Source organism: Sciurus vulgaris (assembly GCF_902686455.1).
Source record: "Sciurus vulgaris genome assembly, chromosome: 8".
Classification (NCBI taxonomy): domain Eukaryota; kingdom Metazoa; phylum Chordata; class Mammalia; order Rodentia; family Sciuridae; genus Sciurus; species Sciurus vulgaris.
In genome coordinates, this window is record NC_136468.1 from 138964885 (window position 1) to 139253242 (window position 288358).

The 288358-nt window shown below is 49.5% G+C and overlaps 3 protein-coding genes and 1 long non-coding RNA gene across 4 annotated transcripts; 1 reads left to right on the top strand and 3 right to left on the bottom strand.

Moving 5' to 3' along the window:
• Window positions 1-14336: 14336 nt before the first annotated feature.
• On the bottom strand, window positions 14337-25449 carry HSPB8 (heat shock protein family B (small) member 8). The gene is made up of 3 exons (XM_079150427.1): window positions 24602-25449; window positions 18471-18534; window positions 14337-15326 (listed from the first exon to the last, which is right to left on the bottom strand). Exons 1-3 carry the CDS (start codon window positions 24966-24968, stop codon window positions 15167-15169), a joined length of 591 nt encoding a protein of 196 aa, XP_079006553.1. The 5' UTR covers window positions 24969-25449; the 3' UTR covers window positions 14337-15166.
• Window positions 25450-39164: 13715 nt separating this feature from the next.
• Window positions 39165-49027, top strand: LOC306668644. Its single transcript, XR_013765926.1, has 3 exons — window positions 39165-41890; window positions 44030-44192; window positions 47978-49027. It is a non-coding gene; the product is annotated as an uncharacterized lncRNA (long non-coding RNA).
• On the bottom strand, window positions 42683-186538 carry SRRM4 (serine/arginine repetitive matrix 4). The gene is made up of 13 exons (XM_079152204.1): window positions 186022-186538; window positions 81322-81468; window positions 76405-76491; window positions 74230-74301; window positions 71516-71542; window positions 70415-70465; window positions 67802-67900; window positions 66655-66811; window positions 53262-53566; window positions 49034-49216; window positions 45725-45835; window positions 45006-45146; window positions 42683-43268 (listed from the first exon to the last, which is right to left on the bottom strand). Exons 1-13 carry the CDS (start codon window positions 186150-186152, stop codon window positions 42977-42979), a joined length of 1803 nt encoding a protein of 600 aa, XP_079008330.1. The 5' UTR covers window positions 186153-186538; the 3' UTR covers window positions 42683-42976.
• Window positions 186539-280610: 94072 nt separating this feature from the next.
• LOC306667717 (sperm motility kinase 2B-like) lies at window positions 280611-282137 on the bottom strand (the record flags this gene model as incomplete). Its single annotated transcript, XM_079150421.1, has 1 exon — window positions 280611-282137. One exon carries the CDS (start codon window positions 282135-282137, stop codon window positions 280611-280613), a length of 1527 nt encoding a protein of 508 aa, XP_079006547.1.
• Window positions 282138-288358: the final 6221 nt, after the last annotated feature.

The following is a 288358-nucleotide window of genomic DNA, read 5'->3' on the forward strand; positions in this document are numbered from 1 at the left end:
GCAGAGGGCCCCATCCCTGAACCAATGCTTGGGATCTCCAGCCTCACCCCTGAGGTCCACACGCCACTTGGTTCTCCGCCCTTTGCTCCAGACTCCTCAGAGCTGGTGTGTCCTGCAGATAAGCTGGAGGCCTGGCCTCCCTGCTTTGCTACCCTGGTCTCCCACTCAGCCTCCCCTTCCTGCCTCCCCACCCCACGGCCCGCACGAATCTCCCTTCCTCTTGCCTCACGAGGTCGTCATGAGGCCTGCGTGCCCGTGTCACTCAGTGGACAGAGCTGGTCTAGTCCATCGGGGTTAGTGTCTTTCTCTGCATGTTACACCCAGCATCATGCAGAGGGCCTGGCAGGCAGGAAGCCCTCTTGAAACACCCGCCATAGAATGAATGAGGATGAACCAGCGCTGGGGCCCTGAGTGTGACACAGAACAACGGCAGGCTCCTGTGCCTGTTGAAATACGGTCATCTGACCCAGCCGTCCTCACACCTATTGATCTGTGGACACTACACTCTGGACGTTCCCAAGGAATGTCTGCAGGGTGGTAGCTATTACCATTTATGACATTAGAAATGAACACTGGCGACTTCTCAAGATTCATATAAATTCCTTTTAAAACAATAGGAACACCATGAAATGGTAACAAAAACAACACATTTTTATAAAAATTAAGATTTCCAAAACCCCTAAAATCTGTGAAGAAGAGCATTGATGGACATTTTTGCAAACCTCTTGAATGTCCAACAATAGAAAAAGGCTGGATTTTTGCAGCTGCTTCGCTTTCTCTCTATTGGGACATCACAGGTCACGCAGACTCCGAAAGATTCCTCTGTGCACTCGAGAGAGCACACGAGCGAAGAAGGCAAATAACACCTCGGTCATGTGACGCAAAAGAGTCTCAATCTCAGGGGCTCCCTGACGGGAGCAGGGATCCCCTGTGATCTCTGAACCTCTGTTGGACAACCATGATTCGGATCCACCATGACCGTGTTTTACAGATGCGGAAACAGGGCTAGAAACACGGAAGGACTTGGCCAAAGCTAGGAGACAATTTCCTGACTATCAATAAGGATATTAAAGACTATCATGCAGTGAGTTCTTCCCCTGCACCAGGCTTGGCTTAGCACTTTCTGTGGCTATCTCCTGAAATCTTTGACACAACTCTCTGGAGTTGGAATGGTTTTGATCTTTGTTGACAGTAGAAAAAAAAATAAAAATAAAGCTCAGAGAGGTTATGCCAGTTGCCCAATATCACACAGCTGGTCAGTGGCCGAATTGGGATTCAAACTCAAGAGTTATGTGTTTTGCGTTTGGCCTTTTTGTCTGTTATCCCTAATCCTGAATCATAAACCAACACTTAAGTGTTTAAAGAATGAAGAGGACAGACACCTCTTAAGATGGGGATTGTTCTCACCGTCCAGCAGGAGTGGGGTTGCTCCAGAGGGTTGTGAGCAGAGCTGAGGACTCTGTGCTCTGGCCATAGTTGGAAATGGAGGACACTGGAGGTGACCCTGGGTGGACCTCATCCCAGACCTCACAGTGAACACTGATGTTTTCCCAGCCGTCTTGGAATGAATTCCCCCATTACACCAAAATCATTTCCATGACAGACAGTCCCCTAAAAACCAAAGATGCTGATGATCCATTGAAGAAATGGGTTAAAGAGGTCACTTTCCCAAAACCCTATTTTAAGGAAGTTTGTTTTAATCCAATAGAGTTAAGGAATAGGAATACACTGCCTTTGAACATAATCAATAGTCATCCTATTGATTATCATAGTATAATACTATATTCTGTAATATACTATTTTAATATGTTCAATAATACTCAATGAATTTATACTTCTTGAGTGCTCTTAGCCACAAAATTTATGCAAGGTATTTTAATTCTATTCAGGATCCCGTTTAAGATATTCAAGAATATTGTCACTGGGAAGGAGTCCTAAGAAAGCTGAACAGCCCCCATGATATTTAGTTCCAGACAAATTGAGCTTAGGAGGATCTTTGTCACTGAAGGCATTCGAGACCAATTTATTAAGAAGGCCGTGTTCGTATTCATCTGCTCCAGAAGGCTAGTCTTCAGGACTAGCAAATTGGTACCCTTGGTGGGCTGGCTTCCGGCCGGACCTCAGCCGGGCCCGGCTTCCCACGGTGGCTATGGGAGTCCAGGGGACTCAGGGAGCTGCGTTTGGAGCCTCAGAAGACCAACACACGCTGGGCTCCCAGCGTCCTTGGCGGTGGGTTGGAACTCAGTGAGCCCCTCCCTCCTTGTGAGATCCCAGGACTTGGTTCTGAAGATCCTTCTCTTTCTGATGAGGAAGTCACATTCAGACAGGTGAGGTGACTTCCCCAAGACCATGGAGGGCAGAGTGGGGGTCAGTCTGAGGCAGAGCCAGGAGTATTTAGCCTCTGGCAGGGATTCGAACTCGGTCAGGGAGGGATTGGACCTAAGGCAGCGGGGATGTGAACTCAGGCCTTGGCTTTGAACTGGCTGTTGCCCGTCAAGACCACAGGCCCCTTTTTCTTTCTCTGTGCTATGTAGAAACGAAAATAATGGGGATTGCGCTGATCTACCTGCCTATTTATTTGTCCCATGGTGATATGATGGCTTGCAGCTCAGGCTGGCTGCATTATGTTCCCTAAAACATTAAAATGATAAAAAGTAAGTAGGAAAGCTGATGGAGGAACAATCCTGGGCACAGATGGAGAGACTCTGGTTGCCTCTCAGCAGAAACTTGGGAAATTTCAAGGGGCTCACTTTCTTCTTTGGCGGGAGGAACAAACTCTCTTATTCTGATCTCGGTTGTTCAGTGAAGACGCACCCCACAGGCAAACAGCTGGTGAATGAGAAAATACAGAGAAGCTCAAATCATCCCATCAAAAGCACCGATAAATCTGTCTCTCCCTCCTCTGAAATATCACTGTTACTACTGGGTGGACTGCATTCCAGGCTTTTAGTTTTATCCGGTTTTTAAGTGGGATCCCACATCCTCTTTTGGAATCTGACTCTGTACTGAGATCAGGTTAGTAGAGACGATGTCATGGCCCCAGTTTTTAGAACAGAAGATTGCTGAGGGCTGATTATTTACGTCCCCGTCCCCAGAGAGGTGAGAGATGCAGGGCCTCGGTTCGAAGGCCAGGGGTCCTCCTGCAGGATGCGGGGGTCTTGGGCTAACTCGGAAGCTTCTGGTGGGGAACACCTGGGGACGCCTTAACAGTAATGTCCTGCCTCTAGCATGACACTAGGGCCCAGGACCCTCGCCTTGGGCGCCTCTGTCAAACAGGATTGGTTTGATGGTTGAGTGGAATGCCCTGGCTGGACCCTCCCCTGCCTCTCCTGCCGGCCCCTCATCCACCACAGGCATCCGCATAGACACCAGAAGGGTTCTGAGGACCCCGCCCAGAGATGATGCATTTATTAGCTTTAGTTCCAGTAAGACTCCCCACCGCCCCCCCAGGACAGAGCAGAACTTGCCGGGTGGTGTGACTGATCTCCGCAATGGCAGCAAGTCTGCTCTGGGGTCTTGGTGCCCTGGGCTCCAGAACTCTGTCCCCCTGCCCCAACCCCGGGGCCGGACTTTTTCACTTCCTTCTCTTCTCCTTTCTCCCTGGGTCTCCTTTCCCTCACTTTCCCTTGTCTCCTCTCTTTTTTGGAGTCCAGTCACGCCCAGGGAGGCTTGGAGAGGTGGCCAATGCCACCGTGGGTGATGGTGATGAATGGGGACATCCCTGGAAGGTGACTTCTGATCTAGGGCTGGTCCGCCTCTCTTAGATATTCACTATTTCCCACTTGGGAAAAATGGTGATGAATAGGTAAACTCGCCGGGCACTGTGGTGTACGGGCCTGTGATCCCAGCGGCTCAGGAGGCTGAGGCAGGAGGATCGCGAGTTGAAGGCCAGCCTCAGCAACTTAGCCAGACCCTCTCTCCAAATAAAATATATATAAGGGCTGGGGATGTGGGTCAGTGGTTAAGCATCCCTGGGTTCAATCCCATAAAAACCTAGATAACCTCAAAGCAGTCATTTTCCTGTGCAAGGGAGACCTCTCAGCATGAATCCATGTCCAGCCAGTCAGTGCGCTAAGGTGTCTTGTAAAAACGCACCTAGCGCCCCGTACACAGTGAGCACTGGATGCCACTCATTACTATAATTATCTAAAAAATCATGGAAAACATCAGACCTCGACGTCTGAGCGGCGCCGGGAAGTCTCAGGCCAACACAGAACCTGGCACGGGGCTCTCCCCGCCCTGGAAGCGCCCCGGGAAGGCGCACGCGGCGGAGTATTTTCCTACCGTCACAGCCCCGAGACGTCCAGCGTGACACCAGGCAGATTAATGCGCTCATCTTCTCCTGCCGAAATTGGCACGTCGGGCGTGGAGCTCCGGTGATTTGTTTACCAGTGACAGTCCTGCTCCGGGGTGGAAGTGCCCTGGTTTTCGAGCGGTTCCTTCATTTATCTTCGTGGCTACGCAGGCCCGTGTCCTGCTCTCGCGCCAAGAGGGTAGGCGTGAGGGCTGGCGCAGCGTCTGCCTTCCCACCTGCACAAGCGCCCTGCTGGGTCTACTCAGGCTGGGGAGGTCCCTGGGGGCCAGGGGGTGGCACAGTGGCCTCTGCATGAAGTCACAGAGTCAGATTGCTGTGGGCGCAAGGCAGTTTTTGCTGTGTGGCCTCCAGGCAACAGCCTGACCTCTCTGATTCCTCATGGTGATAAGGAAATCAGATTGCTCACCTTCCTCACACCTGCAATACTAAAACCAGCTTGACACGACGCGTAGGAAGCTCTTAATAAAAGGCAGTTATGATTCTCATCTTCGTTCTTCTTATTATTCCCCTGGGCTCCCAGCTGGTCCTTGGAGAGGAAAGAGTTTTCTCCTAGGTTTATGAAATACCAGCTCCGGAAGCTGGGTGGAGGCTCTGCCTCCCCAACACTGTGCGACTTTGAGTCGATTCATTCATCCTCCCAAGCCTCAGCGAACTCATCCGTTAAATGGGTTCCATGAGATGAAACGGGTCACGGAGAGCGTGCGACCTCAGGGCGTTCAGTGCCCTCGCCGGTTGTGCCGTGACTTACAGAGCGGGGACAGTCACCCTTGGACACAATTCTCATGATCACACCCCCCGCCTGGGAACAGACAGGGAAACAGAGGCACAGAAAAGCATAACCACTCATCCCAACTAGCAGTCACTCTGCACATATTTCCTGAGCGCCTACTGAATACCTACAACTGTTCGAGGCACTTCAGATACCTGGGTGAACTAAATAAACAACAAAAAAAATCCCTGCCCCTGTAGAAAGCTCCCCCTGGAGGCAGAGAGTGAAACAACGGAATTATATACGTTAGAAAATAAAAAAGGGCTGAAGGACCGGGGGCAGCTGCAGGTTTGAATGGGGTGTTCAGAATGAGCCTCACTCAAGATGACATTGGAGGGCACTTGATGGAGACCAGAGCGTTGGTGATGCGCAGGTCCAGGGGGGTGGGCGTTCCAGGCAGGGGGAACCGCACATGCAAAGGCCCTGAGGTGACAGGGTGCCTGCGGTTCACAGGGCAGCAGAAGGGAGAATGGGAAGCGATGGAGCGGGCGGCACCGAGGAAATGGGGCATATGGGGAGCAGCAGACATAATAAGGACTATAGCGTTTGCTCAGAACGAATTGAGGAAGCACAGGAAAGTGCAATGTTCTGATCTCAGCAATAGTTTCCAGGTGTCTGTTAACAGATGAATGCATGAAGAGAACATGGTACTTTTGCACAAAGTGGAATATCATACAGCCAGGAAAAAACAGGAAGTTCTGATCCAGACCACAACATGACAAACCTTCAAAGCATCATATGGGGTGAAGGAAGCCAGATATAAAGGTGGAAGTATCACACAGTTCCAGGAAGTGTCTACAGACCACTGATTCAGGGACAAAATGCAGATTAGAGGTGTCAGAGACTGCAGTCAACGGGGAAATTTATATCTTAATGCTTATAGAGTTTTGGTTTGGAAGAATGAAAGTTTTGGAAGTAATTGTCACGATTTTGCCACATGGTGAATGTAATTAATATCATGAATTGTCCACTTGTAAAAATAGTTAAAAGGACAAATTTTATATCTTTTAGCACATTAAAAAGTATTTTTTGGTATTAGGGATTGAGCTCAGGGGTGCTCTACCACTGAGCTACAGTCCCAGTCCTATTTATTTAATTTTTTATTTTCAAGACAGGGTCTTGCTAAGTTGCCGAGGCCAGCCTCCAACTTATGATCCTCCTGCATCTGCCTCCTGAGTAGCTGGGATCATAGAAATGTGCTACTGTGCCTAGCTCTGCAATATAAAATTTTTTAAACAAAATGGACTGTGGGGATGGACGTGGGTGGAGACCCAAGTAACACAGACTTGGGTCAAGGTGAAGGCCGGGGAGGCGGTAGAGACGGGTCGGAGTTGGAGGCAGAGTCAGGAATCCTCAGAGCCAGGTGCGGAGCCTGGTCTTCTGTCAGAACACACAGCGAGGGTTCTTCGATCAGGGCGTGTCTCCAGCCGCCCAGGGCTTCCAGCTCCTGGGGCTCTGCCAGGACTGGGTGTTGGGCTCCTCTGCCTCCTCAGGAGCACGTGGAACCGGCAGCCTCGGGTCCCAATCTTGCCCCACCCATCCGGCCTGGGCAGCTCAGCAGTTGGCGGCTCCGCTCTGTTTGTTACATCACCCTGGTCGCCTGGGAGATGAGCTCCCAGGTCACGAGCCCTGATTCGGAACAGGGTGGAGCAGATGAGCTCATGGACAGCACTGTTGTTGTTTGCAGGGGCCTTAGTAACCGTCCAGGGACAGCCGGGCTTAGATCTTACTCTTCTGCACTGGGGCACCGTGGACAGAGATCAGGGAGGAACCAGCGAGGGCTTCGGGCTCAGGTGACCCTGGGTCAAATGCTGACCCTGCGTCCTGCTTCCTGGGGGGTCTTGGGCCCATGACTTCCCTTCCAGGATCCCTGCTTCTTCCAATTGAGGCAGGACTGCCCACTTCCTGGACTGGTCACAGGGTTAAGAGATATAAAGATGGATGGATGTTCCCAAGTGACAATTACTGGTCCAATACAGAGGTCTTCTGTGATGAAGATCAAGAGTGGCCAGTGACAGGTCCGCAGGGGACAGAGTCTAGCAGAGTTCTGGGATTTGGGCGGGAGGGGTCGATTCCAGGTACCACACTGGGGGAGAGAGTTCATTGCTTTGCACCTGTGGAATTTTGAAGCGCTGTGCAGAGATGTCGCCGTTGGAAGTAGGTGAGGGCCGAGGCCAGGACCCAAGCACCCTGCGTGTTGGGGATGGATCCAGGAAGAGGCCCCTGCCAAGGAGATGGAGGGGAACAGAGAGGGAGTCAGTAGCTGGATTAAGACTCAGGTGTCACCTGCACGTAGCATAGGAGTTGCTGCTCAGCCCAGCCCCTGTCTGTCTGTCTGTCTCTCTTTCATCTCTGGAAGCAAATGAACTTTGTTTTATTTGTTTCTTTGACATTCTTTCTTTTCGGGTGAAAGAAGCCAGGCTCCTACCTGCCCTGAGAGGACAAGGACACGAGAGAGGTCATCAGGTTGGGAGGTCACCTGAGCAGGCACCCCCAGGACAGGGACGGGGTAAGAATGACAGGCGTCCCCAGCGCCCTCTCTGATCCGGCTCCTGCTAGTTTCCATCCTCAGGGTCAGATGCCCACGAGAGAGGCCCTGGCTGGCCTGGCTTGGCCGGTGTGCCCGGCCCTGGCCAAGGAAGGCGGGGCCTCCTGACGGACATTCATCTTGGTGAGCAGGTTGCCTCCGAGAGCCCAGGAGGGGAGGGGGCGGGAGGCAAGGACGCACCTGGCCCAGGTGTCCACCGCGGCCTACGCAGGGCTCTCCGGGGCTGGAGGGCGTTCCTGGGGGAGGCGGCAGCGAGGCGAATGTGATTGGCCAGCCCGATGGATCCGTCACCACCCACTTACCCCCCCGCAGGATCCCCAGGACTGCAGGAGAAGTAGGAGCCGGGAAGCCATAGGAGAGGTGGGAGAGGAGGAAACGAAAGACCCCAGCCGGCAGCCGTGCTGCCAAAGCGCTTTTTAAATTCGCCAGCAACTGCTCTAAGGGTTTCACTCACCTTAACTCATTTATTTCTCACACCAGGCGCTCTGTCATCAGCCTGACGTTACTCCCGAGGAAGAGCCTGAGGTTCAGAGAAGTTATGAATTCCGCACTTGGGCCATTCCGCGTGGGTTATGTATATCCCGCCCTGTGCAGCCACCCCCGTGCCCTGTCCTGTGGGGAGGTGGAATTTGCACCCAGTGGTACATTACATCAGAGGTCCTTCGGAGACTCTCCCGGGCTTAACAGCGAGGCTGATGTGTCCTGTTTTAAGTGCATCCTCTACAAGGAGTATTTGAAAGCCGCAGAGAAGCCATGCCATAGGTGGTCCAGGCTGATGTAATAAACAGTGCCTCGGACTGGGCAGCGCACACACAGCAGAAAGGTATGGCTCACAGTTTTGGAGGCTGGAAGCCTGAGATCCGGGTGCCAGCATGGTCAGGGTCTGGTGAGGGTCCCCTTCAGAGCTGCGGGCCGCTGACTTCCCCTGGGACCACAGGTGCAAAGCAAGAGGGGCTCTGGGTCCCTGGGTAAAGGGCTGATCCAGAGGGCTCCACCCTCCTGACACCCAGGGCAAGGTGCCCACCTACCCGTGGTGGGGCAAACGTTCTGACAATAGCCCACCCCAATCCATGAATATCCTTTTTATTATTATTATTTTTATTTATCTTTTAATTTTTTACAGACTGCATTTTGATTCATTGTACATAGATGGGGTACATCATTCCGTTTCTATGGTCGTGCACGATGTAGATTCATACCATTCGTGCAATCATACATGTACACAGGGTAATGATGTCTGTCTCATTCCACCATTTTTCATACCCCCTCCCTCTCCTTTCTTTGAAAAAAATAAAGTTGTATTTTAAAACACATAAAACATAAACGTAGATGCATGCTTTATTTGCTTTGAAAGGGGGTCTGATGGTTGGAGGTTGGCTTTCCCAGGGTTTTGTGACCATAAATCATGACATAAAGGTTGCATGCTGTTTGAGCCATTTCGTCATTTCCAGTTATTCCTGAATGTAAAAGCAGCAGACAATGATGGTGATTTGCCAGGTCTCCTGAAGTCCCCTCAGGTTCCTTTTGCAATTTCTGTGTATGTCTCTCCTGGCTTCTGGGTGCTTCTGTCTCCATGGGTGACACCTGTATGCTTTGGAGTATTGCTCTGGAGTGACAAGAGCAGCTTTATTCACAGGATCAAAGAGCTTGATGTTTATGTCCTCATGAGTGAGCTGACCACTCCCCTTCCATGCCCAGAGCGGATTTGAGCCAATGAATGCTGAACGTGGAGTGTTAATGCCTCAGTGAGAATGAATTCAGATCAGCGCTCCTCTATACTTATGCTGTCCCATAGCATGCAGCAGAAGTGATGCTGTGACACTTCATGGATAGATCACAAAAGGTATTAGTCTCCTGCCTCGGGCTGTCTTGTGGATCACTTGCTGTGGGGAAGACTGCTGCCATGTCATGAGGATGCTCAAGCAGCCCCCTGGAGAGGCCCACGTGGTGAGAAACTGAGGCCTCCCGCCCACAGCCACGAGAGTCAACTCAGCAGCAGACCCGGGCCCCAGTCCAGCCTTCAGCTGCCTGCTGTCCAAGATGACGTAACTGCAGACCCTGAGCCAGGACTGCCCAGCAAAGCTCAGCTGAACTCCTGAACCTCAGCAAATGCCGTGGTAGCTTAATTGTTCTCCATCTCTCCGTTTTAGGGTCACCTGCAAGGCCACAGCTGCTACCAGCTGCAGCTTCCTCTTGGAGGGTCCCAGTGCACACCACCAGACTAAAGAACACCGTCTAACTTTCTCTAATCCAGCACCATCTCCATTTACTTGACCGAAGAATGCTCCTCACTTCCTGTTCTTTGTTTTGAAACCCACTTTGGGAATTGCTGAGCCAGCAGGAAATCTTAGACACACACCGAAAGTATCCATTTCCGTCGCTTTTGCAAAGATTTTGTTTTTGAACTTTTTTTGTTCTTCAACAACTGGGTCTGTGCCGACTTAGCTCTGAGGTGCGCGCGTGCATGCACGTGTGTGTGTGTGTGTGTATGCAACTGTTGACAGAAGCTCTGTCACCTTGTCTGCTGTGGATTTTGTAAGCTGTCACCATCAGATCAGAATGAGTCGTGTGTCCTGCAGCTCTGACGGGCCACAGACAGGTGCAAGAGAAACGGAATCATCTGTGATCGCTGGTCACCAGGCGACACTGCCCAGTCAGCTGGTCCTTCCATTCCTCCCTAAGGTGCTGGGCTGGCGATTGAAACCACCTGGATTCCTGTTCCATTCACAGATCCCAAGAAGAGGGGAACGCGCAGGGCGGCCCGGGGTCCCCAGGGTCTGGTTTCCGCAGGGCGAGGCGGCACAGGAGCGGCTGCCTGAATAGCTGCAGCGGACGGGGGGCCAGGGCTGCCCCGAGCTGCCCGGGACCTGGCCCCGGCTCCAGAGCACAGTGCAGGAGGAGACGGGGTGCCGGTGGCTGGCGTGGCCTGAAACCCGCCTGCAGGAACCGGCTGGCCCTGGGGCGGGCGTCTCTCTCAAGGGCGCAGATGGAGAAGCAACAGAATAAGACGAGCGACCTACCGGTTGGGACCCGGGGACCTTAGAGACTCGGGCAGTGATGTTCACCAAGTGGCACAGAAGCATTAAGAGACCCGACGCTGACACGTTGGGACCCCTGGCATCTTTGATTCCGAGCGCCCAGCTGAACCGGGCCTTACGCACGGGCACCCCGTAAGTGGACGCTGAATTCCGCAGTTGCGGGCGGGGCTGGGGTCCCTCCAGACCCTGCGTATTTCAGTCATTTGGGGAGAAGAACAGGGCGGTGCCGGCCCACCTGGCAGCCCTTCCCTGTTCCCTCCAGAACCACCGGGAATCCACATCTGCTGACACCCGGGCAGCTCCCGAGCTGGGGACTGGCCGGCTGACCTTGCTGCAGACAGGGTGCCTGCGGGCTCGGCCGGCCTGGAGACTCCCGCAGGAGTGGCAGGCGCGGGGCCCCAGATGCTGCGGAGACACTGTCGATTTCCACATTATAATGCACAGCTCGTGGGGTGCCGAGCAGGGGTGGAGCCAAGCCAGTCACTGATTCCTGGAATTTATTTCTAGACACATTAATTTGTTTCTTCCCTTCAAGGTCAAATCAAATCATCTCCATAGATCACCCCTGGCAGTGGGCTGGCGGGAAGGCAGCTGGGAGGGAGCAGGCGGTGCCGCGTGGACCACACTCCCTGGGCACCCCCTGTCCCAGCTTCATGGAAGTGAGGGTTTGGGAACAATATTCCTCTGCCACTTGGTTGGGAGGGTCTCTGGGGAAGGGTCTTGTCATCTATCTTGATGTCACATCTTTTGCCCTTGGCCTAGAAGTTCCCAGAACTGAAATGAACTGGTTTCAGGAGTTGGAGATTTTGCCATTAGCCTGGTTTTCCAAGGTGACCCACACTCACTGTTCACTCGAGAAAGCTGTATTGTCTCCGATGGGTCAAACTTGGCACTTGGCATAAAAGACAGCGCTGGATGAGACAGGAAAAGAAAATCCCTGTTCTTTATGAGTGTGTGTTCCAGGTTGCATCTCTAGGAGGGATGCGTTGAGGGAAGTGTGCATTTTAATATGCAAGCATCTGGGCAAGGAACTGGGGACAGTATTTGCAACCAAAGGGATGGAATGTGCAAAGGTCCCGGGGTGAGAAGGAGCACAGAGTTTGAGGGGCAGGAAGGAGACCTGTGTATAGGGAATAAGAGAGGGAGCTGTGGGGGATGAAGTTGGAGAGGTGACAAGAGGGGACAGGAGGTGACAGATCATGCAGGACTTTGAAAGGAGTTTGGATTTTATTTGTTCAACTCATTCATCTGTGCATCAGTGTTCGGATGGAACAATGTGTTAGGAGTTAGGAACTCAGTGGAGAAGCACCAAAGTGTGGCCTGTGCCTTCCTGAGTCCTGCTGTCCATCTGAGGAGTAACTGGCTATCTGAAAAAGCCAGGTCCTCTTGAGATATTTAAATAAAAATATAGCAAACCTTTATTCGAGTGAGCCTGCCCCAACACATCTGCCATCTCTGAACGTCCGTTCTTGCACTCCCTTCTCACTTCCAGGTCCTGCCCATGAAGGCGTCTCCCTGTCCTTGGCTCTGGGTTCACTTTAAACTCCATCCACCCCCTGCCCGCAAGACCATGCACAGGAAGTGCCCACAGGTGCCCAAGATCCCTACAGGCTGGACTGCCACATGAGCCCAGATCACTGTGCAAAGAATTTAGAACGGAATTCTGTGCATTATAAGGTCGGCTTCCAGTCCAGCCCCACCTCTGCCCCTCCCTTGCCAGCCACCTCTTGCTACCATCCAGCTGTTGCCCTGGTTGACAGGTCTCAGGCCTTGGCCATCCCACCTGGCTCCCTGGGACCCCCCTTCACTCGACCCAACTGGTGGCAGGAAAGGGCAGTGGATGGGCTCCAGGAAGTCCGGGATTCCAGGCTGAGGTTATTGGGATGGCCAGGGACAGCTCCAGCAGTCTTGTGGGTCTCGAAGAGACGTTTTGGCCTCAGTCCTCTGAAGGAGGCGTCAGCAGAGCATTAGGAAAGGAACACGCCGTTCTCCTGGGCTCACGGGTTCTCTCAGCCTCCCCTTACCCCTGCTCACTCAAGTCTTGCAACAGAGTCTGGTCCTCAAGCCTGCCGAGCCTCCCCTGGAGCAAGCCATGCCTGAATCCCACCCCTTGGCCAAGCCCTGACTTGCTATATGGCAGACTCACTTCAGGCCCTTTCCAGGTTGCCTTGTTGGGAGACAGGCCGAGAGAGGAACAAAGTCCTGAGGCCGGGCTGCCGGGGTCTGCTGCTCACCGGGTGTGTGCCTGGGGGCGGGGCACTGGACACTTCCATGTCCCCGTTTCCTTCTCTGTAAACGGGTCAGAGAGCGGACCTTCCACCGAGGCTTGCAGGGTGAATTCTCACACGCATGAAGCTCTGCACACTAAGGGTCGGTGAGGGTCCCTCTCCTCGCCTGCCTCTCTCACTACACTGGGCTCCTCATAGCCAGGTCCGTGCACTGCACAGGACCGAGCAAGGCAGCTGCTCAGGACATGCGCACTGATCCTACGTCTTATGGACCTCAGGAAGTCTGGAGGTCTGGAGGAGGCTGGAGAAGCGGCCCGGCGGCTCTTCATGAACTCTTCCAAGACAGAAGGCATGGGTTCAAGGTCGGCTGTCACCGTGAGACTTACCCCATCCACCTCTTCTTAGCCTCAGCTTCTTGGTTGTAGAAATGAGTATCTCCATCCTAGGGTGCTGTGGGGACCCCATGGGATTGGCTCCTGAGATGGAACATGTGACCTAGGTCTGGCCAATCAAAACTGATGTCTTGAACTGCGATCGGCTCAGGAATGGTCATGTGAGCCAAACTGGTCCAATAAGAATGACTCTTAGAAAGATGATAGGCAGTCTGGGGAGAGTCTGGCTTTGCTGCCTCTGGACTGGGATGTGGGAGGATGTGGGAGTGATGGCAAACATTTTGTGGTCACAATGAAAGGACATAGGGACATGGAGCCCTGAGTCGGGGGAAAGCACACAACCGGAAGTGCGGGATGCGGCTGCATCACATCCCAGTGAGGGCCGACTGATGGACCATTTCAGCAACCCTACTCCCCACCACTCTCTGTTTAGGGGTCTGGGCTCCTGCCAGCATCTGAATCCGTGGCATCCAGTGCGCTGTGGATTACCCTCACAGCCGCTATGCCGTTTCCTCATTTTGCTAAAGTTCTGGCTTCAAGGAATAAATCAATATCATCTAAGCCCATTGTGGCCATCAATTTCCTTTGGACAGGAATTAGTCTCAGGATAGACAAGTGACCTAGTCTGGGCCAAGGAGATAAAAGAAGATCTCTACTGGAAGCTTCTGAAAATATTTTATTCACTGATAGAACAAGCAGTCAGATGAGAAGACCTTTTTACCCCTGCCTTCTCCTCCCAGACATTTCCATATGAGGATGAGAGGCTGGGAGCTTCTGCAGCCCCCTTGCAACCATGAGGACAGACTGTGTAACTCATCAGAGATGGCGGAGGAAAAAGACGGGAACGCTCCGGTTCTTGGTGGCGCCACCAATGAAGAAACAACCCCGGGACCCCTTACCTGTAAATTTCTTGTGAAATGAAATAGCTACTTATGTCCTTTAAGCCACTATTTGCCAGGCACTGTTACTAGAAGCCGTGGCACTTCTGATATTGCATGTCTAAGTGATCGTGCATTTTGTTTCTCACCAAAAGAAACACGCCAGGCTAAGAACATCAGCTCCTTTATTGTCGTTATTATTAATTTTTATTATTATTTCCCCCCTAAACAGCACAAGTCAAACAAGGACACACACATCCCCCCACATACATGACACCATAGCCTGCCTGCCAGGCTGCCTGGCCTATGCTTGGTTCCCGGAGGAGCTGTCTGGAGACAGCCCCCTCTGTAAAAATCCCAGCTTGGACACAGGGGACACAAGAAGGGTGGACCTTAGCCAGAGAATCAGCTGAGGGGTCCCAGGCAGTTGGGGACCTTGGGAGCATGCTGTAAACGTCTGGGCAGAGGGCAGAAGGCACTGTTTTTATGTGTAGGTGAGGATCGCATCTAAACCTGTGTAGGACCCTTTGCAGGCCAGGGGTGTGGAAAGGGAGTGGGGTGAGCCAGCGGGCTTCATCAACCAAACCCCAAGGCAGGCATGGAAGCCGGGATCCCAGAGCCGGAATCTGGGCGGTGGGGAGGTCCCCCGAGAAAGGCAACCCTCGCACTAGCTGCAAGGTCAGATGCAATGGGAAATGTCCCCATTTATTCATTTTGCAATTAGAGAATGTACGACGTTTTCATCGACATAGAATAAGGTCACCAAAGAAAAACTCCCAGCACGTTTGGCCTAACGCAACCAAGCTGGATCTGCCAATTGCGCCACCCTGTGGAGAAACCTAGTACTACACCGTCCAGGGACCCTGGGGTCCTTCTCCCCTCTCCCCAGCCCCCACGTTTTCGTTGCACTAAATCTGAGTTCAGCTAAAGTAAGGTACCCTGGAATCGGAGAAGCCCCCGGGGTTGGGGAGGGAAAAGGATGGGCCGGGACTGGGGTCTCAGGTACAGGTGACTTCCGGGCTGTCCTGGGGAAGCTCGTTGCTGAAGTTGCTCTCTCCAAAGGGTGAATAAGGGGGCACTTGGGGAGCCTCGATGATCAGCAGACCCTCCGGGGACAGCGAGGCGAATACGGTCACAGGATCCACCTCCGCGGGAAGCCTGCGGGAAGCACAGAGTTGAGCCACCCATCATTTTTAATGGCATTTGGATTCATTCGAAAGATAAGCTTAACGGGCTCTGGGGGCGGAGGCTACTGGGTCTGAACCCCAGATCTCCGACGTTCTGCCTGACCTGGGGAAGGTTACTCAGCTGCTCTTGCTAGGCGAGTTTGAGTCCTGGTACGAAGGGTAGAAGAGGGATACATTTAATAACGTCAGGTCCCTACGGTATCAGAAGCGCCAGCATGCAGAGCCTGCTGTGCTTTGCAACCAGTAACACACGGCCTTGAGGTCACCGGGGACCAGTTTGGTAAAAATGGCCACCACTAGTCATCCCCACGGAGCTCGAGCCAGATGTCACAGGAGGTGACACCAGTACTCGCCTGGTGGGGAGTTCTTCAGGACAAAATGCATTAGTGGCGGGATCTGTGGTGTATCAGGTAGGCAGGTCAGTGGGTGTGGCTGGCCACGCGGATGGACGGTGCCCTGGCGGCATACTCAGGATGGGATGTGGGTCCCACCTGGAGTATCTCCGCGGGTGGTAACTGTTCCCCAAACTCCGTTATCGGCATCGCCTGGTTGGAGCTTCGTGGGAGGCTAGCCTGGCGAATAGGTAAGAGTTAATGTGCCCATTTCACAGATCCCTAAGTAGAGACTCGGGGACACCAAATGGCCAGCTCTGTGAGTGAGAGAGCATCAAAGACGAGTTTTCTGAATGCAGATCTGCTTCTAATTCCCTTAAGTTTTTTTTTTTTTTTTTAAGTGAATCTTGAGTCGTTTGGGATGACTAAGGCTATGTGGGACACGGTTCCTCGACAGACTTGGCAATTACAAGGTTGCGTTCATGGCTTCCTTGGGATGCCATTATTAATAAAAATAAGGAAAGCGATGACCTTCTGAGTGTCTTTTTTATGTGCCAGGTATCTAAATCACCTTGCTGAGTTGCTAACAATAATCCAGCCAGGTGGGTTCCATTACTCTGCCTAATTTACAGTGGAGGACACTGAGATTCAGAGAGGTGAACTGACTTGCCCAAGGTCACACAGCTGGTACCTGGCAGCTGGGACTAAGAATTGCAATCCTGGTCTCCAAACCCTGATCTTCTCCTGCCTCCATGGGCACCAGACTTGTGAAGAAAGGGCCACCGAGGGGAAACCAGGAGTCAGTCACCACTCTGGCCTCTCTGGGCCTGTGTCCTGGTAGGGAGAAGGGGGTGCTAGCAGTATCCACCCACGTCTTGGGGCGCCGTGGCCCTGTCAGAACGCACATCAGCATCTTGACAGCTTGGACACTCTACCACCAGTTGCGATCTCATCCCACCACGGAATGTTGGTCCCCAGAGGATCTTCTAGACTATGTTTGGTTTTACACATGGAGAGACTGAGGCCCGGAGGTGGGACTAGACTTGTCCAAGCTCTCTCGCCAGGTGACCTGTGTGTGGAGCCCCCAGGGTGGGAGAGTGATGGCCGGTCATCCTCTGTTGGTGAGGTTCTGTACCCCCTGATTCCCGTTTGCTCTCTCACCCAAGCTGGGCACAGACAAGAGCCCAGCTCTGGCCCCAGCCCTGCCCCCACCTGACAGGCAAGTTCCCAGACCTCGTCCTCTGTCCCCGATCCCATCAACAGCCGCCTTGGGATGCATTTCCGGGCCGCTGCAAGCAGCTGCAGCATCCTGCCTGGGTGGGAACCTCCCCAGGGTCCAGCCCGGCCGAAGAAACTTCCCTGACCTCTAACGAGTGGAAGCAGCAGCGAGGCCTCCTGAGCTGGCCCCCGTCTCCAGCCCCACTCCTTGAAGTCTGCAGTCTGAGCAGAGCCGCCAGGTCCCAGGACTCCCAGGTTCCCGCCCTGTGGAGTCTTTGAATGACACGGGTTCCCACGGACCCACACAGTCCCCAGCCCTGGCTGGCGGGAGAGGATGCGGACATGCCTGCTCCCGGCTGTCAATCAGGGTGCTCGGTTTCCCACCTGCCTTGTCCCAGAGCCAGGACCCTGGCACCAGGGCTGAGGTTCAGAATATTTAACAACTGCCACAGTTGGGTCCCTGTCATTCAGAAGAGATGGACGCATGTCCTAGTGATGGGATCTCCCTGCCCCAGGGAATATGGGAGGCTTGGGGGGACCCAGGGACAAGGTCAGGGTGGCCAAGGTAGGCTGCAGAGGGCTCTTGTGGAGTTCAGGGAAACGGCTGGTCAATATTTTAACAACCTTAACCATCAGCCCACCAGCAGCTGAAGACCAGCTCCTCCAGCAGCGTCAGCCATTTTTCTCTGGTCAGGGATTTCCCAGCAAGCCCTTTCCCCAGGCTTCAGTGCCGGGGAAGTCCACAGACATGGCCATCTCCACAGAGCCTGCTCTCCCCGACTTCTCCTGCTCAGTCCTCCCCACGGCTTGGCTTTGCCTGGGTCTCTGGAAAGACACGTCACTGTCCGGCCTCTCCCCGCTGGCTGGCCTCTGCCCCCAGCAATGTTCCACCTGGTGGCTGCACCAGGGAGAGGGGCAGGTCACCGCATGGCCAGCGAGCCAGGCACGGTGAACACACACCGGTTTGGTGTTTGTCTTATCAAGACGTGTCCCTGGGCTTCCAAGAACTGCAGAGGCGCTGGGAGGGTCAGAGATGGGCCCGAAGGGAAAGAGACAGGAGTGCAGAGTCCCCAGGCTGAGAGAGGCGTGAGTCTCTGTGGACACAGGCCATCTTGGCTGGGCTGGTTGGAGTCAAGATGCAGTGACAGGGACTGTAGTGACAAGCGGCCACTGCAAAGACCGCCAGGGCTGGCATCCTTGGCGGCTCAGGAGTCTGTTGGGGGTCGTGCTAAATCCCCAGGATAGACTTTGGGCCTGTGCTCTCACTTGTGGAAGACCTTGTTCCCCCCCAGATACAAGGAGGGTGATGTCTTCTCCCCTAGATGAATGTGGCCATGTCTGGGGCAGACCTTAGAGTAGGGCCATGCTGACTGGAGAGAGCTCACCTGTCCCCCACTGGACGCCCCTGCAGCTCAGCTGCAGTTTTCTCTCCCTTCAGAGGTGACAGTTGGATTCCCTGCTCCGAGGAGCGTCTGGCAAGAGCTGGGCCCCAGATCTGGGTCCCAGCACCGCCCCTCCCCCTCGCCCGTCGTCCCCACCCCCTGAGGCCCCCGTGGGTGACTCACTGGATCTTCTTTGTGAAGTTCTTGGAGACGATGCCTCCTTCCTGCTGCTTCTCTTCGTGTTTGCCTGGAAGGACGAGGAATGTCATGTGTCGGTGTCTTGGTCTCTTGGGTGGCCCCCAGCCGGACTCGGGTGCTCCGGGGACTCTGAGGACCAAGGCCACCTCCCAGGCAGCTGAGAGGATGCTGCCCAGGAAGGGCATGGACTGGTGGGTTGACATCTCTGAGTCTTAGGCTACTGCAGAAATGGGCCACCTGGGACCAGACCGTCCACTGCTCTCCCCTGACTCCTCCCGCCAGGCCAGCCCGCAGAGCCCCAGGGTGCGCAGCCCAGGCTGGGTGGGACAAGGACGTGCAGCCACCTGCTGTGGGCGCCTTTCTATCCAGCTTCTCCACCCGGCTTGCTTTGGCCCTTGCCTGGCTCTGAGGATAGGCTGCCTGCTCCCCTTGTGACCCAGGTGCAAACAGAGGCCCAGATCAGACCCTGGGCCACCCAGCGGGTGCTGGGCTGCTCCGGGCTTTGAATGAGCCATCTCTGAATCTGGACCAAGTTCTGGGGCCTGATGCCCTTCTGCCCTCTGATCTCCTGTCTGTTCCAGCTCGGGGTTAGCTCTTTGAGACACACTATCTGTTCCCAGTGGCGAAAGAACATTCTAGAATAATACATCCATCTGCCGAATCCACCCAGCCTCTTCTGAGGAAGGGAGACCACAGAGCCACGGAGGTGAAATTGCATCAGCTCCACCTTCCACAGGGTCGCTCACGCCGGGAGGGAAAAATATAAGAAGGCTGTGGACCCAGATTAGCTTTTATTTGGTGATTTTTCTAGCAAATTCGGATGCTCTTGGCCCCTCCTGCTCCTCCTCCTTTTGAGTAGAGTGGGTGTCTCTGATTTCTTTTCAAACAGCCCCAACCCCTTCCCACACCCCTGCGGGACCACATTCCAGAGCTCAAGACCCTCCCTTACACAGGGGGCCACCCCAGGGCGCTGGAATCCAGACTATCAATAATCTGATAGGATACATGGTCTTTTGTGCCCTCTGGATTTTTTTAAAACTGAAAAGGTAAAGGTAATCACATTACTTTTGTATTATTAATTATTCCTTTAGTGACACTTTTCTGATTACATACATAATGCATTATCCATGTTATGAAAGGTTAAAAAAAGAAAAAAAAAAATCAAGACCACCCAGAGTTCCATTTTTATCAGTTCCAGATGTTTCTTTATGTTTCTTAGAAAGGCACAAACATTATTTAGTGTAGACGTGCGCCATATATTTTATTAAATGGGGTCGTTCTGTGTGTTCTGCTTGAAACCTGTCTTTCTGGCTTGCTAACAGGCTCCGATTATTTTTCCATGGTACCAAATATTCTTGGACCACAGGATTTTTAGGGGCAGCACAGTGTCCCAGGGCTGAGATTTGTAACAGCTCACTTAGACAGTTCCCTACTTTTGGGGCCTAAGAAGATTCCTGACATTGGAACAAACCCCATTTTACTCAATACTGAAGCCAGATCTCGTCCCAGGCCCTGTGGAGAATAGATTCCATGCTTTAGAATTTCTTTCTTTTTTGGTACCAGGGATTAAACCCAGGGGTGCTTAACCACTGAGCCACATCCCCAGCCCTTTTTAATTTTTTATTTTGAGACAGGGTCTTACGAAGTTGCTCAGGGCCTACGTTGCCGAGGCTGGCCTCCGACTTGCCATCCTCCTGCCTCAGCCTCCCAAGCTGCTGGGATCACAGGCCTGAGCCACTGCAGCTGACCCACGCTTTAGAATTTCTCAGGCTTGCTCTGGATGGCTACGTGGCCCTCAGGAAATCCTGCACTCACTTGTTCTCCCGACAGCAAAGAAGAGGTGGTACTTTTACATGGATTCAATTTCGAACTGAAGGGTCTGGCCAGCAGATCGCGCTACGCTGGGAATGTACGGTCACTCCAAGAGTTTATCCTGCGTTGCCAACTCCGTGACAACCAACTGCCCGGCTCGAGCATGGGCCAGGGGCCAGAAGAACACTATCTGTTCCCTGGTCCCCTCCCCAAAGCCTGGGTCTCTGGAGCTGCTTCCCCTGGGGACAGGCCAGTGCCTCTGACTCAGCCCTTTTGTACCCTGGGACCCTCCTGCCTCTGCTGGACCCAGAGACCAAGAAGACGCTGGTGGTGGGGGAGGGGGAGGATTGCGCACTTCTACAAGGTTCCCTGACTTTAAATTGGTCCATTTACTACATTTCCTATTATAAAACGGGCTTGGTGTCCAGATGATTTTACCAACGTTTAACGTTCTAGGCACCTTTAAAGGTAGGCTGGGCTCAGTGACCATGTTCAGTAGATCAGGTGCATTAAATGCAGTTTTGACCTGTGATACATTCAATTTTGACAGTTTATGGGGACAGAATCCCACCTTAAGTCAAGAAGTAGTTGTGTGACACTGGTGTCGGTCACTGCTCTCAGCGCCTCACCTACATGGATTCCTTTAATTTTTGCAACAAGGTCAGAAAGCACGTGCTTTCATTACTACCATTTTGTGGATGGGGAAACTGAAATTCAGAGAGGGTAAGTGATGTGCCCAAGGTCACACAGCCTGAAAGTGATGGAACAAAGATTCGGAAATAGGCACATAGGTTTGGATGTGAACCCCTGTTCTAGTTCCTAGCCCATCTCTCCCCTTCTCGGAGCCTCAGTTCATTCTCTGAAACGGGAGTGCCAACTCCGACCTCCCTGGGTTATAATGAGGAACCGTGTTGGTGAGTCACAGAGTCACTTTGTCAGTCATAAACTGGGTGGGGAGCTGAGCGGGTGGGGCTTTGATGGTTTGGTAAAGGTTTGCTCCTCGCAAGTTGAGGTTCCCAGGAGCGGGTGGGTGCCTGTGAGCAGAAAGGGGTCCGAGATTTCCATAAGGGGAGCCCAAGGAGGGAGCCCATGGAGTCAAAGGGGGCGGACCTGGAGCTTCATTTGCATACATTTGCATACCTCGATGCTGTCGCACAGCTGAGGAGTGAGTCCTCATTTCTTATTTGTTTTCCAGCCTACGTGTTCTACCATGAACACATTTTGTTTTTGTAAACAGCAGAAGGAACCACGACGTCCAGGGACAGCTGATTCTGCATGTCCCTCAGAGGGACGTGGGTGCTGGGAGCAGGGACAGCCCTTGGAGGAGAGTGATCGGCTCTGCTCAAGAAACAAGGTGCTGTTTCCAGGGCAGCACAGGCCCCGGGATTAAGAAAGGGCAGGGAATAAGGGTCCAGGGCTTTCCAGCTCCTTCCCCGGCCAGCACCTGGCTCAGCAGCCCGTGAAGAGAACATTTCTTGGCTGGTGGCTGGCTGCAGGAGAGGGGTGAGGGAATGTGAGACATGACAGAATGATCTAATCCAGCATCTACCAAACACTTCCCTGGAACCAGGCACTCAAACACGGTTGGACAAGACGGAGCTGCCTCTCCCAGATTCAAACATGAAGAAAATAAAGTCTCTGATAAGTCCTGCACCGCAGAGACCAACCATGACTTTGTCCATCTGGCATCTTCTAACACTCTCAACTCCCCTACCTCCATCTCTCCCATGGCTATTAGCACCTTGAAGCAAACACCGACTTAGTCCTTCTCTTTATAAGACCAACAGTACAGCTGGGGCCCTAGAGATCCCGGAAACCATGGAGAAAAAGATTCAGAAGCAGGCAAACAGGTGGGATTTGGTCAGGACCACACAGTCAAGAGTAGATATGGCCTTCCTAACCCTGGCCCTGAATCTCAGACGCTGACAGAGAAGCAGCTGAATTGGTTTCTCTGGGCCTCCGTTTGCTTATCTGTAAGTGGAGGAGGAGAAGTATTAGCACAGCTGCCCACACTCCCAGAAAGCCTTTGGGAGGGACCTGAGAGCCAGGGAAGGTGGCATTCAGCAGGGGGCCTAGTAGGAAGTGCACTTGGAAGACAGCTGTCGGGCAGCGCGTGGCGTGGGGGGACTGGATCTGTCCTCAGCCTTCCCCTGAAAGTTGCTTTGTGTGTGTGGAACTGGAGATCGAACCCAGGGTTGCTCTACCACTGAGCTGTGGCCCCAGCCCTTTCCTGCAATTTCGTTTCAAGACAGGGTCTAAGTTGTTGAGGTTGGCCTCAAACTTGCGATCCTCCTGTCTCATCCTCCCGAGCTGCTGGGAATACTGGCCTGCATCCCTGTGCAGGGCTGAAATTTGCTTTTACTTTGAACACCTTGTTATCAATCCAACTTTTAAAACCTCCTCATAAAAGATCTGGCCTGCACTCTCAGGGGATTAGTCTGGCGGAGGTTCCTAACCCCACGTCAGAACTGGCTTCCTCTTTGTCTTACTGAAGCTCCAGTGGACCCATTTTAGAGATGGAGAAGGGGAGGCCTCATGATACCCTTAAGGCCCCTGGATTAGTATGGTTCTTCACTGGGGGGTCTCAGCCTGGGACTGTCCGATCCCATTTGTTAAAAAGCACCTTCAAAGGAGAACCCTACAAAGAAGAGAAGTGATTTTGCTCTTCTCCCACACCCTATCCAGACTCTGTTCCACAGGGTGTGGTAGGGCTGGAAGCTTCCAGAATTAAGTGTAATTACAACAAGGAGGAGGGCTGAGAATAATGGCCGTGTGCCGGGAGCCAGGCAGGCACTATTATTAGCTCCAGTTTATAGACACTCTGTCTTGTCCGCATGCATTAAATCACCCCCTCAGCCTTGCAGGGTACCAAGAACTAGGATCCCCATTCCCAGCTGGGGAAACCGAGGCTCAGAGTCACGGGGGGCAGGGGTGGGCAGACTTCCCGGCTGTATCTAGCCAATGAACTGGGATTCGAATCCGAGTCTCAGAAAGCATCTACCCTTCGCTGTTTCTTGGGACCTTCCCACGCATGGCACGCCATTGCCACCACCAGCAGCCAGGCCCCTTGCGTCCCAGGCGCCAGCTGGGAGCGCCCTGGAGCATCACCCTGCTCAACACCACGGTCCTCAGCCACGGGATTCTCAGATGAAGAAAGAGAGACTCACAGAAGGGAAGTCATCTGCACCTCCGGCTCATCTGTGGCCACGGCCCGCCCGCCAGGACCTCGGGCCGCTCCGCTGGCCAGTGCAGAGACCCTGCTGACCCCGGCCCCGCCCCTCAAGCGCGTGGCTCCGGGGTGTCCCTGGGCCCTCCGCTCCAGCAACCCCCGCAGCCTTGATGTTTATAATTCTGCCGCGAGCAGCTTTGACACTCCCCCTGGGCGCTGCCAGGGCCTGTCCATGCCCTGGTTTGTGCTCCTGATGGCTTTTATTGATTTTCTGGCTGAAGGGCCTCTGCTGGGAACGTGCTCTTTCTAATGGAGCCTTAATCGGGAGGGAAGCAGAAGGTGGCTTTTCTGCTGCCCGGCTTAACAGGGCCGAGCGTCCTTCCTGTTTCCTCCTGCCTCTGCCCCCAGCGTCTTCCCGCGCCCAGGCTGGGGACGAGCCAGCCAAAGCCCTGGGCCCAGCACTGGGGATGGGCGAGACTCCGCTCAGGCCCGGCTGCTGACTCATGGCACGACCTTGGACCGGGGGCGCCTGGGCCTCGGACTCGTGGGCTGCAAAATGGGACTGGACACCCTGCTACTGCTGCCCAGACCGGCCAGGATTCTTGGGGGGAAGGAACATAAGCATTTTTTAGCCCAGATCCTGGGCTGATGGAGATGTTGCTGGTAAAGCACATCTGTGGCAGGTGCCCAGCAGAGAGGAGGCACTCAGTCCAGCTGATCAGTCCAGCTGCTCAACCCAGCTGGTCAACCCAGCCGATCAACCCAGCCGATCAACCCAGATGGTCAATGAGAACATCATGGATGCTGTCAGCTCAGCTCTCGTCTGGGATGAGGGCAGGTGTCTCCCTGGGAACCCAGGGTGCGTCAGGATGAACACACTCAGCATAGAAATGGTCCTTCTAGGCCCTGGGTGGCAATGCTGGGGTGTCCCCAAGGCGGCAGCAGCCAGCCCAGGTTCAAACTGCCCCTGGGCCCTGGGAGAGAGTGTTCCATGCAGATAACATCCTGGGCTGCATTCTTGAGCCCTGAGGTCACCCATGTCAGGTTGTCACTGACTGTCCCCTGGGAAGCTTCCTCTGGGTGACTCCCAGGCCTGGGCCCCTCCCCTCTCTCTCCGGAGGCGCCCCTCGCTCACCTGACACCTCCACGTAGCCGTCCTTGGTCTTCACCGTCAACTCCTCCGGCTTGAAGCTGTGCACATTGACGCACACTTTCCAGGGCTCCCCGGGGAAGGGTGGGGGGCCCCTGCCCTCAGTGGGTACCCCAAACCTGGCCGCGGCAGTGGGCCCTCGGGGCACCATGCCCGACCTCAGGGTCCCGGGCCAGGCAGAGGAGAGGCGAGGCAGAGCCCAGTCGGGCCACGAGGCGGTCAAGTCGTCTGGGAAGGGGTCCATGCCAAAACCATCATCCAGCAAGCGGGAGGAGAGGGACGAGTCCCGGAAGGGGTCTCGGCGCAGGCGGCTTGGGTAGTGGCAGGAGAAAGGCATCTGACCATCAGCCATGGCGACGGGCTGAGCTCGGAGAGGAACCGAGGAAACAGGCTCAGAGAGAGGGAGCCACCTACCCAAGGTCACACAGCAAGGCGAGGCAGGTGAGGCGGCTTTCAGAGCTTATCCTTCAGGCTTGGAAAGGGCTGATCTTCCGTTAGGGAACAGCAGAACCATCGGCTGCCAAGAATGGCGGTGCTCACCAGGCTGGGGTCCCAGCCCCCGGAGGCGACCCCCCAACACGTGCAGGGGACTCTCAGGGGGCCCGTCCTTCTCTGCACTGCTTCTCAGAGACCAGCCAGCTGCCGTCCCCCAGGCTGCCGAGGCTCTCAGCCAGAGCTGCCGAGGGCCAGAGGGGAGCCAGCGGCTAAATAAACCTCAGGGACACGCGCCTAGAAACTTCTCCGGGTTTCTCCAGGGCCGGGAGCCCTCTATTTATTTGCTGCTGGGGGCGGGAGGCGGGTTTTGCAAGCAAGCGCCTCCTGTCACCGGGGTATTCAAAGGTGATGAAGCAGCCCCAGAGAATCTGCTGAGGGAACAGCTGGACTGGGGGCTGGGAGGGGCCCGGCTTGCACATTCAGCCTCTCTGGACACTTACTCCTCCCCCACTGCCTGGCTCAGCTCCGCCCTCGCGCTGGCTCCTCCGGAGCCACCTCCCAAAGCAGGCCACTCAGGCCTGGCTATTAATAACCCTTGCCCGGCTGAGGGCTCAGGTCACCCTCTGCAAATACCTTCCTCAGAGCGTGTTGCATCCTGTCTACCCCCTGGGGACCTGCAGCAGGGGCCGGGAGCAGGAGCCCTGTGGATTGGAAGCAGATGGCCCTAGATTGGAATTCCCACTTATGACCAGGCCAAAGTCCTAAAGCCTCAATGTTCCATGAGAGTGATTTTTTTTTTTTAATTGAAAAGTATACTATATTCAAATGACACCTGTTAAATCAGGGCAGGGGAGACTCTTCCGGGCAGGGCTAGCATGGTGGGTGTCCCCAGAGCAGTGGGGTTTGGCGCTGGGGAGAAGGCTTGGGCTGCACTCCCCATATGAGAATTGATAGTCCTGGAACAGGATGAGGGTCAGTGGGCGGAAGTGACTAAGAAGAAACCAGAGGTCGGAGGGGGTTCTGGCTAAACCAACCTAACAGGATTCTCACTGAAAACAGACCAGGTGGTCAGGCCTCACCTGGAGGCGGATGGGGGCTGAGGGCAGGCCCAGATGTGGAGGCTGTCAGATACCCAGGGGTGGGGGTGTCGCTGACCTGACTCCCTAGGACTCTGAAGCCTGGAGTGTACAAGAAAATGCACCAGAGGGGCTCAGGAAGGTCACCTTCTCTGTCAGCTGTAACATCATTCCCAGGGTGTTTCCCAGCTGTGTTCCCACCTGTGACATGGACTTGGTGGCCGCCCCCTCCTGGGTGTGGCATCAGGATACAGGGGACAGTCTCAGGCAGGGCTTTCATGTTTTCAGCTTTGAGTTATCAGTGACGTGGGGCTGGCCCCAGGCCGGGCTCTGTGCCAGGCGCTTTACACATATTAACGTATTTGATCCTCCCCCTCAATCCTGTAAAGCGAGGGTTCTGTCATCCATTTTATAGACGAGAAAACCGCTGTCGGAAGTGTTCAGAGAGACAGCTCCCATTTAATGCTGATTTCCACGGTACCGGACCCAGGCCGATTCTGTTCTGAAACAGACCTAGATTCTAGATCTCCCTGCTCTGCCCAAACTACAGGACGAGTGGATTTGTGGATCCTCCTTGGGCCTGAGCACCCCTTGGGCTTATTAGGTTCCAATCTTTGATCTGTCCCCAAGGGGTAGGCAACTTAGGATAGGCCTCAGGGTCTCAGCTCTGCCTTCTCCACCGGAGGGGGCTGGTGGGAGGGCTGAGGAATTCCATGAGTCATAGATTGAGACATTATTTTGATACGAAGCAGGGCTCGGATGAAGCACTTTGCTAAAAATAAGAATACAGAGTGACAACAGTCGCCACCATTTATTGGCCCGTGTCTGCCGCTGCGGTGGGCCACCGAGAGGCTGCCTGCGACCTCACCGCGAGGTCTATATGATGGGCACCCCCTTTCTGCAGGTGGGGAACAGGTGCAGAGTCTGGGTACCCCCAGCTTGCCGGCATGGGGTGGATGGCCTGGGCAGGAACACGGGATTCTGAATGCGGATCTGCACGGAGGGGACCCACGGAGACCCTCTGGTTTTTCTGCATCAGGAAGAGACCCCAGGGTGTGACACATTCCAGGGACCGGAGGACAGTGGCTGCTCCGGTGGGATGAGCTCATCAGGCTAGAAGCTTCTGGCTGACGTCAGGGCTGGGCACGGGCGCCCGGGCTCTCTCTGTAATTACAGCTGGGCGGGGCGGCTGGGTTGGAAGCCTGTTATGGGGAGAATCAGGGCAGAACGCTCTGCTCGGGAGAAAGGGGGCAGCCCGGACCGGTGGGGGGCAAGTGGGTGGGTGGGGGCTGGTGGGGGCGGGGCTGGGTTTTCTTAAGTCTGCGGGAGGCACGTTCAGGAAGGTTCGCCTCTCCTTCCCCTCCCGCCAGTCCTCCCTCCTCAACTCCACCCCGAAACTTCCAGAAGACCCCTGTACCTAGAGGGAGACTCACCTGGGACCAGGGGATCAGGAAGGAGGGGAAGCCTGGGCCGGGGGCAGGGGACTGAGCCTTCAAAACTCCATCCACCTTCTCAATTCAGGGCAGAGGAGGAGGAAAGGAAGAGCTTGCAGCGGGAAAAGAGAAACAGCCACCACTAGCACCTCTGGGGCCCTTGCCAGGTGCTGGCTTCTCTCTGCGGCCCTTTAAACGTGGGGTTCTTCACTCACCTCACCCTAACCGCAGAGCCCTATGAGGAAGCCACTTTCCTTATCCCCATTTTACAGATGAGGAAACCGAGGCCCAGCGATACCCAACTTGCCTAAGTCCACGCATCTGGCCGAGTGGCAGAGCTGGAATCCAAATCAAGGTAGCTCGGCTCTTGCCGTACCTGCCCAAACTCCCCCAATCAGCCATGGTTTGCATTTAGCAAGCACTGACTGTATACCTTGGGTGCAACCGTCTTGTTCCTGACTTCACTGAAGTCACTCGTCCCAGGCCGCCCAGCCAGTGGGACCCGGGTGATAACCAGAACGGGGTGAGGTCGTGGCTGGGGCACTGTCTGGAGTCCCTCCGGCTCTCCCTGCCTTTTCTGGGTCAGGCCAGCTTTCCATTTGGGGACGCTGAGGAGAGAGGCAGCTGCCAGTCCCGCTGGCCATGCCAGCTGGGGACGAGTCAGCTTAGAGATGTGGACAGTGGTCAGTGAGGCCCAGGGAGTCAGCAGCCGGGACCTCCAGGCAGATGCTCCGGGGAAGGCAGGGAGTGGGGACCCAGAGCCGGGGTTCTCACAGGGGAAATACCAAAATCAGTCCTCAGAGCAGCCACCCCGGGGAGGTGACCTCACACTGCATTCCTGAAACCGGCGCAGGCAGAAGCCACAGCAGAAGCCAGGCAGGTAGGCAGGCAGGCCGGGAGGGAGGGAGCGCCTGGGCAAAGGAAGGGGCTTGTCAGTTGCTGAAAAGGAAAAAGAAAGCAAGCAAGCAGGCGTTTCGTCTCTGGGCCCTGCGGGAAGAGGGGGGAACTTCCTCTGCTCCCCTGGGAATTCCAGCCCAGCCCCTGTGCATGCCTCACCCCTCGCCCTCCTTCCCGCCAAAACCCCAAAACCCGGTGGGGGCTGTAAGGACCCAGGACGGTCTCCATGTGTGATTTTTCTGGGGGGCTACAGTTCCAGGGGCTCAGAGCTCTGCCGGGGGATCCTGGTGTTCCCCCACGTTCCCCCAGATCCAGGGGGACCTCCGGCCTGTGACACCGAGGTAGGACCACCGCCCCAGCTTGAAACAGAACACGAGCCCAAGCTCGCCATTTACCTGCGGCTGCCCGGTGGGAAGGCCCCAAGGAGCTGTTTTGAACCCGAGTGGTTCTTTGGTTTTAAGGAACAAGTGCTGAACGGACTCAGGTTAAGGGACACCTGAAAGCAGCTCAGGGTCAGAACAAGAAATTTCAAAGGAGTCAGAACAATGGAGCGGTCAGGGGGGCTCTCCGGTGAAAGCTGAGTTGTTCGGCGAAACAGTACAAACCCCTCTTGTCAGAGAGCCTCCACCCCAGGCCGAGAACCCAGGCTGAGTGGACGGTGTCCTGTGAGCAGCAGGGTCTGACCACACAGTCTCCCACACAGACCAGGTATAAGGTCACCGCCCCCCCCCCCCTTAGGTGCCAACATGGAGCTGGCGGAGCTTCTCTTCCTGATTTTACTCCTCGTAACTTCTTCCCGCTGGTGTAAACTCGCACCCAATAGGCAATGACACCCTGCTCCGCCCCCCAGCAACACGGCTCACCCAATCAGCCATTGTCCCGCCCCCCAGCAACAAGGCTCTCCCAATCAGCTATCGCCCCGCCCCCCAGCAGCAAGGCTCTCCCAATCAGCTATCGCCCTGCCCCCCAGCAATAAGGCTCTCCCAATCAGCCATTGCCCCACCCCCCAGCAACATGGCTCTCCCAATCAGCTATCGCTCAGTTCCCCAGCAACAAGGCTCTCCCAATCAACTCTCACCCCATTTCATGCCCCAACCAATCAGCCTCTTCCCGGCCCTATATAAGTGTGTGCATTTTTCAAATGAAAAGGGACTTCTCAGGTGATTAGCTTTGGACCGTGGCTCTGTAGGCTTCTTTCACCAGGCAGCTTCAATTCCTCTTCACTCTAAACATCTTCATCTCCATTTTACAGAGGAGGAGACTGAGGCTCAGGGCCTGCAGTGTCTGGCCGGAGTGTGGCTTCTGGACCCTGATCTGCCTGAATGTCAAGCCTGGGACTCTGTCTTCTCTGCTCACCCCACAAAAACCAACGAGTAAATAAACAGAATAAGATAAACAACCTGCAGGGTCCCTCCCGGGACAAGCCCACCTGGCGACAGTCCTGCGAAGGCTGGGCTGGTTTATGGAGGCCTAACTTCCTCCTATGATTTTCTACAAATTTCTTTCCGAGGATCCCATCTCCTGAGTCCCTCTGCAGATAAGGACAGCAGCAATGGAAGTAGTAGTAGGAAACTGTTGGTCAGTCCTTGGGACCGGCCGTGAGAGCTCAGCCTGTGTCACGGGCTGGGGTCTGCAGGGAGACCGAGGCCGCCTGAAGACCCCCTCCAAACCCTGCGCCTGGCCATGGAGTCAGAGATTCCAGACTCGCCGCTCAGAGGCGCGGACCTGAGTTTATTGAAGGGATAGCAAGAGGGAAAGGGGAGAGAGGGGGTCCTCTCAGAGAGGAGGGTGACCGCTGCCCCTCCGGCACCCCAGTTTTATTGGGGATCCCAGAGAAGTTTCCAGAGAGTCCCGCCGAGGTCCACCTCTTGACTTTTGACTGACAGCAGGATGACATCAGATTTTCAAGTCCCCACTGCCATGAAGACTCTAGGTCACGCTGGCCCAGCATGACCAGGTGCTGATTTGTTCTTCCAGGGGCAGCCTCCCCCTCCCTGAGTTCTGGGGTGGGGCCCGTGTAAGGGTCACAAAGCCGCCTGCTTCAGGGCAGCCTGTGTGCCTCCTTTTGGCTTTTTGGCTCTGTTTCCCGCTGCTGAAGGCGGGTGCTTGCTGAGGAAGGGGCCGTGTCCTGTGGGCCTCAGTCAGGCAGGGCTACGGCTAGGTTGCTTTTTAGAAATAGCATGTGGGAGTCAGCACAGGGGGCCTGGTTTATACAATTATTTCCTGAACTTCATGTTCCTGCCACTCAGGTCTGTCTGTCCCCTATTCCATGTATCAAATTTATTTAGTTCTCACCCAAATTGCTCTAAGGTAGGTGTGGTTGTCCCCATTTAGAGATGGCAATATCAAGGCAGAGGGAAGTTAAACAACTTACCCTGGGTCACACAGCAGTCTGGCTCCAGGGTCTGTATTCTTAACCACTACACTTTCTTTGAATGACACAATGACTTGCCATCATGTGGGAACTATTGAGAACCAGGTCCGCTAGGTGCCCTGCTTGGATGCCTCTTTTAATCCACATAGCAGCCCCGCAAGGCAGGCAGACTACATTTTTTGGTTGAGAAGACCAAGGCACAGGGTCAGATCCTGCAGCTTGGATCAAAGCCTGAATTCCGGCCGTGTGGGGAGGTGGTGTCTCCTGTGCCCCCGCATGCCCTGCTGGACCAGGAGCCCCCATCCCAGACCCAACTGGGCCTCTCTGGAACCTTCTCCAGACTTTCTCAGTAGCCCCGAGACACCAGGAGCACATTGGCATCCAGGGACTGCCGGGGCCCCAGCTGGGGTGGGCACCTGCAGGCTCTGGGAGTCCCTCTGTCCTGTGTGCACCCCAGGACTAGGAGCCAGAGCTCTGCTCTGGGGCAGAGAGGATCTCCCTATCCTCCCGACAGCGAGGATGGCTGTGACAGCCACAGGCCAGGGCTCAGCTAGTTACTCTGCGTCCAGGGCACTCATGTCTCAACTCACCAGAGTTTAGGGAAAGTGACACTGTGTGCCTTTACTGCTTAAGTAGGACAGTAAACCTGGAAGGTAGGGACCTGATCACATTTGGGTTCGAATCCTGTTTACTGTGCTGCTCTGGGCAAGTGACTTTGACTCTCTGAATTTCTGTCATGTCATTTGTAAGGTGGGTATGGTTATAATACCTCTTATGGTTTGGATAGATGTCCCCCAAAGGCCTATGTATTAAGGTTTGGGCTCCACCTGTGACACTGTTGGGAGATGGTAGGATCTTTGGTGAGGTGGGGCCTACTGGAAGGAATTGAGGTCACTGGCACCTTCTTGTCTCTCTCTTTACTTCCCAGCTGCCATGCCGTGACAGCTTCTGCTAGGTGCTGCCTGCCATGATGTCCTGCCCCATCACAGGCCTAAAGGCAACAGAGCCGAACAACCACAGACTGAAACTTCTGAGGCCATGAGCCAAATAAACCTTTTCTCTTTATAAGCTGTTTCCATCAGGCATTTTGTCACAGCAATGGAAAACCAAATAACACAGAACCTATCTCCCCAAATAATTGCTAGGTGGTGTCCCCACCGCCTGGAATCTTTCCCCAGGTCTCCCTGGGGCTGGTCTCTTCCTACTTCCCCTGCTCAGAGAAACCTTCTCCAGCTCTGGTCACCTTCTCTCCTTCTGCTGGGAGTTCTCTCTCTCCTCCCTCGTTTTCTGTCTGTGTCTTTCCCTCCATGAGCAGGGAAGCTGCCTGAGGGCAGACAGTGGAACCTTTGATGATGGTCCCAGTAGTCGCTGTGCTACTGGGACTTGTCACAGTACCTGACACCCTGTTGTCATTTGTAGGTTTTCTTTCTTCATTTTTAAAAATCTTTTAAATTTGTTCTACTTGGTTATTTTTATCAGTGTTGGTCACCAAACATTTCTGCTTTCTCCTTCTCCCACTATCTGGACACAAGTATGGTTCACACAGGACTCTCTGAGGTCACCATGGTTGGGAGAAGCCCTGTAGTGAGTTGTGACTGCGTGTGTCACCGCCAGTTCAAAGCATGAATCGGCCATGGGAAACCCCTGGCTCCATGCAGCCTGGGCCCTCAGGGGGTCTGTCTTTCCCTGGGCACCCTGATCATTAGCCCATGGTTACCCACATGCTAATGACTGTCCCTGCTGGCTCACAATGGACGCCAATGAGAGAGACCTTTGTTCTTTCCAGACCCTGTCATTTGGGACTTCTTTGTTATTGAAGGCTCAAGGCCACAAACCTTCCAGTGCCCGTCTCCGATTCTTCTAAGGTCCAAGCAGGAGCTGGTGATGACACCAGGCAACTCCTTCCAGAATGTTCTTTTAGGTCTGGGAATGACAGCTCTCGGGAGGGTTCATCCTGAGCAGGCTCTAAGGCTTGTGCTGGAGGAGATGGAGGAGGAGGAGCTGGGGAGGATGTGCGGAGATGGAGGAGGAGGAGTCCTCCTTTGGAGGACTGTCTTCACCTTGAATATGAGCTAGAATTAGCCTCAGCTGTGAACCACACAGTTAACAGCAGCCAAAACGAAAGTGAAGTTTATTTCTTCCTAAAGTTGAAGTCCAGAGATATTCTAGCCACTGTTGGTCCGATGCCCCTGCCGCACCAAGTCCGGGCAGAGAACTCCATCTGTATAAGCTCCATTTGCAATGCCACCTGGTGAACCAGGGAGTCACTTGAGTTCCAGCCATCTCATCTGCATTGCAGCCAGCAAAATGAAGCAAGGAATGGAGACGAAAGAGCACACAGCAAATCTCTATAGCAATTTGTGGGAGTTCAGGCCCACAAAATTCTGCCCACAGCTCATTGGCTGAAATGAGTCACGTGGCCAGAGCTAGCTGCAGAGAATGCTGGGAAATGCAGTCTTCATCCTGGGCGGCTAGGGAACTTGTTCAAACTTGGGGGAATTTGTTAACCTGGATGAAAAGGGGATGGATATTGGAAAGGAGCTAAAATCTCTGCCATAGCCAAAAAAAACGAGGACAGATGAACTGAAATGTCCTAAAGGGTTAAGGTAAACTCCTTTGGAAGCTGATGAGGACCTTGGACTCCTCTGTACTAAAATGCTGAGATTCTCCTCCATAAACTTTGGGATTTCCCACGATTCTCTGACCCTGGGAAGCTCCAGCACGGGAGGGGTGTGTGTGTGTGTGTGTGCCTGTTGCACACCCGTTTCCACTTGGCGATCTGCCTCTCTGTGTCGTGGCTGGTGTTGTTTATCTGGGGTTTCCATCCGAGAGCCAGTTGTCAAAGGGACCCAGTGTTACACCCTGAGGAAGCATCTGACCCGTTTCCTTGGCCAAGGAAAACCTGGCCCGCATCACCTGGCTGTAGGTCGGCTGCAGCAACCGAGTGGGTCAGGGCCAGCATTCCAGGCAGGGAGGCGACCAGAGGTGGGATGACCGGCACCCCTGTCCCTCCACCGATGGTCTGAGGCCAGGACAAGGCAGGTGGAGAAGGTTGGCGGAATGTGAGGGAGGATGGGCACAGGAAACTGGCAGAGTTTCCAAGAGGCTCTGGATTCTTCCCAGTGGGGGAGACGCCGCAGGGCGGAGGTAGGAGCGTCCTCGCTTGAGAATGTGTTGTTCCAGGTGATGAAAGACGACAAGACAGACTGGCGGACCTTTTGCCAAGGTGACCTGGACTCCTCCCAGAGACTTGCTGTGAGCTCACCCAGGCCTCCTGTGTCCCCTTTTCCTGTGTCAGTGACACTACTACCAACTCACCAGGCTTAGTGACTTACCTGCATCCCCTCTCGTCATCTCCACGGCAATCTTAGGAGATGGATGCTTTTATGGTCTCTACTGGAAAGTAAGGAACTTGGAGTTCAGAGAGGCTGAGTCACTTACACACAGACACACAGCTAGGCGGGAGCGGAGTCGGGCTCACCTCCAGGTCTTCTGATCCCCAAATCCTTGCATTCAGCTACTCCTTGTGAAAACCATGCCACTTTCTAATTCCAGAGTAGCTTCTCCCACTCCTCCAATAAATGAAAAATCAACCAGCTCAAAGATGAATGAACAGTAGAAGGAAGCCAAGCGGGCGGTCCTGGGCAGATGCCGTCACTGCACGACCGGCCGCATGCCAGGGCTCTCTGCTGAGCACATGGGGACACATGAGGCTGAGAAGGACCCTGTTTCCTGGAGGTGGCAGTAAACAAGTAAACAAAACAACCAGGGCGGGGGGAGGGGCCCTGCACACACCCAGCGGCTCCCTGAGAAGTGCCCCACCCCCTTCTTTCCCAAGCCCCTTGTCTTTCCTTGGCCGGCTCCTCCTCAGGGCCCAGTGTGAGCCTGGAGGTCAGGTTTTCCTGGGACATCTTTCTTGACCCTCCACGGCCATTGTGGGTGCTCTTGGGACCCGCTCTCGTCCTACACCCTGGGACCACCTGTCTGTGCCTGGGTCTCTGCATGCCTACTGTGGGCATCAAAAGAGCATCTGTTGCCGGGCGCAGTGACGCACGCCTGTCATCCCAGCGGCTCGAGAGGCTAAGGCAGGAGGATCTCCAGTTCAAAACCAGCCTCGGCAGATTAGCAAGGTGCTCAGCAACTTGTAGAGACCCGTCCCTCAATAAAATACAAAATAGGGCTGGGGAGGTGGCTCAGTGGGTGAATGCCCCTCAGTTCAATCCCTGATTACCTCGCCCCCCAAAAAAGAGCATCTGTCTCATAAGGGACGTGGTGAGGATGAACAGACAAGTTATCCCAAGACACCTGAGGCCCTTGGACACATGCCCGGCAGGTAGCAGCTCCCGCATCAGGGCTGGGTGTCCTTGCTGGCAGCTCAGAGGGCCCTGCCGGATGTCAGAGCTGGACGGCATGTCGGGAACCACCTGCTTCTCCCGCCTGGCTTCCTTCCAGAATGCCCAGGGAACCTTTGGAAACATGGGTGTCTGGCACCGCCCCCCCCCAGGATGCTTGCTGTGACATCTCCAGAAGCAGGTCCCTGCTCTGCAGCAGGACAGCTGGGGCAGGAGCGGGCGGGGCACCTGTCCAGGCCGATCACTGGGAAAACAAACACTCCATCCCTGCAGTTTGGAAGGCGAGGCCTCTCCGTGAGTCACCCGGGGGCAGCTGACGTCAGTCATGGGACAGCCTCCTGGCAGCTACACTCTCTGGGGAAGAAAAGTCACCAGAGCCCTTACGGAGGGGGGCGTCAGAGCTGAGGGTGTGCACCCCTGGGGGCAAAGGGGCGCCACAGAGTGGGCTTGGAGGCTGCGGACTTGGATCCGCCGCCGGGTCCTGCCTCTGGGAGCCTCAACTTTTGTCTTCTGTCAAATGGGTCTGCGGGGTGCTTTGGAAATGAGATGCAAATGGCACGTGATAATTCATCCCTAAGAGGTTCTTTTTATTCTTAATCAGTATTATTTGCTGATGAAGCCTTGGGAGAAGACACTGGTTGTTGCTAACTCAAGCCTGTTTGGAAAGAAAGAGTCAGTGTGTAGGGGGAGGGGCATGGGGACCGGGTGGGGGGTGCATGGCCCTGGGTTTTCCCAGGGGGTCCTCCCACCCCAGTGGTCCTCGGGACAGATTTCCATGGGGCAGGATGCCTGGCCCAAACAGGTGAGCTGCGTTCTTCTTTCACCAGCTCAGGTGTGGGGGGCGCTGTGTGCTGGATGAGGGGCTGGGGCAACCTCCCAGGAACCCGAGGGATGGAGGTGAGGCCACCGGAGGATGAGGATCCGCCATCACCCCTGAGTGCTTACACACATGCGCTTGGAATTCAGTGATTCAAAAAACAAGCCCTGGATGTTTGAAAAATCCAAAGATTTTATCTACGAAATCAGGTTCTTGTGGAATATTGGGAGCTGTGACGTGAGCTGAGATTCCTTCCAGCCCCTGTCTCCAGGGTGTCTCCTCTCCCCTGCCTGCCTGGCCCTGGGGCTCTTCAGCTCCTGCCCTGGACAGAAGCAAACATGTCGATTCTACACCGAGGACATACCCGGGTCCCCATTGCTCCAGGGGGGCGACTTTGTGCTTCTACGGGAACCCCATTACTGTAGCTCAGGTTAGGTTTAGGAAATGGTGACTGCGTTCAGGAACATTCTTTGAATGTCTTTTCCAATCACCATTTAAAAAAAAAAAAAATCCCCCTCACTTGGTTCCCTCAGTAAGCCAGGGAAGTGGCTGCTGTCTTCCCATTCTTCAGATGAGCAGACTAAACACCGAGGCCACCCAGCCCGCTGGGGTCCCGTCTAGATTTGAATTCAGATCTTGGGACGCTCAAATCTGTGCCCGGCACTGAACTTCCCGCCAGCCTTTAAGGTCTCAAGGCAAAAAATAATTCTACAGAAAGCTGGCTGTCATTGCTCGAAACGAGGTACTCTGGGGCAGAGAAGGTGAGAACTTGGGTTTGGTGTCACCCTGTCCTTTGATTTTGCAGACTGTGGTTCTCCAGCAAGTGAGTACTCCTCCAGACTTGGTTTCTCTTTCCGGTAACATGGCGATCCTAATTCCTACCTTAGAGGGTCAAAGCAAAGGCTGTGATCATGCACATCAAATGCTGTCTGTGGGTCCTGCGTGTGGGCACGTGCAAAACCCAGATGCTTGCAGGTTTGTTTGCCAGTTCACATGCAATGGCAGGTGGCAGGAGCCGTGTAAAAGCCCCCTGTCCCCCTGTCTCCCTCCCTCCTCTCTGCTTCTGGCCACCTCACAGACAAGGAGGACACTGCATGGACTGAGAACACCATACCATGGGACCTTTAATTAGAACACAGACATGTTCCATACAGACTGAAAAATCGGAACCCCCGAGAAGGTTATGCTTAGTCGTGGAGACCAGAAATCAAGCAAGCCACGGCCACTGTGTCGCTGGGCAGAGGCAGGGTCCCAGGATGCCAGAGGGACACAGCAGTTTCTTTCCCTCTGATGTGGACGCTCAGGGCAGGCGCTGGTCAGGCTGGGCTGGGCTGGTGATGGGTCCTCTCGGTTGGTATTTCCCAGGTGGGAGTCTCAGCCCCCCACGTAGAGAAATGGCCTTGAGGTGTACTGAGTCCCCTGGGCCAAGGTGGTGGGATCTGCTAGGTCCTCAGCCAATGGACCTTTGAGGAAAAGCCAAGAGCTGGGAGAGAAGAGGGACAGAGAAATGTCCTCAGAGCACAGAGCTTCCCAGGGGATGTGGGGCGAAGCCAGCCAATCTGAGCATAGGCACAAGGGTCCCCCTTCCCAGGCCTCAGTTTTCTCATCTGAAAAGCGGTAGTCGGACCCATGTCCCCGGCTTACTTGAACCATTGTACAAGATACAGTCTGACAACTGACAGGGGTTAGATTCGGGGCAGGGCCATGCCATCTCGGCCTCTCCAGGGATGGCTCTGGCTTGGAGAGAAGTCCAAGGCAAACACTTGAACTCACGCCAAGTTGTCGAGATGACGACGCCTTGTGGTCTCCCATAGGTGACACCAGAACTCAGCTCTCATGACCTCACCCCGCAGTTGAAACCCACACCCCACCTGTTTCCTTCCCTCCTCGGTTGCTGCCCTGCAACCGAGGGCAGAAGACACAGGGCCACAAATCCAACAGGAAGCCGTCCTCAGCGTCAGAGCTAGAATCCCCTCTTCCCCACCCTGCCAGGAACACTCGGGCCAACCCCCATTTTACAGATGACAAGACTGAGGCCCAAGGCTCATTCCATCCACACAGACACACGGGGCAGAGGACCCTGGAGAAAGGCCACGCCCGTCTCTTTGGCTCAGCTCCTTAGAAGATGAGGCCTAACTTCTCTTGGCTGGAGACAAAGGATTACAATTTTCATTCTCTCTACTTTTATTTTTTTCAAGGAGTTGCGACTGTTTAATAGAAGTTGGTTCCTGGGCGGGCATTATGATTCCTCCATTAATTTCCATGGAAATGGGGTCTTCCTGGAGGTAACTGGTGTTTTGTTGCTTTGGAGATTCACAGGTAGGACCGAAGCCTCCGTTTCTGCCAATTCCAACTGGTTTGGTGATTCTCCTCCTCATTACCTGGGTGAGATGGTCCCGTGGCACAAGGCCTCACCGGGGCGGAGAGACAGAGCCACCCGCGGGAAGAGGTGGCCCCGGCTCCTTTCCCGACACTACTCAATAAATAGTAAATAAATTATTAAATAAGCCATGTTTCCAGGAAGGGGTCCCCAGCATGGTATTTACAATGCAAAACAAAGACCACCAAACAAAACAAAACGAACCCCCCCAAAACCCCCAAACCAAAAAACAACAATGCTAAAAAAAAATCCAAATGTATAAACAAACAAAAATCAGCCAGGGACAGAGGGAGGGTAACAACAGCATCCCTGGCACTAAGTCCTTGGTGGGAGAGGGAGAAGGGAGGGGTCTGGGGACATCATTGCTCTGGGACACGTCCGGCCTCAGTGTGGCAGCTGGATCGACCTGGCCAAGGCGCAGGGAGGCGCGTCCTAAGGATTCCTACTTGGGATGTCATTTTATCATCAGACCCCAATGCCTTCGTCAGCTGGAGGGCGAAGAAGGCAAGACACAGGCACATGAGACTATTTTGAATATTTGAGGAAAGAAACCAGCAGAAGAAAAGCTGGAGTCTGGGCTAAAGGGAGGGGAAAAAAGAGAAAAGGCTTTCTGTCATCTCGGGGACAATCAAGACCAATCCGGGACAAATCAGACCTTGTGGGAAAGAGACTGTGTCGGGCCAACCCAGGGACAGGGGCTCTCTGAGACCGAGCCCTTGACGTCTTTCCAACATCTTCTTTGTATTCTGCTTCTGAAAGACTGAATGTCCTTCCCAGAAGGAATGCCATCCAACCTGGGTGACCAAGAATGTTCCTAGCTGGGGGCTTTTCCTGACTAACTGAAGGGGATTTACATTCTGCTTTTTGGTGTTGACTCTCGTGACTGAGAGAGTCATGAGGCCTAACTTCTCTTGGCAAGAGACAGGGATTACAATTTTCATTCTCTCCGCTTTTATTTTTCAAGGAGTTGCGACTGTTTAATAGAAGTTGGTTCCTGTTCAAAGCTCTTTTCCTTTTTCCTCTGAGCCTCAGGGAAACTGTCTCTGTCTTTGGAGACTCTCTCAGGCCTCAAGGCAACATCTCCAAACCTTGTCCTCAGAGGTGGGAACCTGGGCCCAGAGAAAGGGAGCAATCTGCCCAGTTCCGCTGAGCTAGGGCACACCCACAGCAGGAGGGTCAAAGGTCTTGGGGGGCAGGAGGCTTGACCTCCACCTGCATCTGCCTCCCATTTTGAGCTAAATCCTCACTATGAGCAGCTTTCAAGCAGTATGTCCTATTTCCTGGAAGCAGAAGATATTTATGAAGAGGATACAGGTCCAGCAACACCAGGGACCAACAGTTCTAGTTAATCAAGGTGACCAGAGTCCCAGTAGCAGGGTAGTCACATTGCCAGGGAACCAAGCAAGAATGTTACAAAAGTTTCATGAACCCAAAGCTGGACCAGGCAGGCTGGCCATCACAGGCAGTGGAGAGTGACTTCAGAAAGGGCACCAGCCCTCTCCAGCCAGCAGCCGGAAGGCACTGCCAGTCGGTCAGTGATAAAGGTCTCTGGATCCTAGTTCCTAGGATGGGCTCAGAAATGACCTTCTCGAGGAACATCTGGCTTTCCCTTTTATCTTGTTTTATTCTCAAATTTCAGAAGTTGGTCTGTGTCCTCCTCTGACACAGAAAAAGGTCACAGAGAAAGGTCATTGCTGGGTGTTTTTGTGGGTCTCTCTCTCTCTCTCAGGATGGCTGGTCCTTTGTGACAAGCCCCCTGTGTCCACTGAAAACCGAATGGGCAGCTTTCAGATCTCAGCAGATGGGGAAATGAGGTACTTAGCATGGAACCATGTGGAACTTGCATGAAACCGCTTAGGTGGGCCCCGGAGTGAGGTCAGGAGGAGCATCTCCTCTCTCTGCCCTGGGTCAGCGCATCCCTGCCTGATTCCTGTGGTGTGAGCGCCTCTTCACACCTCAACAATCCAGGCACCATATTGTACTGAACCATTTCTTCCATCATGGTGCCCCAGACACCAGGCAAGTCTTCAGTAGGTACTCAACTGAAGCTTGTCGGTCTACCTAGAGATGGAGCATCTGCCTCTAGTCGGGAGCCTCCCTAGGGATTTCAACTTTGTGCATTTTTGACTTACATGCTAATTTAGAGTCTGGCCCCCAACCTAAGCTGATTCCCATGAGTGAACCCAAGGCCTTAGTTCATGAACCCCTTGGCTATTAGTATTTTCACTGACACCTCCATGAGGCAGCTGGTGTCAGGGGGCTGGGGCACGGGCCTGGAGCTCACTGCTCTCGGGCTCAGTTACGATCCTGGGACTCATGTACAGTCCAAGGTCAGCTCCAGATGGTCCGAGCTTTGAGCCTTTGAGGGAAAAGGCCAACTCTCCACCCCCAAGTCACACCCATTGAGACAGGACATAAGAAGAAAGATGCACAAAAATAATTTAGAAGTCCCCCCCCCGACTCCTGAGAAACACAGACACACACACACACACACACACACACACACACACACACACACCCTCTTCATATAAATAAATAAATAATCAATTAAATACTGCCAATGGTGAGAGACAGAGAAAGAGATCCGCATATAAATAAATAAATAAAACATAAATAAAATAAATAAGAGGTTTGCTTAGGGGCCCCAGGCAAAACAGTCCCCTAGAGTTGTCTGAATGAAGACAGTGGATAGGCAGCTCCTGGGCCTCTGGTTGCTGTCCTGCTAAGCAGGTTTGGTGGCTCTGGAAAACTTCTTTCCAGAAAGGGAGCCTGGAGTGAGGTCTGGGTTCCTGGGCAGGAAAGAGGGTTATTTACAGTTGCTGTACAGGCCCGCCCAGGACACCTGCCATCCGGCCTCTGGTGACGGTGATGGCGTGGATGAGGCCTGGCGGGCAGGCCGGCTGGTCTGCGGCTGCCTTGCTCTTCTCTCCTGATGGAGGAGGACTTTGAGGGTGGTTGGCTGCCTGGCAGGCACTGGTCCCTGTGCTGATACGATGGGAAAGACTGGGGAGGGGGACGTCACCAACTGCCCAGGAAAAGGTCTTTCCACATTTTCCTCAGGGTGGGGAGAATCAAGAATGCCTGATCTCGCCTCCCCACAGATGCCCGTCTTCCTGCTATTGCCACCACAAACTTGAAAATTCACCCACCAGGCTCCGGAAAGCCAGGCAGCTGGTGAGGGGGATGCCCAAGAGGTTATTTTAAGGCGCTTCTCCTTGGCTTGCCTGTTCTGGGTGTCTTCTGTGGTTGAAGCAGCTGGTGGTATTTGTGAGGCAGAGGGAAGCTTACCCTTGCTGCCCAGCCCTGGGCTGGGCGAAGGTGGGGTGAGGGCAGATATGAAGGGGGAGCCTTCCCAAGTTCACAAGGAAACTCGAAAGCTAGAAGTAGCCCAAGACGTGGTGCGCTCAAGCCCCTGGCCTGCAAACTCTCCGGATTTGGGTCTTCTCCCCCAAGCCTGAACCGCCTGAGATGCTCATCCTGGCAAACTTCCTGAGAGGCTTAGGCTGAAGGGTGGGTGGCTGGGTGGGTACCAGGCTGACCTGGGTAGGATCCAGGGTGTGGCAGCCTGGGCAGTGGGGAGGGGGCAGGCAGGCGCCAGCCAGAGGGCAAGGCCAGACTGGCTGGCGCTGGGGGCTGGCAGCCGGCCATAGCCCTGGGGAATGCTCAGCAGATGGTCCCGTGGAATTAGGTTGGTGCCAGCTAGTGGGGCTGAGGCAAATTTGGGAAGTGGGGCTGTAGCCCAGGCTGCCCTGGCTGTGCCACCTTCCTCTCCCGTGGAGCTGCGGGGCTCTTGTGCACAGTCAGGAGGCATCTCGTGTAGGGCAGAAATACCTTACCCAGAGGCATGTGGCGCGGCCCCCTGGTAGCAGGGACCCTCTGGGCTGCTTCCCCTGGGAGCAGCAGATGAGCAACGCGTTGTTGCTTCTACGCTAGAGTCAGAGAAGGCCTCGCTCATCTCCTGACGCTTGCCCTCCACCGCAAGGTCTGCCTCCTCTGCTCCTCTCTTCTGGAACCCGCCAGCCTTCCAGTCTCTGCTCTGGCTTGTTGGGGGGAGACTGAAGGCCTCCTTGCTTCTCTGGGACCTCATCAGCACTCGGTATCCTCTCTCACCTCTCTCCTACACGGGGGTCCACAGAAGTCCAGCCATGGAATTCGGTGACGGGGGAACGAGGGCAGCTGGGACAGATCACCCTTGACTTTCTGTGTATATCCACCCCGTGAGCAGGACTGGCTCCAGTTTTCCCGGCCAGGATCCAACTTTCGAGTCATGGACCCATTGCTTCCTCACAAAACCTTAAAGGATGGTTTTTGTTTTTGTTTTTGTTTTTTTGGTGTGTGCCAAAAATACCATGGTTCTGTCCACGTGCCCAGGCCTGAGTTGAGCCCCAGGATGGTGCTGGTAGAGGGCTCCTAGCAGCTTGACATGGAGGTTGAGCCTCTGTCCCCTCGTTTCCTCCTCTCCAGGGAAGCAGGAAGGATGGGTCCAGGAGACCTCGGTGTCTGTCACTGGGGAGGAGGCAGGGAGGGCGGGCAGTAGGGGAGGCTGGCCGAGCAGCAGGGGATCCCCTGGCACTGGCTCAAGGGAGGGCCCCCGGCTTAGCGCCTCGTGCTGGAGTAGCTGTCTGCCGAGCTGTAGCTCCGGCTCCTGCTCCGGGAGCCCAGGCTGGGGCTGCGGGCGCTGGAGCTGCTGCTGGTGCGGGTCCTGCTCCGGCTCCGGCTCCGGCTCCTGCTGCAGCTTCGGCTGGGGCTGCGGCTGCGGCTGGGACTCCGACTGCGGGAGTAGCTGCGGCTGGCGGAGCGGCTGCTGCTGTACCAGGAGGAGGTGCTGCTGAGGCTACTGGAAGAAGCCGGGCTGGGCCGGTAGTAGGGGATGGGGCGTTTCCGGGCACTGTGGAGATCAGAGAGAAGATGCCAGGGCTGGACGCTCCGCCTCAACCAGGCAGCCCGCGCCTTGTCCCCAGGGGAGAGAGCATTCACCAGCCCCTGGGGGAGGGGGCGCAAATCAACCAACCCACCCACACGCCACTCCTTTCTGCTTCTCTTGCAGTCTCGAGAACATCAAGGACAAAGTCTCAGCTTAATGCTGATATGTCTTGAAAAGTGATAATCACACTTTTCTTTTTAAAATTATTTTCACAAAGCAAGCCATGGCTCAGAGCCTCCAGCTGGCAACAGATTTTCTACCGCTAAACTTCAACTGCAGTTTTGATTTGCTATTTTTACTTTTACTAGAACCTTCTATTTCTAGTAGGTTCTATTTCTAGACAAGAGAGGCTTGATTTTTTCCATTTACTGTAGTGCTATCAAGTTTCTTTTCAAATACATGGAGAGGCCTCTGGGAAGGGCATGTTCATTTAAAGGAAATTAAGCAAACAATGTTACAGTTAATAAGATGAGGCAAGTGTGGTACAGGTGCTGATGAGTGACTGACGTTTGGGAGACACTGAATGGGTTAATCAAAATGGGTTATTTGGGGTTGACCAAGGAAAGCAGACAGCCTTTTAAACGTCACTCATATCTCAGGTATCTTCAAATGGACATCTTTAGCAAGGGACTCCCTTACAAGTGGAAGCTCTATGGAATATTTGAGAAGGGGATTTGGTCCTCCTGGTCTTACTGACTGGGCCACCTCTCCTTTTCGTCCTCCAGATCATCTCCAGGGAGGACACCCTGGACCATCGAGATGCCTGCTGCCCTGGGGCTCTCTGGGTTGAGCTGTAGGGCGGCATTCAGCCATTCTCCAAGGTTTCCAGGTCTGAGAAATTCATCACCACTCAGACTTCATGCCTCGCTGAGCTCTTACCTGTGACAGGTAACCCTATCCACCTATTCTGACCATTTGGTCAATAACAATGGCGGCACAGAGTGTTTTGCATTTAAGTGTACAAAGTTCATTGCCATCGTTTTGCCCTGTTTCATCTCAAGCTTCTGATATTCCTGGGAGTTATTTCCTCCAATAATTCAGGGCCAGGAGAGGCGAGGAGAAAGAGGAAAAGCCAAATTCCTCTGTTCAACTCCAAATCCACTGTTCCCCTCTTTACCCACCACGACCCGTTCTAAGCCCCTTTGGCACCTAAGTAACCTTGTCTGCATTCTCTGCACTTGGTTCAGAGTATAATCACATATAGGAATATTTAAATCTGGCATCTGCGTGTGTAGGTTCGAGGTTCAAGGTCTGCCTCCATTGCCCCCAGGGCACCACCGCCAGGCCATGCTCTGGCTCATGGCTTGGGCCTCCATTCCCTGGCCAGACCCTTCTCCCTTCCACAGGCCTCTTCACCAACCCCCAGCGGGGTCCCCAGGATCCAGCTACACCCCCTAGGCCACATCCTGTTCTCAGGATGGCCCCACCCTTTTCCGGCTGCCTCACCTGGCCCACACCGTTCCAGACCACGCCCACGTCCCCGCCCCCTGCAGGCCCCGCAGGGCGGACCCAGGAGGTGACTCCGCCCCCAGGAGGCTGGGAAGGAAAACCTTGTTTCAGCGCTCAGGAGGGGCGAACCTGAACGCCCACAGTTCTGGAGTCCCAGCGCCACGCAGGCCCAAGGAGAGTCTGGGGTTCGACCGGGTGGGACTGGGAGAGGGAGCGCAGGTGGAGGTGGGCACCCTGTTCTCCTGGCCTCACCTCGTGATCCTCCGGGCCTCCAGGTGGCTCGGGGAGTCTCTCCGGCGCTTCCTCATGGGCGAGTAGGATCGACGTCTCCGCCGTGCTCGCTCCCGCTCCGGCTGCCGCGAGTCCTTCTCACTGTACTTGGGGTCCCGTTCCCTGAAGGGGTGCGCGTGGTTACTGGGCTTTTCCGTGAGCATGTCGGAGAGGGGACACGCACGTCCTCTCCTGACCTGGCCTCTCCGCCCTACTGGGGCAGGGGACGGGCCCCAGGGAAGACGACCAGGCTGCTGGCCAGCATCATGGGCGGAGCTGGGCGTTGGCCTTGGGGGGTCCTTGGGGGGTCCTTACAGAGGTGCGAACGCTGCAGGGTGAGGGCCCGGTGCATGGGTGAGAACTGGAGGCTTCGAACACAGGGGTGGGTCCGGGTAGTGCTGAGCGGGCGAGGAGGCTGAGGACTGGCACCGAGTCCCGGGGTGTGGCCATGGGAGTGTTTGTGGTGGGTTATTAGGAACCAGGTATTTGGGCCTTGTTGCCACTTCCGAGTGGACAGAGAGCTGCAAGCCTGCTGAATGAACTCCCCATCTCTAGCTGGGCAGGAAGGAGGGAAGAGGACTAGGGCCGGGCTTGGGAGGCGGGTCTGCAGAGCAGAGGCTGGGAGGAGGGCCAGAGCGAAGGATCCGAGCGAAGGGTGTGGCCTGGGAGGCGGGGCCTGAACCTGGAGGTGGGGCCTGTACCTGCTGGGACTGTAGCGGGAGTAGCTGGGGCTGCGGCGGGATCGAGAGCTTCTGCTAGGCGGGCTCCTCTTGCCAGACTTGGAGGAATAGCTGGGAGAGCGGGAGTAGGACCTGGGAAGAGGGAACAGCTCCTAAGGAGCCTGCTAAGCGTTTGCGAGCAAGCGTGGTCCGGATGTCTGACGTTTTATTCATCCTAGGCAACCATCACCCCCGCGCCCTGCAACCCCACCTCCCTGGAGGCCAAGCGGAGGAACCAGGCCCTTCGCAGAGAATGAAATTCCATCACCCTTGGGTGGTTAATAATAATATGAACAACTTCCTCTTATTGAATGAACGAATACTTATTATCCTGCTACTTATTAGCTGTGTGACCTTGGGCAGGTGATTTCACTTCTCTGGGCTTCTGTTTCCTCATCTCTGAGATGGGTGTAATAATAGCATTTACCTTATAAGGTTGTAAATCAAATGAGTAAATTCAGGTAAATCACTTAGCCTATTGGTGTATATGCTAAATGCCAATTAGCCAACCCAGGTGAAATGTTAACTATGATTCTTATATATTTCATTATGTACCAGACATGGAACTAGTGCTTTGTGTGTGTCTTATTTAATCCTCAACATATTCAAGGGTTAGGTATTGTTCTCAATCCTATTTTATAGATTGGGGGTGGAGGAGACAGAGGCACAGAGATGTGATACAATGGCTCAGGATCACACAGTTGGCAGAGGGCATGAGTCTAGGTCTATTTGGTTCCAAAATGCTCTTGACTTCTGTGGATTACTGTAGTCCCCTCTTGTCCATGGTTTTAGTTACCCACAGCCAACCATGGTTTCCACCATTAAGTGGAAAATTCCAGAAATAAACAATTCATAAATTCTATGTTGCATGCAATTCTGAGCATCCTGATGAGATCTCGTGCTATCCTGCTCCAGATTACCAGGGTTGTGAATCATCCCTTTGCCGTATATGCCACCTGTCACACGGTAGCCATCTCGCCATCAGATTGACTTTCATGGTCCCCCAGCACTTGCATTCAGATGACCCTGAGCTTAGTTCATAATGGCCTATAAGTGTGGCATTTTGGATATGCCACAGAGAAGCTGTAAAGTGCTTCCATTATGTGAGAAGATGACTGCTCTTGACTTCATAAGGGAAGAAAAAAAATCAGATGCCGAGTGTGTCAAGACCTATGGTAAGGACGAATCTTCTCTGTCAAATTTTGCAAAAGGAAAAAAAAAAAAATAATGCTAGCTTTGCTCTTGCACCTTAAACTGCAGAAGTTACTACCACAGTGCATAAAAAGTGCTTAGTGAGGATGGAAAAAGCATTTCATCATAGGGTTTGACTCTTTCTGGTGGTGGGAGTCCATTGGAGGTCTTGGAATGTGTCCCTTGTGCACAGGGGAAAACTACATTATCGTGCATTCCAATTACAAATCCTATGCTACTTTCAGACTTCATGCCTCTCTGCAGATGACGCCCACATTTGTTTATTTGGTACTGGATCTGGACTCAGGGATGCTCTTCCCCTGAGCTTCATCCTTATCCCTTTACATTTTTTATTTTGAGATGGGGTGTTCCTCAGTCACTGAGGCTGGTCTTGAACCTGTGGTCCTTCTGTCTCAGTCTCCCCAGATGCTGGGATTGCAGGTGTGAGCCAGGGAACTGGGTGCCTCCCAGTTTGGGAGAGTATTGTGAAGAAGAAATGGCTCATTCAATCCCAGTGCCCTGGCCACAGCTGGAAATTGGTTTTGCCCACTTGCTTTTTGTGCTTTATCAGAAAACGTTAACCTAGTCATCTGTAACTCAGATTAAACACATTGTTTCAGGTACCTTCTATTAATGACAAGGGATCCTAATTTTCTGTTTCAGTCAAGGGATAAAACAGACTCATGGGCACCTGGGAGGGAAGAGCTTTGCCAGGCATTTCCATCTACAGCACTATATAGTGTCCCTTTTCTGCAAAGCCACATGAGTCATTTTTCATAGACTTAGAATCAGAAATAGCTCCTTGCTTTTCAAGCAACTGATTCCATTATTATTATTATTATTATCATTATTATTATTATTATTATTTTGGTTAATGTAGCAATTAATAGAGTAATTTCTCTTTTTGCTTTGTTTGCCAGGGAGCTAAGAGGTCACATTTTCAGCCCACCTCCATAGCAACTATGTGCAACACAGGACGTATCTTTGGGACTTAAACCTTCTCCGGGCTTGATTTTATATTTTTCTCCTAAATTTTCCTTTTAGGCTGATCTGCTGTCCTGTTGACGTCCCTCTGTCATGTTAAATATTTTCGGCAGCTGTCTTGCCATCTTTTTGGGAATGGATTGGTCTTGAAATAACCAAGTAAGTAGCTGCTTTTTGGTTATACAGTTCCAGAAGAGGAATAGTCAGCCTGCTGCTTACTCCCCACAACCCCAGGGAAGCTGGATCCCATGAAGCCATGGGTTGATTTGATTGGATGGAATCTTCCAGTTCTTGAGATATCATGCCTGTACATTCAGTTACATCATTATCCTACAGGAAATCATCAAGCAGTTGCCAATGGTGATTGAAATTGGGAGGTAGAAGGCAAAACAGCCATGCTATTCTTTTTCCTGATCCTAGTCCCTGTAATGCAATTTCCTAGCCCTGCCTGCTAGGAGAAGTATCCATGCCCTGGATGTGACTTGCTATGGCCAATAGAATAGCAGAAGAGGTGTCATGTCTTTTCTAAGCCCAGGACTCAAGAAGCCTTATATCTCTCTGCTTTTTCTCTCAGAACCTTCCAGCACCATGTGAACAGGCCTGCTGATGGTCAAGCGACAACACAGAATAGAGACAGTTATTCTGGGGCCATCCAATTCAGCCAGCCTTCAGTCAACCCACCAGCTGACCAAAGAAATGAAGTAGAGCCCAGGAAGAATAGAAGAACCAGCCTGCTGAGCCCAGCCAGGCACTGAGTAAATGCTCTTTGTTTTAAGGATGCTAAGTTTGGGGATAAATTTTTATGCAGCAGAAGTGAACTGATACACATGAGCTAATGCCATGCCAGCTGCAACAACAATAGCTACTGTCCATTATGTTCCAGTACATTCTAAGTGCTCGATGGTTCTCAGAACAATCCATTCTTTCATTTTGCTGATGAGAAAACAGAGACTCAGAGAGGCTCCAAGCCCCGCCCCCCAGCTGGTGATGGGGAGGCTGGTATTTGAACTCATCTGTCTGACTCCTCTTCCCCATGACTCCAAGGACATTTCCAGTTACCTTAACTCACTGCTGAGGAGGAAGGCACAGCAGAGCGAAGGTGGAACTCTCACTCACCTCTTTCCAGAGGAGGTGGATCGGCTCCGGGTGTACCTGGGGGAGGCCCTGGGGTTTGGGGACCGGGAAGAGAGACTGGAGGAGCTTCGGGAACACTCCTTGATGGGGGTGCTCTGGGCCGTGGATGGTGCCAAGCTGGACTTCTTCTCCTCCGCACATTCCAGACATGGCGACTGAAATCCTCTGCAGAGTGAGAACACACAGGGTCACAGAGCTGCCTGCTCCCAGGTGCATCTTGATCCACAGCTCACTGCCCTAGCTTTGCTAGCCTGCGGAGCCTTTCCAGAACCTTCTTCACCTTCTCCCCTCCTGCAAAGACTTGCAGGTGACAGATGCGAGAGGAGCAGAGACAGAAGGTGTGGGGCACATATCACTGTGGCCACTTCAGAGTAGCCTAGTATCCTAGGAGGTCACCCGGCATGGGCACCAGTGCTAAGGGACATCAAATCACATGGCGAGAGGTTTATTTCCCTTCTTGTCTTTGTCATTCCCTCTGATTACATTGATGAGAAAGGCCAGGCTGGGCGCTTAGTGGGTTTTTAACACTTCTCCAACACTTTGTAATCTCCCAAAGAGAGAGGAGCAGGCCTCAGGCTCAGCGCCTAAGAGGTGACTGAAACTAATGGGATTAAATACATGGTTCCAATCACCTTCAACTAGAATGAAACAGGGTTTCAATTGTATGTATTTTTACAGGTGCCTTCTCTAGGACAAGGTGTGTCCTATAGAAGGTTGTTTTAGATAGTAATCTAAGTTTTCCTACTGGAACAGGTGAGTTTATTAAATAAATCGGGACATGGATATGGTAAACATCAAGAAGGCGACTCATGGTTGGTTTAAATTTGGTCATCTTTGGTGTAGCTCACTTTGCAGATGGAGGAATTGAGGCTCCCCGGTTCCCCCCAGAAAGGTAGAGACTTGTTCAGAATCTCCCAAAGCACAGGGTGCTGTTTCCTGCATCCCCACCTTCTAGGGCCGTACTGGACTCCTTTGGGGTTCTCTTAAGTACATGTTCAGTGGGATCGGGCCGTGAGTCAAGTTCAAATCAGATTAATGGTTAAGGCTCATCAGGACCTGACCCCTGCTCAGCTCTCTAGCCTCTGCTCTCTACTCGACATGTAACAGCCTTCTTGACCCTCCTGGAACGTGCCGGTTTCCAGGCCTCAGGACGGTCCGCCATCTGTAACCCTGTTCTCACCTGGCAATGCCTCGCCCTGCTTCCCGCTCGCCTCTTCTGGAAAGCCTTTCTTGACAGCCCTCAGCCCCTACTCCCCATGTGTCCCCATTCCTCTAGGGCTCTTCTCCTGCCCCGGGCAATGAGCTCCTCGGGGGCCAGGCGTCTCGTCCCCCTGGATACGACATCCCACCCTAGCACAGGCTTGGTGCATGTATCCCGGGTCATCTGTGGAATGAAGACTTGGAACTTCTCATGCCCTGGGTTCTTTGCAGACATCACTGTTGAGTCTTCCTAGCAACCTTATAAAGCTGGTCTATGATCACCCCCAATTTATAGAGGAAACTCAGAAAGTGAGTTACCTGCTCAAGGCCACTGAGTTCCAGACTCCGAGCTGGCCAACCCCAAAGCCCTACCACCCAGCTCCCTACCCCCAGTGTGTCTGGCTCTCTGAGTTTAAAGCTGATGTCTCTTCTATGCAACCCATGTTGACGGAGCCCTCTGCCCACGGCTGGCCTGACATAAATAGCAGTGGCTGTCACCATCATTGATATTTCAAAGTGAATGGCTGGGTCTAAATTATTTAATTTGGTGGTTCGTGTAGATCAAATGAAGCAGGTAACTGCTAGGGGCCTCTCAGACTTCGACTCCAGCTCTGGAGACAGATCCGTATTTGAATGCCAGCGCTTCCACGTGTTAACCAAATTTCTCAACCACCTGAGCCTCAGTATCTCCATCGAGGGAAAAAAAATACTATTTATCCCTGAAAGGTTTGATGAGGAACTTGGGAAGATTATTCCTGGGGGCATTTTACATACCACCTGTCATGAGTGTTAGGGCTTCATCAATATTAATCAATATTAGCTGCCCTTATTTTTATCGATTTTATTGTTATTGCTTTGCTTAGTTTCCCCCGCATAATAGCGCTGCAGTGTGTCGGCGGGCACCACACCGTCCTCCCTCTCCCATCTGGGAACTTCACCGCCTGTTCTTGGAGAAGCTGACATTTGCTGACCCTGCTCTGGCTCTCAGCCGAGACTGGGAGGCCAGGGATATCCCAGGGCGGGCCAATCAGAGCCCGGGGCCACACGTTCATGCCAAGCTGTTTGTGCAGGGCTGAAGCAGGCTATGTGCTGGGGACAAAGCGTGCTCTGTCCTTGAAGAAGCTGTTCATCACGCCTGTGCTGAGGCCCTGGCCATCTTTTGATAACCTTGACCACGTGGAACAAGACAGACTCCCATCTCCAGAGCAGGCAAAATCTCACTGCCAGGAGGTTGCATTTCCAGCCCTCCTTCAGCTCCTATAAAAAGGACCACACCATTTTTCTGTCCCCAGTGCCAAGCTGAGTGTGTGGCATATAGGAAGTGCGTGCCTGAGGCCAGGCAAGGGATAAATAGCAGAATGGACGGTGCAGACTCAGTGGTCAGTCCATTTCAGTGGCTGTTATTGTGACAGTCTCCTCAGTGATTAGCATTTGGCTGTGATTTCTTGAGACGCAGGGCGTGATAAAGTCCTACAATTGCCAGTGGCTCATCTGCAGTTGTGTGAAATTTTCTGCAGAAAAATTACATCTAGCAAGTGTGTTAAGATGGGCTGAATTTTTTTTTTTGTTTGTTTTTAAAGAGCTTCTACCTAAAATTTTATTGTGGTTGATCTACCTGTCTAGGTGCATGTGTTTTTAATGAACCAACTTCATTTGTCGAGCAGTGTTGGGAGAAATCCTAGTTCTTGGCTGGCAGCAATGAACGTCTCAAGTGTGTAAGGAAAACTTGCAGGGAGGAGCGTTCTGTTTCTCCTACCTAGGAAAGTAAACAACTGCCCCAAATTGACCTAGTGTTACCAAGGGGACCTATCTAGGAGCCGGGTGGTCTGAACCCCCGTGGTACATTGTGATTGGGCAAGAAACCTATAAAATATATGGCTGTTCCCGCAGTAAATGAGTTTGCAGGCTGCTCGCCACAAGCCTGCTTCCACCCAACTCCCGGAGTCTGGGGGTCTTGACTCCGTGTCCTTACCTGCGTCTGCGCTAGCCTGGCACAGCTACAGAGCAGTTTTAGATTCCCAGCATAATTGAGTGGAAAGTGCAGGGAGCTCCCAGAGTCCCCTCTTCCACCTGTGCCTCACCCCCACCACCAACATCGCCCACCAGATTGGTGCATTTGTTCACAGTGACGGATCCCCACTTGGCACGCCCTTGCCATCCACGTTCTTAGTCTACTTTGGGGTTCATTCCTTTTTAATCGACAAACACTCCTCCACTGTCTGGGTGTACCCGGGTTTATGTATCCACTCCCGTACGAAAGGACGCCTTGATTGCTTCTGAGTTTGGGTAATTATGAATCAAGCTGCCACCAATATCCAAAGGCAGGTTTCTGTGTATGTTTTCACTGCATCCGGGTAAATACTGTGGTATGTTTTCAAATGACAGCAACTTAAAAGGAAGTGAACGTCTGACTTTCTGCTGAGGTGATGGGTAAAATGGACCTCTGCTTTTGCCCGCACAGTCTCCGTCCCTCCTCATATCTATACCTTGATTTTTCCTGCAGAGGAATCTGGGATGGATGTACTCTTTTGTCTCAGTGGTGGCATATGACACATTCTAGCTAAGAGTACAGCCAGAGTGACTGATCTAGGGGTGGGCAAATGATCTAAGCTGGACCAAGCATGGACAATAAGCACCAGCCCAGATATTTTGCTGAAATATTTGGGAAAGAAGTATTTTTCCCCATCGGCTGGCTAATCTGGTAGAATGTTAACTGCTCAGTATATTTGCCCACACTCTGAGAGGGTCTGATTGAAAGTGAGGCCAATAGAGTAGGGAAGCAGAGCAGAGAACTGTATGTGAAAGACATATTCCCAATGGTATATTTTTTGAGCCCCTGGATCCAGCTCTACCTGAAGCCACTTCCTCTGAAATTTTCAGAAAGTAAGCCAGTTTGAGTTTTCTGCCTCTTGCAAATAAAAGGCTTCCGGGAAGAGGCTGAGGAACTGTGACGAGAGAGTAAGGTGGTGAAACTCAAGTGGGACCCTCTCTTCCAATCAATTGCACTGACCTTGACTCCCTGCCCCTGCTGGTGGGAGAGAGATTCTCCAGAACGGCCCCCTTGTTCTGGGGAGAGGAGGTGGTGAAGGAGTTCCCTGAATCGGAAGTGTTACCGCTGTTGAGCTCCTGGCTCTTGCTCAGGCCGCCGCTGGGGCTGTCCTTCTCCTGACCCCGAGACCTGGCTGAGCTGGTTTGCCTGGAGGGTGGTGAGGACGTGTCATTGCCTGAGTCGTATTCCTGGGAACGTCCTCGGGAGGTGGCGAGCGGGCTGGCTGTTTTGGTAAAGAGGTCAGCGGCAGACCCCGACCCAGTGATCTGAAAGTAAAAAGATCCATTGGACACTGCTGAGCCCCTGGGTGGTGTCTAAATTACCAAGAAATGTTTACCATCATGATGCACTGTGACGAAAGTAAAGAGAGGAGAGGAGAGACGCCAAAAAACAAAAGCACAAATTCCTGAAAGAATACCACAGAAAGGAGATATATATATATATATATAAAATATATTTTTTTACCCCCTGCTATGATAACTGGAAGATTTAGGTATCATGCAGAGAAAAAGCATGCGATCCAGATTAAATGAAAGTAAAAGGAAATTATACAAAATTTAATTTCTAATGAATTAACTCAAACAAAAGAGACAACTCAATCGAAAGGGGGTGTAGACACCCTGAAACTAAAGCAATAATAAAAAATCAAAGAAGGGGAAGGGTGGGGGGGAGGGGCGAAAAGAAATAGGGGCTTATCGGCCTAGCGGGTGGAAAAAAATCTCGGAAATTAAAATAAAAAGGAGATAAAGTCAGAAGTTTAAACTTCAACCAAATCCTCAATTAATGGAACTTCTTTTTTTTTTTTTTTTCTTTTTTTTTTAAAAAAAAGAAAAAGTTGCCTGAATCGAACCCTCAACCAAAGTCACATGGGGAAAAGAAATGAAATCAAGATGAGCAGCTTATTTATTTTATTTTTTTTTTGGTTTGTTTGTTTAAATATAACGTCAAGGTCACAAATGGACGTTGCAAGAGTTTTCAACTAAAGGGGAAAAGAAAGGAGAGGGCCAAAAAAAAAAGAAAAAAATGTAAGTCAAATAGTCGGACTGAAAAAGAAATTAACAACAACAACAAAACAAAAAGGTCTCTACAGGTTTTTGTGTGTGTTCTTTTCCCCTTGGAGAAGGTAGCTAAGGATCTTGAGTGGCTTCTAATAAATTCTCTCATGTCTTTGCGGATCATATCCACTTACCAAGCAAGAACTCCTCCTTTAGTAGGTAAGGTGTAAGAGAAAGGGAAGAGCGGGCAACGTGAGTCCATCATCAGAGTCGCAAATGACAAGAAAACACACACACCTTCTCTGCACACCCTCAGACGCGGCCCTGGACTTGGAGTTGGGGGCTCTTGGCAGGTGGGACCTCTATTCTGTTTGCTTCTCTCCTTCGGGGGACCTGACCTCGTTCCACCGAGTCCATCCCTTCCTGCCCACGTTGGCCAGGACACCTTTGCTGCCTCTCTGCTCATGGGGATAGAGTGGGGCGTGGAGCTGGGCGCGGGCACCCTGGGGGCACAGGGGGAGGGTGGGCTTCCAACTGAGGGCTTCCGGAGGGGCTTGGAGATCTGGCTTTGGGGTGCCTGGGAGTAAAGAGAGGCCTCCAGAGCCCTGTACGGGTCTAGGAGAGACGCAGGAGGAAAGAAGGCCGGCCCGGCCAGCCCTTGGGAAGGCCACCCTGAAGCAGGAAGGAGGGGTGTCTTCACACGTTGGGATCACTAGCGTGGCTGGGCTGCGACAGGAGACTTTCTTCTGACTCCCGACAGCAGTACCGTGCTCTCGGAGGGATCCCAGCCCCAGGCCTGCTCCGGTGGGGCCAAGGGGGCGCCCCCTGGAAACCACTCCCCACACTGCCCCCTGGGTACCTGGGGATCCCAGACTTTTCTGCTCCAAGGGTCCCTGCGCTTCCTTCCGGGGGGTCTTCCTATGGCTCATCCACTGACCTACTTTCCCCCATGTAGACCCTGCACAAGCGCGCACGCTCCAATCCAGGGGTCATTTGGACAGCACTGGGGTGGTCAAGCTGAGGCGTCCGGGTGCATGCGTGTGAGGCCCACGGAGGGGGAGGATGGAGCCAGAGGTGGGGAGCAGAAGCGGGGGACCCTGGGGCAGGGTCTCCTCACACTGCCATCTTGGCTTGAAGGGCCCAGGATTCTGAATTCAAAGCTGACTTTCAGATCATTTTAAAGGTACGTTTGCCAAGACAGGAGGACGTATTTTATCTGAGTTCATTGGCTTGATTTACGAACCTTTAGACATAGACCTTCAGTAATCTGGCCCTGGGCTCCACACATATTAGGGCCAGCTTTGCCCTCAAGAGCCTATGTTGCTCCCCCCCCCCCCCTGCCCCGTTTTATCCCATGCTCCTGGGTCCTAAGAAGGGGACTTCCTGAAAACCATTTCTGCCTCCTCTGCAATTGGTCACGACGATGTGTCACAGAGACACCGGGATTGGGATTGTGAGGATGGACAGGATCACCCCAGTCGGCTCCTGGGGCCAGGGAGGATTCTCCCAGAAGGCTGTGCACCCAAGCAAGGGAAAGGCCCAGTTTTACCGAATTCCACCCAGGGCGGCTGCCTCTTCACCTTCTCGCTGGCCTGGCTGGCTTTGTTTTGGAGGGGGACCCTGGGAATGCGGCTGCAGACTTCTTAACAATAGCACCCATCCCCCATCCCCCATCCTATCTGGCTTCAGCTTCGCAGTTAGGGTGACCTGCCCTTCCCATCCGGGGGGTCCAGTGGGCACAGTGTGTATTTCCGCCTCCTGCATCAGGGATGGGCAAGCATGGCACCAGGCAGCCTGACCCTGGGGCCTGGGCTTGCTGGTGGGGGTTTGGTTTGGGCTGGGGGTGGGTTCAAGGAACCTTTGCCCCCAAGCTGTGCGCGTTTGGTGGAGGTGGGTCAGGCCAGCCCGTCTTGGAGGGAACGAGGCCGGAGGTGACTCAAAGGCCCGGGACTGCGAGGACCACGTTCTCCAGCTCTGGTGGCCTGCTCCTGGGGACACCCAGGCTGCATCTTTTGCGGGTGCTCGTTCCCAGTCTGGACTACCGAGTCTCAGCACTTTCTCCTGGTGCCTCCTGGGTCTCCATGGGTGTGAGGTCCCTCAAAGCTGGTGGATTCGGAGCGGCCTTGGCCTCGTTCCCATTCCCCACGCCCCGCTCCCCACCCAACTCGCAGGGGTGTTTTCGGGCCTCCGCCTGCCCGGGTCTTATCCTCTTGTAGTCTGTACGGTCAGAACTGAGAATGCTACAAGCCAGCACGCGTCTCCTTCACCACCAGACAACAGAGATAAAGGTACCGCTCAAACGTCCTCACTGGGTTGACCGTGGTACCGGAAAATACCAACCCCCGCTGTTCCTTCAAAGGTCCCATTTCTTTGGATGAATCAGAATTCTTTGACACAGATTCCAATGTCCTTTATGACCCAGGCCTGCCTAGTTCTTAAACCAGCTCTGCAAAGTTCACAGACCTCATCTCTTCCACCCACTCCTGCCTCGCCTCCCACGACCCAAGCGGACCAATCCGGCAGTTCTTGGTTACGCCACCCCATCTTGCTCTCCCAACCCCAGGCCATTTGTACATACTATTTCCTCTTACTGTCTCTCCCACTTGATGTGACTCTATTTACTCATCCTCTTGGTTCCACATTGCCCTTCTAGAAAGCCTTCTTTGATCCCCAGACCAGGATAGAACAATACTCCATACTTCATTAATTAAATCATTCGTTCATTCAATCATTCATTCATTCATTCAATCTTTTATCTATTCACTCACTCAAAAATGAGGGCCATCTGTGTGCTATCAAGCTGTTACTCGATAGGGGCACCTACTTCTTTAATTACTCTTCTCTCCATAACGGTGGGGGAGTCTGCTGAGCACAGGGGTCCTGGCAAGGCTGTGTCCTGTTACTCACTGGTGTCTGGCACAGAATAGGTGCTCAGTAAATCCTGTCTAAGGAACTTGGTCCTCTAGTGGCCTCAGTGGACACATCTTCACCTAATTCATTGGTGGAGATGGTTGGGGGACCAGGCCCTGGCAGAATCCAGCTGGGTGACTGCCAACTTGGGGGATCTGATCATTTTTGAGGAGGAACTGGCCTCTAGCATAAGGAAAACAGATCTATGTAAAGTGTCGGGGTCTGAAGAGCAGGTCAGGCTGGATGTGTGGGACACTTAAGAATCAAGTTTTAGGGCCAGGCCCACGGCAGAGAGAAGGGATCCTCTCAGCTCATTCTCTCCTTCCTCCAGACACTTCTCTGACCCTGGACTCCAAGAGAAAGCGCACAGAGATTCTGCTCTGTTGGCACCAAGTTCAGGTGGGGTGGGCTCTGCGGGGTCTCCTTGCTTCTCTTCCCATGCTCGGCAACGAGGAGGGACTGGGTCTGGTCATTTGCACCCGACGGGGCTGCTAGCCTATACCGGGGCTCTGCTCAGATGGTAACAGGGGCGAGGAATCTTAGAAAGGTACCTCCTCTGGTTGGGCGAATTAGAAAAGTGGTACAGCTGTCTCTGGGCGGAGGAAGCCCCGCATGGGTACCCAGGGCTTGGTGAGCGGAGGGTGGGTGGGTTTCACCTCCCACTTGGTCTCTGCCTCACTTGCCAAGGGCAAGGCCAGCATTACGTGGTGTTCGCAGTGGGCATGCGTCTTGTGCATCTCTCTGTATTTGACCTGCTCAACAGATCCTTTGGCAGGGCAGGAAGTCGTAATCTAAAGATATTCCTTGTTTCTCATTCCAACTGCACCCTGTTTGGCTTGGTCTTTACAACTCTGGAGAGGCTCTGTTTATAGAGGACAGGGGAGGCCGAGGAGACTTTGAAATGCCAAAGAGACTTTGGAGTCAAGAAGGTCACGAGGGGTGGCCCGTGGAGGCTCCCGTGTCCTTGCCTCCCCCTCCCATCTCTGGGCACCTCCTTCCTAGCCAGGTAGCCCACAGTCCCCACTCGACATGGACAGGAGAGGGCAGCTCCCCACTCCTGTGCTCCATCACCTCATTTGGAGAATGAGCCTCTCAAAATTCATCCTTCAAGAGCTCTTCTTCCTCTGCTGGGAATTTCTAGGCATGCAACTGCTCTCTGCCTCTGCATCACTCGCTGGAAAATGGTTCCCAAGACCCCTGCCAGTAGGAGCTACCTAGATACCTCATAATCCTGGTACCCGGGACCACCAGGCAAGACCTGGACCACTTGGACCAGGCTCTCTTCTTCGGTCGGGTCTCAGACCTTCCTGCATCTCAGCCCTTGCTCATCCCTTCTGTCTTCCCAAAAGCCAACCTTGGGGGTGCAGCAGGAAAGGTCAGCCCCTGTAAGATCTGCTTCATTCCCACGTAAAATAACTCCTGCCTAATCTGGGGTCCTGGAAATTGAGACAGGAAATTTGAGTGCTGATAGGTCATTCAGGAGGGGAAAGAACCACTGCAGGGCAGTAGGAACATGAGGTGACGCACGTTATCAACCCACAGGGTGGGCGGCTGGAGCTTAATCCTACCAGGGACACCCAGGTGGCAACTGACTGAGAACAGGCACTGGTTAATCCCCACCAGGAGACGGGGAGCTGGTTATATTAGACACCAGTTCTCTGGTCCTCACGGGTTACAGGCTGTCCCCGGGGCTGTCAGTTCTCCAGTAGGTCCAGACTAGCCCCTAGGCGGGCAGAGTAGGCTTCGGTGGCCAGAGGATACCACCTGCAACCTGGAAGTCAGCTGTGTGCCCTGAACTGGGAAGGGTAAGGGGAATGGATTGTGCGCTTCTGCACCCCAAATCAGCAGCAGGACACAGGCCAGCCCTGTCCTGCTTGATTTCAGATACGCTTTCTGTATCTGCCCACTCGGCAGGTTTGAAGAGACATTTGAATCAACCACCAACAGGTGTTGAGTGGGGGCGGGGTTCATATAACAACCCCGTTCCCAGGTTTTCTGTTCTTGTTTTTTTGGGGGGCTACCAGGGCTTGAACTCAGGGACACTTCACCTCTGAGCCACATCCCCAGCTCTATTTTGCATTTTATTTAGAGACAGGGTCTCACTGAGTGGCTTAGAGCCTCACTTTTGCTGAGGCTGGCTTTGAACTCACAATCCTCCTGCCTCAGCCTCCCGAGCAGCCGGGATGACAGGCAGAAAACCACCATGCCTGGTCTGCTTCCAGTTTTTTGTTGGAAGATAAGACCTGAACCTCTACCTCATGGTAATCATCAGCTTGAGAGCAAGCCCAGCGGCTCCTCACAGATGCCTGGCTAACCTGGCCCCACGGGGATGTCTGGCCTCACCTGTTGGCTTCCTGCCCTCCCGCCTCTGCGTCCCCCTGAGACATCAGAGTTTGAGGCCCTGTGCTCTACAGGCCCAGGGCCACCCAGATCCCTCTGTAAGCAGCGGAGTGTGTGTTTCATCTCTTCTTCCAGAACAAGCCTGCTCCACGCCCCTGTCCCAGCCCTATTAATCCCTGGGGGACTCTCTCGATGAAGGAAACCAGTCGACCAGAGCCATCGAGTCGGATCCGAAAGCCGGAGCCTTACAGACTCTCTCCTTCTGGATCAGAGCTCTTGAGCTCAGATTTTTTTCCCCTGAGTTTTGCACCAACCCACAGCCACTAGGGAGAGTGAACAAATAGTTCTCCTTTCTTCCCCGAGTCCCCTGATGCGACGCTTTTTAACTCAAGCCGGCTTCATCTCCTTATTCCCTCATAGAGTCCACGCCAACACTTGGGGTTTTTCTAATAAGTAATTAAATTCCCCCATCACGAACCCCAGCTCCCCAGCATTGGCTGGGAATCTCTCTCAGCCCTCCAGGGGAGCTGGTTCTGTTATTTATTGTTTTTGTTTCAAATCATTATTTAATCAAGAACGGGAAAAAAGGCAACCTCTCACTTACACTTCAAAATTTAATTTCAGCTGAATTCCGAGATCAAGAGGCAGCTCGGCCTAATAGGTTACGAAAATACAATCAAGAAGAGAATTCCAATTAAACTGAACAAGTCCATTTACGGAGCTTCAGATGGCCCCGTGGAGAGAGGCAGCTATAAATTTCCCCCCTCCCTAGCATATGGGGCGCTGGGAATTCTCATGTGAGGACAGCTCTGCCTGGCAGAGCCGCCAGCTAGAGGGTTTCTGGTTATTTCTTTAAAAAGAGATCCTTTTGTTTCACAAAGACATTAAGTTTATTTTTCTTGCTGTTGTTCATCTTTCCTTGCACGCTAATTAGGAAGACAGTCAGAGAATGGATTCATTGACCTGTTGGGAGTTCATCTGCCAGGAGGGAGGGAGGGAGGGGAGGAAGGGAGGGACCCGCAGGGGCTGATGGGAAGATGACAAAGTTCTTTAGGACCAAGGCCATCCTCCCCCCGTCCTGCCGCTGACCTCGTCCAGGGGAGGCGATCTGGTCCCCTCCTTCCTTCCCATCAGCAGGAGCCTGAAGGGCAAGGTCACATCTGGCTCCCCTATCTCTTTCCACATCAGTCCAGTTAGGCAAATTTTTACCCCAGCCCAGATGGAAGGAAGAAAAAGTTCTACCTAATGAGTTTTTCATGCAGCTAAATTCATTCGGTTTAAAGACTCATCTTTTTTGCCAAGATTATGTCCTTCCTACTCCTTTAAAAGGGTGGGGTGTCAAATATCCTTTTGGTGAAAGAAAATGTCTGTTTTCTTTCTTCCATCCTGCCTCGGCAAGAGCAGGTAGAACCTTAGTCTCTGGATGTGGAGCTCCAACATCCTTATTTAAAAAACAATGACTGGTCCCCCAGCCCGGGGCCACCTCCTCTTCTGCACTTGATGTTGAGGCTCCCGGGGAGCAGAAGCTTTTGCAGAATGTGCGAGAGTCGGGGTGAGGGGTCCCAAGGGCCTGAGCCATCCACAAACTCCACATGCCCCCACCTCAGCTTTCCTGTGTACAGAATGGGAAGCACATTCTCTTTCTGCCTTTCCTCTGGGGGCCTGGGAAGTTCACTGTGGCCTGGATCTCATCCGGCTTTCAAGGCCCTAGATCACTTTGTTGGCAATAAGTTTCCAAAAGTTGCTATTGATGCTGAATAGTTACATCAGCAACCACCGCCTACTGAGCCTTATATCCTGAGTGCCAAGACATACTTGCACACAGAAGAGAAGCTTCACGTTGCCAGGGACCACATCTGTCTTGTTCACTGCTGGTTTCCAGCACCGGGAAAGTGCCTGGCACATAGTAGGTGCTTAATGCGTATTTTAAAACGGAATGGATACCTTATCTCACATCATCCTCATAATGACCTGTAAGAAGGTGTGACTGTTAGTCCAAGGTACGGATGAGGAGACCAAGACCCAGAGAAGGGAACTGACACAAAGGAGATCACATAACTAAACAAATGGATCCCGAGGTTAGACTGTAGCGGTTCAAATCCCAGCTTCTCTCTTTAATAGTTGCTTTATGCGTGATTTTTCTAGGTTCTAGTTTCTGCATCATAAAATGGAGATATTATTGGAAGTTCTCCTGAAGGGTTGTTATAAAAAGTAAGCGAGATACCACCACAGGTAAAGAACTCAGCCCAGCGTTGGGCACATAGTAGCTGCTCAGTAAGCCGTAGCTGTTGCTGTCACTCAGTCATACAGAGAGACAAGACTGAAGACTCCAGAGAACCCGGATCTGCTCTGAAGCCCACGTCTTGATTGTCAGCACTCTCTCTGCCTCCTGCCATTCACAAGATCAAGAGACTCTCTTCTACAAACTCTACAGTCTCCATTTATTTTCCTTGTCATCTGTGTGATTTTTTACTGGACAAGACGTCTATGGCAACCATCCACCCAGGTTGGAGGCACAAGAGATTAAAAAAAAAAAAAAAAGAGTCCTGTCCTTCTGGCTGGTCCAGCTTCAGTCTTGACCAGTCCCCTTGGAAATCCCATCTCAAGTCACCAGTGCCTTGAGGGAGAACCCCAGGCAACAGGGAAAGGACTTGGCCGAACCTTAGGTCTGCCAGGCTCCCTCTTATCCAACGCTGGCCGTAGAAGCAGCTTCTCAGGCACAAGCCCTGACTCACGCCAGCTCCCTTTCCTCCCAGTAGAGCTACCCAAGTCCCTTTCCCCCTCAGAGCCTCAGGCTCCCCATCTGTACAAGAGTGACGATAACTGCCGTTACCTGTAAGAACTGTGAGGAAAGGTCTGTGTATAGTACAGGACGATGCCTGGCGCACAGCGATACCCCTTCCTCCTAGCCGTGGGCCGACTCGACCTAACACACTCCTACTCATCCTTCAAAGCCCAGCACAGATGTCCCCTTATTTACAGAGCCCTCCGGGACATCAAGACAGCACTGGCCAAATCTTCCACTGTGGTCCACGACACATCACATCTGCTTCCATCACTTGCTGGGCTGAGGTTCAAAATATTCCCCAGCTGGGGGGTGCGGCCTTGACGTTGAAAAGGATTGGGGGGTCACATTTTAATGGCTGGATCGTGAGAGGGTGTGGAGGGGAGGGAGGAATGGGTTTCCTGGGGTGGGGTGAGGCGGTGACAGGGTCTGTTTATCAACAGGTGGGCAAGTATTTGGACAGTTTAAGTTTTTCCGCTCAGTCCTGGCCCCAGGGACAACACAGGGACCCTGTGTTACAGCACATTGTCCGGACACCTGAGATCCCAGACTTCGGAAAGAATGGCTTTTCTTCCCTCTGCCCCCAGTGCCTTGGACAGAGACAGAGGGGCAAAGACAAGGATGGTGAGCAAGGCTGTAGAGGGTCCCTAGACCACCTCCTCGGGGCCCTCCCTTTGGATTTGGGCTCTGACCATACAAGAGAATCTTGGGCGAACTGTGCTCATCAACTAGTGTTTCTGGTAATATTCAAGCCCCAAGTTACATAGTCACATATGCAAATGAGCTCCACCAGTCTAATGCACTGGTCCTTGGCTGGGGTGGGGGGCAGGTGTGCCAGGGATTGAACCCAGGGGCGCTTAGCCACTGAATCACATCCCCAGCCCATTTTTAGGTTTTATTTAGAGACAGGGTTTTGCTGAGTTGCTTGGGGCCTCACTAAGTTGCTGAGGCTGGCTTTGAACTTGCCATCCTCCTGCCTCAGCCTCCTGAGCTGCTGGGATTACATGCCCAGCTCAGTCCTTGATTTTTTAAAGAGCTGCGTACACCAAGTGACAGCAACAGAGTGTGGCAGGACCACGCCGTCTAAGATCCCGACTCTCTGGCTCTGGTTCCCCCCGCCCAGGCCTGTGCCTTGCCCTGGGATGTGATCTCAAATCCCACCTCCAATCTTCCTTCCTCCTTTTCACTGGCTCAACCCTGCTTGCCCCTGGCCTTTTGAGTAACTATTACCTCCTCTCCCCACCCTGCCCTGCCCAGCCCTGCCGCTCCCCTTCTGTTCCACCTGAGCATCTACGCTCATGCTCTGTGATTTACCATTTCTACCTGTTTCAGTGAAAGGGACTCTGCTGTCGCCTTTAAAAGGGAGACTAATATTAGGGCCAGGACTCTTGGAAAAAATCTTATAAGAGAGAAGCTGAGAAAGAGCTGAGCATGAGGGACACTCAGAGGATCAGATTCGGAGCTTCAGATGCCCCAGGATCTGGGCAGCCTCGAGTGAGTGGGGCAGAGCCACGTGGGCCAAGCCTCCATGCAGGATGGGAAGAACTGGGCCTGGCAGGGCCCTTGCTTGAGTTCCAGCTTCACTATGATTTGCCCGAGCCTGGAACCCCCAGTACCATATCACCTCCACCTGACATAAATTAAAACCACCACTCTCTCCACTGCTACTCAGTTGCTGGCACTCACAGCAAACGTCACACTGCCTTTGCCACTTGTCTGCCACATCCCAAGACTTTTACTTATATTTTGTCACAGAGTCCCCCTGACAATCTCACGAGACAGGTCTCAGTATTATGCTTGTCTTTCAGATTTTGAGAAAACTGAGATATAAAGCATTTACGGAAGGTTCTGTGGCTGATAAGTGTAGCAAGGGAGCCAGAACATTGTCATGGCACCATTAAAATGCACTGAGTTTTGCTCCTGGGCCAAGTACTGGGCTCAATGAATGTTGTTTGAAGAAAAGAATGTTATCTATTTTTATTCTTTTTTTATTTTATTTTATTTTTTTTTAATTTTGGGTACCAGGGATTGAACTCAGGAGCACTTGGACACTGAGCTACATCCCCGGCCCTATATTTTATTTAGGGACAGGGTCTCACTGAGTTGCTTAGTGCCTCGCTTTTGCTGAGGCTGGCTTTGAACTTGTGATCCTCCTGCCTCAGCCTCCTGAATTGCTGGGTTTACAGGGGTACACCACTGTGCCTGGGTTATCTTTATTATTTTTTTATAGACAAAGAAACCGCAGCTTGGAGAGGTTTAAGTAACTACCCTTAGCTCGGAGCCAGGATGTGACCACATAACCATGATCCCATGCTTTTAAAGTTCCACCTTGCTATGACCAATGTGAGTTCTTTCTCTTCTGTGTGTTTGTTTCCTGCTTGATAATCAGGGCAGTGGGCCTGGTGAGCTCTTAAGGCCGCTTCTTTTGGATATATATATATATAGGATTTGGCTTTGGGCTCTTCTGATAGGAACTCACTCATATGGGACATCAGAGTGCCTTACTCCAAAGCCATCAAGAACCTGTGTGTTTTAGGAAAGCAAACAGCCAAGAGCCAATCTGTACCACCAACAGTCAGTGTGGGAGGACAGACCTGGCTTTCTGTAACATCTTCATGAACATGACCTTGTTAGGAAACCAGCCCAAGCAGGTAAAGCAGTATAAGTTAGTCATTCTCAAGGGCCCTTTTAGCTGGGGTCATCTGGGGACTCTGAATGGGCTGCCACCAATCACATGACTGGGAAGACTGGGAAGCCCTTGCTAATGCCAACACACTCTTTTACCTCTCATTCCTCTGATTTCTAATCCTGTTTACCTTTGCCACAACGCCCCAGGAGATCAGTGAGGAAACAGAGGCAGCTGGGAGGGGTAAAATGATTAGTCCAGTCAAGACTTGAACCCAGGCCTCTGGCTCCCTGCCATACTGGCCACTCCTCTTCTTAGAATATTTGGGGAGGAGACAAAGCCGTTTGCCCCCTGCAAGTCCTCAGTAACCACAGGCATCTTTACAAAGTAGGGGCCTGGGGAGATTTGCAGATGGTTCCAGAAAGGCAGAGATTTTGGGCAAAATTAGACCTTGATATGGGGTGCTCTGATGCATGGAGAAGAGTTTCCCAGGATGCACTGCTGTGTCAAGCAGGCCCCACTCTTGTCTGTCAGGGCCATCTGCTTGCTGGCATCCCTGCCACCAGCTCTGAGCTTTCTCCTTGTTTCCACCCTGTCTTTTCTAAAGGAGCAGGTCACTGAAATGTTTAAGTCCTCATGTAACTCAAGAAAACAGATCTCTTCTCAACTCTTGGGTGCAATGGTTAGCTATGTTAGTATTGACCCCCTTCCTCTTGTCTGTCTGTCTGTCCCTTTGGAGTCTCCAAAAGTCGACATACTTCAATCTTAGAGAATTTTCCCAACAATCCCATAGAAGAGGCAATCCTTCAGGTTTACAAATGAGAAAACCTTGGTTAGGTACCTTGCCCAAAACCTAGGTTTTACCTTGCCCAAAGCCACACAGCTAGGAAGGGACAAAGCTAAGACTTAAATCCAGATCCATCTCTTGCTCAAGATGTCAAATTGTCTGAGGCCAAATTGCCCTGTTGACCTGGAGAAGTACTGTGTGATATCACTCAGTCCCAGGTTGCTAAGCTGGATTCACTCTTGCCTGGCTCTGTGACTTTACCCCAGAACTTCACCTCTCTGAGCTTTGGTATGTCCATCCCATCTGTGGAAGGAATGAGTGCCAGCAGCTGAGCCCTCAATTCCCTGAGACCTTGTGTGGATATAAGAGAAGACACAGGTCAAGCGCCATGAGCTCCTTGGAGGAAAATTCTCATATAAATTCAAGGTCGCATTTATAGGCGGAATCAAATTCCAGCTGCCAACCAAGGCTGCCAGCCAGCTGGCACCAAAGATGCAGTGCTTATGTAAAATCTAGAGTGCCTTGGTCACGCCAAATACCCCTTTTCCTCACTCGCCAAAAGAACAGCCAAACAAATAATAATAAAAAAAAAGCAACTTCCCACGATCTTTCACGCATGCGTTCCTGCAAGCGTCACGCTGGAGACCAATACTGATGTCCACATCCCCCTGATAACAGAGACTGGGTGTCTTAGGTTTGCTTCCTCTGCCACCGCCCTCCTCCAAGTCCCCAAGCCAAGTGCTGCCACCGGCTGGAAAGTGGCTCTTTGGTTAATTAATAGTGAGGTCTGGAGCCAGCGGGGTATTTTGCCCAGATCTGAATTAACACGTGTCGTCCGGTTGTCCTGACCCTGCGCTCCCCTGCCCCGGTGCTGCGGCCGGGCCGGCCGAGGAGGCCTGTGCAATACTTACTACACCCCTGGCCGACAGCAGGCTGAGCATCTCCAGGGGCCGGCTGGGCGGGTGGCTGGACCGGGCCTCGGGGCTGACCTTGCAGAGAGTCTGGGAGCAGCGTCTAGAGTGTCTTCGGCGGGACTTCCGCCCGTCCTCGGGGGACCGGCCTCGGTGCCTGGGGACGGGGGAGAGGGACCTGAGAACCTGTTGAAGGCGAGCCCGGCAGAGAGGTGGCTAAGGACCCCGCGGAGCCCCTGAGGACCTCAGGGCGTGCTGGGTGTGCTTGTGCACGTTGGTGACTTTGACCTTGGGAGTGTCTGTCTGTGTCAAAGCTGGACGGTGCGGGTGTCCATCCATCTTCCCCGGCCGGGGAGCACCAGCCCCAGGCCCAGTCCCACTCATTCATTTGACAATTGCTGATGGATGACAGAGGACGCCCCTTCCCTGGTTCCCTTTAACCTCCCCCACGCGCCCGGGCGACTGTCCGTGATCGACTGTGTGTCCACCCATGTTTCCGGGTGTTTGGCGGTAACTGTGTCTTTGGGTGACGCAAGGGCCTGGCTGTCCTGGGGAGTGGCAGCCAAAACTTGGAGGGAGAAAGGATTCATGAGTGGCAGAGCCGGCGTCTGGGAGTTTGCCCCATCTGGATCTGGTTGCTCTGTCTGCAGGGGAAACCAACCATCTGACCTCGCGGAAGGGGCACGTTTGGACTCTGCACGTCCCCGAGGCTCTCTGAGACACGGCGGTCAACAGAAATAGTACTGTAGAGACTTGCACGACACCCAGAAACCCCCTGAAGGTGCCTCACAGTCCATTCTACAACTCCAAGGTGTAGACAGGGCAGGTCTCACTTTCCCATTGGATAGATGAGAGAGCGGAGGCTCAGAGATGTTTAGCATCCTGCCCGAGGTCACACAGCTTGAAGTGACAGGGTCAAGGCAGTTTTCTGCACCTGTAGGGACTGGTTCCTGCTCTGGACTGTCCCCTTCTGCTCTGAGACTCCCAGATCATTTTTTTTTTACCGACCCCTTCTGTCTACAGCCTTTTGCTTCAGGCAAGAGTGACCGCGGCTAAGAGCACAGCAGGGGCCAGGCAGAGCTGGGAGTGCGGCCCCCCTCTCCGGGCTCCGGCTGGGGTGCAGAGGCTCCGTGGGGCGGGCGGTTACCTGGTCTCACAGCTGGAGGAGCGTGACTCAGAACTCTGGGACCTCGAGGGCCAGTGGTGTTGGCGGTGGCGGTGAGACTTTCGGGGCCGGCTTCGAGATCTTGGGGAGGTGAGAGGGAGTGAATCAGAAGCAGGGAGGAGAGACAGAGAGAGAGAGGGAGTTTGATTTTGACCTTGCGACACACACGTCCCTCTCACAGGCAACCTGGCCCCGCGTGGCCTTCCCCAGCCTCCTGTCTGGGGGTTGGGGGCCTCTACCCAGCTCCACTGAACACAGGAGAGCAGAAAGGGGTCCTCCAGCGGGAGCGTGGACACCAGGGCAGCCGGTCAGCCCTGCATGTCACCTGTCCCTTGCCTACGGTGGGAGTCTCCTCTTCACACAGCCTCAGGACCAGAGAAGTGTCCTAAGTGGGAGCAAACCACCAGCTCTGAAATAACACCAGCGGGAGGCCGGAGCTCTGTGCCCCGAGTACCCGCGCGCTGGACTTCCCAATTTTTCAAGTGGATGGGGAACTAAAGATTTTTTTTTTTAATGTAAAATATTCCTATTTTAAATGGAAGCTCATTTAAAAAAAAAAAACAAAAAACAAAAAACAAAAAACAGCACCTCTGGGGTGCAAACAAAACCCATTTGCAGAGTAAATGAGGCCTTTGGGCTGCCAATTTGTAACCTCAGACCTAGAAAATTAAAACCATACTCTTAGCATGGAGTCCAAAGCCTTTCAGAATGAGTGCCCGACATTGCCATGGACCCTAGTCCAATCGTGGTGTCACTATGGGTTACTTCAGTTCCCTCTGAGGAACCGTAACCATCCAGAAGTAGGAGAGGCAGCGACCACGGTGACTAAGGATGCACAGGGAATGTCGGAGGTTTGGGCCGAGCCAGGAGTTGGTGGGAGTTAGAGAGGGTTCTATCGGGAGGCAGTCTGGTTATCTGGAGAAAGGGCTCAGAGATTCCTCCAATGTCGTCACCAGGCCTTCCCACGGCGAACACACTGCCATCCAGACACCACGTCCTAGCATTTGCCTTCGGCAGACTCACCTCTGCCTCACATCAAACCTCATGAAATGGGCTCCCTATTGGTCCCATTCTACCTGTGCAAACTCTGAGGCCCAGAGACTTTCAGCCCCTCACCTTGCCTGCAGGCCCACCTGGACCTCCCCTCCTGCAAGAAGCCGCTCTCAGCACCAAGCCCTCTGCCTGGGGCCAGGTCCCCTCTACACCCTGGGCTCCATCTGCCACCTGAGTCCAGGTCTGTCCCCTGTGCCCTCTGCACTGTGAGCGGCCCCCCAGGGTGGAGGGGCAGGAGGAGGCCTGGGGGACGCTGAGGGAAGGAAGTTGGCCCCGGCGGGTCCCTGGCTTAGAAGCAGCTCTGGCCATGGGGCATGGCAGGGAGCAGCCGGGAGCCTTTCGGGTGTGGCTGGCAAGAGCTTCCTGGTGCTCTGCCGGCAACTTCTGGGATGCGTCTAGGTCCTGGCACAGGAAAGGGTGGGTAACTGGATGCCACCACGGTGCCCCAGGGGCTCTTGAGGCCTGGGCCAGCCCCGACTCTGCAGCCGTCCCTCCTGTGCCCCCAAGTGAGGCAAAGCTGGCGTCCTCCCTCCGGCCCTGCCTCCTCCTCTCCTCCCCAGCAGCCACTACCTTTCCTATTGTCCTTGATCCTCTTTCTAGAAGCTTCTTGGTGGGAGATAAAATATTAGTTGACTGGAAAACACACCCACTAACATTTGCAGGGTTATATTTGGTGACGGGCTGTCACCAAATTTACTTTTAATTTGGTTGGGAACTGAGCTCTGCTGATTTGAATTTCTACTACCAGCTCTGAACTGTGAACAGCCGGGGCCCCGAGACTGCGGCTGGGAGGGTCACCCGGGGCTCCATGCTGCACACCCAGGAGCCGGGGCTGGGCTCATGTGCACGCTCACAGGCGCTCACACACACACACGGTCATGCACGCACGACACACACGTGCACAGGCTGAAACCACCACGCGTGCCCCGTGCACACAGCGCAGAGACGCTTAACCTGTGCACACACGGAGTGCAAGGGGTCTGCGCGCCTCCACCCACGGAGCATCCGTATGCACACCGGGCACGCTCATGCTCACACGGGCACGGAGGTGTGTTGATGTAGACACGGAGACAAGCCGCACACGCACAGGAGGTGTCCACGTGCTTTACGAATGTGCAGCGTCCACCAATGTTTGTGAGATGGAAAAAGTTCAGACGCTCACAAGATGCACGCTCCACACAGACCCTATGAAGACAGGCACAGCCACGCCGCGTGCACACACAAGGGGCATGCCAGGCACACGCATGTGCACAGGACAATGGCATGCACACGTGAACCGTGCATCCACACCCGCACCGTGTCCCACACTGGACCTGGTGCTCATGCACGCTAAACCCAGAGCTTCAAGGTCACAAATGCTTCCTCCTCCTCCTCCCTCTCCTTCCCCTCTGCCTCCCGTTCTTCTTCCCTCCTTCCCTCTTCCTCTCGGCCCCCTCCCTTCTCTCCCTTTCCCCACCCATTTGGCCACCACACTCCGGCTGCTAAGAGGCGGGTCTTCAGTTCCCCAACCTGGATGGCATGTGGCAGGTGGTGCCTACTTACTGCTTTTTATGCCTCTTCTCTTCCCTTCTTTTGCTTTTGGGGCTAGAGGAGCTAAACAAGAAAGGGCCAATTAACCGAATGAAGCTCCAGAACCAACAGCTGCAGTGCAGGACAAAAACCAACGGGTAGTTCCAAGCGGGCCTCCCGGGGGCCCTAGATCGGGCAGCGGACCCCGGGCGCTGCCCGAGCGCAAGAGAAGCTGGGCCAACTTGTCCCCGCAGCCAGTTCTGCTGGGGACACCCCTCCTCCGACCCGGCGGGTGGCAAGAGAGGCGATCGGAGTAGCCAACCACTCCATGGCAAAGACCTAGCGCTGTCCCTGCCACCCGTGGGCGAGGCACAGCTTCATCCAGACACATTTTACAGATGGGGAAATCCAACGTCGGAGGGGCTCAGAAACCTGCCCAGGATCTCACAGGTGACCGGGAAGTGGCCCCAGACCATGAGTCCCCACGGTCCACACTTCTGGTGGGGGAACGCAGCCCCCCCCCCCCCCCCCCAGAGGCATCTGAAGTCCCCAGAGCTCGGCCGATTCTGAAATGTCGTGCCGTGAATAAAGGGCAGGGCTTTGCGTTCTTTAGCCTGCTCTCGATATGGCTAGTGTCACTTAAGAAGCCACCGTCACCCGTGCTGAGCCTCGGTCTGACAGACGCGAACTCGACTCTGGGCTCTGAAGCCCTTTGGCTCTGTGGGCTTTCCCGTCCCACCTCCTGAGCCTCGATTTCTCCATCTGTAAAATGGAGAGGATAGAGAGCCACCACACAGTCGTGCCGGGGGTGATCCGGGTTAAATGCACCCGCATGCGGGAGGGACCGGGCGCAGGACCAAGGTACAGTGAGTCCCGCGGTGACGGCTCGCCCAGGTGTCCAGGGTGCCAGGCCCTGACCTCTGTGGCGTGGCCAGGAAGGTCTGGGTGGAGGGACAGGGCAGGTCTTTCCCTGCGTGTCCCTACTGGGAGTTCAAGGTGGCATGTTAAACGGACTCAGGCAGAAGGAGGTGTGTCCCGGGCTGGCCCAGGGTGGGAGCCAGACCTGGGAGCAGCCCAGAGCCTGGTTCAGGGACACAGAGAGCAGAAAGAGCAGCCGGAGGCCGCGGGCCTTACCTGTGCCTTCTCTTCTTGGAGAAAGACCTGAGTCAAAGGGAGGAGAGAGGGAGGGAGGAGGCGGGAAGGAAGAGGGAGGAGAGAGAAGAGAGGCGGTGAGTTTGGAAAGCAGGCTGCTGGGGGTTGGGTCCCCTGGCCAGTTCCCCTCCTCTATCAGATTCAAAGACTGTGACTCTTGCGGGGGGCACCTCGGTTTGCACCCTGAATTTCCAGAGCCTGCCAGAGCTCCAGAGCTCACCCAAAACTGTCAGCGAGCCTGTCCCAGGTAGCAGGTGAAGAGTCCTCTGTCTCCTCCCCTCCCCCACATGTCTCTCTCCCTAGCTGGAGATTCCTCCCCTCCTAGCTGTTGCCATTGTGAGGCCACCAGCTGCCCCACGTAGGACTCTTCCTGGGTGCGGGGGTCTAGGCTAAGCGTCTGTCATGCGTAGCCTCATTCAATCTTTCCTCAAACCTTGTGGAGTACAATTCACAGCCACCTTCCAGACAGACACTGAAGCTCAGAGAGGTTGGTTAAGCTGCCCAGGGTCACACAGCCTCACGGGCATAGAGTCTACTCATTCTCCAGGGCTCCCCTGGGGTCCTCTGCTCACTGTAGCATTTAGTAGCATCTCTGAGACCCTCAAGCTGGCCGGATTCTTCCTCTGTGCTCTCCCAGTCCCTGCTGAGCTTCGCACTTGGTGACATTAGGGTACAGACATGGATACCCCTGTTCCCCACTAGCATGTGAGCCACCTGGGAACAGGGCCTGGGTTTTGGTCACTGTCCTGTTTTGGAACCTGGAAACCTCATTTATGTTTCATCTTAGGGGTTTAATATATAGCTGTGAAAAAGGGAGAACCGTTTAAAAACTCTGAAGCTTTGTAAATTAAGAGATAAGGAAAAGTCTCAATAAAGTTGAAAATCTTTTCAACTTTCTTTTTTCTTGGTACTGAGGAATTGAACTCAGAGGTGCTCAGCACAGAGCCGCATCCCCAGTCCTTTTTTGTTTTTTATTCTGAGACAGGGGCTCTCTAAGTTGCCGATGACTGTGAGGCTGGCCTTAAACTTCCCATCCTCCTGCCTCAGCCTCCCCAGCCACTGGGATTACAGGTGTGTGCCACTGAGCCGGGCAAGATGGATGGTCTTAATGCTTCAGCCATGGTTAACCAGAGGAGCTGCCTCAGGAGCAGGGCGGTACTCAGCTGGAGTATTCTAGAAGGACCAGAGAGAGTATTCCCCCTCCTCGCCTCCCTCCTGTGACCTCCTTCCCCACTAAAGCTCCAAACTCTGTCCCTGCAGCCAGGTCCGTTTCTAACCCTCTGGCCCAGCTTCTTTCTCACGAGAAGGAACCTTTGGGTGAGAAGCCACCTGGCTCCCAGGATCCAGATGTGGCCATGTCCCCCAGACTGGTCTGAGCAGCCCTGTGTGGGATGAGGACAAGACAGCCGTCTCCCCTCCCAGCAGGACACGCTTCTATGGTGGCCTCCGTGGTGCCAGAAGTCTCTGTTACCAAAGGACCATTTTGCTGAAGACCACATCTTGCGTCCCCGCGCTAATTTGCCCACGTCTTGTCTTCAGCACAAACTCAGCGTCACCCGACCGTCTTGGCAGGTGGTGGGCAGGGCCAGAGATGGAACCGATTTGAGATGGTCCCAGCCACACGGGCGGAGACGTGGCCAGAACCTGGACGGAGCAGAAGCCGCCTGGAAGCCACTTTGAATCGGGCTTCAGATGCGGGGGGCCAAACCCACAGGAACCCCCACTTTTTGTTCTGTTCAGAATCTAAACCGCTCACCCCATGGGAAGATGCAGCCATGAACTCTGGATCAAATAAAGTAAATAAAACACAAAGGCACGTTTCCCGTGGCCCACGGCCAACCCCAGGGATTGGGCAACGTGCGTCAGTGGCAAGAACAGGCGGGAGCCTGGCCCGGCTCCTCAGGCCAGCGGAGGGTGGCCCGCGGGACACTGGCCCAGAGAGGGCGGGACTTCTTCTCCGAGGAACCGCAACACTGAAGGTTTGAATTGCAAAATCTTCTGATTATACACGTTGGCTCGGAGCCCTCTGGTTCACGTCCTGCGGTCTTTTTCCCCCTGTCAACATGCACGTGTGTGGGACGGTGGATCAGTGTGTGCATGCACGTGTGTGTGTCCAGGGGGAAAGTTCTAGAAGGTGTGTTCTGTTTAGAATGTCCTTTCACTTTTGCCCAGGCTCCCCGCTCGGCTGCCAGGTCCTCCAACAAGATCCCACCCTCCAGGACGCAGTTGAACCCACGTGTGAGGCCTTTCCTTGGGAATTTGGAACAGGGAATGAGACAGTTCAGAGTCTGCGTGTGGCTGAGCTTGCGGTGTGGAGACGTGGGGCAGGGTGGAGACGTGGGGCAGGGTGCAGCCTTGTCCCCTTACAGGGACTAGGAAGCAGAGGGAGCTGTGGCTCCTGCCTGGTTCCCTGAGTCCTCCACTCCCCACTCCTCGCCCCTTGTCCACACCTAGAGGGCCGCTGAGACCCTCTGGCTTTTCTTCTAATCAGGTCCCCTTCTGACCTGAGTTAGTTTGGGTGGCCCTCTGGTCCCCCCAGTTGGAGTCCTGACATGTACATGATCCTCATACATAACAACACATACCTAAAATAAATACGCTACACAAATGACAGGCGATGGCTGCACATGACATTTGGGTCCCCCGTCCCTATCCCATCTGGGATGCCCCTGTTTGCAGAGGAAGAAGGACAGTACCTGCGTCGCTTGTGTTTCTTGGAACTTTTCTTCTTCTTTTTCTTCACGGGCGATGGGCTATAGGATGGGGACCTGCGAAGAGGGGAGGCACTTCAGAGGGAGGCTCGTAGAGGCCAGAGTTGGTTTCTAAGGGTCCCTTCCCCAGTCCCTATGAAGGGTCTCGGCTCTTTTAGGACTGCACGTCCAGGATAATCTCAACACCAGTGGCAGCTTGCGTTTGCTTTAAACATGACCATGAACGCTTTATGTATTATCTCATTTAATCGCTCCACAAGTTTCTTAGGTACAGTGGCTACCAGTCCTTTGCTAATGAAGAAAGAGAGATTCTGAGAGGTGAAGTGACCTGCCCAGAGACACACAGCAAAGAAGTAGAGCTCTCTTCCATCCCAGGAGTTTTGCATGACCCCACAGTTGCCCTCTTGGTCGGACCATAAAAGTTTCTGTCATCTGCTGCTCTCCTTACAAGCTACGCCCCTCTTCCTGTATTCTGTGGGTCTCTCCTCTGTCCCAGCCTATTGTCTCCCTGGTAAGACGGAGCCCCCTGAGGTCATCTTACCAGGCAGTCACAACATGGATGGTGCCATCAAAGGGCCACCTGAGAAACAGTAATTCTAAGCCCAGGGGAACGACTCTGGCTGAGGCTGGAGTTCCAACCTAGACTACCACCAGCTCAGAGTCATTTGGAACACATCAAGGCTGATCCCTAGGTCTACTCCCCCGCTGACAGAGCAGGATCCAAACAGAAGTTGGCAACTCCACGCCAGCAGGAGCCTCTTCAATAGCATAAACGACTGGCACAGGCTGGTGGGAGACAGTAGGGAGTGGAGGGGATTGGGGCGAACCCAAGACTGCCTGACTTCAGGAGCTGGCTGCTTCTCACAGCAGCCGAGAGTCCAGTGTGGGAATGCAGGACTGGGCTTCCAAAGCACCTGCCTTATCAGTAGAAGCCTCCAGAAATCCATATTTTCATATAAAATCTCCCAATTTTTAAAAATATTAGCAATCAATGAAAAAGAAACAGTATATTTTTCAAGTTCAACAAAATGGGCAGGTGAAGGGAAATGACTGAGGACCTACTCGACCTTTAGGGAATCACAATGTCTGTCCCCAAACGCGTGTTTCGTGGACATTTATTGAACGATGGATTAGTGAGGCCTAACGACTGACGTTTCTCTTTTGAAGTCTTCACCCACTCCTAAAATCAGAAACCTCAACTGGCCCAGTGTTACTCCTTGCCTTACAATGACTAGATCTCAGCTTTTTCACCCACTTTCCCTGCTGGGTCCTCCTTGGACCCGATCTTTTAAGACAAGGTTAAAGGTGTCCTGCAACAAAGTCCCAGAAAACGTGGACTTGAGGCGTAACTGGTTCAGATGCTGCTCTCTGCTGCCCCCTGCAGGCGTCTATAAGTACTGCCTTGGAGGCTTGGTGAGATTCTCCACCTGCATCCCTAAGAATGATCAAGCCTAGTCCTCTGGGGCTGGGACTCCAAGCAAGCTTTCAGTCTAGTGAGCTACCATCTATGAGCAAACCTGGAAACATTTTTTAATACGAAAATATTTTTTAAATATTTATAGAAAAAAAACTGTGTAAAATACAAAACAGTCACTAGCTGGCAAATACTGTCAAGTCCATCCATTATCCTGGGCATTTGGCTTGATGGGCAGTGGGATGGAACCTACTGAGAAGCCTAAGAATCATGGTGCTGTAGATTCTATCACTCCTCGCTGAGCCTTTCTTTTCCCATCTCCAAAATGGGAATAAGAATCCTTGCCGGGGTAGAACCCGGTGCGGAGTGAAAGAGATGATGGAAATCAGTCTCATCATTCAGCACGAGTCTCTGCACTGAGTGAGCTCTCAGAGGAATTCAGTACCCATGGTAACGACTGTGCTCCTGTTAACTGCTCACTTACTACATGTCAGACACCATGACTGCTGTTTCTACCTCCATTTCTCATGCGATTCTCCCCACATCCAAAAGGTAGGTACGGTTGCCAGTTTTTAGAAGAGGCAAAGGGTGCTTCGAGGTGAAGTCCAAGGTCACAGAGCTAGTGAAGAGGTACAGCTTAGAGAGCTCTGCACTCTAAGGAGAGTCACTGTCTCCAAAGTCCCTATCACCCTGTTCTGTCCCTTTCCTCCTCTTTTAGATTTCATCTTGGGGGTGGGGGTCCTTACCTCCTTCTCTTCTTCCGGGCAGATTTCTTCTTCTTCTTCTTCCCCCTGGAGGAGGGCGGAGGTGTGAAGTCTCTGTCAGGGGAGGCACTGCGGAGAACAAAGAGTCAGAGGACCCAGCCAGGACTGAAGGGGAAGGATCCTGGCAAGATCAAGGACCCAGAGCAAACGCCTAATTACCACCTCATGGCTGATTCGGTCACACCTCAGATTAAGTGCTTCAAATAAGGACTTAATGAGACAGACGCTGTGCACTGCCCAAACACCCATTGATTATTTAAAACAGAGTTATAGAGGTTAACTACTGCTTAATAGATTTATTATTGAATCTGCAAATGGCTCACCTTGGTAAATAAATCACTTTTAAAATAATTAATCAGCAGTTCAATCCCCTCCCTCCCCAACCCACCCTGTCCCCATCGCTCCTGCTGGAAATTTAATGGCAGGTGGAAGTTATGTTAGGTAGCAGCTGATTATTAAAAGTTTATTTGCCGAGGTCTAATGTAACGAGATCCATATCTTATATCGCCCCACGGAACCTCAAAAGCTTCCGCTCTTCAGGAATAATTATTTCCCATTCAATTAAATTCAAATGCTCAGGCTGCAGTTAAATGCTGTCAAGTTATCTTCTTTTATAATTGGGGCAGGCTCCAGGGATATATGTATATTTTTTTTAAAGTGCTATCCCATGGCAAAGAGAGAGGGTTCTGGATGGAGAACTGGAACATTGAACCCAGTTGAACTTTTCTGAAAAAAATGTAATATTATTATCATTATTTCAGTAGCAACACAAACCAGCGTTTATGCATTTAGTCTGTGCCAGGAGTTTTAGGTACTTTGGTACTCACAAGCACATTTTGAGGGTGGTATGATTTGTACCATCTCATTTTACAGGTGGAGAAAATGAGTTTCGGAGTGTCGAATTGATTTGCAGATGGCCCACACAATCAAGAATTAGCCAAGCTGGGATGTGTACCTGTGTGATTCCTGCCCTGGGAGTTTTCTCAAAAGAGCGGCCTTCTCAAAGTGGTGTGGCCTGTCAGCTGGAAGTTACCCAGCTCCCTGGAGAACATCGTAAAATACCTCCATATTTAATTCCATTTAAAGAATCTGGATCATCGGGATTAACAGAGGGGTGATAAAATGATTAGAATAGACATTGAGGTCCCTGCGTCTCCAAAAACTGAAAATCACATCGCCCTGCAGATAGCATTTCCAAGAGTCACTTTTAGCAGGTTGAAAATAAATGTCCTAAGAATGAAGGACCCGCTGTTTAATCATGCTTACATGTGATAAAGCACAGACAACACACTTATCCCGGAGCAAACAGGCTGCTTGGGTCAACGCAGAGGGCCACCTCCATGTATTTTCTCCAAAAAGTGCTCGACACAGAGCACAAGTCCAATAGTTTTCAAGTGACCAAATGCAGGATGAATGGATGAACTAATTTAGCTACTTGTTAAATCTTCATGTTTCATATAAACACTGCCCGGTCAAACAGCTGCCAGGGATTTGAGAAGAAAAAAAAAAAGTTAAGGGAAAAATACTCAAGGGAAAAAAAAAAAAAAAAAACCCAAAATCTTTTAAGTGTATGTCTTTTAAAATGAGGAGAGGTCTCACTGTTACAAATATTCCAACTCCTGGAACCCCAGGGTGCCAGGGAGCACAGTTGGAGAACCGTTGTCTTGGACTCAGATTTAAATGGGAGGGTAAAGCTGAGAAAGTGTTTAAACTTGGCTCCATCGGACGTCTGTGAGATGGCGATCACTGGTCAAGCCCGTCAAGAACTCCCCCGTGCCTCTGCCCAGGGCTCTGCACCCCTCTACCTCTTCCTCCTGCAGCAGCCCCGCCGGGGTGCCGGCACAGGGGGCTGGGGGTAGAATACGGCACGGTACTCTGCTGTACCACGGGCAGGGGCTGAGAAGGCCGTGCTGATGTGTGGCATGGTTACAGACACGCGGTTAAGCAAGGGACAGAGCATGCGGTGGCTAAGTATGCAGTGGTTACATGTGGAGCAGTCAAGATTGTCCTGGTGAAGTGTGCAATGGCTAAGTGCTCAGTGGTGAAGCAGGCGGAGGGTAAGTATGCAGTGGTTAAGCACATACTGGTGAGGCAGGTGGGGTAGGTATGCAGTGGTTAAGCGCACACAGGTGGAGGTAAGTTTGCAGTGGTTAAGCGCATACTGGTGAGGCCAGCAGATGGTCGGTAGCAGTGGTCAAGCGCACACAGGTGGGGGTAGGTATGCAGTGTAAGCACCCACGTGGCAGGCGGGTGCAGAGGTGAAGCACACACCGGGAGGGTGAGTATGCAGCCCACACTGGCAGGCAGGGTAGCGCAGAGCTGAGGTGCCCCGAGGCTGTGCACGACGCAGTTACACGCGCCCAGCTAGGGTGTGACGGCCCGTGCCCAGGTCAGCACCCGCGGCTGGGTTTGCTGAGGTCCCCCACGTGGGGTCGAGAAGGCCACCCAGAGGAACCCCGGGCCCCCGACAAACGTGGTTTCAAGGCCGCCCCTGCCCAGGCCTGGGCCTTATTCTCAGCATGTGCAGGGAGGGAACAAGCGCGGCCCGAGTCCCAAGTCACTGCGGGGACTGGAGCCGACTGGCGTCCGCGCCCTGCTGCGTCGAGTCCGGTTCCAGTAAAAGGGGCTTGTGTTACCGTCACGCACCACACTCGGGCGTTTCCTGCAACGACAGGCCGTGTCCCTTTAGGTGACAATGAAGCTGGAAAACTATCGATCAGCGACAGGGTTGCCGATGCATCGCCGAGGGCTTTGCGGTGACTCCGGCATGGAGGAAGCCTCGGTGTAGCTCATTGTGCACCACGTGGGTGCCTCTTACCCGGTGGTGATAACGGGTGACGCTTTCTGGGTACGTGCTTCTTACACCCCCATCTTAGAGCCAACGCCTATTTATAAGGAGAGAGCGTTGGACGGGCGAGAGCCTGCGGTGCTACCCCGGCTGCGCACAGCCGGCCTTCACCTCAGATCCCCAGGGCACCGTTTCCTCTTGCGCTTCGTGGAATCTCAGGGCACTAGGAGCAATAGCCTGTTCCATAAGCACCTTGTACCATGCAGTCTCCGTGCGCAGCGGGCTGCCCCATCCGGCTTGTGTGAGCACCCTCCGTGACATCTCCTAAGGATGAATTTCTCCAAACACGACCCCGTTGTTAAATGATGCATGGCTGTAGTGTAATTATTATGACTTTTATCACTATTATCATCAGCATCTTCATCGTGTTTTTGAACATGTCAGAGAGTCACAGAGAGAAGGGTGGGAGAGATACAGATGCTGTACCACTGAATTGGCAAGGTGGCATCATTGTTCAGGTCTTCATGCCCGGAACCTTCTCTTCTGGCTTCATGAGACTCACCTAACAGTTTTCAAGACTTCCTGTGTTCTGGACCCACTACTGGAACCTGTAGGTGTCCCATCTAATTGAATTCTCACTGCAACCTTGAGAATGGGATTTTAATATACCCATTGTATAGTCATGAACACTGAGGCCCTGGGAGGAAGTGGCAGCATCCCAGGGCGAGCCCAGGGCTCCGGGTCTCACCGGCTCCCCGTGGGCGCTTGGGAAGATGCTGTTCTATAAGGACAGAATTTCCCCTCTTCCCCATTCTCTCTCCATTGCCCTCAGTCTTCATGATAACTTTTCTTCCTGTTTGCTGGTGAGTGCTCTCCAGACCTGATATTGAACTTCACTTCTGAAGAGCTGATTGGGCTTAACTGCATTTCTCTTCCATTCAATCCACAGCCTCACCGAAGCTTATAGCTGAGTCTCCATCTGCAAAATCTCTGGCTTCCTAAGCCACTTCTTCAAAACGCAGTAACCTGGTCCCCTAGAATCAGGGTCTTTAACTAGAGGTCCTGATACATCAGCCTCAGAGGTCAATAAACCTTCTGAAAGGGTGCACGCAATTTTCAGAGAGTACTTCGAGTGGCACACTTTTCCTGAAGACAGCAGTCAGCACTAGGCTCTTACCTAATTCTGTCTAATTCTCAGGCTGGCTTAGAACTTCTTCCTTAGTGAACCAAGAACGGCAGAATGTACAGAGAGAATCTGAACCAGGGGCAGGGGTCCTCGGGCTAATCTCGGTCCTCCTACAAACTGGCCTCGGTTTCCCCAACTATAAAATGGCCTTGACACCCTCCAATTCAAGGCCAGGAATCTGGGGGAGATTTACTGATGGGAAAACCAGATTCATTTTCCCTATCACTGGGGTTAGATACAGGCCCCTGGCCCAAGCCTGCGGCAGAATAACAGGACCGGAAGACTCAGGATTTACTCCCGCTGGTGAGGCTGGATTACAGGTGCCATAAATGTATTTAGATTCTCCAGAGGCCAAAGAAAGGACATATTTTGGGCAAGTTACTTCTCTCTGAAGTAAAATACCGTATCATCATTTGCTAATACAGTACCTATTATATAGGTGGTACTTAAAAGGTTCTTGAGTAACTGAACTAAGGAATGAATACAGAGATCTGGAATTCAGGAGGTAAATCTGGAATGACATCATGATTTGGGAATCAAAGGCTCCCAAGATCATTAAAATGGAAAGGAACCATCATTTATGGTAGGAATCAATAAACTATCACCAGTAGGCCAAATCTATCCCACTTCCTGTTTTTATAAATAAAGTTTTATTGGAACCCAGGTTTGCCTATTTATTTGCATAATGTGTATGGTGGGTTTTGTGCTACTACCATCCAGTAGCTGTGGCAGAAACCACCAGGTCCACAGAAAGTATTTACTATCTGGTTTTCTTCAGAAAAAAAGTTTACTGACCTCTTTTTCAAGGGTCTGAAAGAGGAACTTGTAAAAGCAAGGAGAGAAATGGCCAGAGGCCAACTTCATTTCTGTATCCTTAGCTTGAACTTCCCCACAGACAAAGAGATGAAAAAGGAGAGTGTCTCACCTGCGTGCTCTGGCAAGACCCAGCTCCCGGCAGGCCTTGTCTCTCTCCCAGCTGTTGGTGCCCAAGGCCTCGGTAGCCAGACGCTGACCCAGCTTTTCTGAAGGTCCATCCTGGGCTGGAACTATGGGGCTGCTCTGGGGCTCTGTCCTGCAAGGGAAGAAATAAAAAAAGACAAGTGTTAGGATATGCAGAGACACGGTTCACTAAATTCAGACTTTCTAACTTTCTTTTTCTAAAGGTTGAGACCTTTAGATTATCTTTGGACCATTGTCTCTGAGTCGTCATTTCCACTTCAAGCCAATCAAGACCCACATGACTTCTCCTGCCCTATCTTCCTCAATTCTAGTGACATTGGGGGCTACATATTCTGGAGGATGAAGCTCCTCAATGGAAGATTTTACAAGAGAGAAATAAACCTTACTAAGATTAAGCCACTCAGATTTCAGGGTTTGTTACTGCAGCATACCTTTTCCTATCCTGACTAAACCATGAGGAGATGCTGGAAACCAGCATTCTACTTCCTTTCTCAAGACACATTTGGAGGTCAAAACATGGTACCATAAGCTGAAACTCCACTTTGACAGTTCTATTTGATTTTTCCACCTTATCTATAGACTCTTATCCACGGTTTCTCTTTCTATGATGTCATTTACCTGTGGCCTACCACGGCCCAAAAATATTACATGGAAAATTCTAGAAATAAACAAATCACAAGTTTTAAATATGCACCATTCTGAGTAGTGGGATGATATCTTGCATTATCCCACTCTGTCCTGCCCAGGAAATGAATCATCTCCCTTACACCAAATATGCTACCACCTGCTGGTCACTTAGCAACCATTTTGGTGACTAGATTGACTGTGACTATACCTCAGGGCTCTTGTTCAAGTCACCTTTATTTTACTTAACAATGGTCCCAAAGTGCAAGGCTGTGACGTTGGCAACTAGGAAGCCAAAGAGATTTGCTAAGTGCTTCCATTGAAGTAAAAAGGTGAATGAACAATGAGATTTTTTTCTTTTTTTAGCAAGATGCACTTGTGTAACTTGCATTACAACATAGTATGATGGTTAAATTTTATTATTAGTTATTGTTAGTTTCTCACTGTACCTAATTTATAAATTCAAGTTTATCCTAAGTGTTCATGTATAGGAAAAACAGGGTTCAGGACTACCAAAGGCTTTAGTCATCCACTGGGGATCTTGGAACACATCTGTTGTGGGGGGTGGGCTACAGCACAGCTGGGTCCATGTACTACCTTCCTTCCTCATTTCCTATCCATAGGACCTGAGCCCAATCACTTAACATCTCTGAGTTCCCTCGATGGAAAGATAGGGAATAACCTTAACCCATGTACTGTTACATTGTCATGAGGACCAAATGAGATAATTTATGCAAACCCAAGAGTCTAGAAATTGTCATTTTCTTTTACTTCCTTGCCAACAGATTGTCCCTAACAGGTTTGAGATCACCCAGGGTCTCAGAGAGTAACCTCAGTTCCATTCTGTGCTCCAGACATAGGCTTCACATAATACTGGGGAGTTGCCTATGAGTCTTACCTCTTGCGTCCCAGCCAGTGACAAGAAGATGCCTAGTTACTCAGCTTTTGAAGAGTCTATCGTGCAAACTCCCAGCTCCCAACCAGGAAGAGTGAGGAGTTCGAGGGCCACACCATCTAGGAAGCTCTCCTCTCTGCTCACCTGCTTCCAGACCCGGGTCAAACATCGATCCAAAGCATTAGCATTTGTCATGCACCAGGCTGTAGCCAATGCATCAAGATGGGTTTTATGACTCAGGATGAATGCATCTGATAAGCCCCTGCTCCTTGGGGCTTGCAGAGGAGCAAGCCAAGCCCCGTCAATATTGAAGGAAGGGCAGAAAAACACATCCATCTCTGTCAGCTGCGTACCCGTGAATCTTTAGAAGCAGAGCCCGGAGATACCGCAAGCCCAGGAGGGACGGAGATTCTAATAAGGGCTGCCCAGCCCTCCTCCCTGCCAGCTCCTGGCTTCTAGAACTGCCTTCCCGATGACGCAGCCTCAGCGTTCCCTAAACCTTCCTGCCTCATTCTCCTACTATGAGGGCTCCATTTCTGTGCCCTTTACCCTGTCTGTCTGTCTCTGCGGAATATTGTCCTGGATCTTCTGACAACTCAAAGCTTGCAGTTTCTGCCTAGCTCCCAGCAAGACTGGCCCTGACCTGCTCTTCTCCTGGCTTGGGTTAACCTGCATTCATTAACTCAAGTGTCCTGAGTGCCTACAGTGTGTGCTGACCAGTTCTCCATGGGGGGATGCAATGACCAAGAGATTGCAGATCTGGTGGTGGAGTTTACATCCTGGACGGAGGAGCAGATAATCAACACAGAAGTAAAACTGATTTATTTAATGGCGATCAGTTATGGTAAGAATAAAGCAGTAGGCTAGGAATGGAGGGGTAGCTGCTATTTGCTATAAAGGAATCAGAGAAGATCTTCAAAAGGAGAAATTATGGAGCAGAGACTTGAGGAAACAGGGGTCAACCTTGAAACTTGGGTGGTTTAAAATGGATTCACAGATTCTTTGACATTCATGCCTTTAAAAAAAATGGAACTAATTTCTCTCCCTATGAAGTTGGATGGGTTTTTTTTTAACTTCCTTTTAGTATATAGAATGTGGTAGAAGTGATCATGTGTGACTTTCAAACTAGGTCACCCAAGGTAACTTCTGCCTTGATCTCTTGATCACTCTGGAAGGAACCAGCTGCCATTTTGAAAGGACACCCAAGTAGTCCCGCAGAGGGGCCCATGTGAAGAACTGAGACCTCCCGCAACATGCCGCCTCGAAGTGGATCTTCCAACTCTGATCAAGCTTTCAGATGTGACTGCAGCCCCAGAAGACATCTGGTCACCACCTCTTGGTGAACCAGAACCACCCTGCCAGAATCCCTTCTCACAGAAACTATGAAGCACCATAGTTTATTGTTGTTTTCAGCCACGGCATTTGGAGTAGTTTATTGCAGAGTAATATATAATTTCTACCTAGGTATCTGCAGAAAGGGGGATGTGAAGCTCAGTTTGAAGGAACATGAAATTTAAAGACCCTTAGGATGGACAAGGAAAAGCAAAGACCAGAGGTGAGATCACAGATCATGTCTTGCAGCTTTGGGAGAGCCTTTGGGTTCTCTGAGCTGCCATATGGAACCTTGTGAACAGAAGAGTTACAGGGTTTGTCTCACCTTTTGGAGGGATTGGTCTAGGGATTGAGGGACATGGGCATGAAGGGAAGAAAGAGCAGAGCCCGGGAGTCCATTGCAAGTGTTCAGACTCAGCTCAGGGTAGCAGGCTGCAGGCCATGCATATGGTCTGATTCCAACAAACTTTGAAAGCAGTGCAAACATTACTTACTGCTGGTTTAATGTAGGAAGCAAGGGAATAGGGGGAGGGGAGGAATCTAGGATGACTCCAAGGTTTTGAGTTCCAGCAGATGCAAAGATGGAGCCACCACTGAGACAGAGAAGATGCGTGGGCGTAGGGAGCAAGACTCAGGGGACATCTGCCCCTTTCCTAGGATACGACAGTCCCTTTTCTGTGCCAACTGCAGCTCTTAATAATGAGCTGACATTCGCTGGTGGTCTCTCACCCTAGACGCTGAGCTCCCGGAGAACGGGACTATGTCTTCCTGCCACAGGGCTCACCGAGAGTGTTCCTTCAAAAAGTTAGAAGAGGCTTTTGAAAGGCTTTGGACTGGTCCCTTCCCATTAGACTTGGTGGGAATGGACACCCGGAGATGGCAGATAACCCCACGAACGCCTCGGTCGACCCAGATTGCCCGAGGTCTTCTCGATTCTGCAGCATTTATTCATTTATTTTTACAAAGAAAAGTAATTGACAAGTTTTTAGAAAACTTTAAAAAGTTTTTTGCATACCTGTTTCTTAGCCAAGCCTTGAGTTAGAGACGCTCGAGTTCAAAGCCAGCCTCAGCCAAAGTGAGGTGCTCATAAACAACTCAGGGAGAACCTGTCTTTAAATAAAATACAAAACAGGGCTGGGGAGGTGGCTCAGTGGTCGAGTGTCCCTGAGTTCAATCCCTGGTACCCCCTACAACAGCGCCTCCAGAAAAGACTGGAATTTTGAACACTAGGTGCATTATAGGGGACCAAGATCCAAATATATACCAGAAACAATCCTGTAATAGACAAAACTGGAGTATCTGGAGCGGAGGGCAGCTGGGGCTGGTATGGCCAGGGCCTAGGTGATGATACCATCTGCCATCATTGCCCGTGGAAGGGGTGGGATGTGGAGATGGGGAGCCCTGGTCTGGTGAGGAAGAATGCAGGGGAGCAGGAGAGAATTTATGGGACTTCCCACTCTTTGATGTGGTGGGTTCTATTTCCTTCCCCTCCAGCACTGCGGGCTTTGCCTGGCCTGGGCTTGGGGGCCTCGCCTGGGATCGTGTATAATTAATTCGACCAGGAAGGCAGGAAGCACCGAGGGGAAGAAGAAGGGACTCTTCCATAATAGAACATTTGAAATCTCTTTTCAAAATGTTCCAACACATTGCTTCTCAGCTTTCTTAAAACTGAAAGAAACTCAGAAGGCATAATGTCCCGGTTTCCCAAACTTGGCACAGTAGCCCAGGCTCCCAAGGGATTTTTAAAAATGCAGATTCCTAGGTCCCATCCCAGTCATAATAAATGAGTCTCCAAGGGGTGAACCCAGGAATCTGCATGTTAAAGAAACACCCTGGTAATTCAGCTTCCCATGGGATCAAACACAACGTCCAAAGGCCCTGCACCATCTGCCTTGGCCCTGCTTCCAATGCCGCCTCCTATGCCTCTCTCTGTCCCTTCCACTGCTATAGCCACACGGCCTCCTTGCTATTTCTCAAATGGATCAAACGGTTTCCTGCCGCAGGGCCTTTGCTCTTGCGTCTCCCACCTGGCAGGCAGTTCCTTCAGCTGTTGGCCTGTGTAGCTCCTCCTGCTCATTATCACCTCTCCGCTTCAGCCATGGTAGGAACCTGCTGTGTCTTTCTTCATAGCATTATCATCATTTGAAACGATCATTTTAAATGTTGATTGGCTAACTGATCCTCTTCTGGACTAGAACACAAGCTTTAGGAGAGGAGGGTCTGGTCTCTGAATCCCGAGAGAGAGAGTGTCTGATGCAGTGTATCTTTCTGCTCAAAAAGTGTTTGTTGAACGAATGCATGAATGAATGGATGGATGAGCTAGTGAATTCTGATCACCGCTCCCTTGGGGGACCCACGATCAATCAGATTCGACCTCTTCTTACACACCGTGAAGCGGAGGCCTGGGAGGAAGGATGGTCTGAAGATGCGCAGTCCTTCCGGGGAATCAGCCCTCAGCCAGGGTCCCCACCCTTCACCCACCTGCCACCAGCTCTGCACCCTTGCAGGGCTTTGAGAAAAATTCCTTCTGTGTTCCAATCTGCCCAAGAGTGATGGCAGCTGCCTCCTTCTCCATGTTGCCTTGGAACAAAAAACTAAAGGAAGGCGAGACCTTCAGGGGGCAGCTGATCGCAGGGGCGGAGGGCCGGCACACTCCGCCTCACAGAGGGCGGGGAGCCGCCCGTGCGAAATTCCTCCAGGCCAACCCCTGCCTTCCTGCCCATCAGCGACCTGGAGCAGAGAGGCTGCTCTCCGTCGCCATGGCAACCGGAAGATTCCCGCCTCGGATAAGAGTCAGGGCCGAACTTTGCGCAAAACTCTCCAACTCTCCCCCTCCGCCTGCCTGCTCCCCGCTGCTCCTAACCAAGTGCTCATTTGGCTCACGGTTGGTTGGGGGCAGATCTTCGCGGGCCTGGACTGAGTTAACACCATTTTGGGAATCAGAGACGAGCGCTGTTGGAGCAGGAAGAGCCCCAGATCCAGCCCGTCTCTGTGCAGGGGTCAGGGGGCCTGGATGTGCCTGGAGCGGCGGCCTTTTGACTCCCAGTTGGGTGCTCTTTCCATGTCTCTGGATCCTAAGGTCAGCCGGCATTGATCAAGCACCCGCTGGATGCCGGACTTGGGGATTACCACGTCTTCATCATTCCGACTTCCAAAGAAACCCAGGAGCGACTGTTCCACTGTGAGAGCAAGAAACTAGGACCTGGAGCTAGAATACGTGGCTGGAACACCAGCAGCCCTGCCTGCATGTGAGTATCAATTCAGGAAAAAAAAAAAAAGAAGAGGAATCCGGAAGATGCTTTGAAACTCCCGGGAAGGGATAAGCAGGGTGCAGAGGGAATCCTGGTAATGTCCCCTCAAAACACGGACTCGCCCTGTGTGTTGGCAGAAGATCAGCACCTCCAGGGTTGACCCGAATCCCACGTCCCACAGAGAGAAATGGCAGCTGGTCATTAGATTTGGGACATCCTGACCCCGATGGCCTCCCCTCTTCTGATGGCTCTTCCTGTGTGCAGGGCATGTCTGAACCATCGTCACACCTGACGCTGACAATGCCTTGCGAGGCGCATGGTGACCACCCCCCACCCCTTGCACTGCTTGAAGACACTGAGATTCAGGCCAAAGGACTGGCTTCTCAGGCAGGCCTCCAGCCCCACATTCTTTTTGGGTACCGGAGATTGAACCCAGGGGCACTGAACCACATCCCCAGCCCTTTTTTATATTTTATTTAGAGACAGGGTCTCACTGAGTTGCTCAGAGCCTCACTAAGTTGCTGAGGCTGGCTTTGAACTCACGATCCTCCTGCCTCAGCCTCCAGAGCTGCTGGGATCACAGGCATGTGCCACTGTGCACAGCCAGCGCTGCATTCTTGTTCTTTGCTTGTGCCAAGGGCTGTGAGTGACCCACCCTCGAGCCCCCACTTCCAGACACCCTCCTTCTGCTGGTTCCAATAGGGAATGAAAATCCAGACCCTCCTGCCCATTAGCCCACCAGAAACCCTAGGTTCATCTTGGGGTTGATACCGAGGGGCGAGATGGATTTGGCTAATTTGTGCCTTGGATTCCTGGAACTCCAGTTAATATCCTGGCCTGCAGACTTGACACTCCAAATCTTTTTCAAGGTTAATCTAGTTAATTAGGCCTGGTTGGAGGTAGTCTGCAGGCCCAACGACCTTTTGAACTTTGCTATCATGGCTGGAAAAAGCATCAGAGTCTGAGAGAAGATTTAGGATTCAGCAGCTGCTGTGGGAGGTGGCCCTGGGGTGCGGGGGCAGGCAGGCTCATTTTAGCAGAGACTGAGGGAAAACAAGAAATTTTTATGAGATTGGCATTTCCCTCTTTATTTCATTCATTATCCAACAATTGCTTATGGAACATCTCCTTGGGGTGTTAGATTTCAAGATGCAAAAGTAACTAGTGGTTTCTGTCTTCAAAGAGGCCTCACCCTGGAAGGGGAGACAGATTCTTAAACCAGGAGTTACAGGGTGCTGTGGGACATGATAGGAATTTAGAGGGACTTGGGGGCATAGAGAAAGCACTTGACCCAGGGAATGTGGGCCGGTGGCCACAACCAGTGGAGGCTGGTCAGCGAAGCAGAGACCGGAGAAAGAGCATGTGCAAGACCCCAGCTCCAGACACAGCAGCAGGTCTCCACAGCGACCACAGAGGATGCAGGCAGTCAGGAAGAGCCAGTTGGGTGCTTTCCAAGCCCGAAAGTGCACTTGAGTCCCGTGGGGACCTGCTAGAGGCTGGCTGGCGATTCCGCAGGTCTGGATGAAAGCCGGCCCTTCTGCATCTCCACCTACTTCCTGGCCATGCTGCGGCTCCGCGGACCCCACCTTGAGCGCCCAGACTCTAGATTCTGCAAAGGATCTGGACTTGATCCTGGGGTTGACCTGCACGGTCAAGCACAGCCCTCCACCACGCGCCCTGCTGAGGCTACGGATGAGAATGGACCGTCCCCTTCACCCGGCTGAGAGCACGTGCGTGAGCGAGTGTGTGGACGCGCATGCGTGAGCGAGGGCCTGCGAAGCGCTCTTGTGCAGCAGTCATTGCCCAGTTCAAGTTCAGGTCAGAGGACCCACAAAAACCGGATGGAGAAAAACCGGCTCAGCGGTGCTCGCCCGGCGTGGCCGAGCCGGTCAGCTCCCGGCCTGCCGGAGTCTTGAACTCCCATGGCAGAACGCATCTGCCCGCGCCCTCGCTCAACCCCAGAGCCCGGCCATTTCTCCCGTACAGTCAGGCCTGTCGATCGCCCATTTGTGATAAGGGATCCACTGCTGAGAAGAGGAGCGGATTGGACTCTCGGGACAGCCGGAAGTGCAGTAGGGAAGGAGCCGAATTCCAGAATGGTGCGGCTTTCCACTTAAACAGGTCGCCAAACCGAGCTCAGGGATCCCGGGAGGGCACAGGGAGGGCTCCAGGAGTCCCGCTGAGCAGGGTTCAAGCCCTGACGCTGTGAACCTGTGTCACCCTAGGCGAGAATAACATCTCTCATTCCAGCCCAGAGACCCCAGGACCTTTGTATCAGCCAGAATCACAGACTGCGTTCCAGTGCCTCTGAGGAGGGTGGGCTTCTGGTCATGTTTTCTTGCCATGGGAGGTCCTGAGGGGTACATCCCTTTTGGGCATCATCGCCACAGTTACTGGAAGAGGGACCAAGCCCATGAGACTCTGCTGGGAAGAAGGAAGAGGGTCTCAGCCTAAGAGGAAACCCTCAGCTCCGGACAGGAGGAGGGTCGGCACAAGACCCAGGAGAGTGAGAACTGGTCCCAAGATGAGCTGTCAAGAACCATTCACTGTCAGCAAATATTTATTGAGCACCTACTATGTGCAAGCCATGCGAAATCCCTTCCTAGGGAGCTTGCAATCTCCTGCAGTGGGCAGAGGGAGGAGGAGGGTAGAGGATGAACAAAAACAAGTGATAAATATATAGACTGTAAGCCAGCAGTGAGCCTTACAGAGGAAAGAAATAGAGTCGGGTCAGGGACGTGGAATACTATTTGGAGAGGATTGCAGTTTTAAAAGGGGTGATCAGAGAAGACCTCGCTGAGAAGGTGACATTTCGGGACAGGCTCAAAGGCGATGAGAGAGTGAGCCTTAGAGTGCATACTAGGCAGCGGGCACAGCCAGTGCAAAGGCCCTGCACTCAGAACATGATTGATGCACTGAGGAGGTGTTGCTGTGTGACAAGGGAGCATTCCAAGGTGTCCCTCCTGAGCTACTAGGGGGACTGAGATGCTGACTACTGAACTGGGACCAACTACAGGGAGAGACAGGGGCTTGGGAAGAGTACCCTGGTGCTCAGGCTCAGAGATGTTTGTTTTGAGATCCCAGCAAAACAGTTATGTGGAGTTGGCAGGTAGGCAGTTCGGAACAGGAGCTTAAAGTTCGCAAAAGAATCCAGGCCTGGAAAACGCACCTGAGATACATTAGCATTTACATGGTATGTTTAAAGGCAGGGGGCTGGCGGGGCGCCAAGGCATACACTTATAATCCCAGCCACGCGGGAGGCTGAGGAAGGAGGATGGAAAGTTTGAGGCCAGCCTCAACAACTTACAGAGACCCTGTCTCAGCATGCAAAGGACTAGGATGGAGCTCAGTGGTAAGATGCCCCTGGGTTCAACCCCTAAGATCAAATTTAATAAATAAATAGGCAGGGGGCTGGATCTTCTGGGAGAAAGATGGATCCCCTGGCTGGATTGCTATGGGAAGCTGGGGGGTGAGCTAAGCTCTGAAGTCACTGTACCAGAGGGGTTTCAGAATAGTAAGATGGCTCAGTAGGAGTGTTCCCGCCTGTCGAACTGGCTCTTAAAATAGGCTCATAAAGCAGCTGACGGTTCTAGTGCGTTCATTTAGACGCAATGATTCATCGATTGTTTATTAATCCGTTCATCCATTTATCCGTTCATTCATCAGCTACTTGTCCACTCATGCCTCTGCTAGGCAGCCTTTTAATTCTGGGGAGGGACCTTTCAAGGTGACCCAGACATGAGTCCCTCCCTCGAGGGCACAGTCCTGCAGAAGGGATGGGCCAGGTGTGTAAAAAAGTGACCTGGGCGTGAGGGTCGCCGGGAAAGAGATGAGGGTGGGCAGAGGGGGTCCAGGGATTGTGGTGCACGGGGAGCAGGTTGACCAGATGTCTAGACTCCTCCTGGCCACTCACCCGCTGGGTGACCTTGGGCAAGTCCCAACTCCTCCCAGGAGGAAGGCACAGTTGGCTTCGCCCCACAGAACTGTTGTGGTTGAAATGAGATAATGCCTGCCCAGCGCTCAGACAATGTCTGATACATGGTGGTCCTTCAAATACCAGCCACGCTTTCCAGGGACAGGCCACACCGGTCCCCTGCATTGCTTATGAAGCTCACCTCCGGGGACCCACTTGCTGCTGATTCTGATTGCTTTTCTCCAGACGACCCAAGGCAAGGGATTCTGGGAAGAGGGGGAAGGGCCGGGAGGTTGGCGTGTCCTTGAGTCCCGAGAAAGGCTCCTGAGCTGGGGCCTGGCCTTCCAACCCTTAGACATGGCTGGCCCCCATCCCTGCTGCGTCCTGGCTTCTCTTTCCTCAATAACCCAGGGACGAAATTCCCTCTCTCTCTGCACACCCGGAATTACCACTGAGTCCTTTGGTCAGCTTAGCTGTGGACAGAGGGCTCCTGAGAGGTGTACACACACACACACACACACACACACGCACACACACTGCTGCTCCCTGAGGTTGAAATTTGGGACAAAATCCTAACAAGCAGAGAGTAAGCCACTGCTGAAATCTGCAGAGGACAGAACAGACAAGCCACAAATCTCCATGGCAGGCAGTGAGCTCCTGAGGTCTGGGCTCGTTAGTTTTAAAATAACACAGCAGAGAAGTGAGATAAAGGGCTTCCGTGGGGAAGCTGTCGGATACCTGGCCTCACGCTGCCGGAGCCCCCCGGGGGGCCCTTCATCTCTCGCCCCCAGCTCCAGAGCGCGAGATGCGACAGGGTCAGCGGCTGAGCGGCCAGATCCCAGTTGGAACTCGTCAGAACCTGGCCAGGTCTCAGAGGACTCGTAGTCGAGAGTGGAGAAGCTGAGGTCCAGAGGGGACAGGGCCACACTCCAGGGTACTCGGTGAGGTAGGGGCTGAGCAGGGCCCACCACTTCGGCAGCTGTCATGGAAGCTGTCAGTCAGGCCTCAGAGCTGTCACCAGGTCCCTCAGTGTGAGTGTTGGCCACAAATGTCCCCATGGAAGCCCCACTTCCACAGGGTCATGCCACTGCTAGGGTCACCACCTGGGGTCTGGCTGGGGTTTGACTCTACTCGAAACATTTTTCCTGAGCTTCGTCCCCTGCCCTATCCTGCCTTCTCACTCCAAGGTCCCCAGAGGAGCACACCCCTCAACATGCATATGCACCCCAATCCCTATCTCAGGCTTCATTTCTCTGTGAACTTCGTCTGGGATAGAGACCCGGGTCAAGTTTCCCTCTATCCAACTACCCAGCACCCAACCATGGGTACGCATCGAATCGTCCAGAATCAGACAGGCTTGTCAGCTGGCTACTTCCTGTCTGTGGGTCCCGCGGGGAGTTGCTAAATAGCATCAAGACTTGGTTTCCCCACCTGAGAGTGGGTCACGTTTAACCAGGATGTCAATAATCACCTGCTTGGTAAGGTGGTTGGGAAATGCTTAGCCCGTTTCCTGGGCACGTAATAGAGGCTCAATATCTATTACTTGGTGATGGCGAGGATGCTGCTGATGGTGATGGTGGCGATGACAGAATGAATGACCCAGTTCTTCCATGCCAACTCCGCCAATCAGCGGAAAGCTCTCAGGAGACCCCGCCCCTGCAGCTCCTGCACCAATCACCAGCTAGCTCTCCATAAGACCTTTTCCTCCTCCCTCCCTCGGGCTTATCCCAGGGGCTCCATCCTTCCTCATTATTGTTCTTCTCTGACAAAGGGTCTCCCCCTGGGAGAGAGGGAGCTCTGGAGACGGGCCATGTCTGGCTTTCCTTGGAAGCAACCATTTCTCAATGCCAGTTCAGGCACCCAGCTGTGCCCGCAGTGGGAATGTGTCTCGAACGCACGGTGATCCTGAATCCGGAGTTGACGGGCAGAGTCTGTCTCGCCACTGAGACTTTTATCAGCCTTTTAAAAGTCAAGCCCATTACTTCAGGATTGAGGGTTTATTAGAGAGCTTTATCTTTATTAGGCCGACAGCTCTGTTGATTGTCTCCTGCCAATTTTGATGGGGTTCTTCCTGGCTGGGAGGGGTCCTGAGGTGGGGGTGCATGTGTCAGGAACAGAGGAGGACATCTGAGGATAGCCACAGGCAGAGGTCCCTTTGATGCTACACGGTATCTCTGTTGACAAAGAAGAAGGACTTAGCCACGAGAAGCCACCAAGAGCTTTGGAATTGGGCACACTTGAGTTTGGAAGCTGGTAGTGCTCTTTTGAGCTGTGGTCTTGAACAAGTCACTTCCTGTCTCCTGTGTCACCATAACTGTGTTATAGTGTCCAGCTCATAGAGACAATGAACACAAAATGTTTTACACCATCCTGGGGCGGAGGAGGCACTGAGTCAAGGTTGGCTCTCATTTTCATTTTGAGACAGTTCTCCCAACCTGTCTGGCTCTGCTCAAGCTGGTTCCTCTGCCCAGCAAGTCCCTTCTACCTTTTTTTCTGCCAGAAAAGGTCTCACTCATCCTTCAAGGCTACTCTCAGCTGTCGATCATCACATCCTTCTTTTCTGGTCTTCTCACTGGCTTCCCCTCAGTGGACATCAATTTGTTATTCCACCGTGTTCCAGTACCTCTGCAGATTTCTCCAAGGAATCACCACAAGGCCTTGGGGCAAGGTCTCTCGTCTATTTAAGACTCAGTTTCCTCACTCTAAAGCTGAGGGTAGTGCTAATTTCGATTTAAGGTGGCTGTGGGAAATAAATATTTATTAAGCTAAGCACAGTGTCTCTTTGTGATGATTATAATTGCGATGATTATCGAAAGATGCTCGGTAGCTCCAGTCTGAGAGGCTTGGAGAGCAACCCAGTGGATTATCTTTTCCCCATCGTTTTTAGGAGTATACAACTTCCTATTTGCCTGGCATAGTTTGGGGAGCCTGAAGTCAGGGGACTAGTAGCCTCCATGACCCTCAAGACCCTCTCTTGTGCCAAGACTTTTGTGAATCAGATTCTTCTCTGGGTCTAAATCACCTCCACCTTTTTTTGTTTGTTTGTTTGTTTTTTGTTTTTTACCTCTTTCTGAACACATTCGGGGGTGGCACAGTAGTGCCCAGAATCTACCAACATGGTCCATCAACTCCTAAATTAAAGATGAGATTTGTCACCTCTGAACACAGTGCCCAAGTTCATGTATGGTGGCACTGCATACTAATCATCCCATGCACTGTGTGGGAGTCAAAGGACTTCAGATTTATTGAGCAACTACTATGCACCAAGAACCTCATCAAACATTTAAAACCTACTATTTTATTTAAGTCTTAAACTCTTGTGGTGAGTATTTGCAAGGGGTTGTTTTAGATGAGAAAATATAAGTGAGGAAACTCGGCTTGTTCGAAGGACTTTAGCCAGGTGTCACTGGCCTCCAGGCCAAACGTGGCTCCACAGTCCAGACAGGCTGCGTCTCCATTGCTTTGGGAGTAATTATGTCCCTTTCCACGTCTGGCCCCGTCTCCATCTCCCCCATGCTGGCTGGTGCTCCGTCTTCTCCTTATTTCCTCTCCTGAGCCCAGTTCCCTGGCTGCTGTCTGCACAGTCTATTGACCAAGACACTCAATCAATCAGCCAGCTTGCTCTGACAGCTAAAAAACACCCTGTCCACCAATTTTCCCTCCAGCGCCTTTCTGAGGACCATGAAACCTCACTAATTTGGAATTTGCAATGATTTCTGACACACGACCTGCATTTCTCATTCTGGTTAAAAAAAGAAAAAAAATGTCTGAATGAAATGTCATCAAACGGATCCCTGGAGGCTGCTGAGCAAGGACCTGGCAACCAAAAGGCCCTGTCTTCCTTCCTGTCCTTTGATTTCCTTCTCCTGGCCCTTTCACCTGGATCTACCTCTGTGTTGGATTAGGATGGACGGCACCCTCGTCAGGGCTAATACTACGGATGACCATGTGGGTACCCTGGCCCACCTGCTATGTGCTGGGCATAGTTCTAAGTGCTTGGCAAAAGTTTGATTTTGTAATTCTCATCATAATTATTAAAGGCTGGTAGGATTATCCCGCCCATTTTACCAATGAAGAAACAGAGGCCAAGGGAGATCCTGCTACTAGGTGGTGGAGGTGGGATTTGAACCTAGGGCATCTGGCTCCAGCATCACTGATCTTTGCCCCTGCACCTTTGTGTCTCTTGAGCTGGGCACCATGAGGTCATTTGAGTGCCCTCCAAGCCCCCGCATGGTCCTCAGCTGGGCTTCTGAGAGTATCACGCAGTAGGGCAAGAAGGCTGTGTGTCCTTCCGTATCTGTTTGGTGTGCAGAACAGGGGATTGGAACTTGGTGGAAATGCTACCCCCAAACATGGATCATCATGGACAAGATACTGCTGAGCAGGAGGCATGGAGCCTTCCCATCGGAGTGAGGAGGATTCTTCCAGAAGGATCTTTCCTAGGCTCACATCCCAGAACCATCCGGCCAAGGATCTAGTTTCTTTCTGTAGCTAGTTTGCTCTCTGCTCTTTGTAGAGTCAAGAAACTCAGAACTGGAAGATGCGGTGCAGTCTCGATCATCCCTTTGCTGTGGAGAGGGCCTGTGACTTTCTTTTGCATAATCCCAGAGAGGCCTGGCCTTGACGGATGTGCCCTAGGGCATGATCCCTTTTGTCGGGGGAAGTGTCAGCCGTGAGGGTTGCTTTGGGTGTGATTTGAGTGGAAAAAGAAGGGCAATCCCATTTCCCCAAATTCATGGAGTGGCTTGATGACGCTCATTGCCCATTTCGGTGAGGTGTATACAGAACCTCGGTTCCCTGTGCCAATATTTCTCAGTCCCTGGTGGAACCCACGGCCTGAGACAAGAGCCAGATGCAATCAGTCATGTAGACTGATCGGATGTCCCTCAGACACGAAGAAGCGCCCTCCTTGAGAACTGAGTATCCGTGACCACAGTTTTATTCTCATCCAGCTAAGACACTCCACAGGAGTGTGTCCACCTGTGCACACATAAGGGAGGAGCCTGATACCCAGATGCATCATAGTGCATTATTAAAGGCCAGTTATGTCCAGGGCGACGCCATGATCCTTTGTCCAAACTGAGATGCTTTGCAGAAGGAATGGGGGCATTGATAATGAAGCACCCAGGTGTGTGTTCATCCTGGACACCGTCTTTCCCTGACCTTGAGACTCCAGTGTCCTGCCGGCATCTCAAACTTAACGTGCCCAGATATGTCACCTTCCCCGTGACCTGTTTCCTGGCTCTGCCTTTTACCTGCTCCTCCAAGCAGGGACTGGCCACCGCCCCCTCTCCTCCTCCTCTGCCCCTGCATGTGCACGTCCTGACCATAACTATCTCCACTGCAGCCTCCAGCTCCAGGCCACTGCCCAGCCCCCACTCCCCGCGAGAGGCAGGGTCGTCCTGATGTTCAGATCCAGCCCTGACATCCCTTCTGCAGAGCCCTGCTGAGAAGCAGGTCCAGACTTCTCCACGAGGCTCTCTGAGGTCTCCCAGGCCGGCTCCAGTGACAGCCCCCGGCTGTCTTTCTCTGCTGCTCATTTGCTATGCTCAAACCACCCGAAGGCCTTGCAGCGCCCTGGACAGCTCCCACAGCCCGGCCGGCTTTGTCCTCCCTGCTCGATGCAGTAGAGGGTGGAACTCAAGGGCATGGCCTGGAGCCAGGCTGCCCGTGCCTGGCGCTGCCACCCTGTGACCGGGAGCCATGGATCGCGCTGCTCTGGGCCTCAGTTCTTCATCTGTGAGATGGGGACAGTCACGATGTCCACCTCCCAGGGTGGTCGGGAGGGTTCATAGTGAACGCGTGTGAAGCTTCTGCAACAGAGCCCGGGGCATGGCAAGGGCCCCGCAGCTACTGATTCTGTCAACCCCATCACCTCCCGTCCAGTCTGCAGATGTCAACTGAGACATCACCTCGACCGGAAGTGGGTCTCTCCTGCGTCTGCTGTGTCCGTTCTCTGGGCTGGTGACCACCTTCTGTTTCAATGGTCTGTTTGTTTTCGTTTCCCCGAAGGACTCTGAGGTCAAGCCCCCGAGACGTCTGCCTCCTGTGTCCTCGGAGCCCAGGACAGGCGCAGGCCCACAGAGGGTCCCCAGAGGGTGTTGATTGAATGAGAGAAAGAACCCGAACAGCAGCCCAGTCCGGGGAGAGGTCAAGTGAGGGGACAGGCGGACTGCTCGGGACAGTCCCAGGACACTGCCGTTGATAATGGATGTCTCTCCCAGGTGGGCAGGTCCTGAAGGGCAGGCAGGTTTCCCTATGGATGCTGCATTCAGAAATGGAGTGTGTCTCTCGCTCTGGCTTCCTGCTGCCATGTCCGGCCATCCCCTGCCTTCTTCTCTCCCCTTCCAGAGGACAGAGCTCCTCAGTTCCAGGAGGCAGAGAGCAAACCAAATCCCTCTGCCAGGTGTTCAGGAACCCTAACCACACCCGCGGAAGATGCCCAGGAACGTGTGCACACAGTCCCTTTCCTGGAACATCAGCTGACCGGCAAAGGTTGCTGGCCATCTCATAACCGGGACAGTGACTCTGCACCGAGCCTTAGAGGTAAGGGTTCAGGAGTAAGTGGTCGAGTCCTGACACGATCCTAGGATTCTCTGGGGACAGGAAGTGGGGACAGGAGCCACTGCAGGAAGTGGAGCTTAGTCCTGCTGGGGAACTCTGGGAGCCAACACAGACCCTGCCCATAGAGCACCCCGCTTCTGCAGGAGGGAGCTGGGCTGTCTACCCACCAATTCCCGCCTCAGCTTGGACAGGGAACACTCCCTCACCAGAGAGAGCCCTCCAGTGAAGAGTCAGCGGTCCCATCCATTGGAAGTCAAGCTAGCACACTCAGAAACGGTGGCCACTGTGGGGACATGGGCAGGTCTGTGATAGCACCGGTTACTTTGATGGAGCCTGGGCACTGAATGGAGGGGAGGGGGTTCAGTGCATGGCTGCGCCCTAGAAAAGATCACCAGGCCAATGCCAAACCGCCCCTTTCACAGAGGGGTCCCGGATTCTGGAAACCACGAGGCTTCACTCCCCGTATCAAAGGCTCTCCCCCCTCCCCTTCCCTCCTCCTTTCTCTCCCTCCTTCCTGGGATAGTTCTCCAGCTTCTGTTCTGCACTTGAGCACCCTTGGCATATAAAGATCAGGCAGGATACTAAGGTCCCCCAGTCCAGATCCATGCTAGCCCATTTCCCGGGGCAATAACAAATAACTGAGATGATCAGCTTAGCAAATGAAAGGGTTTATCTGGGCTCACGTTCCAGTCCATGAGCAGCTGGATTCGTTGCTTTGGGGCCTCATGGTCAGGATGCCGGAAAGAGGAAGAGATGGGGTGGGGGAGAGGGAGAAGCTGGTGTCTTGCAGTGCTTTTTGAGGGCATTTCCTTAATTACCTAAAGACCTCTCCCTAGGCTCCGCCTCTTAAAGATCCCACCACCTCTCAATAGAACCAAGCCCAGGACTGAGCCCAATGCCTTTGGGGAACATTTCAGATCCAGACTATACAAGACCCTTCTTCCTGTAAGACTCGGGGAAAGGACCTGACCTGTTCTGGGTCACGCATCTGCTCAGTAGAGCTAAACCCTGGTCCCTGACATCTATGGCTTCAGGCTATTCTTCTAGAAACTCTACCTCTGCCGTTCTGCCAAAGCCTCTCCCTCTGGCCGGAGGCCTGGGGTGGGGCTGGCTCAGGGCTGAGGAAGGCACAGCTGGGCTGCTGGATGCAGGGCTGGCAGCAGGCAAAGCCTTCATTCCGCAATGGCCCTGGGCTGAATCACCAGCCTGGCTGGCTGGTCACAGGGTTTCTGACGCGCTGGAACGGTCTCAGAGAGAAAAGAGACTTCACCTTTGTGGCAATTTAAAAGAGGCGGGGAGGAAATCATGGCCACATTCTCCCTCTCACCAGAGAGCAGCCCATTTGAGAAGCTCAATCAAATGTTTTCAGCGAAACCCTGCTGGACCACATCTTCCCAAATTGCATCGGCCCAAAGGAGGAAGGAGTTGCGGAGGAAGGAGCGGCAGTGGAACTGCCCACCAAGGAAGGCGGAGGGCGGGCCGCAGGGACCTCCGCTGATGAGAGAAGGAGGGACAAAGGCCACAGGGTGGGCTCTATCTTTTGGCGGAGGGTTTGAGCTCATGTTGCAAGGAGCTGCGCAGCCTCTTGGAGACCCCCCACCCCACTCTCAAAACCTCCATGAGGCTGGTCTCCAGGCCCTCAAGCAAAGCCAGGGTTCTCCACGCCCGCGGGGAAAAGCCCACCCCAGCACAACCCAGCAGCTGCCGGCACCAAGTGGATCGCTGATCCGCCACCATCAACCGGAAGCTCTGTCCTGGGTTTGTGACTAATGATTACGAAAGACTAAACCTTGGGACTGCTTTCCAATGAGAAGAAATGTAGAAATCCGTGAATCTTCATCACCTCGGCTCACCGCGGCCCCTTCCAGCTGTCCTGGTGGTGACCTTGGAGCCGTCCTTGATGGTCCCATTCACACCCAGCGTCTGACCTCTCAGCAGCTCTTGACTCCGCCTTCTAAATGCATCCAGCATCCAATCACTTCTCTCCTTCTGCATGGTCACCGTCCTGGCCCCAGCCCCCATCATTTCTCACCTACATTTTTGCTTCCACCTGACCCTCCTGGAACCTGTCCTCTGGAGGCAGTCACAGGGCTACTGCTGAAGCCAGATCAAGACACTTGTGCCTTCAGAGTCCTCTGATGACCTCCCCGAAGCCTAACCAGTTATCTGTCTGGTTCCTGGTACCACCTCACCTCTTCCTTCATCCTTATTCTCTCCACACTGCTTCCACTGGCCTCCTTGCTGCTTCGTGAAAATACCTTTATACTCCTGCCCCAGGACCTTTGCATGTGCTATTCCTGTTGCCTCAAACACACTTCTTCCAGATATTCAGGTATTCACATGAATTCCTCCCTCATGTTCTTCAAGTCTTTGCTCTTATTTTCTTTTCCCAACAACCCTACATAAACTCTATTCACAATTGCAATCTCCCTCCCTGTTGTCTATATTTCACCTGCTTTAATCTCCTCCATAGCACGTATTAGTCTGTCATATGATGCAGTCACTTACATACTTATGTTGTTTATGCATGATCCCCCGCTAGAATCTAAGTTTCGCAGGGACATGGGTTTTTGTCTGTTTTCTTTATGATTCTATCCTGGACCCTTAATGAGCATCTGGCTCATGGGAAGGGCTCAATTAATACTCAATGAATAAATGATGTATTTACGATTCCTTCTATCATACAGCTGACATGCTGAGAATGTTCACATCACATGATCTTGGGCATATGCCTAGGGCTATGCTGTGCATGTGAACATCATCTGTTTTTATCTAGACTTTTGAAAGAGAAAGGTTAATAGTAATAGGACTAATGAGCAGATTTTAGGTATTGCAATTGCTTTGTTACTTTGAAGTAGTTGCCTGCCCTAGCTGAGGAACCATGAGAAGTATCTCCACCTTAAATAGTAATAATGTCATCAGTACAGATGTTGCAAGGATTGAATGAGTTCCCAGGTAGACAATGGCATGGAAATGATAACAGATAATCCTTCTAGAATGTTCTGAGGACAACGTTATCTTCCCCCTTCTTTTAAAGATGAGGGCACTGAAGCACAGAGTGGTTAAACAGTTTGCCAAACGTCACACAGCTTTGCTGTGTGGTCCAGAATCACACAGCTCCCTGATAGCAGAACCCTTCTGACACCAGCTTATGGAAGATGGGGTTTAGGACTACAACGCGCCTTTAAGTATGAGTTTGCCAGAGCATCTGAGTGGACAGGGGTGCCAGGTAGTTGAATTTGGTTGATTGAATCAAGGAGGAAAATCAATTAGATTTAAATAAAGAAAAAAGATTGGAAACCAGGCACAATGCCTTCTTAATTACGGCCCCTAATTACTGGGTGAACAAAAATAACGAGAACTATTTCATATACGGCCTTGGATATCGGAACCAAGAGCCTCCTAATGAAATGCACATGACCCCACTTGACTGGCAATGGACCAGACGATCCCCACAGTTTCCTGGGTAGAAACCATCGGGTGCAATGTGCAGGGCTACCTCAGGATGCGACCAGGTGGGACGCTCAGGGACACTGAGAGGTGCTGACCCCTAGGGTCCCCCCAGCTTTGCAGTAGAACTTGCAATCTCCCACAAAGAATGTGACTCCCCAGGGTGACCGCGATGCAGCCGGCACTCCTGATTAAATGGCTCTCTCTGCACCAATTTTCGCCGTCCCTGCGGACACGTGGCTGGGGAAGATCACCTGCAATCAGCGACCTCACGGCTCAAAGACCTTACTCTGACAAGTACCCAGCCACTCAGATCCTGGAGTAAAGCCTTCTAATTGGTCTCCCCGCCTGGCAACCTTGCTCCTCCCCTGCAGCTGGGACCATCTTTATAAACCACTTCTCCTTGAATCGCTTTCTTGATTAACACCCTTTGGATTTCTCTTGAGATCAGTGCGGTCCCGACACCCTCTCCTGGCTCAGGAGGTCAGATGCCACCTGGTCTCTGCCCATCTTTTCTCTGCCATCCTTCCCCTCTTGAATCCTTTGTTCCCAATCTAATAATCGCCCCCAAACCTTTATGGCTCTCTGGACTTCCTGTCTCTGCTTAGCCAGTTCCTTTCACTGGGAGCATCCTTCTCTCTCTCCTCCACCTGCCTGATTCCTGCATCGCATGCTCCTGGGACACCCCTCACCTGGCCGGGCTTGTAGCCTTGGGTCTGTGCAATCGGAGCAGATGGGTCTTCTGTCCTGGTGGGCATTGCCTGAGCTAATTACTAGGAGCTCAATGAAAGCAGGGACTTGCGCCTGGTGATTTGTTTTGTCCACAGACTCCAGCACAGTGTCCAGCCCGGAGTCCACAACAAAAGGCTTCGTGCAATGAGGGAATGCGGATCCCCTGATGCCCGTGGTCCTCTGGGTGATACGCAGCCTCCTCCTGGCAGGACGAGGGCGAGGCAGTGCCATCTCCCCTGTGCGGGGCTTTCTCGCCTTTTAGGTAACGAGGAAGAGCGGAAGGGCCCTGTAGGGATGTGTGCCGTGGTGGCCAGGGTCCTGGGAGTGAACGTCCTTGTTCAGCGGCTCAGGTGGTCAGTGCATCATCCAGCCGCCACTACCGTGGACCTGCAAGGCTCTGGGCGTGAGCCAGACGCATGCGCATTGCGAAGCTGACCGGGGCGCGCGCTTCAGAGCTCAGCACCCAGCAGGTGAGAAGACGGTGCGTCCACGGTCCACGAAGGAAGAGCAGGTCCCCTCGACAGTTCCTCCTACAGAAAAGGGGACCGAGATACAGAGAGGGGCTGTGGCCTTCCCAAAGTCACAAAGATCACAAGAGGAGAACCGTGAACAGCCTTGGTCGCCTCTGCATCCCCTCAAGAGGTCCACGTCACCTTCGGATCTGGGAGGACCTTCAGAGGCGCCAAATCAGCCAGACCCAGCGGGGCTATTCCTCGATGCACAAGCTTGGGTGCCTTTGGGCACAAGTGAAGTTTAGAATAAGATTAGGATCGGAGATGACGAGAGACCAAGAATCCCGCACACTGGACATTCGCTCCAGGTCCACCTTTAAGGGCACGGGAGAAGGAAAGTTCTTCAGAAATCGCTCTGGATGCTTGGAGTTCGTGGAAGTCAAGTGGCGATCCACTCTGCATTTGAATTTTTAATTCATTCCTAACCTGCACCCCCTTCAACAAGTTATAATAATTTAACAATTATTTGTGAAATCTTTATGGGAGACCTACTACGTGCCAGGCAATAGACTAAGAACTTTGCTGACATTCTCTTCCTTAATACATGACCCTTGAATGAAAGTTGATTCAAGGTATTATTACAATGATTTCCAGGTTGCAGGCACAGAAGCAGGAGTCAGAAAGGAAAATAACCTGCCCAGTTAGTTACAATTAACAATAATGATAATAGTTGACATTTCTGGATCATCTATGATATGCTTAGCACTATGCTGAACTCATATGTCAAATTTAATCTTCACAATGAAGTTATAGGGTAGGTACCATTAATATCCCATTTTATATATGAAGTGATCGATGTTCAAAAAGGTTAAGTAACTTATCCAAGGTCAATAGCTGGTACATCATGGAACCAGTCTTATCCTAGTTCCATATAACTCCCAAGACCCGTATTTCTCAACATGGTTCATGAACCACCCGCCTCAGAATCACCTGGGACATTTGTGTGAAATGCAAATTTCTGAGCCTCACATCATATCCCTGGAATCTGAGGCCAAGGTCCAGGAATCTGTATTTTATGGAGTCTTGATTTATTAAAGTTTGAAAATTTTATTGCCACTCTTAGATAGGGAACCGTCAGCTTTCAACCGAAAAGAAAATATCTCATTTAGCTTTCTCACTCAGCTGATTTGAAAAAAAACAGAAGGAAAGGAAGAAAACCAGCAGGACTCTCCCTCGGTCCCCGGAGAGCTGCGAGAAATATAAAATGAAGACAGCAGAGACATTTGGACGCCAGCACCCCAGCAGATGTGTTTACGCAAGTCGGTTTGATTACAGGTGCTAAAAATACCCCTTTAAATTTAGGAGCCCAGAACATTTCCTAGCAGCCTTATCAAAAGGCAGTTTTTAAAATTTTTTTAATTCATTCCTAACCTGCGCCACCTTCAACGAGTTATTAGTTTTGATGTTGAAGTCCCGGAGTTTGTTATGGAGAATTATAATGGCAAATCACGGAGACGCTTTCTCTGATTGCAGATTCTAGGGTGCCGGGCGCCCCTCCCCCGCCAGCCATTTCTCTGAATCAGCAAAGTGCCAGCTGTCCTTCTCCGCTTCCTCCGGGAGGCTGAACACCAGCTTCCCCAAATAAATCCTCCAACCAGGGCGACCGGCCCCCACCCCCCTCTCCTCCATCTCTTTCCTTCTGGTTCAGTGCTTTTCATCTTTGATATCGTTTTCAGACCGTGGAATTCCAAAGACTTACTTCCCAGATGAGGAAACCGAGGCAGAGAGAAGGAGGGTGACTTGGACAAAGTGACAAGGCTTGGGAGTGTCAGGGTGGCACTGGGCATCCTGCCTCTGACAGCGGGAGAGTCCCAGCGTACCAGACCCCCCGCTGGAGGACCCTCCTCTGCTGACTGGCTGATGACTTCAAGCAAGTAACCAAAACCCCCACCTATAAAATGGGGATCATAATGCTGCCCACCCAGGGAGAAGCTACGGGAGTTAAATGAGTCCAAAGTGCTCAGCACAGTGGTTGGTGCATAGTAGGTCCTCCAAAAATGGCAAATATCATTGTGTCACCACCATCACCACCATCACCACCATCATCACCACCACCACCATCATCACCACCACCACCATCATCACCACCATCATCATCACCACCATCATCACCACCATCACCATCACCACCATCATCACCACCATCACCACCATCACCATCATCACCATCATCACCATCATCACCATCATCACCACCATCACCATCATCACCATCATCACCACCATCACCACCATCACCATCATCACCATCATCACCACCATCACCATCACCACCATCATCACCACCATCACCACCATCACCATCATCACCATCATCACCATCATCACCATCACCACCATCATCACCACCATCACCACCATCACCATCATCACCATCACCACCATCATCACCACCATCATCACCACCATCACCACCATCACCACCATCACCATCATCACCATCATCACCATCACCACCATCATCACCACCATCACCATCATCATCATCATCACCATCACCACCATCACCACCATCATCACCACCATCACCACCATCACCACCATCACCATCATCACCATCATCACCATCATCACCATCATAACCATCATCACCATCACCACCATCATCACCACCATCACCATCATCATCATCATCACCATCACCACCATCACCACCATCATCACCATCATCACCATCACCACCATCATCACCACCATCACCATCATCACCATCATCACCATCACCACCATCATCACCACCATCACCATCATCATCATCACCACCATCACCACCATCACCACCATCACCATCATCACCATCATCACCACCATCACCACCATCACCACCATCACCATCATCACCATCATCACCATCACCACCATCATCACCACCATCACCATCATCATCATCATCACCATCACCACCATCACCACCATCATCACCACCATCATCACCACCATCACCACCATCACCACCATCACCATCATCACCATCATCACCACCATCACCATCATCACCACCATCACCACCATCACCACCATCACCATCATCACCATCATCATCATCATCACCACCATCACCACCATCACCATCATCACCATCATCACCATCACCATCATCACCATCATCACCACCATCACCACCATCACCACCATCACCATCATCACCATCATCATCATCATCACCACCATCACCACCATCACCATCACCACCATCACCATCATCACCATCATCACCACCATCACCACCATCACCACCATCACCATCATCACCATCATCACCATCACCATCACCATCACCACCACCACCACCATCACCACCATCACCACCATCACCACCATCACCACCATCACCACCACCATCAGCACCATCACCATCATCACCATCATCACCACCATCATCACCACCATCACCACCATCACCACCATCACCACCATCATCATCATCACCACCATCATCATCATCACATCTCCATCAGCAGCAGCATCGCCACCACAGTCATTGCCACCCACCATTGCCAACTTCGTCATCGGCTGGTCCAGATCACATGCTGATGAAATGAATCATTATTAATATCAGAAAAATTTGACCTTTTCTTTTACTTTCTTCACTTTTTGAAATAAAACTCAACAATACCTGACACACAGTGAGTGCTCAGTCAGTGTTTGTTAGATGATTTATGAATGAACAGGAAGGTTTCAGCCCATTCGACGTCTGCTTCCACCAGGACTTAGGTGCTCCCAACCTTCCCAGGACCCATCTTCTTACAGAAGAGACCCTGGTCTGCCTCTGCTCATCCATCAGGGCTCATTCAGACAACCCCTCCCCTGGGTCCTCAGTCCCATGTTCCCCGAGCTTCTCTCTCACTGCGTGGCCTCCGAGAACACTTTCTCTTCCGTTCCCTTTGGGATTTCAGCCTTCTCCCTCTCCCTGAGTCTGATGCATGACAAGGGCAGGGATAGCAGCTTCCCTGCTGGCTTTCATACGCATCTGTCGGGGGGTGAATTCGTGGGCTCGTTGGATTGCACAGGGCTTTTAAATTACTGACTAAGCCTCTAAACCAGCAGGATCATGTAAGAGGCACAGGGGGGCTTTCAAAAAAATGCCATTGTCTGGGTCCACCTTAGATCCACGGAACACGGTCTCTAGGCAGGGACGTGGGTCTTGGTCCTTGTAAGAAGCACCCCGTCCTCTGGGCTATCTATTCTAGTATGAAGTCGAAGTACTGCTTTAGACCATTTAAATCACACACACACACATACATCAGATAGAGCACATATATATGATTTTCTAGCCCTCTTGACTAGGCGACCAATAAGTGCTGGTCACACATTTCTCTTCGCATCCGCAGCCTCAATGTATGGGTTAGGCACTTAATAAATGCTTCTGGAATTGGACGGCAGTCATCTTCTACACGAAACTCCCTGACCCCTGTTGGCTTTCTGAGCTGCGGCCTCCGATCTTTTGAAGCTCACAGATTCTCAGTTGCTTCCACTCTACCCTGAAGGTGAGAATAACATCTGTGTCTTGGAGTTATTTGTGGTAAGCTTTGAATGAGATAATGCAGGTGAAGACATGCCCAGAAAATGTGATTTTTATTTCCCTTGATGAAGTCCTACAGTAAGTAGTCAGAGGAAGGGGAGATAAGGAGCAGTGTTGAACCCAAGCAGGAGACTGTTCGTGACCTACGGGCGGTACACTTTTCCTGACACGGCCGGGGGCAGAACTCAAACTCTGTGCTGGACTCTTTAAGACAATCAATGTACGTGACTCCCTTCAGGCCAATGGCAGCCGGGTCAGGTGGGTATGATGAGTGTGGTTTTCAGGTGGGCAAAAGGAGGTTTCGGGACATTAGCTCGCTCAAGGTCACACAGCAGTTCAGGGGCAATGCCAGGGTCAAATCCCACGTTGTTAACCAACTCTCTCAAATACCCGCTTGAACTTCCTTGTTTTTCAAAGACAGGCAATTCTGCAAACTAGCTCCTGGCCCCTGTTCTTTCCTTGGAGCTTTGTAGTATTTCCCTCTTTGTGTGTCCAGCTGAGGGGACACCCCTGCCACTGGCCTCACCTGTTCCTTGGACCACTGGGGGTTGGGCAGGTGGGCTGCTGGCTGCGGGCCTGTCTCCTTTCTTCATTCTCTTCGGAAGCACTGATGATTATTGGCACTTTGGAATCCCCCTAAGGCAGATTTGGTTTTGAGCTTTGACAGGCCCTGTGACCTTTGGGCAAACACCTTTGGCAGCTGAACCTCAGTCATCCCTTCTGTCCATGGGGCAAGCAATCATGGCCAACCTCAGGGCGACTGTGAGGACTCATCAACAGAAAGTGCCTTGATCCGAAGTTGGGGTCTCAGAAACAAGCTCACAGGTGCCAGCAACAGTAGTTGTTCCTGTTTGGAGAAGATGGCCTCACTGACCGGAGGCCAGCCACCTGCCTGTAACTGGAGCTGGCTGGCTGGCTGGCCAGGACCTAGTGGTGTCCGATGTCTCTGTTCAATTACCTCCATCTGTGGCTGAAACAGCCCCTGCGTAATGGACTGATTAATCTCCTTATCACACGGAGCACACAGTGTAATTACATCAGAGAATTCAGATCCCCAAGCCCAACATCAATCAAATCAGAGAGCGCAGGCTCCCCTGCCTCCCCAACAGCTTGGGGGTCAAGGGGAATACATCTTCCCTCCCCGCCCCTTTTGATCCTCCTTCCCCCAAATGAGAAATCCAGACCAATACTTGGCTGCTGGAGGGGCAGGGGAGGAGATAAGGGGAGAGGAGGGGTCTATATTTAGACCAGCTCCCTCTCAGGATCTGGGACAGCTGACACTCTTCCCATTAGAAATCTGGTTGCTGCTTGAGTTTAGCAGGACAGTATCTCACTTTGTTTTTTGTTTTTTGTTTTTTTTTCCAAAGGGTGGCAAGACAGGACAGGAATAACCAGCACTGAATTCCCACTACTGAGTCTGCAAAGGCAGAAGGTACTATTCATACCCATTCTACAGATGAGGAAACTGAGGTCTGGAGACGTCAGGTTGGTAAAAACTGAGCTCTCAGAATCTGCTCCCCTGGCCAGCCAGAGGGGCTGAGCACCCTCCAGGCGCCCTCACCTAAGACGCAGCCACCCTGTTGTCAAATGATTCATGAGCATCTGCTATGTGCCGGGCCCTGGCGAGGTGCCAGGCAAGCAATGGGAGTCCTGTCCTGGAGAGTTCCCAGTCTGCTGGGGGGAGGATGCGTGCAGGATCTTCACTCTGCAGCCATCCTGGGGCAGCGGCAAGAGTGACTCTCAGACACCGGGCTGTGCAGAGCGCCAGGTGGAGAAGGTGCGATTCTGTTTCTATGAAGGTGCAGAACAGGCCAGTGCAACCCATCCCAGAGGGTCAATCCTCAGGAATGGGGGCTGGTTGAGAACCACCCCTGAGGGAATTTTCTGAGCTAATGAAAGTGTTTTACATCATGAAGCGTGTGGGTTCCGGGGTGCCTGCATTTGGGGGAAACTCTTTGAACTGTATGCTTAGATAGGTACATTTCATTGTGTGTAAATTCTCCTGAAAGTACTTCGAATATTGAAAAATAAACAGAAACAACAATGGAGGTAATGATTGGCTATGGGTTTAGTATGCGCTGAGTCTTTACCAGCATCGATAAATTCCATTCTCATAACGGCATTAGTGAGGCTCAGAGAAGGTGAGCAACTTTCCCAAGAACACACAGCCAGAAAAGACCAGAGCTGGGATTCCAATCTGGATCACTGTCTGCCTTACACACACATACACACATGGGCACATGCACACACACTGGTGTTCCCAAACATTCCTCTATCCTGCCTCCCCTTCGTCGTGTATATACACTGAGAATCATGTATATTAATTTATTCATCTTTCAATCAATATTTGATATACTGGGCCCTGGGGCCAGTTTCAGAGCCATATGATTAAAACACACCCCAGACTGTGAGCTAAAGTATCTACCAGGCTTATGGGAGGGGAGACATGTAGGTGATTGATATCACAGTATGACATGGTCTGTCGTGGAGGTCCTGGATCCTGGGGGGTACACACCTGAGCCTTCCTGGGACAGGTGGTACCCCAGTATCCTGGATAATCAGCTTCCTGTCCCCACTGTCTCATCTCTGAGCCTCCAAGAGACAGAAGGAGTGGAGAGGGGGTGGCTTTGGCATTTCTGAAATCAGGTCAGTGGGGACGCATCCCAAGACTCACATTTGAATTTCTTATCATCTGGTTCCAGTTCCAGGTGTGGGAAATATGTGGCCCAGCCAGACCCTGCAGGGATAATGGAAGCTGGGCTTTGGGCCATAAGACGGGACGGGCTGGACGGGAAGGAAAGGAGCCATTTCCCAGTTCATTCCAGTCCCATGAAGCCAGCAGAAGTGAATCCTTGTGCTGGTTTGGTGACCAACTAGCTACCTGTGCATCACCTTGGTCTCTGGTTTTTCCATTTGTACACTGAGTGCCCCTGAAAGTCTCCCCAATAAAACAGATATAAACAGCGCTTCTGCTTGAAGCAGAGGATGGTGATTTTGGATGCCGGACCTCTCAACCTTCTCCCTTTTTGATGGCCCCATCGATCAGGTGCCTCCAAGGCTGCCCAACTCTAAGCTCAGAGGGTGACTCAGAGGGCTGTGGTCTTCCTTATTCACCCTGAATCCCTCCTGCTTAGCCCAATAAATAGACGTGGGGTGGACAGGTGCTTGGAAAGCTTGTTCACATAAGAAGACAGATTTTTTTTTCCTCCCCTGTGTGAGGAAACTCCTGGAAGAGGTTGGTGCCTGTCAATGCATTTTGCTTGTGCTTCAGAATTCATGTCAAAAACTCAACTTCATTGCCAAATTTCAAAATCCGGTGCTTTCTTCACAGATTTTAGTTCTAAGAAAGATCAAGGTTGGAGACAAATGGACCTTCCTTCCTCTCCAAAGGCAACTCTGCTACCTGCTGAATCTAGATAGCCAGGTCCCCCTAACTCACCTGAGTTTCCAGTCACCCATTTTGGCTATTTATGGCACTTCCACCACCCTGGTATTTAATTTTGTGATTCCCTGACTTCAAGGCTGGTTTTCTTCTGTTACCCTAAGAAAGGCGAGTAAGACCTGGAGCTAGCCACACCTGGGTCCAGCCTTGCCAGTCAGACATAATTCAGTGGGTAACCTGGTGGCAGGCTTCTGATTGTAGGCACCACCTAAGCAATGAACTGGCTTCTATGCAGCCAGCTCAGAAAACAAGACTGTACTTTTCTCCTACTTCCATCCGGGAAGCAAGAGGGTGGATTTGCATCTCACTGCCTAGGGATTGCTCCGGGAATGACCACGGGAGCTGGCACCCGGGAACTCTTGCGCCTCCTAGGGTGGCTGCACTCAGCTTTCTGCGTCCCCTGCCTCCCGCAGGGCTCTTTATTCTCAGATTCCAGAATGTTGGCTCAGCCCGGATCAGGTTGGGAGCGTGCCACCAGGCTGATGTGGCGACCTCCAGCAGCTGGGATTATATATTAATCATCTAAATCCATAGGTTCCCCAAAGCGTGTCCCAAGCCTGAGCTGCCTGAGCCACTTCAGAACCATGGATAGCGCTTCCCCCCATAAACCGGATTCCCGCGCCCTGCCCTGGGGAGGTGAGGAGGGCGCCAGTTCTGTTTATAGAGCGCCCTGGGGCCATCCTGGGGCTTGGCCAGGGCTGGGAACCAGAGGTGATGGGCCAGACCTCTCACTCTGTTTCATTTTCTGTCCCTCCTTTCCCTTAAATGCTGACTTCCCTATTCAGGTCTCTCCGTTTCTGTTTTTGCCTCACCTTGAACTTCGCTCAAGGATATCTCCCTAAGTCTCACAGCTCTTTTCCTGATGTTTCTCCCTCTGTCACCTTGAATTTCTTCCTTTGATATCAGCCATAGACCACCCCTCCCAGATTCCCACTTTCCCAGTGCCACGCAGGAAAGAAGAAAGGCACCCCAGGACCATATTTGGGGGGAAAGGTTTAAAATCAGAACCAGAGGACCCCCAAGCCATCCTCTCTTCCCTCCCCTCCTGGCTGGGGATAACTCCCAGGCTCCAGAACTTTCTTTTCTGCATCCTGCCTCCTCTCTGCTTCTAAGCTTCGCCTTCCTTTTAGGATCAATTAGCGGGGAACAGGCGCCTGTTTTATCTCTGGGCTTTGGCAATCCCGACACTGGGTGTTTGGAGAGGGGAGTTCTGGGCGAGGGTGATAGAAGCTGGTGGTGTGCCCGTGTGGATTGCCAAGCCCAGGGGTCCACCAGGTGGGAGATAAATATCTACAACCATCACAGCCTTGCAAACAGCGGCTCTTCAAGGTGATCCTGCCCACACTCCAAAGGGAGAGAAAGGAGAGTTCAGAGGAGGCCCTGGCCCCTACTGCGGCAGCTGCGCAGCTGCTCTCCATGCTTGCAGTGAGAAGGAGCAGGGAGGAGCCCGCTGTGGCGGAAGCCTTCTGCACAAAGCCTGCTTTCCATCCTGTCTCTGTCCTCCAGTTTCCCGGGTGGGGCCAGCGATGATGATGGTGATGACGATGACGACAGCTAACAGGTGTTCAGTGCTTGCGTGCCCTGGCTCAAGCCCAACGCGTTCTGCCAGCGCCACATGCATCTGATCCTCGCCTCAGTTCTAACATAAGCCCTCTGTCACCCTTGCTGGATTCCAGATGAGAAAATTGAGGAATGGGGAAAGTCGGAAGCTCATCCCAGCTCCCGCAGCCTGGAGGTGCAGGAGAGGCATTTCCCAGTCTCAGTCAAACCTGGTACTTAAGCCCCAGGCCGTTCTGCCATGATCCTGGGCTCTGTCCCCAGTGGACTTGTATTCTGTGACCATCTGCTGAGTAAGGTGCGTGCCACCAGCAGCTTGAAAAACTGGCAGTACAGCTGGGGAGGCCAGATTGGAGAAAAATGCTTTAAGATGCCAGGCTCAGTGTTAAGAGCTTATGTGTAGTATCTCATTTAATCTCTCCAGCGACTCTGCAAACCCTATTTTACAGGTAAGGTAACTGAGATTCAGAGAGATCTATTTTAATGTCTAAGGTCACACAGTGTGTAGGTGGAGGAGTTGATTCAAATCTGGGCTTGTTGGCCTCTAGGCTCCAAGATCTGATCTAATAGGCTCATGAAAAGTTAAAAAAAAATACAAAAATGGCTCCAATAAGGTATATGATAGGAAGTCCTAAGCTCCCAGGTCTTATTTGTACAAAGGTTCCTTGTGCACTTGCTAAGTGTCAGATACATGGGAAACTAGACCTTGGGTGTAGAATGTTGATAGAAACTGATGTGGTTCTGCCTTTGTAGAAGTCACAGTCTGATGGAAGATGCAAAAGATGGAAAAGATATATATGAAAGAAACCTGAAGGTGACATGCCAGAGCAGAAAGACAGTGAGCGAGAGGACTTGGGATGAGACTGGACAGGCAGGTAGGAGGTGATGTTGCAGGGCCTGGAGGCCATGGGTAGGTGTTTGGACTTCCATCTGGAGAGAAGTAGGGAGCTATTGATGGTTATTAAGCAAGAGAGTGACATGCTCAGGTCCACTTTTGGAAAGGCCACTCTGTCTTTAGTATGAATAGTATGAAAAAAATATGTATATAATGCAGAGACTAGAGCCAAGAGGGGGGAGGCAGGAGGAGACTTTTGCAGGGATTCTGACAAGAAATGGTGGGAATTGAGGAAAGAGGAAGGCTTGGTGTAACTTGATCCGGTTGCAAGTTCCTCTCCTTGCTTCAGTCACTCCTGCTGGTTCCAACTGACAGCAGGTGAAGGGTGGTGCTCAACGGAAGCGTGCATCTGAAGTGCATGCAGGGATTGTGTGGGACTTGTGATTTCCAGGGCCCACTCCAGGAGCCTCCTGTTTGGTCTTCTGGGATGGGACCCACAGGTTTGCATTTCAAACAAGCCCCCAAATGATGCTGATTCTGCAGACATGGGGACCACATTTTCAGGCCCGGTATTGGAGAGTAATGATTCCCAATTGGGAACCACATCCACTTAGACCCAAATCCGATTTCTGTTCCCCTTTAACCTAAATAGAATTGGATTATCCCTCTAACATTCACGGATTTGTTCATTTGTTCATCTATGGAAAGGGATCCATAATATCCACATTGCAAATTTGGTACCCATTTCCAGTAAATCAGGTAAAGGCTTATTATTACTTGGCACATGAAAAGAAGTTCAATAAATATCAGCCATTGTTATTATTCTGGAGGGAAAAAAAAGCTTAAACTTGCACTTGGTCAATGACACATAAGGATTGAGACTAAAAATGATATCTTAATGAGCTCCCCAAGCCTGGGGTCACTAGCGTGACAAGTATCTAATATCAGTTAATAATAACAAAAATATGATAGCACATATGGTGGGGTTACTGTTTGTCAAGCAAGACTTCAAAAGCTGACAGGAATTGGAACCTGTTTCTTCACAGTTGCTAAATCAGCTTGCTTATTTATCCATCCATTAATGAGATATCCCTTCATGAATTCATGTATCCACAACTTTTTTTGTTCATCCATCCATCCAGTCATTCATCCATCCATCTATCCATCCATTCATCCATCCATCTGTCTATTCACCCATCCATCCACCCACCCATCCATCATCTATTCATCCATCCACCCACCCACCCACCCATCCATCTGTCTATCCATCCATCCACCCATCCATCATCTATTCATCCATCCATCCACCCATCCATCCATCCATCTATCCATCCATCCATCCATCCATCCATCCATCCATCCATCCATCCATCCATCCATCCAACAAATCACCTAACCCCCTATTCTGGGCTATAAACTCTCAGGTACTAGGAAATTCAATGGAAAAAACTCTCTGTCAAGAGAAACTGAGATTAATGCCCTTTGGCATCCAAATTAGAGAATGTTTCTACATTTTATCCAGAACTCTGACTCTCTCAGAGCTTGGTGGCTGCCAGAGGGCAGCCCAATCCTGCACCCACAGGAGAACCAAAGGAGACAGGTGGTTAAGAGCTGAAGCTCCAGAGTCCAATCAATCTGAGTTAGATTCCCGATTGCTGGCTCTACCACTTTTTAGTTGACTGGCCTTGACCTATTTCTGGTGAGTCTTGATTTTCTTGTCTACCGAATGAGAATGCTAATCCTCCCCACCTCATTTGAGGTGGTTGTGAGATAATGCATAGAAAGAGGTCAGCCTGATTCCTGTATAAAGTGACAGATCAGAACTATTATTGTTATCAGTAGAGCCAGAACGTAAGGGTCGATGGGTAATTTGCCCAGATCAATGTCTTCATTATCAGTTGAAACCAAACTTTTCTTGGAGTTTTCCTGAGAATACATGCAGAAAATATATGAGAAATCAAAGCCTTGTTTTATTTCTTTGCCACAGATTTCTGTCAGGTAAACTGGCAAAGGAAAAGAGGCATTTATCAATGTGATACTGATATTGATAAGGCACTTTCTGCATTTTCAAAGCACCTTTATAGTTTTCTCTCATCTTATCCTGACAAAACCCTAAGCTTTAAATAAATGGGGTCTTCTTAGCTTCAATTTGAAAACAAAGAAACAAGTCCAGGACAATTAAGTGACTTGCCTAAGGTCACACAGTGAATTAACAGAAGGGCTATGGCTAGTTTGTTAAAATCTTTATTTTTTTTTCCACAACACCACTTGACAACCTCAGTTCAATTTCTTGGTTTCTCTTCTTTTAATAAATAGGAAATGGGAAGACTTTGGCTGGCTTCTCTGGCTTTTTATACTCGAATGCCATCACCAGGGAAAGAATATGTATATGCGTCTGTTTTGGCTATTGTAAATTATTAATGACAATCTCTTTAGTGTGTCAATTCTGTTCCTTTGTTTGAAACATTCCTTTTGGCATTGGCAACAGCACTGAAATAAATAGTTTATTTGCCAATAACACAGCTTGTTAAATTTTAATCAAATAGAGTATTGTGAGCACGTAGTTACTAGGGTATACCCCTTGGGAACGAGAGAGATTGCTTTAGAAATGAATGAATAATGGGGCCCTTGGAAGCCCAGATGAGATGGCCAATAGAACCTTGATGTGGATTAATCTTATTTGAGTTGTAAATTACTGGAGTCAATCTCCCCCTACTCCTATTAAAATCTCCTTGTTAATTATTTTTGAAAGATGATAGATCAAGTGGATGTGGGGGCATTATTTGGCTTCTTGTTTTGTTCTGGAAGTGAGTTCTTCTTGTGATGTTCTAAGTCTGTAGCCCCAAATCCCAGCATGTGAAATGGTCATTACTTAGGGCTATTCATTGACATCCCGTCTCTCCTTCTTAAACATAGCGGGATTGAACATATTCTCTCCCCTTGGCCTTAGGCATGGAGTCATGACTTTGACTAAGAAATGTGAATGGAATCGATGTGTCTAAATTTTGGATCCAAGCTGTAAAGGCAAGTGTGTCATTTGTCATTTCCCCTCTCTCTCTTCCAGATGGTAAAGGTTCCTGCAGTCTGGGCCATTGAGAGAGGACTTCAGGAGCACGGCCTTCAGTGAATCTGTAATGAACATGTTGCGTAAGCATGAAAGGAACCATTGTTGCTTCAAGCCCCTGGCATTTGGGGCCTGGCTGTTACTGTAGCAAATGGAACCCATCCTTACTGATGCCCACAGGATGTGGTATCATGCAGGCAATGCCAGGGAGTCACATCGTGCATGTATGAGCCTGAGATCAAATCTGAGACTCTCAGTTCTTTGGAGAAAGAGGTATGGATTGTTCATCTTTGCCTAGCGGAGTACCAAGTACTTAGCAGAATGCTGTAATGTTTTCTAATTGAGTTATTTAGAAATATGACAGCTTAACCTTTAGTGCTAAGTAGCAGAGATGCTGCTGCTGTGGCTGCTGCTGCCAATAATAATCATATTGATGACACTGGCAGCTATTGAAGGTTTACTATGTGCCTGGGAACTTCTAAGTAGTTTGACAAGAAATATCTTATTGCATCCTAATAGTAACTCCATAAGGTGATAGTAATGTTGTCTCGATTTTGCATTTGGGAAAGCAGAACCTTGGGTGAGGTGAACCAATTGCCCAGGGCCATCAGTGAGTGGCAGAACCAGAGTTCAATTCTAGATGCATCACCTGATTCATGCATGCTCCATGGGGACGAGAGACTTTGCCCTCCGGGGGCATTAGGAAATGCTTGAAGGAAATGTCACAACTGGGGAGGCACAATTCAGGCGTGAGAGTAGACAGAGGACAGGAATGTTGTAAAGGTCCACGATGACCAAATAAAGAATAATTTGGCCCAAAATGCCATTGTGGCAAGAAACCCTGTGTGTCCCTGGGATGCTCTTGATCACTAAGCCATACTGTCTCTGGACACATCGGTTTTTTTGAAAAATCAGAGTCAACAGCTTTGAGAGGCCCACCTCAACCCGCTGGAAGATTTATTGGAAATATATGTGTTTCTGAATCGATTGCCTCAGAAAATATAGACTTGCATACAAATTTTCAGAAGTATACAGATGGCAGAGGGGGAGGAGACACCTGAAAGGTGACGTCCTTAGTAGTTTAATAGGTAAGGACAGCGGGAACTGCAGCCCCATAGCGCTGCTCGGTTGCAGTCACCACGCCCAAGGAGCTGGGTCTGCGGTTGCTGTCCTCGGTGCTGAACCAGCGCCGGCTCTCAGAGAGGAGATCAGCAAAGCCCGGGGTGTGAGAGGAAGTTCTGCTCACACCCATGGGCCCACACAGGGCGACACCTTATTTATTTTTTCTTCTTCTTTTCTAACCTTTAGGTCTCAAGGATACTGCCCCCACCCTCTGAACAAGTTAATTAACATGCCGATGACATTGCTATTTTTGTGTCCATCTTGAAGCATTTTCCGTCTGGGGTTTAACAGGGTGGCGATTGGTTTCTTTCTGTTATTCAGCCCTTCAATCTTCAAGGACCTTGCTGCCACTGAGCACAGAGCCCTGCCACCCATGCTGGCCTATGTTCACACACACACACACACACACTAGAGGCGCAGGGAGGGGATAGCCATGCTCAGATGAGATCAGGAAGCAGGGTGTCCTAGAGAAGGAGCGGAAGTGAAGCCGTAGAGTAGGTGGCTCCAGCCTCAAAACAAACTAGCTTGTGACCACGTCTGGCAAGTGGGACTTTTGTTCCTTCCTCCCATCTCACACTGTGGGTTAGGTTGATACGATGTTGGAGAAAGGCAGAGTGAGCAGGTCTCGGCCAGGAAGCCTGTTTGCAGATGCGTTCACGGCCTGTGGGAAGGGGAGGTCTGGGATCTAAAATGTGCAGGAAGCAGCCTCTGGGGATGCCAAGTTCTCCAGAGCTGAGGGTGACCCAGGAGCTCAGGGCTGGCCCGCAAAAGTGTCTGTCCCCGTCTTACACTCCTTTGGACGATACTTGGGAGAACTTGCAAAGACTTAGAGACAATATAAATTCTGATAATTCCTGCAGAACACCCACAGAGATCTGGGCCCTGTGAAGAATACTTAAAATACAGAAAAATCCTCCAGGAGTTTGGCTGAATCGATGAAGGTGGATCTGCGCATGCGTGTATGTGCTAGCTTGTGAAGGAGCGTGCACGGATGATTTATGTCAGGTAAACATTTCAGAATGCATGCATGGATACATGTGAAAATACCCATGAATGTTTGGCAGTGGGATAAAAGTGGCATTTTGCTTTAGTTTGGATCCAGAAATATTCCGTGAAATGCTCATGTTTGGGTTTTGTTTGTTTGTTTGTTTTGTAACAGGGATTGAACCCAGGGGCTCAACCACTGAGCAACATTCCCAGGCTTTTAATATTTTATTAGTGACAGGGTCTTGCTGAGTTGCTTAAGGCCTTCCTAAGTTTCTGAGGCTGGGTCTTAACTCACAATCCTCCTGCCTCAGCCTCCTGAGCCACTGGGAAATATAGGTGTGCACCACCCTGACTGGCTCTTGAAATGCTCATGTTTCCAAAGCACGATTCCCAGTGCAGAAAAGTTCAGGGTGTGGCTTTAGGCAATGATTAGAGCTGTAACCTCATCAGTGGATTAGTCCATGTAATGGCTTAATAATTTGAGTGGACTCATGGGTGGTAACAGTGGGCAAGTGGAGCATGACTGGAGGAAGCAGGTCAAGGAGTATGCCTTGGCCTGTATCCTGTCCCTGGCTCTGCCCTTGCTCTTTCTCTGTTCCCATGAGCTGTCAGCTCCCCACCCCTACCCTTCCACCTTGATGTTCTGCCTTGTTCAGATCCTGAACAACAGAGTAGGTCAACCATGGACGGAGACCTCAGAAACCATGAGCCAAAATAAAACTTTCTTCCTCTAAGTCATTCTGGTCTGGTATTTTGGTCACAGTCACACCAAGCTGACTAACACACATATCAATACCCACTCCTCCTTGGGATTCTTGGTTCTCCAGGGAAGCTTCTTTTCTTTTCTACTCTGTTTCTCTGTTTACCAAAGTAATTCTAAGGAGAAGGGTCTTTGCATCCTGGAGTGGCAGGCAAGATGTTTTTAGGACCTAGTCTTCTCAGGACAATCTCCTTAGGTACCCATTGTGCTCATGGAATATCAAATATGGAAGAGCCTCCAATAGCTTCATCTTATAGAAGGAGAGAGCAGCATCCAGGAAAGTGAGTGAAATCCACACAAAATCATGTAGGAGTCAGAGGCCATGCCTTGACCAGACTTTGTGGTGCCTACCCTAGATCTACTTCTACTCTGCTGATCATGGCTCCTGGGCATCCAAGGCATTGCTATGGGCCAGAAAACTGGCTCATGTGCCAGTTAGTACAAATATCCCTCTGACCCTACATCTTTGTCTCCTTTCCCCCAGAGATTCTGGACACTTCAGTCTGAGAATATGGACTGCTCTGGAGATAGATAGTCCTAAATACCAAGATTGGACTTGGCAGTCAATAAAGGGCTCCTGATAGAACATTAGGAAAAAGGGGTCAAGAGCCAGGTTGGCACTGATGCCAGACATGGAGAAGATGCCCCTGCCTATAACCCCCTGTGGCTCCCTATTTCCTAAGAATAAAATCACCTCCCATGAGGTGCAAGTAGTTTTGTCCAAATCAGTCAGTATGCCCCTGCCAGCTGGTCCCCGGGGACTTGTATCTTCTATCATTTCTTTTCCAAGGGAGAGAGAAGCAGGAAAGTTTCTATCTGGTATCTGTCTGGTTAACTCAGTGCCTGTCAGAGTGAGTGAATGAATGAAGGAACAAACATCACTCTGAGCCCCTTCATCAGAGTGGGCACGGGGCAGAGCAGGAAGCAAAAGAAAGAGTGAACGGCGAAGGGGACATTTAACTGGTGGCATCAATGTTTCTTCAGTCAAGACCCAAAGAGAAGTGATCTCAGGGCTGAGGACTCCCCAGCAGACCGTGAACTGCCGCTTCTTATTCACAGGTCTTGAGCTTGCTGGGCACGGAGGAGGGCTGGGCAGAGGTGTCTCCAGCTAAATAGCTGCAATCTGGGGAGAGGTAATTGCAGGATTTGAAGCAACTCTCCCCGTCTGGCTCTGCCGGTGAGGGGAGATGATCACAGACCTCTCTCCCTCGGAGGGCTGGGCGCGTGTCAGGCGCTGGGGACAGCGGCAGGCGGGGAGGCTGGGACTCAAATGTGGCTGGCTGTGGGCAGGGTCAACCTTAGAGGGAAGTTGAAGGGTGTTAAGAGGAGGAAGTTTCTGGAATAAAAAGGTAGGAGGGAGGGAGGGCGAGGCAGGGCTGGAGGCTGTGTGTTCCACGGAGAAGCGACAGCGGCTGGCCGGCCTCCAATTCCGGGAGCATCAGGGGAAGCGAGGAGGAGGGAGAAGTCTGGGCGTAGTCCGTGCCCTGAAGGACGCTGTGTCACTCTCCCTGGGAGTCTTTGTGCTATGACACGCTCTCATCCACAGAGAAGCTGCTGAAGGGCGTGGTGACCAGTGGCTTGCGAACTTGGACTCTTGACTCCAGTGGTCTGGATTCTAATTCCAGTGTGGCTACCTGTGGTCTGAATGGATTGTTCAGCTTCTTCAGCCCTCGGTCTACCCCTCTGTAAAATGGTTACAGCTCCCAGCCGGTCTCAGGGATGATCTCTCTCGTGAATATGATAGTTAAAAATGAGATGCTAACACAGCCGGTGAGATGCAGAACAGGGCCCCGCAAGACTGGATAATTCCTCTTGACTTTTATTATTGGTAAATAGTTCATCCTTAATACTTTTGGAGAAGTTCACTAAAAATTATTAATCTTGCCTGATACAGTGGCTCGTGCCTGTAATTCTAGCAACTTGGGAGGCTGAGGCAGGAGGATCACAAGTTCAAGGCCAACCTCAGTAACTTAGTGAGGCTCTAAGCCACTCAATGAGACCCTGTCTCTAAATAGAATATAAAATGAGCTGGGGAGGTTGCTCAGTGGTTAAGCACCCCTGGGTTCAATTCCCAGTCCCAAAACAAAACTATACAAAAACACACAAAAAATTGTCTTGGTATGTAAAGTGTCATTATTTACTTATAAATGTCTAGTGACTCCCAAATATCTGATACCTTGTATATGCCATGTAAATATGATACATACATCACAAAAAAAAACTACAGTCCAAGAATCCGGGGATCTTGTGTTTTTCTTTCTGCATGTTCTTAGCCTGGAGAATGCCTTTGGAAAGTCTCTGTTGATCCTTTGAACCTCTCTCTAATCATCCGTTCAGCTGGAATCATGATGCCGACCCTGGATGCAGACCATTTCATTTTGATTTTTGTGAGCAAATCTCTCCTTCAAAATTATCTAATCCAATTCCTCTTAGGACCCCCAGGTAGTGTAGCAGGCTCCGGGTAAACTCAGGGAACAAGACAGGCAGGTCTCTTTGGAAATGGAGCTCACAATTCAGCATGAGAATCAGACATTAAAAAAAATGTGTGTGAAAAACGTGAGTGATTATAACGTGTGATATGTGCCTCAAAGGAGGGAGGGTGGACAAGGAGAAGAGAGTTGCTGGAAATTTGAATAGCGGGAAGGAAACGGTCAACCAGAAGAGGGCTGTCAGAACAGCATGTGCAAAGACCCTGAGGCAGGGGAGAAAGCTCAGTGGGTTTCGAGAATTGAAAAGAATCAGAAAGACTTGGGCAGAATAGGAAAGAAAGGAGAAAAGAGGAAGTAGATAAGGTCAAGGAAGTGGGCAGGGACCAGGTCATAGAAGACTTGCATACCACAGCAAAGCGATCTTACGTGAGCCCAGGAATGTGCGTTTTTTTTTGTTGTTGTTGTCTATTTGTTACCAGGGATTGAACTCGGGGACACTTGACCACTGAGCCACATCCCAGCTCTATTTTGTGTTTTACTTAGAGACAGGGTCTCACTGAGTTGCTTAGCACCTTGCCATTGCTGAGGCTGGCCTCGAACTCACGATCCTCCTGCCTCAGCCTCCCGAGCTGCTGAGACAACAGGCATGCACCACCATGCCCGGCTGAAATGTGAGTTCTTAATAAACATTAAAGTCCCACAGTGATGACAAGACCGTCACTATGGACCTTGTCCCTGGCTTTTTGGTTTCTCCATCAGCTAGGTGAGACTACCTCCATCCTACCACACTCTGCCCAGGTCCGACGAGGTGGCGTCTCCTTGCAGGGAACATGGTTGACACCTCCGCGTGACAGCGTAACGGGCCTGAGCTTCGTTGCGGATGCGCCAGGCGCCGTGGCCCTGGTTGTGCCAGTACTCAGACAAAGCCAGCTATTATCGGAGGGGAGGGAGCACCCTGCAGCCTGTTTGGGAGCCATGATGTAGGTGGCTATTCTGGGCCTGGTGGGAGGGAGGCGGGGAGGGGGCTGGCCGGAAGAGCAGAGCTATTTCAGGACATCGCAGCAGGCAATTTGTAGCCCGGGTGTACAGAGAAAAATCTGAATAGGCTGGAGGGACCTGGAGACCCTGTGATTTCTGGAAGCCAAAGTACGTCCCTAGATGGCCCCAGAAGAGACCTGGTTCTTCTGCAAGGAGGGGCAGCGTGGGTGCTGGGCGCAGAGGGGCGGTACCCGCACCTGCTGGGTGACCTTGTGAGGAGCCAGGCACGTGAGCAGGCACCGGACAGGCATGAGCTCCTTCAGGTCTCCCATCAATCATTTGGCACCTTGTTCCCATTTCACAGATGAGGAAACCGAAGGTCAGAGAGGTCCAGTGACTTGCCATGTTTCTGCTGCTATTAGAGGTGGAATCGGGTTTTAAACTGAGTCCTCCAAACCCCAAGCTATTGGTTCTGTGTTATTCTCCCCCGACTCCATGTTACCCACGACTACAGGGTCATCAGGGTAACTAAATGAGGTGCTACATACACGGTACTTGGTGCAGGCGCTTGGCCCGTAGTACACCTTTATATGTACACACGACACGTGGCCCCTTATTCTCAGCAGTGTGCGGAGGTGGGTGATAAAGGCAGGTCTGAAAAATCCAGGAGGGACAGGCTAAATCAGGATTTTTGAGAGCAGCACTAGCCATTTGGAAAAGAACCCTGGACTAAAATTCTTTTTTTTTTTTTTTTATAGAAAACCTGGAGGGGAAAAATGCCACCATGCTCATCATACGTATAAATATCACCAGAGCACATGCTCCTTAGAATAGTCTCGGGCTGCGTGTGGAGGCGGGGGCTCTGTTCCCTATCACAGCTGAAGACCCTGAGTCCCACCAGAGAGTGCAGACTTGCCCATCATCACAGAGCAAAGCAGTGGGAGATCCTGGCCACTCCCTCCTGATGTCAGCATCCGGCTGACGAGAGCCCTCGGGGGACACTGTGTCAGACCTCCCGCGGACGAGGATTCACTGCCGAATGTCTGTCCCTCATGCTGAGCAGCAGAGTCTTCTCTAAGGAACCAGCCCCTCTCTGCTCTCAGTCTACGTGACTCAGGCAGAGGTGGCTTTCACCCGGGTTCCAGGGAGGGGCCCATGATGTAGCTATTAAGGCATCACATGTCCCAATCCAATCAGGACCAGTAAAACCCAATTCTGGAACTTTTATTGAAACCATCGAGAAGGAACCTTCCTTGGAGAGAGGTTACTGAACGAGATAAAACGTGTGGAGATCCGGCAGCCTTCCTGTCATCTGAGAAGGTAAGGTTTCCTAAGAATGGAACTGTCACCGTGGAGCAGAGTGCCAAGGCATGAATAGAGGGATGAGATTGCTTAAGCTCCTGGATCCAGCCTGACCTGAAGCCCTGTGACTTTTCACATATGACAACCAACATAATTTTTTTATAACTGGAGCTGCCTTGTGTGGTTTATGTCCCTTGTAACTAAAGGATGTGTCACTAACACAATCATCATCATTGTTAATCCCAGAACTTCGCTGTGAATGCGGACAACACGCAGGAGCTTCTGGTATCAGAGAATGGGTAGGAGCATGCACTGGAACCAGGCTGCTGGCATTTGAGGCCCGTTTCTTCTACTTCCCGGTCGTGAGACTTGGTAAGCTGCTTGACCTCCCTGTGCCTCATCTGTACAGTGGGACGCTAATATCCCCTTTGACATGGAATCGTGATCTGACACATGTCTAAGAATTGTTTCGGTGTCTGGCACCGAGTGAGCACTCGAGATATTACTGAGCGGAGTTTGATCACAAGCAAGAGTTGCTTTGCCCCAACCTGGGACCCATTAGAGGCACCACCTGTACAAATACATATTTGGTCACAAAACAGGCACAGTCAGGTCTGCCACCTGGGAGCCCCTACTGGGTGCTCCCTATGATTAGCTCCCTCAGCTGTGCGAGGGAAGCATTTCTTCGCCCCACTGGCTTGGCCGCACGGCAGAAGCTCAGAGTTGCAAAGCCATACTTAGGAGAGCGCGGTTCGTGTGAGACTGAGCTGGCCTTAGCCCGGGTGCGCCTCGTCCTGGGTGACGAGGGCCCCCAGGTGTTCCAAACGCAGCAGCTCCAAAGGGAGGCGACTCTTTGACCATCGGTGAGAAAGCGAATGGACAGGGCACCTGCATTCCGGGGACCCCCGGAGATTGCGTTCTGGACCCACAGGCTCGCTCAAATCTCTCCGGCGAAGAAGGTGGGTGGAGAACTTTGGAGAAGAGAATCCCAAATGCCAACTTATTCCTTAGCTCCGGCCCCTGGCTTCCTCGTCCACTCTGTGTCCTCCACCCCGCTGTCAGTTGGCTCCCCTGTGTGGGTGCTTGGTTAGAATGGAGTTGCTGAGATGGGAGGAGCAGAGAGGGAGAGACAGGGAGCGTTCCCAGGGACCTCTCCCCGAGGCGTCTGGAAGCTGAACTGCCCGCTGACACGTCCACCCGCCTATCCCTGGACAGACACTTAGGCAAGCCCGTGGTCCTGATCAGCTGACGCCCACCACCCCGTCCCTCCCTCGCTCCCGGGCAAGCCACCATCCATTGCTACCCAGGCTCCGTGTACCTCCACACGGGAGCAGCCACGGTTGCCATGGTGATTATTCTAAACAAGGCAGGTGATGCAATTCTCCTTGGGAGTGAGGCATTAAGCTGATGAACCGAGCCCGCCGTGTCTGATTCAGACTCTTGACAAGAAAGATTTCAAGAGGATCGAGAGAGACTCTGAGACATACAAAGAGGAAAAAGATAACTACTGACTAGCTGGCTGGGTGGTCTTGGGAAAGTCACTGTTCAAATCCAGATGCCCCAAAGGCCTCTCTCCAAACGCCAGGATGTGCCCATGGCCACTTAGATAGGAATAGGTGTACAGGCAGACTGGGTGACAGAGGGATGGTGGGATATTACATTCTGTGCCAGATTCTGCTGTAAGGCAACATTTTCCAAAATGTGGTCCCTCAAATGCTGACTTTACCATAATTAATTGTTGCATGCTCCTCTCTCATGGAGACGGGATGGGATTATACCCCAATGGGACCAAGTCGGCTTTTGTTACTGCAGGACTTGTCAGAGCCTTGAACAGATTCAGTGCATTTCAAACACTCAGTCAGAAAATGCCTTATCCAGCCCTTCTCAAAAATTTTTGGCCAGAGGACCTTTGTTTTTGGGTCTAGCTGGCTAAGATACCATGAAGCACTTTGGAAAATAGCCCCGTGGAGTAATCTCAGTTGAAATGCCTTCAATGGGAGGAAAATTACTCCTTCCACTTTCAGAAAACTCTGATGGTTAGAAAATTCTTCCTGAGTTGAGCGAAAAGCAGCTTCCCCGGAACGTGCACACTTGAGTTCCATTTCCACTCCCTGTGACACACGTACTATCTAAGAGGCTTGCTCCCCACCCCACCCCCACTTTTAAATTGGGAGTCATTCTGCCCCTTATCAACTCACAGAATTGGGAGGATCACACAGGATAACTCTGTTCTCTGTTGAATATGGTAGATTTGAGACCCATCACCGATCAGTGAGGAGCACCACCTCATGCACTCGCAATCCCTTCAGACACACGTCCTCCTGGAGACCCATCGCTTAGAGCAGGGTCTCTCAACCTGGGCACCCCCAACCTCAATCCACTAGACACCTGCAGAAACCCCAGCTGTTGACAATGCAAAACCTCTATCACTGTCAAATGCACTTGGGGCATAAAATCTGCTCCCACTCGAGAACCACCGTTCTAGATCAGCAATCCTGTGATGACGGAGACGTTTGAGTCTCCAAGTTTGGGCACTATGGCAGCCTGGAAATGTGGTAGGGTGACTGAGGAAATTGACTTTTCATTTTTTACATTTGATTTAGTATTAAATCAATAACATGTTTAATGACAAAATTCCATGTTATTTAGTTTAACTTAAAAATAGACGGTTGCCAGTGTCCAGTGGCTACTGTATCAAATAGTTCTAAAAAATACAGTTTGAAGTCTAGCTATTCATTCCACAAATGTTCATGAAGCATCTATTAGGTGCCAACCAAAAGGCCACACGTAATATACGTAAGTGAACGATGACGGAAGTCACTCTCGTTCTCACCAAACCGTAGCAGACACCAACCCGTAAGCCGGGACGCAAAGCAACGTGTGCTTTGAGCTTGCACCTGAGGAGACCCATCCCTTCCTGGGCTGCAACTCTGCCTGAAGTTCTAGCCCAGGTACTCCATGAGCTGCCAGGAAAATTTATTACCACCCACTGATGTGCCCGGATGGGTTCTTGTGCCTGATGAAGGTTTTGGGTGACGGAGTGTGGGACTGGGGTTGGCAACGGTCAGGAGCATGCTCAGAGGCCCGCAGAGCTGCTTGGTCTGGACAGGAGAGCCCCGTGGAGCACAAGAATCAGCATGAGAGCAATAACCACACTGTACTTGCTATGGCTCAGTGGGGCCCCTGCCACTCACACGTTGAGGCATCAACTCCCAGTGCCTCAGAAGGGGACTGCATGTGAATTACTCCAGGTAATTAAGGTAGAATGAGGTCCCAAACCCCCGGGGTCCTGATAAGAAGAGATTAGAACATAGATCCCTGCAGGGGAGAGCCAGGAAGATGTGTGGAGACGCAGACATCCTGAAAGCAGAGGAGAGAGGCCTCAGAAGAAACCAGACCTGCAGGCTGACGTCTTGACCTCCGATTTCTAGATTCAAGATCTATGAGGAAATCCAGTCCCACGGCTTCAGCTACCCCAGCCTGTGGCCTTTTGTTTTGGCAGCCTGTGCTGGTCACTTTGGGAGGTCGGCTGGGCTGGAGGGAGGGACGGCTAGAGAATTGGTGAAGTGGGCTTCCGAGGGGTCGGCAAGGGGGGTCTTGCAGAGGACCGGCCTGCGGGTGGGAGAGCTGAGTGGGGGAGACTCAGCCTCAAGTGCTTGGTCACCACCCCATCCGTGGGGAGCCTGGGCGGCAGGGGAAGGGAGGAAGGCCGGAGGCAGCTCTGTCTGTCTGTCTGGGCCCATTTTTCCCACTGGAGGCCAGGCGCCATGTTCTTGGCCCCTCGGATGCTGGGACTTGTATCAACAGCCCTCTAAGGTTTCGAGGGCCTTGTACGGGGGGCTCCTTGGTCCTGGGGCCTGGGGCTTCTTAGGCTGAGTCATCGCTACAGGCTCTCCAGTGGGCAGCGGGCCACGTGTCACTTTTCAACCTCGGTGGTTGTGTGAGTCAATTTCCTGGCAAGTGTACACACACACACACACACACACACACACACGTGTTTACACACCGATGTATTTCTCTGGAGAACTGAATACACAGCTCTAACAAACTACACACCGATCCCTGAAGACACACCGGCTCCGTATTAAGCCCTCCGAATGGGCCATCTCGTTATGCCCCTGTGCGTCCCTTAAATCCACAGCCAGAGTGAACCCTGCAAATGGGTGTTGGATCACATCACCCCTCCTCCCAGACCTGGGCTTCCCATCTCCAAGTAGAAATCGAAGTCCTTATAATAGCAAAAAAAAAATAGAAAGAAAGAAAAGAAAAAGAAAAAGAGAAATCCCCGCATCAATTAACGCTGCTATCTCCTAACTCCACCTCGGGGCCTTCCTCTTCTCTCAAACTGCTCCCCCCATGCTGGCCAAGGGTGCCCCCGTCCTGGCTTCTGACCTGGGCTGCTTTTCTTCCAGATGTCCCTGGACTGTTTGCAGACTTCCTTTGAATCTTCACTCCGATGTCCCTTCATCCGCGAGGTCCCTCTCAACACCAGATGGAAAGAGTCCCTGGACACCCCCCCACCAGCTTGCCTTTCTCCATGACTCACAGTTGTCCTTGCCTCCGGCCACCGTCTCCCGCCTGGAGGTCCTACCCGCATCCCCATCTACATCGCCTCAACCTCCAGCTCCACCAAAGGAGACCTCTTCACGCCTCTCCAGAGGCACCTGGAACTGTCTGGAGCAGGGTAGGTACTTGGTAAGTATTTCCACTGCCAACACGTCTGTCCTCACAACCTCTTTAGACAGTTGCTACCTCCGTCACCACCCTCATTTTGCAGGAAAGGAAACTGAGGCTGAGGGAAGTTCATTTGCATCCAAGACCAAGTAACCAGTGAGAACCGGGAGTGGTCGCCCCAAGTTCCCGTGCTCCTAAAACACCAGGAGGGACCTGGAGATCAATCATACCCAGATAATCCAAGCTAAAGAAAGACCCTATCATCACAGTTCTAGAAATTTCGAGAGAGACCGGGAGCTTGGTCGCCATAGTGAAATTTAAAACCAACATATGAACCCTAAATATTAACATGCAGGTCCCCAAAGAGATCCAAACCTGGTATTGGTTTTCCTGCCAAGTGACTGTGTGTTCTGGGTCCCGTTTCCTTCCTTCTCTGGGCCTTAACTGCATAAATGAGCTGAACTCCGACTTCTTCATGAAAATACTCACGAGATGTCTGTTAAGCTCTAGATAGTTCGCAACTGTCTTATTTAATGGAAACAATGATCCTTCTGGGGTCTGCTGACAACCTGGGACTCGGAGACATGAGTCACCTGTTCAAGGTCAGGTGCTGCATTCCTACCTAGACCGCCAGACTTTGTCCCAGGGTCCCTTCCAGTGCCTAGGTTCCCTGGGTGAGCTGCAGAGCCCATGGAGACCAACACATCTCCTCTGCTTGGCTGAGAAGCCGCCTTGGCTCTTTCCTCCTCCCACCCAGGGCCCAAGGCCTTTGATGAGGGCAAAGTGGGCACTCTGCGGCCCCTTCCACCCTGCCTGGGCCAGGTGGAGTAAAGAAAGGGGTCCTGAAATCAGCCCTGGGGTAATTGACGGTGCCCAAGGCTGGCGCCCTTTCCCTGCCGGTGAGTTGCCGGGATTGTTAATTATTTTCTTTATCAAAATAATTAGTCCCAATCAAGCAGGAGCTCTTCAGAATTATAGCTCATTAGCCGCGTGCACCTTTCAATTCCAGAGCAAGTCACGTGGTGCCGATGAAAATCACAGGTCCCTGGAATCAGCATCGGAGCCGACCCCCGCCCCGGGTCCCAGCCTGTCACCACCAGCCACGTGGCCGCGGCTTCTGGAACGACCGACAGAGAAGCGGGGCGAGTCTGCCAGAGCCTGTGTGTGAGACCAGGGGAGGGTGGTGGCCAGGTTCCGCGAGTTCCAGGCTGGGTGGCAGCCCACTCTGTCCCTCGCCCTGGGAAAAGGAGATGCTTTCACAGAATAAGATTTGGCTCATGCTTCAGCCAGGGAGCAAGCCGTCTGGCCCCGGCTGTGGGGAGAGAGTTTGGGGTGTGATCACAAGGGAGGACCTCTGCATGGGGTTTCTGGATTCTTGGGAAGTCCTGGGCTCGCGGGCGGGTCTGGGTTCAAATCCTGCTCTGCACTGTCTTCCTGTGACTTTGGGTGTGACCGCTTTCCAGTCCTCTGTCCTCTCCTCCAGATAGTCGAGCCCTCCACATTGAATTCATCCTCAGGGACAACCCAACGAAGCAGGAAGTTGTTCCACCCCCATCTCACAGACGAAGAAGCCAGGGGCCCGGCACCGTCATTAACTGACCCAAGATCACTCAGTGGCAGAGCTGGATCCAAATCCGGGCTTTCTCGTTTCTATGGTTCATGCTCATAACCAGGATGCCGGCTGCTCTCCTCACACCCTGGCTAAGGAACCCCAGCTCTGCCAGGTGTCTCAGCTCCCCTTTCTTATTAATAATAAAAATCAGAATATGTCGAGTGCTTTGTGTGTGCCGGCCTTTCTCCCGATGCTTCCTGCATCTTTTCTCTCCCTCTCTGCCATTGGGATGCTCTCCACCAACATTTTGCAGAAACTGAGGCTCAGAGAGGTGAATGACTTGGCCAAGCCTGCCCAGCTGGGTCTGTTAGGGTCCCAGCCCGTGCTTATAACCACAGCCCCACACCACACCCCACAGCCTTGCCCTGGGAGCCCCCAAGGGTGGGGCAAGTGTCTTTGGATGCTTTGTGTCTGGTGGCTCCTGGGATGTTGCTGGGTCCCCATTCTCCTCCCTGGGCTCGCCTCTGCCTAGCTGCCTCCAAGAAAAGCCTCAGAACTCCGTGGCTCCGAGATGCACGTCCAGCACCCCCACCCCGACCTCTGAGTGTCCCAGGGTGTCCACTGGGACCTGCTCATCGGAGTGCCCCTGACATCCAGGTGGCGGTGGCATGGCAGACGCCTAGAAGGTGTTTAAGAGAGTCTGGAAGGTGGCAGACTCTTGGTACCACCTTGTTTCTGGGATCCAGGGAATGCCCAATCCGTGGTCCCCAAGGGAGACGCCAGGACAGGACTCTGTGCGCACGCGCCCAGCTCCTGGATCCCCTGGGCTTTGCGAAGCTCCCGCGTCCTCTGTCTCTTTCTTTCCCTCTCCCTCCCCTCCCCCCAGCCCTCTGGCCCCTTCCTCTGTCCCCTCCCTCATCTTCCACCCCCACCTCCTCTCAGAGCCGCCGTTTGTGGCTGTTTGGAGAGGCTTGTTGTCCTTGGTGGGCGGTAGATCACGCACATCAGAGGTTTGAATCAAATCAAACTGCAACTGAATTACACTAATAAACCAATTAAATGCCATTCAAAAAGTAATTTCCGTAGCATCCTTCATATTTATTGCAAATCTCGTTTCTCTCTTAACTGCCTTATCGGCTCTCTCCCCTTCTCTCCGCTGTCCTCCCTCCATTGCCTCCTTCTCTAACTACCTTAGGGTCATCCTCCTCCCCTCCACCACCAGGCCTGCTCCTCTCCCCGCACCCCACTCACCCACTGCAAGACCTGCTTCTCCCACCCGGGACCCAAGCGACGTGAGGGTCATTGGTCACGTGGAAACACCACTGGCCTGGGAGTCGGGAGACTTGAGTTCTCATTTGGGGTTTCCCTCGATCAGGCTGTACGTTCCAAGAAAAGTCCTGGAGTCTTCCTAAGAGTCTTGGTGTCTGCCTAATGAAGACATTGGCTGGGTGATTTCCAAGGTCATCCTCAGTCCCTGAAGTCTGGGGTTCCATGACTAATGTTGTCAGGTGACATCTAAGATCCCTAGACTTTGAGGCCCTGGAGAAAAGCCTTAAAAGCAAGCCCCTTAGTTGGTCTAAGCCATGCTGAGCAGATAAATCTCAGCAGGCCACGAACAGACACCAGTTTCCCTTCATGCTCCGATCCCCATCCAGGGCATCCGCCCACCTCCGTCTCTCTGCTTCTGTTCTACCAATGGACATCTCAACAGCATTAGATGACTTCCAACTAATTAGAACAAATTAAAAAATTTTTTTTAAATATCAAATGAGGCATTGGTTGGGCTCCGTCTGTACCCACGGCGCCTCAGATCCCTCTGCAAACACCCAGCAAGCCTACAAAGGCCAGAGAAACCAGCGCTCTCCACCTAGGAAGACCACCATCTCCTGACTGCCTGTCAACAAAGAGATGCCCCTGGGCTCTGTGTCACAGGCCTGACTTTCCAACCCGTGTGGCTCACCGTGTTATCCTGGAAATTGAAATAGCATTGATGGTATATGTCATACCAAAACCAGGGACACCGGAATGATGTTTAAAACTCTTTCACACCTACTCTGTCTACCCTTGACTGATGAAGAAACTGAGGCATAGGGAAGTTAAGATGCTCCCAGTCATAGCAATTAAGATTGGTGATCGGAACCCAACCACCCCATCAGGCCCAGGTAGAAAAGGATTCCAATCCCAGGACCACGGTGACCAGCCGGAGGTCTTGGATCAGGAGCTCCATTCCTTCGTTGTAATGATACAGTAAAACAGATTCCTCTTGCTGAATTCCGATGAGCACCCAGTAAGCAAATCTACACAAGATTCTTAATAGACGCTTGGATCACAATAAGCAATCAACAAAGGGCAACTGCTATTCCTGCTGTTGTTCTTTATAGGTATTGATGTAGGGACAGGCGTCCTTTCCCTGCATGTGTGCCTCACCCCTGGGGGATGCAACCTCCAGTCACTCTCCACTCTGGAGAGACTCCGAGGAACATTTCTAGCCCACATACAGTCCTCTGCACGTGACAGCTGGCAATCCAACAGATCAGAGAGCAGAAATGAGGAGGACAGGTATTACTGATGCGGAGGTCACTGTGTGCAAAGGTCATGGGCGTGCCGTGCCCTGCCGCTGCTTCCTCCCTGCTCTGGGCGGGTGGGGAGGCTCTCTCGCTTTCTAGCCACATCTGAAAATGCGGATCTGGAGTTCCAGTGTGAAGGCGAACGACCTATTTCAGCCTCAGGACCAGGTTCCATTCTCTCTATGACAGCCTTCTCGAATTCGGCACTGAATATTTATGTCACTACTTTGCTTTCCACAGCTTACTAAGCTGCCACCTTGTTTGTAATAGCATATTGTAGAGTATCCGGACAACCTGGTTTGTCCAGGACTGAGGGGAATCCTGGGATGTGGACACTTCAGTGCTAAAACTGGGGAGTCCTACAGAAAACAAGCGGCTGGTCACAGTGTACCTTGTACTAAGTGAAGCATTAAACTCCCTAAGTAAACAATAATGGTGATAAATTGCAAAAACAATAGGTCATTTGAAATATCCGACAACGCGACCAAACGAAAACCAGCAAAACGAAAGAAACTGAGGTCACCATACTCCCACTCCTCAGGGGCTCCTCCAGCCACTCCTGCGCATGCTCCAGGCCACGCCCCCTACACAGAGTGTGATGGACACGCTGTGCCGGCTGTGGACGCTGCCCACCGCATCTCTCCTCCTATTTAGTGATCTTTTCTCCTGCATTCCCAGGACTGCAGGCAGGGTGTCAGCCCGGCACCACAGGGAGAGTGGATTTGACTCAACTGTGAGAAGGTTCTAGAAAGTAAGGACTGGGATGAGGCTGGTTGTGTGCAAACCAGTCCTAACTCTGAGTTCCTCTGTTTCTTCAGCTACCCTTGAATTTGGAGTGCTGGGCTGTGGGACTGAGGTGGACAGGTCTGCTCTGGGTCTGTGTGTCATGCCTCAAGGGACCACTGGACGTCGGAAGGTCAATGCAGTCTTCATCTGCACCCTCTTGGCTCCCGTGGTAGTGGTGTAAGGTTGGACAGGAGAGGCAGAGGAGGAGGATGGTGGCAGCTTTCTATGAAGAGCTGATAATAAATCAGGACTCATTTGGCAGCAAGAATATCATTCACCAAGGCCCAGGGACACCAGTGCCTGGTCGCTTTCCACGAAGATGCAAAAATGGAGAGGAGAGATGGTTGAACATGGAGCAGGAACCCAGAACACTCGGCAGCGTCTAACAAGAAGGGTATGAGAGACCCCGTAGAAAAGGTGAGGAAAACCTGCCCGAGTTGAGAAATAACTTCTGTCAGCGATTCAGATAGACTTCCACCAGTTCCAGGCACAAAGAATGAGAAAAGACCAACACTTGGGAATCTTGGGGAAAGTTTTGAATTTTAAGGATAAAATTCAAGCTTCTTAGCAAGACGGGAGAAAAGTTAAGGGATCTATTCCACCAGTGGGCTGCGAGCACAAGGAAGGCAGCTGGGATGCCTGCTGAGTCCACAGCACCTGGGAAGGTGCACGGCACACAGTAGTTGCTCAATAAATCCTTGTAATCAGTATCAGTTGAATGAAAAAATAGATATAATAGTGTTATTGACTCTTTCCACAGTAGTCGTTCCTGTGGTATTTCAGCCACGTTCGTGGCTCACTAACCAGATGACTCAGCAGCAAATATTGTACCCTCATTTTTACAACTGAGAAACAGATTCATACAGGTGATTCTATTGCCCAAGTTCATGACTCTGGCATTTGATGGAGTGGGAATGAGGATCCCCTAGTGTGGCCAGGGCACGCCTTGAGTGCCTAGAAGCAGCCCCAGAGATGTTTCCACACCTTCTTTTCTCTTCTCTTTAGTAAACGTGCTATGGGGTTTTCCTACACGCCAAGGCAGGACGTAGATAAGCCAGCTGTCCCCGTGGCGATCACAGTCTGGGAGGACTAATAGACATCTGCAGGGTACGCACAGAAATAAATCACCCATGTTGACCCATAAAGAAATTCCATGTGATAACATGGCCCTTGGCAATGAGATCTTGATTCACACCCACCTATTTTCCGCAGTAGACGGGGGGAAATTTTTTCACCCAGACTGTAATGGGATGGGGAGGCACGTAGACAGCCATTAAGAACCCACCAGAACTCCAGGCCTGCTCCTTGGGGGCTGGTGCAACTGGGCTCTCTTCCAATCTCCCCTCCAGCCCTACCCACAAGGCTTCACCTCTCTGCTTTACATTCTGGACAGGAAAATGTATTTTCTGAGGTTTTTAATTCCTAGGGTATTCTCCTCCTCCCATGGCATGGTACTTTGCAGTCTGAATAGGAGTCATTCTGATTTCTTGCTCCCTGTCCCCTTCCCCTTTCTTCCTGACTCCACTCCTCGTTTCCCTCTCCTCCAACACCATTCAAACAAGACGGGACAGTACAGTCACCGGCTCAGCAAGGACTGAGGAAAAGAAGTGCAGTTACTTCCTACTCCTACCAGCAGGGGGCGCCGGCCTCGGTTTTGTCTTTGAGACCCCCAGTGGCTCCATTTCCAAGGAACTTTCTGGAAGGAGACACAAAGACCCCTTCACCAGAAGAGTGGAAGGGTCACACGAAGAGGACTAAGAACTTGTCCCTGACAGCGTCCTTAACGCCACGGTATTTCTGAAGCATCACGGAGGGCAACCCTCAATACGGTTGGCTGGAGTCCGGGGATGTCACCCTGGCATCACAGACCAGCCCGTAGGGTACTTCCCTTTTCTGTCCTGGTCTTCTTTCTTCTTCCCTCGCTTTCTTGTCTTTTCTGCGCTCACCTGCTTCTTTTTCCCCTTTTATTGACTTTAATCTTGGACAAACTCTCCCAAGGGAGATCAAGCTGGCAATCCAGAGCTCACCAGTGTTGTCCTGCGTCTCCCTCCCTTTCTGGTCCCCAACTGCTACCGAGATGACCAACGGAATAGACATAGAGAGGGCAAACTGTGTGGTTGCTTAATTCAACCACAGTTTCTTTCTGCTAGGAGCCGGGGGAAGGGGACTCTCACAAGCCAGAGAACCACTGAAGAATACTATCAGGGTGCAGGGCTGCCGGGGAGAGCGTGGGAGAAAGCCCGAGCTCAGCCGTGAGCTGCCGTGTGCTCAGAACAATGGCCCTGGATGCCAATGCAGCAGACCCTGGCTGAACCTTGCAAATGCCTGGCTGCCAGCCAGGGTGGGCTACAAAGCCATCGAGAGACGATTTTGGAACCATCAGTATCTTGCAAAAGCAAAGTAGATCTGATGGTCCCTCGAAGCAGAGCCTGCAGCCCTGGTTCACAGAGGACTTGGAGCGTGAACACAGGGAGGGGCGCTGCTGGGATCTCGCTGACCAAAGACAGAGGCCATTTCTGGCTTCTCACAAAGGAGAAGAAACTGGTTTGCACAGGCAACCTCCTTGCCAAAGATGGCTGGGGCTCCAGATGCCTCTCTTATCGCCCCAAGCAGCTGAATCCCTAGAAAGGAAATGGAAGATTTCAATACATGGAAGATGTTTTCCTTTTTCCTTCATCTGCCCTGAAACATCCAATCAAAGAGGAACTGAATTCCTTTCAAACCCAGATCGGCTTCCAATGTAAACATGGACCCTGCTCTGAAATTCTGAGCAAACAGATAAAAATGTTTGGCAGCCTGCAAAGACCCAAAGTTTGGAGGGAAAGGGGTAAAGAAGAAGATTCAACAATATAGGGTAACTCCAGGGAGAAAAACTTGGAAATGGTCTCAAGTAAATGAACGAGCACATTGCATCTCTAAAACTAGGAGAGAGACTCAGGTGGGGGTACCCAGGAAGCCTGGAAAAGGTCCTGGGTGTGAAAAACCTGTTGGCCAAATTAAAATGAGATTGCAACAAGTATTAAAAGTGGATTGCATCTATGAAAGATCCACTGGAAAAAAATTAAGCTAAGTTTAAGAAAAATCTCTCCTAGCTCATAATCCTGCATAGACAGTGATTTGCTCCCTCCAAAATTGTAGATTTGGAAGGAAAGGCAAAGTCCCAAGAACTGATGGAGAAAACTTTGCTGAGCTGAATAATTCTATCTGCAAATCACACAGATCCAGAGAGTTCCAGGGAAAAAAAAAAACTAATGAGAAGAGACAAATACCTATCTAAATAGATTGGTGAAATTTTTTTCAATTTCAATGACAAAGAAGCAATTCCACCAGCAAAGAAAAGGAGAGAGGCTGTCAAGCCTGCAACCCAGTAGGCTCCAAATTTCTCCTCTACAATAAAGGCTGCCGTTTTGAGGGGGAAAACTGTGATCCAAGAATTGCCTCCATATCGAACTTAATATTTCAATTGGAGAGGAAAAATTCACATTCTTTTCACTTCTACATGCTAAAAATATTCAGAAATGCACTGTGGGAAAGGAAGAGATGAATCAAATAAAAATTATTTTGTAAGCAAAAGATAGAATGTGAAATTAATATTAATGAAGCATGAAAACGGACCCTCATAAAATGAGATGTTATGTTGGTTACAACTATAATTATAAAGGGGTTAAATTCCACTACTAAAATATCAGTGTTCTCAGTTGTGGGCAAAAATAAAATTCCAAATCTACTATGTGCTGTTTTTTCTTAATATAAAGGATACACCTTGAAAATGACATGAAAGGTTGAAAATAAGACTTCGACCAAAGATATGGCAGACTGACCAAAGAAAACCAGGGCTGAAAGTATCGAGCAACAGAGTTCAAGGCAGGAGGAAGTGCTATTGAGAGGGTTTTGAGATGAAACTTTAAAAAATAACAATGCCAGAAGAAACAGTCAAATCATAATTCTATTAGAACATCTTTTATATTCTCCAACAAAGTGAATAAAAATGAGTAAGTTTGAATAAATAATAGGTATGTATTAGCTCTTTAATGTCCTAAAGAGTCAAGGTGATTCTCGAACATCAGTGGATGGTTTATTTAAATTAAAAAAAGAAAACACCAAACCCACAAACTTGAAAATACTCCAACTGTGGTGGAAGCTGGAACACCCCACGTGTTCTCTTCCGAGAAGGAAGGGGTGAATGCTCCCAGCCACCAGGGTCCTTCTCCCGAGCAGTTCTCTACTCTCAGCCTTCAGCCCCTTCAGGGACCATCCCAACTGCAGAGTCCAAAGCCATGTCCCCTTCCCGAGTCTGCTTGCAGTCAGTCACTGTGGAAAATAAAGGCCTGTCTTCTTGTCCTGACTCCAGAAACTGAGAAGGGCCCTCTGGCCCTCTCTGTGGGAGCTGTGGCCTCCCCTGAGACTTCCTCACAGCTAACTGCCCCACCCATCCAGCCCTGCTTCCCTCCTCCTCCTTTCCACAAATGTCACTGGTCCCCAAGGTCACTTAAGTCCCCTGCATACTGATCTCTGTCTCATATCCCACATCCCAGACAGCCAAACCTGTGGATCAGACATTCTTGCAGTAATATTAGAATTGCTTCTAAAATAGTTGAACAAGCAAATCAGAGGGACATGTATAAATGCATGTGTTGATTGATTACAGTTACTAGGCCACAGCTCAAAGCTTGCACTGCAGCTGACTTTGAACATATGGACAAAGAGAATGGTACATATCAAAACTACAAGTACGTGCTGCTAATTCTGTGCTCAGAAGCAAATTTGTAGCCTTTTTTTTTTTTTCTCTTGGGTACCAGGGTTTGAACCCAGGGGTACTTAATCACGGAGCCACATTCCCAGACCTTTTTATGTTTTCGTTTTGAGGCAGGGTCTCACTAAGTGGCTTAGGGCCTTGCTAAGTTGCTGAGGCTGGCTTTTAACTTGCAATCCTCCTGCCTCAGCCTCCGGAGCCCTTGGGATGACAGGCGTGCACCACTGCATCCGGCTCTTAGTCTCAATGAATTTCTTAGTATGTAAGAAGGAATGAAAAAAATCAATCTGATTCGATGGAGAAGGGACCATAAAACCTAACTAAGGAGATAAGACAGGATTTCTTTAAAGATTTGTTCTGAGGTGTGCAAAATGACATGACTTCTAGACTTTTCTTTAAAAAACTTCAGCAGATATAAAAAGAGAGAAAGATGAAATTGATGTGGTAAAATCCTGATGATCGCTGTCAGGTGAGGTGTATAAGGGCACATTACACTATTTTTCTTAATTTTGAGTGTGCATTTTCATAATTTAAAAAGAAGGGTAATAGAAATAAATGAAGATATGGATGAACTTAGAAAATCAAAAGCGAATAGAATCGATGCATTAAATATAAAAACTGTGTCTTTTAAAACTCAACAATAAAGTAAGTGCTTTATCATATGTACACAAGTGTGAAGAGAACAACTGAATCTCTGTCCCTAGGAATATGATTGTAGATCAAAAGTTTGGTTTAGATATTATAAGACTATTATAACTTTTAGCTGATAGATTTTAAACTCTCAACACATGGGTCGAATTGTTGGAGAAATATGAATTACCTTATTGACAGGAGCAGCAGAAAAATTGACAAGACTACCATAGCAAAGAATTTGAACAATCACTGCACGTTTTTACTACTAGAAGTCCCAGGGTTGGGATCACCTAGAATTTCCAAACTCCCAAACGCCAGTAATATCACGGCTTATGAATTATTCCAAGATACAGAGAAAGGAGACCGTTTCTCAAGGTAGTTAAGATGAGCACACCCCAATACCGAGAAAGAACCCATCCACCTCGCTTGGAATACAAATGCCAAAATCATCAGTAGAGTATTAATTGGCTGCATTATGCTGGGTACAGATATGAAGCTATCACAGTGATTTGCACCATAATGCAGATCTATAAATTACTAATTTTAAAAAATTATGGATAAAGAGAAGGAAGGCTAGCAGCATAGAGGAGGGGGCACAGGAGGAAGGGAATCAGGGGGAGGGAGGAGAGGAAGGAGTGAGAAGGACCAGGGACTGATGTGGAGCCCATTTTATCTCATGCATGTATGATTAGGTCAGAACAAAATCCAACAATATGTATAACACTAAGGCACAGGTAAAAACATTTAAAATCAGCAAACAAAAAGCAGAAGGAACCTGAAATAACGGGCTCACCTCCATCCTTCCCTTCCGTACCAACCAGAGAGATGTTAATATTTTGTCTTGGGAGGTGAGCCCCTCGCTCCCAGTCGGTTGTATATATTATTTCCAGGTCATCACATCATCACCCAGGGGAGAGGGGTGAGGAAGAGATGAACCAGGGACTCATGTTTTAACAATAAAACCATGACATAGCTGGGCATCGTGGGGTACGCCTGTCATCCCAGTGACCTGGGAGGCTGAGGCAGGAGGATCAAGAGTTCAAAGTCAGCCTCAGCAACTTATTGAAGCCTTAAGCAATTCAGTGAGACCTAGCTCTAAATAAAATACAAAAAAAAGGGCTAGTAAATGGATGGAGTTGGAGAATATCATGCTGAGCGGAATAAACCAAACCCCAAAATCCAAGGGCCAAATGTTTTCTCTGATATGCGGATGCTAATTCACAATAAGGCAGGGGGATAGAGTTACTTTAGATTAGGTAGAGGGGAGTGAAGGGAGGGAAAGGGTATGGAGTTGGAAGTATAGAGTGAAACAGACATTATGACCTCATGCAGGTATGACTGCATGACTGATGTGTTCCTGAAATATGTATAATCAGAAAAATGAGAGATTACACTCCATTTATGTATGATCTATCAAAATGCATAAATGCATTCTACTGTCATGTATAACTAATTAAAACAAATGAATTTTTTAATAAAATGGGCTGGGGATGTGGCTCAGTGGTTAAGCATGCTGGGTCCAATCCCTCGTACAAAAATAGTGACCTAAATTTAAAAATGAACTTGAGATGATCATCTATCTGATGGGGGGGAAATAAAGGCAAAAGAAGAAATTACTAAGGATTGTTGCATTTGATCATTTAAAAGGTAAAATACTTTTGCAAAATGTGTTGCCAAAATTTTTAAACAAATAAAACAGCAGAAATCAACAGCATCTATACTATGGCATACATGAGAGATAAATGATTACTGAAGCTTTTATTCTATTAAAACAGGGAATAGCTTTTCAAAAAAAGGTGGGGGGGAGAAGGGCATGAATAGATGATTAACAAAAGAAATAATACAATGGCCAGTTCATAAATAAAAAAGAAAATTAGTTCTCAAGAAGTGCAAAGGAAAATAAGGCACTATTTTTTCCTACTCAAGTTGAAAAGACATAAAAAAAATGGAAGAAAGAAAGAAAGGAAGGAAGGAAGGAAGGAAGGAAGGAAGGAAGGAAGGAAGGAAGGAAGGAAGGAAGGAAGGAAGATTGATTGATTGTAGTTGGCATCAACCAGATCGCAAACAGCTAGGCTGTTTCATTTATTGCTATTAGAAAGACAAATCCTGACTGCTATTCCAAGCATTGTGGGTAAATCTCAAAACCCTGCAGAGCGTTCATATCATTTCGCCTGGCTTTTTCATTTCTACAATGTGGTGGGCGTACTCTAAGATGGTCCCTAATGGTCCCCACCTCTTGGTGGTCACACCCTCCCCTTGATTGTGGGCATGACCTGGGACTTGCTTCTAGCAATGGACAGAGCAAAGAGCATGGACCGTCACATCTTGGGTGAGGAGGTTCAATGGTGACCTTTATCTCACTGACTCTTCCCCATACTGGCGATAAAGAAGACAGCTGATATCTGAGAGCTGAGCTATGGAGAAGCCAACTCCTATGGAAAGGAGCTGCCGGGGTAGCAAGAAACCACCAAGACCCAGAGTCCTACCACTGGCAAGAAACTGAATCCAACCAACAACCCCCTAAATGAACCTGGAAGCCAAGCCTCCTCCAGTTGAGGCTTCGCCTGAGACTTCAGCTGGCCGCACCCACATTTCAGCCTCTAGCTGAGACCCTCTAGCAGAGCACCCAGTAAATCTGACCCACGGAAACTGTAAAATAAAAGTCAGGTGCTGTGTAAGTTGCTTTGGGGTGACTAGTTACCTCGCAATACATAATGAATGCATAAGGAAATATGCATTCATATGACCACGAGGAAATAATCATGGAATATGCAAAGATCTGGACACAAAGAAGTTCCCTTCAAACTTTTTATGATCAAGAACATTTGGAATCAGTTTAAATGTCAATGCATATAAATCTGGAGAAACTGATTACCATAGAGGTGAACCATATAAAATCATTTTTATAGGTTAAAAAAGGTCGACTATTCACTAATTTTTTTTATGTTTTACCCTAATGCATTCATACAACGAAGACACTAAAATAGAATTTATGAAAAATATTTACAGTTATGGATAACATCACTGAAGCTTCATGATATATGGTTCAGTGAGAAAAAAAATTACAAAGCGATGAAAATATGATTTTAATTTTGTAAAAGCAACATAAAGATATGCATAGAAAGATGATCACCAGTAGGCCAATAAAAAAATGCTGTCAAGTGTTTATCTTCCAATTATGGGATTTGGGATGATTTTAATTTTCTTTCTTTCTGTACTTTCCATGATGGACAAAGATCATTATTTTTTGTAAGCACCAAGCAAGGTTAACTAATGCAAGTCAACCGTACAGTCAGTTCCTAAGCCAGCACTAAACTGTCCCTTTGGAGCACAGTCCTTTGTCTCTCACAAATCATTCTGCCCGATCTCCTGGGCTTACAGAATCACGGGGATAGCATTTAGAAGGGCCCTATGATATCACCAGCAGCTCTACAGGATTAGCTCTCTGCTTTCTGGAGATCTATTGTCCTCCCTTGAACAAGGTTCTTCTCATCTGGTGGCAGACCCCTGCTTCTGTGAGTTACTGTCTTCAAATCCCTTGGTTTCTGACATTTCCTGGTGCAGGGCAGTAGAGGGAATTTTGAGGAAAACACGTGTTCTAAAAGAATGTGCAAAACCACTCTGTGTTTTCCTCTCATGTTTCGGCTAACTCTGCCCTTCTGTCGCTGTTCCGTTTCATCTGTTACCCAGCTAATGACCCTCTTAGAAAGCTGAAATGCTCCCCAGCTTGAGGATGGTGGATGGATTTTGTTTTTTTCTTTTAGACCTCAGCAATGCCTTGGGACAGCCGAATGTGTCCCCGAGGGATGAGCCATTAGCTGGGAGGTCGTCCTCATCAAGAAGCACGTTCTCCTGCATCAGAATGAGTACCCGCCACCTACACCTGGTGCAGTCTGCTGACTGTGCCCCTGACCATGTCATGCCTGCATTTAATCCAAAGGAGTGATGTGACGGTGACATATTTGGTCAGTGTCATGAACAACCAAGGTACATGTTACCATTGCAGGAAGCAACAAGGGTGTGAGAGAAGGGTTAGGTGGGAACAATTCATATTTTCTTTCATGAAGAAAACTCTTAAATACTTCAAAAACTGGGGCTGGGGTTGTGGCTCAGTGCTAAAGCGCTTGCCTAGCATGTGTGAGGCAGAGTTCGATTCTCAGTACCGCATATAAATAAATCGAATAAAGGTCCATCAACAACTAAAAAAAGAAAATTTAAAAAATACTTCAAAATTAAGTCTAAGTTGTAACAACAGGGTGTAGATCAGTCATGAAGACAAAAGCCTGTGACCTTAGCACTGTGACCTTAGCGCTGGCTGTCCTGTGACTTCGTGACTGGTTGAACAGGAGACATGGAGAATCAGCTGCACGTTCTCTCTTAGTTTGGAAATTTCTCCTAGCGGCTCAACTTCTGGCCTTGACGACCACCCAGAGTAAACCTCCCCTCTGCATATCGTTCCCGAAATGTTTGCAGGCGATGCTGGTATCTTCATTGGCTCTCTCCCAGAGGCTTCTCATTCACAGCGCCTTCAATCACTCTTAGAATAATATCGTTTTTCACTCAGTGACAAAGGAGAAATCATTATCCTTGTCCTTTGCTTTGATTAAGAAAATTAGAATGGGAATAAGGGAGCGGGCTCTGGCGGGAGAATATTCAAGCCGTGTCCCTCATTTCTGACTTGCAGGCCTGGTGATAGAGTGTGACGTCTCGCTGTCCCTTCCCACGGGGAAAGATGCTGTACGTTGTTCCTCGTCTCTGCATTGGGGGCTTAGTGTTTTCCCAACTGTGCGGACCTTTTCCAGGGATGGGGGCTCTGTTATGGTGTGGAAATGGGTGTCCCCCCTCCCCAAGCTCATCTGTGAGACAATGCAAGAATTTTCAGAGCTGAACTGATTGGATTATGAAAGGTGTAACTTAATCAGTGGATTAATCCTCTGATGTGGATTGACTGGGCGGTAACTGCAGGCAGCAAGTGTGCTGGAGGAGGCAGGTCACTAGGGACACTTTGGGGTTTAAGTTTTGTCCCTGGTGAGTGGAGCTCTCTCTGCTTTTGGATGGCCATGTCCTGAGCTGCTTTCCTTCTCCAGAATGTTCTCCCTCACTTGGGCCCAGAGCTTTAGTGCTCTAAACTGTGGACTGAACCTCTGAAACTGTGAGCCAAAATAAACTTTTCCTCCTCTCAGGTCCTTTAGTCACAATGACCAAAAAAAAAAAAAAAAATTCCCTTGAATCGACCCCTTCCTGCCTCTGAGATCCCTCAAATCTTCCTATTCCAGGAAACATATCCTGCCAGGCCTCCCCTTTGTGGAGCAAAGCTGACAGCTGACTTTGACCTCATTATCATCCCTCTCGCTGCATAGAGATCCAAGGCAAAGGGGTTCATGCAGCCACGAGCTGGGCAGGTCCGGTGTTCCTCTGGTCACGTGTATGACCTGGGATGACCCATTCAAATGCGCCTCCCTGCAGGGTCTCTTCTTTCTCCAAAGACTTCCCTGAGCATGCCAGCACACCGTCTCCTCTCCTTCTGAATGAGAGGTGCATTTATAACTGGGGACAGCACAGTGCAATAGATAGAGCACGGACTTTGAGTCAGGATCAACCCGGTTCAAAGTCTGCTTAGGCATTTCTTCACTGTTGGGCCTACTCTAAGACCATTTCCACATCTGCTAAATGGGGACATCAACTCCTTTTTCACAGATTTATTCTGGGACAACACTTTCAAAATGTGATTCCCCAGATTTGCAGCATCACCTGAAAACTTGTTAGAAATGCAAATCCTAACACCTCAGGAACTCTGGGGATGGTGCCAGCAATGTGTGCCTTTAAAAGCCTTCTGGGTGATCCTAATTGTGCTCAGGTTTGAGATCCAATAAGGATTTGAAGCAACACAGGCAGAGCACCTGCACATACACATCTCAGGACCTTTTCTGTTATTATCCTGTATATATACCACTGAACTCAATGCTATTTTGTATTAATGAATCTCTACTGGAGACACAGAAGACCACAGTGGTAAAAGTAGAGGTTGTGGAGTCAGACCCAGATTGCCCTAAATTCCATTTATACCAGCTCTGTCACTTGGGGTGAGTTAATATCCTCTGTGTCTCCACATCTATGATGCAGAGACGTGAGAATGAGGTAAGTGCCCTGATGTTTGCTGAGAGAAACCTGCTGTGATAAGACATGTAGCATACTTACCGTTCCAGTTAATGATAAGAGCCCCTCATGACGTTATCTGTTACAGTCTCCTACTGTGTTCATTTCACCTCCGTTATGTCATCAACTCTTCAAAAGCAGGATGACACCGAGGCCATTTATGCCCTTACACTAATTTGCATCAGGGGGAATCCACAAGAAAGGCACAATTAACACCTGTAGATCTGACTCTTACGACCCCCCCCCCCCCATGCACTACAATTTCTAGCTTTCCCATCTTCAGGTGACTCATGTTGACATCAAAAGGAAAATTGCCACAGACAGAGGGAAGAGATTTTGTAGAAAGACCTGGGATCATATCTGTACTCAGCCATGTAGCAGTCCTAGAACTTTGACTCCAATTCTTTATCAATAAAACAGAGACAACCCCTTGGGTGCCTCTATAAACAGAAAATCTCAACTCGGGTTGGTGCAAACCACAAGGAAAGATGTGATCTCAGTTCCAGGATGTCCTGGGGTTCTGGGTTCTGGGTTGGTTTATTCATTGGTTCCATGTTGTCATTCAGAGCCCAGGTTCCTTCCACCTTCTTGCTCCCCCATCCTTGATGGGAGGGTTTGGCTCTCGGGCTGCCTCTCTCATGATTCCAAGATGGGAGACAGTCCCAGATGTGACACCAGAATGCCCAGAGAAAGAAAGGGACCTTCCGAGTATAACCCCTTGAGAAAGAGAAATCTTTCCCCAAGATCTCCCAGCAGACTTCTTCCATTCCTCAAACCAGTGGAGATGGGAGCCTGGGATGAGCTTGGTTAGCGTAGAGTGGCACCTGGTTTGGTGTGGAAGAGTCAGGGGCTCACCAATGTTCCTGCCTACGACCAAATCCACAAGGTGATTGTGGTGATCACGTGGGACCACTGAATCACACACTGTCTGAGACACAAATGACCCTTAGAGACACTGCCCTCCTCCTCTGTGTCTTCCTTTAGGAGTCCTTTCTGTCACATCACCTGTACGGTCACCAAGTTCTAAGCACCCTGCCACCTCGAGGCAGCTTCATATGTCTGTCTCTCTACGGGACCCATCACACTCCGAGCCTAGGTCAACATCATCTCTTTTCTCAACCTCTGCAACCATTCCACCCCACGATTTGGTTTTTCGTTTTATGATTGATCTTTTCCGTCTCCTCCACGACTGCCAGAGCGATGTGTTCCTCTCAAAACATAAATCACTTAAAAACCTCCTGTGGCTTTCCGTTCTTCCCAGAATGACCTCACAGCCAGATGTGGTGGGCATGAGAGTCTGTCTCCCAGATCTTCAACCACAGGGATCACAAGTGACACAGGGCTTCCAGTGCTGAGACCTGACTTTGTGGAAGGTCATGTGTCCAACAGTTTCTTTTCCAGACAGTTGATTGGGTGACCAGGAAACTAAGTCAGAGACACAGAACTCTTATGGCTGAGGGCTCCCAAGAGCCTGGCTGGGCCTTCCTTACCCTGCACGGAAGCCTAAGATGCTTCCAGCCCATCTTCCTCCCCTTTCTGCTTTGTTCAAATTCTGATCTCTTGCCTGGAGGCCTTACGGTCCCTCAGGCTCCCTCCCATTTTCCTCTCAGGCTGTTCCTCTAGGAAATCCCCATGCAGCCATAAACCAGGCAGCGACAGTTCCATCAACAATGGGCCACATGTACAGTGGAGGCCCACGGGTTTACACTGGGGTGGAAACTTTTCTGTCACGTAGTGATGTTATTTCGTCATACTGTCGAAGTGTGACTATGATTCATGTGTTTTTGGTGATGCTCACGTAAGCCCCCTACTGGGCTCCACCAAAGCACAGCACACACAGTTTCGTACAGTCCATAAGATGTGATAATGATAATGACTGTTTGTGTTTTTACCATGCTTTTAAAATTGCTGTTTTTGAGAGTATCCCTTCTACTTTTTATTTTTTAAGTCGACTCTAAAACAGTAGGCCAGGTTACTGCATGCCTCCTGTTTACTCTGTAGCTAAGAGACCATGTCACGTGATTGGCATCTGCCATGGAGGTGTCTATAAGTGCACTCTATGTTCCTGCGATGACTAAGAGACCATGTCACGTGATTGGCATCTGCCATGGAGGTGTCTGTAAGTGCACTCTATGTTCCTGCGATGACCAATCACTGATGATGCATTTCTGAGAACACATCTCCCATCACTAACTGATGCGTGACTGTATTTGCAATCCTGTCTTGGCCTCTACGTTTGGGAGGACCTGAATTGGCACACTTCTGTGATCTGAACTCTGCCTACCTGCCCAGCTTCGTCTCCCCACCCTTACCCCTTGCCCTAATGCTCCAACACCCTGAAATGCACTCCTCTCCTCTTCCTTCCTGGTCTTTGCTCTCTGCCCTGGCACCCCTCCCCCACATGTGACGGGGACTGTCCTTTTCTCCTGGAATTCTTTTTTCTCTCTCCCCCTACGTGCATGGGCACACACACACCCACATGCACAAACACACACACATACTCATTCATTCACACAGACCCCAGAGTACGTGCATCTCTGCACTGGAGCCCAGAACACCCTTTCAGACCTCAACAAAGCACTGGCCAGCCTTTGTTGCAAATTTTGACTCAGGTGTCTCCCACTAAGAAGGCAGGCTCTGAGCAGGGCAGGACCATGCCCTCTCGTTTCCCCTGGTGGTCAAGTACCCAGCACAGGATGTGGCACATACTTGGGGCTTACAGACCTCTCTCCCTCATGCATGGCTGGCAAGACACAGAAAATTCCTAAGACATCCCTCCAAGGCACCCATGTTACACTCTCCCCAACATCAGCCTGGTTTGGATGTGGAGAGATTGGAAAAGATCCTCAGGCCCCAAGATCAAGCTTAGAGACCTGGCTGGCTTGTCTGTCCCTGGGTTTAGATAGGAGCAGGTCCCAGCTCCAGGGAGGTTTAGCTTAAATGCATGTCAATCATGCTTTGGTGAATCCTGGATTAAAAGATCAAAGCTGACAAGCGTTCCGTTAGGGGAGGGGGCAGCCAGGATACACAAGGAGGGGTTGGAATAGAATACACACAGAGGGGCTCATGAAGAGCAGGGCCTCTACGTGCAGGCTCCCAGCCTCAAGGGCTCTCAGGGGCTGCAGCACCCCCTACATTCCCTCCAACATCCCTGCCATGAGGCTACCTCCACCAGAAGTCCACAGTCCAGAGAGGGCATCTCTGGTCCCTGCACAGAGATGTATGAGGAGCCAGCAGTGACCTTGGATGAGGAGGGGGCCAGTCTCTGGAGAAAGAACAGCATAATTCATTTCTGGCCCTTATGTGTCCCCACCAGCCTGGAGGACGCTGGGGTACCACCTTCTTCTTTGGGTTTCAGGTACCATTTCTGAGTGCTCATGATGGGCCAGGAGCTGAGTTTAGGGAATACAGCAAGGATAAGGCAAAAAAAGAAACAGTTCCCGTTGAAATGCACTAATAGGTGGGGAAAATAGGTGGGAAACAGATCATCACAGGAATAAAGCAAAATAACTGACAAGTTCTATGCAGAAAAGTTAAGAGTTTCCATGCGAGAGGATTATAGGGAAGGTGTCCTTTGCAAGAGGCCAGAGCATCCCTAGGGAAGATGCAGGGGCAGTTGATTACAAGGGAAAGGACCAAGCAGAACATTTGACTGAGAAACAATATTTGCCCATTGAACAGATATTTGATCCAGCACCTATCGTACATTGGGTCTGAGTCAATGCAGAAAGCTGGAAGTCTACTGAGGCAGAAGCAAGGGGAAGAGGGGGAAGGGGGTGAGCTGGTGTGTGTGGGTGGAGGACGCAGGGAGCCCATCTTTCAGGACCTCGGAGAGCAACACGGGGATTTGGAGTTTCCTGGGGATAATGGGAAGATCTTGGAAGGTTTCAAGCGGCAGCTGTGGGTAGGTTACACCAACTGCTTCCTGGAGATCGGAGCCTGGTGTGCGGAGTCTGTTGGCTACTCTTGGGACGAAGCTCAGGACTGCTCCAGCTCTGCTCACCCAAGACACAACCAGCAGCTGTTGGTCAGGTGCCTGAGATCTGCAAACGATTATTTGGCTCTCAACGGGCACCAGAGGAGTTGCTGTGTCTGTGGGGATCTCGGTTCCCTCCATTCCCACCGCCCAGAGGAAGACTGGTCCAGGAGGAGTGAAGGGTAGAGATAACCGCACTGCCCGAGTGCTCCCAGGACTCACCTGTGCAAAGTCATGCAGGCTGCTCTCCAGTGTGTGGCTAGGGATAAGATCGTGATCCCTAACATGCCACCGAGACAGACACATCATTATCCACCCAGCAAATGCTGCCCTTTGCAAGGTGAGCAAGAAACTGCTCACTGGAATCCTGCTTCTGTCCAGGGATTTAGGTTGGGGAAAGACAGTATGGCTGCCCTCAGCCCCAGGGAATGAATTTTGATTGATCAAAGCCAATCACAGAAAATCTCTCCTCTCCATTGACAGGCTTAGGTATAAGCATATGATGTAATTCTGGAAGACTTCAAAGGAAGGTTTTTATTTTTCTCAAAAAATAAAAAAGAATACACACAGGTAAAAGAATATTCTGCCTCATCTTGTCTGCATGCAATGGTTAGAGATACTGCAGCCTTTTTGCAGTGGTGAGGGAATACATTGTTAATACCTTGAGAGTGGCAGATGTAAACCTGAGCTCTTGTTTAATTGCTGAATGAACTAACTATCCCATGAGACTTCTGTTAAGTGGGAGAATGCATTTCCCACTTAAACCACTTTCCATTCTGTTTTCTGGGACCTGTTGTTGAAAACATTTTAATTGGTACAGGTTCTCTGAGCCTCGGTTTGAGATATATGTAATAATGTTACATACATCTCACCATTCCTCCATCTATTAAGTAGAACATGCCTACAACTCAACTCCATGTATAAGAAATCTACATCCAGCACAGGTTCCTTCCTGTGTATCAGGTAGATTAATGGGGCTGTCAGAAAGTTCTGCTTGATATCTGCCTTACATGACTACTGCTACTTAGAGACAATCTTCCTGTGAGGAGAAGCCTGTGGAGATCTTCTCTTTGCCTAAACCAACACCCAGAAGTTTGGCATCCTGGGATGACGACTGTAATTGTAGTTGGGTTTCTACCACCTAGACCAGTGCCCAGCACAGAATGAATTTGGATAAAAGGTTTCTTAAGTGGAAAAAAATAAACATGAAATCTTCATCAGAGGGCTGAGTGGCGACTTCTCTATCAAAGAATGAAAACAAGCATTCTTCTCTTTTGATTGAGTCACAAACACATCCCTGTCTACTAGCGTCTGTTCAGGCATGGGGTCCCCAGCGGGATGATACGAAAGCTAGAATTCTCAGCCATCTGAGTCAGAACGCTCTCAAAAGTTCTTCTGGCAATAATGACGACTGAGGGACAGCCGCACATGCACACACCAGCTCCCATGAAGAGTGCACACGTGCCCCCCATGCCACACACACACGTCTGGGTCCTTCCTATGCTCTGCTCTATCCAGGCTCCCTCTTGCCCAACTGCCCCAAAGTGCCCCATGGTCCTTGTCCTCTGAACCCTCCCCCTGATGAGCGCTTACTGTCCCCTCGCTGAAGTCAGCTGGTCTCTGCAGATGGTCTCTCTGCCTTCGGTTTCCTCCAAGTGGAGTGTTCCTCTGACGGAGCACTATGAGGATGGGGTTAGTTTCTTCTTTTTTCTTTCCTTTTCTTTGGTAAACATTTTAAAATAAACTATGACATCTTTCAGAAGAATGTCCTAAGCATCAAGATAGAATTCAATAAATATCCACCAGATTTAAAAATCAGCATTTCACCAACGCCCCAAAGTGCCTTCTGCTCCGGTGCTCGCCCCTGGGGATGCTCTCACCGCCTCCTCTGACTTTTCAGACTTCTAGATTAGTTTTGTCCATGGCATCCGACATCCGGTGCTCTTTGGTGCTTTTCTTTGGTTCAACACAAAGCTCGTAAGACCCAACTGTTGCTGCATGTAGAAACAGTTCACCTATGATTATTTTGCGGATGAAGATGCTAAGGTCCATAAAGAGGAATCCCTAGCCAAGGTCACCTGACCACCATCAGAACCCACCCCTCCCAGCTGTCAATCTTTCCTGCTGCCGCTACAGCGCCCTCTATGGGCGAATCCGCGTCTCCTTATTCCTTCCATCCAATAGGGGCATCTTCTCGCTAAAAGAGACCACCCTCTCTCCCTCTCTCTCGTTTTTAAGCCTTTCCTCATTCTTGGCTCCAAAATAAAATCCTTTTCATCTCCCAGCTCTTTCCTTCCTGTGCTCTCTATATAAAACCTTTCAGCAGCTCTGTTTGCAATTACCACCAGGAGAAATCTCATCTATTTTGGGCGATTCATTTGCGCCTTTGCACCGGGGCTATCTTTAACACACCTGAGTGATCCTCTTCAGGACTGCCTGCCCCCTCCGAGCTGCCCCTGTTCAATGCCACCGGCTCCCGATTCACTCCCCCTCCATCAGACTCCTTAGGTTTCTCGTGATTTCATTCCTTGCACGGTTGGAAATGGATCATTCAACCCAGACGGCACTGATAAGACCAATAGCTCTTCGCTGCCTGGGGCCACGGGGTTTACCAACACTTCAATGTGAGCATCTTCTACAAGGATTTAATTTAGATAGTTAGACAACAGATTTTTATCTACCACCCTGGTGGCATCGCCTCTGAGTAGAGTGAGCATAATCCGTGCCTATTTAATCGAGAGGTGGGTGAGAAGGAATGCGTGTCTCTATAGGGTGTGGGGGAGTCACAGGTAAATGAGTCCTGTGTGACCTTGAGAATGTCACTCGCCCTCTCTGGGCTTCAAGTTTCCATCAGCGAATTAAAGGGAATGTGCACTAAATCAGGGAGGGGGACCCTGCGGGAATCTACACAGGGCCCTCACCCTCAACTTTACAAGGACACTGCTGAGCTTTGTGTCTTGGGTTCACCAACCCTGCAATGTAAGCATCTTCTAGAGGATTTCATTTATTCAGATAACATCTGGTCGCAGGGCCTCTGAGCAGTAATCCTCAAAGGCTCATGTGTGAAAGGCTTGGTTGGTCCCCAACTCAGGGGAGGTGATAGAACCTGTAGGAGGTAGGGCCTAGTGGAAGGAAGTTAGGTCGCTGGGGGTGTGTCCATAAAGGGATATGGGACCCAGATCTCTTCCTTGTTTTCTTGGTTTCCTATCTGCTGTGAAGTGGATGGGCTTCCTCTGCTATGTGCTCCCCCCATGATGTTCTGCCTCACTATAGGCCCAAAGCAACAGGGCCAAGGGACTGTGGATGGAAACCCTCCAACCATGAGTCAAAACAAAACTTTCCTCCTTTTAAGTGTATTATGTTAGGATATTTTGTCACAGTAACAGAAAGCTGACATACACAGATACTCTGTGGGGGAGATTTAAGAAGCCTGGAATCTAGCCCTACTCCACTTATCCAGCTGTGTCCTTCAGAGAAAGGGGGTTCCCTTCCCCAACGCACACAAAGTCACTCTGCTCAGGAAGCAGCCTGGTGCTATGATTTTTCTGGAAAAACCGTGCAGGGCTTTCCAGCTTCTCTGAGCATCCAGGTCCTCCAGAAGGATTCCAAACCATTCGATGACACCATAGCTCAGGCCCCTACTTCTCTGCCATTCTGCAAGCACGTTGGTGTTTTATTTTGCCTTCAAACACCCCTCTTTTTGCTCTGAGTTGATGGCTGACTACAGAGGCCTACTCCTTGAAGTGGACAGAGAAGGGATGTCTGGGCTGGGGGTGGGGCTCATGTCTTGGGGAAGCAGTCTGACCCCACCGAGGCCAAATGTTCCTGAGCAGGTAAAGGTGCCCCCAGGCAGGGTGGGACAAAAAGTTAGTAAAACATGTGATTTGGGGGAGGGAACAGGAGGAAAGGCAGCTGCCAACGGGGGAGGCCCAAAGCCTCTGGTATCTGAGGTTTCAGACAGAGCCAAAAATTAAGGCAAATGCGGCAGAGGAGACTGGGTGGGTGGTGGGGAACTTCTCGGGGTGGTCCCACCCCAGGAGCTTCAGGGTCTGGCTCAGACCTCCCTTTTCACCCTGATTGACGGGAGGAGAGGTGTGAGCAAGCTCAGATGGGCAGGCGGCCTCCACCTTCAGAGCAGCACCCGTTATGTTCACCCAGGGACGTCAGCGCGTCTTTAATGAGGAGCGGATCATTCGTGTTGCACAAAGGATTTTTTTTTGTGCTTAGCTTTTTTTTAAGCCTCCATTAAATATTTCAGTAGCTGGCCCCTAGAGCATTTAAATTAGGATTTGATTTATGTCAAATTGATTTACACACAACCTCTGCTGATCAGATCCTCCGCAGGAATTGAGAAACGGGGGCCAGGGGGTTCCGTTTGTCAGCCGTGGGGTGCAGATTTGGAAGGTTATGGAAAATTAGGGGCTGAATCCATCATTTAGGTATAGCTGGAGGTGAGAGATTTCCCTGGGATATCACCCCCTTTTCTTTGTGTGTGAACTTCACAGAGCAAGTTTTGGATTCTAGCAACTAACCCATCTTAAAAGACACACACACACACAGCGGATGAGGGATGGCAGACTCACCTCCTCTGAATCTTCCCTAGACTCTTCATAACTCCTAGGGTACTTGAGACCAGGTAGGCTTCACTTTAAATAAATCCAGGATATGAAATTTCCAATTTGCAGCAAAGCAAATTAGGTAGAGTGATTCTCTCCATTATTCTAGAGTAGCAGCCTTGGGATTCTTTTCTCAGTGCTACTGACCACCCGGCATTTTCAATTAAACCCATTCATTCCGGGCCTGGCTCTTCAGATATCCAGCACACACGTCGCTCTCCGCTCTCCGCCTCCCTCTCTCTCTGCTTCTCTCTGGCTCATGCTAATTACAATGGCCGAGGTGTTTTGAGCTCATGCTAGGACATCCTAACATGTGATAACATCTTTCATTGAGATCGTTTCATTTACTATACACCACCACCCCGCCAGATTATCATCTCGGCTGTGGTGACCACGAGGAAATTGGGGTTCTGATGGGTTATGTCCCCTGCCCAAGGTCAGGTGGCCTGGAAGAGGCAGAGTAGGGATTTGAACCCAGGTCGGACTGATGTACCATCCAGAGGGGATGGTACAGAGCTGGGACAGGGTAGGGAGGTGGGACCAGACAGGCTGGAAGGGAGCGCAGGCAGTCACTGTGGTGTGACAGAGCCTGTAGAGTGGGGACCCGGCGGGGGCAGTTTCCAGGAGGACCTCTGCTTGAGTTAAGATGAGAGGGACCCCGCCCCAAACGAATCCAGAGCCTTCCCTCTCCACTTCCCCTTTAAGGACCTTTGTGGTCTTTAAACATCTTCAAGCCCCCACGTGACCCAGTCTCCTGGCTTCATTTGCATAGCCCCACCCACCAGAGTTTCCACGCATGCGCACCGCCAAGCCCCACTCCCCTCTCCCCCACCTCTGCCCTCCACAGCTCTTGCTGAGCCTTGGGCCCAGACAGAGGGCCACAGTGTTACGGGAGGATTAGGTCACGTCTCCAGGACAAAATATCCAGAGAGACCAGTGTTCACTCCCAGGTCACCGGAATGCTGATGGGCTGTCTGGGGCATGAAATGGGGAAACTTTGGAACTGGAGGAAAGCTTAAAATGATGTCAGTTTCAGGATGGGAGAGGATGAAGTCCAAGAAGGAAAAAGTAAATTGACCACCTGATGTGGGAAGAACTAGGTCTTGCTCATTTGATTCATTCATTTAATCAATATTTATTGAACAGCTACCATATGTCAGTCATAGGAGCTGGGTATACAAAACGGAATAAAACAAAGTCATGCGGCTTGTGGTCTAAGCTACAAGTAGTATGGAGCCATCCTGAATAAAACCCTTTTTTTTAGCACAAGGACATGGATGTTGGTTATTTATTTAACGAGCATAATAGTTCTTACTATCTTACAGATCTCATAGTTGTTACAAACACCATCTCACTGAATCTTCAGAGCAACCCTATGAGGGAGGTGCTATTTTATTCCCATTTTACAGATGGAAAACCTGAGGCACAGAGATGTAAAATGACTTGAGTAAGGTCACACAGCCAGTAAGAGGCAGAGCTGGAATTTAGACCAGTCTATCTGTCTATTCCTCCCTTGCCTTTCTTAAGCACTTTCCTAGCAAATGAGAAAAAAAATAAGAATAAAAGATACTTATTTTAGTCAGCTTTTTCACTGCTGTGACTAAAGGACCCAACCAAAACAATTGTGGAGGAGGAAAGTTTTATTTAGGAGTTCATGGCTTCAGAAGTCTTAGTCCATAAGTGGCTAGCTCCATTTCCCGGGACTCAAGGTGAGGCAGACCATCATGGCGGAAAAGTGTGGTCCAGGGAAGCAGCTCACAGGGTGATCAGGAAGCAGAGAGACTCCACTTGCCAGATACAAATATATACCCCACGGCCATGCCCCCAGTGAGCCATTTCCTCCAGCCGCACCCCACCTGCCTCCAGTTACCACCCAGTTGATCCCATCACAGATTAACTCACTGATTAGGTTAAGGTTATAACCCAATCATTTCCCCTCCAAACCTTGCACTGTCTCACACATGAGCTTTTGGGGGACACCACATCTAAGCCATGACAATACTACCACTATACTCCTCGAAATGTAGAAACAGAGGGAAAAATGCAAATAAAGAATGCAACTCCTGAGTTAAGAAAAAGTAAACAACAGTAGCCAAAGTGAGAGACAGTTAAACAGAACAGAGATCCACATGACGGATCTTTTCCCAGAGTTGCCAGTGTTGAAACAAATTTGGGCATGAGTCTCCTGATAGACAAACAGAAAAGTAAGAATGGGTAAGTTATATTATTTTCATAATTCTTGATTAAAAAACTCAGTTTTTCCTGAGCAATGCAACAATCTGTTTTCTTAAAAAAAAAAAAAAGGCTGGGGAGATAGCTCAGTTGGTAGAGTGCCTGCCTCGCAAGCACAAGGCCCTGGGTTCGATCCCCAGCACCAGGAAAAAAATAAAAGAAAAGAAAGAAAGAAAAAGAATACATGAGTGCATCCTGAACTCTTAAAGTCAAAGATCACATCCTGCTCCTCTCTCGGGAGTGGCCTTTGGTAGACACGAGTGCAGAAGGTGGTTGCTACGTGAAGATGGGGTGGAGATGGAGGTGGTATCAGTTTCCCAGGGCTGCTGTAACAAATATCACAGACCGCCTTGCTTAAAACCAGAGACATGGGTTTTCCCACGGTTCTGGAGACCAGAACTCTAAACTCGAGGTGTCAGAAGTGAAACTAAGCCACCAAATGGCAACTTCCCTATTCCTAAAGCTGTTCAAGCTATTCTTATGGATGTAGGTGCAGGAGCTCAGGACCCTGACCAAAAATAACACCGATAGCCTGGTGGAACCCAAAGTCTCCAAGAAGCAGAGCGTGAGACTGGAGAACAGGGCCTCCAGGATCTAGGTGAGGAGGGAGGGGTGCGGTCAATGGTTGCAGCCTGAAGATTAATGCCAGGACTGGGGACTCCCAGTTAGAAGGTTTCCACCAGTCCCACCTGGACTGGCATATGGGGTCTGGATTCTTCCATTAAGACTCCTGGTCACAATCCATCAACACTCTATTTCCTCTCACCCCAGAGTCACCTAAGTTTCTTTGCTCTTGTTCAGTCAGGGAGACGGATCTGAGCGTGTCTCCTGCCTCTTTGTTGGTCAACCTCTGATAAAGCTTTATTTGCAAACACCAGTGCCATAGCATTGGTCTCGGTGCATGTGGGACAGTGAGTCTTTGCTTGCATGACATCAGGACTAGGCTGCCCCCAAAACTGCCAGGAGAGGGTCCTTCTTTGCTTCTTCTAGCTTCCAGCAGCCCTGACTTCCTTGATTTGTGACAGAAACCATTTGCCTTTGTGTTCACATGACCGTCTTTGCTCTGCGCCTTTCTCAAAAACATCAATCATATGAGACTGAAGACCTCACTTACTCCAGTATGACCTCATTTTAACTTAAATTATATCTTCAGGGACCCCCTTGCCCCATGATATCCCAACCAGAGGTTCCTGGTGGATGAGAACTTGGCAGGGTTCCCATGAAGCCCAGCACAAGTGTTGGAGGAAGTGACTTTTTTCCTGGGTTGAAATATAAGGAGGAACTGGCTGGGCATGAATCTGGGAAGACAGAATCCAGGGTGCAATGTGAAGACTGGAAGTCCAGCACAAGATGTCCTGTAAGAGGAACAGTAGGGAGATCCCCTGGAGAGGGGCTGTCAGTGGGGAGGGGGAGAAGTGGGAGGGGAGGTGGCCGAGGGAGGCATTTCTGGGAGCTGGGAATTTCCTTTGGAATCCGACAGTGCAGAGGTTTTGAGCAGAGGAGCGACATGAACTAGTTTAGTTGATAATTGATCACTCTGGCCACCGCATGTGACATGGCTTGGAGGCAAGGTGATAATGGGAACAGCAGTAGGATATCCAGGAGGTGTCCCTGCAAGCCTAGGTGAGAGATGCTGGCAGCTACGACTAGTCTAGCAGCAACAGAGATGGAGAAGAAGGGGTCCAGACTGTATTCATCACAGTCTTGTTTGATTCTGTGTTGGGGAGGAAAGGATGAGCCAAAGATTCCAAGTATTATATTCTACCTGTGGCTGTCATTTGTCACTCAGGAAACACCTGGTCCTCTTTCCTATGTCCACGCTTAGAGTTCAGCCTCATTCATTTTAACCATGCCATTGCATTTCATATTTTAGGCAGATTAAAACATATTATTTATAAATCCCCTACCGCTGGACACTTAGATTGTTTCCATTTTCTCATAGTTGCAGCAACGCTGTGATAAACATCAGGCCAAACAATAACCCGATTATTCGTTTCTTCAACAAATTTCTTGAACAGAATCTGGTCACACACCAGTGAATTTCTCTTTAATGGGATTCTGTGTATTCCATGAGGTATTGCCATGTTCAGCGGCATGGAATGGTCTCTCACTAGCCATTCCTTCTCCTTCCTCTGAAGCTGAATAGTTCCAAGGATCCCCCCTCTTCCCTGTTCCTCATTTCCTGTGCCTCCCTAAATTTAAAAATTGCAGGGCTCCTCCTGTCGGCCATATGCTACCTTGTGTCTGGTCTCTAAAAACATGGAGTGGCATTTTGGGATGGGGACCAGGCTGCCAACTGCAGCTTGGATCTGGGAAATAGCCCAGTCCTCCTTGCCAGTGGGTTTTCTCTTTTCTAATACCTGTCCTCCTTTGAACCTGGGTCCAGCAGGAGAGGAGATTAGAGCCTCATACCTGCTCTGACTCATAGTTCCCCATCTGTTACAGCACATCATCTTGGTAGGGAGAGAGGCAGAAGAAAGGGTTGGGGAGGGAGATGAAATCCCACTTTTCTTCCTGCTTCTTTTCCAAAAGTTACCTATGATTTTTTTTTTTTTAATTCACTCTGAATCTCTGTCCTCACTAGAAACCAAGGAACAATACTGTGTGAAGCAACCAACATTACAGATATGGAAGAATTATTTCCTTAATATGTAAAGAGTTCTTACAACCTAAGAAAAAGAACTCTATTAAACAGATGAAGGACTTTAAGAGGTAATTATAGAAAAATACAAAGTGGCCAACAAACACACAAAGCTGTGTGTCTGCACTCATATTAAAGAAAGGGAAATTAAAACAAATAGATAGTATGCTATTATCTCCCCCTAGTACTGGGGATTGAACCCAGGGGCGCTTAACCACTGAGCTGCATTCCCAGACTTTTTTCTCTTTTCTTTTGAGAGACCGTCTTGCTAAGTTGATTAGGGCCTTGATAAATTGCTGAGGCTGGCCTCAAACTTGTGATCCTTCTGCCTCCGCCTCCCGAGCCCTGGGATTATAGGCATGTACTACCATGCCTGACCAGTATGCTACCTTCTAACTCTCAGAATGAGGTGGAAGAAAGATCTTGGTATCTAGTAATGGTCAGGGAAAAAAAAATCCTTGTATTCTGGGGGAAAGTTGGAGTGCACAATTGGGTAATCCCTTCCATTAGGAATTTCTAACAATTCCATTCCTAGGAATTTATAGTATAGATATGCCCCCAAAGTGGGCATGGAGAAGCATACCATAAGCTGTGGTATTGTTAACAGCTGAAGTCCTGAAATCAACCTGATTGTGAATCGATAGGATAGTGGTTAAATAAGTGATGATACAGTCACACAACAGAAAACAATGCAATCATTAAAAAAAAATATTACTACTTCTTGGTGTAGTAATATATTTTTCAAAATTCAAAATAAAAAGTTAAGAGAAACGAGCAAGTTTCCCAGCACCATGTATTATATTTACACACCAAACATCTTTGGAAAGATGCCTAAGAAAGCACAATAGTTGCTGCTTCTAGAAAATAGGATTAGGAAGCTCATATGAAGGGAATTCTGGTTTTTATTCTCCAGAGCTGCTTCTCAACTATCACCACGTGTTGCATTTGTGATTGAAGCTCACTTATTAAACAAATTTACTTGTTTATATAAATTTGTTTGTAAGTCTGTTTACCCACTAGTTAGCAGAGAGTAGCTCATTTAAGCACTGGACTTAAAATCTGAAACTTGGAACGTGTGAGTCTCTTTTATACCAGTTGACGTTCTGCTTTCTGGCTGTGTTACACTGGATTCATTACTGAAGTCTCTGGGCTTCCTTTTCTCATCATTGAACCGGAGATGCTTACAGTCTGTTGGGGTGTTCTTATTGTCATTTGCTGTAGGAGCAAACTGGTACAGAAGCAGCAGCAAGCTAATTGGCTCCCATTTTTTTGTGTGTTGCTCATATACAAACCTGGGACCTGCTACTCTTAGAGATCATATCACTTACTTAGTCAAGAAAACAAAAATGACATTTCCCCACCATGAATGCCTATCTGAGATGCTAGGGGTGATCCATTTTTCACCTTTCCCTCTGTTAATTCCACCTGTGCCCTAGGGCATGCTGGGAGCAGCAAATCCCAGCGCCTCTCAGGTTGATGCAAAGCACCTGGTGAGATTTTTCTCTGGCGACTTCCCGAAAGTTTAGAAGGTAACTGGGTCAGTCTGGAGTGGGAGTCGGTGGAGACATTGTAAATGTCAGCAGGGGAAATCACTGAGCAGGGAGGTGTATTGCTGAAATCAGAGGCAACCGATAGCAGTAAAGGCACTTTGCAGAGAAATATCAAAGAATCATGGGTGAAGCAACAAAGCCTGGGATCAGAATGTCGCTGAAGGAAGGAGTCGGCCATGGATGAGCCACAGGGCTCCTGAGTCAAGAGGGGGGTCTCCACTGCAAAGATCATCTGAGGGGAGTTTGAGACAGACAAGTCGAAGAATAAGAAAAAGAGGGTGGTCGTCCATTCGCCCTACCATTAATCACAAAGTGGGATGTGACTACATCTGGAGACAGGGAACAGGGCAGGAGAGAGGAGTTTGCAGAAAGCTCTGTCTCTCGAGACCGTTGCCAAGGCAGGAGGTACTGCCCCAGGGAGCTCTGTCATGGGAACTTTGATCAAAAAGCCAACCAGGTGAGTGCCAGCTCAGGTGCCAGGCTGTACGGAGTCTTCCAGCTCCCCGTGGGCAGGACCGAGACTCACCTCTAGTTCAAGGAGAAACGGCGGCTGCACAAAGGAATGAATGGAGAGGTTCACCCAGGGGTGGACACGCCGAGCTTCCAAGGAGGCAGGAAAGTGGCCGTGGTCCTCTTCCCTGGACAAATCCTATGGACTTGGATCAGGACCCCGGCTCCTGTATCATTTGCATACACTGCCACCAAAGGTGTCCTGGCTGCCACTTGCTGCCACTTACCTAGATCCTGCCACAGGGCTGCCTGCCTGCAGACATGACCTAATCAATCCCCAGATCCAACCTGAGGTGGGTTCCATTTGGCAACCCCGTTCCACAGATGAGCTTAGACCTGGGACAGGCCACGGGGCCTGTCCGGGTGGCCCAGCTGAGACAGGAACCCAGGTCAGCTCATTCCAGAGTCCACAGTGGGCCCTGTGCGCTGGGATGCCCACCATGAGCCAGCCCTGCGAAAGAGGGGCTGACCTCCATATTTGATGGATAAGACGGAGAACCAGGGAACCCACGTTCAGACTTAGCACTGACAGACCTCCAGCACGGGTATCCCCCCTCCACCAGGCAACCCCACCCCTTTCCAACCTCAGGGGAAGGCAGGGGACAGGATGCTGTGTGGACTTTTTTTTTTTTTTCTAATTTCCAAAGCCTTCAAACACCTTTCAATGGGTACCTATTATCGATGGTCCTAATTTCTCATTTTCCTGACTAGTTCATTTGGGGCAGGTAGGAAAGCATCCCCAGACTAACCATTGATTCCGTACCGTGGTGACTTCACACCCCAGGGAGCATCTAGCAAGGTCTGGAGGCGTTTTTGATTGTCACAACAGGGAGGGAGAGTAGAGCTAATGACACCTCTTGGGTAAGCAATGGAGAAATATCGGCCCCCAATAGTAGCAGCACCCGGGTGGGAGAACCTGGTTATGGAAATCCAAGTTTCTAGCAGGACTTTGCTTGGTTGGTTTTTGCTATATATATAAATATGTTCACCACTGACTCTGTTTTCAAATTAATGTTTAGGGACCTAACTCACACAGGGAACCGTGTTGTGAATGACTGAAAGAAACTTTCTCTTTAAATATGTAAGTCACAGAGATAAAGCTCAAGTATGGGTCCCTTCAACGTAAATGACCCTGTCCTTGGCAGTTGTGAGCATCCTTTGAGATCATGTCAACATATTCATTTCTATGCAGGGTAGTGCTGTACACTACACAGAGGGCCCGGATGCTTCTGATTTTCATATTATATAAAATAATATTACAAGTTCCCGTTCCATCTGCCCCCGTCTCTGGAGGATCTACGTCGGCACATGGGAACGAGGGCACTCTGCTTTGGTGCTGCATTTCATGGTCATACATATTCCATATTTACTCAGCTCTTCTCCCAAAAAGGAATGTCTGGCTCCTTGGTGTTGCCTTGTCACCAACACAGCTGCAAGGCATCTCCCTTTTTCCCCTAGAACTGACATCGAAAGCTGGTCATAGAGTTGCCAAAAAAAAAAAAAAAAATTAAAATCTTGACCAATCCTGAAATACTATACTCTCAAAAGGCTGCACCAATTTAAGCTCCCACCTTCAATGTGTGGGTGCACCTGTTTCCCCACCTCTCCATCGAACGGTGACGGTATCACATATTTTAGTTTCAGTCCACCTGGAGGGTTAAGAATGTTTGGTTCTAAACCCTAAAAGAACAAAGACAACTTCTGAAGTGGACAGGTCCCTCCCTGGCCTCCCAGGCAAGGGCTGGTACTATTCGCCCCTGGTCACTTAATGCGCATAGGGTTTCTGAGCCTTTCATCTCAGAAAATGTTTTCTGAGCATCTACTTTGTGCCAGGCACAGAGCTTGAAGCTGTTCTCCTTAGACAGAGAAAATAGGTTCCTATCTTCAAATACTCCTGGGATATTAGTCTATGGTTTTGACAGTACAAACATCAGCTCCAGAATTAAGAAAGAAAGGGGGAAAAGTGTTCTGAGTGACATGCGTAGAAGGGGAAGCTTCTAGAAAAGATGCTTGAAGCAGTGAGCATTTGGCCTCTCTTCTCAGTCCATGGTCAACACACTCCCCTGCATCTGTCCTAGGCTGTCTTACACTCGCACAGAGCCTGTATACAGCAGGTACTCAGTAAACATTTGCTGTTTGATTGAGTGACCCTATCTGATTCAAGCAGCCCCTCCATTTCACCCAGAATTCCATGGCTCAGAGAAGTGAAGTAGTTGGTCCAAAATCACACCGCCAGTCAGGAGCAGAGGACAATCAGGAGCCAAGTGCACAGAGTTCCAAGTCTTGCTCTTGATACTAAGGCAGGAGAAGGCCCCCCCAAGGAGGACTGAGTGACAGAAAGTATCAGAGGGCAGCCGCCCTCAGGAAAGGAGGAGAAAGTGGGAACTTCCCAGGTTGCTGCAGCCCTGGGATCTCAGGGCTCTGGCCCCTGGCGGCTGGGCCTCTGTGATCCCTGTCACCCCGTCCCTGCCTGGATCCCCTGGGTTAAGGGTCTCTCTCCCCTGTCCCCGCCCTCCTGCTCTTCTTGTCCAGTCCCTGGGGCGGCCAGGGATGCCATTCGGTGGGATAATCAGGAGACTTTCCCAGGTCAGCATCCCGCTCCTGAGCCCTCCCGGCAGCTGTCGGACAGGCCAGGCCGGGGGGACACCGCACAAAAGCTTTGCTAATGACTGTCTGCAAGCTGGGAGGCTGCGTGCGCGTGCGCGCGTGTGCATGCGCGTGCGTGCGCGTGCGTGTGTGCACAGCCTGCCGGCGCCGGGTCTCGCCCCGCCCCCTCGGGCGGGGGCCACGGATTCATTACAGATTTTTCAGGGTGGCGCTGCGAGGCGGGAGGGGGACGGGGACCAGATGGCAGACAGGCGGGTGGCGCTCGGCCCTGCCTCCTCCTCCCCTCACCAAGCAGATGCCCTCGGAACAAGGGCCCCGAGGCAGAGGCAGCCTTAGAGGGGAAACTCCAGATCAATTAGTGTCACAGGCCCCAGAGCTGGAGGGGGAGGGGCGCAGAGCCCGGTGGGGGAGGGGGCCACGACAGCCTCCAGTCATCCAGGGCTGCACCTGCCCTTCCCGGAGGGGTAAACTGAGGCCTGGGGGGCGGGGACAGGCTTGAGGTCGCGGTCTCTGGGTTGGGGCTAATAGTCCTATTTGAATTCTAATATTATTAGATGTTATATCGTATTAGGTAAGATTTTATATTAGAAAATATGAGTAGGTGATAGCTTTTCATATTATTATTAATATTCACGTAACTGATAACACCAGACATTCCATCAGCAGTGGACTAGTGGTAACCCCAGTGCTGAGCACGAATTCTGTGCTATACACTTGGACGATTTCTTCTCTAATCTAATTTTCCCAAAGGCCTGGTAAGTGAGGGCTTCCTGGCTTGGATTTATCAATGAGGAAACCGGAGCTCAGAGAGGGGAGTCAGGCTGCCCAAAGCCACACAGTCAGTAATGTGATGAGGCTGACATGCTAGTCCAGAAATCAGCCAAAGCACCGGAGTTAGGCTTTCCTGGATTCTCCCTTGGAGTGAGCTTGGGCCCACATTGGGAATCATGCTTCTAAACTCTCATTTTTTACCCTAAAACAACCAAACTTGCATTTCAAGTCCCAAGACCAAAATTTAAGTTCAGGCTGTTGTTTCCAAGCTGTGTGACCTTGGGTCAGTCACTGAGCCTCTCTGAATTTGTCTCCACTGTAACTTCTGATGTTACCCAGAAATGGTGGATGGGTAAATTTCTTCTGATACCTGCTTACCATGAACACGATGCGGGCCTTAGAAATAACGAGATGCACGGCTGTTTACAGGGAACGATACTCAGACGTACAGTTTAATTTTCTAGAAAGTCTATAATCAAACAGCATGCCCACTTTTATCCCATACTGGTGAAGACACAGAAAGAGAATAGGAGGAGGACAAAACAGAGGGAGATTAAGAGTGTGGCGAGTCCAGAATCATAAATCCCCAAATCCACATGGTGGTTGCTGCGTGCCGTGCTAATTTTTTCGTACATCAGTATTCACAACCCTTAATAGAAATGACCCGTATTAAAGGGATGTCCCCTCCCCAGGCCCGTCCAGCTCTGTGCTGTGAGGCTCCAGGGTCTGGCTGCAAAGGGATACATAGTCTCTTTAGGTGGCTAGGGCTTGAAACTGCAGCTCAGTTAGAGAGAAAAGCAACTTTTGAGGGTCAAAATGTGCTAGTGGTTAAGGGGCTTCGGGAAGGCGAGGGTTAATGTGCAAATCCATAAAGCTGACCCTGGGGTGGCCCACTTAGGAGACCATCTGCCAGCAGGCGCAGCTGCCAATCCAGGGCAGGCCCTGCCTCCTCCCAGGCTCCTCCCAGCCCACACAGCTTGGCGCCCCCAAAGCCTCTGTCTGGGCCTCTGGCTCCGGCCAGCCGGGGGGCCTGGCAGAATTCTCCTCTTTCCTGTCCCCAGAAGCCGCATTGGTATCTGACACCGGAGAGAGGTGACCGACTTCCTCGCTTCCGTTCTCCTTTGACCAATAAAAGGGAGTAGTCCCATTGGACAGCTGAGGAGACTGAGTCTCAGAGAAGCTAAACGGTCTGGCCAAGGACTAAATTCTCCTTGGGAGACAGCCCAGGTCCCCAAGAAGGCAGCAACCATCTCCCGACGTCCCCCTGTAGGCAGGAAGTCCTCGGAGAGAAGCTGAGGACCAAGAAGGGGGCCACGTTCCAGAGCCCAACCTGGGAGCTGGACAGAGTGGGGCTGGACTTCTCAGGAGTCCAGGAGGCCGGACTCTGCTCTCCCTCTGCACTGCCTCATCAGTGGTCTTTCTAGAAGGTCTCCCGGAGGCTCCCCGACTCCTCTTTGTGGGAAATCTAAGATGAGCAGTGAGCTTCCAGCATCCCTACGACCACCAGCTCGGGTCCTGAAAGACCAGAAGGGGCCCAAAAAGAGTTAAGTTGAGGGGCAGATGGAAGAGGAACAGAATCCTTCTGGAAACTGCCCAAATGTCAGAGCGAGCAGGACTGGCGGCCAAAGGAGGCAGAGAGAGAACAGAAAGCTCCCCAAACAGATGGACCAGCCAGGACATGAGGGGATGAAATGGCCACCATAATTGTAATATCTCAGATTCCTCTGGTGCGTTCCTGTTTTCACACTCATTCAAATCCATTATCTTATTGGAATGTCACAACTCCCCAGGATAATGGATGGCCAGGGGCTGGGAGACCCATCTGGCAAGGTGAAACAACTAAACTCAGAGAGGTTAAGCGCTTGGTCCAAGGTCACACAGTTTGTTTGTTGTCAGAGTAATTAAAGAAAGAATCGGGGTCTCCTAAAACCTAATTCAACCATGGGTGTATTTGGGATCCTATCTCCCTATGTCCTAACTTGAGACCTTTTTGAATTGATGATGTATATTAATGATGAAATAGCAACAATAGAATGAACAGGTATTATCACTTACTCTGAGAGGCACTGCTTTAAGTGTATAATGTATATTATCTCATTTAATTTCCACTTTGACCCTCCAGCTCCATTTCACAGATGAAAGAGACTGAGACTCATGTGACTGCAAATCACTTGCCAAAGGACACAGTTACAAAGCCGCGGAGCAAAGATTCAAATACACACCTCCCTGTCCCTGTGCGCGATCATGGCGCGCATTAGGATCACCAGGAGAGTGGAGAAAAATTTCCTGATGCCCAGGTCTTTCCCCAAAGCAATTACATCAGAATATCTGGAGGTGAGGTCCAAGTATTCTGTTTTTTAAAAAGGTCCCCAGGTGACTGCAGCGAACAGCCAGGTTTGGGGGCCACCCCAGCTCACTCTTCTCAGGAACTGTTCCATGGATCTTCTCAGCAGAAGTGGGGGGATGTGTGACTTTCCCTCAGTTTCTCCACCTGTTAAATGGGTCCGCTAAGCTTTGACTGACGTGGAATGGCAAAGGGTCGACCCCCAAGAGCTTTGACTGAGAACTGCCTGCCCCCAATTCTCCCCTCTCCCTCTCCTCCAGAGTCACCTAGAGTTTGAGGAGCCTATTGTCAAACTTTTATTATGTTTCTTTCAAATTAGACTTCCACGCAACCGCAAGCTTGGGCGTCTGTAGCCACAGGAACACAGGCTGCTGGTCAGGTTTTTCATCTTCTCTGGATGAACCAGTAGGGTGCCCCCATAATTTAATAATGGGACTGTCCGGGGAACAAAGGTAATGGATCCAGGAAGGGTGTGCCGGATACAAAGGAAGTCCTTCTAGGATTGTGGAGTCTAGGAACCAGACGTCCTAAGGAACCCTGCTCCGCAGGAGACAGGGGCATGACTGGGAAGGACCCTGACGTGGTCCAGGGACAGCAGTCCTTGGGTCCATTGAACGTAAACACCACCTGATCTTATTGTCCCAGATGCTTCGAAGCAGGAACATAAGCAGGTGTGTGGAGCCTGAAGCTTTTAACACACAGCAAACAACGAAAAGCTGAGAAAACCCACCAACATCCATAGAGCCACATCCCCAGCCCTATCTTGAATTTTATTTAAAGACAGAGGCTCACTGAGTTGCTTTGCTGAGGCTGGCTTTGAACTCGCGATTCTCCTGTCTCAGCCTCCCCAGCCGCTGGGATGACAGGCGTGCGTCACCACGCCTGCTCCAATTCCTTCTTCACGTGACCGTTTCGTGTTCTTATGTTGGCAGAGGGAATGGAGAGGTGATCCAGCCCCGGGTCTAGCATGGGTGGGTGACTCCAGAGGACTTTGAGGAGGAAAGGGGGCTGGTAGCTCAGAGGTCCCAAGATTCTCCCGAGATGAGCCCGCGGAGGGGACCCAGGCAAGGAACTGAGCCCCAGCCTCTGCAGCCAGTCCCTGAGGAATCTGGGGGGAAGACCTTCCGGAGCGTCTCCATTTCCCACTGCCCAGGAACAGTGCTCCTTTGAAGCTGTTCCTGGTGTGGTGTCTCAGCCGCATCCCGGGCGGGAGGTGCCTCATTTTTATCCGGTGACCTCCCTTCCTAACCTCCGCCAGCTCACCTGCTTAAAAACCGCAAACCCTTGGGCAGAAGCGAGTAGGGGAAATAGGAACGAAAACTACGTATCAAATTGCCCTCATTTGGGGGAGCGAGCTACACAATCGCTGACTTCAATCTTCTGCAACCTGTCCTTGAACAACCCAAGGACCACGAATTCCACAGAGCTTGGGGGTGGGGCTGGCAGGTGCCGGGCACCGTGAGGGCTCAGAGCCATTTGGAGCTCTTCGCGTGTGGGGGAGGGGGAGGCTTCGGTGGACTTGACCTTGGTCTTTGGCTCCACATCTAGCCATCTTCCCACGGGCCCTTCCTCCCTGGGACCCAGAGGTGGGTACCCTGGCACAGAGATCAGTGTGGCATAGTGGTGACGAGTCCAGGGCCCCGGAGTCAATTTCAGGGCTGGAATCCCTACCAGCTCTGTGACCTCAAAGGCATGCTGTCACCCCTCTGAGCTCCGGGTCTCTCGCCTACAAAACGGAGATGAAGGTGTATCTAGATAACAGGGTTGGGCCTAGGTGGTATGATTCGAATTCGGCACCAGGCAGCACAGATGAGCGCTGGCTTCCAGGTGGCAGCTCAGGCCCACAGCAGGAATTGGGGGAGGGGCAGGTCTTCCAGAGACTCTGATCTTTCTCCTGCCCATTCAGGACACTTGCTTTTGAAGCTGTGCTGGGTGTTACTCTGACTGCTCCTGTCCAGCTGGTCCTCGCTCACCACCAGAGTCCAGCAAAGAGTCGCCCTCTCTTGCCCTGGATCCCAAGTTCTAGCATCAGAGGCTCTCCTGAACCTGGTGACTGAGTCCTGGGTAACTGAGGTCCAAGATGGCGCCTATTGTAGCCCTAAATGGGACGGAGAAGGCAGAGACTAATCCATTATAAGGAAAAGGAAAGACCTTCTGGAGAGAAGAGCCATGTCAGACCCTGGCTCTCACGTGGTCTAGCTGTGTGATCTGGATCAAGTTACTGCCCCTCTCTCAGGGCCTTTTTAAAAAAAAAAAAAAAATAAAATAAAATGGGAATAACGATACATAGTAGCCTCTTCCACTTCACATGGTTTTGTTTTCTGAGCATTCAGTTACCTGCAGCCAACTATGACCCAGATATTAAATGGAATATTCCAGAAATAAGCCATTGGTAAGTTTTAAATCTCACATCTTTCTGAGTAGCATGTCAGATCGGATTTCATTCCACTCGATTCTTTGGGGTCCTGATTCATTCCTTTGTCCAGCATATCCACAGTGTATATGGTACCTGCCCGTTCATCACACTGTCACCATGCCGGTTAAGAGCTCCTCAGCGGTGGTGGAATGATAGCGCTCATGTTCACATAACCCTTATGTTACTTAATAATGGCCTAAAGTCACTGGCAATTGGGATATTCAAGTTAGAAGCTGTAAAGTGCTTCCTTAAAGTCCAAATGGATATGTAGATACCTCACATAATCACAGAACGTTTTCTTGGCAGAAAAGGGGTTCTGGGAATTGATTTCAGTGATCTAAAAGAGTCACAAGCAAGAGGATGGGAGGTGAAAGGGCATCTTCACCTCTCCCTGTTCCCCCACGGGCTAAAGGGTCCCATGACTGCAGGTGGCATTAAGCCTCCACTCAGGTTAGGCTCTGGCAAATTGCCTCCGTCCCTGGCTGTTTCTTGAGACATCTCAAAACAAGCATAATTACAGTCCAAGGATAGGGTTGTGCACAGCTAGATGACTTGCAATCACAAAATCTATGTTCCAATGATAAATACAGTTTCTCCGTTCTTCTTTTTTGACTCTATTTTCCCAGAGATGTTTTTTGCACATCGAAACAGTTTAACCCAATCCTGGCTGCTCTTCTGATCTGGACTTGTCCACATGGAGACCAACAACCTGTCACCTTTGAGACAGGGCCAGTCCTGGCAGCACAGGGTCCACTCCTGTCAAATGCATTGGAGATTGCACAGCTCCTGGGTCCCCGTCCCTTTCTTTCCCAGCAGCTAGTAATGCAGGCGCAAGAGGGAGAGGCTAAAACTAAACCAGTGCTCCTCCTTAGTTACAGATGGCTGGCTCCAGTCCACGCCCGGGGGTCACTCACTCCTGTTCTTAGGAGAAGTGTGTGCTCACTCCCATAAAATGACTCGCGGCAATAAAATGACCCAAGCATCGTGTGGCTAGATGGCCGTGGTGTATTGGGTGAGTTGTGTTAGACTCTTTTCCAATTTATCACAGGAGTCTTGAAAGAAAGTTATTTCCCCCCATTTTATAGTTGACAAAACTGAGGCTTGAGGGGGGGTGAAAAGTAGCCTAGAATGGAGGTTACTTTGCTGCCCTGTACAAAGTATCCGATTCCACACATATGGTGCAAAGTACAAACTGTCCTGTGTCATGTGACTATATAAAGTGCGGTTGAGAGCAGAGGAGGACCTGCCTTCCCAGCTGCTGGCATTATTTTTGATGTGTCTAGGGATGTGAAGGTAAATAATACCTCTCCGCTTAGCTTGAAGTCTTAGAGCACAACTCAGTCTAAAAAAAGTACTTTAAAAATGTAAAACAGGACATACATGCAAATTATTAATTAACCCGATGGTAGTTGATTGACAGGAGTGATTGACAGGTGGTAGGATAGCATAACATTTAAGAGCAAGGGCTCTAGAATCAGTGAGATTGGCCTGATGAAATTTTGACCTCTCTCAGCTTTAGTTTTTTTCATTTGCAGAACATACTCCTGTCTTGTAGGGTATTGTGAGGCTTTGCGGAGTTAGTATATGTGAAACACTTACTATGATGTCTAACAGTGGACGTTAATATGCTGTGGTTGCTGTTATTATTATCATCGTAAATGACTCCGTTAGTTTTCTCATCTATGAAATGGAAAGAATTCTCCCCATCTCCCAATGATTTCAACATTTGAGAATCTTTAAAAATGCAGCCTCGAACTTCATCCAAGTAGGACACAGCTGGGGAAAGGTGTGGCACGGGACCCCTGCACTTCCTGAGGCTGCCCCTCTGTGTTAGTCAGCTCGGGTGTTGCTGTGACCAAAATACCCGGCAAGAACCACGTAGAGGAGGGAATGTTTATTTGGGGCTCCAGGATTCAGAGGTCTCAGTCCATAGGTGGATGACTCCATTCCTCTGGGCCTGAGATGAGGCAGCATGTCATGGAGAAAGGCCCAGGAGAGGACAGCTGCCCAGCTCATGATGGGGTCAGGAAGCAGAGGGAGAGGGGGAAGGGGCCAGGGAAGATGCCCCCTTCCAGGGCACGCCCCCAGTGACCACCTCCTCCAGCCACACCCCACCTGTCTAAGTCATTCAAACTGGGATGGACTGATTGGGTCACAGCTCTCCAGCTCTGATCGCTGGGCCTCTGAACATCCCTGCTGAACACAGGTGCTTTGGGGGGACACCTCACATCCAAAGCATAGCGCACTCCTTCTGTGTTCCACTCGGACCCTCAGGTGCTCCACTCAAGAGGTGCCGCCCTGGTCCTGACCGAGTCCCACAGCTTCCCGGCACTCTGCTGGCAATATGCAAAGCCGGACAGAGCTCGTGGGTGCAGGACACTACCTCCCTGACGTGCCTAAAGGGATCATGAAATGTGTCCCCTCAGCTTGAGTCGGCAGGGTGTGGGCTGGTCCTTGGGCCTCTCATGCCCCTCCAGATAAAATAAAGAAAGCCCGTGCCCTATCTTCACAAAGGCTTCCTTTTGTCTTCCAAAGGTCAACTCCTCCGGCTCTCATTGATTCAACAAATATTGATTGTGCATTTAGTTTGTGCCAAATCTTGAGCTAGAAGCTTTTCCGTTACATGTGGCCAAATCCCTTTGTTCTCAACTCCCCACACAGCGTCTAGCATGGTGCCTGTTGACAGGTCTAAGTAAATGCATAGTGAGCATTTGTCGCATCCTGAGCCGCATGCAAGCTGCTTAGAGTATGGAGATAGATAAGACGAAGGCCTCCGGCCAAATATATACATTCACACACTAATTAACAGGTTCCAGGGTGGCTCCTCTATTGATATTTCTATTCATCATCCTAATGGTTTATGTATTTAACAGTAATTATAAGATCTGGTTAGTCACTGACGAGCTTCTTTAGCCTCGGGCAAGTGACATCACCTTTCTGAGGCTCCAAATTTTTCTCATCTGCAAAACACACAGGGGTGTGGAAGGGGATCCTGTGTTGGACATGAAATGAAATAGTGAATGCAGAAAGAATAGAACTCACAGCACAGTCGGTGACCGAGAGTTAGTCCTGGATCAGATCCTTCCAAAAGTTGTAGCATCCCCTTTCCCAGGACAGCTAAGTATATAGCTAGCACACATACCGACACCTCCCTCTCCTGAACCAACAATGACAGACATCACTAATCGATCAAAGCACTCTGCTACTGATCTCAGAAGCCATCCCAGCTCAGTACTTCCTGTAACCACTACTAAGTGATTGTTAGTCTCCAAGGAACTTGGCCATTCAACCCCCCACCACTCAGTTGTGGAGTTCTGTAGCTCGGCTGGCGCTCTAAGAAATGTTTCTTTCATCTCTGAACATTTGATCTGGGTGTTGAGTATAACCTCCTCAGAGACTGAGCTAACAGGAGCCTGAGGTTCAGATGCATGCAGGAGACGCCCATTAAATGTGGGTATGATCGATGCGCTCTGCTCTGCACAATTGACTTCCAGTCTGCTGACTTGCTGAATGAACTGGGGCAGTCAATTTCCCTCTCAGGATTATTTTGATACACACACACACACATATGTCTTAGTATCTTGCTATTAGTATCTTGCAAGCTTGAGTTTGAATCCTGAATCTACTTCCTAGCTGTGTTACCTTGGGTAAGTCATTTAACATCTGCGACGTCAGCTTCTTCCTCTGGACCCCTGGAGGTAATAATAGCTCCCAGTCGCAGAAGATTACATCCTGGCATATGCAATAGGATGGTATTTGGAGATATTGATCTATGTGCATCTTTTTTCTCACTCTATTTTTGCATTTCTTTTTTTTTTTTTTAATCATTTAAGCAGGTCCCGGGTTCTACCCTCATTGCCTCAGGGAGGCATGTGTCAGGGCTGAAAGCAGGAAGAACATGAGAATGTTTTAACTTCTGTTTCTTTGGAAAATTCAAAGCCCTTAGGGGAAGGGGATTTATAGACTTAGGAGACGGTCTTGAAGAAACACAAGGAAGAAAGATTTTTCTGAGAGAAAGACACTGCCTCAAGGCTTGAGGGAAGGAAGAGAGAGAGAGAGAGAGAGAGAGAGAGAGAGAGAGAGAGAGAGAGGACAGAGAGAGAGAGAGAAACCAGGAAAAGTTCCACTTGGTGAGGGATGCTGGCCATCTCCATGGTAACACGTGTAGACTGGTAACCAAAGACCAAAGCTCCACCAAGCTGAGCAACCTTAGGCAAATAAAATACACTCTCTGGGCCTGTGTTTTCACTTGCAGTATAAGGGGCTCTTTCTACCACCCTGAAAGTAAGTGTAAATCCTGCTGCTTAACACATCTCTATCTCTTTCGCCCCGACACTTTCCTCGATATCAGCAATTCAGTCTGTGCCCCTCTGGGGTGCCATCTGTGAGTTTATCTCTGGCCAAGAACACGTGGTTAACTACTAGCATGTCTTGTCTCCCTGTCTTGAAGAGTCATTCCTCGTGGTGGATGGGTGGATAGTGCTCTTTCTGCTGGGCTTGCTGATTCTCCTCCTGAGTGTCTGCTCAGGCTCTCCCCAGCCCATGAGGTCAGCCTCACCTCCGGGCAGACCCTTCCTCTTCTACCTGATCTGGCTCTTGAGATGAACTGGAGTGATCATCAAGCCCTTGAAATCAGGAGGACAGCTGTCCTCACCAGAGACATTTCATGCTGTGTGCCTCAACTCTGGGTAGACGATGCTTGGAGAGAAGGCTGAGGCTGTGATCCTCACTCCCATCCCTATAAGACCATAACTCTGGCCAAGCCGCTTCAAATCTGAGCCTTACATCCACCTTCTACAAAACGAGGACAGTGATACTTACCATGCAGTGTCTGGGTGAGGAGGGAGTGACGTGATATCTATTCATCGCCTAACGTAGAGCTTAGTTTACAAATAGACAATATCTAAAATTGCCTGGCATTGCTACTAATCTGCTTGGGCAAGTCATTTTACCTGTTTTGGTCTGAATTCTCTATTTGATGGTGCTAACTCTTGCCCTATATTCTCAACCAACTCCTGTAGTTGCAGGTAAGCAACTTAAGAATGAAGAATTTTTTATTAATGATTGGGTTTTGCCTATGGTAGAAGCCCAGTGCTCAAAGATGGCATGAATGGGCAGCTAGAAGGCAGATGTGAGAGCCTTTTGCACAAGTTTTTATAAAAAGGATCATGGTAACTGTTTTGATGCTTTGTTAGGATGAAGTATATACAGATATATAAACATCTATAGTAAAAAAAATCTTCAGAGAAGAAAATCAAACCTCACATGACTCATGTTTGGGAAGAAGTGAGAGTGGGAGATCAGGTTCAACCTGGCTTTGTGTCCATCTGATCTTAGGAAAGAAATGATCTGAGCTACAAGTTCTTATCCTCAGTTAAATAAATAATTTTAAAAAAACAGGAAGTAGTGAAGAAGGGATGGAGGAGATGCTCAATAAGGGTGGATGGATGGATGGAAAAGAAGATAGACCAATGGAAGCTGGGCAATGGAGACACAAGGCATGAATGAACAAATATTGAGTGGTGAATAAATGGTTGGATGAATAATGAATGCATTAATCAACCAATGATCCCTTGGTCAGTAGATGAATAAGGGTGGATGGGTGGGTGAATGGATAGGTGGATGGATGGGTGGGTGGATGAGTGGGTGAATGGGTAGGTGGATGGGTGGATGGATGGTGGATGGATGGGTGGGTGGATGGGTAGATGGATGGGTGGGTGGCTGGATGCATGGATGACAGGTGATGGGTGGATGGAATCGAGGCATGGAGGAACAGATCATGTGGGAACAGATGATAGATGGATGAAGGGGTGGGTGTATGAAGCAAAAGCTCAGCAAGCAAAGCATCGCACATGTGAAAAGTGACCAGCATTGCATGACGGTGGCTCCTCAGCGTAGGGTAGACATTGCAATTACAAGTCCCAAATTTCTCACGTATGACTTATTCTCCCTCTCCTTCTAAGGGAAACTTGCTTCCAGGAGGCTACTACACTAGTACAGCATCGGACTGGTGCATCCCAGCACAGAACCACTGGCCAGTGCCAACAGATGCACATCCTGAGCCATGTTCTCTCCCGTGCACCACCATGGCCCTGAGGTGGAGCAGAATGGAGCCAGGCACAGTAAGATGTCACTAGCTAATCAAACACTCGCTTGTTTTCATATAGTGCTCCTAATTCCTCCGATCTTTCTTTCCTATGGCAGGAGATTAGCAGAGTAGGTGTTTCTAATAAGTCTAAGAGCGACCAGTGCAGAATTCCAATCCTAGCTCTGACATCCTGGGAATGGTGTGTTAAGATGAGACACAAACACGGGCGATGCCACTCGAGCAGCCAGGGCTGGGGTGGGGGATGGATGCCTTTTTTTGAGAACAGTCTTGCTAGTTTTTTCTCTTTTCTAGAGACTGAATCAACTGTGAGGCATTAGGCAAGGGACTTAAGCCACTCTGGGCTGGATGCCTTCCATAAACTGAAGACTTTGGGAAGGTGGGTCTAGACGATTCCCAAGGCCACTCCAACTCTCTTACATGTCAGGGTGTCCTTTCTTTGGGGGGCGGGGTCACATGTCATCAGGACCCTCACCTTCCCATGGAAAAATAGGTTTCCTGCCCCACACCCGCCACACTGCTGTCTGGGGCTCATTTCCCTCCATCTGATCCAGCTGCGATGGGGACGTGGTGTCTCTCCCTAAGGTTCCCGAGCTCTGGGTTCCTCTTTTAGGAACCCTACACCCCTCCATGGGCACTAAAAGGGATGTTGCTCTAGAAGATTCTCCACCCAGCAAAGAGATGCAGAATGTCCTGGGGCAGCTGACGGGGGTGACTCCGGTGCTGTCCAGGGTAAGGCGCACCCTGAGGATTTCACGGGGGCTGTTTGGCAGCACAGCTGGGGTCAGGGACCAGAGATGGCGGTGCCCTTTCAGCCCTGAGTGCTTACGCTGATGGAGTCAGAGATTCTGCGCCCAGCGGGATGGGAACGCTGAACTTGGACTCAAGAAATATGGGACCTGTGTCAGGTCATTAGCAGACCTCAGGCTCTTCATCTGTAAAATGGACATAAAGCTGATATTTACTGTTACCCCGAGTAAATGAGATCGATAGGAATTGTCGAGTAACAGTAACAGCCACAGTAACGACAGCATGAGTTCCTGCTCTGACTTCAGGCCGCTCTTTCCACATCTCTGAGCTCCATTTGTCCATTTGTAAGATGGGAATAGATCATTCTTTTTTTTTTTTTTTTTTTTTTTTTTGCCTTTTTTCCCCTAAGAAACTCTGAACAGCACGGTGTCTTGGGACTGAGCGTCCAGGGACCCACCTTTCAGCGATACCTCTGGCATTTGCTTTCTGATGTCCCCTGGGGTGCCCTGGGCTCTCTCTCTGGGCCTCAGTCTCTCCATCTGTGAACTGGCCAGGCTGGATTCGAGTTCCTCGAAGGTCCCCGCGGGCTTCCCTCCCACCCTGGCCTGCAGACTCAATTCCTCCGCGAGGCGAAACAGGTCGTGAAGATGATCGTGTCTCATTCCTGCGGCAAACAGCCATCCCCCCGCTGCCAGATACCTCGCCCCGCTTTGGACACAGGCTGAGTCCCAGAATCACCTGCCACCTGGCTGTGGAAGGGAGGCCCGGGCAGGGAAGCTGGCCAAACACAAACTCCTTCTCTTCTGGAAGCCCTGAAACCCGATCCCAGAAACAGCCAGAGCTGCTCACCTGCTCTGCTGGGTGCAGGCGGGGTGCGGACGGGCGCCCCGTCAGGAGGGACAGCATATGCCACAGGTAGCCCTGGAGGGGCAGGGTGCCATGGAGGGGGGTGGTGAGAGAGAGCAGGTGTCTGGTGACCTGAGCTCACCAGGAAGTGGAAACAGAGCGGTGACCTTGGGCCAGCAGCACTCCCGTGAACCCAGAGCCCACCTAGGCTGCCCAAGGCTGCGCAGACCTCGGGGTCTCTCTCGGTGGGTTCAGTCTCCCCATGTACGCAAAGAGGAGCCGCGTCAGGTCAGCGGACCCCAGAGTTTTTAGTCTCAGATTTCCCTTCATAAGCATTTTGAGAATTAAACACCCAGATATGTGTATTTATCCATAGATGATGTGCGTTCTGTTGACGCAAAGTATCACATGCACCATAAAACACCTCCCTCCATCCTCCACGTGGAAAATAAGGAGGCTGGCGATTTCTAAAGACCCTCCAGCTGCAGGGTGGTGGGGTGGTGGCTCTGCAGGCCTCCAGCCTCCGCAGCCATACCACGCGCTCACGGCGGCACTGACTTCATCCATTATTCATTCCACGAGTTTTTAATTGCCAACCATGAGCCACTGTCCGAGGTGCCCAGGAAGGGGACCAAGGCAGTCCCTGGCCTCAGGGGTTCACACGGTACTCCTGTGAATCGAAAGCAGTCACGCTGCTGTTTTTGAATACTGGCAATGGTGTGGGTTCGTTTTGTGTCACTGTAACACACACGTGGGATCATCAAACTAAGGTTTAGTCAGACTCAGATTTAGAGGTTTCAGCCCATGGGTGGGTGGTCCCATTACTTTGGCCTTTGGTAGCCCAACATGGTAGGAGCCCCTGAGGGAGTGGGACCATTCACCTCATGGGCCAGGAAGAAAAAGAGACGGGTATCCCATGATCCCCTTTGATGGCACGCCCCCAAAGACCTAAAGGCCTCCCACTAGACCATGCCTCTTAAAGGTTCAACCGCCTTCCAACAGTGCCATGCTGGGGACCAAGCCTTTGGGGATACTGAAGATCCAAACTAGAGCAGTAATCGCATATGATTCGGAGCATCGGGCAAGACAGTCATCCAGACCAGGAGAAAGTCCTACTATTCACGCACTCAACCGATGTTGGTTTGGCCCTCTGCCATGTATTGGGTGAGCCCGTAGTCACAGTTCCTGTCCTCATTGGGAAAGACAAATGAGGCACGAAACAAGATAAATTCTAAACACGTGGAGAGCAGAGTGAAATGCAAGTCTGTCACAGAGGGCGTGACCTAGTCTGCAGCACTGAGGAAACAGCATTTGGGCTGAGATCTGAAAGTGGAATGGGTATGAACTAGACACCAGGGAGAGGCAAGCTTTCTAGTAGCATGTGCAAAGTTCCTGTGGCAGGAAGGAATATGGGAAACTTGGTAACTAAAATGAATGGGATGAGAGGGTGGGGGAGAGAGAGAGAGAAAGAGAGACTGAGGGGTAGCATTGTTTAAATGATCTTGAGAATTTGGGCCGGGGATGGACCATGAAGAGAATTCTAGGCCCCATCAGGGTGTCAGCTATGGATGCTCAAAAGCAATGACTGCAGGGAGGGTTTCCAAGGGCCTGACTCGATTTTCAGAGAGGTTCCTCTGGCTGTCTGCAGAGATGGGGGCCAAGGACAGAGAAGAAACTCTTACTGTGAGTGGCATGAGCGGGGACGGTCACACTGGCAATTGCCTAAGTTGACTGGACAAAAGACAAGATGAGCAAAACAAAACAAACCACCCACAGCTTTAAAATGCAAACTCCAGTGAAAGGAAGTAGAGTCATTCGACAAGAACATACTTGCAGGCTGGGGTAGGGGCGCACGCCTGTGATCCCGGCTTGGGAGGCTAAGGCAGGAGCATCACAGGTTCAAAGCTAGCCTCAGCAACTTAGTGAGGCCCTAAGCCACTTAGCGAGACCCCGTCTCAAAATAGAAAATAAGGGAGCTGGGGATGTGGCTCAGTGGTTGAGTGCCCCTGGGTTCGATTCCTGGTACCAAAAAAACAAACACAAAAACAAACAAACAACAACAACAACAAAAAACACACACTTGCAATTGGGCAGACCTAAATTCAGTTCTAGATTTCATCATCGACAAACTGTGTGGTCTTGGACAAATCGAATCCCACTCCCTGGTCTCAGAGTTTCCTCTGCAATCATATGAACTGTACCATCACATGAGAACAGAACTCTGGGTTCTCATCCAGTTCTGACCGATCGGCCTTGGGAACTTGGGCAAGTCACATCTGCTCTCTGACCCTCAGTCTCCTCATCTGTCCTGGACTTGTTGTGAGGTTGGAATCAGATCACAGGTGGAATGTGCTTCGCCCAGGGCTGAGCACAATAGTGACGTTCCCTCCGTGGGTGAGCGTGCACACACACCGTGAACACACACACTTCAGGCCCAGATGACACCTCTGTTCTCATAGGACTGTGACTGTCTTGTAAAATTCCAGCTCGCTCACCTGAGCTTAATTTTAATGAAGCCAGAGAAGAGTGATCCGTTGGTGTTCCTGCTCAGGAAAGCTGCCAGCGGGATCCACACCCTGGGAACGTGGTGAACAGGGGATTCTCCTGATGGGAAACATGCGCGTCCAGGGGATTTTCATATTTGTTTTGAGCAGATCCCACGTGGACGAGAATTACTTAATGACTGTTTTAGGGTTCCACGTTGTTCCTGTGTTTGGTTTGGCTTTGTCTCTATGACATCTTAATTCAGTGTTTTATTTCATGGGTTTCTGCACACAGGCTGTGGCATATGGGAGCTCAGCAAAATTGTAAATGGAGCCTGGGGGGAGGAAGAGAGAGAGAGAGAGAGAAAGAGAGAGAGAGAGAGGGCAGACTATAGGTCCTAGGTGTGCAGCCAAGGGGGGCTGCGGGGTTCAGGCCTGGGTTTGCACCTACGGGGAAGAGAGAGATCAAACTCCGGCTTCCGTCACAGGAACCAAATTCACCACTGCGATTTGGAAGTCTAAACAGTGTCTTTTTCAATTTCTTGATCTAACGGATCGTAATCAGAGAGATTGTAAATTTCACGCTTGTCTTTAACGTGTGGACCGGGCCTGCTGAGCTTCCGACTCTCTTGTTCAAAGATGGCTGCATCCGCTTCAGGGAGAGGAACTGAGAGGAGCAAATCAGGCCCAGGACCTGACTGAGAGGACAGGAGCCCCCTGGGAACCTCGGAGCTGAGGACCTAGGAAACCTTACTTAGCAGGCTGGTAAGACCCCACCGGACCTATTTCCTGCTACATCTTGGGTGTCACCTCTTGTCACTCCTCCCCACTTCAGCTACATCACTCTCCTTGCTATTTCTCAAATACCCCAGACTAACTTCCACCTCAGGACCTTTGCACTGGTGCTTCCTCCTGGATTCGTCCCCTTCTCTGTTGTCCCTTACTCTTCCCCCAGTTATCCTCACAGCTTGCTCCCTCCCTTCCCCTAGGTTCCCACCCTTCATGAAACAAAGCAGTCCCTTTCCCTCCCTGTGGCCCCTCCGCCCCGCGTTAGTCTTTACAGCTCTTCTTGCCACCAGATCTTCTATGGTTCATTTATTTGGTTCTTCCCTAACTGTCCTCCCCACCATCCCACACAACAGCAGGATCTCCCCCTGGTTGATCGCTGCTGTATTGAGTAGTAGGTCAGTAAACCTGCTGAGTGAGCGAATGAATGAATGAGCGAATTAAAACCCAACTTCATGTTTTCAGCCAAAGGCAGCTTCTTCCTCTGGGCACCTTCGTTCTTCCATGGTTAATTTTACCTCCGACCTTTGCGGGTTCACTGCAATCCCCCCGTCATTTCTCATGATCAGGGAATGCAGATGGGATTTCATATTAGCTGTAGGTAGACCATGAAGGGCGAGAAACCTCGTGGCCCACACCAGAGACTCCACGCTCGGGCCAACAGCAGGGAGGTTGGAAATTTGATGTTGCATGGGCTGTTCCTGCTCATAGCACCCTGACTTTCCCACCACCTCTTCCCCAGCAGGTCACCCCACTCTGGATAGCTAAATGGCTTTTTCTCCTGGGAGAAGAAAGAGAACCTGGTGGGGGCATAGACCTTGTTCGTTCTGATCACTCCTGGCCAGGGTAGATGCAATTGATGGAATAAAGAGACTCGTGCCCATTTTACAGATCGAATAGCTAAGGCTGACCGTGTGGCTGTAAGCAGAGGACTCTGTGCCTCCTGGACGCGTCCCCTCTCTGTTGTCCCGCTTTTCCGTCTTCATTGCTGCCTACCCTGTGGCGCTTCAGACATCTGCCCATAACACACAGTCATGCCCACGTCTCCTCTTGCTGCTAGATTCCAAAGTCCTCCCAGGGAGAGAAAGCATTTCATTCATCTTTCTCTCCATGACGGGCCTGGCCCATAGTAATAATAAGAGCTACAATTTATTATTAATAACAGGAGCTAACGCGGGTGGAGTCCTTTCTAGGTGCCAATAAGTAGCCTTGCCCTAAATTAGCTCAGGCAGCTCCTCCATGGCTCTTGCGGGTACTTGCTATTATTAACCCCATTATACAGATGAGGAAACTGAGACTGGAGAGGTCAAGTCATTTGCCAAAAGTTGCACAGCCGGCCGGTGAGTGCGAACAGTAAGAGGAAATATTTCTCTGGATTCGTGTTCTCTCAGGGTGGGGGAGAGGGGTCTTTTAGATATTTTTAGGCAGCTCTGCAGATCTCTGGGGGCTCTTGGGGAAGTTCCAGAATCAAATTGGGAAGTGAATACAGGGAGTTGAGAGGTGAGGCCAGCGGGACGGAGCAGCACCACAACCCCAGCCCGGCAGGTGAGGGGCTGAGCACCCCACCCTCCCAAGAGCTCTAGGTGACCATATCCTGGCAGCATCCACTGATGGAGTCCTGTGTATCAGGCGCTGGGCCATGCTCTTTATGTGAATGGTCTCATTCGCTCCTCACCACAACCCCAGAGATGGGCAGGCTGAGGCACAAAGGTGTGAAGTGACCAGCAGGTCCCAGAGCTAAGACATGATGACGCAGGACCCCAGCCTGGGGGCCCTGACTTCAGAGACCAGCTCTCTCCTCCCTTCGGTTCTCCCCTCTCAGAAACACCCTCTCCACTTCCGACCAACTCTTAGTCACAAACCACTGCAAAGCTCAGGTTTGGCTAGGACCCCGCAACAACTTCTACCTCGCGGGAAGGTAAATCCAGCCACTCTGAACGAAAGAGCACTCTTAAAGTGCACGGCGCCCCTGCGGTAGCCTGAAGTGCTCATGAAGCCCAGGGCACATCCTCCCGGCTTCTTGGCTCCTTTCCTGGTTACAGGAGTTAGGACTTTAGGGATGCTCCTCTGCAGTGAGGGTGCAGCAACAGAGACTCTGAGGCCCAGAAAGCACTTCCAGGTGGCATTTAACCCGACCTCCTGCATCCCTATCAGCTGACATGTCTCCTCGCAGAGCCAGACAGACATCTCCATCCAGGGAGCTTCATCCAACACTAGGGAAAAGGGAATGCATTTGCAGCCTGCGTGTCTTTGGGGTCCCATCAATCAGGATCTCAGTGTGCTGGACCTGGAGGTGGGGCCGATCTGTCGCTGGACTTGGACCATGTGTTCTCATCCATCCATGCATCCAACGTTCAGCGAGCAGCCACCGCAGCCTGGTCCTCTAGGACTGCACGCTTGCCACGTGAACACAGCAGAAAGCTAGAAGTGACCCCTCTGCCAGCCTGGTGCTTCATTCAACAAATACCACCCTTCAGACGGAGAGAGGTTTGACCCCAACGATAATACTCTCTTCCCCGAGAAAAGTATCATTCATCACCAGGACAGACGGTCTCTGTGACCCTGGGCGCGTTGGTTCTTAACCACAGGCTATCAGGAAGGTGGCTTCCAAGTGCCCCCACCCTGCTCCCAGGACGGGGTCAGCACTGATTCCTTGGCACCAAGGGGCGTCTCAAATTAAATGGTTCAAAGGCATTTTTTTCCTGCCTTACAATTTGGTCCTCTTTCCTTTTATGCGGTAAAAGCTCCAATAGTTTGGAATTTATGATCCTTTCGACAGGACCTGGGCTGGAGTCGGCTTCTGGACTATTCTGCATAGAAAGGATTTTCGAAGAAAATTAATCGCTTGCCAAATGAATTGTCAAGGGAACACTTACTGCCTTTCAGGGTGTCGCTGTTCTCGCCCTTTACGAAAACTCGCGTATCCTCATGCTAATTTCAAATGATTTTTACGCGTTCATTAAGTCCCCAGCGACAACCAGTCGTCGACATGATTACTGTGGTTGGCGCTGCCTTCAAACGCTCGGTTTGCATTGAGCTGAAACTTCTTAGGTACAAACTTTTCTTGACTCAGAAAATCAACAAAGGGAATTAAGTCAACGCCAGGCAGCATGACGACCCTTCTTGGGTGGGGATAAAAATAGGGGCCCCTCTAGACTTCAGGTGTCTCATGGATTCCCACTAACTCCCCTTCTAGCTGGAGTGGTCTGCGTTTGCCTGTGGGTGACTCTTATTCTGGCTCACCTCCGCGATGATCCCTTTTAGAATTTTCCATCCTGGAAAACAATAATTACAACCAACACCCATTTCGTTCTTAAAGACTTATTGCGATGAACTGTAAATGATGTGATCACTCTGAATTTGACAAAACTCAGGGATGAAAATCGGGATTTTTTTTTTTTTTTTTTTTTTTTTTGAAGAGTTGGAGCCTTATGAGTCTCATCTATAGAACTGGAAAGAATCGTCCCTAAGGATGTTGGACAAATCGATCCAGAATCCAAATACTTCATCTCTATTCTCCATCCCGTTTCTGCAACAGTCAGACCCCACCCCCACCCCAGGTATTCATTCCCATCTCAATGCAATTAAAACTTTGCCATGTTGATGGTCAGCATTATTTGAGGAAGAAATGGAAAGGTGTGTGTAACCCGATACCTCGGAACTGTTGATTTCCTTTTAGCCATTATAAGCTTTGTTATAGAACCTGTGTCTACTAAACACTGAGCCACACACCAGAGGGAGGGCTTTACCAGACTCAGTCCTTATCACACTCTGTCTAGGTTGGCCACTGGTACTACTTCTGTTTCCAAACTGACCGACCAGCTCAGCCAGGTAGAGCTACTTGTTCAGGATGCTCAGTAAGTGATAGAACCAGGACCAGATTCCAGGTTGTCTGATACTCGAATCAGTTGCCTAACCACTGTGATATACTGTCTCCCGCTCTGCGATACTGTTCTGACATTTGAGTCAGACATCTGCTTGCAGTTGGATACATTATAGAGCTGTTCCTCACCAAGTATGTCTCACGGAGTGGGAGGGGCGTGGAAGGAGAGAGGGGTGGAAGGGGCTTTTGCTTGGAGTGTGCATGATGTATGCAGGTTTCTGTGAAATCAACAAATGGAACGTATACTTCTACCCTGGTGCTAAATTATCTTTGGAGATAGACTTACAACATCCGGGGGAAGCTCATTCGGGGGAAAGATTCGACAAATATGAAGTGTGTACATTACAGGACTGGCTAGTGGTTCACCTGCCTCTCCTCCTCTTCCCGCAGACAGCTGTAACTTGTGCTGATCTGCTCACTGTGAGCTGTTTGAGTCATGGAACTGAACAACATTTCTGATGAGAATGAGTCTCCAGATTTCCTCTGAAAAGTCACTGCGGTGCCACGGATGCTATGCCAGTGGCTCTGTCCTTTTTCCTCCTAAGAACTCTGCTTTGGCGAACCTGGCACTTCCACCTTGAAGTAAATACAGAACAGCAGAAAGGAAGTAGAACTTGACCACCCCAGGAGGGGGCTGCCAGGGGGAGGTATTAGAGCCTATCTTACCAGAAGACAACTCGATCCCAGCCTTGAATACAAACCTTCCCTGCTCACTCTGAACCCCACACCAAGAAAAACACCCATAAAACTGGAATCCGTTCCACAGAGAGGCCACGCCTGTTACAGAAGTATTAAACAGGATTCTCCTTGAATGACATAAATTGAAGACTTGTGGCTCAGACTTTAACCTCAGGGGTGGTTTCTAGGAGGAAGGAGACCCAGGACATTAAAAGACACCCAGGGAGTCATGAAACCAGGGGAGTATGTGGGAGTTATTGTAAAAGTCTCAGACAGATTGAATTAGAATGATCCCAAAGCTACCGAAAGCATGTGGGTCAGACACGGTGTAGACAGTTCACGTGATGGAGACTGTGACCAAGAAAAAGGCATGTCAGTGACAGCCAGATGAAACATGGAAGTCTAAGAAAGGTAGACATGGGCCATGCTTTTTTGGAATGAAAACCCCATCAGGAATCTGCTTCCTTCCCCTCTGTGCTCCTAAAATAGATGGAAGACTCCAGAGCAAATGCCACTCTTCCAGTTTCCAATGAAAACCCCCTAGTCCCTCCTACGAGGGCATTATCTTTGACCAGGGCAGCGCCTGATTTGCCAACTCTAGGTGCACTCCAAAGGTGGAACGGATGGCAGCGAACCAGGAAGATAAAACTGCTGACGTCAAAACTCTCTACAAAGAACCTCTTTCCAAGCAGGGTAGCATCAGCTTTTAATGGCATTTGACCTTATTGTTCCCTTTCTCCCCCCTTCAGTGACTTAATCCTCCCTTTCCTCTGCAGATGCTATCTGCTGCTTGCAGCCGGCTTCACAGTCCTGGCCCATCCTGTTCCTTGTCCACCCATTCCCAACATGGGACACTTCCCCCCCCCCCCCAAAGGCCTCTACAAGCTTGTCTCCAACTGGAGAAAAGTTCTCGGGGATGGGTTTGATTTTTCCAGTATGATTCGCCGTCGACCCCATGCCTACCGGAAAGTTCAGATCTAGTTGTTCGAGCACAAGCATTCTGTCCAAAACACTTTCTCAAGCATGTTTTCAATCGACTCCCTAATGCAGCCTGCCAGGATTAATAAATCCACCAAGTGCTCCCCCCTGGTCCACTTCTTCCTTTTTGCCCGCCAAACCACTCATCCAACACTAGCAAAAGAGGAGTTTTCATACTGCCTTGATTCTCCCTGACAGAGGACACAGCCTTCTTCCCCTCATTCTCAAACTTCTCTCAATTGAATGATTGATGAAAAGAATGGGGTTTTCTCTGTCTTGGAAGGCTTCTGTTCTCCCTGGCCTCCTTTCCTCTTCACCCCACGTCCTCTTGCCCCTCTGTCTTTCATTTCTTCACTTCTCTCCCGCCCCCGATCATTTTTACATGACCCCAGGATCATCCCCTGAGTTCAAAGCAATCCAATTTTTTTTTTTTTGAAAAACCAAATAAAACTCTTCTGAGATCATCTTCACGATTTTAGAAGGCTCCTCCCTCACTCCTGAGCCCAGAATCTCAGTTTTGGATGCTGGAGAGGAGAGAATTCAGTGGTAGCAGCAGCAGCAGCAGCAGCAGCAGCCGCCCAAAAGGCGTGGAGGAGGGTGCTGTTTTGGGTGTATTTGAAGGAACAACATATGGGCTTTTTGTCAAAACGCTCAGAGCTGGCTAGTTTCTGAGCCCAGGATAGCACTGCGCGGCTACCTCTGAGCACGGTTTGAGCTGGTTCAATCTCACCTAGTACAACATTCCCCCATCACCCCCGTCCACCATTCCTTTGCCCCCTGCCCTCTGAGCTCTGTGATACCAAGAAAAGTTTTTCAGTCAAGTCATACCCCAGCCGCACCGCCCACCCTAAGAAAGCAAAATCTCTTGCATAGGAGCTCTGGGGTCCGTGGAGTGTCCCTCTCCCCAAAGAAACCCTGTCCCTCTCACCAGCTTCTTCACACAAGCAATTAGTTCCCATGTTCCAGCGGGAGACACCGAGTAGTGACGGGAAAAGACAGGCGCCCTGGACCAGCTGCCTGCATCCACCCTCACCGCTCCGGGGCACAGGCCAGATAGGGGGAACTTCCGGGGTCTCCCCACTTAAAAGCGAGATCGTTACCTTGGCAGCGGCTTGCGGGCCGTGATACTAGCCACGATGATGCTCTCGGGACGCGGGGTGGCCACCGCTTTGAAGGTTCCTCGCCAGAACTTCTCAAAAAGCTGCTTCTCGCCCTGCTGAACGCTCGCCATCGTCAACCCAAAGGGGCCGGGGCGCCCGGGCGCTGTCCGAAGTGCTGAAACGTGGATTCCAAACGGGGGCGCACCGGGCTCCGGGCGCTGTCCGCGTGAGACCCAGAGGGGTGGGGTGGGAGAGATCGGAGTTCGGGGCGGGGGATGGGGCGTCCTGGTCTGGACAGGCGGCGGGGAAAGCAGGTTCGTCCGCCGGCTCCCTTCGTCTTCTGGGTTGGCTCTGGGCTGCGCTGAGCTTGCAGAGCTCCGCACCCCGGGAAGGGAAAGCAGGGCTGGCTTTCTCGGCAGCGCTGGGAGAGAAGAGGCGACCCGGTCGTCTGTGTGTGCGTGCGCGTGTGAGCTCCGGCGCGCCCGGGTTTTGTCTCTCGCACAATGTGACGTTGGAAGAGGAGGCTGGTCGCGCGAGCTGCACTTGCCTCCCCCTCTCCGTCTCTCCTCCTTCCCACCAACCCCCTCCTCCTCTGGCTCAGCCTCCTGCCGCCATCTGCATAACAAAAGCCCGCAGGTCTTGGGAGGAGAAAGGGCGGGGCGTGCGCCTGTCACCAAGGCCCAGCGGCCACGGAGTTGCAGCGCTGACCCTTCTGAAAAGCCGTCCCGCACCGAACCAGGCAGGGAATCCTGCTTCCCAGCTCTCGCTCCTCCTCCATCCTCATGGGCCTACCCCACCTCACTTTCCTTGTGTACCCTCGGGGCTCGGCCACCTCCCTTCCCAGCCCCTTCCCAAGTCTGGTGGCGATCTTCTATTGAAGGGCCAAGTAAAAAAAAAGGGAACCTATTCGCTCATGCCAACCTGCCCCCTTTGCTGCTGGGAGGGACTCCCCAGGCCGGCAAAGGGGGTCCCTTGCCTTCCTCTTCGCTCCCCGGGGGCCGCGAGATCCCCACCACCCAGAAAGTGCCATTTAATGGACAATCCGTCACCAATTCGGCTTCTCGCCATCTGCCGAGCCGGCCCCCACCCGCAGAGGGGCGCAGCGTTACATCTGTGCATGCGGCGCTGCAAAGGATGTCTCTTTTGTGCCTCACAGCCAGCCTGCCCAACGTCCCCCGCTGCCAAACCCGTCCAAGGGAAGGGTACCCCTCCCACACACACCCAGGCCACTTCTGGGGAATTTCGGGGGCAGCCGTTTTTTCTAAACACTGCTCATCTCGGGAAAGGAATACGGTTTTGTAAAAGAAAGAGCTATGGGGGAGAGTTCGGGGCGGGGTCCGAGGATTCCAGGGGGGACAGCAACTTTTCCGGCTCTCCTCCCCCATCTTCTACCCCTCCCCCTTCCCACCTAATCCCAGCAAACTGTGTGGCTTCGGGGTCTCAAACTCCAGACGCACAGGATCTGGGTAGAATTTTTCTTGCTTTCTTAGGATTTTTATTAAAAGAAGAGATCTTCCCGGAACCCCTTAGCCCATCTCTCCCTTGGAGCCTTTTAATCTCAGAAGAATCGCTACTCCCTCCCATCCCTGGGCTCTCAACTCTTGGAAAGAGGCTTTGCTGAGTCTGACAGGCCCTCCGAGGATCCGGCACCCGGTCCCAGTCACAGCGGGAATAAAACTAGGATGCTTGCTGATACTGGTAGTCGTGGGGACAGACCAAAGAGCAGGGACACCAGTGTGAATTTCAGAAATTCTTTGAAAGGAAACGGGAGCTAAACAGGGGGATAAGGGTAAGAGGAAGAGAGAATAAGATGGAAACAAGAAGAGCAAGAGCCCTGGAATAAGAGTATCCATCTGAAAGAATATATACATTTGTGTTTGTGGGTATTGTTTGTGTGAGTGCCAAGAGCGCTGTTTGCTCTGCAGTGACCCCTTCTGGTCGACAGCTAGAGGTGCATTTATGGCTTTTTAAGTGGGTAACTGCTTCCCTGCGGTGCAGTTAGGACTGGGATACTTGGAGGTGGAGGAAGGTGAAGAGGAGGTTGGCTCCTGGCCTCCCACTTGATCCCCATCCCAGGCTGAAAACCCCCCATTCCTCTATTGCTCTATTTCCCACCTGTAGCTGATGTCATTTTAAATGGAGTAGCCTGGGATATTTAAGACTATCCTTAGCCATGACATTTGGGATCTGACTAAGGACCAGAGATAGGTGGGATCCTCCTCCCACGAAGTCAATCAACAGCTCCCAACCGTATTTCTGTTCTTCATTCCTAGAGTGTTGACAAAGTTCCCAAGTGCACACGTTGCCCCTTCTGAACCCCAAAGCAGCCAGCTCAGGTGGGGGAGGAAGTTACTCTTACTACCTTTTAAAAATGAGGAAGTTGAGCTAGGGAGGTGGAGCACACCTGTAATCACAGCAACTCGGGAGGCCGAGGCCGGAGGATCACAAGTTCGAGGCCAGCTTCAGCAATTTAGCAAGCCTCTAAGCCACGTAGGCCTTATCTCAAAATTTAAATAAACACATAAAAATGTTTTTATGTAAAAGATGGAGCTCTGTGGTGAGGCATCCCTGGGTTTGATCCCCAGTACAAAAATAAAATAAAATAAAGGATGAGGAAGTCAAAGTCCCAGATGGTCAAGTAACTTTCCCATCTTAACTCTGTAAAGAGAGAAAAAAAAAAAAAAATAGTTTCTGTTTTTGCTTGGGCGTCGGATGAGACTGGTTGGGATGCTAGACATGCCAAACCGGGACTAGGCAAAGCCCATCAGATACAAAGTGCTCACTGGGGTGGAGCCTTCTAGGGTGGGGGTCTCCTGTAATGAACTCACCTGAGCTTCAGCTTCTTCATCAGTAACGTGAAGATCCTATAAAGATCAGACAGCATAGGTTTAAATAGACTGAGGAGACTGAAGGGATGGACACGCTCAGAGGTAGTAGGAGCAGAGGTCTGGACCACAGTTTACTAAAGACACCGATTATTATTCAAGTGGCCGAGAGCCTAGCCGTTGGAGTCAGATAGGACTATGAAGTTCAGCTCTGCCATTTTCGACTGGATGGCCTTGCCTCAGTTTCCCATCTGTGAAATGGAGACATTGTGTGCGATCGTTGTGAGGTTTAAAGAAAACATTACCCATAAAGGACTTAGTGCAGAGTCCAGTTCATTGCAAGTGACCATTAAACAGTAGCTGTCATCGGAAGCTGTTGGAATCATCACCCCTTAGCATCTTGGGCCGGGCCATGTTCGGCTCAGGATCATTACTGCAGGCCCACCTCAGACCTTGGTCGGGCACACTTCTGGATATCGAGGGTCCAGAGATCAGAGAATCCCTTCCTGCACGTGTTCATGGTCTAATTCACCTCTGGATCCCCTCGCCTAGCTTGGTCTCCTTCTCATATTATCACCCTTAGCCTTCAGGCCTGGTTTCTCCACCAGGACTCAAACCCTAGACCCTCCACAGCTATGACTCCCTGTGCCTCAGACCCTCAGGGCATGGCTGTCTGTTTTCCTGCTGATGAATGAAGACAAGTAGGTGCCACCATGGCTACTTGCCCTCTGTCCTCTGCTGGTGACCAATGGGGATCATCCATTGCCACTCTTGTGCTGGGACCTAAGCTCAGAATCCTTCTCAACACAGCCTTTTGGATAGCTGTTCCTCATTGGCTGGAGTCGGCTTTCTAGATAACGTCAGTCTGCCTGTCCTTGTCTAGATGCTGCGTCTTTACTTAATTCGGGGGTGTCATTTCATTTGGAAAAACGGAAAGCTAGGAAGGAGCGATTCTGGGATTTTCACATCCGGGCACTCCAGAGCAGCAGCTGGAGAGATTCTCGCGCATCCTGCCTCCGGCGATGCAGAAAGGTCTCAGCTCCAGCTCAGAGGAACCCCTGCTTCTCCTCCACAGACCATTCAAGTTCCACTCACCAACATTACTGTGTTACCTCGGGCAAATCCCCTAATCTCTCTGTGCCCAGGACTTCTCTGGATATAATGAGGCTAATCATTATCCACCTACAGCAAGGGACTCCGGGGAACTTGACAGTCTGTACCCATTTCCAAAAGTCCAGTGAATAGTGAAAGATTCAAATAATTACTGAGATTATAGGAAAGATGATCATAAGAACAATCTGTCTTTGTGCCTTTGAACAGGATCAGGGTAAGCCATTCAAATGACGAGATTCTGAATTCTTCATAAAGAAATTAGGGGAGAAAAACATGATGGTCCTAATCAGGGTTTACAACTTCTTGAAAGTTCTACCTCGTGTCTAAACCGAATTCTGCCTTTTCAACTCGTTGTCCATTCCCATTCCAGAACGCCAAAGGCCCCTGGACTAACAGGGATAAACCTGGAATCCTTCCTGGGTTGCAGAGTTTCCTAGGTCTGCTTATTTGGATCATCAATGTCACACACCGGATTGGAACACAGTAGGAGTTCAATTAAGCAGATTCCATATAAAGAACAGAGCATACTAATGTTGATATTATGCTCATCTACAGGCAAGAAGGCATGACTTTATATCTGCATATACAAATGACAGTATAACACACTGTGTTTACTGATAATGTATATAGTCATTTAACTGTGATCTGATGAGAGAAAAGGACTATATTTTATGTGTACTAAGTGTACATTGTACATAACGTACTCTGTCCCAGGAATAATTGTACATAACTGTAACAATAGAGTTTTATCCTGTACTCAGTGCCAGGCATCATTCTAACTACTTTACCAGTACTAACTCGTTTAACAATCGCAAAAACCCTGCACATTAGATCCTGTTACTAGTAACCACATTTTACATAAAAGGAGGCACAGAGAGGTGAAGTAACCTGTCCAAGGACCCACAGCTATAGTAAAAGGTAGAGGCAGCATGTGAACCTAGCCAGTCTATCTGGTAGAGTCTGTGCTCTTAATCATTTATATTGATTGTCTATGATATCATTTCATTGGCATTCATTGATGTGAAGCTGTGCACTGGGTATAGTACTTGGATAGGGACAAAATTAAGTCCTTCTTTCATGGAGCTGATAGTCTAGTTAGGAGCAGGGGATGTTTGTTAAAAAGCAAAATGTGGCCTGATGAATCTGGATTACTGGGAATTTATTAATCTGAGTGTACAGAGGCAAAATCTCTCTGGGATAGTTGTATTTAAGCTGAGGTCAAAAATAAGGTGTCAGCACATCAAGATGGCATTTGGAGGAAAGGGCTCAGTATGAGCAAAGACAATGCCTGGAGAAGCATGTGCATCCAGAGAACAGGGAGGGAAGAACGGAGGCAGAACCAAGGAGCTGGAGATAGAACAACGGGTCCAGGCAATAAAATTAGACTCTGAGTCTCATTTTACTTTTTTAATGTAAAACTAGAGAAACACCATCATTAAAAGCCAGTCATGGGGGGCTGGGACTGTAGGGCTTGCCTGGCATGTGGGAGGTACTGAGTTTCATCCTCAGGACCACATAAAAAATAAATAAATAAATAAAAGGTATTGTGTCTGTCTACAACTTAAAAAAAATTTTTTTAAACCAATGATAGGATATTATTTCTCAAAGCAATGTACCCTGGAACCCTAGTGGTACCCCCTGCAGAAGGTTTTGGGGGTTATCTAGGCACCCAAAGCACTAAATAGCACCGGAACAAATGGTCATAAGGTGTTTTAGTTAGGTTTGTGTCTCTGTGACCCAAAGACCTACCACGAACAATTTAGAGGGGAAAATGTTTATTTTGGCTCATGGTTTCAAAGGTTCAGTCCATGGTCAGCCGACTCCATAGCTCTGGACCCAAGATGAGGCGGAACATCATGGCGGAAGGGGGTGGCAGAGGGAAGCCACTCGGGTCTTGGCAACCTGGGAGCAGAGAGAGTTTTTCTCACCAGGGACAAAATATAAATTCCAAAGATACACCCTCAGGGCCCTACTTACTCTAGATACAGCCTCCCTCCCTAGAGACACCACCCGTTAATCCATATCCGTGATGAGCCCACTGATTGGGTTCCGACTCTTGTCATCTGATTATTTTACCTCTGAATATTCAGTGTGTTGTCTCACAGGTGAGCTTGTGAGGAGCACCTTATGTCCAGACCATAATATAAAGTGAGAAGGCATTTCCTGTTCAACCCTTCCTAGTCATTGAGTTAGCCCCAGCAGTAAATCTCCAGGCCTTGCTGTCCCCAAAATGCTAACACATACAGATTCAGAGTCTCAGACAACTAGAATTTAACAAGACTGCTTTGCTGTCATTGAATTTATTTATAGTCACCTTTCATTCTTGGCGTGTGACCTTATGCAAAATGCTGAGGACCAGAAGAGTTTCAGATTTCAGAGATTTTCCAGAGTTTTGGTTTTTTTTTAGTATTTGCATAAATATTTACCGATTGAGCATCCTTCATCCTCAAATCTGAAATCAGAAATGCTTCAAATCCCGAGGTCAAGTTGCAGATTTTGAGGGGGGATTTTCAGATCAGGAAGGCTCAACCTGCTCTGTTTTTTTTTTATTTCTTGAAGCAAATTTGTTAAAGAAGTGAGTCACTTTAAAAAAAAAAAAAAACTTTTTATGACAGAAAATTGTAAACATAAAAGTCTGGGGACTGGTCTGTGTCCCCGAGAAGCCACCGTCCAGTTTCAGCTATCATCGATCCACAGCTGATCTTGTTTTGTGTGCACTCTGACCCACTTTCCACGCTTCTACATTATTTTGATGCGAATCCAAGACATGGTGTTATTCTGGTGGTAAATAGTGCAGGTTAGGTCTCGAAAAGATGGAAGCTCCGTTTCTTATGCTTGTTTGTTTGTTTTAGCATATCTGCCGTATTGTCACACCCGATGAAATGACATTTATTTCCCCGTGGTCCTTTAAATGTTTGTTGATTGTCGGTTTGTTTGATCGGGTGCTATGTTTTGAACAAGTGTCCCTGCAAGGTTCATATATTGAAGGCTTGGTCACCAGCCTCTGGCACTATTAGGAGGTGGTAGAAACTCGGGGCTGGGGGAGAAAGTTAGGACATGCCGTTGAATGAGATATTGGGACCCTGGCCACTTCCTTCTTCTCTTTTTGTTTCCTGGATGCTTCCTCCACCATGCCATCATGCCATATCATCCTGCCTTGCCACAGGCCCAGAAGCTATGGGGCCAAATAACCATAGACTGAAGCCTCTAAGACTGTGACTCAAAAACAACCTTTCTTCTTTTTAAAGTTGATCATCTCAGGTATTTTGCCACAGTTTTTGGAAGCTGACTGATCAACTGGGGATCAAATAAGATCCTTTCATGGTGATTAGATGACAAATCTCCTTAACAATCCTTCAGTCTATAGGTTCCCTTCCCCACCCCCACATACATGTATCCCACCTCTCTGTTTCCTTTATTTCCCCGTAAGAAACTTGCTTGCCTGTCTAGAACAGTTTCCCATCATCTGTATTTTGCTGATTTTGCATGCTCTTGGTTCACAGAACATGTTTCTCTGCACCCTCTGTTTCTTGTTAAGTGGTGGTAAGAGCTAAGAGGCTTAATCAAATTTAGGTTCAAAAGAAATTCCACCAGGAGGTAAATAATGTATGTTTCTCTCTTTCCTTGTGATGCTAGCTGACACTGAAGCTCATTGCCTACTTTATTAATTTCCTAAGGGTTGCAAATGGTGTATTCAAGTCTATCATTTATTTTTCATGTATTAGCTATAATACTTTCTAGAGAGAAATAGCCCTCATCAACTATTTGGGTCACTCAGAGCAACCATCATATAGAAGAGGCAAAATAAAGACTTGATCTTTCCCTTCATTTTCTAGTTTATAAAATAGTGAGCCCAACTCACTATGTCTGATGCACTAGCATCTTTACAAGGGACTGGTGAGTTGCTTATTTGTGTATCCTTATGATGAACCCATGCATTTAAATGCATTTGACGTGATTAAATGAGGTGCTATTATCCTGACTGATGCTGAAGTTGTCCCCCTAGTAGCCAGAAGAACATATTCAGTTGGTTCGCAATTCCTGTGATGTGACCCAGATGACTTTCAATGACTTTCTTGCTTTGTGGTGTATCAGTGGGTCTCATGTTCATCATACAAATTACCTGACCCTTTTCTGGAATCGACCATTTCTCCAAACAGCACTGTTTCCTTTAGGTGGGTACCAGAGTTTCTCATCACTACTGGATGACGGAGTCAATGTTTCCAGGAATTTTTAGACTTAGAGAATCTTAGATTAGGACCCAAAACACGTTAAGAGTTTCTACTTGTGTTTCCAGTTTAAACTACAGGTTTTTCTCATACCTCATAAATCTTAGGTTGGTGTTCCTTTCTGATGTGCCAAAAAGCCACAATTACTGATATCCCCACAATTACTCATTTCCTTTAACCTACGACACACACACACACACACACACACACACACGCACGCGTGTGTGCGCGCGCCCATTTCCGAACACCCACCTTTACACTACCACACTGACAGGATGACCAAAATCAATTTAAGGTTCTTTTTTGCAGGCCTAGTATATGTTGTTCAATTGGAATGCAATCGCATTGAGATTTATTTATTTACTTCTGATTCTATGGGATTCATTTTTAATATAACTTTCCTCAATTATATAAAACATCTACATGGCTCTTATGTCAAAACAACTGAAAAGGAATTTCCAGAAAATTCTAGACCCCTAGGCTTTTCCACCCTACTCCCTTTCTCTTTCTCTCCACAGGTAACTTAAATTTTTTCCTTATGGTTGACCTTAAAAAAAATATTTCTCCTTTAAAATCATTCTTTTTTTTTTTTTTTTTTTTAAAGGTATGAGTAGTAAGTAAGGATACAATGACACCAAGATGCTGTTCATGTCCTAAAGTAGTATTTGGACCCCCGATGTCTGGGTGCACCACGTTATCCAGCTGTAAGAAATAGCCCGCAGCTGGAAGGGGTTCGCCTGGGGCCTGACTCAGCCGCCGTTTTACGCAGAGGCTATAACTAGCTTTGCTTTTCACCTTTCACTCTGTGGACATCTCGTCTCTGATGCTAAGCTGGTGTGATGTTTAAATGTGGACGAATAAATCTATGAGCTTATAAACAGGGAGGTGGGAGAGAGCTTGTCTCAGAGAAGCCAATTTCTGCGTCCAAAAGCATCCTTCTGTCAACCAGGGCTCAAGGGGTGTGTGTGTGTGTGTGTGTGTGTGTGTGTGTGTGTGTCCCAAGGTGTGTATCTATTATAGATCACCTCCAGTGCCTTCTGCTTTTTAAAGCTGGGCTGTGACTTCTGAATCTGGCTTGCTTTGTCTTGTCTGTAGCTTCTCTGCCGAAAGGAATATGGGATTCTCTCCTGGAAGGCTTTGAAGCAGAAGACAAAGGCGACTGACCTTTGGTCTGGAAAAAAATAAATTAATAAATAAAACGAGCAAGAGAAAACCAAGGCCGTTCACATGCCCCGGTACGCGGGCAGATCGGGAGGCAGAAGGGAGCCCACGCATCCTCTCCGGCCAGAGGCTCTGGGGAGAGGGAGCTCTCTGCAGCCGCCCTCCCGCCTCCTGCCTGGAGGGGGTATTGCAGAAATAATTACCAAACAAATCGATAGTCCGCGTTCTGGTGTGACCGCAGTTGTTAATGCATTATTTTTCCCCTGGAAACTGAGTTTACTTTAGAGGCAGGCTGAATCCTCTGCAAGTTCCCTGACCCAAAAGCTGGGAAGAACTTCGGAGTATTTCCTCTCTCCTCTCCCCTGAGCCTCTGAATGGATGGTTGTCCTTTGGAAGCAGGCTACGTAAGAAGTGAGGGGACGTGTCTGAGGTCAGTCAGCCAGAATGCCTAGGGTTCGTTTTATTATGATATTATATTTTATTGTTATAATACTATAATAAAATGTATTGTATTATAGTATTATAACAATTGTATCACAGAATTTTGTTTTCAGAAAAATGATAAGTGCTATTATTTTTGTTTTACAAATCCCTCGCAACTAGACTTTATGGAGAATTCCTTGGGTCTGCTATTCAGATCAGGACTCCAGCTCCAGCTCCTTGGAGGGGGTCTCTAGATGAGGTGGGCAATGGACCCAGGGCTTAATGGGTTAGAATTCCTGTTCTTATTGAACTCGAGCCAGTCTTATTTCCAGCTCAGAGCTAGGGTTGGGCTCTCAGATGACTCAAAGTGGTGACCCACAGGATGAAACTGGCCTACAGATCCACTTAGTTTGATGGACACAAAGAGAATTTGAATGACTGCAGTTTAGGCAATTTTTTTTTTTTTTTTTTTTTTTTTTTTTTGCCACAGACCCCACCATACCTAATTGCCTCTCACCCAGCCTCCTCCTGCACATACATTACCCCCTCAGCTCCAGTGTAACTTTTGGGTTTGAGGCTCTCTAAGGACCCTTTTAGGAATGACTTTGTATAGGTTTTTAATACTTTCCTTTCCTTAAAATATTTATAACAGCCAGGCATGGTGGCACACATCTGCAATCCCTGCAGGTCAGGAGGCTGAGGCAGGAGGATCATAGGCTCAAAGGCAGCCTCAGCAACTTAGCAAGGCCCTGGCCAACTTAGTGAGACCCTGTCTCAAAATAAAAAATACAAAGGACTGTGGATGTGTCTCAGTAGTTAAGCACCCCTGGGTTCAATCCCTGGTACCAAATATCTATAGATAACAAGTATTGTAATAAAAGCAGAAATTGAAATTCATTCATCGAGTGATGATTATGCACCCTTCATTGGACTGGGCACTTGACAGGCTCAGTCACCAATGCACCGAGGAAGAGATGATTGTGACCTAGCTTTGTGTTGGAGGATGTCGACGCTCAGGCGAGTGTAACGCCTTGCCCAAGATCACACAGGAGATTGAAATCCAGGCCTCTGAGCCCAAAGCCAGGCTCTGAACAGGAGAGGTATTCAAGCTTCTGAACGAGTCACCCGGTGGGGGATGGGCTAATGGAATAAACAGGGGCCTGGGGTCAGGTCTGTGCCGAGAGGGGCAGGTGTTGACTGAGCTGCAGGGAAGCTCCGCCGGGCTGAGCGTGCAGCCTGGCTCTCGAGAGTCCCCAGGCTGAGTGGCCACTGTCCACACTCCACTGGCCCTGGGTCAGCTGAGGCTGAGCTCCTGGGTCGGAGAAGCACACGTGCTGGTGTTGGGCTCAGATGGCAGTGTCCTCAGGGGATCCTGAGGGTGGGTAGGGTCTCCTGAGAGATGAAGAGCTGGGAAAGCCAGACTCCCTGCTTCTAGAAGCTTCTCACTAAGGAAGGGAGGGCATCATGGCGGAAAGGCAGTGCTGCAGGTTTGCCCCTGAGATGAACGAGGCTGGAGTTAGCGTTCAGAGGCCACCTACGGAATCTCCAGAATGCGGTCCCACTCCCTGGAGCTGGGCTGACCGCTGGAAAGGAATTCGAGATCACTGCTCTTTCTAATTATTGTAACACACTTACAAAATCCACCATGCCGCAGACTATTATACCGAGCGCTGAGGTTTTAACAAGGAGTAAGACATTTCCTGTGCTTTCAATCAATCGGCTCACAGTCCAGGAAGCAGGGGGGACCCGCCAGCTGGCCATGACCTTGTGATTTGCTCTATGATATCGTAAGGCAGATTCAGGGCTGTGGACGTGCAGGGTGCATGGAAGGAGTCGTCTTCTCTGTGTTGATGCAATCAGGGGGAAAGGAGACCCAGAGTAGGAGCTCCCGGGTCAAGAAGGCAGAGAGAGGGAGAGGACAGTCCAGAGAGAGAGTTCCACGCATCAAGACCCAGAGGGGAGACGGAACTCACTTTGCTTAGACTGGGACAGTCCTGCTCCGTGTGGAGTCCAGAGAGCACCTCCCGGGACCTGCACCTGGTCCTACTTCTAAGTCTGCATGTTTGCTGCTGCATTCGCCTAGAACATTCTCCTTCCAATTTTTCAAACACTAACTCCTCTTTATTCAGATCTCAGTTCAAATGCTGCTTCCTCTGGTCACCCCACCATAGAGGCCTCCCCTTCCCTTCTCCTCCATGGCCTGTCTTAATTTTTGGTAGCTCTCTCCATCTGCAGTCATCTTGTTTATGACATGCTTAGCATTTGACTCCCTCTCCTAAATGTAGCTCCATAAGGGAGGAAAACAGTCTACCTGTTCACCTCCGAGTATCACCGCCTTCAGCCTGGCACCCTGCACATAACAGACGCTGTCGATCACTAACCTCCGCGAGAGGAGGAGGCACGATTTCCATTGTGAAATTTCCACCGTGGTCATCAAAATATATATATATATATATATATAGACACTGAAAGAGCTCAGAGGAAAGGACTACTCAACCAGGTACCTGAGACAGCTTCCAGAAAACATAGGCCCTCACCAGACGCATCCATCACAGCCACCCGCCTGACAAATTGAATTTTCTTCAGGCTGGTAAATAAGGTACAGAGGAGAAAGGAGGAAACCATTTAGAAAGAACACTCAGAATGAGCTCAAAATTCAAATCCAGTGGAAGGCCAGCTTGACTTAGCCCATTTCCTCTTGCTATAACAGAATGCCTGAGACTGGGTAATTTATAAAGGAAAAAGGTCTGTTTTGGTTCATGGCTCTGGAGGCTGAGAAATCCAATAGTGGGTGGACACACCTGGTGAAGGTCTCAGGCTGCTTCAGAGACCGGAGGGAGGAAGTGGAAAGGGGAAGCAGGTAGACGAGGAAGAGAGAAAATAGGGCTCAGTTCCCATGATAGCAAATCCGCTTATCCATTCACAAGGGCTCTGCCTCCATGACACTTTCCGCTAGGACTTACCTATCATATTCCTCCCAGTCATATTGAGGAATTAAGGTGCCAACATGTGAACCATAGTGGAGCATTGGTGGGTTTAGTGTACTGGGGCAAACCAGAGAAGGGAGATCGGAGGAAAGGGCGGGAACAGGAAGGCGGGTACAAGGAGCCTCATGAACTTGGAGACCCTAGGTAGCCACAGGTGAGCTCCCCCTCCACAGCGTCTGTGCAGGGAGCCCTTGAGCTCCCTGTCTCTCTCTGTTCCACTCAGGGAACAGTTCCTTCCAAGTTATCAATGGTTGTTCCTACGATCCCACAAACCAACCTAACTCTCCATATACCGCGGCTTCTCCTTCGCGCACGGAAACTTTAAAAACCGGTTGTGTGGCAGTGGAGAAGGATCATGGTTACCAGTGACTGGGAATGGCAGTAGGGGTGGAGAATAGGGGGAAATAGGTTAATGGCTAGAAAATGACAGTTAGCCAGGAAATAGATCCTAGCGTTCGAGAGCTCCGTAGGGTGACTACAGTTCATAGTTCACTCTATTTCAAAATCGCTAGAAGAGAGGATTTTGAGTGAAATGCTTCCCAGAGCATTTTGAACGTTCTCAAGGCATAGAAATGACAAATCGCGGAGGTGAAGGATATGCTCACGACCCTGATTTGATCATGACATACGTATCCGTGAATGAGCTGTCCTACGGTACCCCGTAAGGATGCACAAATATCGCATCCAAATATTATGTGCGAATTACACAAAAAATAAAATAAAATAAAAATGTAAATGAGGGAAATCAGTAGAGGCTGTTGATTTCTCTGTGACGTGTAGACCATAATTTAAAGACTCCATTATCATAAAGGATCATGATCATTTCACAAAGGAAATACCTTATACCCAAAGTAGGGGAAAGACATCCCAGAATAAGGAATCTATCCCAAATTGACAAAATCTCACTTGCTGGACAAATTATAGCATGGTCCATCCATATTGGTATTTTTTTTTTTCTTCTCTTTCTGCCACAGACTGGCAGGAAGGACCCACACTAGGCCAGGAATGAGCCCTCTGGGCCACTGTCCTGGGTGTGATATAGCCAACTCTCTCCAAAGGAGGCCAGGTGGGGATTAAATGAGTCTATTTAAAGTAAATAGCAAACTCAGTGGCTTCTCACCCAGCCTAGAAAGTCAAGGTTAAATTCACAGAATCACCAACATATAGATCCACCTATACAATTCTTTTTTTTTTTTTTTTTTCATTTTTTATTGTGATGAAATACACACAATACAGAATTTACCATCTTAAGCATTTTAAAGATACAATTCTGGGGCATTGTTCACAATGATATGCAACCAATGTCGGTATCTATTTCCAGAAGTTTTCCATCATCCCAAATGCTGTAGCCATTAAACAATAATTCCCTTCTCTTCCATCCTCCCTGCCTTGATAACCTGGGTTCTACTTTCTGTCTATGAATTTTCCTATTCTGGGCACCTCATAGAAGTGGAACCATATAATCCTTGTCCCACCATGTCTGGATAACTTCACCTAGCATGATGTGTTTAAGGTTCATCCATGTTATATCACAGATCAGAATTCCTCTCCTTTTTATGGCTGAGTAATATTCCATCACAATGATATACCACATTTGTCTATCTATTCATCTGTCAATAGACACTTGGTTGATTTCTACTTTTTGGTAATTGGGAAAAATGATTTGAGGAACATTAATGTACAAATACCTGTTTACATCTCTGCTTTCAATTCTTTCAGAAGTGAGACTGTTATTGATACAACTCCTCTGGAAAGTGCTATGAAGATTTCTCAGAAAATTTGGAATGGAGCAACCATTTGACCCAGTATGTTCACTTCTCAGTATATACCCAGAACCTTTAAAATCATCATGCCACATTGATGCATCAAATCAATGTTTATAGAAGTTTAATTCACAATAGCTAAGTTATGGAGCCAACCTAGGTGCCCTTCAACAGATGAATGGATATGAAAATGTGGTGTATATACAAAATGGAATATTACTTAGCCATAAAAACGAATGACTTTATGACTTTTGCTGGTAAATGGATGAATCTGGAGACTATCATGCTAAGTGAAATAAGCCAATCCCCCCAAAATGAAGATCAAATGTTCTTTCTGATATGTGAATGCTAACACACAATAAAGGGCAGGGGGAACAGAATTTCATCGTATTAGACAAAGGAGAATAAAGGGAAGGGATGGGAGCTGGGAATGGGAAAGACAGTAGAATGAATGGCACATCACTCTCCTACGTTCACATCTGAATACGTGGCCAGTGAAACGCTACATCATGTACAACCACAAGAATGGGATCCTGATTAGAATGTTCTGCTCCACGTATGTATGATATGTCAAAATGCACTCGGCTGTCATGTGTATCTATAAAGAGCAGATAAAAAGAAAAAAGAAAAAAGCAAGAAGTAAGATTGCTGAATCACATAGCAATTCTGTTTAGTTTTTGAGGACTTTAGTCCTCTTTTTATAAGTCAAGAAACCGAGGTCCAGAGGGAGTCCCTGATCAGCCTAGGGTCACGCATTGAGAAGGTGGAAGAGTTGTAAATTGACTCCTGGAATTTCTACTAATCCCAGTCAGCAGACATTTATAAAGAGAGGGAAGAGACCAGGGGGCCATACTTGGGACAATGACCAGGGCAGTAGCTTCCCTGGCAGAAGAGTCTACTCTCCATAGCCCATTTTTCTAAGGCAAAAACTTTCAAGTCTCTACAACTTCAAGCCTAAGAGACTGGATGAGCAAAAAAGTTTGGACAAAGGAAATCCAGGAGTGAAGAACAACTAAATGAAAACACTTTTTAATGGATGCATCATAATTACGCATATTAGTGGGATTCGTTAGCCACATTTGTACACACAGATAACATGATTTGATCAGTCTCCTTCCCTGGTACCTCCCCTGGCCCTCTCTTCCCTCCCCTGATTGCCAAGGCTCAACTCTACTGAGCTGCCTTCTCTTCTTATTGTTATTTTAATTAGTGCATTATAATCACATAAGCAGGATTCCCTGCGGTATTTTCATACACAGACACAGCACAGTTGGGGGGGTTTCATTCCCTGGCCCTTCCCCGTGGGCCCCTTCCTCTCCATCCCCCTCATAGAACCTATTGGTCTTCCTTTTTTATTGATTCCTTTCTTTTTTTCTTTCTCTCTAGTTTCTGCCCATGAGAGAAAGCATACAACCCTTGAGTTTCTGAGTCTGGCTTATTTCACTTAGCACAGTATTCTCCAGTTCCTTCCATTTACCAGCAAATGACATGATTTCCTTCTTCTTAATGGCTAAGTAAAACTCCATTGCATGTATCTACCACAGGATCTTCTTCCTCTGTTCATCTGTTGATGGGTACTTTTGCTCAAGGGCTTGGGGACAGATACCTATATTTGCGGGAGAAGCAGGAAGCTAAGGGAGTTGGTCGAAAATACCCTGGATTCAGAACTCTGGGGGATCTCTGTAAAGGAAGGACTTTCTTCTTAAAAACAAACAAATAAATAAAGATATTCAAAGCAAGAGAAACAAGATCCCCACCCAAGAGACAAACTCAGGGATTAGTGAAGCTGGAGATAAATAAGCTTCCTGTTCAGAGTGTGGGGTTGCACGGGGTAGACCTGCCAGATCATTGCCATTGATTGAATTCGTTACCATCTACCGAAATGTTCTCAGATTGTCTCCCCTAAATAGGTGCAATTGCTCTGTGTCAATTAAAAATAAACATGCTTTAAAAGAAAAAAGGCGTGTGTCTGAAGACGGAACATCTGAATGTAAGTTCCCTCTCTGAGTCTCAGTTTACACACCTATAAAGTGGAGCAATAATAATACCCACCTTGTAGGGGAATTGATATGATGCTGATGCTGATGTTAATGAATCATCTAATTCCAACCATCCTGGACCTGATTGCAGATTAGATCACGTGGACACATCTTAAATTGCCTGTGTTTGGGGCTCCATCCTCAGATTCTGACTCCATTTGCTCTGAGATGGTTCGCAGTCCTTTTTCACTTTTTTTAAAGCTCCCCAGGGGATTCTGATGCTTATCCAAATTGAGTGAGGTGCTCTTTTGGGGTTCACCTGTCGGGAGGGGGGTCTTATTAAAATGCACGTTCTGACTCATTAAGTCAGAGGGGAGGCCAAGGGTCCGCATTTCTCACCAGCTCACAGGGGATACCTCTGATCCTGGTCCCCAAACTGTATTTTGAGAAGCAAGTTCTTAGAGCGCCTACCCAGGTGTGGTCTGACCCAAATCAAGTGCATGGTAGCGATCAACTGGGAAGTAGCAACACTGTCCAGTGGATGTTGGAGCAAAGAGAAGTGACGCAGAAGTCCCCCCGAGGAGGTAAGGGGCTTTATGTGAAGTGAGTCACTCTCTGCAGTCGCTCCTGATGTCAAAGAGGCGGAGGCTGAGAGTCTAACCGTGACCGTGAACTAGAGGCCATGACCACATCACGACCACAGCCCCGGCCCTCTGGGAGTCCACTGTCCACTAGGAGGAGACAAGCCACCAAACGGGCAGCCTCCACAATCCAGAGTGAGGTCCACTCTAATGGGGAAAAACTTTCTGGGTCTTTGGTTCCACCGGAAGGAGTGTTGGAAAGATTCTAAGAGAAAGCCGAAGCTGAGCTGGGTCTGGAGAGGTCAATGTGAGAGGGGATGAGGGCAGGGATCCCAGGCAGAGGGAGAAGCACAGACTAAAGCAAGACGCAGGAGCCAACAGCTCCCCTTCCCAGAAGCAGCTCAGCTCCCCGACACTGGGGATGCGGCCAGAGCATCTGGATTTGCCACCGGCTCCAACGTCCCACTAATCCACTCATTTTTCTCCTTGAAGCCAGAAGCCCATGGGGTCAATACCCTCCTTGAAGCTCCCTGAAAAGGGTGCTTATGTGCCTAGGTGCGTTACCCCAGGATAACATGATGGGATTTCCATCAGACTCTCCAAGGAAGTCAGATGCCTCAATAGATGAGAGAGCTACTGATAGAATCTAGTCCTCCTGTTGTTTAGGGCTCACTCTGTGCAGGCAAGGGGGAGCCACAGACACCAGGGTGGAGGGGGCGGTGACAGAGGAAGAACCCCCCCATGCTGTGGTTCCTTCCGCCCGGAATCTTTGCCCATCAGTCACCTCTGCCCGGATCGCTCTTCCTCACCCCTGCTTCCACCCACATCTCCCTAATTAGTTCTCATCCAGCCTCCAGAACTCTGCTCCAAACCTCCCTTTCTTGAGGAAGACAGGCAGGGCTCACCCACATCAGCCCCCACCCGTTACGCACCCTTGAAACAGGTGCCACACGTCGCGATTATACAGTGAATGATGTCATTCATCAGCGCAGAGCTGAGGCCCCGCCCCTGCCATCTACTAGGATGCACTCTCTGCCGGGCATCCAGCTCCTTCACAGCTACACTCTCAGCACCCCGAAAGGTCCCGGCACAGAGCGAGGAATCCATAACTGTCATTACCGAACGTTTGTAGGAATATTTAAATGAATGAATGAGCGTTGTCACCCGCATTACGCTGCCCTCTGCCCTACCCCTGAGCCCCAGCCAAGTCTTCATTCTGTACTTGAAACCATGACACTTGCAGATGGACGGGTCATTGCCCCTTGCACAGCAGAAAACGTTGGCAGTCGGACATCGACCTGGTCAGGCTAGTTTCCCAAACCCATCGCTGTTCTAAACAGAGGTGAACAGCTGGGATATTTTGATCTCTTACAAAGTGTGTGCAAGCATCCAGGGTCCCTTCCGGAGTGGCCGACCCACCCCCTCATTGACCAGCCCCAGCATGCCGTTGACTTCTGCTTTCTTTCTCCTTTTCTCCACTTGAGACCTGCTATGTGTTCCTTCTGAGCCTTTAGGAAAGTGGGTGACTTTCATTTGCCCCATGTCATCCTGTGTAAAGAGAAGAAAACACCCATGTTACAGTATCTGCTTTGGGCTTCATAGTAGCAGGGTGAGAATGAGAAATTCCGAAGGCAAAGACTTCAAGGGGGCCAGCCAAAGTCTCACAGGGGTGTCAGATGAACAGTATCTGCCTCCTCCTGACTCCCTCCCGGGGCCGTTGCTCCCCCAGGACTCCATCTCCCGGGGCCTCAACTTGAACCTGAGCCACGTGCTGGAGGGAACAGTGCATCGGGGGGGTGGGCGGTGAGCTAATGCAGGCAAAACTGGTGCCTTTCTTCTTCCCTTCTTCCCAGACATTAGCCCCCACTTTTAAACAACCTTTAAATGAACATACTTGCAGGACTCTAAATTTGCCCATCGAGACAAAGGGCAAAAAATTGGGAAAATTTTGTCTGGGTCAGAACATTTGCAGAAAAAATAGTGGATCCCCAGAAGGGCATTAAGTTTCATGAGCCCCCAAAATTCCCTGGCGCATCTTTAACCGATGGGGAAATTGGCTCCGTCTTTCCCAGGGTGCGAGCTTTGTGAGAATTATCCCTGCAAATGTAGTTTTTTCTTTCTTTCTTTCTTTCTTTCTTTCTTTCTTTCTTTCTTTCTTTCTTTCTTTCTTTCTTTCTTTCTTTCTTTCTTTCTTTCTTTCTTTCTTTCTTTCTTTCTTTTTTTAAGCTGCTGGAACAGAAAAGGAAGGGAAAGAAACCTCTCTTTTTTTTTTTTTTTTATTTCTTCAAAGGTGACCCAAATTTGATCCCTTTAGTGAATGGCGCCAGATAAAAACTCCACTTCAGTCTGCTTTCTGTGATTAAGCAACACTCTTGTTTGTCAAATAGCGGGAAGACCAGAAGAAAGAGAAGCTCTTGTCTCTGAAGTGCTTTAAAAGTGCATTTCCGCCCGGCTCCCCGCGGGTTAGGTGTGCCTTGACTGCAAAGGGACCTTCAGGATGGCAGGAGAAGCTGAGCCTGGGTTGCCTAGAGGAGGAGAGAAACTGGGAGTGGGGGCCTCAAGGGCCCCATGGGATTGTGGACCCCTTAAATTGGCACCCGCTAGGATGCTGGGGCTCTTCCGTACCCCACCATTCCAGGAGCATGGTGACATTTGAAGTCACCGTAATCCTATTCTCGAGCAAAGCAGACTGTATCAAAAGATTTGGGGAGAGCTGGAGAGAGCCCGACAAATCCATCTTGCTTCACCAAGAGCCAATTTCCATTTGGCAGTGTGGGGAAATGATGGGCTTTTCACGGGGAGGCCAAAAAACTTTTACTCCAGTCACAAAGTTCTGCAAAATTCCTGTTGGAAAGATAAACATACATGGGTTGGTGGGTTGGAGCAGGGGGGGGGGGGGACCCAGGGAGCAAATCCAAACACAGGCCGGCTGGTTACCTTTGGATTTCGATGAGTTACTGCTAGTTTGACTCAGGGCAAATAGTGCATGAATGTGCTCATATTTAACAAGTTATTTATTGTCTATCTGAAGTTCACATTTAACGGGGCACCTTGTATTTTCTTTGGCAAACTCGTCTGGTGTCAATCTAAAGCCAGCTGGACTTTCCCGCCTCGCTTTCTTGTGACTCCTGGGGAGGGCCACACACCGCATACCTGCCTCCTACTGTGTGACCTCCAGCAAGTGACTTCCCTCTCCTGGTTGTCCGTTTTGGTTTGGATATGAATTGTCCCCCTCCAAAAGCAGTATTCATGCTGAAACGTCTGGAGGTAAAAGGATCAGAGCTCATCAGTCCATCCGTTTGAATGGATTGACTGGTGGTAACCGTAGGCAGGCGGGGTGTTGCTGGAGGAGGCGGGTCGCTCCAGCCCGCACCTTCCCTACTGCCCCTGTCCTGCCCCTGCTTCCTGACCCTGCCAACAGCTGAGCCTCTTTCTCCCACTGGGTCCTTCTACCATGATGTGCTGCCTCACTTTGGTCCCAGAGCAATGGAATTGGCCATCAGGGGTGGAGATCTCTGAAACCATGAGCTCCAAGTAAACTCTTCCTCCTGTAAGTGGTTCTTTTCTGGTGTGTTGGTCACAGTGGTGCAGAAACGGACTTAAGCAGCTCCTTTCTTTATAGTAAAATGGGAATCTGAATAGCCACCTTGTGGATATATGTTTTTACAGAGATGAAAATGTGACCTGAAAGTACCCAGCACACTGGATCCCAGATGTACATCAGTTCTTCGGATCATGACCTCTACCGTGCCCTTCCACCTGCCGGAAGTACGCTCCCTCCACACCTCCCGCCAATGAAGCTTTCTCCACCTTTTTCTCTCGACCACTCCTGGAATTCATCAAAACAGCTAGGAAGGCCTACATCACCCCAGAGCATTATATCCGGATGGGCATCATTGGCTGCCTATGTTTTTTCAACCAGGCTGTGAATTTTCTGACATCAGATACCAAGTATCATCTCCACGGGTCCAGCATTTGGTGGAGGACTTGACAAATAAGAGACTCTTGATATTTCCCAGATGAATATGTTATCAAGCCATTGACACCTTAGTATAAATGATCTATGTCTGCAGCCTCAGATGATAATGCACAAAAGATCATGGTCAAGTCAGCAGCGAAGCAGAGTTTCCTACAAAGCTACAAGTGATTCCATGCAAATGATTGCCTTTTCTTTGAGATCATCCTTTTTTTTCTTTTTGGTTTGGAGTAAACAAACTAATCTCATTTAGGAAATAATTCTGAAAGGTGTTTGCCACAAGCGTGCTATGTCATTGACATGGACGGAACATGTGTGTGTCTTTCTACGATGTCAGAATATATTCAATAACAATAAACTCAATAACAATAAATTCTATCAATGCTGCCATATATATATATATATATATATATATTACAGGAAGGGTTAAGGCCGTCACAGGGATTCTGAAGCTGAACTGGAGGCCCAGAGCAGGTACGGATGCACGGAGTCACTGCAGGTGGTCGGACAAGATCATGAAGGGGACCTGTCCAGGACACACAGCTGTCCAAGCGCAGGAACTTATTTTAAGCCAAGGTTCTGCAGCAGTTTTACAGCATCGGCTCCGAGTATCAGCTTGAGTTGTCAACTTGAAGTGGAACTTCACAGGCAGGAGAAACCTCCTTCTGCCGCAGTCCCAGGAGAAAGACTTGGAGGTTCTTGGCTGTGGCGATTTTCCTGGGTGAGCCACCAGGTGATGGGGTCAGAGTGCTACCCTGTCTGGCCTTGGGGTGTCCCTGCTGTTGTGGGTCGCAGGAGAGGCAGTCACACCCTTTGGTGGCCTGGTATGTTCCATACGTTCATGGGCCTGAGTTTTCCCATGCTTCCCTGTGCTTCTGTCTAATTTGGTAGGTTTTTCATAGGTAGACATTCTTATTAGCACAATTAATTTATTTAACAGTTCGTGCCTTATGGTTGCACCAGGAAGAGGGAGGTGGTTTACTCGTATAAACAAGGTGTGGAGTCTTTCCACCTCAGCTCTTAAATCCAATATGGAGCAGCCGAGGGCAAGCTGCTGCTTTGCAAAAGGCTGTAACAAAGGTTGAGGCACAGTGTGGAAAACTGCTGTGCTGTACATCACGGAGCGACTCAGAGCAGAGCCCAGCTGCTCTCCACAGTATCGAATTGGAAAAAAAAAAAACAAAATAGAGCTGGCGACCTCATGTTGAGATAGCTCCCTTTCTCTGGGGCCGCCGGCATGCTTGAACGTGGGGACTTCCATGTGGAAGAGGCAGTGATGCTGGAATTCTGCCCTGTGGGAACCCCTGCTTTATGAGCTAATTGAGTGCAAAAGGCAGAACTGGACTGGAGAGGCCCCAATCCACAACTGGTAGGTTTGGCTGGGAAGGAGTACAGCTGAGACATGGTGGCTAGGAAATATATTTTATCTGAACAAAAAAATGGTTCAAGAAGTTCCAGGGAGGAAGGAAGGAAAGAAAGAAAGAAAGAAAGAAAGAAAGAAAGAAAGAAAGAAAGAAAGAAAGAAAGAAAGAAAGAAAGAAAGAAAGAAAGAAAGAAAGAAAGAAAGAAAGAAAGAAAAGCAGCCGTCCTTCCCATTGACCTAGGATATAAACTCAAACCTCACCATGGCAGATTCAGGATCTCAATTTGCTTGAGTCTGAGACCCCCCCCCCCCCCGCAATCATGGCTCCCCCAGATGCCCAGGTCACCAATCTCCTCCAGAGAATAACAATACTGTACAGGGAGGGACGGTCATCCACTGACCTGTGAGGACCCGAGGACCCGATTGTCTTTGGAATCCAAGTCTGGCCCCTCCCTCTGAATGACAGCTGCCTTACCAGGGTCCCGGGCAAATTCTGGGAACTTGCCCCGACCTTGGCCTCAGAACTACGTTTCTGTAAAGACAGTTCCTTAAACCTCGGCAGCTTCATTGACTGCGGTTCCAGGCATTGTGGGGACAGTCCTCAGCCCTGCCTCCTTTTGTCCCTCCCATTCATGTCCTTTTCTAGGTGGACACATCTGTCACTTTTAAGTCCCTGTTGCTCATCTGTCACGGTCCACAACCAGGAAGAAGGGAAAGGGCCAGATGAATGCTTGGCCACCCGGAGAAAGACTTTGACATTTTTTTTAAAGCTCTCCATCTCTCAGTGTAATGACGTCTCCTACCCAGAAGGCAGAAACAGTAATAGTAACGGTCTTAACTATTATTGTGGAGAGCTTACCATTCAACTGGCACCACGCTGAGCACTTCTTGAACACTGCCCTTTAGGGGAAGTCACGAGCATGGTACAGATGAAGATACTGAGGGTCAGAGAATTTAAATCCCTCCAAGAATCTCCTCATAGCTAGAAAGTGGTCAAGCTGGGAACCAGAGAGCCAGTATCCCTCAGCTCCATTTCTGTGCTTGACCCTGTTTCTCTCCGTCTCCATTCAGCTTCAAAGTCCCCTCGCTGTCCCTCACAGGGAATTCTACATTCTCTCTTCTGAGCGGTCAAGACCCTTCAAGCCCTGAACTCCAGCTCCTTCCACCACCGTGTCTCCCACAGAGGCACCCCTGGAATCCTCTGCCCCAGGAATTTTGGAATCCCTTGCCTCGAGAATCCCTTCTCCTCCCGGTCTTTCCCCACGCTCCTCAGCCTGCCGTTTTCTATCCCAAATTGACCTCTGTCTCAAGCCCAAGTTCAACTCCGCCTTTCTCCGCGTGCCAGACCCCTGAGCGCCTCTTCATCTCAATCTCAGCACACCTGGGGTCTGAGGAACCAGGCAGCTCCTGCCACAGGGACCCTGGGTGTGTGTAATGTCCCTCCCTTGGATGTGTCCCCCCTCGACGGCCTCCCCCAGGGAGGTGCCCGAGGCAGGATGTGTGGTGCGTGTCCTGTCTGTCACTTACTGAGAACCCAGTCATATCCCACCGGAGTCCACAAACCAGCCACCTTCTGGCCCCCTCCTTCTGTTTTCTTTTTCTTTCTCATTTCTCTTCCTTATCTCCTCCCTCTGCATCTTTAAGTGCGGGAGGAGATCCCGATGTGGCCCCCGGTGACCGCTGCCTCCTGATACCTACAGCCAACCATGTGTCCTCCTCTGCCCCTGTGCAGGCTGGACCTCGCGACTTGCTTCTAATGAACAGCATACAGCAGAGGTAATGGCGTCTCCCTGCCATGACAAGATTTCGGGAGACTGTGACTCCTTCTCGTTTTTATATCTGGCACTGTTTCTTGCCCTTTCTCTGGCTCGCTCTGTTAAAGGCAGGTTCCATGTTGTGACACGCTCCGTGCAGAGGCCCTGATGGCAAAGAACCAAAGGGAGTCATTTGTCCAACAACCCATGAAGAATGGAGGTCTCAGTCCAGCGACCCTCAAGGAACTGTGTCCTGCCAACAACCACATGAGGGACCTTGGAACCACTTCCCAGCAGAGACTTGGGAGAGACCCAGAGCCAGAGGGCCCAGCTAAGCCAAGCCCAGACTTCCAACCCACAGAAACTGTGGGATAATAAATACATTGCTTTGAGGGAATAATTTTTTAACCATCAATAGGTAACTAATGCCATAAGTCTTAATTTACCCAAACATTGGTATCCCTGTTAAACCAGGGAAAACTTTGATGAATCAGATAAGCTTCTCTAATTTTGAAAACCTAAAGCCTAGTGGGAAGCTGGGAAGAGAGACAAGGTTATGAACAGCTGTCATATATTTTAAGAACTCTAATAGGGAAAGGAAGAAAGATCTAGTAGATATGCATAGAGAGCAACAGCTTATCCTGCTTGGGAGAATGTAAGGAGGTTCCACAAAGGTCAATGTTGAGCTGGGTCTCAGAGGACAATGGAGAGGTCATCAAATTGAGGGGGTTGGGAGTCGGGAGAACAGTCTCCACACAAAGACCACCAGGGTCCAAGACAGCAGCATAAAGAGGTTTGTCATAACCGGGTAAACGATAACAAGTTTACCGTTCCTCTTCCGCCTCCATCAGAGCAAAAATAAAAATATGCCTTTATTCAACGTTTATTCTGTTAAGTTTTACCAGCATCTCAGTAAACTCATGATAGTCCCGTGAACTGGAAAATCTCTATTCGTAAGCAAGGTAACTGAGGCTCAGAGAGTAGAAGTGACTTGCTCAAGGTCAAAGAGCACGCCACTGTCTGAACTAGGATTTGAATATCTACCTGTGTGACCCAAGGGTGGCCCCCTCAACCACCCAGGCCTGTGTTAGCTCTGGACTAATGCTGAAAGGGAGGAACTTCCAGTTTGGGCTGGAGGGGACAAGTCTCTAAATTCCTGTTAGACTACCTACTCCTCTCATGGTCCAGGATGAAAACAAAGAAAGTTTCTGCCCTAATTATAGGTCACTAATGCTGTGGCTAAAATTAAAATCTAGTACGTACCAAAAAAAAGAAAAGAAAAGAAAAGAACCCAAAAAACAACAATAACAACAGTGACAAAAAGTAAAAGAAAGAAAGAAAAGAGGTTGAGCCAATCAGGTTCTCTGTCTGTCCCCCAGGCAGTAAAGAGCACAGAATAAGGATGAGGCCTGAGTTCAAATCCTGGCTCCTTTAATCTACTAGTTGAGTGGCCTTGGGCAAGGCACGGGAGATTTCTGAGCTTCAGTTTTTTCATCAATAAAATGGAGAGCACTGAAGTCATAGAATCAATGTGACTATATATGGTAAGCAGAGGCAGGGTAAATGTCTGCCCATGTAAAAATCTATTGGAGAGAGAGAGAGAGAGGAGACCTCATGCAGCTTCATAAATTTTCCTCAGATCCTAATGAAACCGGGAACAGTTATTCCCTGCTGCTCGTGTTTCCCTAGAGGGGGACCTCTGGTGGAGTGACACTCAAGGCCTCTTGCTCCACCTGATTGGTGCATCTGGAGGAAGGAACAGAATGTGCTCAGCTGAGGCTCCTACTCCTACCCTTTCCCTTTGAGATCTTCTTCCCTGCATTTTGGGCTTAGCAGAGTGAGCTTTGTCCCAGGGGTTTGCCTGAATCTGGGATCCGGGGGTAAATTCCATTCGAAAGAATATTAGCAAGCCGAACCCTCCAAAGGAGCTTCTTATCAGACACACTGATCTCTATCTGGCTAACTTCAAGTGTCATTTGCAATTAGTTTTGTACCAACCTGAAAAGATTCTCTCTCCCCTTTTTCCATGGCTCCTTCCGATTCTTCATTAAGCCTTCCTGTCACGATTCCAGAGGGCTATCCTGAGCAAACTCTCTGCAAAGATAACTCTCCCTTTGGTCTTCTCTCTCCCTGCTACTCGGGCTGCTCACCCACTCAGGCCCTGAATCACGGAGCAATTTGGCAGATTCACTTTATACCCACGCCTCAACCTCTGCCAACCCTGCAGACATCCCAGCTCATCCAAGTCTTTTCTAATTACCTCTTGGCTGATAACCGTTCTTGAAATTTCTCCTTATCTGGTAAATGTTCCGACTTATACACTTTGTCTTTCTCATTGAATACTTTAAAAAATTGGTAACTCTGGCATTTTTGAATCATCATTAATTTCAAGCTTGTCTTCTTTTATTAGTGTCCTACACTCCCCCCCCCCCCCCCCAAGAATGCTTTCCACCTTGATGGGACTGAAAAGCCCACTTAATTTTCTCTCCCAGCACTGAGCCAGGATGAACTTGGACTAAATTCCTCCAGCACCGTCCTTGTGAAAGCAGCAGCAGACATAACAATCAGGATTGGGATTCCCAGGTGCAACTAACTGGCACCAGGAGCCTTCAAAACACTCTTCCAAACCTTGCTGTTCCTGTCTCTGTTCTGAAACACTTTCCAATAATTATTTTTTTCTGAACTAACCAGAAGTAAGCAAATGTCTCCAGAGGGGCACTAATGATGTACACATTTACTGAGCGAGGAAAATGGACTGATCAACTATTTCTCTCCCATTAACAGTTATAAGGTTATTTTCTTTTCCCACTTCAGATGAACCATCTTGTCATTAGCAGAGATTCTTTTGGGACAGAAGTACAGAGAAAGATGTGGGAGGTTTTATTTTTTTGAGGGTGGGGGGAAATGCTGGCACGAAGAGAGGGACATGTCTAGAGTCTGATGCTGAGTGGATCTATCGGTAGAACCTTTCGTGATGATAAAAATGTCCTATGCCTGTCCTGTTTGATATAGTAACCCCAAACCATGAGGAATATGGCTGGTAGACGAGGAAGCAGAATTCTTTCGTTTTACTTTATTGTAATTAGTTTAGATATAAGTAGTCACATGTGACTAATGGCTACTGTACTAGATAATATAACCTTCTACAATGTTATTTTTGGGTATTTTGGTCTCTCCATTTTACAGTAGCTGTAGTTATTTGGGAGTCATAGGATGCTAAGGTTCAGATGTGGCTTGTGTCCTAAGGTTCCTTGTTTTGGAAGCTTGGTCTCCAGGACAGTGGTATAGGAGCTGATGGAACCCATTGGGAGCACAGCTGCATGGGGCTCACAGAATCCAGGACAGTCAGGGGACGGGTGTCACAGCGCCCTGTGGCCTTGGGAACTGTACTCCAGTGGCTGTTTCCAGCAGAGATCACAGATGGGTAGCCCACATACTAAATGCAACCTGTAGGCATGTTTGACTCACAGAATTTTAAAAATTATTTACTGATGACTAAAAATCAAGAGAGTGCATACGAAGATTTGGTTGTGGGTTCCTCCTGAAAACTCAAAAGACCCCACCTGGCCACATGCAGGTGGAGACGAGTAGCAGCAGCCTCCGGGACACGGGACAGGAATTCTTCTGTTGGCCACAGTCCCCCTCCTTCCCCGTGGTCTACCCAGCCACCTAGGCCTGTGGGCTGCCTCGTCCTTGGGTCGTGGTGCTAAGTCTGGGCTTTCTCCAGCCCCAGGCCAGCTGAGTTCACAGTCCATTTCTGCCTGTGACTAGCTTGTATGACCTTGAACAATGACTTCACCTCTCGGAGCCTCAGTTCCCTCAAAAGTGAAGTAGGGAAGGTTATATGTGCAGTTCAGGGGTTATCGTGGGAGTTCAGTGGAACAACACTGGTAAGACTCCTGACACAGGCTAATGGTGAGGACCCAAGATGGTAGCTGCGGGCAGAGAAGAATGGGGGAGGAAGGGGGGAGGAGGGAAATGGCGGCTCCTAGTCTGCTCCCAAACTCATCACAAAGGCGACAAAGAAAAACATCCCCAGCAACAGATTCCCTGGGCTCCTCCAGCTAACCTCCCTCCCGCCATCAGCCCAAGCCACCCACCTCGTGGGCCTGTGCATAGCAGGTGGGGTTGAAAGGAGATGTGTGAACAAAACCAAGACAATAAATCAGCTGGCCCTGGGACCTTTGCCCTTGGACCTGCGACCTTTGCCCTGAGGATCCCTTCTCCTGCCCATTTTTTAGAAGCACTTGGGTCCTTGTACCAGAAGCACCAAAGGGTCTGGGCTCCGTAAAATCTGTTGGCACTCAAGTCCCTCCCCCAAGTCCAGCCTCAGAGGTCTCCACGCGACATAATTTGTACATGTTGATCAGAGGACATCAAATCCTTCCGAGACAAATGGAGGGAAAGGTATTGGGTGGCTGTTGAGACGAAGGCAATGCAGAAGAAATGGACTCAATTTTGGAGTCCAGTCTTGACCTCAGGTTCCCAGTGCAAAGTTTCTCAAAGCTGATTCAAGGACGTGTCATTCAGAAATATGCTGCGGGAGGGAGGCTGAGGGACCTGCACCTGGTGCTCAGATTGAGTCCGTTTGGGGTAGGACTAGGGAATCTGCCTTTTATAGTTCTATGAGCTATTTTATCTTTATGATTGTTTAATCAAAGCAGGCTAATGCTGGGGATGACAGATAGCAACTGAGGAGAATAGCCCAACACAGCTTTCAGAGCTGGGGAAAAATAAGGATTACTGCCATTTGGGGTGGTGGGGAGGGCTTCTGCCGGGTCTTGTAGCATCTAGATGGAGGCTACTTCACTCATGCATTCACTTGCCAAGTGCTTGCTGAACGTTTACAGGTCCCAGCTTTGTTCTAGACTCTGAGAAAAGAACAATAAACGAGAAAAACAAAAGCTTCCATCCTCCCAGATCTAGTTGGGGAGACCTTTGCTTATTAGGGGGTGTGATGGATTTTTTTGAGGGTCAGTTTGGCTGAATTAAGGGCTATTTAGATAGCTGGAAAATAACCATCCTCAATGCTTCAGTAGGTACTGATCCTGTCTGTCTTCTGTTGAAAGCAGAACGGGGATGACTTGGCATTTGATTGGAATGATCGGGCTTTCCCAGGTGGGTCTGGGAGGGTGTTTCTGGAGGAGATTGGCAGCTGAATCAGTGGACTGAGTGGAGAAGATCTGTCCTCAGTGTGGGTGAGAATCATCTGGGGGATGAATCCAAAAGGCAGAGAAAGGGTGAATTCTTGCTCTCTCTTCCTGAGCCTGGAGGCCCTTTCCATTCTGCCCTTGGACACAAGAACCCCAGGTTCTCTGGACTCGGGGACTTGCACCACTGATTTCCCCTGTCCCCACCTCCACCTACAGGCTCCCTGGCCTTTGGCTTTGGCCTGAAGTTATACCATCTTCAGACTTGGACTTCGCCATTTTACCCTCTTCCCTGACTCTCCAGCTTCCAGATGGTCTATCAAGGGATTTCTCCACCTTCATGAACAAGTGAGCCAATTCTCCTACTATATCTGTTTTCATCTGTGTGTGTGTGTGTATGTGTGTGTGTGTGTGTGTGTGTGTGTTGAATTGTGTCACCCCTGCTATGCTATGGCCTAAATCTCCCCTCCGAAACTCACGTTGATACTTAATGCCCTGAACATATGTTGATGGTATTGTGGCTGAGCCTTTGGCAAGTAATTAGTGTTCAAGGAGGTTCTGAGGATGGGAACCCATGTTGTGTTAGTGGCTTTGTGAAGGAGGAAGAGGAACCAAGTTAGCATGCAGGCTCTGTCTTATCCTCTGATGTCCTCCTCCATGTGTCATGACCCCGCAAGACGGCCTTTACCAGACGTAGTGCCATGCTCTTGGACTCCCCAGCCTCCAGAACCACAAACATGAATCTCTTTTCTTCCTAAATCTGTTTTCTGGATAATTTCCCAGTATGTGGCAAAAACAAACAAAACAACAAACAAACAAGAACCCAGACTAAATCACCTTGGAAATCGATGTGTCGAAGCCCCAACACCCACTCCCTCAGACTATGATGATATCGGGAGACAGGGCCTCCACAGAGGCAATGAAGTTAAAATGGGGTTCTGATCATAGGAGTGGTTTCTCCATGAGAAGAGAGTAGGTCTCAGACGGACGCCAGGCACAGAGCAAATCCATGGTAGGAAGATGCCCTTGGGGGACAGGAAGAAGGACCTTGGAGGAAACCAAACCTGCCATCACCTCGACCTCGGACATCCGGCCTTGTTAGCAAATATATTTCTGTGGAAGGCCCGCAGGCTGTGGCCTCGTTCTATGACAGCTGCGTTTGGTGTGAACTAGTACAGATGGCCACCGGAGAAATGGGTGTGCATGGTTCAGAGGCAGATCAAGAAAAGTGAGCAATTATAATACAAACGTCTCTCTCTTCACCTGGCCGGAAGATCACCAAGAGAGACACACTGTTTAAATTAGTCAGAGTCCTATTATTAATCCACCTTTACTGAGCACCTATCCTCTTTCTGGTGCTACTCGAGGCCTGGGAGATAACGTGGTAGATGAGGTAGGCTGGTCTGTCACTTTTATCAACTCACGGGCTCCTCGATCCCTCCCTACAGACTCCACTCTGCTCCCTACTCAGGCTCCAATTGGTGGGTGAGTGTGGTCTGGAAGATATAATCCTGGATTTTCCAATTTAGTTTCATTTATTTGTAAATCCAGTTTTATTTTTTGATGGACACGGGATGGTTCCTATGAATGGGGGTGCAGTGTGATATTTCAACACACACGTGCACCCGTCAAAACGGGGTAACAGCATTTCCTTCTCCTTATCTTTCCCTCAGGTGGGGAGCCAGACAGATCGCAGTGCGGGTTCGACTCCTACCAATGGCGGGCTTTGTGACCCGCCGTGAGTTCTTTAACCGACACGGGCCTCGGTTTATCTCTCAGATGGCAGTGACCATTCCCAGGTCGGCTGGTCCTGAGGATGAAATCTGACCATGATCATAAGCACTGGGCGTGTCCAGTCCACACGCACGGTGGCTGCCTCTACAGTCTCAAGGCAGAGCCAAGCGGATCGTCATAATAAATATCACCACGAACCTGCAGAGACCTCTAAGTAATTTGCACATATGATCTTTTGGTTTTTATGTAGTTAAAAAGCATCATCCCTACCTCCTCTGCTTCCCTCGTTTCATTTTTTAGCTACTCTTTTGTCTACTTGGGTTTTGTTTATTACTCCCAGGAAAGTACTTAAGACCCTGCACTGTCCAAGGAACTGCTGGGGAGGAACGTGAGTCTTTCTCCTGCCTATAGCTCCTGCACCTCTCCATGCCAGGCAACAGCACCAGGTGGGCCACAGCTGCAGCCACTGACCACCCGTGGATGACAGGTCCCCATCCAGGGGCTGCGGTTGTCTCTCCACAGGTCCGTCCTGCCCGGTTTGGGTAGTTAAATTTCCTCTTGCACCCTAGGGCAGCGAAGATCCACTTCCCTTCTGACTGGAGACGGGAGAGAGCAAGGAGTGGTTATCATGGAAACCACGTCTCCCCAGGGCCTAAGGGGCACTTCTGGAAATGGTTCAGAATCTGATCACAGTCTTCAAGCATAAGAGCCGTGGTTAAAAGCTGTTATTTCCTTGCGTCTGATAAACGGTTGTTGAGAAAGCTGCCCGTTCTGGTTTTGCTGGGGGAGATGAGATGTGGGGGAGGGCATAGATCAGGAGAATGGTCATGGATAACAGAATGGGGGTCCCAGAGCCGAAGACCTGCCCAGCACCCCAAAACGCCCTGACAGTTTGGAGACGATCAAGTCCGGCTCCTTGTCAAGAGTAAGTCAAAGGACGCTGAGGTGAGGGGCAGACTCACTCTTCCAGGTGGGAAAGAGGCTCAGCTTTGAGTAACAGAAGAAAAATGTGGATAAGTATAATGGATTCTGAGGGCCTTGAGAAAGAATTCCAAGCTCAGGGATTGCAAACTCAAACACCTATGGGCACCATGAGGACAACACCACTAAGGGAACCTGAAATGAGCCGGGTAAGGCTTTGTGGGGACAGCCCCACCCACAGGCAGTGACAACCACCAGCCCCAACAGCTTCCAGATGGATCCGTGGCTCTTGTGCTAATCAGTTGCTCAGTCTTCCAGGAAAAGTCCAAAATCTTGAATTCTAAGCAAAACCTCCCAATGTTTAAATAGAAAAGCTCCCAATTCAAACATCTTTGAATCACTTCCCATTGAAGGCCAAACAAAATAGGTCTGAAGGTCAAATCCAGTCCATTCCTTCCAGTTTGCAAGTTGTACTCTTGAGTGTTGAAAAGAAACCCAAAATTCCAGAAGCAGAAGGGAAATTTACCTTATCCTTAACAACTACCAAAAAAACAAAAATAAAAAGCCCACAGTAAAAACAATAGTCATGATTTATTCAGTATTTACTGGGTGCTTAGCAATTAGCTTGGACTCCTTCACTGAGTCCTCCCCACAACCTTGGGGATATCAGACTTTTTTTACCTCAACTGACAGATGAGGAGACTGAGGCTGGCAGGTAGAGGGGAAATCACTGGTCCAAGGTCACGGTTTGCTACTGCAGGAGTCTTTGCAAGTGAAGGCATTATTTCTCCAGGTAGATCTGCAGCGCAGGTGGCCCCATACACCTCTAAAAACTTCTTCCTGTCCCTGAAAAATTTTACCCAACTCTATATGTTAGGCTGGTTGAAATAAGAGCTTCTTAATCATGGAGAGGGCAATTGCACCCCCAGGGGACATCTGGCAATGTCTATAGACATTTTGTATTGTCACAATTGCTGAGGAAGAGGGGAACCCCCTGCAGTATACAGGAGAGCCCCCCACCATGGAGAACCCTCTGGCCCAAGATATCAACAGTGCTTGACTGGAAAGGAGTGGGGGAGGAGGAGCTGAGAGCTGGGGACACTGCTAAAGGTGGGTGTCACATGATGACCCAACTGCTCTCACCACCGCTCTCCCACCGGAACCTCGACAGACCCCACAGCACATCCCCTTGTTTCCCTTTCACAGATGAGGAGACTGAGTCCCAGAGACAGAGTTTTCCTTTGGGCTCCATTCCCAGCATTCCACTATTGAGCATCCGGGATCTCGTGGCTCTCCGGAGGGACCCGTCCCTTCTCCTAACACACACGAGGTGTCTGCTCCTGAGCAGGCACCTGACTAATTCTATATTCGTGGTCTCATTCCATCCCCATAACAACCCCTCCAAACGGGTGTCTGTGTGTCTCCGTTTTTACAGCTGGGAAACTGAGATTTCCAAGCAGTGAAATAACTGATCAAGGTCACCAGAATTTGGACCTAGGCATTCACGACTGAGCCCCGTCCTCTGAGCCTCTGCTCCAGAGCCTTCCATGGGGTTTGTCCAGGTGGGAGGCACTCACCGAGCTCCCCGTTTGGAGGAAGTTGGAGCCACACAGAGGAAATTCCGGAATGTCAGAGACATTCTCCACCAGCGTGACACAAGATGAAGCGTGATAAGGATTTAGAGGAGAGCCAGGTCAATCACCAAAGGCAGGGAGTCAGCCATCTATGACCTCCTGCAGGGGGCTGATGTGTGTCAATAAAGTTTTATTGACACACAGTTGGGTTCATTCATCAACAGCTTTTTAATAGTTGCTCCACAGATCCTCTGGCCAGTCCTCTGTAGTCTCCCCACAACTCACTGGGTGGGTGCTATTGATTCCTTTTGTCCAGAGGGAACAGGAGGCTCATTGGCAAATCCACATTCAGTCAGCGAATAAAGGACAGAAGCAGGGAGCTGTACCTGTGTGTGAGAACACTCAGCCAAATCCAGGGTCCTGATAATCCCTCCCGAATGAAATATTCTTCTTTTTTTTTTTTTTTGAGTAGGGCTCCCACCCCGGTAAGCCCATCAGAAGCTCCTGCTGGTCCCAGAAAGGCCTGGAAGTTCTTTCTAGAACCAGCCTGTCTCAGCCAGCACCCAGCTAGTCTCGACTTTCTGTGGGCTGCAAAGATGCTAACTCAGCCTCCCCTCCGAGCCGCCCCCCGCGCTCCTGCACTTGATATTTACACAGCCTTCACCAGCCCTGGTTAATCTGGCGTGTTCCCTGGTCACTTCTCATTAAGTCGAACGTGGCCTCCTTTCCACTTGCTCTGAATTAAAGTGTCACTTTCCCCAGCCCAAGGCTGCAGGTGTTCAGCACAAGGACAACCCTGGGAAGGCCGGGAGGGAGGAGGAGACAGGCCAGCTCGGCTCCCAGCTCCTTCCTGGGCCTGCAGGGACGCTGCCCCCTCACCCCCTCCCACCCACAAATTAAACAGAAATAATTTTCCTGGTGGCTTCTGGGGATACCTGGCCCCGCGGGCACAAGAACATATCTGACAGCAGCAGTCGGGCCTGTAGATGTCTTTCCTGGTTCCCACGCTGGGCATTATCCCAGCCATGCACCCACAGCCCGCCTGGAATGTTCCTGGGGGGACCAGCACGTGCAGACTGCCGCTGGGACTCCAGCCTTCCTGGTGGGCAAGCCCGAGCCCCTGCTCTTCTTTCTCGTGGCTTGATCTTGAACCATAAAAGCCAACAGTCTCCCCGGGGGTATTTGGTGACCAGCCAATCACTGCCCGACACTGGCCAAATAGTTCCTGGGCCTTTCTGCGGCTGCAAATCCAGAAGCAAGAGAAGAAGAAGCTGCCGATGTTAGTAGGGAGGATTTGGGTTTAACTCCCCCAGCTCTGTGTCTCCCCAGCTAGGTAATTCTAGACAAGTAACCGAGCCTCTCTGAGCCCCTATTTCTTCTCTCCTTAGAGATATAATTAAATATCCCAGCAATATATTTTTAAAATTGGAGTAAAATACACGTAACATAAAATTGACCATCTTAACCATTTGTCAGCATGCAGTTCAGCGGTATTAAGTACGTTGTGCGACCAACACAACTGTCTTTTCATCTCACAGAACTGAAAGCTTATATCCATCAAACTCAATTTCCTCTCACCCATGTCCCTGGAAACCACCATACTACTTCCTGTTTCTACAAATTTGACTACTTGAAAAACCCCAGATAAGTGGAACCCTACAGTATTTGCTTTTGTGCGTGACTAGTTTATTCCATTTATCATAATATCCTAAGGGTTTGTCCACATCATGGCACATGTCAGCATTTCCTTCCTTTTTTAAGGCTGACTAATATTCCATTGTGTGCATATACCATATTCTGTTTATCCATTCATTCTTCAGTGGGCACTTGGGCTGCTTCCCTATCTTTGCTATTGGGAATAATGCTGCTATGAACATGGAGGCACAAATATCTTTTTGAGATCCTGTTTTGCGTTATTTTGAATATATAACCATAGGTAGAATTGTTGGATCATATACATGAAAATTCTATTTTTCATTTTTTTGAAGATGCATCATTCAGTTTTCTATAGGAGCTGCACCATTTTAAATTCCCATCAACAGTCACAAGTTGTTCAAGTTCTCCACAACCTCTTCAATACTTGTTATTTTCTGGTTGCTCTTTATATATGTAGTAGCCATCCTAATGGGTGTGAGGCAATATTCCATGGTGGCTTAGATTAGTGATTTGAGCACCTTTTCATGTACTTGTTGACCATACATATTTTTTCTTAGTGTATGGAACATGTTGGGGTTCAGACCTGAAGCCTATATTACTAATAGGGTAGGAGCTGAATCATAGATCCAGCTTTTACTTGCAGATCTTATGTGTGTCTTCTCTAGGGTTCAGAGTTGTCTTGAAGGAAGAAGCCAGTACTTGATTGTTGGGGGCTATGCCGTGTGGAGGCGCCGGGATGGCGCCTGGCAGCTACCCAGAGGTTGCTTTGATCACATCGGCGGCGAGGAGGTTGATTAACATAAGCACACCCGGTGATTTGTCGTTGGCCGTATCCAATTAAGTCCACGCACACAAGGCGTGCACAGGTGTTCCCGTGATCGTGCCTCTCGTTTTGACCTTTACCATGATTGGGCAGCTGGCTCCTCGCCTGATCTTTGCATAATTGGCGTCAGCCCTACCCTTCACCTCCTGGAGGGGATATAAGCCGGCTCTCCTCGAGCACTGGGGTTCGAAGTTCAAGGTTGGAGGTTGGAGGTTCCAGTTCCCGGGTTTCCTGAATCTACAATAAACCGTTCCAAATTCAAGAGCCTTGCTACTCTTTTGTCCCCCGCGCCAAATTGACTCCGCTGGACGGCGTCACTTGATCTAGACTGTTCTCCAAGACTCTGAGAAGTCACTTCACTACTCTGAATTTCACCAAGATGTTCAGAAGACACCAAAATACATTCAAAACAAGTAATAGATGCTGGAATTAGGTGGTATTAGGAATCCAACAAACCTGGATTTGTGTCCCATGATGCCATTTATTAGCTGCGTAATTTTACCCAAGTCTTTTATCTTCCATCCCAGCAAAAATGAAGTGTTCCATAGATATTTATTAAATGGATAAATGCACGAATCAGTAGGTGAAGTAATAATCTCCTGCTTATCCGTAAAATTATACCTATTTCTGTAGTAGTCTGTCAAGTAATAGCATTATTTACAGAGCTTTGCAATTTTGGAAATACTTGGGGTGCCGTCTGGCTGAGAGGCTCAGAGATTACATTTGAATGTTGAGACAAATCTGGGTTTGAATTCCAGCTCTGCCAATCCCACTCAGGGTCAGGAGTGATTCAATCCGTCTACGTGTTAGCTGCTCCAATCAGAGACGTGCTGTCCAGTCTCAAAGACGGTCCCCGTTGATCCCTGCCCCTGACAGTCAAGTCCTAATGAGGTCCCCTGGGATGAGCTACAGCCAACCAGAGGAGGTTGCCAAAATGATGGCGTATGACTTCCGAGTCCGCCCTCAAGGACACTGCAGCCTTCTCTGGCTGTCTCTTGGATCACTCGAGAGTCACATGGCCAAGTACTGAGCCTCGTGCCAACAGCCAGCATCCACCTGCCAGCCGTGTGGGCAAAACACCTCCAGCCCCTCAACCCTCTGCTGCCTGCAACCCCAGCTGGAAACCCCCCGTCAAATCACCCAGCAGAAATGACTTGTGAGACAGTAGACACTTAACCATCTTTAACCCCCTAAGTTTGGGGGTTATGTGTTAGTAAGCAATAAATACCTCCTCCGCTCAACCTTGGGTGGCCTCCGTGAATGTCAGCGTGTGAGAAGCTTCTGCCTGGCACAGAGACCGGCCCACAGTCACGGAAGAAGAGACAATATCACTGTGACTTCACTCTGGGCCACCAAGGGAGATCTTTGCTTTTTGCTCTGATTGAAAGATTCTGGAAGATGCATGTACAAAATACACACTCTGGAAGAGACGTCCGTGAACAGGCGTGGCACCCAGGATTCGGGCCCAGGAACACAACTTTCCCATTGCCCACGCCGCCTCAGGAGGAGGTGAAGCAGATACTAACCTGAAAGGCTAAAGATTCTTCCTAGAGCTGCAGAGTTTTTGGTGAGCCAACGGCAGGGTCCGTGAAGCCCAAAGGAAATACTGTCTTAGAGGCTAGAATATTCAGAGTCTCTCTAACCAGGCTGCACCTTAGAGTCTACGGACTATTGGGGAACTACCTCTTTTCATCCTCATAACTACCCCTGGAGGATAATTACCCTTGTGCCCATTTTATGGATGGGCCACCTGAGGCTCAGAGGATCGGAACAACCTTCTGGGAACATTGACGTCAGGTGTACTGATGGGTTTCAGACCCAGTCCTCTTGACTAAGCTCAGAGATGATTGCATGATGCCTAGGTTCTGATTTCTTTCTGTCTCTGAGCCTCAATTTCATGAAAGGGGAATTTGTAAGAAGCCAAGGTTCCAGAGAACCTTGCATTCAGAAACTGAAGGCACACAACAGTTTATTTAAGTGAAAGAAGCAGGCCTCTTGATAAACTTGAGGTTTTCCTCTTTCAATGAAAAAAAAAAATGAGGACAGAGAGTGATTACTTTTCTACTATAAGGGAAGCAAGAGCACATGTGCAGTGATATATAACAAACAATCCCAGGTAGCAAAGCCAGGGAGGCAATAGGGACTAGTGAGGACTGTGGTAAATTGCAGGGAAAACATCCTTTCTTGAGAGGGTATCCCTGCTTAGCCCTGGCCCGATGTTGCCATGCAAGAAAAATTTAAACCTGCAGGACTGCCAGATCACCTACTTTTTCTAAGATCAGCTCCAGCCTATGTTTTATATGATTTCTCCCCAAGTTTAAAAGCTGACTTAAAGAAAATCAAAACAATAATAATGCAAATGCTGTGTGAGTCAAAACACACACACATCTTCAGGTCAGATTCAGCCCACCTGACACCATTCGGTGATCTGTAGACTAGCAAATTTGTAAGGTCCCTTCCTGCTCTCGGCCCTGCTGTCTCTACCGGTGCTGGGCATGTTTGTTTACAGAGAATGCTGGGCAGCCGCATAAGTATTCCAGGCTGGTTTTCAGGTGCGGATGTGAGCTGCGTCCTCAACTAGATTCTGGACTCACTGAGGGCAGGGACCAGGTCTCTGGTTTGTTGGGGGGCTCTGTTTCTGACTCTCCCGGAATGAGGTGCAACCCCTCTGGGTACAGGCTCATCCTGGCTGGGGGCAGAGAGTCACTCAAAGTGATTCTCTCCAGGCGGAGGTTGGGGGTGGCGCCAAGAGCTTCACAGCACTGGGGGCCGAGCTCTGGACCTCCGGAGGGCAGCCTCCATCGCTCCTGGTGTCCCAGGCAAGAGAGGCGAGGGAAGCGAGGTTAATGACTTCCACTTACATCTTGTCTGCCAGATTTATAAATGAGGTCTCTGTCTCCTCTGGGAATCCTGGCTGCTGCTGAGAAGATGGGGCTGCTTTTGCAGAGGGAAGTGAATGCCTTCAAAGCATCCCAAAAGGACAGGAAGATTTTTCTGGGTGTTCTGTCCTTGGAGTCCCCAGCCCATCACATCCGGGGCTTTGGACGGCCTGGGACTCCAGCCCGATCTGTTCTGGAGCTGACCTTCTCGGGTTTGAATCTCACGAAGGGGTCAAACTGGGATTGGAACCCAGACCCTCTGTCTTCCTCTTCAACATGCTTCTTTGATCATTCTGGTGTCCAAAGGATTTTTCTTTCTTCTGCTTCTTCTTCTTCTTGTTTTTTTAGATGTAACTCATGTTTTCTGCCCTCAAGGAGTTTATAATGTGAGGACATAGAACAAAAATACATTCATGTTCCATTGAGAACATGAATGTATTACAGAGATTTTATAGAGCGAGGAGAAGGGAGGTTGGAGGCAGTCGGCGATCGTTAACTAATGAGCTGTGTAGAAAGAGAAGCAGCCAAAGAGAAGGAAGGAGAGGAAGAGGCCATTGAGATTCACCTAGGACAGGCAGGACTTTAGAAATGAGCTGGTGAAGGGACAGGGACTTTCAGCAGCAGGCAGAGGGACAGGCAAGAAAGGTTCTGTGTGGCTCTGTCCAAGAAGATCCAACAACAGAAGCACAAGCTTTGTTTGAACCCTGAACTTGCCACAGGACAGTTGCCAGGGACAGAGACCCAGTTGAGCCTGATGTACGTGGAAAGGGGCTGTGGAGGTGCCCGGAAGAATAGACTGGAGCCACCAGGAAGCTCTCGGCCAGGGGACCCTGGAGTCCTGAGGATTGTCTGACTCCGCCCACCATCTCCGTTCAGCTTTTCTGCCTCTTCTTTTTTTTGTACCAGGGATTGAATCCAGGGGTGCTTGACCACTGAGCCACGTCCCCAGCCCCTTTTTGTATTTATTCAGAGACAGGGTCTCGCGGAGTTGATTACGGCCTCTCCAAGCGGCTGAGGCTGGCTTTGAACTGACCATCCTCCTGCCTCAGCCTCCAGAGCCGCTGGGATGACAGGCGAGCGCCACCAGGCACAGCTTTCTGCCTCTTCTTGCTCTCACCTCTCCATGTTGGCAGGGCATGTGTCTCTGCGTAACAGCCTTCGAGCTCCTTGACCCTAGAGAATAAGCAACTTCTCCTCCAGCTCCAAGCACGATGTCCCAGGGAAAGCTATGCTGGGCATAGTTTCGTGACAAAACTCCCTGACCCCTCTCAGTGACCAGAGGGCTGGAGTTCTGTGATTGACAGCTCCATCAGAACCACAGCAGTAGGAAGGGTCTGGAGAGGGACCACCATTACTCCAAGGGAGACAGGGCATTTTTTAATGCTTTGAGAGAAAAAAATCACAGAAACAATCCAGCCCAGTCTTTCCCACACCTGGATGAACTTGTTACAATTCTGATTCCCAGGTCTCACCCCATGTTTTAAACTCATCTCTGAGTGACTCCAATGAGGAGATGGGTTTGGGAATCACTGGCCTATCCTAATCCTGACATTTTACTGAGGAAGAAGCTGAGCACAGAGAGGGAAGTGGGGAACGCAAAGTCACACAGCCACGGAGTAGCAGCAGAGGAACAACACTTAAATTGCCCTACTTTGAAACTTCCAGATCATTCTCCTTGAGGTTCATGGCTTTCCCAGGATGTTTCAACTCCCCAGATTGGAGAAAGGGGTACGAAGGAGGGAAGAGGTGGGCTTTACGAGTCATCCCATCACGCACAACTCCACAACGGGATTTGAGTCCCAAACACGAACCTTCCCAGCACATACAGACTGACACTCCTCTCTCTCCGATACTGTGTCCCTCAGACTCATGAGGCTGGGGTATGATGGGGAAGGGCCTTGATGCCCTATTCCTGGGTAAGGGATCTGGCAAGGAGAAGGGAATTGGCATATTCCAAGGTCATGTTTATGCCCAGGTAAACCCCATGAAGTTTCTTATTAGATAGAGAAGCTGTTTAATAGCCCTGCCCATGTACATTCAATGGTCTGCCAAATAAAAATCTCCAAGCAATTTCGGTTTTTGACAGCTCCGTGAAACAATCAAATTCTGAAATTAAAATTTGGAAAACATTTTGAAAGTTGGCACTCTAGTGCCAACCCCAAATATTTCCTCCGTAACACTTACCCTGTGGTACGCACCTCCCCAAAAGGTCAGTGCTAGAAAATAAAATAAGATGAGGACATTCTGCCATCTCTACTTCTCTTCGTGGAAAATCTCAAGAATGATTGACATATTAAAGGCTCTGAGAAGTCCCGCGGGAGAGACCCGTATTGAAGTTTGTGGAATCCAAGTGTTCCCCAACTCCTCTCTTGATTAATCTGATTAATGTCCTGCTGTGGCAGCTTCAGCTATCCTTTCCCCACCTGGGGTGAGGGGAAGCTTTGCACCTCCCCAATTTAATCCTGTTAAGTAAGCCAGCTACGGAACAAAGGACACGGGATGGTACTCAAGACACGTGCATCTACACCTGACCCGAGTATACAGATGTGCATTGGATAATTTGGAGGCAAATAGTGAAATATAGTAGATTCCAGAGAACGAGGCGGGAACTTTCTGGTGAATTTTGCAAAGAGAAGATTCGCCCCTCATTGATCTGGTGTGTCTGCAGCGGCCTCCTCAAGGGTCTGCACGCCTTTCTTTGCAAGCATTCCCAACGTGGAATCCTAACGGGTCCTTCAATATCTGTGGCTTGGCTTGTCCTTCATTCATTGTAGTTTTATTAGGAGCACTGGTATTTCCCTTGGGGACCTGACCCCTCTCCAACCCTCAGGCTATGTGTTTCTGCTGGGATTGACATTCCTATGCCTTCCCAGGAAGAGCTCAAGACCTCTGGGCAACCAGCCAGTACAGTTCCTCTAGCTACAATGATTGGTTCAGAAATGGGCACGTGACCCAGGCTGACCCAATGAGATTTGGCTTGGGATTTTACTGGGTGGATCCAGAAAGACTCATTCTTTTACCCTTGCGGTGATTGGCTGGTGGGATGTACCTTCGGCGCAGGCACCTGCGAGAGCTCACCTGAGAATAAAGGGATCTGGGGAGCGCAGCCTTGGGTCCGTCACATGCAAATGTGCATGGTGTCTCATAAACTATTTATAATTCGTTTATTGTAAGTATCAGTTCCTATGTGTAGTTATATCTAATAATAATAATTATAATAGCATACTTTGAAAAATGGTTAAAACGTATCATGTACTAAATCAAGCACTTGGCCTTGTTACCGAATTCAATTGTCATAATAGCCTCATGAGGCAGCTGCTGTTATCCCTATTTAATAAATGAGGATGAAGCTCACAGGTTAAGGGAAAGGGACTCAACCAATACTCCACATATTAAGATTCGAACCCAGTTCTGTCCAACGTCAGACTGCAGGTTCCTAAGCAGGCATGGCACCCCCACATGAAGTTCCCCCCAGAACGTGAGGAAGGTCTTTGAAAGGAATCAGAAAAGGGAAACGCCAGCACTTTGGGGAGTCTAGAAACAGAGGGGGACACCCCACAAACCCTGAGAGATCTCTCCAGGAGTCCACTAACACGCATAAGAAATCCGCCTCATTCCAGCTACTAGAACGTTCAGTTACCTTGTAGAACCTGAGTACACAAGATCCAGGACTGGGAGGAAAATACACAGAGAAAAGAACATTCCTCCGTAGAGAATGGTCTAGAAAGGCAGAGGCCCAAGATAAGATGCTTGGGGGAAATCACACAGAGTGTGCAGAGTTTGAAAAGCCAGGTTTGCTTTTAGAGGTAGTTAGGAAAGAGAGTCAAGGAGATGTTTCACCAATGAATCTGAAGTCAGCCCCACCTTGGGGGATTTTATCCCACAAAATTCCTAAGATGAAAACTGTCCTTTTGGAGCCTGCACCCATTTTAGCTAGACCTGAGACCCAGGCATGTCCTGACAATGGCTCAACAAAGATCACAAAGAGAGAAGGAGGCAGAAAACAAACTGAAACAGGTCCCCCGACTCCAGAAAGCAGATGTCAAGATGAAGCACCAGCAGAAGGCTTCCCGAGGAGCATCACCCACAAAGGAAAAGAGAAGGGACGAGATTGGACAGAGGGCACGAGCAGTCGGGCAGCTCTGAACTGCAGAAGGTGCATTAGAAGGTTCTGCCCTGTTCTGCTCTCTGCTTCTATGAGTTTGGCTATTTTAAATACCTCGTATAAGCAGAATCAAGCAGCAACTATCTTTCTGTAACTGGCTAGTTTCATTCAGCCTCACAAATCAGGGGCCAGAGGACAGCAAAATGAAGATTTGTTGCTTGATTGTTCTAAAGTTTCGATGAAGCTGTCCAATTGTTATAGTTTGTTGTTCAACTGGCACAAGGTTTGAGTTATGCAAGATGAAGGTGTTCTAGAGATCCACCATACAGCACTGTGCCTAGAGTTAAGAAGATAGCATCGTTCCCCTAAAGACTTAAGAGGGTGGATCTCATGGTAGGTGTTCTTAGTACCATAAAAACAACACCAACACACACACACACACACACACACACACACACACACACACACTTCCAGGGCACAGGGAAACTTTTGTAGATGACATGATTATTTCTATCTCCTTGATTGTGTGATAGTTTCATGGGTAAATGCATGAGTTCAAAATCACCAAATTGTGCACATTAAATAGATGTTATTTTTTATATACCAATGATACCTCAGTAAAGCTGTGAGCCCATCCCTGGTGGAATGGCTGGGCCCTCTTATACCACTCGTGTTAAACCCCTGGCTGGAGTCACCCTCAAAGAGCAAAGATGAGGTGCAAAAGCTGTAAGAGTTGATATGGAAGCCACCTAAGTGTTCATCAACAGAATTAATAAAGAAAATGTGGTGTGCATACACAATGGAATAATATTGTGTGAGGGAGATCCATCATTCACACCAGCATGGGAGGAACTGGAAGAACTTATGCCAAATGAAGAGGTGGGGCAAAGAAAGAGATATCGCATCAGCTCACAGGAGGAAGCTAAGAGTCCACCTCATGGAAAGGGTTAAGCAGTCATGACCAGAGGTGGGGTATAGGGATGAATGGGGCCAGGGAATGCATGGACAATTTCAGTTAGATTGGAGGAATCCGATTTAGTCATTTGCCTGGTGACCACAGTGAATAATAATCCATGATATATTTTGAACTATTGAAAGAAGAAATTGATAATGTTCTCCTCACACTAAAGAGGTGGGTGAGGTGAGGGACGTGTGAATTAGCTCAGTGGCATCTTTCCACAGCCTATACCCAGATCACCCAGGTGCCCCATAAGTATACACAATTATTTATTAAAAACAAATAAATCTTTTTAAAGAGTCAAAGGAGTTTTCAGGGAAAGACTCAGTTGACCACACCAGTTATAGCTGGGCAGCAATCCCTGTAGAAGGAAGCTCTGAGCTGAGTATCTATGTGTCTTCCACAGCTCCAAATGAAAGAGGATTTTTTTCTTTTCTTTTTTCTAACTATATAAATAATCCATGCCCATTATAAAAATTTAAACAACATGAAGAAGTAAATGAAAAAATGGTAAAAGTCACCTATAACTGCTAGCACTTCGTAAAACACCTTCTCATATTTTCTATGTGTATAATACATATGGATATCTGATGTGAATGGTATAGTATAATGCAGTTTTTACAGTCAACTTTTAAAATCTTATTATTTTTTTACTCTTGTAAAAAAAAAAAAAAATTGAACACCTCTCCACACCTCGCTGCTCTTGCCCCAAATAACCAATATCAATAATCTAGCGCCTGACCACCTTATATTTTATGGGCACATAAGAGTTTTAAAAGTGCTTTCACATAACAGAACTTCATATCACTTTATTTATTTTTTTTTTTTATCACTTTACAAGCTTTGTTTCCAAAGGAGACTAAAACTCACAGAAATGAGGTGATTATTCAAGAGGTGACAGAGCCAGGATTCAAAGTCCTGCACTTCTGACCAATGCCTGTCTCTTTGAATGCTGCACCCTAGTCCTCGACAGGTCTCCCTGCTGCTTGGCCAGGGGCACCCCACTCCTCTCTCTGACAGGTAGTGACTGGTGGTATCAGGTAGTGACCTTCCCATCCCAGGAAACAATCAAAGTAAGCTCTGATGGGCATTCGTCAAGGTCAAGTTTGAGCACATGCTTGTGCTATAAGAGAGAGTTCCTGCTCTAATACCATGCAGGGCAGCGACAGACAAGAAATCCAGCCTTGTCCATTCTGTGTTGACACCATGACCTCACCCTCGGAGTAGCAGCATTCGGAGATATTTTATACAAACAGCTTGGCACAAGGTAGATGTCCAATCGACACTTATTAAATAAAATGAATGAACAAACTAATAAGCAAATCGTTTGAATACCAGCTGCCTGATATACAGCAGGCACTCAATATAACTTCATCTTCTGATAAGTTTACATGAGGTTTTTTTCTGATGTTAGAGTGTTTCTCAGGTCCCCGCTCAAATTTCAGGTCTCCAGTTTACTAATCCATTGCCCGTCAAGTTTTTGCTAATCTCTGACATGATTCTCTAAATATCTTCTCCGGTAGTAAGAACAAAGTGTCCGTCAACAAATAGTTGACAACGGGGAATCATATCCCAGTCGACAGGGCTCCGTGCCTTTCAGGAAAGCATGTCAGTCTTAAGTGACACAGAGCCAGATAGTGACACCATTTTTTATTCTGAGTTTCCAAAATGTTGGTCTGCATGTTCATCTGTCTGGAAAACTAGCTAAGCTCATTGGATTCTGGAGTCTTATAATATGGGGTCATGCAGAGTGAAACTGATACCAAAATCATCATCTCAAAGTATATATGGGTGTATATTTGGAAAGAAATGGATTTCCATATAAATAGATGGACAAAATCCATCTCCATCCATTCAACCTTCCCCGGGACTCACGGAGAACTTGGCATTAAAGAGAGTAAGTAGCACCCACAAAGAACTTGAGTTAGAAATAAAAATTGTGTGCATCCTTTTTGGGGGGCTTAATAATTGCTCTTTGAAGAAGGGAGGATTATTTCCATGGTAGCGATCTATCTTTGTGTTCCAAACTGTTGGCTGCTCCCTCTGTGTGATGGTTAGATTCCCTTCTTACTTCCATATCTCTTGCACTGTCTCTCTGTTTGTCTCCAGGACAAACGGAATGGACAGAGTGTAGAGAACATCAAAGCAAAAGTTTAAGACACTGTGGGTAACTCTGTCATTATCCTTGATCTCCTAGGCATAAAACCAAGATAGCAAGTGTTTACTCTTTCATCCAGGGCCCGAGAGTGGAGAGTACACATACAGCAAAGCCACAGAACCACAGCTGAGAGTTGACCTCCAGCCAAAATAAAATGTGAGAGAGAAACAAACTTTTATTTATAATGGCTTATAAACCACTAAGATTTTGGAAGGGTGCTGTTTGTTACCACAGCATAACTAGCTTAGACTGACTAATGCACCCATTTTGCAAATGAGGAATCTACGTCTTACGGAGATGAGTAAGTTTACCAACCGTCCTTATCTAATAAATGGCAGAATCAGGACTCATATTCAGGATGTCTTCGCCCCAAATCCATGTTTATTTTACTAGATCATTCTGGTTTAAGAAAAATGCCTTCTTTTTCTGCACATATCCTGGAGTAATCTGGGAAGCAGAGTGGGATCAGACTCCAAACTGGTGTGGTTTTCACCCAGGAGAGCCCTTTCCTCTCTGAGCTCCTGCCAAGTCAGAAGAGGGTTCTGAATTTCACAGTTATTTAGGAAAACAGAGTTGGCTCAATATAGCTGTTTCACAAACTGGTCTCTGGAAACCATCCCAGCCCAGGGCAAAATATGAAATTTAATCACAGTGGGAATTTAGCCAACACCACCAAACCCCACTGACTGCTCCTCTTGTTTCCTTTTAGGACTCAATCATTTCACAGAAACCCTTGGAGGAGCCTGGAAGTACTCTGAAGAGATAGGATCAGAAAATTGGCTTTATTGAGTCCTTTTGTTCTTTTAGACCTTGCCTGACGTTCTTCTCAGAATGGAGAGGACCAGGGCCACCCATACGTATAGCTTCTGCATTTGGGGCACATTTTAGAGCATAAACATTTAATCCCCAGGGATAGAATCTGGGTCATGGGTATCACCAGTAAACAAATGGTCCATGTCACCCAGGCAACCTGACTGTCCAGCAACGTTTCCAAGAATTCTGCACAGCAAATGTCCTTGGGCAATTCTGGTACACAGTAAGGCTGACGCTGGCTGCAGCATGCTCATGAGAAGGCAAGAGAGGAAGCAGAAGTTAGCCTGCATGCCCCACTGCCTTCCTATTAGACCCCCCAGCTCTGTGTGCAAGAAAGCACGGGAAGAATTCAACGGAGTCTGAGCATGGCGATCAGGCTAGAAGCTATGCAGGAATATGCAGAGGAAATCTTATCTAACAAACATTTGTCTAGCATTTAATATGTGCCAGACACTTTTCTAAGCACTTTGTAAATATTGATTTAGTTAATGCTGACAACATCCATCTGAGGTAGAAACTCTTATTATCCCTCTATCACAGATGAGGAAACTGAAGCTCAGAGAGGCAAAGTAACTGGCCTGAAGTCTAAGAGTGGGAAATGGAAAAGGCAGGTTCAGAGCTCAGCAGTCTGCCTCCAGCATCCATGTCTACCCCTATGCCACAATGCTTCCAGGTGGCATGGAAGAATCAGACCTTGGTAAATCCGTGAAGTTGATGGGATCTCTAATCTCTTTCCACTCAGGAAGAGAGGGAGAAGACCCACCCCCTAGAGATAGAGGCTGAACCTAAGATACTTTCCCCATGGTCTTTGAAACTTCTGGATGGTGAACACCCAGTGTGCAGGAACAGGGCCACCTCTGTACTGTTGTCCATAGTACCTGACGCAGTGCCTGAATTAGAGAATGGCCAATACATATTTGTTAGAAGGAAGGTAGCATAAAACATGGAAGGAAAGCCAGGTGCAGTGGCGCATGCCTGTAATCCCAGCAGCTCGGGAGGCTGAGGCAGGAGGATCATGAGTTCAAAGCCAGCCTCAGCAATGATGAGGCTCTAAGCAACTCAGTGAGCCCCTGTCTCTAAATAAAATACAAAAAAAAAAGACTGGGGATGTGGTTCAGTGGTTAAGTGCACCTGAGTTTAATTCCTGATACCAAAAATAAGTAAATAAATAAAATAAAATGGAAGGAAGGAAGGTAAAGGAGGAGGGAGAGAGGGGTTACAGAAGGAAGAAGAACGGAGGGAGGGATCTGTCTCACTCTCACCTATCCATCATCTAATCCCCAGTCAGAGGTCAGCTTTAAAGATGTGGAGTGTTGCTTTTCCTAGGGATGTCTAGAGATACTCCCAAAAGGTTACCTAGAGATGCTCTAAAAAGAGTAAGGATTTCAGAAGCTGATGTGGGTTTTCTCCCTTCGGGCTCTTTCTTTATATTTCCCCCCTAGCTTTCCATATCCCTTCTACTGCATACACACACACACACACACCACACACACACACACACACACACCACACACACACACACACACACACACACACACACACACAGCCCACCATTTACCCAATAGCTAAGCGACTGGACCTCATCTCCTGCTCTTAATTGTTGTCCCACAAGGAGCCAGAGAGAGGATTCCAAGACCGTGGGATGTGGAGATGGAGACATCACTCCACCTTGTCTTTGCTCCCAGGAGAAGGGACGCCCACAGCTCCAAACTTCTCGGACCATGGGAACTCCAGTTGTACTAGCATTAAAAAAACAGGTGCGATGTCGCAAAAGTGGATAAGGCTATGACACACGCAAGGCTGCTCCATCTTCCTATCTAGGAATTCTGAATCTGGAGCTTGCAGAGCTGGCCCTGGGAAGTCCATTAGTGTCCCTTGAAGGCCAGACCCTTGTCACTGCGCTACCTTCCCACCCCGGGTCTGTTCCTCCATGCAACAGCTTCAAACAACACAGTGCCGCCCTCAGCTCCTGGCTCAGCCAGTTCCCCCTGGGAGCCTTAAGCTGGTATCTTCCCCTCTCTGAACCTCTTTTCTCCCACATGAAAAATGGCAATAAGAAAAGAAGTTATATCACAGAATGTCTTGAGGAATCAATTTAAAAACATATCTAAAGCACTTAGCACAGACTCTAGCACACAGGGAGTACTCAGTACATACTCATGAGTACCCAGCTTCTCATGCTTGGTCCACACTTCATCCAGACCCCAGCAAAGAACAGCATTATGTTGGTGGTTTCACCCAATTTTACTTATTTCCAGAGTCAGGAATAGCCCTCTCTTGTTAACCTTCATTTGGAAAGCAATTTAAAACCCTGACATTAAAAATTAAAATATAAACAGCTCAGCGCCTGATTTAATGGACAATTAAAAATTAAATTAACAGTTAGTAAATGATGAGCTAATTTTGTTATTGTAACCACATTAGCTTCATGCTTGAAGGAGTATGAAAAGGGGGAGATAGACCCCTTAAAAGTTAAAAAAAAATTTACAGGCAAAAAAATATTTAAACTCATCTATCATAGCTTTGACAGATTCCTCTGAAGCCACTCGCTCTGAAAGCCAAGTTGTCTGATATTGATGCAAAAATGTTTAGTTGCCAAAATAATGAGAATTAATGATCTGATAGAAAGAAAAAAAAATACTAAAGTAATATTCGATTGCAAAATTTAGAGCAAATGGCTGGGTAAAACAGCCCAGATCATCCAGCTCGGAGCTGGCTGGCAGACTGTGGAACAACTGAGGGTCTTCTTACTCATCCTCAAACACCATGGATCCACCAGAAGTGCCAATTGCAGGTCTCAGGTCTGACACTCCTTGTTGGGGTCCATACACTCAGCTCCAGTAGGAGAGGTAAGTGAGAAACAGACTTGCTGAGGTAGTTCAGCACCTTGGAGAAGGCTCAGCAAATGCTGGAGCTTGGAAAATCCACTCTCCCAAATAATCACAGAGCTCACCGTTTCCCCCTCTGGACCTTCTGTTCTGTGCCCATTCGCTCCTTTTCCCCCCAGGGACATATGGTTGACAAAGTTCCCATGGCTGCATTTTGATGTATCTGTCCTTTCTGCTCATCATCAAGTCCATGAATTCAAGCATTCCTTGAATCATTATATGCCAGCACATAGCATGATGTCTGGTAGGCTGCAGAAGATCAGTGTTTGTTCTCTTGATTTAATGTTAGGGAGGTAAAAACTTGGTCAATTTCAGATGTGAGGGATGCTTCTCTTTCTAGAAGCATTTGCCATTTGAATACAAGGACTGGAGATAGCAATACTGAATCCAAAGAGATGTGTCTGGCATGGTGTGATTCCAGGCACCAAGAAGGTGCCAGAGGCAAAAGAGAGACCGTGGGGACGCGTGACTTCCATCAAATCACAGCTTGGAGACGTCTGTCTGCTCTGATTACATGCTGGTCTGGCTTCAGTGAACAGAAACTGTCTTAGGAGCAAAGAACACCACTCAATTCTCACAATGTGTGAAGCATCTGACAAAATCCAATCTGATTCTGATACTTTGTGGTCTGAATGGGACAGCTGTCTGCCTGCAGGTTCCCCAGCTCCTCTGCTCTTGGAGATCTCTTCCGTTAGAGTCTCTGCCTTGGAGTAAAAGGACATTTCTTGGCTTTTGGCATCCCAGCAGACACACTCCACCCCCCGATTTTAATAATAGCTGCTTAATTTCCTTTGGGACAATTTCCCCTTCAATGCACTGACACCAAAAGTCAAGGTGATTGACTCCACCACCCAAGGGTGCTCAAGTGACCCAAGTGTGACCAGTGAGCCCTGTCCTGCTGTGACTTCTGTGTCTCTGCAGAGGAGTGCCATAAGGTGGGGAGAGCCAGGGCCACTGCTTCTTACAGAATGTCACATTTTCACAAATGTTCCTCGCTTCACATGACCCGTGTCCCCAGCCTTTCTTTCCTGGCCGAGCCGTGTTCTCTGGCCTGCTTATTGATTCTGTGATCCAATATCCCTCTAATAAATTCATTTTCTGTTTAAATTAGCCTGAATCTGTTTCTAGCACTTATAATCCAAGATCACTCACTGATATTTTTGAGTTGGAGAGGAAGAAGTGAACATCACCTGGGCTTCCAAATTTGCCCGGTGACACAGGTAATTTATCACATTTATTAGTTAGCCTCTTCCAAGAAAAAGAACCCAAATGAATTTAAGAGCAAGTGAGAAAAGGGGAGCGGGGGAGAAAGAGTCTAGAATCACAAGAATGGCAAGTCCCAGTGGTGGTCAGAAGCCAACAGGGAGATCTGCCAAAGGAAACCAATTTCTTGCCTATTTTGCTTGGCTTCTGCCACAGGTAAATTAAAAGGTCCTGATCACTTCAGCCCCAGATAGGGAGGTGGGGATTCTCAGTGCCTAGCAGGACTCAAAAGTCTTACAAATACACATCTTTCTTAATCCCAGGTTCTCTGTCACATTTTCCAGATGGTTTAGGTGCTCAGCCACGGGATTCCTGTCTTATCGCTACACTCTTGCCCATCAGCACAGGCAGTGCAGAGCAGAAGCTTCAAGGACGTTGTGAATGCACGGGAAATCCCGTGGCCTTCCAACGGCCTCTAAGCCACGAATCAAACTGAAAGCTTATGGAATTGGTTTTTAATTGTCAACATTTATGTGCCATTAAGATAACATTAAGTTCTTTTTCTACATCAGATATTAAGTGGAGTCTACAAAAGGAACAAAAGAACAAAGAGAGAATCCCATTAGGGATGCCATTCAGTGCCCACCCCCTAGGTGCCCATTTAAGGACACTGCCTGCCTCCTATATCCCATGGCTTAGCTTCTCCTCCCACCCTTCCAGGGAATTGGGCATCGTGGGGACTATGTGACCCAGGGCCAAGGATCCAGCTTATGGCCAATGCATTAAGACCTGTGTGATCTGGGGTGAAAAGATACATCTGGTCCATCAGAGTCCTTGGCGGCATTGAGAATTATCAAACCAGGAAGTGTGTGGCACAGGGGCTGAGGATCACAACAGCAGCTCGTGAGGCAGAGGACCAGACCACAAATGCTTGGGATTTCCACGTGAGCAGAAAAGCTGCAGAACGTGAGGAACTCAGTACAGAGAGAACAAGAACTCAACTGATAAATAGCCAGAGAGAGGGTGTCCAAGGTCAAAAGGAGGAGGAGTTCCCAAAACAGCCTGGGTCCTGCCAACATCGCCGTTCCTATTGCTCACAACTGAAAGAGATCAGAATCCAGCACACCAAGATCAAGGCGAAGAAAATGTGAACTCTCTTGTTTTCTCTGGTCCTCATTTTTAATCCAGAAATGGATCCATCTAAAATAGCCTTCTGTGCCTGGAACACATTCTACTTCTCCAACTGTGTGCACGAGAACACCATTTAAACCTAACGAGACTGTGTGAGATAATAATATTGGATACACACTCATTCAACAAGCATTTATTCATCCCCTATCCTATAAATCTGCAGTATTCTTCTGGGGGTGAATGGAGGATGGAAAGAATCACTGCCCCTCTGGGTGCAGTGGTGCACACCTGTAATCTCAGTGGTTTGGGAGGCTGAGGCAGGAGGATCTCAAGTTCAAAGCCAGCCTCAGCAACTTAGTGAGGCCCTAAGCAACTCAGTGAGATCCTGTCTCTAAATAAAACACACAAAAAAGGGCTGAGGATGTGGCTCAGTGGTTGAGTGTCCCTGGGTTCAATCCCTAGTAACAGAGGAATAAGAAAAGGAGGAGGAGGAGGAGGAGGAGGAGGAGGAGGAGGAAGAAGAAGAAGAAGAATTATTATTATCATTATCGCCCTTGCCCTAAGAGAATGTCAGCCTGTGGATAGAACAAATGAGGAGACAGACCAAGGTAGGACATAGGAGAACTCAAATTCACTCAGTCCATTAGTTAAGGAGATGAGATAGTCAGGTCTCCTGAAATTTCTAGACCATGACCCCAGAAGGAGTCAGCAAACTTTTACTTAAAGCACCAGATAAATATTTTAGATGTTGCGGACTGCACATTCTGTCATAACAACTCAGTTCTGCTGATATAGTATGAATACCATCTTAGAAATCAGGTAAACAAATGGGCATGGCTGTGTTCCAATAAAACTTTATTTATAAATTAGTGGCTGCCTGAGTTTGATCTACGGGTCATAGTGTGCCAAGCCCTCCTGAATCCCTACCTGGAGACTCTCCCCTCCCCATGGCCATGATCCTTAGAGTTCCCAGTACTTTACCGATGGCGACGCTGAATACGTCCAGTAACATTTAGATATTTTATTAACCTTACAATGCTCAACGGACTGGGCTCTAGGAGCAGACTATTTGCTATCCCCTGCCTGACTGAGAAATGAATCACTTCACAGAGATAATATATTTTCTCCAAGAGCCTCTCAATATTCCAGCCACCCATCACCATAACAACCCACACTACATAATGAAAAAGTAGAAGTGAGAGCAAATAAAGGAAAGGATTCAGGCAGCGACTTCTTTGGATATAAGTTCTGACATTTCGAGCTATGGTACTAACAAGCCAGCGTCAGTGTCTTCAAATATTCTGAATTCCTTGGATTCTCATAATGGTGTAAATGTATTTGTGTTTTCGTAAAGGCCAGTAGCCAGATGTCAGGGATCTTAAATGATTTAGGGTATATATACATCCCAAGGAGAAAGGGAGGTCTCTATCAAGACAGGCGAGGAAAGTAGACTCAGAGAAGATGGATCTACTAAAACATTAACTGAGAAAAGCTCATAAAGGCCATTATGTAAACACGGGTAGTTCAGCCTCATGCAAATTCCTGGTGAGGCAGATAAAGAGGGAGCCAGAACCCATTTCTCATTTTGTTCTGCAATGAGAAGGATGCGCTCCAGTTCTGTCTGACCAGGAGATCTTCTTGGTCATCACATCTCAACTTTTCTGTCATCAGAATCCATGACCATTAGAGAAGGAAAGGGACCAGCCTTTGGGGACAGATGTCTCTCCTCCCTTCTTCCCCCAGGACCCAGGGCCATGGATTATCAGCACGTAGTCACATCCTCCGTCCTGACCCCTGAAAGAAGATAAATAAATCCGCAGCCTGAAAAGCCAGACCAGTTCCCCTCCTGGTGCTCGGCCCCCAGAGGAAGCCAGCAGCATGGCAGTGTTGTTGCGATTCTCAAACCTGCGCCCGCCCAGCTACGGTGTCCTCTTAGTTTCAGGCAATCTCTTCCTCCTTGCTCTGGAAGATGCAGAAAGGGAGAGAAGAAGTCAAAAGACCCCTGCTGCCTCCAGTTGTCGGTCATCCAAGGGCTTCCTTTTCTGCCTCCCAGGTGGTGGTGATGGCTCATGAATATTTTATTAAATACCTTCCTTAGAATGGCTTTTAATGAGAGAAAACAGTCTCTCAAGCCTATTGTGAGCATCTTTTCTGTTTTCCTGTTTATGGGACTGTCTCTTTTCCTTGCCTGCATCTTGAAGGTTCCAAATAACAACAAAGATGATAATAATTAGAGCTGATACGTACTAAGCATTTACTACGTGTTATGTCCTCTGCTGAGCACTTAAATCCATGGCATTTTTAGAAAAACTTGAAGGATGCACTGGAAGTGTCCATTCCTATATATTACAGGAGAGCATGAATGTAGTACCTAAGAACTTTAACTCTTCCAGATCCAGGTTCTCGCCTTACTGTGTGATTTTGGGCAAGTGACTTAATATTTCTGGTTGTACCAGTCATCTATTGCTGTGTAACAAATAACCCCGGAACTTGGTGGTTTAAAACAACACAAGTAGGATCTCATGGTTTTTGTGGGTCAGGAAGATGAGCATAGCCTAACTGGGTCCTCTCACGCAGACTGAAATCCAGTTGTTGGCAATGGCTTCAGTGGTCAGCTGGTGGAGGGTCTGCCTGCAGGCTCATTCAAGCTTGGCAGTACCCTGTTCCTTAAGGATTGCTGGACTGTGGATCTCAGTTCTTACATGACTATGGGTGAGGTCTTAGTCACATGGTCCTTCCATGTGGCTGCTTGCTTCTTCCAAACTTGCAAGCTGAGAAGACACCGGAGTCTTCCAGCAAGACAAAAGTCATGGTATTTTGTAACCTAATTATGGAAGGGATATTCCCACTATCTTTGCCATATTTTCCTGGTTAGAAGCAAGTCACTAATCCAGCCTACCCTCCGAGGGAAAAGACAGTCAATGGCCATGCGTTGCAATCACTGAAGGTATCTTAGAAGTCTGCCTCCCATTCTGGACTCAGTATTCTCTTTTTATTTAAAGTGGGGACACTAGCACCTACCTCATAAAATTGGTCTGTATTTTAAATGAGCTATGATTTGCAAAAGCATTCAGATTTGAGGCTTGTCGATAGAATGTGTTACAAAACTGTTTCCATTCTTTTTAAAATATGACAATGTAAGGATTTGACCTTTTCACTCACCTGCAAAGTTCTTTCCGTTAGCGAGTCTGAGGGCAAGGATGGAAGCCAGGTATATTCACCGATGCTCAGCTGTGTGCTCAGAGATGTGACGGTGAATCAGATGGTCTCCTAGACTGCTGGTCTAGGAGAGAGTGACAAGGTCAGAGGATTACCCAATTAATTGTAAGTGTTACAGATAAAATGCAGCATAAGGCACAAGAAAATACAATAACAGGAGTATCTGATCTGGTATGGATGATCAGGATGGAACTTTCCAGGTGGATCGTCGACGGCATCAGGAGGGGAAGGAAGATGCTAATCTCGGAAAGACCTCGAGGCAGATAACATGTAAACTTGAAGATGTTCTTCTCTAATCCCTTCCACATAGCCACACTTCCAAAGGTGGGTCCAACACCACCTCGGCCACACAGGTCTTCACGATTTCCTCCCTAGTAACTGGGAGCATTGCGGGTGTTTTCCCAAAGGGTTCATGTCCAGCTGTCCTGTTGCTTTTTCCAGGAGGTGCTTGCCCCAGCTGCTCAGCTGACCTGGAGACTCCCAAAGGGCAAGGTCCAAGGACTCCGCCCCTCTCCATCTCTGGGGGCTGTTCTCAGTCCAGTCTGGGGGCTAAGGGAGAATGACGGAAGGAGACTCAGCTCTCTACTCCGATGCACCTTTGGACTTTGCAACATTTATAGATGTTACTTATTGAAAAAGGTAAGAGAAATTAAAATTCATTAAAAAAAAAAAAAAAAAAGAGGAGAAGTCATGCCACAGAGTTAAAAGAGCACACGTCTTGAAATCCGACTTGCCCTTCTGTGTCCTGAGATTCTAGGTGATGCTGGGCAGGTGTCTTAACTGGTTTCCTCAGAGTTGGGTTCTTCTATAAAATGGGGATCCCACATCTCTTGAAAAGCTGTTGTCAGAGCAAAACAAGAGGCAGTGTCCAAGGCACCCCATGAAGTACTCGGCACACAGTCTGGATGTTTGACCTCAGGTTATCCCTTCTCTCTTTCCTCCTGTCCCCACCTGTGACCTGGGGAATTCCTGGTGCTGAGTTGGTGAGCATTTTTGAGGGGAAGGGAGAGAGCCAGGGTCTTTAAGGATGTAGGAGATGGAACTCCGGCCGGTTCCCATGGTGTTTTTGATGGAGCTGAGCTAAACTGAAGCCACGCCAGGGAAACGGCTTGTAGGGAGAAGCCAAGGGCTGTTCTCACAGAAGCCCTCACGCTGGGGAAGACGCACGAGCCAACCGGGTCTTCAGTGAACCAGAGAGAGCTGCTGGGCAGACCCATGGAGTGAAGAGTGAATTCCCCGTAGACCAAGATTCCAGGGGACAGTGCTGCCTCTCTTCATCCTGCACCCCAGAAACTGCCACAAAGTGGACACCGGATCAGGGATCGGCTCCCCAGCCACTGACCCAGCTGTCCACCCAGCCCTCCACGTTACTATGAACCCTGAAATTCCTGGACTGGTTCACCCACGTGGAACCCACCACCCCATGATTCCACCTTGCTCCTCCCAAGCCCAGGGGGGTCTCACCGCTCTGCTCCTTGGAGTAGGGTTTCTGAATCTACGTTTTTTCACTTAGAATAATTTTACTTCTGCCTATTTGTACATATTTGTGAAGAACGATGTGATGTCATGATTCATGCATATTTCGGGTAGTCATTACTCAGGGTGGTTAGAGTATTGAACACTTAAAGCTTTATCATTTCTCCAGTCAGACAACAATGATCAAGAATACAAGTAACAGTAGGTGTTGGCGAGGATGTGGGGGAAAGGCACACTCATACATCGCTGGTGGGACTATACAAATTGGTGCAAATGGAAAGCAGTATGGAGAGTCCTCAGAAAACTTGGAATGGAACCACCATTTGACCCAGCTATCCCACTCCTTGGCTTATACCCAAAGGACTTAAAATCAGCAAACTACAGTGATGCAGTCACAGCATTGTTTATAGTTCAATTCACCATAGCTCAAATATGAAACCAAACTAGGTTCCCTTCAACAGATGAATGAATAAAGAAAATGTAGCCTATATACACAATGGAATATTACTCAGCCATAAAGAAGAATGAAATTATGGCATTTGCTGGTAATGACTGGAACCAGAGACTATCATGCTAAGTAAAATAAGCCAATCCCAAAAAATCAAAGGCCAAATGTTCTCTCTGATATGCAGATGCTAACTCACAATAAGTGGGGAATAGAAATACTGTGGATTAAACAAAGGGGAATAAAGGGAAGGGAGGGGGAAATGGGAATAGGAAAGACAGTAGAATGAATTGGCCTAACTTTCATAGGTTCACATATGAACACATGACCAGTGAAACTCCACACCATGTACAACCGGAAGAATGGGGAGTTAGTCTCCATGTATGCATAGAATGTCAAAATACACTCTACTCTCATGTATAACTAAAAAGAACAAATAAAATTCTTTTAAAAAACAGTTTTATCATTTCTTTATGGTGAGTGCATTCAAAATGGAAGGGTGGTTACCAGAGGCTGGGATGGCATGGGGAGAGGGAGGGGGTCACATACTAGAACAGTCCAAGGTCGATCTATGATCTATCTGTAGTTAGAAGGAATAAGTCCTAGGGTCCTAGGGCCCAGCAGGGTGGATATAATTAACAATACACATCATATACCTTGGAGTGGGGTTCTTAAATGAGGAGACAGGTGTGCACAGAGGTTAAGGATCCAGGCATTAAAGTCAGACACAGCCACGCCACCTCCTAGCTGTGTGACCTTGGCCATGTTACTTTGTCTCTCTGGCTCCTTATTCCCCCGAGTGTACAATGCACACAACAACAGCAATAATCACCAAGGGGCATCCATTGGCTACCGACCATGTGCCAAGTGCTGAATGAGTCCTTTATATTTATTATTAGTGGTGTTTATTTCACACAGTTTGACACAAACTAAGCAAGTGCTCAATACAAGGACTGGCACATAGTAGGTGCTCAGCAAATGCCACTTGTTATTACTCTCCTCTCAGAGCATGAAGGCTTGCTTTTCATGCTTGGTCTGATGCCAGTACCCAAGACACCTTCATGGATACTGCTATGTTCTCCAAAGAGTCGTGGGGCCTTTCTATCAGAGAATAAAACTTCAACTGTGAGTCCAGGGCACCCACGTTCTGCATTTGTGAAAAGAATATAGACATTCACATCGTTAGCAGAACGTGTTAGGACAACACTAAATACATCTACAAAAATTTCTTCTACTTTAATATTAATTGTGATCCCTTTCAGCAGTGTCTGCTGCCCTTAGGGATTCACATCTTAAAACCCTCCCTGGCAAAAGCCCTATGTTCCTCAGGAGGAATGTTTGCCATTACAACTGTTTTTTGTGGAAAGCATTTTCCTGTACTTATCAAAACACCTGCCACTGGTGCCTGCCAGGGAGACATCTGAAGGCAGAAACCCCTCTCTCTACTCTGCCACCCTGTCACATCACACACCATCCTGCCCTGGCCATCGGGCCCCGCCCTCACTAAATTGCTCCTGACCCCCCTCGTCTCCTCTCGCGCATTACCACCTCTGCCACCTCGCAGTATTAATTTGATCTACGGCCCAGTCACCCCACCTGAGGCCCGGGAAGATGGCTCCCCTCCGATCGCTTCCATCAGCAGCGTAAGTGGAAGGTAATAAAAACCCATACGTGGCTCAGACTTTCAATTTCAATTGGAAATTGAAACTGTGCAATATGATTAAAGTTTAATCTGCATCATCAATAAACATGTGTGCAAAGCAATGAGAGCTGCTTTACCTCCTGTTTGCAGGCCTGCTTTGAAAGGAGCGTGTCTGCTCTCTCTTCTCTAAACACGTGTTTCCAGGGGTGCAGGCGGGGCGCAGTCACATACGTGCCTGGGCACGTGCGGAGCTGATGTATTTGCACCAAGAGGTGAAAATTGTCAGAGGGACACGTTTCAGAGAGAAAGATTGCTGTGCTCAGAGGAGACTGGGCAGAACCCATAGTTCTAAAGGATTCGCTAAGGTGCAATGGTTGTTCAAGGCGTATTGACACCCATGGATTCATCCCTTCATTCATAAAGTATTTGTTGAGTACCTACTGTGTGTCGCATAATGAGGAAAAGGGGGAACAGACACTGTCTCTGCTCTCATGGAGCTCACAGTGATGAGAAAGCTGTCCATCAAAGCACCAGGACATTCCATGTAAAAATGCCCCTCTGTTGAGCGCCCGCCATAAAGAGGCCTGTCACGCCAGTAGGGGGACATTCTGGGAGGTAAGGAAGAGCTTCCTGGAGCCGGTGCTGACTGAGCTAAGTCTGCAGAGAGAATTGTGCGTGACTAGCGAGGCTGGAGAGGGGCCAGGGGAACCACGGTGGGGGAGAAGGGACGGACGCAGTCATCCATTCAGAGCGAGCTGCACTGGCAAAGGTCAAGGAGGAAGAGAAAGCCTGGTGGATCCAGGGAAAAGAAGGCAGGGAGGCCAGAGCAGGAAACAGAGACTTGGGGTGAGGCTGGGAGTCGGGTGGGATTTTGCAGGGTGTGGCAAGGAGTCTAGATTTTTGTTTTTTCTCTAAGAGGATTTTAAACAAAGAGGGTTTGTTGAGAGGGTTCTGAACAAGCAGGTGAGTGACGCGAGCAAACTCTGCTGCGGGAGAAGGGACTGGAGGGGCGGAGGCCGAGGAGGAGACACAAGTCTTCCAGGCAGAGCAAGCTGCTCCGGCGGCCCCGGGGGGCGGGGAGAACTTGCACTAGTTGGTCCAAGGTGGAGCGAGGGGCAGATGTCCCACTTCTCAGGGCCCCTGTGCCGCATGTCCATCTCCTCCACTGTCTTCTCCCAGCGTCGCGGGAAGTCCCAAGTCATTGGATAAGCGGGTTGGCAGTTTGGCCTTCACCTCCAAGCTGACCTGCACCTTCACCCCGCCCAGGCCTGTGCTGCTCCTTTGGAGGTGGCAAAGGCAGGTGTCCTGGTCTTTGGCCCAGGGTCTCTGCAGACCCTCATCCTTCCCGACACATTCTTCCCTCGTTCCTCTCACTTGGCTATTCAGCTTTCACGTTCTGGAACTTTTCCTTGGGGCTTTCTCTCCAACCCTTTCTGCAGAACGGGCTCCGATACCATGCCCCAGGCCACTCATGCTGCCCGCTTGGTCCACTCAGCCAGTGGACAGACGGTTAAGCACCTTGAGGACAAGCCAGCACTCCTTTCCTCCTCCACCCCCGGGGCCCCTACAGCGCCCTTCCCAGTGCATACAAGAGGAGTCTAATAAATACACGTTGGAGGGAAGAGCTCTGCCCTCTTCCTAAAGCCAACTCCCCCTGCGTGCTGGTGAGGCCCCCTCTTTCCACCCCAGCCGGAGTCTGTCCCCTCAACTGTCCCTTCTCTCCCCTAACGTCTTCCAGCTCGCCATCTTGGCTGCCTCTTCCTCCCTCATCATCAGGTCGGCCTTCTTCCCCATGCTCGGAAGCACTGCCATTCAGTCCTGGCTGCTGCTACAGTCAGCCAAACTTCTAGAAAACAGAGGCCCAGAAAACAAAGCCTCGACTTACCATTTCTGCTTCCTCTCCCGTTCTCACGGTTCCACCAAAAGCAAAGCGCTCCAATGAACCCTCCAAGACCAGAGTCGATGGTCCCTTTCCAGCTTCTATTGGGCTTGACTCCTCGGTGGCACTGATGTGTCGACCCCCTGCCTCTGGCTGAAACTCTCCTTCCTTGATTTATGCAGCCGTCTTTCTCCTGTAGGACTCTAATGAACCTTCTCCATATTTTATGGCGTTGTACAAATAACTAAGGGGACAAACTAGGAACACGGTTTTGAACATGTCGTGTTCAGAAGTCTTCATCTGTTGCAGGTATCCACGAAGGTACTTTTGAGTAGAATGTTAATGCCGTGTTGGAATCGCTTTTAAATATTCCAGAGGTCGTAATCAAGCATCACTTGTATAATCAAAAAGGTGAGTATAATTGAAAAACAAAATTTAGAGGGTATCATCATGATTATATCTCGGAAACCCAGATCACCCGTATGTCAGGTGATGCAGGCAAAGGCTTAGTCAAAGCCAGGTCTCACCAGGTTCTGCCTTATTTATGGAAGGTAAGGGACCCTAGGGATTTGGGTTACGATTGAGGAAACCTGAACAAGTTGTCAAGTGACTTGGCTTCTTGGGTTGGGCCTGCCAGGACTCGGACATGGAGTCCTGAGCGGCATCTTTATCCACGCTGAGGTGAGCTTCTCCGTATGGTCACCATTCAAGGAAAACAAACTTCTCTAAGGGAAGTTATGAGTACCAAGAGATTTGACTTGTGACTTGTAAAACAGGGCCAGTCAGGCACCATGGGGACGGACACACTCTCCCGGGTCAGATAGATCCGGCTGCAAGCTCCTACCCCCATGACTTACTTGCTCAGTGAACTTGGACAAGTCACTGGAGACCTGAGGGTGTTTGCTTCCATAACACCAAGAGCAATTTGGGAGAGCAGTTCTCTACCCCACACGATGATGGAGGAGATCAAAATGTGGCAAGACCTGGAGGCTGAGAGTTGTCCCCAAATTCTTACTGGGGGTTGGTAAACAGGTAGGTGGCAGGGGACTCCATAGGTTCTTCAGGAGAGCCTTAGATGGGTCTGTCTTTCTGTTTCCCATGCATCTTATTCAATCAGGATGATTTGCAGTTGGTGACAAATCCAGCCCTGGGACCGAGGATCTGAGACTGGTGATAAAAATGTCAGCCAAGATTTGCTACGTCTTTTTTTCCCCACCCCCTAGTCTCCCATTAAAAGTGATTTGTCGTTAGGGCGAGACATGGGAAAACAAACGTGATTAAAATTTTCCCATATTAAATACCTCCGTGGCGATGGCAGGCCTGAGCCGGGCTCCCTGGCAAGACTCTGATTCATCCGGCTGGAGGGGGCAGGAGCAGCCGGCAGAGTCAGGAAGCAGAGGGAGAACCTGGGTTTGTTCCTCTGCCACCACGTCCACATCCTGAGAGTTTCCTTCCAGCTGGTTAGTTCATCCCTTTGGCTCCCATCCACATGAATTAAAGGTGCTGGGGACACAGGGTGGGCACCGTGGTGGCACCGTGGGGGTGGGAGGCGAATGGGGAGGAAGGACGTGCTTAGCTCTCGTACTCTTTCTTCCTGGAGGGGGAAACATCTCTCATAACTTTCAGAAATGTGATAGACCTGTCAAAAATTCATGAAGTCAGTTACAAAGGTTATGAAACTCACTTTGCAGCTCTTATATCTCTCGGAAACCTTTTGCTTTCTTAAGCTCTGTGGTAGATCAATTGCAAAAATATCCACAATTCTTTAGCACTCTCCATATCCACACCTCTTGCAATGTGACCTTGAAGCTCTTCTTATGGAGGGGAAAGACTCCTTCCCAATCCTTGATATGGGCTCTATTTTCCTTTGTCTGTATGGTGATTAGGAAAAAAAGCTTTCCTAATCCTTGATATGAGCTTGGTAACTCAGCTCAAAGAACATGGCAGAAATGAAGGTGTGCCTGTTCCAAGGTCAGGGCCAGAGGTCAGTGTCTGGCTGGCTCTCACTCTTTCTTCTTGTTAAGTGTAAGCTGGAGCTACTGTACCAGATCATGAGAGGCACACAGCCCAGTATCCACCCGTCATCGCATCCGATGGCCAGCTTACTGCTGGACATGTGAGTGAGACCCTTTTAGATGAACAAGCTTCTTGCCAACCACAACATGACCACAGATGCACAAGAAAACCCAGCTGAGATCAGTCCATCTTTTCCTAGACCAGTAAGACTTGGTCCTTGCCCAGTGACCTTTGGATAGGTAAACAATAATAAACGCCTGTTGTTTGAAGTCACATTGTTTGGGGCAGTTTGTTACACAGTGAAACTAACTGATACAAAGTGACTTATCATGAACACATCTTCCAAACATATGCCCCACCCCAATACCCTGCATATAACTTTACCAATTATGCTCCAAAATTGAAAGGATAGTTTGTTTTTTTTTTTTTTTTTTAATAGAATCAGGTAAGATTCTTGGTTAATGTGAATAGCCCACCCTGAAAACTCAAACTGTAACAATTTCTTCTCGAAGAGGCCAAAGTGTTCAGTCACTCAACAGCCAATGTGGAGATAATTCCTTGCCTTATCAATGCCACCTGAACAGGACAGGCAGGGCTCTTATTACCCCACTCCAGGCATAAATTACTGCACTGGCTTCTCCTCTTAAAGTGAACTACACTATGCCTGATTGATAAGAAATTTGGGGTAAGAATCAAAAGCAGAAATGCATTTTGATAAAAACTTTAAAACTTTCAAGAGGATATCTGTTTCTTGCTGAGGCAGTTTTTGCTACTTATTGATCCCCTGCTGTTTGTCTGCTGTGATCACCTGCAGTCTGCCAGCATATCGACACCTTTTTTGAGAGCAGATTGCTCACTGTCAGGCGTCTATCATCCGCCATTTGCCTGCCTCTCGCCTGACCATCGCCTGCCTTACCCCTATCCATCACCCAACGCACGAGGTTCACCTCCCAATCATCCGACGGCTGCCAGCAGATTGACAGCAGACTGCCAGTGGAGTGCAAGCTGCCTGCTGTTGCCTGGAAGTTCACTGTGACAGTACCTGCAGGTTTGATTACACGTAGCTGCCACCATTTTGAGACAACAGCCAGGCCCCGAAGGACCCCTGGCCAGACTGACTGAGCCCCGTCTCCAGGATCCCTCAGACCAACCGATCACTCCCTACCTCTGGGGCCCTCACATCAACTGAATGCTCCCTGCTGCCAGGACCCCCAGACCAACTGACTGTGTCCTATCACCGGCACCCCAGAGTGACTGATTGCACCCTGCCTCCAGGATCCCACAACCACACCAAGCACACCGGACCTCCAGGACCCCTGCCTGACCAACCGCATCCCACCTCCAGGACCTCTGCTGACCACGGCCACACCCTGAGCTGCAGCTCCCCATTTGCCAACACATTTGGAAGCCAGAGCGGCCATCTTTGATAGTCCTGGAAGCTGTAGCTCCGATTTTTAGGTGGGGCAAATCCCATCCTGAGACGCCTGCAGGAGGCTTGAAGCTCATTGTCAGGTACCTCTCATGCATCAGGTTACTGCAGACTGGGAGGTTTCATTACTATTATGACTGCTATACTGTAGATTTCGTTTTTTCTCCTTATTGAAAAATTTAAGTTTTTATTTCTTTACTTTTCTTGCTCTCTTTTCCTTTTGTTTACCTGTTCCCTCAGAGTCTCTTTCTCCCTTTTTGCATGCTAACATCCAATTTCTTTTGATTACACTGTCACCCTTGCTATTTTCTAGAACTTTTTATATTCTTTTCTTATCCCATTAACGGCTACATTCTACATCCCTCTGCATCCTCTATGTCCTCCATGAGAAACTGCAGACCTTATTGAAAATCTGTTTGTTTTACTGAAGATAATATTTTAACTCCTTCTATTTATTATGACAATTTTGTTATTGTCCTCATAGGGGCTATTTGGTCTAGGATTGCATAGTGTCTGAATTGGGCACTGCTAATATTGATCTCTCATTAAAGAAAGGGTTTTGGAAACCTATAGGGCCACTATAAGCCTATAGGGGGAAATCTGCAATACCCCAGATCTGCACTGCTACAGGGGAAGATACATGAACAACATGAAAAAAAAGGGAAGAAAATTATCCAAACAAATCTAGATTCTATATTAATAGAATTCAATGACAGTATGTTAGAAAAATATCAGAAAAGGACTTCAGATTACACATGATTAAGATGATTCGTGAAGCAAAGGATGAGATAAGAGAGCAAATGCAGGCAATGAATGATAATACCAATAAGCTGAAAGAGCAACTGCAGGAAGCAAAAGACCATTTCAACAAAGAGATAGAGATTCTCAAAAAAACCAAACGGAAATCCTTGAAATGAAGGAAACAATAAACCAAATAAAAAACTCAATGGAAAGCATCACCAAAAGACTAGACCACTTGGAAGACAGAACCTCAGACAATGAAGACAAAATATTTAATCTCGAAACTAAAGTTGCCCAAACAGACAAGATGGTAAGAAATCATGAACAGAATCTCCAAGAAATATGGGACATCATGAAAAGACCAAATTTAAGAATTATTGGGATTGAGGAAGGCACAGAGATACAAACCAAAGGAATGAACAACCTATTCAATGAAATAATATCAGAAAATTTCCCAAACCTGAAGAATGAAACGGAAAATCAAATCCAAGAGGCTTACAGAACACCGAATGCACAAAATCACAACAGGTCCACACCAAGGCACATTATAATGAAAATGCCTAACATTCAAAATAAAGATAGGATTTTGAAGGCCGCGAGAGAAAAGCATCAGATTACATATGGGGGAGACCAATACGAATAGCAGCCAACTTCTCAACCCAGACTCTAAAAGCTAGAAGGTGCTGGAACAACACATTTCAAGCTCTGAAAGAACATGGTTGCCAACCAAGAATCCTATACCCAGCAAAACTAACCTTCAGATTTGAAGATGACATAAAATCCTTCCATGATAAACAAAAGTTAAAAGAATTTACAAATAGAAAGCCTGTGCTACAGAATGTTCTCAACAAAATATTCCATGAGGAGGAAATGAAAAACAACAATGGAGATCAGCAAAGGGAGGAACTACCTTAGAGAAAAACCCACTCAAAGGAGAAACCAAGCCAAGTTAAAAACCAAAAATAAGCCAAATGACTGGGAATACAAATCATGCCTCAGTAATTACCCTGAACGTTAATGGCCTAAACTCATCAATCAAAAGACATAGACTGGCAGAATGGATTAAAAAGAAAGACCCAACAATATGCTGCCTGCAAGAGACTCATCTCATAGAAAAAGCCATCCACAGACTAAAGGTGAAAGGATGGGAAAAAACCTACCACGCACTTGGACTCAGTAAAAAAACGGGGGTTTCCAACCTTATATCAGATAAAGTGGACTTCAAGCCAAAGTTAGTCAGAAGGGATAAAGAAGGACATTTCATACTGCTTAAGGGAAACATAAATCAGGAAGACATAATGATAGTAAATATTTATGACCCAAACAATGGTGCATCCCTGTACAAATCAAATCAAACAAATCCTTCTCAATTTCAGGAATCGAATAGACCACAACACAATAATTCTGGGCGACTTTAATGCACCGCTGTCACCACTAGATAGATCTTCCAAAGAAAAACCAAACAAAGAAACCATAGAACTCAATAACATAATCAATAACCTAAACTTAATAGACATATACAGAATATTCCATCCATCAACGAGCGGATTCACTTTCTTCTCAGCAGCACATGGAACATTCTGGAAAATAGACTATATGTTATGCCACAAAGCAGCCCTTAGGAAATGCAAAAAAATAGAGATACTGCCTTGTGTTCTATCAGATCCTAATGGACTGAGAGTAGAAATCAATGACAATATAAAAAACAGAAATTACTCCAACACCTGGAGACTAAATAATATGCTATTGAATGAAACATGGATAACACAAAACATCAGGGAGGAGATAAAAAAATTCTCAGAGGTCAATGAGAACGATGATACAACATATGAAAATCTCTGGGACACTATGAAAGCAGTACTAAGAGGAAAATTCATTGCATGGAGCGTGTTCCAGAAAAGAATGAAAAGTCAACAGCTAAATGACCTAACATTACAGCTCAAAGCCTTAGAAAAAGAACAGAATAACAGCAAAAGTAGTAGAAGACAGGAAAAAATTAAAATCAGAGCTGAAATCAATGAAATTGAAACAAAATAAACAATTTAAAAAATTGACAAAACAAAAAGTTGGTTCTTTGAGAAAGTAAACAAAATAGACAAACCCTTAGCCACACTAACAAAGAGAAGGAGAGAGAAAACTCAAATTACTAAAATTCGTGATGAAAAAGGAAATATCACAACAGACACCACTGAGATACAGAACATATTGAGAAGCTACTTTGAAAATCTGTATTCCAACAAAATAGAAACTACCAAAGACATTGACAAATTTCTAGAGACATATGCTCCTCCCAAACTGAACCAGGAGGACATACACAATTTAAACAGATCAATATCAAGCAATGAAATAGAAGAAGCCATTAAAAATCTACCATCCATCAAAAGCCCAGGACCAGATGGATTCTCAGCCGAGTTCTACAAGACCTTCAAAGAAGAACTCATTCCAATACTTCTCAAAGTATTCCAGGAAATAGAAAAGGAGCGTACCCTACCAAACTCATTCTATGAGGTTAATATCACCCTCATACCCAAACCAGGAAAAGACACATCAAGGAAAGAAAATTTTAGATCAATATCCTTGATGAATATAGATGCAAAGATCCTTAACAAAATATTGGCAAACCGTATCCAAAACATATTAAGAAAATTGTGCTCCATGATCAAGTGGGGTTCATCCCTCGAATGCAAGGATGGTTTAACATCCGTAAATCAATAAACGTAATCCATCATGTCAATAGACTTAAGGATAAGAATCATATGGTTATTTCAATTGACGCAGAAAAAGCGTTCAACAAAATACAACACCCCTTCATGCTCAAAACACTAGAGAAAATAGGGATAGTAGGAACATACCTGAACATTGTAAAGGCTATTTATGCTAAGCCCATGGCCAACAGCATTCTTAATGGAGAAAAACTGAAAACATTCCCTTTAAAAACAGGAACAAGACAGGATGTCCTCTTTCATCACTTCTATTCAACATTGTCCTCGAAACTCTAGCCAGAGCAATTAGGCAGACCAAAGAAATTAAAGGGATATGAATAGGAAAAGAGGAACTTAAGCTGTCACTATTTGATGATGACATGATTCTATATTTAGAGGATCCAAAAAACTCCTCCAGAAAACTTCTAGACCTCATCAATGAATTCAGCAAAATAGCAGGCTATAAAATCAATACGCATAAATCTAAAGCATTTTTATATGCAAAGAATGAAACATCTGAGAGGAAAACAACTCCATTTGCAAAAGTCTAAAAAAAAAAAAAAAAACCTTGGGAATCAATCTAACCAAAGAGGTAAAAGATCTCTACAATGAAAACTACAAAACATTGAAGAACGAAATTGAGGAAGATCTTAGAAAATGGAAAGATCTCCCATGTTCTTGGATAGGCAGAATTAATATTGTCAAAATGGTCATACTACCAAAAGTGCTATACTGATTCAATGCAATTCCAATTAAAATCCCAATGATGTACCTCACAGAAATAGAGCAAGCAATCATGAAATTCATCTGGAAGATTAAGAAACCCAGAATAGCTAAAGCAATCCTTAGCAGGAAGAATGAAACAGGGGGTATTGCAATACCAGATCTTCAACTCTACTACAAAGCAATAGTCACAAAAACGGCATGGTATTGGCACCAAAATAGACAGGAAGATAAATGATACAGAATAGAGGACAGGCACACAAACTCAAATAAATACAATTTTCTCATACTAGTCAAAGGGGCCAAAAATATGCAATGGAGAAAAGATTGCCTCTTCAACAAATGGTGCTGGGAAAACTGGAAATCCCATATGCAACAGAATGAAACTAAACCCCTATCTCTCACCCTGCACAAAAACTCAACTCACAATGGATCAAGGACCTTGAATCAGACCAGAGACCCTGCATCTTACAGAAGGAAAAGGTAGTCCAAATCTTCAAACTTATTGGCTTAGGACCAGACTTCCTTAACAGGACTCCCAAAGCACAAGAAATAAAAGCAAGAATCAATAACTGGGATAGATTCAAACTATAAAGCTTTCTCTCAGCAAAGGAAACTATCAGCAATGCGAAGAGAGAGCCTACAGAGTGGGAGAAAATCTTTGCCACTCATACTTCAGATAGAGCACTAATTTCCAGAATATATAAAGAACTCAAAAAACTCTACATGAAGAATACAAATAACCCAATCAACAAATGGGCTAAGGATGTGAACAGATGCTTCACAGAAGAAGATCTACAAGCAATCAACAAACATATGAAAAAGTGTTCACCATGTTTAGTAACAAGAGAAATGAAAATGAAAACAGTGGCTGTGGAATATTCAGAGATAACTGGTGTCTGACAATTCTCTTTGGCAAGAGAGTGTCAATCAAAAATGGATCACAAAATGGTAATTTGAACAATAGGAGAAATACTTCAAGTTTTTCCCTTAAACATAAATCTTTCCTGAAAGCAGAAATTCCCTCCTCAAATCTATCTTCATCCTGCAGCTCTCGACATTATCAGAGTTCTTATCACAAGCCAATTTCTCCATTCCCTGGCTCCCCGTGACTTTCACCAACCTCACTTCCTCATCTCTCCCTCCTGGGGTTTTACCTTCCACCATCGTGACACCTGGGAATGCTGGGTGAAGTCCTCCTCCAGATGTCTGCAGTACATCACCTCTGCTGGGACACGCCACATCGTTTTCCTTCCTAGATAAGCTTCTAGATCTCAGCTTCAATGGCACCTCTTTCATGACCAGTGCGACCAACTCTTGGGTCTGTCGAGGGGTGATGCGGAATTGGAAAATAAAGAATCACAGACAAAGATCTTGAAGATGAAGCTGGGATCAGGTGGAGCTCTGCTCATAATGGAGATGCAGATCTAAGAGTTACTCCAGCGATCCTGTATTTTATATATCGTCTCGGTATCAGGTTAAGTCTATGCAAGCATTATTCTCTGTATTCAGGAAAGTTACAGAAACTCGGACCCTCTGTGTAGCTTTCTGTAGCTGCAATCCACAATTGCAAAGTGCAATGTTAGGAGCTTTGTGTGGCTTCTCAAGAAAGTCCATTGTTTAAAAGTTTCTATAAGGCAGGTAAGACACTGAAGAAGTGGAGTGGTGAAATATTGTGGTTGTTTAGCGTAAGAGTTCCTTCCTTCCCGGGAGCTGTGTGCCTGAGATCAAGGTAGGACCTTGCACAGAGCTTGCTCATGCAGGGCACTGCCACAGCAGCTGAGCATCCTGTTTCTGTTCCCTTGCACAGAAACATTCCCAGGCACCGAGCTCGCCACAGCCATGAAGTCATCAGAGACCCCAATCTCAGTCACTGCTCTCCCATCCTCCGTCACTGCTGTCAACACACCTCCTTCAAAAATCTGGGCCAGGGAACCTTTGGATGATCCTCTTTCAGCAGGTGGGTTACTTGCAGGCATTTTCTGTGTGTCATTACTTCTTTCTCTAGAGTCAAAGATCTGGATACATTGCTTTCTTTCTTCATAGAAAGAGTAAATATAGATACAAATTGTCACTCGGGGAACCCCAGCACCGTAAGACACGGCCATTCTATGCCCTTCCTTCACCCAGCCAGGAGGAGTTCCTGGAGGGCCCTGAGTGTGCTTTGTCCCTGGGGTTGTGGGCTGGTTCTCATAACTCATGGGATGTCATTGGGCCTGTGATTCAGGTCTGTACCTACAGAAGATCTGACCACCCATTTGGTGCAAACCAAGACCCCAAGATCAACTTTTCTCCAGCCACCTCAGTTGGGTAAAGCAAATTGTCTTCAATTCGCATTAGGTAGAGACTGAACTCAAAACCCAGCCCCTTACTTAACAAAGTCACTTATCCTGTGTCTCAGTTCCTTCATCTGTACCCTGGAGATAATAACGGTACCTCTCCAGGAGCAGATGCAAGGACCAAAGAGAACATATAGAGTCTTCCGGACGCATGGGCTTCTGAGTGTCTGCTCTGACGCTGATAATGATGATGCTGATCAGGACATCGTCAAAGGCACTGTCCCTATTCCGTCCTTGGGCTGTGTTGGTTGGCTGGGAAACATTCCAAGTTCAATACTATCTGGTACCTCACACAGGCTTAAGGATGATTAGCACACTGGGCAAGACGACTGGAAGTTTCCCTTCACTCTCGTACTTGCCCCTCCCCCTGTCTTTGAGCATTTGTACCAGCTGGTGATTTGGTATGCACCAACACTGCCCATTGACAGGCAAGTCAGAGAGAATGCAATCCTAAGAGCTCAGACATTAGTTCATTGGCTCTGCATCTTGGCAGTATGATTGATGGGAGTCTTATTGTGAATGTATAAATCTGCATTCCTTTCTTCCCATGGTGGTGCATCGAGGTTTTGGTCTCACACAACATGCCCTGGTGCATTGAAGATAATGGAGCTCTAATGACCCTGTTGGCTTTTGCATGAAAGCTGGCCACTGCCCCATCAGCTCGAATGACAGAAATGACTGGGTCAATGACATCCACACGCCCACTGCCTAGGAAAGACCACAGAAACTCCCAAGGCTGGAGACAGAAAGCATCTGTCGATACCACATCAATTCCACGACATTTACGGAGCTCCTGTCGGGGTGAGGATTCAGGTGACACAGCACCTGGCACATGGATGGGCATGAAATAGCTTATTGTTTAAAATCATGAATGGATGAGCAATTAGGAACGATTTCAGAACACTTTATCCAGAATGAATGGAAGTCTGCATACGTGAATGTCACTGAGGAATCTGTGATGTGTCCTTTTTGCAAAAAACAGCCATCAAACCTGAAAGCAATTAGTCAGAAGAGATGAATATATGGCAAAACCCCAAAGATGTTAGCTTCAGCAACCCACCCATGTGATGACCTCACAAACCCAGGTGAGTGGGTAATGACTGAGCCACTAAAACATGAAGATGTCTGAGACTTACCTGAATTTCAAGCAGGCTTTGACCATCAGCCATAGACACGAATTGGGTTGCTGTTTTCCTGATTCTGACAGATAATATTTAGTCCATAATATTTAGTCTATTACCCTCTGAGAAAGGGGTCACATGTTATAGGAGAGAGAAACTTCTGTGGAAAGTCACACGGAAGATGTTTTCTAACCTAGGGAAGTTATGGAAAAGGAGGTATTAAGGTAGATCTGGAGCAGAGGAGAGCTCTCATTGCACAATCTGAACTGAGAACATAGTAGGAAGACATAGCAAGACAGCAGGATAGCCATGAGGTTTTTTCCAAGTGCATCCTAAGGAACTGTGTGTCCAAATTCACCCTGGGGTAACCGTGCCCAGCCCTACCAGATAAGCATCTTGTAGAAAGGGTCTATTGCAGCTGAATTCTAAAAGAGTCCGCCACTGTTATGTGCTGCCTTTGGGGGAGCTATCTTCCAAAAAGTGTCAATATTGCCTTTTAATTTTTTCTCTCAACCTTTCCAGGACAGTAGGCATGACGGTCCCCATTTTATGGCTAGGGATGCTGAGGCTAGGGGACGGTGATGCAATTTGGTTCGCAGTTACCCACCAATAAGTAAAAAGTTGTGATTCACACTTCTTCTCATCCTTCCCGCCCTCTCTGAATACAAGGCTACAGGTCAGGGTGCGTGAAGGGCGGACCCGAATGTGGGCTGGGGTCCAGCTGAGAGAGGGGCCCACCCCGGTGCAAGCCCAAGAAACTCCTTATTAAGCTTTGCATGCTAGCTTGGGGACAGGAGAAGAAAAACCGCTGGAAGATTTAAAGAAGGAAAAAAAAGAATTTTCTGTGTGCGTGGTATGTTTGAGAGCTAGATATATGTGATTGTTCTTTTTTGTGCTGTTTTGTTTTGGAAGAGAGGAGCTGGAAGGCTCCAATAGGAGACATGATAATGCCATGGAAATGCTAATGGCCCTGATCCATTCAGGACACACCGCACATGTGCGCTGGAAGATCCGGTGACACTCCTTAAAGGTGTGCGATGATCATGAGTTCATCAAAAATTGAGAAAAATTGAGCTAGAGGTAGTGACTTTGAACGAGTACATTCTGATAATAGTAGTGGTAGAGATTGATAAATATAATTATACTGTTTTATATCTGTAAAACAGAGAGAAAGGACACCCCACTGTGTGGCAGACCTTTGGTGGATTGGAGGTCGGGCTCACCTGGTCCTCCAGTGCCCTGCACAAAGGTCAGCTTCCAAGGTCCATGCCCCTCACCCTCCTCTACCTTCTGGTGTGACTTTGGGTGATACCCAATATTATGTTATCAACTTCCTTCTTTGCTCTGTTGTTCATTGCTTGTGTCCTCCCACTAGACTGTATGTGCCATACACTTAAGAGACCCTTGTCTCCATGTCCCCCACATCCAGGAAGGTGTCTGTTGAGTCCCGGACGTTGCACAAATATTCGTCAAATGAGAGAAAAATGGGTTGGTATAAAAGCATCCTCTAATTCATAGAAGCAGTCCACGAATTCGAATTCATTCTCTGTTCTGACTTCCATTGCTTGATGATGTCGTTTAAAATGAACTTTAAAATCCAAACTTTTTTTCTCAATTTTTGACAAACTCGTGATCATCGCACACCTTTACAGAGTGTCACCGGATCTTCCAGCACACGTGTGCGGTGTGTCCTGAATGGATCAGGGCCCTTAGCATTTCCATGGCTTTATCACGTCTCCTATTGGAGCCTTCCAGCTGCTCTCTTCCAAAACAAAACAGCACAAAAAAGAACAATCACATATATCTAGCTCTCAAACATACACATGCACACAGAAAATTCTTTTTTCCTTCGTTAAATCTTCCAGGGGTTTTCTTCTCCTCGTCCAAGCTAGCGTGCAAACTTAATAAGGAGGTTTCTTGGGCTTGCACCGGGGTGGGCCCCCTCTCTCAGCTGGACCCCAGCCCACGTTCGGGTCCGCCCATCTGCACCTTCTCAGCCTGCCCCCCGGCTCTGGCAGGCTTCCGGAGGCCATGGTCCTGTGGTCCCAGCCTCGGCTAGTCACGCCGGGCCTCCACTGCACCTGCATTTGCACCTTCTGTTCCATTCCAACATGTGAACATTTGATCCGAGTTTGTCTGCCCCCAGATTCCACTGTGCCAACACCACGAAGGCAGGGGTGGGGCTTCTCTCCCGCCTCCTGCCTGCTCAGCACTTAGCACAGTGGTGGAGAGTCGGCGCTCCATGAAGATTGCACAGGGAACAAATAAACGCACACATGCAGAGTCTGGGGGTCATTGCCTGCTGAAATGACCTCCAAGGGTGGGACAAACACAGCCACCCAACTCCTGAGATGTTGTTGGCAAAGGAACGATTTCAGGCCCTGGGCTTGTAACAGGGTTGGGCTCAGTCCCACTTCCTCTCCAAGCCTCACCTCTCACTGAGGGAGTCAGATCCTTTTCATATTACCCAAGACCTCTGGCCTTGGCCCCAGGAGCCGAAGCCAGGACTAAGTCCACACCCCACATAGCAACCACTCGGGGATGGCCTCTTCTGCAAGTGTATTATTCAAGCCCCTAGCTAAAAAAGAAAAGAATAAAGAAACAATATGTCTGATCCTAGAGGTGAAAATTCGCAACTAACTCAGCATCTCTGAATGCTAGCAAAATTTGAAGCAATCTAGAGAATTGTGCTGAAATTGTAAAGCCAGGAAGCCGAGGGGAAGAGGCCCTGCTAACTCTATATTCAGAGATTCAGAGAGAAGCCCAGGGCTGGTGCAGAGGCCACGGGGAAGGGAGGGAGGGCAGGGTGCAGGAGAAAACCACATGGAAACCGTTTATGGCTTTTGTTTAACTCTAATTACAAAACCAGAAACACACACATCTCCCAAAATTAACCATCCAAAGATAACAACTTGTAACATTTAGCTGTTCGCCATGAAAAAGTGTGGGCCTCAGGAGGCACTGATTACCTCCTTCACCTGGCAGCTCGGCAAAGTGGCAGTGGGGGCTGGTGGGGGGTAAGGGGGGGCTGGCAAAGGTCAGGAGTGGAGAACGGGGACTTTGTAATCAGACCTTCATTTACCAATTGAGCAATTTCTGGCAAGGCACTCAAGCCTGAATTTCCTTACCTAATAAACTGGGGACAAAAGTGGAATCGATCTCCTGAGTCAAGAGGCTCAAATGAAGTAAAAGATGTCAGCTATGAATGCTGAGCCTGGTGCATAATAGATGCTTGAGTAGTTATCACTATGATGAATATAATGTGTAATGTCAGGAAAATATCAGTAGCCTCTTTCTCCCTAACATCAATTTTTGATCCCCCAAAGTATTAGGGTGATGGATCTGCTCAGAAAATCCCCTAGTGTTGGACACATATGTTGTTGTCTTTTTTTTTTTTTTTTTTTTTTCCTGTTGGCGGGGATCAAGGATCTCTAGGAAAAAAGAGAGAGTGAGAAGCACAAATGGTTCCCCACTGATGTGCCGGTACCACAGGTGGAAGTGCCAAGGACAGATGGGCTCCCAAGAAGGAAGGAGGGGAGGAAGGTATAACAGCTGGAATTATTGGAAGGAGGACAAACCTCTGTTCTTCATTCTTGTACTGACCAAATTGTTTCACTGGATTGAGGACAAAAGTAATAGAACAGTACACAGAAACTACTGTTATATTTTTAAAATGAAATTCAGACAACCTATATCCTTTTTTAAAAAAAAATAATTTCCTTTATCCTGACCTACAGAGTTCAAGATAAAGATCTGGCACAGTCTCCCTCCTGACTACATCGCCTGTTACTCTCCTCTTTTCTCCCTCCAGTCTAACCACACCTGCCTCCTTGTCTGACTTTAAACCTACAAAACTCATTCCTGCCTCAGGACCTTTGCACTTCCTCCCTGTTTTCTTCACCTGGAATGCTCTCCCCAGGTCTTTGCATAATGTCCAGTTTAGGATTCAGGTCTTTGTACCTCCTCTGAAACATCTTCCCTGACTGCCCTATCTAAAATAGCTCCCCTCCAGACCACCACTGCCCTCCTGCCCTACAGGGCAATAATTCCTTAGAGATCGTGTTTTTCCTTCATAGCATTAACCTGTATCTGAAATTACCCATTTGTTTATTGTAGGTCTTCTCTGCTAAAACATAAGCTATAGCTGTGTCTCTGTGTTCACCAATGTAGCCCCAGTGCCTGGGACAGTGCTTGGAATATAATAGGTGCTCATTACATATCTGTGGGATGAATCTCTTAGCTGGTTTGAGCTTCCCTGGAGGAAGGTAAGCACACGACCCTGGTCCTTGATTTTTATGTTCTGGAGGCTCATGTGCCCCCTAAATTCACGTGTTGATGGTTAATCTTTGGTGTGGTGGTATTAAGAGGTGGGGTCTCCACCTGGCGCTATTGTGCCTGCCTATCATCCCAGAGGCTGGGGAGGCTGAGACAGGAGGATGGCAAATTCAAAGCCAGCCTCTGCAACTTAGTGAGGCCCTAAGCGACTCAGCGAGACACTGTCTCTAAACAAAACATTTAAAAAGGGCTGTGGATGTGGCTCAGTGGTTGAGTCCCCTGGGTTCAATCCCCAGTACAAAAAAGTGGGGACCTCTGAGAGCCGATCAGGTCATGAGGCTCCATCCTCACGAATGCCCTTGTAATGAAGGCTGAGGGAGCATGTTTGCACCTTGCACCAGGAGGACGCAGTGAGAAGCCAAACACCTGCAGTTCAAAGAGGGCCCTCGCCAGAAACCAGCCACTCTGGCACCCCAATCTTGGACTTCCCAGTCTTCACCATTGCAAAGAAGAAATCTCTGTTGTGTCTAAGCTACTTGGTTTATGGCATTTTGTTACAGCCCCACAATGGGACTAAGTGCCTCAGTGGGAAGGACAGTGACGAAAGCATTCATTGGCACAGTGGTTCGGGTCACGTGATACTGGGCGAGGTATTTGAGCACTCCGTGCCTCGGTTTCTCATCTATGAAATGGGCAGGACAATGACATCGACTTTCTTGGGTTACTGCAAGGATTAAATGAGATGATGTACAGAAACTTGCTTAGCGACCTTCTCGGGTACTTAGCCCTTTGGGGAACATTCTTCTAATTCCTCAGCTACTTCTTTAAGTCATTCTCTCTCCCCTGATTATTTTGGTTTTATATTTTTCGCTCAAATATTCACCCATTTAGTTACTCCCTTGGCACTGAGGGTCTCATTCTCTCCCAGTTCATGCTTCTGCCTCTTCACCTCCATCTGTCCATCTGTCCATCTATATGGAAGGATCCTGAAGCAACAGTAAGAAAGAAGAGCAGCAAGCGGCTTAAACCCTATGCGTCCACCCCGATTATGTCTGCATGCACCTCTGTTCCCTGATTCCCCAAATCTCCTCCTCGCCTGGGATCACAGGGCCAATGCCTCAGCATGCAGACCTCCCCTCCCTGCAGCGTGGGCCTCCTGCCCTCTCCTGCCTGTCCAGTGTTCCATGTGCAAACAGCGCTGCCCCCTTCAGGGCAGGGTGCACACCACACCCCAGCCCGGGATGCTGCCGAATCTCTTTCCCTAACCCACACTGGCTTGGTGCATCTTCCCTAGGTTCCTAAAACACCCAGTGCCCAGGCCACCTCCTCTGCCCCAGTCCAGCGGGTCTTCAAGTTCCCAGGGTGGAGAGGCCAGGGGTTCAGGGGTGATGCTGAAGACAATCAGAATGAGACCAAATCATAATGGTGCTGGAAAGTGCCTCTGGATTTGGCTCCTACCACCAAGTATGAAGAACCAGATTCAAACCCTGTCGCACAACAGGGTCAAGCCAGCTGGTCAGAGTGGACGCTGGCTGTCCATAACCCGCACAGCTGTACCATTGCCCACCAGCTGCATAGCAGGCCCCTCAGCAGGCAGAAGGGCATCGTACCAGCCCATGTAACCGAGGCAGAAATGGAAGCTCAGAGAGAAGAAGAGGAAAAGTCAGTGTGGCTGGCAGATCTGGGGTGTACTGAGTCCCGAGCCGCTTGCTTACCACTTGTTTCGTGTGCTTATGAATTTATTCATATTTATTATGAATAAATAAATCACTGAGTAAACAGCAGTGATTTCCTCCATTTTTCGAATTTTGAAACATCTCAAGCCTACGGTAAAGTCAGTTTATTGAATACGCCTATACCTGTCAAGCAGACTCATCAAATTCTCCCCTGCCCTCCCTCCCTCTGAAGGGTGTACACACTGTATCCACTTCCACTGGGAAGCTGAGATCCCCAGGGCAGCCCATCCCTAGCGACTGCACGGGGTTTGTACAGAAACTCCTCCCTAGCTTGTCAGCCTGTTTGTGCCGTTTGACACAGGAAGTGATCCCTCCTGTTCTTCCAGAGATGCCTGCTGGCCCACCCCACCTTCTAGCAGCAGCCTCCGCAGCTACAGCCACTGCTACGTGGAACCCACCCCCTGGCATGGATAACAGGGAGGGTCTCTGTCCTAAAGAGAGCACAGTCTTGGGATGCCAGGTACCTATCTGATGGGATGAATCCAATCAGATTCTCCCATTTTGCAACATGAACTAAGAGAAGATAATTCCTAGAGAGTCGCAGACACTAAAACTTAGTAGGTCGGGTAGACTCCAGGACCACAAAAGGGAGATGCAACAGTTAAATGAAGGTAATTGAGAAAAATATTTATCATGATAATAATACAGCAATACCCATTTATTGAGCACATTTTGTGTGCTGCACTGCAGGATCGTGAACTTGTTCCACACTGACAACAGAATCTACGCTTCCATCTCCCCTGTTGAGAGGCACAGGTCAGCTAAGCACTCACCTGGGGCCACACAACCAGCAATCGAAGAAGCCTGTGTTAGTGACACTTTCCTGTGGGTTCCAAGGCACTCTCCCTGGGACTGACCACTCCACTTTGGCGCTGGAGTGAGTTTCTTGACTCCAACAAAGGACACCTGACCAAAACCCTGGGCCTGCCTGGGCCTTCAGCGTGTCTCCAGTCTGGTACTGGATTTCCTTCCCCAAGAATGTGTCTGCCATGGTGACTGATGGCCCTGAAGTTTGTAAAAGGGACCTCGCACATATTCTGGAAGCCAAGGCTGGTGCCTGAAGATTAATCATAAATGACCCATCACCAAAAAATTCAATAGCACAAACTGTCTTCGATGACTTACCGATTGAGGTGCCGCCTTTGATTTATTATAAATGTCAGAGAAAACTTACCAGGGCTTTCACGCTTATGCTCTGATGTTGGTGACACAGCATCACCCAATTTCCCAGAGAAGAGCCCAACCTTGGAAGACTTGAATTCTCCCCAGTGCCGAGCTTTGCAGAGAAGGCTCGCTGATGTGATTAGGGAGAGACTTCTTTTAAATCATACTCAGGTAACTAATTTTTAGAAAATAAGCATTCTTCAAAGTACAGATAACACAAGTGACTGGCAAACATAATTGAATCTTTCTCTGATGATTTAGGAGGTGATGCTGAATGTCACTCCCCTTTATTCAAGACTGTAAAAAAAAAAATCTGGATAATAAAATTAAAGCCTTACATTTGCTTGTTAGAACCTTCTGGGGGTTACCTGGTTGTGGGATGGAGTCCAGACATAAATGTCACCTCTAGTTTCTTGAGCTGTTTATCAGAATCATCCGAGTCACAGTGAATGGTGTAGGAAACTCAGTCCCCTTGGGATTCATCTATAGGAAGGCCCCTCTACCTGTGCCTATATTGACTCCTTTAAGCAGTCAAGACATTTGCTCTGAATTCCAAGGTGGTTGAGAAAATCACAGGGTTTTCATATTTGGGACATAACAGCTCCCACCTAGCAGCAGAACCGGAAGTTTGTGTGTCAGATTTATCCTATCGGGTCTCGTGCTTAATACGTGCTCAATAAATGGTGTTATTAAGGAAATGCCCAAGAGCATGATGGGGGCTCTGAGGAGCTCCTAAATATTCTCACTTGCATGTTTTCCGGCAGATGAGAACTCCATCCGACTCTAGGATGACCCCTTTAGAGAACTACTCAAGCTCCTCTTGATGCGGAAAGAAGGCAGAGAGAACCAGGAGGGAGGCAGGAGGAGAGAAGCCGCAGGTCTAGGACGCTTTGGTGTCCTGGAAATTCACAGGACCTGGGGCAAAAAGCCTTGGATTCCTGTTCTTTGTCCTCTCAGCCATTAGTTAGAAGCAGCCCACTTGGTCACTGGGGGCTCGGAGGCATGGTGTCCTGAGGTGTTTTCAAGAATCTGATCACTTTTCTCCTTCTTTTGTTTTAACTTTTCCTGAGTGGCTCATTTGTTTCCTCTTTCATTCAGCCAGGGTTGACAGGGTGCCTACTATGAGCTTGGAACTGTCGTTGACACTGAAGAAATACCACCAGGAGATGAATCAGACCTGGGCCTGCCTTCCCAAAATGTCTCAAAGGAGAAATGCTGAGCAAAAGCGGACCTTCTCCAGTCCTGAAGGCAGAGGGGAGGAAATTGGGAGAAGCCTTCCTTAGGAGGCGACATTTAAGCTGAGCCCTGGGGACAAGAAGTTAGCATCCTTGCTTTTCCTTGACAAGCACCACAGAGGGCGTCTCACCCTCTCAAACATGTAAAGTCAGCTCTCTGACCTCATTTCCTGCTATCCCACCTGCCCTCATCCCAGTCCATACTAGGATTTCTCCCAGAATAGCATTGTCTCCTCTTGGACCATACAATTGTAGGATCCATGCTGTTCAGACTGAGTCCATGCCACCAACAGGCTCCATCTGAACTTCCTCAAAGTGTGATACATCCTGATTAATTTCTATCGGGGATCACTGTGCTGCATAGTTTGGTCACAAAAATTATTTATAAAAGGATTAGAGTCTTCTTAGGTGCCCAACACTCAACACTGAGAGGGTCTTTCTTTTCCCTATTTGGAAGTGTTTCTGAAACTTCAGTGACGTGTCAACCAAGGAGCCAGACCAGAGAGCACAATGGTTTTTATGCAAGTGGGTTCAGATATCAGGGCAGACTTTGGAAAATTCAAAAGCCTAGTAGGCTGCGCCCCTTGGAAGAGCAAGTAGGCCCGACTCTCCATAATGTCCTCTTAGGAACCGAGTTCCTCAATGAGATGCTCAAAGCGCAAGAAGTAAAATCAGAATCAATAAATGAGATAGAATCAAACCAAAAATCTTCTTACAGCAAAGGAAACAATCAAGAACATGAAGAGAAAACCTACAGAGTGGGAGAACTCTTTGCCACCTGCACCTCAGATAGATCATTAATCTCCAGGATATATAAAAGATATATGAAGAAATAAAAAAAACCTAACACTGAAAACTCAAATAACCCCATCAATAAATGAGCAAAGGAACTGAATAGGTACTTCACAGAAGAAGACATACGAATGGTCAAAAAATACATGAAGAATGTTCAACATCTCCAGCAATTAGAGAAATGCAAATTAAAACTACATTGAGATTCCATCTCACCTCAGTCAGAATGACAATCATCAAGAATACAGGTAACAATAAGTGTTGGCGAGGATGTGGGGAAAAGGCACAATCCTACATTGCTGGTGGGACTGCACATTGGTGCAACCACTCTGGAAAGCAGTGTGGAGATTCCTCAGAAAACTTAAAATGGAACCACCATTTGATCCATTATTCCACTCCTCAGTTTTATACCCAAAGGACTTAAAATCAACATACTTATAGTGACTGCTGTCACATCAATGTTTATAGCAGCTCAATTCACAATAGCTAAGCTAGTGGAACCAACCTAGATCCCTTCAATAGATGATAAATAAAGAAAATATGGTGTATATATACACAAAGGAAATTAATTAGCCATGACAAAAGAATGACTTTATGACTTTTGCAGGTAAATGAATGGATCTGGAGAATATTGTGCTAAATGAAATAAGTCAATTCCAAACAACTAAAAATTGCATGTGCTCTTTGGTATGTGTATGTTAACACACAAGGGGAGGAGGGAAGAATAGAAGTTCCGTGGATTAGACAAAGGAGAATGAAGGAAAGGGAGGGGGTAGGTATAGGAAAGAGAGTGGAATGAATCAGACATAGCTTTCCCATGTTCATATATGAATACACAACCAGTGAGACTCCACATCACGTACAGCCACAAGAATGGAATCCTAATTAGAAAACGTTAAACTCCATGTATTTATACGATATCAAAATACACTCTACAGGGGCTGGGGTTGTGGCTCAGTGGTAGAGCACTTGCCTAGCATGTGTGAGGCACTGGGTTCGATTCTCAGCACCACATAAAAGTAAATGAATAAGGTAAGGGTCCATTAACAACTAAAAGTATTTTTTAAAATACACTCTACAGTCATGTATCTAAAAAGAACAAATTTTTAAAAAATTTTAAAAGGTGGTTGGGGAGTTATATGTGTGAAAGGGAAAGGGAGGAAGCCAGGTTGGGTAAGAGGAGTCATCAGATCCCACTGCAGACCTGACAAAGTCTCTGCTAGACTCTGGAATAAAGACTTCAGAAGAACCAACCATTGGGTGGAAATGACCAGGTTTCCACGACTTGTCAATCACTGGCCCAGGGTTCTCCTGAGAACAGTGTAACCTTGGCTTAAAATTGATGCAGACTTAATGAAGATAACAGCTAGACATTGTCAGCTAACCTCACTTTTTGAAACTAGACAGTGATTCTTTTCTTGAAGAAAGATCTGAGCAGATCATCTCCACATCTGCCACATCGGTAGACATAAAGGAAATGGACTGCCCTGCGGAAGTTTCTAGTCTTAGACTAGATCCTGGCCACACGACTAATATTTTAGCAATGCCTATGATTAAAAAGAAAACATCTTGTACACTGAAAACTTAGAACACTGTTGAAAGAAATTAAAGAAGACTTACGTAAATGGAAAAACATCCCATGTTCATGGATGAGAAGACAATATTGTTAAGGTAGAGTTACTCCCCAAACAAATCCACAAATTCAGTGCAATTCCTATAAAAATTCCAACTGCCTTCGAGCAGAAATGGAAAAGGTGATCCTAAAAGAGACCTGAAATAGCTAAAACAAATTTGAAAAAGGAGAACAATGTTGGGAGACCCTCACTTCCATATCTCAAAACGTACCACAAAGTTACAGGGATCGAAAGAGTGTCACTGATGAGAGAGACATAAATTGATGGGACAGATATGAGAGCCCAGAAATAAACCCAAGCGTCCAGAGTCAATTGGTTTTTCAACAAAGGAGAAAACGATGATCTTTTCAACAAATGACAACAGAACAACTTGGTAGCCACGTGCGGAAGCACGAAGTTGGAACCCCACCCAACACCTACCCAAGAATTAACTGAGGAATGAATAACTCTGTAACAGAACCATAGATGAAAATCTTCTTGAGTTGGATTAAGCAACCCTTTTTAAAATATGGTAACAAAACCCCAAGCAACAAAAGGGTAAAAAGATAAACTGGGCTTCATTGAATCTGAAAAATCTGTGCATCAAAGGATACTATTAAGAAAGTGAAAAGACAACCCAAAGAATTGCATCAAATATTTTCAAATCATAGATCTAGTATCCAGAATCTACAAAAATCTTTTACAACCCAAGCACAACAGACAAACATATCATCTGATTTTAAAATGGAGAAAGGAATTGAAGAGACATTGCTCCCCAAAAAATATACAGATGGCCAGTAAGCACATCGATGCTCAACACCATTAGTCGTTAGGGAACCCAAATCCAATCCACAACAGAAAAGACTTAGATACCCACCTGGGATGACTACAGTACAAAATGGAAAGCATCAAGTGTTGACAGGGACGTGACCAACCTGGAACCCTTCCCTGCGGCTGGCGAGAGGGTAAAATGGTACAGCCACTATGGATACATCTGGCAGTTGCCCAAGAAATTAAAACAAAAGCTTCGGCATGAAACAGCAATTCCACTCCTGAGAGAACAGGAGACACACGCTCAAAGAAAAGTCTGTATACAAATGTCCACAGCCGCATTATCTATAATAGCCGAAAAGTAGGAACCACCCGGATGTCCACCTGTGGGAGAATGGATGCCACAGCATGCGACACTTCCATCCAACGGAACATTCATCACCATGACAGAGAATGGGGTGCTGGTATGTGGCACAGCAGGGGTGGACTCAAGAACTTTTTTAAGTGAAAAAAAAAAAAAAAACAAAACAGGCACCAAAGGCCACCCCCTGTGTGCTTTTTTGTATGGACAAATTTATATGAATGGAGAGTAGATTTGTGAATGACAGAGGCGGGGAGGAGGAACGCGTGGCCTTCCAGGGGAAGACGTTTCCCCTGGGGGTGAAGCAAAGGTCCTGAGGTCAGAGAGAGTGATGGCAGCCCATCTCTGGACACACCAAACACCACCGCAGGGGACACTGGAAAGTGGTTAGATGGATGAGTTTCGTGTCATGGGAATTTTATTTTCATTCAAACATAAGAGAAGAAGCAGCACAGGGACGTGGGAACAGGTCTGGTGAAGTCCCAGAGGCCTGAGGGGCCAGGACCTTGTCATCCCTCCCCAGGCCTGTCTGGTGACTCTCCGTGCCATCTCGCCCTGGCCTCTGGGACTCTGGTGACCGGGTGTCCAGGAGAAGATGGACTAGTGAAGATTTCTGGCCTGGCCCTGTCATCCCCAGCTGACCACCAGGACAGAAAGGGGAAGAGGCACGAGCAGGGGAGAGAGGGAGGAGGCAGGGAAGCCTCCTTTTCTTCTTTTCTTCCTTTTGTCTCCAAAGCCAGGTGAGGAGGATGGAAATGGGGGATGTAGATCAAAATGTAATTTCCCTTACAAGCTGCAGGAGGCCGGGCTGGGGAGGCAGCCTGCCCTGGGGAGCCGCCCGGGTGGCAATAGCTCACCAGCAGCTCTGCACCGAAGCGCGGCTTGTTAAAGGTCAAACGGAGCCAGCGGGGGAGGAGGGTGGGAGTGATAAAGGGACCCGGGACAGAGGGGCCCCTGGGAAGGGCTGGTTCTGAGTCGGAATGTGTCCCAAGCCAGGCAGAGGCCGGTCACTCAGTCAGCAGGTGAGGCCCCAGCTCTCCCTGGGGACGCCTGGGCTGGAAAATGCTGCCTTTGTCTCCGTGACCCAAGAGTTTCCCTGGCCCCATCCAAAGATCAATGGGGAATCAATGCGACTCTGGCTGGTGTACGAAACAATTATCAGAAAGCCAGAGAAGCCACGCTGAGGGCCCCGAAATGCCCACCTGATGGCTGAGGAGTGGCCCAAACACCCGAGTGCCCAGGACTGGCTAATCTAAACCTCCTCCTCTCCTCCTCCCCTTCCTCCTCCTCTCTCTCCTCCTCTCCTCCTCCCCTTCCTCCTCCTCTCCCTCCTCCTCTCCTCCTCCCCTTCCTCCTTCTCTCCCTCCTCCTCCTCTCCTCCTCCCCTTCTCCTCCTCCTCTCCCTCCTCCTCCTCCTCCTCTCCCTCCTCCTCCTCTCCCTCCTCCTCTCCTCCTCCCCTTCCTCCTCCTCTCCCTCCTCCTCCTCCTCCTCTCCCTCCTTCTCTTCTTGCTACACTTCCACCTTGTGCTCCTCCTCCCCATCACCCTCTTCTTCCCCTCTTCCTCCTCCTCCTCCTCTCCCTCCTCCTCCTCCTCTCCCTCCTCCTTCTCCATCACTCCTCCTGTCCGTCAAACTTTGCACACACATCACAGCAGCTGAATCCTCTGGACAGCTTACATAAGACTGCTGTGATTGTTCCCATTTTACAGCCAGCCATGCTGAGGTTCAGAGGGGTTAAGTCGCCGATCCAGGAGCACTCAGCCACTGAGGGCAGACTTAGGCGTGATCCCAACCTGCCCAGCCCCACCCTCCTCAACTGCTTCTCAAAATCCCCAAGCGATTACGGAGTGCCCGCCTTGTGCCCGGCCACAATTTGAGACGCAGACTAAGGTTTCGTCTGTTTCCTCTCTCTCACGGCCTCAGCCTTCTCTCCTTCGCATGGAGGGTCACACTGATGTTCTCACCTAGGAGGGTGGTCCTGGGTGTCAGGTGATAACGTTGCTGTCCCTTTGGGTGACCACATGAGTACACCCTTGGACGTGTGCACCTAACAGGCCGCCCCTCTCTGTCTTTCCTTTGGTCTAGGTGCCTAGTGTTAGCACACTGCTGTACAGACAGCATCCAGGTTCTGACCCGGGACCAGAACAGATCATCTGGTTTGTTTCCTCCTGCAGCAGGAAGCAAAATGTGAAGCCCAGCTGGGCATGGTGGGTGGCAAACGCCTGTCATCCCAGCAGCTCGGGAGGCTGAGGCAGGAGGATCACCAGTTCAGAGTCAGCCTCAGCAAAAGTGAGGCCCTAAGCAACTCAGTGAGACCCTGTCCCTAAATAAAATACAAAATAGAGCTGGGGATGTGGCTCAGTGGTCAAGTGTCCCTGAGTAGCCCCCAAAATAAGAAAAGAATCCTGACGCATACAGGGTGGGGCAAGTTGGGGTAAGAAAATGCAGTGAGGCTGATGATACACAAATTCAGGCGTCAAAGAGAGAAAGCCCAAGCCTCGGCCCCGGACTTCCCCGCATGGGTATACAAGGATCCCTTGCTGATGGCCGTCCTGCCCCCAAGATGCTGAGGGGGCATGTTTACTGTTATGTATCAGTTTTATTATTTGTTTTCAAACACAAAATGCTACTTTCATTTTAACGAAAGTGCAGGGTTTTCTGTGGTCCTCGCTGGGTTATCAGGAAGGGTTGCCCTAGGACATGGGGCTGCAAAACTCTCTCCCCTGGACAGTGGAAGAAAGTAAGGTAGGCAGCAAAGAGGGTGGAGAGAGCGTTGGGAAACGCATGCGCCCCGCGTGCTGGGAGTTACCGTAACAGGTCTTCCACATTCAAAACTTCCAGAGCTTTGATTTATTTGGGCTTTTAAATATGCCTCAATTGCCTTTATAATCGCTCCCTTCTGACCCAGCCACATCTGTGAGACTCGATCTTGCAAACGGCATCTTTGCTAGGGGTTGCTTGACGCTTCTGGTACCCAAGTCACATGTCCTCTGTTCTCCCGTTAGTGCAGCCTCAGTGGCCGGGGCTGCTGACACCGTCCCATCTGAAGCATCTACCGGGAGCCCAAATCTCTCTGCTCCTTTGCCTCCATGCTTTCTCTGAACTTGCAAGAACCTACTCAAGCTGGTGCAGGTGAATCCCGGGAGTGTGGGGTGGTCGGCACCCAGGGCAATTGTCGGGGGGCTGAGCCAGCGCACAATACCTGAGCCTTCCTGCCTCCAAGGGGTCAGAGGGCATTCTGGAGCTCTCTGCACACTTCTGAGCGGCCCCAGTGGATTTGAGCCCTGTGGTCTATAGCAGCAACCGATAGTCATGAAAGTCTTCCTGACTTTTCATCGTTTCCTGATTTCATTCCCCTGTCCCTTTGTCTCTGCTTGCTGGGATCAGTCCCACCAGCCATCAAGTGCCTGTGTCAAGCTCTGCTTTGGGGGATCCAAAATAGGCCCCTGACTACGGTGTTTTCCAGGAACATAACTCGGATGGGAGGCGTATCTTTGGGGGTCAGTCAAAGCAGAGTCCATGGTGGCGAACAGATATGCTAAAAGATTCACCCCAGGCCTGTGACCTGACTCCGTTGTGAGGCTGAATACAAGTTCTCTGTAAAGGCCGCTGTCTTTGCATCCCACACTGGAGTTTGAAATCCCCGGGGCGAGCAAGTGCAGAGAGCTGTGGATCAGGGAGGAGCCCAAAGGAGCTTCCCAAAGGTCACAGGCTGGAATCTTGGCAGTCCCACTGCCTCTGACCCTGGTGATATCAGTGTCCTCGGGCCAAACATACTCCTGGTCCAGGAGTCAGAGGAGCTGAAGAAGAATCCACGGAAGGTGGCCCTACCCGCGGGGAGGGATGTGAGCAGAAACAGCCTGTCTGAGCCACAGAAGCGCCACCCTGCCTATAGAAGGAAAGCCGGTGGCTCTTGCTTCATTTCTACCCTTAGATCTCTCACAGAAATCCCTCTTGCCGCCTTAGAAAAGCACACAGGGAAGAAGAATCCAGAGAATGTCGTCCAGTCTGGCCAAGTCAACCCTTTGCAAAGCACGGGAGTAGGTGAATGATTCCTGCATTATCCAAGATCAAAACTGGGCAAGACTGGACCTTGAGACCAATTGTACTGTGGAAGATCTTAGGATGACTTGCCAACATTGTGAAAAACAGCTTCATCCTTTTCTTACCTGCGGAAGACAGAGCCACTGATTACAGTCCGTGGGGTTGTGCACTGCACAATTCCAGAGCTGTCTATGCACATTATGGATAGAGGATCAGGGTATGAATGGTGCCCCTTTGAACTGGACAATGGGGGTTATTTCCCCACGAATAACCAACCATGCCCACCAATGAGAGCTCAAGCTGGTGCGAGAAGGAGCAAATGTTAGAACAGACCCTCAACTGCTAAGAGGCATCTGGTGCTGATCTGGAGGGCAGCCATACTTGGTCAACCATTAAAGTCTGGTTATTAACAAGGCTGAGCTCATCAGAAGGGAGGGGTCCGGTGAGTTGCAGATAACAGTAGTACAGGCAGGCAAGACGTAAAGTTCAGAGAGGCCCCCCCAAGATGTAGAAATGCCTGACCCTGTTACCAGGTAGGAAGCTGAACCCAGAGGAGCAAAGAGGCAGGCACACTTGTTCCCTGGACCCAATCAAGTCCCCTACTGATCAGAAGCACTCAGCAATCAGCACCCTGCCAAATGAGGTGACGTTAGCTTAAAACCCATGACCGGGAGGCTAGAGGAGTTAACCACTCCACAGCCCACAGACCCACCTCCAAGCAGTGGCCCTGAATTGCAGGGTCTGGTCAGCTTTGGGGTGAAACTTGTAAGATGATGATATTCTCTTCTCTCCAAGTTAAACCTGCTTGAGCTCCCCAACGTGCAGCCCCTGGTAATTATAGCCCTTCCCTTGTCCCGCCCCAATTTTAAAATCAGCCAATCGTGTAGATCGGAACCCGGAGCTCCGCCTATCCGAGCAAAGGGTTGCGCTGCCTTAGGGATAAACAGACAGACCACCGCCTCCCAGGCCCAGGGCTGCTGGCCTGCCAGACGGTTCAGCAGCACGCCCTCCTGCAGAAGTAAATTCTGCCTTCCGGAGCCACTTCCCAGTACGTGTCTGATGGCTCAGGACACCCCGCTATTTCTAACAAACTCAAGCAGAAACTGGTCATTTATTTTCACCTGGGCCCTCCTTCTCTTCTTCATCCAGAAACTAAGCGCTTGCATATCACCAGCAAGGACAGGGCTGAGCTCATTAAATCGCTCATCCCCTCCCTTCTCTGCCAGCCCTAAGATGGCCCCAGAGTCAGCAGAAGTCGTTATCTACTTCATCTGATTTTACAGCAGGCCGCTATTTATTTTTGAAATTCTCTTCCTTGTTGGATAATGGCAACCCAGAAAAGGCTCTATTGATTTCTCAACTGTGGGTCTATCAGGGCTGAGTCAGCCCAGCCCACCGCCAACTGGAATCTCCATTCAGATCTTTATCTCGCCTCTTCAGAGCTTGAGAGTTTAGTTAAGGCAGAAGGGAGGGGTCCTGAGGGTTGCATTCACACTCATAATGAAGCAAAATTAGAAACTGCTTGAGATTCTAGCGTTCTCTGGATTCACGGTGTGAATTACACACAGAGGTCATAGGGAGGCAAAGTTGGCACCTTTACATATGCTTGGGGTCTAGACAGCAGCCACCTGATTTGCAAAAGCAGACAGAAGAGCTGAACTGTGCCCTGACACTGGCACTGGTATACCTGTACCAAAGTGTCCAGCGCCTCAAGTCGGCTCTGGAAAGACAGGTCCTCTACCCTCCCTGTGGCCTCAATAAAACCCACAGTCCTCTGCAGCAAAATCCTGGAGAACAGATTGTCGTTACCCACGCGCGCCCCAGACTCAGTCTTCACACTGAAGGGAGTCTTAAAATCTTGCTTCCTCCAAGAACCTTTCCATCATTTTTAATTCATTTATTCATTCACGGAGCAGAAACGAGAGCAGGAATCACTCCCGCCCTCCCGTCTGCTCTCCTCTCCGACCACCTGCCCGCGCCGCCTATGCTAGGCAATCTGCAGGCTCCAACACGCACCCTGTTGGCACACCTTTGTGGTCCCAGCCACTGCTACAGCAAATCACCAGCTCGCAGGTGTGTTCGGAACATCTTGCCTCTGCGGCAACATCACTCTGGCGCTCCAGAGCTCGATCCAAGGGCCGCGCTGGGGCAAATGCAAACTAGATATGCATTGGAGTTAGCACCTCCTCCTGGGGCGACCCTTGACCCGGGGAGGGCGGGCGCTGCGAGATAAATTCTAAATTCTCCCCTCTTCCATTCTGGGGGGTGGGGGTGGGGCTTTCCATATATATATGTTATATATATGTTTTTATGTTGTTAGACCTTTATTTTATTTATTTATTTATATGCAGTGCTGAGGATCGAACCCAGTGCCTCCTACATGCCAGGCAAGCGCTCTACCACTGAGCCACAATCCCAGCCCTCGGGGGGGGGGGGGGGGGGGGGGCATTTTTGAAGGGCAGCTGCACAAGTCTCAGAAGGTCGCACTGAGTACCAGCACCAGTTGCCCCCGTCAGTGCTGAGCTCAGTTACACACCTCTGGAGCGGCTTTGCCTCCTTCTCCTTTTCCATCTTCCAAACCCCCCTCAAGTATATATAAGCCCCTCTCTCAAACTCCGCTCTGGCGGGAGAATCTGAGCTAAGATCTCCATTCCCTGCCCCACACTTGGAAACGTACTGCCAATCTCTACAAAGGAAGCCTGAGGTCCTAATCCCATTCTCCCCACCCGCTAGACGCAGCTGATTGGTCCAAGCATGAATGCTTGACAGGCGCTGAAGCCAATCAGATTTTACTCCTCCCTGGAAATTCAGAATCCGACGCCCTCCAATCTCTGCAGGATGTTGAGTAGAAAGCATTATAAAGCCTGGTCTGGGAACTTTCCTAGGCTGTGGGGTAGAGAAAAATCAGTCTGCAAGAGAAAGAAAAGAAGAGCACCCCACTTTGGAGAGACAGAGGGAAACTGCCAGTTTCTAATTTTGGGTTCAAATTCCTTATTAACCTAATTTCCCTTCCTACCCTTGAGCTCTCTGAGACTCTCTTTGCAATAAATTCATTTTTTTCTGCTTATCTGAGCGTGGAGGGGTGTTCTGTTATGTGCAATAACGTGCTCTTTAAATCGGCACATTTCGCATGGCGGGAACCGTGTTAAGTTCTGGGTGTGCACCAGTCTCTGCCTTCAGAGAGATTAGCATCTAAGTGACAAGCAGTTCATCCGGAGTCCCTCATCACTGCATTGGTAATAAGAGCAAACAGTTCCTAATCATAAAACACGTGTTCGGTGCTTTACATGAGTCAGATCATTTCACTCTTCACGGAAACAGTTGGTTTCTTTAGTGTTAGGGACAGAGCAGTAAATAATAGCATCTCAGGTGGTGATGAATGTTGTGAAGGAAATAAATCAACTGATATGATAGAGAAAGAGTAGCTGGAGTGGAGAGAGTGGATGGAGCCATTTTAGATGGAGAGGGGACATGGTTAGGGAGATTCTCCAGCTGATGAGACTGGAAGGCCAGGAAGGAAATAGATGCAGGCAAACACACAGAGGAAGGTCATGCTAGGCAAAGAGGAAAGGTGAGGTGCAAAGGCCCTGAGGCAGGAATGGAATGAGGGAATAGACGGAGGACGGAACTCTAAGCAGGCAGCTCTCCCTGAGCTGGGACCCACATCTCTTTTTCTCAGGTGTATAGTGAAGTTTTTAAACTCACAGCATGGTGAGTTTATAAGTATACTCACATTTAGGGTAGTTGGTGGCTAGCTGCCCAGGGAGTTTTTTTTTGTTTGTTTGTTTTTTTAAATATCCATGTTTAAGCAACTCCCTCAGAGATTCGGCCTGAAGGGAAACCCAAGCTGTTTGTTTTAGTGCCCTAGCGCTCCTGATACACAGGGAGGGTGGAGAGTGACTGGACTAGATGGGTCTCGTGCAGTAGAATTGACATAGGAAGGAAGCAAGAGCCAGCTCAGTGGGAAAGAGGTGTGTGGGCCTCTTGTAAGCCTTGCTTCCCAAGGTTGTCCTGTGTATCCAGGCAACAGTCTCCCAAAGGCGGGCTTCTGGAAACGGGTGACAGTATGGACGCTCCCCAGCCTGGAAGTCCTCCCTCGTAAGAGCCTGTGAGTGTGGCCAGACCACCTCCCACCCCCAGACTGGGGAGACCCACCTCTCTGCTTCTGAGTCCCGTTTCCCCACCAAGCACGAACCACACGACGTGTGTATTTGCCCACCCGACACAAAGCCACCCCGGCAGGGAGTGGGTCCTTCTCCATTTAGTCGCCAGTTCTTCCACGTGGTCACCCTTGACTTTGCCCAACTTGCCTTCAGAACCTCCATCCCGGGGTCCCCTCCATCCTGAAAATGATAACCCTGTATTTTAATCACACTTAGCTACGGCTGCTTCCATGGTCTGGGAACTCTGCCTTTGCTGTTTGTTGATTCATTCTAGAACTACCTTGTAATCACCTCTCTGTGACCCTCACCACCCTGAGGGTCACAACAGCCAAGAAAAGTCCTCTCCTGGGCCTTAGGTCACCCTGCGAGGCCACTCTGAACTCCCTGCTAAGAGAGAGGGTGGGAACCCAGGGGGGCTGGGAGGGCATGGCGGGGGGATTTCCCTTAACCCGCGAGAAGCGGGGTGGTCTGGATGGAGTGGTGGCAGTGTGCTGGCGAGAAGACACTCAGATCCTGCATGTTTTTTTAAATAGTTTGCTCAATAAAACTCTCCTGATGGTACACTTGGTGCACGACAGACTCCGTAGAATAAAAATGCGACTTCATAGGCTTCGCTCTGTGAAGACGGCGCCACAAAGCAACGTACTCAGCCACCCCCTGGACCCTCCTGAACTGCCCTTTGCTAATGTCTCTACCTCCACCCATCCCGAGCCAACCACTGACGTGCTTCCTGTCCCCACAGATGCACCCGGATCCTCTAGAACTGGGTGGCAATGGCGTCAAAGTGCCAAAACTCAGCAAAATGCTTTGGGGATCTGCCCTCGGGCCCGCAGCTCACAAGCTCCTCTTCACTTTTGAGCAGTCGTCATCCATCAGCTGGAGAAACCATTGACCTGTTAACGGACATTTTCATTCATTTCCAGATTCTGTATGTATCCTGAAGGTAGAGCTGCAAGAACTTTCTGGAGAGGGAGCAGAATCGTGGAAGGCTTCGCTTGATCAACTCCGAGGGAGGAGTTGCCGATCGCTGGGGCGGGGAACGCCCACCGTAGGTCAGGCCCAGGACCTCCCCCGCAACATGCCACCTGTCATGGAGCAGGGAACTCAATAAACGTTTGTCAAAGAAAAGACGGGGGCAGGGGACATGGGATGCTGCTAATTCAGATCCCGAGCGCCAGCCCAGCTACACTGTCCTCTCGTCCACATCCCCTCTCACTCCGCAGCCAGCAGGCAGAACCGTAAAGAGACTCCTCCGGCACAAAGGAGATAGAAGGAAGAATCAATTAGAGCGAGATGTCTTGTTCCCCAATGGTCTCTGAAGCCTTGCTCTCTCCCCAGCAAGGAGCTGAATGCCCAACTGTCCTCTTCATTTCCAAACCATAAGTTTCCAAATTACTCTGCCTGGCGGATCCACTGGAGATCTAAGATCCACTTCACCTCTGAGAAGTCCCCTCCTCCCCCATGAGTCCTGGTTGCTTTTTCCAGACACCGGTCTCTCTAACCCCTCCGCCTTGCCAGGAGTGAGCCCTAATGTGAATGGTTACTAAAATGCTCACACATCAATTTTCTTTTTTTTTTTTTTTTTTTGCAAAGGCAAAAAGACATAAAGAATCAAAACGCAAAAGAAATAAATACAAAGAGCCAGCGCAGAGAGGACGCCCAGCCTCGCTAGTACTCAAAGAAGTGGAAGCATCAACCATCTCCAGAGAGAGACTATTTTCTACCAAATTGGCATGATTAAAACGAATGCAAATGAGCCATCGTTGGCAGGCATATGAGGACACAGACAGCAATGTACTTCGCTGGCGGAAGTGAAAATTAGTACGACTATTCTGCAGGAAGCTTAAAAGATGGTCCTAATCTTTGATCCAAAAATTCTACATCTAGGAATCTGTCCCAAGCAAATGGTTGAGGATACCTAAAGAAGTTCATGCAACCATTACCTAAAATAGGAAATGGGACCAGAAAACTGAACATGAATAACTTGTGGAACCACCCATCAACCGAAGGTCAATGCATAGTGTATATTCACACATCGAAACATACAGCCCCCAAAATGAGTGGACTGGTACTACAGCCAACAACCTGGAAGATTCTTTCAAATGTAGCATTGAAAGATTTAAAAAGTGTCTCCACTGATACTGAACGGGTAGGCAGAGGCACCTCCTTGGGCAGGGTGGCTGCTGGGCTCCTGCCCTTGCCTGAGGCCTCCCTCCTTTTTCCTTCCTCCTCCTATTTTAAGCCTGTTTTTCTTTTTAAAGAAATCATTGGAACATCCATCGTATTACACCATTTGTGGGAAACAGAAATTTATTAAGAAACAGCTCTGTGATGGCAGAGAAGAGCAGGACAGAAGGAAGAGTCCTGGGGAAAAGTCTCTGAGGTCTCTGGCAGGTGGGGGTGGAGGAGAGTCCTGGAGCACCCAGATGCGCTCCTGGGCCGAATCCGGTCCCAGAAGCTTGAGCCAGTGGGCAGCCTCACTTCCAAAGCTGAGTCCGCTTGCGGATGGACGGATGCTCAGAGCTCGGGGTCTTCTGGCTGTCCATCGGGCTGTGTCACGTGGGCACAATCTCTGGAACCACGCTATTGGGGAGCCTAGGGGGTCTGTGGCATCCGTCCACTGGAGCCACCCTTCTTCTCGAGGCGGGCCCGTGGACGCACGGAAGGCAGCAGCAGAGTCGTCGAAGGCAGGTGGCGATCCTCCTGGTGACCCGCCTCCAGCCCCTGCCTCTGTCGTGGGCTGGCCCCGTGGAGGTGCCCTGGGAGGCCGAGCTGCCTCCTTCTGCTTCCCGCCTACCAGGGCTGGGCCCAGAGTCCTGCTGGGAGGCTAGCCTGGGAGCGGGTGTCTTCTCCTGGAGGAAGCGCAGAGGAATGGCCGGCACGCTGGCGCACGCAGCGTCCTTCCGGCCTGAGGGTTTGGCCTCCTTGGGCTGCTGCGGCTCATGGGGCAAGAGAAGGGCAGGCTCACTGGTGCACCTGTTGGGGTGGACACTGGGAGGATCCACCGAGGGCCCTGGGCGAGGCCCAGCCACCCGGCGACGCACAGGCTTTGCCTGGAGCTGGCAGCCTGCCCCCTGGCTTCTCTGGTGCTGCAGGAGAAGGTAGGTGGCCATGGCTTCATCGAATTGGCGGTTGGCCAGGGACACCCAGGTGTTGTAGGGGTCGAAACCCATGTCAAACATCACGGTCATGATGGCGGGGTCGGGCCGCTGGGGGAGTGGCTGGCTGGGATGACTGGGTGAAGGGTCCTGGCCCTGGCTCAGCCATGGGTGCCCCATGACCTGCTCGAGGGTGGGCCTCTGTGTGGGGTCCACCGTCAAGAGTTGCTGAATGAGGCTGCGAGCTCCCGGGGACACATGCAGGGGGATGTCGTAACTTGCCTGCAGGACCAGATCCAGCAGCCCCTTACTGGTGCTCGCCATGAACGGCCTTCTCCCCGTGAGCATGAAATAAAGAGTGACGCCCAGGCTCCAGACGTCTGCAGGGGGGCCCTCGAATCCCTCGCGCCGGATGATTTCAGGGGCGAGGTACAGGAGAGTGCCCCTGAACCCGGTCAGCAGCTGCCCAGGCGTGATGCTGGTGCTCAGGCCAAAGTCGATGAGCTTTATGTGGCCCGTGGCATCCACCACGAAGTTCTCCGGCTTGAGGTCGAGGTGCGCCACGCCCTTCTGGTGGCAGTAATGCACGACCTGCACCATCTGCCTGAATGCCCTGCGCACCTTCACCTCCGGTAGGCCACCTTCCCGCGGGATGCGAAGCCGGAGCTGCCCGCCCTCCGCGTACTCCATGACCAGGTACATGTGGCGGGTGGTCTCGATGACCTGGAAGAGCTGGATTATGTTCCGGTGTTCCAGGGACATCAACCATTCCCGTTCGCGGAGCACAGGCTCGTGCTCCTCTGTCTTCGGCACAACTTTCACCGCCACCTTGACCCCGGTCAGGAGATGGCGGGCCAGCAGCACCTGGCTGAAGCCCCCCTCCCCGATGGGCCTCAGGACACAATAATGGTCGGTGAGGGCCGACTCGAAGCAGGAGCCGGGCCCCTGCGCCTCTACACTACTCTCACTACACTCTCTGCGCATCCTAAGCCGGAACACCAACTGAGGATGCTATCTAAAAAAAAAATAACAAACCCAAACAAAACACCAAAACCAACAAACAAAAGGCAAAACACAAAACAAACAAACAAAAACAAAAACCCCAAATCAAAAAACCAACAGCAAACCACCGCAAACACCAACCACCGACCACCGACCACCAAACGCACTAACTACCTGGGAGTCCGACAGGTCACCACCAAGAGCTTCCTGTACTTAATGGACAAAGCCCACCCTCGGCCACTCTCTTATATACCCGGGGTTTGAGGTGACCTCACAGTGGCTCCTTGTGAGGTCAGAGCAAGAAATGTCCCAGTTGAGCCTGGGCATAGCCTCACTCTGGGGCCTCCTGCACCCTGTTGACTTGCATGATATTAAGAAGGAAGGACCCAGGAAGCTTTCTGTGTCCGTGGGTCATGGAGACTGATATTTACATGTTTAGAGATGAAAACCGGTTGGAGGTTTCAATGGTCTTTCCATTTGCTGCCTGAAAATCTGTAATAACTTTCAGATTTTAAAGACCTCATCATGTCTACACTCAAAGTATTCAGTTCCCCTGACTTCCAACTCACAGTGCTTGGGGCCCACTCATGTCGGGATGCTATCACAGCATGCTCTGCTCCCTGAGATGCTCTGGAGCTAGGCCTTAACACCTATGGGGTTGAGAGGGAGGGAGCGTTCATCATCATTTCCCCACAAGATTCTCATCAGATTTCTCCCTGGAAACCCTGGAACACACAAAAGGCGGTGTGTGGATGTGTTCAAAGCCATGAGGGATCCAGTACAGAAGCAGACAATCCCAGAGCAAGCAAAAGTGTCCTCCCCATTAGGAGAGGGAAGGGAGGCATTGCCACACACCAGGGTCCCTTCCTGCTGCTCTTAACAGAACCCCTTGGACTGGGTGATTGATTGAAGACAGAAATCCCCTTCCCACATTCTGGAGACTGGCAGGTCCAAGAAAAAAAAAAAAAAAGAAGAAGAAGAAGAATATAAAGAGTAAGATTCCATCACATGAAGTTCAAAAGTAAATAAAATTAAACTGTAATTTTAGAAATGCAAACACAAGTGGTAAGAGTCTAAGGAAAAAACAGAAAGAGGTTTCAAGCCCAGAGCACAGGCCTGTGATCCCAGTGACTTTGGAGGCTGAGGCAGGAGGACTGCAAGTTGGAGGCCAGCCTCAGCAACTAAGTAAGGCCCTAAGGACTTAAATAACAGGACTGGATGTGGCTCAGTGGTTAAGCGCCCCTGGGTTCAATCTCTGGTACAAAAAATAATAACAGTGATTTCAATAAAAGGTAAGATGGTGATTCACTCGAGGGAGGAGGGAAGCTCCACCTGTCTTGGCAAAGTCTAATCTTGAGTCTTGAGTAGGGGTTTTGTGAGTTCTCAAATTGCTATTGTTCTCTCTGTGTGCCTGGCAATCCCTGGTGTTTTCATTGCTAACGAAGCTCAGAGAAGGAGATGCTATCTTTCAAAGTTTATAAAGGAATCATCTCTGAATTTGTTGACAGACACCGTGAGAGAGATACAAAGAGATAGAAAGAGATAAAGCAGCCTGAATTTGGGGGTCCCTCCTCTGAATTGAGAGTGATTTCCTCTTTCCCAGAGCAGACACAAAAAGGTCATAGCCCTGAGCTCATTGGGGTGCCCAGAAGGTTGAGAATGGAGATGGCCCCTCCTCACTCCCTCTTGGGGACAATGACATCTACTCTGTACCTCACCTGGCTTCTGCTTCTGTAAATCCTAACTGCTGCTCAAAATGCACAAAGTTCACTTTTTCTTTTTCCACCTTTTGCCTCTTTCTCATCCAAGCAGGTGACTGAATCCAGCCAGGTGGGATCCAGGCGGGATTCCTGGGCCTGTCTGCTGGTAACAGAGACAGAGAGAGGCAGAGAGAGAGACAGATAGAGATAGAGAGGGAGAGAGACATGGAGAAACAGAGATCTAGAGAACAAGTCACAGAGAGACAGAACAGGTGACAGAGCTCCCCGGAGCGCTGCTTGTCACCCTAACTAGACAACATGCTGGGTAGGGGCGAGGTGAGGGGTGGAGAGGAAGCAAACACCAGGCGAGCAGGGGCCACCGACGGAGCTCATTCTACAGGCTCAGCACCATCCTGGACTTGGGAGCAGAATAGGAAGGAAAGCCATCTGGCTTTACACTCCAAGTGAGAGAGAGGTGGTAGGTAGCAGGAAAGTCAGTCCTTTGGGGGGATAAGAGGAAAATCTGAAGCCACACAGGACATAAAAAATGAAATGAGGGTGTTTCTTCCTGTGTCACTGTTTCTAGGCCAGCTGATTCAGCAGCAGTGCGAAACCACCTGGTATCCCCAAAATACAAACTGCTTCCTTCTTCCCGGAAGTTCAAGAATAATATGTCAGTGCATCTCACATCCTCCAGACCCCCATGCAAACCCGGCTCCCCCTGGTCCAGGGGATATGGTGGGGTTGTAACATGAACTGTTCTCTTCAGGCTGAGGCTTATTATGGCCTCTGATGCAGAAGCTGAAGTGTTCATTTCCAATCATTCCTTACCCAAACTCAAACAGCGATCCCAATAGAGAGGGTTAGACAATATCCTGAGGGTTTTAAAAAGCACCAAATGCCTAACTTGCAGGAATTCATTTTGTTACATAACCTAATAGGTAGGATTGTAGGATGTTAGTGATATTTCCACTTGACCCAGGGGAAGTGGAAGAAGGGACACGAGAAGGTACTTGGCCAAGGTCACAGAGATGGTCGGTGGCAGAATCGTAAGCCCTGTGCTAAGCAGCCTCACCCCGGACTCTGGTGCAGGTCTGGGTCTCTGAGGAACATTATTTTGCTGCTCTGTTTGCTCCTGAAGCAGAGAGAGGGAACTTCAGGCCAGGGAGGCGGCATTAGGACAGAACTGGGGACTTTTTCTCTGGTAGCAATTGCGGGGCCGAGAGGGGTGGTCGGGCATCCGGAGGCCCTGGGGATGGGCATCTATTCTGAAGTGTCCACACCCCACTTGCTGGTGGAGATCGCTGGGAAGGGGCTCAGCCAGGAGTCCCTGGGCTGCATCGTGTCACTGGAGTATGGCTTTGATTTGGTCCATCACTTAAGACCTTAGATTCATTGCCCCCGGCATCAGGAGGAATCCTGGGGACAGCAGATGTCACACCACTGGGTGTTTCCTTGCCCCCAGTCAGTGGCGAGACGTCCACTGTCTCCATCAAATCCCTTCTCGGGCCACAGTGCCAAGAATCTGTGGCTCATTCTTCTGCTTCTGAGGGTGGCCAGGTAGTTGTCAGTGAGACAGGCTTCGGGGAGCTAAATAAAACGGAGGACGAAGACGGTTCTGAAAACCACCACTTGTTGTGAACTGCTCGCTACCTGGCAGACTCTGTGCTTAACGCGCTGCCCCGAGTATCACATTAAAATCTCAACAGAAACCTAAGGAGCACTTGCATTTAGCAGCTGGTGAAGAAACAGAGCGGAGGTGATGTCCCTATGCTACAAAGCTGGTGAGCAGGGGGCTTGGAGTGGGAGCCCCCATCTCTGTTCCCAGTGGTCTGTGCTCTTAGTATCACAGGACACTGCTTCTGAAATGGGTTGAGAAGGTCACACCCATTTAAAAATTAAATAGATGGTAAGAGAGAAGGAGGGGAGGGGAGATCAGTTAACAGATTTCATTGTGTGTGGTGAAATGTGCGCAAACATCAAACAAACATGTGCATTTCTCACTGTGTGTGTATGCACAAACACACATCACGTAAAATGTATTTATTACTATTGATTATGGTCAAAAAAGCTTTGGGAAACACCGCCTGGGGGGTCTTCAGTGTCTTCTCGCTTTCAAATAGATGCAAGGAGTTGTCTGAGCTGTCCAGGGTACTGAAAATTCAATTATCAGTACGTGGATCCTGTCCCCAAGGAACCTAAGACCAGTGGAAGGGACAGACTCACACAATGTCGTGACAGGCGGCTCACAAAGCTGGAAGCAAAAGCTGAGTCCAGTGTAGGAGGAGAACTCAGAAAGGTTTGCCGAGAGGTGTCCCCAAGAGCTGAGTCCTGAGGTTGTCCAAACACCTAGGTAACGAGGTTCCTGGGAGAGCAAGTTGCCCTATCATTCATATGAAATGGGGGCAATCTGGATGAATTAGGAGTCCTTCCTATCCTCACTTCCTTGTAATGCAATGGGTATTTATTGAGCACTTACTATGTGCTGACCGACCTGATTCTGCTCTTCATTCACAACGATGATACAAGGCAGGTCCAGGATCAGGACCTCCAACTTACAGATGAGGATACTGGGCTTAGGAAGGTGAAGTGTTGTGTTGAAGTCCACAGATCTGAAAAGGGCAGGGCCCGGATTCATAGGCAAGCTGAGCAGCTCAGAGTGCATTCTGTAACTCTGTCTTCGAAGAGTTTAGAGAGAGGGGTAGAAAGCAGGAGAGACTCCACAGGAATGAAGCAGAACTCAGGGACAGTAAGATCGTCGCTCTGTGAACACAGTCCCCACAAGCCTGTGAGGTTGGCACAGTTACTCCATTCTACGGGTAAGCACAGGGAGACTCACAGTGGTGCAGCATGTCCTTCTCTGCAGCCACGTCCACACCAACTCCAGCCAGGGGTCCCCCCCACGCAGGCCCCCAACTCTCTGCTCCAGAGTTGAGAAACCCCTTTTGTCCCCAGACTCAGTGGGGAAGCCTCAGCTGCTGGGCTACCTGATGAAGCACCTGACTCTTCCCTGGGAAATGTGGAGGCCATGCCCCAGGAGCCCCGAGCCCCAGAGAAGACGAGACCACTAATTAGGTGGCTGTTCTGGTGTCTGCCCAGACTCCTGCAGACAGATGGGAAGGAGATGGGAATCCCAAATCCCTCTGTCTTTCAGGGCATTTCTAAAAAAATGGTGATGGAGCCTGTCTCTGGCATGAGAGAAGGGGGGCTGCAGAGGGAAAGAGGTTGGCAATGGAGGTGGAGGGAGGGCCCCCTTTCCCCTCGAGAGGAGCGAACACGGAGAAGCACTTCACAGACCTAGTTTTAAGTCCCAGGAGGAGGCCGTGTTAAGCATGGGCTTTGTAGCATGGGAAGAGCCCGAGTCTGGCACGGGAGCCTGGCTCTGGCGTCTTGGTCCCACCTCCTAGTCGCCATGCTCATGTAAAAAATGCCCCACCTACCCTGAGACAGTACAGTGCAGTTGGTGCCAGGGCCTGTCCCCAGGTGCCAGTTTTCATAAGTAACTTCAAAACCATCCTCAGAGGTAAATGGGTCCATGATCCCCATTCTACAGATGAAGAAACTGAGACTCACTAGCAACTCAGCTTATAGGTGGAAGATTTAATGCTTGAACCCCCAAAAGGTAAGCCCTTAGCTACCATTTCATGCGGCCATAGGAAAAGCAAGCTTGCTGAGCACCAGTCGGACCCTGTGGCCTCATGAGATCCTCCTAATGCGGGTCTCCTCAGCCCCATTTTACAGATGGAGCAATTTGAGGGACTGAAATCTGCAGCAGTGTGTGCACGGCCCCACACAGGGGACTCGATTGGATCCCCGGTCAGGCTAACTTCTAAGCTCACGCACATTGCCACCCTATGTGAACCCCAAAGGGTGGTTCCCCTTTCTGGTAAATCACCAAAACCCCTGGGGAGAGTGTTAAACATTCAGACTTCGTTAGTGATGGTCTGGAGAAGGTTCTAGAAACGTGCAGCTTGAAGTACCCCCAAGGTGATTCTAGGTATGAGTTACTTTCCAAAAGTGATGTGTTAGAATTATGTAAGATAATAAAGGAATGCATTGGTAAACATCGATCTGCTATAAAAGTCTGTAAAGCATAATAGTAATAATAACAATGTGCTCATTAATGGCCAGGATATATGCAAGGTTCTGAAGAGAGTCATTCCTGGAGGAAGAGCACAGTACCTGACCTCATGACGCTAGCCATCCAGTAATTGAAATAAAGCATGTTTTGTTTGTTTCAGAACCGAGTTTCCAGTGGAACATGCCAAGAACAAAGGCGCCCATTCATGCTACTGTCCACAGAGAAAGCTGGTAGACTTTCAATTGCCCATGTTAGCAGAGCACAAAGGGACCTAAGTGTGTGGATTCCTTGAATCATCCTGTCCGAGGGTGGGGAAGGGCTGGTGAGTGTTTGAACCAGGATGGAGGTGGCAGGCTGTATTGGACTATCGGCTTAGCGCCCAGACACAAAATGTGATACAATTGGCAAAAGAACATTAGTGG

Coding starts and splice junctions, on each gene's coding strand:
- HSPB8 (XM_079150427.1), bottom strand. CDS start 24,968: ATGGCTGATGGTCAGATGCCTTTCTCCTGCCACTACCCAAGCCGCCTG. Junction 18,535..24,601: donor CGGCTACGTGGAGGTGTCAG/GTGAGCGAGGGG, acceptor TCGTCCTTCCAG/GCAAACACGAAGAGAAGCAG. Junction 15,327..18,470: donor AACTTCACAAAGAAGATCCA/GTGAGTCACCCA, acceptor TGCTTCCCGCAG/GCTTCCCGCGGAGGTGGATC.
- SRRM4 (XM_079152204.1), bottom strand. CDS start 186,152: ATGGCGAGCGTTCAGCAGGGCGAGAAGCAGCTTTTTGAGAAGTTCTGG. Junction 81,469..186,021: donor GCCCGCAAGCCGCTGCCAAG/GTAACGATCTCG, acceptor CTTCCCTTGCAG/GACAGAGCCCCAGAGCAGCC. Junction 66,812..67,801: donor TCCTCCAGCTGTGAGACCAG/GTAACCGCCCGC, acceptor CCCCGTCCCCAG/GCACCGAGGCCGGTCCCCCG.